Genomic DNA, 288358 nt, shown 5'->3' on the forward strand with positions numbered 1-288358 from the left:
ACATACGTACGGCAAGCTCGGAAATCGAAAGTCTCATCTCCAATTTGAATTGGACTGGTGCTCATAACGGCACATCTAGTCACGTTATAAAACCAAGGGTTGAGATCCCTCAGCTCTACACCATGACACAGACCGCAGTAGACATTCTTGAAGACGTAGTCGCCGGGCCCAGTATTAAAGAGAGTCAGAAACCTCTCAGTTTGAGCTCTGACCTCGTTCTCGCAATTGTCCTTCACCCAGTCGGCCGGCCAACTCGGTGGGCAGCGGTTGACGGCGTAGTAGCTACTTGTTGGAGTCCGTAGACCCATCTGGCTGACACAGGCCGTGAACTCGTGGAACCTCGACACTTCTACGATGTCACCATTGGTATCGTGTAGGCAATTCTCTGTGTAGTCTTGACAGCAGTCACCGTACAACGTACACAATGTATCACAACGGCAGCTGCCTCGCCGTTTTTCGGGAGCAGCATCAAATCGGTCATTGCAGGAACTCCCACAAAATAACCTAGCTGGGCAATAATTCGAGAAAAGTGCTTGACCTGAAAGTAATTTGTAAACGGGAGAAGGGGAGTGAGTCGTTGTTATGAAAAAAAAGGAAAAAAAAAACTAATTCCCGTATGGAGTTTATCGCTCAGTAAGCGTTTTAATCTTTAAACTTATCCGACGTACGCCAGCGTATTCGCCAAAATGTGCATTAGTTGGCATACGCTGACTAAAACGTCAAGGTGTGACAGGGCCTCTTTATACAACTAATGCTGAACTTATAAGCCACACGCTGGCTCACGTCGATAATGTTGTACATGCACAACATTTCTCGACGACTTCGCCTTACAACGACGTATATTTAATAGCGTGCTTCAGCATGCACCGAACTCAGTCTCTGGTGATTTCGTTCAGCAGAGTGTGGGTTCGGGAGTCGTGACACTTGTGTCCTTGAGCAAGACACCACCATAACTACAATTGCTTCTCTCCACCCAGGGGTAAATGGGTACCTGTGAGCGCAGAGGTGATCTTGTGATTGATTTAGCCGAGTAGCGCATATCTGTTGCACAGGGCTGTATACTCCCCAGGGAGCTGAGATGGTTGTTATGAATGATGTAAGGCCCAGCAGTGACCAGGGGTGATAATATGAAGCGCTTTGGGTGTGAACAGAGCAATATTATATAAACTGAATACTCCTGTTAATGCTATTTGTATCAATATTGTTGCTCAATTCCAGCCAAACAATTGCAGGGACAGATTTGAAACTTATTCATTACAAGCGCAACTTATCTTCATCTTCTTCTTCTTCTTCTTGTTCTTTCTTCTTTCTTATTGTTCGCCTACACGAACTAAATCGATTCCTGAATCCCAGAGCATGTTTTTTACACTTATTTACACTGGAGGAGAAAGTGGAAAACCACAAACAAGTGTTGCTTTCAAAAATCCCTTTCGATGGCATTTACGAAATGGTGATAACTTTAAGCTGTGCATTTAACGAATGCATTTAAAAACGAACTTGTTGCATCGTTTCTTGTTAATGGTCAGGTTTTTTATGTACAATACTGTGCGAAATTGTTAAAAAGAAAATAATAATGTGCAGCGTGGAAGTGGATGGCACAACGGTTATTATAGCACACCAACAAATCGCTAAGCATGAAATGTCTTCCTTGAACCAAAAAATTATAGGATTACCAACCAAAATTCAAACGTGACTTTCAGAGCAAACAGCAGCTGAATACCTGAATAAAAAAAGCATTATGCAAAAAATATAAATTTGTTTGGTAATCCTGTGTTGTTTTCTTAACCAAGAAGAAATTTCATGCAAAACAAATGTTTGAAATTGGGCCTTGGTTTTACCGTTGTTCTCTCGTGTTGCGAGTATACGTTGACTAACTCAAGAGTACAATCTGTCGACAAGACAATAGTTCCTTTTTGTTGTTTGTACAAAGGTAAGTCAACAAATATGTTTAGTCCCTGAATCGACATGATCTACTGATCTTTAAAGGCATTTGACACTATTGGTAATTACAAAAAAATACTTAGCATCAAAACTTATTTGGTAACGAGTAATGGGGACAGATTGATAGTATAAAACATTGTGAGAAACGGCTCCCCCTGAAGTTCGAGACCTCAGATTTAGAACTTGAGGTCTCGAAATCAAGCATCTGAAAGCACACAACTTCGTGTGACAAGGGTGTTTTTTCTTTCATTAGTATCTCGCAACTTCGACGACCGATTGTGCTCAAATTTTTACAGGTTTGTTATTGTATGCATATGTTGAGATACACTAAGTAAGGAGACTGGTCTTTGACAATTACCAACAGTGTCAACTGTCTTTAAAAATAAAATGTCTTTGTTTAAGATGTGTACATTGCCTCAAACAAAAATACCATGAGAGTCAGCAGATTCATTTTTCAAAAGAATTATTTCAAAATCAAGTAGTATGTTTTAATTTGTACAGTTATAGGGAAGTCGTTTCGAATACGAATGTCCCATTTAGAATTGTTTTGCAGTTCATTATAGCTGTCACAACAAATCAAAGACGCACGTCTAGTATTATTGCTGTGCATAACACCAAACCTATGACGCTTATCGAATGTAAGAGCTTGTAAACAAATTACTATATTTCAAGTTTTCAGAGTTAATGGAGGGGCTATTTTTAACAGTCAGAATAGCTTTCCCATTGTAAACGCGAATCACCTGGTTTATAAATGAAGTTTAATAAAAAAAAACATGGAACATGATCGCACAAAATCACCTGGCGCCCCCCCCCCCCCGGTTAGGTAATTTTGTTGTTATTATTAATGTATTTTTAATAAACCTTCCCCAGCAATGTTTAAATCACCACATTATGCATGATAGCGCAACATTACCATTTGAAGGCAGTGGACACTCTCGGGAATTACTCAAAATAATTATTAGCATAAAACCTTACTTGGTAACGAGTAATGGGGAGAGGTTGATAGTATAAAATATTGTGAGGAAACGGCTCCCTCTGAATTAACGAAGTTTCAAAAAAGAGGTAATTTTATACGAATTTGATTTCGAGACCTCAGATTTAGAACTTGAGGTTCCGAGACCAAGCATCTGAAAGCACACAGCTTCGTGTGACAAAGGTGTTTTTTTCTTTCATATCGATCTCGTAACTTCGACGACCCACTGAGCCTCAGATTTCCACAGGTTTTTTGTTATGCATTTGTTGAGATACACCAAATGACAATACTGGTCTTTGAAAATTACAAATAGTGTCAAGTGTCTTTAACTAAGGGCATTTGTTTGTTGTTCCAAAATAAATCCCAAAATTTTTGGAATGTTTTCTCCCAATGCGTTTCTACTAAGCAAGATGTGTCTATGCTTCATGAAGTTGTGCTTACAGCTACTTTGTTTAGAAGAGACGAGGTGTTATAACTTACCATGTCCTTGAGTGCAGATTAACAGCAGACCGACTAAGAGCACACCAGCAGCCAAAGCTAGCATCATGTTAGCGTTGTTGAAGTTAGTTGTGACTGTGGACTTGGCACTAAATTGCTGCGCGTCTTTATAACCACGGTGTTGACCCATTGTGTAACGGGACAATCAAAGCATACACATGGTCACGCAAGTATTAGGTTTGTTAATAGCCAAACCTGTCCATGCCGCACAAAAGGACTGCCAATCAATAATAATTTGCTTCACACACAAAATCTTGCTTTTAAGTGTATGATTGAATGCTGATTTAGTTCAGCTTTTATTTGAAAGAGAATTACACGATGTATACAGCTAAGTAGTCAACACATTGGAATAAGATTGAATTAAAGGATTTCAAAAAGCTTACATCAATAATTAGAGCAAACGGGTTAAGGGTAGTTTAAGGATGATTGGTCTGTAGGGAGGGATACAAAGACGTAAATTACACCCGGTGAAAGTTAATAAAGGCAGCCTCCGGAACAACCTAGTGCGTATTTCCTGACGTCATAGAAATATATAGTTGGTTGTAGTTGTTGTTTAATACTGCACCCAGGGCAACTGTCGAAGCCATAATTTAAAAGAAACAACATTGGATATGACAGCAAAATAAATCAAAGTTAAGAAATGAGCAGTTTATTGTTAACTATTGAAATGCACGATATGATTAAAAACTGTTCAATCATGGAAGCGGATCTGTCTAGAAATGGATATTTAAAAGGGGATTTCGAGAGAAATAATGGATAACCAGAAGTTTAATGAAGACATAGGGAGGGTATTATAGTAAGAGGATCGGTCTGTTATGAAACAGTTTTAAGGACTTGAAATGCACGAGATAAAACCTGCTATATAAGGGCAAGATCAATTCACTGCAACCACTCCATCCCTCCCCTCCAAAATAAACAACCCTATGAGTTTAGCGTGACACATTTGGAAGTGTCGTGGTTTAAGAGTACCGAATTCAAACTCTGGTGTTTCTGATCAGCAGAGTAGGAGTTCGAATTCCCAGTCGTGACACTTGTGTCCTTAAAGGCAGTGGACACTATTGGTAATTACTCAAAATAATTATTAGCATTAAACCTTACTTGATGACAAGTAATGGGGAGAGGTTGATGGTATACAACATTGTGAGAAACGGCTCCCTCTGAAGTGCCATAGTTTTCGATAAAGAAGTAATTTTCCACGAATTTGATTTCGAGACCTCAGGTTTAGAACTTGAGGTCTCAAAATCAACCATCTAAACGCACACAACTTCGTGTGACAAGGGTGTTTTTTTCTATCATCATTATCTCGCAAATTTGATGACCGATTGAGTTAAAGGTTTCACAGGTTTGTTAATTTATGCATATGTTGAGACAAACCAACTGTGATAGCTAGTCTTTGACAATTATCAATAGTGTCCACTGCCTTTAAAACATCCGGGTACTTTAGTGGAAAGTTTCCCTTGAATTATTACTAACTGACGTTCAGTAGTTTTTGAGAAATGAGTATTAGCACGTCAAACAAAAAAATCGTCTCAGCATGACGACAATTATTTTGAACACTGATGGTACTCAATGAACAATGACTGTACTTTAAAACGAAAACTGAATGTACTCTAAATGACCACTGATTAACACTTAACACTCACGACACTATTAATTTATACTGAAAGTACTCTGAATGAATGCTCACAATGCTCTATGAACACTGAATGTACTTTAAATGAATAATGAATGTACTCCGAGTGTATACTAACTACACTCTAAATCAACACTGACCAGACTCTAAATGGACACTGACTCTACTCTAAATAAATACTGAATGCTCTCTAAATAAATACCGAATGTTCTCTAAATGAATAATGAATGTACTCTGAATGAATACTGAATGTACTCTTAATAAATCATAATGTACTCTGAATGAACACTCAATGTACTCTAAATGAATACCGAATGTACCCTGAATGAATGCTCACTATCTTCTATGTACACTGAATGTACTTTAAATGAATACTGCATGTACTCTGTATGTATATTAACCACACTCTAAGAGAATACTGAATGTACTCTAATTGAATACTGAATGTACTTTAAATAGACACTGAATGTACTCTAACTGACCACTGAAAGTACTCTGAATGAATACTCACAATGCTCTAACCGAATATAATCTGAATTAATACTGTATGTACTATAAATGAACACTGATCGTAATCTATATGAATACTGAATGTACTCTAAATGAACACTAAATGCTCTCTAAATGAACACTGACTGTACTCTAATTGACACTGAATGTGCTCTAAATGACACTGAATGTACTCTGAATGAATACTGAGCAGACTCCAAATGGACACTGAATGCACTCTAAATGACTGACTCTACTCTCAATCAATACTGAATGTATTCTGAATGAATACTGAACAGACTCAAAGTGGACACTGAATGTACTCTAAATGAACACCGACTGTACTCTATAGGAACACTGAATGTACTCTGAATGAACACTCAATGTACTCTAAGTGAACACCGAATGTACTCTAAAAGAACACAGAAAGTATTCTTAATGAATAATGAATGTACTCTAAATGAATACTGTTTGTACCCCAAATGAATACTGAATGTTCTCTAAATGAACACTGAATGTACTCTTAATGAATACTGAATGTACTCTGAATGAACACTCAATGTACTCTAAATGAATTCTGAATGTACTCTAAGTGAACACCGAATGTACTCTAAAAGAACACTGAAAGTACTCGTAATGAATACTGAATGTACTCGCAATGAATACTGAATGTACTCTAAATGAATACTGAATGCACATCAACAAATACTCACGATACTCTAACTGAATGCAGTCTGAAAGAATACTGATCGTACTCTAAATGAATACTGAATGTACTCTAAATGAACACTGAATGTACTCTGAATGAACACTGATTTAACTTTAATCGAACACCGAATGTACTCTAAATGAACACTATATGTATTCTAAATGTCTACTGAATGTACTCTCACTAACTGAATACTGACTATACTCTGAATGAATACTGAACATACTCCAAGTGGACACTGTATGTACTCTAAATGAATACTGACTCTACTCTCAATAAATACTGAATGCACTCTAAATGAACACTGAATGTACTCTTATAATGAACACCGAATGTACTCTTATATATAATGAACACCGAATGTACTCTTAATGAACACTGAATGTACTCTTAATGAATACTGAATGTACTCTCACTGAATGAATACTCACTATACTCTAAATGGACACTGACTCTACTATAAATGACTACTGAATGTACTCTAAATGAAGACCGAATGTACTCTAAATGAACACCGAATGTACTCTAAATGAACACTGAATGTACTCTCAATGGATACTGATTGTACTCTCACTGAATAAATACTGAATAATTATACTCTTAGTAAATACGGAACATACTCTTAATGGATACTGAATGTACTCTAAATGGATACTGAATCTACTCTGAATTAACACTGAATGTACTCTAAATGAAGACCGAATGTACTTTAAATGAACACCGAATGTACTCTAAATGAACACTGAATGTACTCTCAATGGATACTGATTGTACTCTCTCTGAATAAATACCGAATAATTATACTCTTAGTAAATACGGAACATACTCTTAATGGATACTGAATGTACTCTAAATGGATACTGAATCTACTCTGAATGAATACTGAATCTGCTCTAAATCAATACTAACTAACAATGAATCGGCGCTTAAACGTAAGCGGATATTGGTGATCATAAGCGCAGAATTCGACGGTAATAAAGCATAGCATGAAACTGTGCTCTTTCGTTAAACTCGATGAGACGTGTTTTTTAGGCTATCGGGTGGTTTTTAACAGGATTACATGATATATGTACTGATTTAACGAAATGGTTCATGATATTGATCACGGAATAATATGTTTTTGAAACAAACATATTTGGCAACCGCTGTTGCCCTAGTCTTGTCGAAGGGGTTTTAATTAGCAAGAAGCGATACCAATGTGGTGCAATGGTGTGTGTGAATGGTAGTGGTGCATATACAGTATACGAAAACATGCAGTGCTTTTATTCCGGGATTTATCAATAATTATTAGCAACTAATTACAAGTGAAACCATCTTTCGTTTTGAAAAAATGGACATAGCCTGACGTGTCAGTCCTCTAGCAGAGCCCTTCTCGAAAGATGTAAATGACAGCACATCAAAAACGAACAGTTAACTAAAGTAAAGTGTAAAAGCAGTAATTTAAAGTGGGAAATAGAGAGATACAGAAGGCAAACAGAAAAAAAGCAAATGGTGAACACAAATACTAATGACATTATGCAATTTGATTTTACGTTGTCACACGAAGTTCTGTGCTTTCAGATGCTTAATTTCGACACCTCAAAATCTAATTCTGAGATATCGAAATCAGATTCGTGGAAAATTACTTGTTGTTTCGAAAACTATGTTACTTCAGAGATATTAATTTCTAACAACAGCTCTCCATTGATGTTACCAAGTGAGAAGTTTTGCTAAGATTTATACCAATAGTGTCCACTGCCTTCAATGGATAATTTGGAACAAAATTACAGCACTATTATCACGTTAAACTTATGTCAAGACGGTATCTGCGTCTCTTCGTCTGATCACTGAAGTAATACGTTGTCTCCACATATTGCGGACGTTCTTCTTGCAGACGAAAGTCAGGAACAGAAAGACGCCTTGAAGCGAGTTTATCAAGATCGACGCGTACCACACGACCGATGCGTTGGTCAGATTGGCGAGGAAGAAGGTCGACCACGGCACGCCTGTCATAATGCACAGCTGTAGACGTGTTTCAAGAAAAAGAAATAAGCAAATACTAAGATTAACGAGATGAGCGTGGGAAAACCAATTTTGATTTGGGACTTTTTAAATGTAGCGCCAACTGAGTATCTAAATCTGTAGATACTGTGTTTTGTGTCCTTCAAAAAGTACCAACATTCTTTAAGAAATTAATGATGAAAAATGCTAAGTTTAGGTACAAGGACGCCTCTTTAGAAATGACATTAATCAATGGTAATGGTTACTGGATGTCGCCTTTCGGAAGCATGACATTGTATACAAATATTTAATGCTTCGAGTGCTATGGGTAGAGCTACGACTCCCGAGGTGATCCCCGGAGCGTTCCGTTTTCCCAAGCCGCAGCCGGGGGAAAATGGAACGCTCCGGGGTTCATCGAGGGAGCCGGATTTTTAACCATAGCACGAGTAAAAGCAGTCAATATTTGTTTTAAAACATTCCACAGACTATCATCATCGTACACGTAACGTTCGTACGCGCGTTTCAGATATACAGTTGCACAACTGATTGGGTTCTTGGTGGGTAAAAACGACGTCTAGGTACTGTACGCCGTGTGATAGTCTTCGGACTATCACGCGGCAAACGAAGCACTATCACACGGCCGCCAACGAGTAAAACTAAGACATATCATGTGACTCGCTCTAAACCAATGAAAAGGCATAATATTTGTAAGGGGTGTTATAATCTGGCTATATAATTCGTACTTCTTTTTTTCACAATTTAGTTTGTTGCGCATCATACTAACACACGAACTTATGTGGCAGTTATTGTAAATAAAAATCAGTGATTTTGAGTACAAAGTATCAGGTTGCGGAGCAAGTGATGACAAACTGTGTCTGACCAAAAGTCAATTGCTCCGTAATCTACGCACTAACCTTGAGGCAGAGTACCATGTCGCTCTTTTGCTTGGATTTTCGTAATTGCTGCCCGTTGAAGACTCCGACTTGATTGACGGATCTCCTGTTTGCGAGAACCACTTTCATCATGTAGGCAAGGAGCAGTGCGTTCACTGCAACCACCAGTAGGACGGGGATCCCAAACAGTAGAAAGGACAGGTAGGGGTCCACAATCCAGCAGAAGCTTCCACCGTACTGCAGCCATCCCGAAGGTGCATTAAAGCTACTTGCAGCGAAACATCCGGACACAAACACTACAGGACCTCCCCATGCGTACAGGCCAAACTTCCACAGCACGGTGGTTTCGTGATACACGTGTCTGTTTGGTATACGCTGCTGCTTCATCTTGAAGGCAAGGTGGCCAGTCAGGACATTCATCCACATGAAAACGACCAGCCAAGATGCGTGTAGGACCAATGCACGCAAAGAGCACAGCCACGGTACGGTGATACCTTCTAGGAGTAGCGCAACTTGGGCTACACACATCGCGATCATCAACTGCATCAGACACTTCCCGGGGAGAGTCCGAAGGGACGGGAATATAGCGTGTGTTACAATTGCAGTGCAAAGTGCAATAATGGACAAAGTCCCACCGATGTTGCTCAAAGTGTTAAGAGATTCTGGAAACATCTTTGTTTTACTCTCAGAATTACAGATAACTATGGACCGGTCAGGCAACATCCAATATTGACCGGACGTGTAAGCTTTTCCAGAGTGTAAGAGGACGAGAGTTTGGGACTCTGAGCTCTGAATTGCGAAGTCTTCCTGTCTATAGGTGAGATATTCATCACAATTTGTACCATCGAGCAGAAAGGGGTTACATAGTTTCAGAGATTCTTTTCGTACAACGACCGTATCAGTAGATGTACTGTGAACGTTATAAGTCTGCGTGTGAATTAAGTCTTTCTGCCTGTAGGAATCATTGTGTATCCGAAGATAGAACGAATCATCTGAGAAGTACAAATTAGAAAGACCGATGTTAACAATCGTGTACCCCTTGCATCTTGGTATATGTACTACCTCAGCATGCCGGACGTGGTTTGATGACACCATCACAACTATCATAACAATTCCACAAAGGAAGCCTCCGGTTTCATTGGACCACATTTTCACAATAGAATCTATGACTTGAATGACATTGAGCGAAGCCTCAAAGCTTGGGTTTGCAAAAAGTGCCTGCAAATTGTTTGAATTGTTTGGCAGATCACTGAGATGTAGATCAGGGACATACTTAAATAGGTCAGAAAGTAATAGGACATCAATAGTACCAAGAGTCATGTGTAATCTAGCCGGCAACACATCCGCCAAACACGCCAAGGTTGCATTTTTGGACTCTACTGTTTGGATGTCCGAGGAAGAATCTGGGAGAAACGATGATGGTATGATATCGTTCTTCAACTGCCTGCAGATGTTGTCGAATGGGTCGTAGATGTGTCCGCTACTGCAGTTACCAAGTACTGCGTCTACGTTATCAACGTACCTGGATCTCAACTCAAAACCCGTGGAGTGCATCTTGTGGTCGTTAACAAAGTTGAAGATGAGTCCAAGCGATGAGCCAAAGCCGGTCGAAAGAGTACGGAAAAAGCGGCAGACGAGCCCTGCACACTGCCCTGCTGGCATGGAGCACTCACAACAGTCAATATTTTTGAAGATGCTTTTGGTGGAAGCCTGATATAATGTTGCCACCACCTTTTCACACGCATTAGACTGATTTTGGGGGATAGCCAAAACGAAGGATGTATTGTGACGTGTTGGGCAGCTGCTTACAGCATCGGGGAAACATAGGTGTGGGTCACTCCCTTGCAACATCGGGGGTGATTGGATATACCCACGGCACGATCCAAAATCATAGGTGACCCCTTCAAGTTGAACTGGGCCGTCGCCTGATACAGTGCAGCTACTAACGTTAAAAATCCAAGGGTTGAGATCCCTCAGCTCTACACCATGACACAGACCGCAGTAGACATTCTTGAAGACGTAGTCGTCGGGCCCAGTATTAAAGAGAGTCAGAAACCTCTCAGTTTGAGCTCTGACCTCGTTCTCGCAATTGTCCCTCACCCAGTCGGCCGGCCAACTCGGTGGGCAGCGGTTGACGGCGAAGTAGCTACTTGACGGTGTCCGTAGGCCCATCTGGCTCACGCAGGCCGTGTACTCGTGGAACCTCGACACTTCAACGGTGTCATTAAGGGTATTGTGTAGGCAATTCTCTGTGTAGTCTTGACAGCAGTCGCCGTATAACATACACAATCTATCACAACGGCAGCTGCTTCTTCGTATCGTTACACCAAGACCGATTCGGTCAACGCAGGCTTCTTCACAGTAAAACTGTTTTCTACAAGTATCTGGAGAAAATGGTTGACCTGAAAGTTAATTGTAGATTTAAGATATAAATAAACATGTTCTAGGGATACAGGTAAACAATTATTTTGATCACGCAAATCAAATGGAGTCCTTCGAAAGACTGTTCCGCTCCCTTGAAATATTAATTCGTTCCCTCGATACAGTCTGTTTCGGGGAATACAAAGTTATGGCGAGAGAATGAGATACAATTACTTCGCTCGAACGAGTTAACATTGTTGTTGGGTCACGAAACAACTTAGCTGGCACGGAGAACTTGAAATAGCAAAAGAATGTATGTGATATTAAAAACATTATATTTTAGTATATCTTTCCAAATTATTTTAAAACTAAACCATATTTTATTCCACTGCATTCCTAGTTTAACGAAGCAAACAATAACAAATCCTTTCACAATTATTGAAAGTTCTGTTATTACCAAGAATGCCTCTTACGCTTGAAACTATCTCTGTGGCGTCACTCTGTTGTTGAAAGTGTACATTATTTTTTACGAATCTACACTAAACTGTAGATTCGTTACGAATCTACACTTACGTGTAGATTCGTAACATAATCTACAGTTGAGTGTATTTTCGTTAAAATAGTTCAACTTGAAAATTATTGTTTTTTCCAAACTGATGAAAGATAGAATGAAGTGGAACAAAACATTGGCTAGCTGAATATATTTTTCAGTTTACAAAAACTTTTTTCCAGTTTAGAAAAATCACTTGAGTAACACAGTTTGTTGATAGCCGAGCAACTGACGCCGTACTCGATAATGTTGCAAGCACTAAAGAATGCCTCAATATGTTTTAAAACATTCATGAATTGTGACCAACCGTTTGCTTCGTTATTAAGGTATACGAAATTAGATAGACAAACTTTATTGTTGTTACTTATGAGAAACCCAGTTCATTGAAACTGTTATTATAACAGCCTTGATCAAGGCTGTTGACGTACTGTTCCCCGGCCCGGTTCGCTGCACACGCATGCAGTGTTTACACAAATGTACATTACCATACATTGCACAGCGAGAACAGTATAGCGCAGTCGTGAGAACGGTCGTGTCTTTGGTCTTTCAACCTCATGAGGTACCCATGCACCGTAAGTGTACCGTAAGTGTACCGTATACAGATGGTACATGTACATGTACAGTACGTTTGTGTGCATACGCTGTATACGTATTATATGCACTGTGTTATGTATGGGGGTGCGCTGGCGGAATGGGAGACTTTTTGAAAGCTCTGCCACTAGAGGGCAGCAGACCTACCAGGTAAGGGTGCACAACTCGTATAGCAAACAATGGTAAATGCTAAAAATTCAAAAATACTCAAAAAATATTTAGAAGTCGCTCAGCCTCTTGAAAATTAAATCAGATACATTGTCATAGAACTAAACTTCAGATTTCTTCTCAGTTTTTGGTAGGTCAGCATTTTGGAATTTTTGCTAATTACCCTAGAAGAAACACTCCCAATAACTCATGCACACCGCTTGTTATCGTTGGGGAACTCGTGTCCACAGTACGTCCTGTTCCAGAACAGTTTGGTTTATGCTGGCAATGTGTTATGAAAAACAAAATACAGTTTGGCTAAATCTAAAATACAAAATCAAAGACACGCAAAACACAAGGTATTTGCTGTCAGTGACCGTCGCTCATGCTTCTCCTATTCCTAAAGTTGTTGACATTACCTGGTGAAGAGCGCCCTCTCTTGGTGATTGGCAGATTTTCAAAAGTTTCCTATTCAGTGATGGGACTGGGATTTTGCAGATCGCGGCTGGCTGTAGCGCCTTGATCAAGGCTATTATTATAACCAATGGGGGAAATAGTTCAAGTCAGAAAATATATTCGTGAATACGATGCACGCACCTTCGGCTAAATATGTGTGCCCCCCCCCCCCCCCTCCGGCTGGACTAGGGTACACTGTCCCCCGAGACAATATCTCCGTGTATAAACTGTCTCTTTTAAGGTTATTCTGTCCGCCGTGCTCAACGGACATTAGGGAGTTTTCGTTTTGTACGACAAATGGTTCTGTGACGGTGAAAACGACACATCGAGTTATCTGCGCATGCGTCGATTTTGAGGACGGACGTCCCTCAATTTATACGAGAGTGCCTGGGATGAGTCTGCGGTGTGCTTTAATGAACACGTTGCCTTGTATCGGTCGAGTTGGTCTTTGAAAAGCGTTTGTAACCGTTTGTTATAAAATGCATATTATTGAAAGATGTTTTTAAAGTAGAATACAATGACCCACATACATTTGCCTCAAAATTGCACGATTTTTCCTTTTTCTTTGCTAACTAACACGGATTGCCAATTATGGGAGTCAAATAGTTGACTCAAAGTAAAAGGAAAACCGTGCAATTTCGAGGCATGTTTGTGTGAATCATTGTATTCTACTTTTACATATTTCTACCCATAATGCATTTTATACGGTTACAAACTCTTTTAAAGACCAACTCGACCGATCCAAGGCAACGTGTTCCTTTTACACCGACGTTTGGTGGTTCAGCCTACTGTTAAATAGTCGCACATTTGACCTTAGACCCTAAAGTTGACGAACTGTCAATCTCGCACACGCGCAGTGGGCATATCGAACTTGCCTTGTCATGTGACTTAATGTCATCGTCCTAAACAAAATAGAATGGGGTTGTCCGCGTAATGGATACTGGATACAGCGGACGTCATGGTGTAAATTAATATTCACGGTCACAGACCAATCCGTCGTCCAAATCCAAATTAAGTTCACCCCCCCCCCCCCACGGAGACTGTGTCCCCAGGCACGATCATCCGCCGACTCAACGCATTTTCACCCTAAAAACAGCCACTTTGTGAGCAGTAAAACACATTTTGTTCGAAGGCGTGTACTATTGTTATAAGTGTTGGCCTGTAAAATAATTCACATAAAGAATAATTATTGTCAATGTAATTTAACGATCTTTTCGTTACACGTGACAAACTGCGGAGGTAGGGTAGAGTAGTTCCGGTCGGCCGCACAACAACATACCGACCTGATTCCGATACTTTTGGTAGTTAGGCCTATAATAGCTCATATCTGGAGCTTAGACGGATAGCTATTGTTGGTTAAGGGTAAGTGTTATGTATGGTGTTAGGAATAGGGTTAGGGTTAGGGTTAGGGTTAGGGTTAGGGTTAGGGTTAGGGTTAGGATTAGCGTTGGGGTTAGGGTGATGGTTGGGGGTTTGGTTAGTGTTCTGGTGAGGGTTAGGGTTGTGGTTATGGTCAGGGTTAGGGTTAGGGTTAGGGTAAGGGTTGGCTGTAGGGTCATGGTTGGGGTTAGGGTTAGTAAATTATAATCAGTAGACGACACACAATGGGAAAACAAAATTGCGGCGAGAGCGATGTGTTCACGAGTCCTATATTATAACTTTGCAAGATTTAGAATTTCAATCAGGAAATAGTTTGAAATAAGACTCCAGCGCGCGTCTTCCGACCCTCGAAATCTAGTTGTGTTTTTTCCCAAGTCGCCTTATACCCCGGTCACAAAAAAAATAGGTCGCTTCTACTACGATTGAAAAATTGTCAAGGGCGTGGCCAATGGCCAAAAGTGGGCCAATTGTGGGAGTAATAATCTCCACGAGCGTGGTTTGGTCGGGGTGGGATCTCCTAGGTCGGGAAGCTGCACGCTCTCCCCACGCTTATTTTGAACACGTTCAAAGTAAGCGTAGCCGGTTCGTAGCCAACATGAGCGGGAGAAAGTTGTAATGTGAACGCCATTATTGTACAAGGAGCGTGGTTGCATCGTTGTGAGATCTCTGTGGCCGTAACAACAATGCAGCCCCGTCGGAAACCATTTCGAAGTAGACACAACCTTGTGGTCGGCATTGGTGTAATCGTAATGGGAGCTAGTCACCAACACTTTTAACGTAGAAACAACAACGTTGTGTAGAGTCTTTTACCTGTCTAAGTGCTTTATTTTGACGGCGATTGTGTCCCGACTTAATAATTTACTTTAGATCGGGGTGATCGGCATGGTCTTCGTAACCTTGTAGGGCTGTGTGAACGGGTATGATGTTATACGTATTCATGGAAGAACGCATCCGCATATCGAGGGATTAGCGAAATCTGAATGTATAACCCTAAAAAAAAAAAACGCCCGCCCCCGCTCGCCACCCATTTTGTATATCAAATTTACACTTAACTCGAAGCTCACACATTTGAAAGGGAAAACACCGGAATTATTTGGTTTGGGGTGACATGTGGAAAGCTGGGTTCGAACCCATACTCTGCTGAGCAGAAACACCAGAGCTTAAGTTCGGTGCTATCCGCTGGGCCACGACACCCTGCTCGAGGTTTTCTACTCAGCGAAAAGTCAAGAAAGGGAATAGGAACTGACAGTAAACTTCATCTCTTGTGCCATATTTTATTTAAAAAACCTTCAGATAGATATTTTGGGCCATCGTTTGCTAAAGACCCCGAAAGTAAATGTGTGTAATATCTACCTGTAAGCTAGTGTTTTTTTTTTTTTACACGCGGTGATGACAGTGGACATCCTGCCAAATCGTTTCCTCACTTCGTTGACAAGCATCCAATACAAATGCTGAGTTTAAGAAAAGACTTTTGCATGAATCGTTTCTGAGATGTACTAGGGTTATTGTCCGTTCATGAATGCTCTGGCATGACATGCGGTTGGTACCCGCAGTCACCTCACTAAACGTGGATTGATTCCATATTAGTGTGAATAATGCAGTGAATGTTTATTTCAGGAAGAAATCGCCTTTCGCTGAAACGTTCGCAGCTGACTTTATTTTATGCCTCGTCATACAACATTTCGTTGGCAACAACCATCGATGGCATTACCTTTAAACAAATTAACAGTGAGTCATTGTTCCTACAGTTAAAGGAACACATTGCCTTGGATCGGTCGAGTTGGTCTTTGAAAAGCGTTTGAAACCGTTTGTTATATACAATGCATATGATTAGAAAGATATTTTGAAAGTAGAATATAATGCTCCGCACAAGCATCACTCGAAATTGCGTGGTTTTCCTTTTACCTCGTCGACAAACACGGCCGGCCATTTATGGAAGTCAATTTGACCCCCATAAAATTAATGGCCGACCGTGTTAGTTCGCAAAGTAAAAGGAAAACCGCGCAATTTCGAGGCAATTTTTTGTGGATCATTGTATTCTACTTTTAAATCATCTTTCTAACCATATTATGCATTTTAGTTGGCAACGTGTTCTTTTAAGCAATATACGTGTACGTGATGATGTTTTTAGCATGCGCTTATTGTTTTAGCCATACTTTTACTGAAAGTGGGCGTAGATGATATAAATTGAAGAGGAAATGTGTTAGAACTCACCATGTCCCGTGTTGCAGATAAACAGCAAGCAGACTGAGATCACACTGGGAGTCAATGCTAGCATCATGTCAGCGTTGATGAGGTTATATAATGTCACTTGACACGGACTAGCAAGAAGTAAACGTTTTTATACCGAGTGAAACGACTCTTCATCAGAATTGAGAGTGCAATCGAAGAGAGATAACAACCCGTTGTTAACGATTTTAACAGGACTTTAAACAAGTACTGCATCGTCGACACTAGTGATCAGCGTTCCTTTATGATCATTGCCGAGGAGCCTAAGGACAACTCGATCAAGAATTGGCAACAAGTTGAATAACAAAAATAAGCTGTCTAGATTGACGAGAGGATTACACGGTGTATGATGTTATTGAGAGTTAACACTGGGGTATTTAGATTGAAAAAAAGGGGATTTCGAGGAACTGACCACAGAATTAAGGCCTACGGATGTAAATCAGGGTTCAAGAAAACAGATTGGACCATAGGGATACGATAAATGGACTCAACGTTCACCCGGTAAAGTCCGACAATAAAGGCCACCTCCCGTAGGATATAGTCGTATGGACTTCCGATCAATCACAGTTACAAATGTCATAATAACGTTGTTGTTGTTGTTACTGATGTTGAGGGTCGCACTAAATAACGACAACTCACGACCCCTCACAACCCCTCACGACAATTTTTTTTTAAATGCACTTTAACAGAACATTTGAACATAAGTCAACAGTTAAATATATGCACAAGAGTCATATGCACCCAAATCACTTTCAAACTGTTGAAAAAATTGTATATTTTTATTGTAAAAAGGGTGTTTTTTACCCCGAGTTTAGTAACGAACGGTAATATCCGCCATGTTGTATTTCAACGCACTTGGACGATTCTATTATACCGCAGGGGTGATACAATATGCACGATGATTATTTACCTTTTAAAAAATGTATTTCATGGAGTTTAAAACAATATTATATTTAAGTTTCCCCTTTTAACTTCTAATTCGAGTGGCGGCTTAGTTACTAACAAGAAAGAAAAAAATCAGCAGCTAAAACCAAAACGAAAAAATAATACTCAGCCCTCAGAAATCATATCAACAACATTTACATTTCAGAGATGAGGTTCTGTATCAGTTTATTGGTCAAACTCAGTGCCGTTTGATTAAAAGTTATAAACATTCAGGAAAAACAAGAAAAAAGCATACGTTGAGATGTGACTTCATTGGTTGTTATTGAACGATGATATCGCACTCAAAATGATAACAAAATAGTTGCAGCTATAGTAATATAAGTTATAGACACTTGTAGTATTCCTCTATTTTTATAAGGACTTTATTTGTTGGAAATTGGGTTTGACTGAGCCCCTCTGTAATTTGCGCATACGGGTAATCACGTCTACTACTACATACGTTCGGAAATACTGCAACCAAATCACTTCTAGCAATTGCTATTGCCGAGATTACTAGCTTATGTCTAGGTATACAATAAATTGGTTGAAGTGACTCTGTCAATTATAAACGACGAATACATTTAGCCAATGTGCAGAACTGTGAAAGCTAAAGCAATTTAGGTCTACTTGGAATGTTTGTAAAGTTCGCTTGTTTGAAGTTCAACAAGTACTCAAACAGGAAACAAATTTGCTTCCATTGAATAAGACGAGCAAGTGAAAACAAAAGTTTTTCATAGAGCCTAACTTCTCCAAAAGAGTTATTCACATGGTGTTACTAGCCGCTTCAATCTCGGTTTCCTTTCACAATATAAGTTCCTCTTTTCCTTAGTTTTTCCTTCATTTGGTACTGTCCTCACGAGTACTCTTTCAACAGCTTGACAACCATCATGTCAACAAATTTGCAACATGGGGTTATATTGTTTTTTTTTTAAGTCTTACTCCCGACAGGTTAATCTGATCCCACCTCCGAAATAAAACCCAGAGGTCACACTCCGTAAACTTGTAACTCAGGCCTTTTGTATTATCGGTGTTTTCTGATCACAGCTGTGGACATTGGTTGAAGCCTCTGCACAATCAGAGACAGGAGGAGCAATGTTTTTACCAGCAGAGGAAAGTGGAACCATCATCTGGGAGCTACCCTTTCTAGAACCTTTTAGTCGTCTGGCCATTAGAGTTGATATTGTGTATAGATAAGGGTTGATAGAGGAGTTTATTGGTAGTACAAATACCATCGTCCATGCGTACGTTTCTACAGGGATTGTCACAGCTCCAGTCTGCGACAGCAGTCCCATGATGATGATCGGCATCCAGCAAGCAAAGTCGGTTCCTACGATTAGAGCCATCTTGACGGCCATCTTGACTTCCTCGTCGCGTGCCTGTTGCCTGGTGGCGCCCTTCGAGGAATGTCTCACCGAGACGAAGATGCCGATGTAGCTTGCCAGGATGACTAAGAAGCACACCAGGCTGACGACGATGAAGAGGAAGATTGCGTAGTAGGATGCTGGGGTCTTCTCACCCATCTCATCGAAGCTGAACGTGTACATAACGTCTTCAGTCTCGTGCCAAGAGGCTTTGTAGTCTGACTTAGTGGCCAATGGCAGACCAACACAGACGTCTGACAAGCCGTAGAAACCCTTTACGTACTTCTCGATTATGTTCGGCAGTAGGCTCAAGAACGCCGATACAACCCATACTACCACAACAGTGACACGAGCGGAGGCTACCCCAAGCCGAAAGCTTCCGAAGGGGAACACTACACAAAGGAACCTATCCACGCTGATCACGGTAACAATCAACATGGATGCCACGCTCGCTAATACAGAGATGATCCCAGCCGTTTTGCATATCGCCGACGAACGCCACTCAGTTGCGTACAGAAAGTAGTCCTGCCCGAAATATCCATCCGCACTGCCGATCATAATCATGTAGATCCCCATGAGCAGATCAGAAATGGCCAGATTCATTATTAGAAGAATTTGAATCTTATTTTGTGACACGTGTTTCCTCTCTCGGAACCGCCATATGATGACGATGATATTCCCAACCACGGCACTGAGTCCAAGGATCCAAATGAACATGCGCAGAACCATCTGACGTAAGAGACCCTCACAGGTAGCGAACGGTGAGGGCGGTGTTTGACACTCAGTACTGGTATTCAGTAAGCAGCAAAAACGGTGATCATCCGCAGTGCTACATTCCAAACAGAAAAAAGGAAGAGTCAACAATGTGTTTAATATCATAGTTAGCAATTCAATCAACTTAAACCGTAGTTCACGGGACACGAGCTCCGGTGCATGCTGTGAGCAGCAGAGTGGGGTATTGAATCACGGTCATGACACTTTGGCCATTGTGCAAGGCACATAACCATGCTTCGAAACAAATAAATGGAAATGTATAGTGAGTTTCTGCACTACCAACCAGTGTCCTAGTGGATGGTACCCATGCCTACATCATTATGGGACTGTATATGGGTACCCGTATTTTGGCCAGCTGGGGTAGGTAGTGAATTACTGGCGACAGTTGGTCGGGGTGAGCGCAAATGACGTTGAGGTGGCCGTCCGGCCTTGTCAGTTGGGCGATACATCGTACACACAACTTTGAAAACAACGTCCCAGCCTTTCACGGCAAGAGACTATCCAAGTCTTGGCCGACCGTCTTAGTTCGCAAAGTAAAAGGAAAACCACGCAATTTCGAGGCAAATTTGTGTGGATCATTGTATTCTACTTTTAAACTATTTGATAACAAACGGTTACAAACGCTTTTCAAAGACCAACTCGACAGATCTAAGTCAACGTGTTCCTTTAATCATCATCTTGCAATAAGGAACCAGACTTTTTTTCTTTCCTTTTTTTCTTCGAGCTTCGGTTGGGTAACATTGATGATATCAATGGGAGAAATTCAAGATGGCCGTACCGTGATGAAGGTCTAATGGATGAGACCGATGGGCTCGAGCGAAATACCACACCAGCTGCGGAACACTCAAGTGGAATTCGTAGTATTTTTGTTTGTACCGTGTGTAGAGGGGTTTTTAGATGGTAATATCACATAGGGAAAAATACAAAGTTACTTACAACGAGTGTAGTGATTCTAGACCATTGAACATATCCAGACCCCAGTCAATCACCTCGGTATCCATGGTGACCCTTAGATAAAAGGTAATATCAGAATCCAGTCAATATAAGATTGAAACCTGTTTCCCGTTATTCCTATCTGATTGACTTATTGTCCATCAAAGAACCTGTCAGAAATCTGCCTTCCTGTTCCTACACGATTCGGGGAATCGCGCCTTTTCTATCGCAGCCCAAGGATGTGGGAACATCTTCCTCAGAACATCAAGCAATCTACTTCATCAGCTTAATTTTTTTTCCAAAGCCTACTGTACGGCGCTACGAGCAATGACTGTTTTACGATAAATTTAACTAATGGTTGGTTGATTGATTGATTGGTACATCGATTGGTTGGAGTCTGCTGACGAGCAGAGTGTTGGTTTGAATCCCGATCCTGGCTCTTGTGTCCATGACAAAGATAATTGCTTTGTCCTTCGGATGGGACATTAGTTCGGGTTCCGTGTATTAACATTTATGGTTAATAAAAATTAAAACATGGCGGCCCAAACGCCGAGTCGCGAATATAGATTATTATTACAAGTGCACATGTATTTACACGTATGATTTGTAGTGTAAAGAACATTATCGTGGCCACCGAACTCGATCTCTGACCTGTTCAAGGGAGTGTGGGTTCGGGAGTCTTGACACTTGTGTCCTTAAGCAAGACACTTAACCACTGATTCGTCCTTCGGATGGGACGTAAAGATGTAGGTTCCGTGTGTTGTTATTACAACTATCAACTCACGTGAAATACCAAGTACAGTTAATACACACTTGAGTGTATGAAAGTGCGACTATCTTCAATAATGAAGGGTGCACTTGAAAGGGAATACGAAGAAGGAGAAGAGTGCAGAGTTCCACCTTTGTGTTTCTGGTTTACATTTTTCAAGCACTATACAGTTTTCCTCATCAGGCTTGCGGTTTTACAGTGATTGGGTTCACCGGTGACGGACCCTTGGTTTCAATATAATACATGTATCTACGTATACGAAATATTAATCATTAGAATTTAAATACAAATGTACTTACATATACAACTCATGGATACTGGATAGGCCAGTGAAAGCACCTTGTTCTATTACAGTCAATGGATTTTCAGATATGTCTCTGCAATGCAAAACAAAAATGGGAAAACTGAAGATTTTGTTATAGTTTTTTCCCCCCAAATTATGTATAGATATGGTGCAGATACACGTTTACGCCACCATTATCTGCAATCAGATTACCCTTTGCATCTTAACGGTAGTGGACACTATTGGTACTTACTCGAAATGTTTATTAGCATAAGATCTTACTTGGTAACGAGTAATGGGGAGAGGGTAATAGTGTGAGTAGAAACGGCTCCCTCTGAACTGGGGTAGTTTTTGAGAAAGAAGTCATTTTCCAAGATTTTTATTTCGAGACCTCAGATTTAGAATTCGAGGTCTGGAAATAAAGCATCTGAACGCACACAACTTCGCCTGACAAGGGTGTTTTTCCTTTCATTATTATCTCGCAACTTCGACGACCGGTTGAGCTCAAATTTTCACAGGTTTGTTATGATAATATGTATATGTTTTGATACACCAAGTGAGAAGACTGGTCTTTGACAAATACCAATAGTGTCCAGTGTCTGTAACATTAAACAACACACTTTCAAATGAGCCCAGCGGTCGATTTCAACTAATTCTTCCTAACTTTACTTAGAACGAGTTAAGTTTCTTTTAGACGTTGAGCGCTTTGGACCCTTCCTTTGGGACGATTAATCCTAGCATTTCGTGAAAATTGGCTGCAGCGCCTTTAAACTTGCGTCAGTTCGACTCATTTCTTGGGCACATTGATCCAGAATGGACCAGGCACACGGAAACCGGATCCGGGAAAACTCTGACCAAAAACTTTTTTTTAGACCATCAGAAACCTCTTAAATAGCTTGTAGGCTAACCACAATATTATGTTTAAACCTACTACAACTTTATAATACATGAATCAATGTGTGGTGAAGAGGTTTTCAACTAGTGGTTTAAACCCAACGGGGCCTGGTTCTTGATAATTTTACCGAGACGAAGTCGAGGTAAAATTATCAAGAACCAGGCCTCGGCGGGTTTAAACCACTAGTTGCTGCACGTCACTCGAGCAAAAACTTGAACATGAACGTCAAAAACATTTGCTGTATAACACTCACGTTTTAAGAATAGGTGAAGTTACGATTTCTCACGTCGGGTACGTACGTGCAGACGTCATTCGTGAGCATGAAATAAGCCCAAAGTGGTGACGTCACCTAGAAACGACACAATTTTCTGACGTTCACGTTCACGTTTTTGCTCCCTAATGATTGACTGTGAGTTTTTCAAAAGTATCTTAAAACAAAAGTTCATGTTTTCAAACAGATCAAACTAATTTACTTACAGGTACTGAAGTCTGAATAATCCAATAAATGAATGGTTCGCCAGAAAGGTAATTCGGTTCCCGTCAAGATGGCTGTCATGTATCAAAACACAGAAAGGTGCAATCATTAACACAATTAAAATGGACTAATAAATGATACGGGATAGGAACAAACTGCACGGGAAAAAATAAATGAAACAGGGTACAACCAAGGACAGGGTAATTGGTATTGTGACGTCACTCTTTGCTTAGCAATTAAGATTGATACAAAGTTAAGATTAATCTTAGTGCTTTGTGAAATTGAAAAAGCGCGGAAATCTAGCGGGACCCGCGCGTAGCGCGGGTTTCCCGCTAGTGTATCAAAACACAGAAAAGTGCAATCATTAACACAATTAAAATTGTAAAGGTTCACTCAGTAAAATATATGTGGCAGAAACCAGAGCGTCGGCCTCATTAATATTCGGTACACTATAAAAACAAGTGTTTAGGTTTAAAAACTAACACTTTCGTGCAACAGATTCGAACGCATCAAAAGGTTTTGGTTAAACACGTAACGGTGTATAGGGCCCGTGAGTTGTGGTTTTCGCCCATTTTCTTAGTAAAGGCATTACACGTTTTTTGTTTGACGCGTCAGCCGTTTACATTGTGTTCAGAATGTGTTTAGGAAGCGCTGTAAAGGTGTCCCGTACATTAAATGTTTCTAAACACACGTGTTTAAGTTTGATTTGTTATGTGGCTTTACTAAGAAAATAGGCGAAAACAACTGCTTAAGAACACAACTCATGGGACCCTATACATACTTTTACGTGTTTAACCTCAACCCGTTGACGCATTCGAAATCTGTTACAGGAAAGTGTTCATATGGTGTTTAGAACTTGTTTTTACAGTGTATAGGCCTTCCTAAATTATATTTAGAGATTTTGTTGTTTTAATATATATATTTTTTTTACACTGTATGATATTGTTTTTTTGCTTTGGTTTGGGCGCATCCACCAGCGCCTATCCTTCCGTGTTGGTATTTGGGCTGGTATGTTGATTCTGATTGTCTGTGAAATGCATTTCTAAGTGTTAAACAGTTTTCTGAATTTCGATCCTTGTATTGTCGGAGTGTTTTTTTTTTTTTTTTTTTTTTTTTCGCTGGACTTTTGTCACTTTAAGAAAGGGACTCTAAACATGATTGCCACTTGTGACGTCAATCTCTACGTCCTCTTTCACGTCATTCGTCACTTACAGTGTTTGCAACTGTCTGAGCGGCTGAAATACACCAGGCACCAACTCTTTAATCTTGTTCTGCCCCAGAAATCTGAAGAAGAAAAAAATTGATTCAGTTCAAAGTTTAACACCATTCCTATTGGCAATTATGTGTACAATTTCAAACCTAAAAATCAATGTAACTAAAATGAGAATTTGGTGTGAAATAGTCTGGTAGCAGCTTTCCTTAAAGGTTTGAAGATTATTCCTGGTGGCTTTTCTAAGATCCGGCATGGGCTCCAGCTCCGGTTTGGGCAGCGTCAGCTCTTTGTTTGAGCAGTGTGCACGTTTTTGTGCTGTGTTTCCAATAACAACATATTATTCCCTTCAAGACGAGGTCTGAGAGAAGCAATCTATGTATATCGCTCGCTTAATTCATTCATTGTTTCTGTCATCCAAATGAGACAAGTACGGGTTATGACACCTTTATGGCGGCGGCGGCGGCGGCGACGCCGCCGCCGATGCCGACGACGCCGCCGACGAAGCCGACGACGCCGACGACGACGACGACGACGACGACAACAACTGCAGAAACAACGACAACGACAACGACAGCGACAACGACAACGACAACAACAACGACAACAACAACGACAACGACAACAACAACATTGACGACAACACCAACAACGACAACGACAACGACAACGACAACGGCAACGACAACGACAACGACAACATCAACCAATAAAACAGAATTAAAAATAAAACAGTGAAACTTTACTCACAGATGTTGAAGGCTTCTTAGACCCCGAAACGCACCGTGCTCGATTTCTACAATGGTGTTATTTATCAGATTCCTAAAACACACCGGAAAGAGATTATTAAATGAACCAATTTTAAGTAAGTGACTAAACAGTAAAAATCAATGGTAACGTTGAAGAAATGTTTAATAATTGTTTATACCCGGGGGCATCAACAACGCTGAGGAAGAATCCATTTTGTTTTTAGGTGGGACCCACACAGAGACCACATTAATGAGAAACCATTGCTAGCCAAATTGCTTCAATGTGCAGATTTGGTTATACAGTTAATTGAGCAAAACTTTACGGTGTAGATGTGTTTTAGCCAACTGATACTGTTTGTTTGGGTTAAGCATTCGTTTTGGGGTATGTATTTTACGAATACAAATCACTATGAAGCTTTTGATTCGACTTCCGAAAGAAACAGCCAATAAGATAGCTTCAACTGTGTACTTACAACAGCTGAAGGGAACTGAGATCTGCAAATACATCCGCTGGTAATAAACTCACTCGATTCTCCTGTAAATGTCTGGAAAATAAGGAGTAATGTTTCATAAAAACAAGTATTACGGACATGAGGTCTTCTTATGCATTGAAACTGAAATTTCAAATTCAAATTTTGAGACTTTGGCAACGCTTGGTGGCAGCAGACTGCTAAAATGATAAAATTGCAGTGTTTTTTGAAAATGTACACACACTCAGAACTACGTCAACAAGCACTTAGTGTGTACCCTACTTACGAGACAATTAACATGTTTGCCAAACAAAATGACTGTCATGTAAGTAACGATTACGTATGTATGATGTACGTAAACACCAATGTGTGTGCATGTACACTATATAGTTATCGTGTACTGAACGATAACTACTTTGAATGTTCATTATGGCTATCCAGTACGGCTACGGCATGGCGATACCTACAAGGTACGTACATGGTGTTTATCGTGTATGTAGCCTACATAACACCTTTATGTACGTTTTGACTTAACTCTGACACCCGTTCTGTGTATTATAACTGCTCCCTACATTTGTACAAATGATATAAATGATATAAAGGACGCCCAGTGCTGCATTGGCGATAAGGCTAAAAGTGGGGGGGGGGGGCAATGTACTCCCGTGGAAATTTCATGTTAATTTATGGCAACCATTATAAATTTATCGTGCATGTATAACGTTCGTGTATGTACACTACAACTGTTGTGTATGTATACGATAAAAGGTAGGCCCTTGTTATCGTGTACGTACACTATACGAGTTGGATTGTTTCTGTTTGTATGTGACGTCACTAGCTTTGATAATAATGTCTGCGCTGACAAATCTCTCAATCGCCTCAGATTAATACATTAACTGTCCAACTTACAGTTTCTCAAGGTTTTTCAGTCCTGAAAATGCACCAACAAGTAGATCCGTGATCAAGTTTTCTGAAAGATATCTGAGTGCAAGGAACAACGAAATAATGAATGAGCTAAATTCATCAATAAGTAATATGGGTATGACCACACCCAACAGTGCAAGAACCAAGCACAGTGCCTTGTGTCGAAAGCTGATTCTCTTATTAAACTTTTTAAACCATTTTTGTTGTTGTATTTCATTATAATTTGTCTTTCGTCTTTAACGAGCGATTTGCAATGTTGAAATTTAAGACTTCAAACTTACAAATCCCGGAGCTGTTTCATGTCTTTGAACGTCAGTGGCTGGATTGTGGTTATTTGGTTATCGTACGCAATCCTGAAAAAAAAAATATATATATATATATTTAATAGATGCATCAAATAAAGGCAGTGGACACTATTGGTAATTACTCAAAATAATTATCGTCATAAAACCTTTCTTGATTACGAGTAATGGGGAGAGGTTGATAGTATAAAACAGCTCCCTCTGAAGTGATGTAGTTTTCGAGAAAGAAGTTATTTTCCACGAATTTGATTTCGAGACCTCAAGTATAGAATTTGAGGTTTCGAAATCAAGCATCAGAAAGCACACAACTTCGTGTGACAAGGGTGTTTTGTCTTTCATTATTAGGGACTTTTCGTTTTCGACGACGGATGGTTCTGCGACGGTAAAGATGACATTTGGCGTCATCTGCGCATGCGTCGGCTTTGAGGACGGTCGTCCCTCAATTTTTACGACAGTACTTGGGATGAATCTTCGTTGTGCTGAAAACGACAACGTTTAGCTGAACAACCGTCGCAGAACCATCCGTCGTCGAAAACGAAAAGTCCCTAGTATCTCGCAACTGCGACGACCGATTGAGCTCAAATTTTCACAGGTTTGTTATTTCATGCATATGTTGAGATACACCAACTGTGAAGACTGGTCTTTGACAATTACCAATAGTGTCCACTGCCTTTAAAGTACCCGCAACGAACATCGTTTCGGTGATTGGTACCTTCTGCTAAAATAGAAATCGAACTGCCTCTTCTATGGCCTCCGGCGATCTCGGTTGTCTAGTTGGTAAGACATTTATTTTTTTTTTTTATTTTTCTTCTTGAGTATTTGCCAAAAGTTTCCACAGTGCTGAAGTGTCGTTTTTACAAAAGCATATCTTAAAAGATATGCTTTTTGTAAAAACGACACTTCGTTAAAAAGATATAATGTTTGGGTCAAGAATACTTACAAAGTGTGTACATAATTCAGCCCCACAAAGGAATCTGACTGGAGACGACTTATCTTATTCTCTATAAAGCTCCTGTCAAAAGAATAGAAAACAATAATTTTTATTCTCACTTCATCGATACGTAAATTATTATAATATTGTTGGCTTGTTAATTGTTTTATTCATAGTTTGTGTGTTTTGCCTCAACGGCTGTCCATAGTTCAGCTTGTGAAACGTTACATTAGCTGTGGATTTGTGACATTATGCCTTTTCGAAACTGGGGATGGCCTTATAGGCTCAGGCTTAAGTCCCAGGGTCTTTCCACGCTTGAATCCCTGTGTCACAAATACACGCTTTGAAAAGAACCGGTGCATAAACGCCTGGAAAACAATCCGTGCTTTCGAAAATAGCCTTTGCGTTTTACTTTATGAAAGAAACTTCCTCGCTAAAAGCCTTTGCAGCAGTTCGGGTTACTATTTGGCAATATTGACAACTACTTGTTAAATGGTAGCTGCTTACTTTCTGACCAACGTTCAATTAAGTTTGTGGGTGTGATCTACCTATCGTTGTGAAGAGATTGCAAATTCTATGCTTGACACCTATAGAAACTAAAGCCGAAGAAGTACATAATAAATAAATTTGACTTTAAACTTACAGAACTTTAAGATTTTTGAACTCGCTAAAATCCAAATGAAGGACATCTTGTACTGAATTATTATGAGTACTGGTAGAATTATCACCTTGAAGGTTCACTGCCAACCTGCAACAAAATACATAAAGTAAAAAGGGAAAGACTCTAGGTCAGAATTTTCTCATGGAAGAACAAGTCATCGTTAAACTTGATTTGTTAGTCCTTGTTCTTAAGCTTTCTTGCCAAACAAAACCCGGTGAAAATGTTGCACTGGACATTATCTGTCAACATTGTGATCTTCTAAAATTTGAAGAAAATCACGTCAAGCAAGCGAGCAAGCAATCAAGCAAGCGAGCAAGCAAGCGAGCAAGCAAGCCAGCAAGCAAGCAAGCGAGCAAGCAAGCAAGCAAGCAAGCAAGCAAGCAATCAAGCAAGCAAGCAAGCAATCAAGCAAGCAAGCAAGCAAGCAAGCAAGCAAGCAAGCAAGCAAGCAAGCAAGCAAGCAAGCTAGCCAGCAAGCAAGCAAGCTAGCAAGCAAGCAAGCAAGCAAGCAAGCAAGCAAGCTGGCAAGCAAGCAAGCGAGCAAGCAGGCAGGCAGGCAGGCAGACAAACAAATAAACAAAAAAACACCCCAAGACCAACAAACAAGGAAAAGGAAAAGGAATGTAAGTTTTGACCTACTCACAGATTGATAGTTTCTCTGGATACCCAGCTTGCCGATGCTGCGTTCCATGGAGCATTCACACAGAAGACTATATACCCACCGCACATACACTGAGCTGGGCACGGTAGATCTGCGGAAATAAACCATCAGAGAGTAAGGACTAGTCCTAACTTAGGGCTTCTCCTATAGGAGATATCAAAAACGTGTGGCTACTCCCTTTGTTAGGTCGAGTTTAATTCAAAGCAAGAAAATGACTTTTTGGTGCATAAGTAGATTTGTAGAGTGTCATGGCTGAGTGGTTAAATTCAAGTTCTGGTGCTGAATCACCAAAGTGTGGGTTCGAATCCCTTGAGCAAGATACTTTACTATAATTGCTTCTCTTCACCCAGGGGTATAAATGGGTACCTGCGAGGGTAGAGGTTGATATTGTGAATGAAAAGCCTTCGGAGCGCCACGGCAGCTCGGGGCTATAAGCTCCCTATTGGGAGCTGAGAAAGATAAAAGGGATGTTATTGGCCCAATGACCAGGGACTAATGTAAAGTGCATTGATACTGATTTTGTAAAATGCGCTTTATAAGAATTTGTCATTATTATTATTAATAGATACTTGATTTGGTTGTACCGCATATAATTGAACATACTTAGGCGAGCGTTGCTTGGAAGGTGCATGCTGGTCTAGCTAGTGATCAAATTTGATCCTTATATAGACCAACATGCACCCGATTTAACAGTTAGCGCTCGCGCAATGGGTATTTGCGAAAAGTTCAAATTCTACCTTCATGGTTGTACATACCACATCCAAGCTCGTCCCCACGACCAGGGCAGTCCTCGCTCCCGTCGCAAACTGAGGTGAAGTTGGTGCATGTGTTAGAAGTCGGACAGGGGAACGGTAATGAACATGAGTCGTTGTCCGGTATCTCTACACAAGTGGAAATTAAACAATAAATAAATAAACACCATAATTAACTATTTAATCTAATTGATTTGGCTGTATAAATGTAGTAATATGTATTTATAGGTATGGTGTTGTAGAAATACAGCGAGGGGTAAAGCGGCAACCCCGGTGTATTCTTGAAATGTGCGACCGGAACTCTGTGGATAGGGGACCTATACGTGGGGTCCAACTCCCGGGGACTCCCAAGGGCTGTGTATTACACGGGGGTAAACAAAGTGTGAAGACGGCTTAAAGTTTTTGTTCTCAAACATAATGCGTTTTTCTCTATTGTCTTTTAATCCATATTTCGCTGGATCCAGATGTACATAAATTATAGGGCGAGCAACAGATGCCTGCATGCATTGACGTATCGAGTTTTCAGCAACAATACAAATTTTGGATAGACTGGTTTTAACTGAAAGTTCACTAATTATAAACTCGATACAAAAGTGGGATTTGAAACTTTGTGTGGTTGTGTGGTTGAATACTAACAAGAAAGGATTGTGTTTACTTGTTTTTACTATTACCACTGATACATGTACATGCCCTTGATTCCCTTATGCCCTTTACTTTTATGCATCATTGCTCAGGCGATCTGTTTCATCGTATCCAAAGTATTTTAATCTGTTCCGTTTTCTGCGAAGGCGGGAATGCTAAACGGAAATTCGCTCAAATGAATTTGGTGCTCGTTTGGGATACAGTCTAATGATGTTTGCGGTAAGAGAATGCAGATTAAATATTGCCCTTGTCTTTCTCTTCTCACAGTGTTCTGAAAAGAACCGTAGGTTAACGACTAAACATTTTGATCAGTTTGCTTTTATCGCCTTGTCTTGAAGACAATCAGATCATGCTGATCGAAACGTTGAGTCGTGTTAACCCACGGTACTTTCCAGAACACTCACGTGTTAAGGCACCCCCCTAATAAATCCCATCTGGGTAAAAAAAATAAAAAAAATAAAAAAATTGTATTCCGAGTTAGAGAAGAATATGACACCCAAAGAGTCATCATTGCATATTAGTAAAGTGCGTGCACAAAATATCTGACAAAGGATCAGCTTTTCTAGTAAAATTGCGGTTACTCTTCACGGGGTGCAGTTATTCCTAATTAAGCCGGTGATGTAAATAACTCGACGTTTCGATTCGCATGTTCTGACTTCGAGAAAACAATCAGAGCGTGATTGAAATGTCAAGTTGCTACACACATCCGGTTCTTTCCAAAACCACTACAACTCAAAGCACAATATTCAATCTGCATGGTCTTTACCGCAAACCTTAATAGATTGTTAACCCAACTATGCAGAAATAAAAGGGGGAAAAAAAAATAAAAATTAAGTCTTATCATCACTTTAAACAGAATTCATTTGAATGAATTTCCGTTTACCATTCCCGTCTTCGCGGAAAACGAAACAAATTAAAATACTCTTGAATGATACAGATGAAACAAATCGCCTGAGCAATAATGCATAACAAGTGAAGAACATCTGGGACTCAAGGTCATTTACATCAGTGGTAATAATAAAAACAACAAGTCAAAGAAGATGACTGGAAAAAAAAGTGGAAGCGATCGATTGAACTGGTATTGCAGGAGGTTATATCCCTCGGATAATCCCCCCCCCCCCCCAACGCAATGGCGAACTATGTATAAAATACTTCTGATAGCGCCCTCTTTGAAATTCTGGCTGACAACAGAATGATACCCCATTTTTACATTAACCAGCAACCTTGCCTAATGTTGAAGGCGGGGAACACGACCACCTGGACCGCATTGCAATCTAAGTCGAGCGTGCCACCTATTTATACCTGTATCATGCTGTCTCCATCTTGGTCATGTTCCTTGTATCGAATAACAATAATGAATGCTGATAACCATTTTGCAATTAGGAACAAGACATATTGTTCTTCCTGCCTCGGTTTGGTAACATTGATATCAATGGGAGACAAGATGGCTGCATAGTGGTAAAGGTCTTGAGCGTGATTTAAGGCACAAATATTTTTATTCGATAGACAGAATATTATTTCAATATGAAATTGGAGTGAATATTAGTTTTCTGCTATGATTTATAACCATGCCGTGTTAGTTTCTTTGCTTCCCTATCGCGTATCACTACACGACCATCTGCTACAAACAACTTTATTAAAATAGTATGATAACCCTTTCGTGTTAGGTTTGGGCAAATTTGTTCCACTCAAAGTTATTTAAAATGTTCACAGTCGGTTTCCCTATAGTGTGTATTAATTGATTCTTCTGAATAAGTTTGCACATTAGTGTATGTGATTTGGTGCATCTTAGATGTTTGTTTGTTTGTTTGTTTGTTTGTTTGTTTGTTTGATTGATTGTCTGTTTGTTGTTTCTGTTTTTGTTTCTCTTTATGTTGCTGTTGTTGTTGTTGTTGTTGTTGTTGATGCTGTTGTTGTTGTTGTTGTTGTTGTTGTTGTTGTCATTGTCGCTTTCGCTGTTGATGTTGCTGTCGCTGTTGTCGTTGTCGTTGTTGTTATTGTTATTGTTGTTGCTGTTGCTGTTGCTGTTCTTGATGTTGTTGTTGTTGTTGTTGTTGTTGTTGTTGTTGTTGTTGTTGTTGTTGTTGTTGTTGTTGTTGTTGTTGTTGTTGTTGTTGTTGCCGTTGTTTTTGTATATACAAGCTATATATTATTATTATTATTATTATTATTATTATTATTATTATTATTATTATTATTATGATTAGTTTAATTAAATATTTGAAGGATACAAAATATGAACATAAAAAATTTCCTACTTACTACAGAAGAACTCGTCGTCTCCAAACGGGCAGTCTTTGGCATCGTTACAAACCAGCCCGGGCGGGATACAGTGCTTTGCCGATCCCAAGCAGTGGTAGTTATTGGCTGTACAAAATACACCCTCTGGAAAAGATATTGGACAAAGCATAACGCAGAGGTAAATACAATTGTGAACAGGGAAACATTATACCGACTCCTATACGATTGGATTGAAAACTAATTGGCGGTCTGTTTTAGAACACACCTCGGAACCCCAAATGCATAATAATGTATTATTGTTAAGATAAACATTTTGCATAATATTGATTAAATCCATGTACTGCACTTGTATCACAGTGCCGGATAAGGGTTATCTTTGGGGATATGTCCACCCAATAATATTTATAGCCTACACCAGGATGTTCAAACTGCACTAATTTCTGCCAACACAAGAGTGTGAATTTAACACCCATCAAGTTAATTTCGACTTACTCTCGGTTATTATATTATATCCTGCAGGCCTGTGTGACAACACCCAATGGTGTCAATGTTAACCCCTTTCCCCCTACCCCCCCCCAGTTATTTCAGTGAATCGTTTATCAACGTCGTGCTGTGAACGCAAATTTAGTACAAAAACAACTTTATTGAAGTGACTGCACTCTTTTATTAAAAGCTAACTTTATACTATAATGCATTTCATGATTTACGGTTTTGTTTTTCGTTTCGTTTTTTTAATTTTTTTTATTTTATGCAAGGTTAATATATATACCTCAAACATAAATAAAAGGCCCGTCAATTCCACTGGCTTAATATTTCTTGAACAAAAGATAACCCGATGAGTTATTAGTGTGTTCACTGTCAACTGTTGATTTTTGTTTTAGATAAAAATGTGTACACACTTAACAGATTGTCATCTGCAGTAAGTGAGTGTGTTGACATGGGGCTTTCAATAGTCCCAGGGGCCTACTTGCCGTCATGAAGTCTTATTAAATACTCGGCCTTACTTATAATGGACCTTTACTGACAGAAAGGGATTTACAATCTGTAATTAGGCCTACTTGATCAAACTAAATTAAATATCAACTTAAGTGCTCCATTAAAGCAATCGCACAACATCGGTAAACAGCATTGTCCGAAGGCCCACACTTCGTGTATCGCAACTTATATATAAAAAAACAAACCTGTGAAAATTTAGGCTCAATCGGTCATCGGAGTCGGGAGAAAATAACGGGAAAACCCACCCATGTTTCCGCACGTTTCGCCGTGTCATGGCATGTGTTTAAAATAAATACGTAATTCTCGATATCGAGAATTGATAATATTGGTTAAATGTTTTCTCAAAAAATAAAGCATTTCATGGAATAATATTTTAAGGGAAGTCTTTCACCAAAAAATTAAAGTTCAGAGATTTACAAACAACTTACAGGGTTACACCTTCTGTAAACCCTGTAAAGTTATTTGTAAATCTGTGAACTTTTAATTTTTGTTTTGTTCAGAAAGTGTCCAATGGCTTTAATAAAAACATGTCGCCTTGACGGAGACTAACAATTCTTTTTCCTTCACTCGGCTTTAAAATAAATATAGTCAACCTTATTGAAGACTATATGAGCCAAGCGGAGAACCCACACTTTAATTAATTGTCAAGTATGCAACTTTTTTTAAGCTGTTGCTATTTTGAGAATTTTGTTTCGGTTTTTAACTTCATGACTCATATCTAAGTCTAAAAGGAATGGTTTAAATTTATGAATATTATTAGTTGTATTACCAAAGCACTACACGTTGGTTATTTATACTTAGCTAAAACTTCCGAGTTCAATTAAACCGGGTTCCGGATCCCGTTTAGGGGTCAAAATTACCCGGGGCTTAATGCGTCAAGATGGCACAAACATGGGTCAAACTTATCGAAACGTGTACAATTCATGTTAATGGCCCCATGCTTAACCATGTGTCAGTCTGAACAAGAAATGGGTCACTGAACCCGGAATTCTGATAATTGTTGACCCGGAAGTGTTCTTTTAGAGAGAGGAGCAGGATACAAAATAATTTCCAGGTCATTTTAGAGCTAAAGATAATTGGTCATGACTCAAAATAATCGTTAGCATAAAATCAACTAACTCGTTAACGAGCAAAGGAGAGCTGTTGGTAGTTTACAATACTGCGGGAAATGGCTTCCTCTAAATACAACGTAGTTTTTGAGAAAAAAGGTAATTCCGCTCAAAAATATCAAAAGACTTCAGGCCTGAAGCATAAGAGAACACAAATTTGTGCAAAGGACTTTTTTCTTCTTCGATTATTCTCTTGCAACTTCTTTCACATATTTGTTATTTTATTTATCTGGTCTTTGCAACAATTACCAAAGCTGCCCAGTGCTTGAAAATACACAACTTTTGTTTTATTGCATTGTCATTTAATAATGCGATTTTTCCTTTCCGTCACGCAACTTCACCATGACCAAGAAAAGAAAGCATTGGACTGTTTGAATACATTTGGTATATTGTCAAAGACTAGTCATCTCACCTTATGTTTCTCAACGTAATACAACATTAAACCTGTGAAATTTTGAACTCAATTGGTCGTCGAAGTTGCGAGAGAACAATGCAAGACCAAATCAAGCTTATCGCACAAGTTGTGAACTTTCAGATACTTGAATTCGAGAGGTCTTGAATTAATACCAAATATTTTAGTGAGAAATTTCTTTTGTGTTTTCCTCGAAAACTATACGTTCTCAGAGGGAGCCGTTTCTCAAATCGTGTCATGCTATCAACAGCTCTCCCAAACTCGTCCAAGTAAGTTTTTATGCTAACAATTACTTTGAGTAATTACCAATAGTATCAAGTGCCCCACAACTGAGGTTACTTGGGTCCATAAATTTGAACCAATATTAAAATAGATGGAAATGGATTAAATCGGCAATTACTCAATTTATTGGGAAGATTTAGTTCACCGGAGTTCACTTTGGTAATTAATTGCTAATTATATTTGACTTAACTTAAGATACGTTTTTCTTTTAAGCCATGTCAAATTGGCTTTCAACAGACTAGGTGAAAGAACACCCTTTTAGCACAAGCGAGTAGGCACAACTGGATATTTCTGTACAAAGATGACAGTGTATTGTTAATCTGAATACTGATAAATTGAACTAAGTTGAAGGGTTATCCTTTGTAATCGCACGAAGCTCCTCAAGTAAAAGGTCATTAATTTGGTTTCCCTTGAAGTTTAAGCCATTTCTTCAGAAAGGAGACTTCTGTTTATAAATAACATTACCCCTTTGTCGGCTTATTTGAAGAAGAAAAAAATTACAGCGGAAGTCTTAAATAAATGATGCTAATATAGTACCCTATGACACAAAGGGTATAAATTATAGCTTTTACTTGAATACTTTCAGTTCACTATGGTATAAAGACTACGTTTATCCAACGCAAACTCAGAAACAGTTAATGGTCTATAACTTATGTAATTATAACTGTGTTCTTTGTTTATTTATCATACCAAAGCGAAATCCTAAAACACTGTCTTCATACAGATGGGACCAAGTAGAGAAACAAACATATTATTTCTTGAAGATATAAAATTAAAATGGAGGGAACTCACCCACGGTTGTAGCTAAAGCTAATAATATGACTAATACCGGCAGCATTTCTTGTACCATCTCCCACTGTATACACGGTACGAGTTCGTGTATTAGACCTTATGACGTTCCAGCCTCAACCTGCCGAGATTTCCCCGTGCTGTCGTGCATCCAAGTGCCGAGGCTTGGGCCGCGCCTTCGTGCAAAGTGGCAGGCGGGCTTTTTGTTTCGCGCCCAGACGACAAGTCGGCTTTCAAACAAGCCTTCCGTCAACCCCAGCTTTCTTTCTCGTTCGCCCTATTCCGTTCCCTGTTCAGTCCTGAATTAGAGTTCGTCAATCAAGAGGGACCACATTATTTTCATTTGTCACGGATCTGCCGAAAGGTGTCTGCCAACGGCTGTTGCATGCTCACAGCTTTTGTTAATAAAGCAGTGTGTCGATCAGAGGCAATCAGCCGGGGAATGTTGGTCTTGACGTGGTTTTTCATTTATGACAACTTGACATAATTCCGAAGGGTTATAAAATGTCAACATGAAACAGTAGAAAACACTCATCCATCAACGACAAAGTTTCAACTGATAAACGAAACCCAAGATTGACTTTAAAGAGTTTGGGTAATTTTGTAGGACGCAAAACACAATGTCCAAATATTTGAGACGAAAATTGTTTACGTGTCGACATTTTACCCATTTCTAAAAAAAACTTATCCCCTCATCATCAGCAAGTAATTTTAAGGTTACGCTTTCTACTATCATTATCTTCAAAACGTGTAAAGTTTAGTGTAAATCTGTGGACATTATTGTATGTGTGGCGAACACTGTACCCAAACCATTTAACAATACACTGCTGCTTTGGACAACGTTTGCTATTTATAAATCGAGTTTGTACACAGGCGTGCTCTTTAAGGGCGCAACATGACGAGGCAGCGTTTTGGGATGACGTATGCATGATTTACCCATTGGATGCCCTTTTTAATAAAAACGTCTTCTGGTGAAAATTTAGACGTACCGGAACATCCAGTCTGGTTTGTGGATTACGTGTGTAATGATGCAGACTCTAAAAACAGCCGCAGCGCCTTCCCCGATGACGATGAGCACCACTACGAGACTATACCACAGACGACTGTTGCATGTTCAAACTAACGGAAAAGCTGCAGCTGCAATTTGCTTTTTAATTTTTCTTTCCGTTCATCAATTTTGTTCATTGTGGCCCCTTTTCGAAACCACGGCTTCAGCCTTGGATTCGGCTTCAGGCTCCGCCCTCTCGTCCTAAAGCCCTGAGCGCGTACGCGACAAAATAACTGCGGGCCAAGCAAGCCTGCGCCGTATCCAAAGCCGAAGCCGTGGTTTCGAAAATGTTTTACTGGTATCTAAAAGAAATATTCTACAACTCAATTAAATTCAATTTATTTCTGGAGTAAATAAATTTGAACATTAAACGAAGCAAAGCAAAGCAATAAATTAATAAGAATTGCGTGAGGACACTATGTCAAATTGATATTTTGCATATTTAAGTCAATAATGAATAAATATAAATAATTCATAACAGTGCAATAATTAAGGACTTAGTTAAACTGAGCTTCCTATTTCACAAAAGCTGTATGTTTCATCCTCATCAACTCGTAAAATGGTCTTGGAAACCTACTTATAGAGGTTTGTTGAGTTCAAACCTCAGACATTAATCTACGGTATCTCCAACCATGACGTCAAGCGTTCCTGGTTCCCGTTCTATCCCTGCTCAAGTGAGTCTGGTATCCGACGCAATGACTCACACAAACATTTTTGTTTCCTCAATTTTAAGTGTAGAAAAGGACAGACTCCGCCTCTCCCATTGCCCCATGCAACTTGAATAGGTTTCAATGAACCTTCACCTGTTATCAGGGTATTACCGCAAACCTTTCCATATCGTATTTCCACCATGTTTCAAATCCTACTTGTTTTACCTCATCTGTTTCCAAGCGGTCGTTGTAGATTATAGGGTAACGCTGTTCTAAATCATAGCACTGAGTGTTTATAGCCAAATCAACAATCCATATTGAGTTGCAATTGTAACATGACTTTGTAATGAGATATGTATACCCCTCTATTGTAAAAGAGTGGACATTTCAGTCTATTGTCCGAGTGGTGTCAGTTTTGCTCCTTTGGGAGTGAAAGTCGATCTGTCACTCTTTTTGAGTGTACCTGAAACAAACTTCACTCTAAATCGAGTTGAAAGTTCACCGTAGAAAGAGTTGTCCGCCATATGGCTCTTTGTAAGGGTATATGGCGGACAAAACGAGTGGTTTTTCATTCTTTTACATTAAAGGCAGTGGACACTATTGATAATTACTCAAAATAATTATCATCATAAAACCTTTCTTGATTACGAGTAAATGGGGAGAGGTTGATGGTATAAAACGTAGTTTTTGAGAAAGAAATAATTTTCCACGAATTTGATTTCGAGACCTCAAGTTTAGAATTTAAGGTCTCGAAATCAAGCATCAGAAAGCACACAACTTCGTGTGACAAGGGTATTTTTTTCTTTCATTATTATCTCGCAAATTCGACGACCGATTGAGCTCAAATTTTCACAGGTTTGTTGTTTTATGCATATGTTGAGATACACGAACTGTGAAGTAGTCTTTGACAATTACCAATAGTGTCGAGTGTCTTTAAAGGAACACGTTGCCTTGGATCGGTCGAGTTGGTCTTTGAAAAGCGTTTGTAACCGTTTTTTATAAAATGCATATGGGTAGAAAGATGTTGTAAAAGTAGAATACAATGATTCACACAAACATGCCTCGAAATTGCGTGGTTTTCCTTTTACCTCATCGACTAACACGTCGGCCATTTATGGGGGACAAAAATTTTGACTCCCATAAAAAATGGCCGACCATGTTAGTTCGCACAGTAGAAGGAAAACCACGCAATTTCGAGGCAAACTTGTGTGGATCATTGTATTCTACTTTTAAAACATCTTTCCAACCATATGCATTTTATAAAAAACGGTTACAAACGCTTTTGTTTTGACCAACTCGTCCGATCCAAGGCAATGTGTTCCTTTAACGCAATACGTTCCGGTCCGAAGCAAACCTCAGCATAAATTACTTGACATTATTTTTTTTGTTTTATATCATTATATCTCGCAACTTCGACGACCGATTGAGCTCAAATTTTCACAGGTTTGTTGTTTTATGCATAATGTTCAGATAGACTAAGTGAGAAGACAGGTCTTAGACGAGACAATTACCAGTAATGTCCAGTGTCTTTAAGCATCAAATGAAATGAAATTGGGGCTCTTACGTGCATGCGGCTGCTTTCATGAGATTGCCAATTCCTAGTCCGTTTTTTTAATTACATGTTTCATCCACGGCTTATCTTCACATCACCACAGCGGTAGTCACTGCGGTATTCCTAGACTTGATTCAAGTCCCGTTCTCGTGTGAGAGATCCCTAAGCATACACTGTAAACAATAATCCGTAAAATTTACGGCACTTTACCTGGCAGCTGGGGGGTGCCAGGTAAAGTGCCGTAAATTTCACGGTGGAAGTTTTGTAAATTGTGCCTCGAAGGGGCAGTTTACAACACTTCCACCGTGAAGTTTAGGGCACTTTACCTGGCACCCCCAGCTGCCAGGTAAAGTGCCCTATATTTTACGAATTTTACGGATATGTTTTACAGTGTATCACGCCAACTAAACTTCCAGCAAACAAGCCGTGGGCGCTCGCTGAAAAATAATGTGGTCCCGCGTGCGGAAACAGTTTGGGGAAGCATCACAAAACCAGTGTTCTGGCGATTGCACGGGATTGGGACTTGAGTCAAGTCTACGGTATTCCAGGATCACGGTGAAGATAATTGAAGCGGTCTCAGCGTGAGCCATTAGCCGTATTACGTGATGAGAGAACCGAAACGGTCACGGTGATGTAGTCTCACCTTTCAGCAGTTAATCTGGGTGAATGTGTGGAGTGATGCCTCGTGTTCAACAGAACTTGTTTATTCCTCCCTCCTGTAATGGCTTGCTGTCGGCGTCAAGTTACCGATGTAGCGTGGAAATAATGAACGGCTGAATCCAAACCAACATGACACTTACGGGTCTCCCACCCCACCCGCGCCCCCTTATAATGACGATACCTACAGGCTCAACATCACCACATTTTATTTCACTTATTGAACGAAGGAATCAGAACCAACAACATTTTAAATTACGGAGGATTTTTCAAATGATCGCGCTTTAGAAGTAGTTTGTACACTGTAAGTGGAGGTGTGGCGTGGTGGTGGGGTGGGGGGGGGGGGGGGGGGCATCTCCTGCAACAACGACGGCACCCCGGCACACTGACCCTATACCCCATAACGCCATTATGTTTTAACGTTGCTTTGGACTACTTTGCTGGGTTTATAGCATACCTATATATAATCTGTATTTCATTTTGTGCAAAGAGGGTGTTTTATCTTTCGTTATTCCCTTGCAATGCTACCAAATGAGTGCAAAATGTCACAGATTTGTTATTTTATGCAATAAGTCTGGATACTTTGACAATCGCCAAAGGTGTCCAATGCCTTAAAAAGCTTAGAAAATAATCTACTGTACCTAGCAATGGGCACACACTTAATATATTATTATCACCAGTGTTTTTAAACTTGTCCTTGACTTCTGTTGTCTCATACAGTCTGGCCAGTCAGGCAGGTTGTCATATAGCCTGCTTAAGTCATTAAGAGTAAAAACGTGGCCAATGGTTTGTAGCAAGATTCATTCACCTGTAATAATAAATCTACTTGTAGGTTTAAAAAGAAATCTTTTTTATTGATCAAGATGATGATGAACGGATATCAGATCTGGGATTTCATTTACAGTGCAGTGCCATTTTCATTTTGCAAAGCGCACTTCCATTGGAACATCTGAAAAGCAGTGGTAACTTTGGGTAATTACTCAAATAATTCTTAGCATAAAACCTTTCTTGGTGACGAGTAATGTGGAGAGGTTGATGGTATAAAACATTGTGAGAAACGGTTTCCTCTGAAGTGCCTTAGTTTTCGAGATGGTTCAAGGCATGATTAAAGGCCCAGTGATCGGGGGTAATAATTTGTGGAAGCGCTTTGAGATGCCCTTCTGGTTGGTGTATAAATCGCTACAAAAACCGACTATTATAATTATTATTATTTAAAAGTAATTTGAACTAAGGAACGAGAAGGGGGAAACCCCACAATTTTACAGGAAACAGTACATTCATTTTATTTTCTCGGAGAGGGCTCACTCTCCATTCACGTGTTATGTCAAACATAATTCAATTCACATACATGTACACATAAGAGGACAAAAATAAACCATGCACTTAAAAGCCATTGGACCCTTTCGGTAAACAGTGTTGTCCAAGGCCCACACTTTGTGTACCACAACTTCTATATCAAATAACAAACCTGTGAAAATTTAGGCTCAATCGGTCGTCGGAGTCGGGAGAAAACAACGGAAAAACCCACCCTTGTTTCCGAACGTTTCGCCGTGTCATGACATGTGTTTAAAATAAATCCGTAATTCTCGTTAACGAGAATTTATATTGTTTTGCTGTTTTCTCAAAAAGTAAAGCATTTCATGGAATAATATTTCAAGAGAAGTCTTTCACCATTGCCTTCTGTAAACCCTGTAAATTATTTGTAAATCTGTGAACTTTTTTTTTTTTCTGAACCAAAAGGGTCCAATGGCTTTAAAGGTAGGGTCACACTTTGGTAATGACATATAATTTAAATTGTGTAATTTCTGAAACAATATGCTATTGTCTGAAAGATTGTAATGGTAGTATGCATCCTGCAAAAATATGTCCTCTGAAATGCCCGCTGTTGATTAGAAATCAATAAAAACATTTAAAGCTGAGAAATGATTCTCAGACTTCTGGAGGGTTGTTGTCTGCTTGCGAATGCTGCAGACAATAGATGCAGGTTGGTACCCGATGTCGCCATGCTAAAGGCAGTGGACACTATTGATAATTACTCAAAATAATTGTTAGCACCAAAAACTACTTGGTAACGAGTAATGGAGCTGTTGATAGTATAAAACATTGTGAGAAACGGCACCCTCTGAAGTAACTTGCATGTAGTGCATCTGAAAGCACACAACTTTGTGTGACAAGGGTGTTTATTGTTCCATTATTACATGTATCTCGCAACTTTGACGACCAACTGAGTTCAAATTTTCACAGGTTTGTTATTTCATGCACATATGTTGAGATACACCAAGTGAGAAGACTGATCTTTGACAATTACCAAATGTGTCTAGTGTTATAAAACATTGATGTGCTTGACATCCAAGATTGTGAATATACAGCAACAGTTTTTCCTGTTTTCCCTGCAAGTACACACCGCATTAAACTGAAACAACAAAAGTGAATTTTAGTGTAAATTTCACCTTTCTTGACAATTTTGCCTAAGTATCAACATAACATGACACTGGGTAGTCATGTCTGTTTGTGATCATTCCTGGCTATGTCACCCAAGATCCACAAGGTTGCACTGGGTATTCATGTCTGTTTGTGATCCATCATGGCTATGTCACCCAAGATCCACAAGGTTGCACTGGGTAGTCATGTCTGTTTGTGATCCATCATGGCTGTGGCACCCAAGATCCACTGGGTGACACTGGGTATTCATGTCTGTTTGTGATCCATCCTGGCTGTGGCACCCAAAATCCACAAGGTTGCACTGGGTATTCATGTCTGTTTGTGATCCATCCTGGCTATGTCACCCAAGATCCACTGGGTGACACTGGGTATTCATGTCTGTTTGTGATCCATCCTGGCTGTGGCACCCAAAATCCACTGGGTGACACTGGGTAGTCATGTCTGTTTGTGATCCATCATGGCTATGTCACCCAAGATCCACAAGGTTGCACTGGGTAGTCATGTCTGTTTGTGATCCATCCTGGCTGTGGCACCCAAGATCCACAAGGTTGCACTGGGTATTCATGTCTGTTTGTGATCCATCCTGGCTATGTCACCCAAGATCCACTGGGTGACACTGGGTATTCATGTCTGTTTGTGATCCATCCTGGCTGTGGCACCCAAAATCCACTGGGTGACACTGGGTAGTCATGTCTGTTTGTGATCCATCATGGCTGTGGCACCCAAGATCCACAAGGTTGCACTGGGTATTCATGTCTATTTGTGATCCGTCATGGCTATGTCACCCAAGATCCACAAGGTTGCACTGGGTAGTCATGTCTGTTTGTGATCCATCCTGTCTATGTCACCAAAGATCCACAAGGTTGCACTGGGTATTCATGTCTGTTTGTGATCCATCCTGGCTTTGTCACCCAAGATCCACAAGGTTGCACTGGGTATTCATGTCTGTTTGTGATCCATCCTGTCTATGTCACCAAAGATCCACAAGGTTGCACTGGGTATTCATGTCTGTTTGTGCTCCATCATGGCTATAGCACCCAGGGTCCACTAAATGACACTGGGTAGTCATGTCTGTTTATGAAGGTACAGAGATCCACTAACATTTACCCTCAAAGAGTTCCATACTTCACGCCTCACGTACATGTACCTCAATCATCTCCGATGTTATGTCTCACAGCTCACAGCTTCAAAGTTTCTGAAAGCTGTTGACATGCGTTTCATGATACACAGACCCACAGGCCCAAAGCCAGGTGATATAGCGTAGATCCTTTCTGCATTACACCACCCATGGATCAGGTCTATTTTTCCTCATGAGGAACGATATCCGTCGTCCCATCTCTTGATTGTAGATACGCTGCATGTTCTCATACTCTTTTCGTCTCCTCATCTGGAACGGTTTCTCGTAGTACCGCTTCCTACGGACATCCTCAATGATACCTTCTCTTGTAAGTGAACTGTTGAGTGACACAAGAAAGTACATCGTACATATTAATAACATAGCAATAATAATAACAAGTTCTTGTAGCACATTTCCAATACCCGTTTGGCCAATAACATTCCTGCAATCTTTCTCAGCTCCCTAGATGGGGAGTAAACATTTGTACAGCCCGAGCTGCCGTGGTGCTCCGAAGGGTTTTTCATACACAATATCAACCTTTACCCTCCCAGATACTCATTTTTAACCCAGAGTGAAGAGAAGCAATTACAGTAAAGCATGTTGCTGAAGGACACAAGTGTCATGACCGGGACCCCGACCCACATCCCGATGACTCAACCACCAAGTTTGAACTTGATGATCTAAACCACTCGACCATAACGCACAACATACATCAGTAATAAGACCTGGCAGGTTCCGGGGCTGAGCAGTCACCTGGTTTTGTCCCCACTGCCTTTTACTTATGGACTCCAGTTCTAATCTCTGACTGGTGAGTTACCTTTGTATGTTTTTCAGTCCCTTAATTGTACCTGGGCCAACTCTGCTTACAGTAAGCAACAAGTTGGCACCAACGGAAGCAGGGAATTCTGCTCTTATGTCAAGCATGTTTGCAGGTTAGCAGGGAATTACATGCATACTATACATGTACAACATGACTACATGTCAGCATTTTTTGCTTACACAGCTAGCAAAGAAATGCGGTGCTTCCCCTACAAGCAAAGAATGGTGATCGTAAGCGCAGACTTTGGTGGTAAACAGAACCATAAAATTGGGCCCTTATATTTCAATCCCCACTTGGGTCCCAGTTTCATTGTTCTGCTTAACAGTTCAAGCAAAGGCTCTGCGCTAACAGAAGCAGTGACTCTCTGGTCAAACGAGATCTGTAAACATCAAATATAGGCCTAAATTCTTGAACCCTTTTGAACATGTTGAAAGAAGATATTTCCCTCAATGCTACATCAAACTCTTTATTAAAACTACGTACTTGTTCAAGGACCTGTAAGCGCCGTCAACATCACTGTTCTTCACAAACACCGTCCGGGCGATGAATCTTAGATGTCGGCTCATTCTGGCTGATACTTTGATTCAATCTAAAAACACATCCTAGAAAAAACAAAATATAAAATAAAAAATATAGTTTAATACTCTCTATAAGCTCAAGTGACTAGTTTCAAGAACAGGGACTAAAAAAAACTGTGCAAAATGGGCTCAAGTTTGCATACAGAGTAAAGCCCGGTTCATACTTCCTGCGAATGCGGAGCTAATTTTGGTGATGCAACAATCGGTACGCGCTCCATTTCCCTTTGTGACGCAATGAAATTCGCATCGCACGAAGCATTAGCAGGAAGTATGAACCGGGCTTGAGGCTGTCAGAAACCCTTCCATTTCATCTTCTCCTACAAATGTCCATAGACTTCAATAAGATTGGAATACCAGACCCTGTGATTAGCAACATTTGTTAAGGCAGTGCGGCAGTGCGTGGGCGCTGTCCATTTACAATACCACCATTCACGCATATAGCTTGCACGCACTGCCTTGTTACACCCCTTGTTACTAACTCGGCTGCGGCTTGGCAGTTCGTCCATCTACATGTACATGTAGTAAGTGAGTGCCTGCGTGTACAGCGCTTGGTGACCAGAAATATAAAATGTTGAGCATATTAACAAGTCACAGGGGAGTTGGACAGTTGGATATCGTTATGTACATGTACTCCTAGAACTATTTCGGTTTCGTCCGCTATCATCTCCGGTTACTATTTCGGTTTCGTTTGCTATCAATTCCCGTTAACGGGAGACGATTGCGGACGAAACCAAAATAGTTCTAGGAGTAGGGGGCCTAGATATTGTGTACCTTTTTTGAAAAGCAAATCAAAACATTTCCCATTTTCTGCCGCCAATTTAAATTAAACTTTGGTTAATTCATATATAAATTTAAACTACTAAAACTAAGTTCTACCTCCATGGTACATACATGTATGTACTAATGACAAACAAATGTGAATCTAATTTACTCAAATTAGGTTTCCTTTCGTTCGGAAAAATTTCCGTATGGCGCCAGTACTTTTTCATTGGATGGATATAATAATTAATAATAATAATCTAATTTACCGCAGTGATATCCCTTTTTGTGAAAACTTCGTGAAAAAGTGGTGGCGTCATACTTAAATTTATCCTATAGGACAATACATGGATAACTTTCCGTATGGCGCCACCACTTTTTCACTCATTTTTACAAAAAGGGATATATCAATCAGGTAAATTAGATACTATATTATTTTATTTCGAATGAAAAAGTGGTGGCGCCATACGGAAACTTTTCCCAATACATAACTAAATTAATTTGTGTCTTTGCTATAAAATATAAGCGACATCTTTATAATAAACGCTTGTATTTTGTAATGTAAGTGTCGGCAATACACGTCATTCTCATGTCATGTCCATCTGTATTACTACAACATAAAGTATTACATCAAAATCGTGTTCGACAAACAAATTAAGCTATTTTCATGGAGTACATTTATTCCAGTAATTTTTCAACCTTAAAAGAGCTACACCGCTAGTTTAACGTTTACTTACAAAAGAAAGCAACTCTATAACTATAAGGCAAAATCCCCCAGGTTTCCACTCGACGCGACCTCCGAAAATTTAGAAAACCGTGACCACTGTAGCTTGAAACAGCGCCCTCAATTTTCCATGGAAGTTAACTTTTTGGGATTAAGTTGTTGTATTCTTTTACCGCGGTAAAATAAACGAAGAAACACAAAATGGTAAGTGAGTCCTCTATTTTTCTTCCTTATTTACGTCCTTTCACTGACTGTCATAGGTTTTGCTTCGATTGGTTGATCGATATGTCCATGTAGATCATAGAAGTGTTATTAAAATCTGCATTATGTATTTATTTCGGCTTGTTTTCAGTTCGTAAAGTTGAAGTTGTGAGAAAGTTTTTTTCGTCGTGTGTATACTAAAGTGTGCAGCTAGCGTAGCTGTACTGTGTACAAAGCGTATGGGCAGTAGGGGAGCAGCTTGCCACTGCTGTGTGGACACGGGTGCCGGTTTAACATACCATCACACAGACAGGTCAGATATATTGACCTAGTTGTGACCTTGCAGTTGTTGCACAGTAATTTGCAAAGACTTAACATTTTAAAAACAGGTTTCAATCATACATTTTGATTTTTGCCAAATGATTTGCCTAGGTTTATGGAAATTGATTTTGGGGGTTGAGCAAAGATTTAACTGGACCATAATTAATAGAACATTCAATCAAACATTTCATACTCCTATCATAACATAACATAACATAACAATTAAAATGTATGAGGCGCAATTTCATCTAGATCATACATAGCGCACTAGAAAGAAATTAACTACATGTAGGAAAAAGGTGAGTCAAGGACTTTACGGAAAACAGAAAGAGTAGTAGATTCCCTTATGGCAGTTGAGAGATTGTTCCAAATTATTGGCCCAGCCACACTGGAAGCCTTTTGACCTAGCTAGAATTTTGTTTGCCCGGGGAACATTCAAGCGAGTGATGTCTTGAAGTGTGGACCGAAGAAATCGTGGAGGAGTGTAATGGTGTAATGTGACAGTGAAGTGGTAATATAATGAGGTGCAGTTTTGTTAAAGCATTTAAAAACGAAAAGAGCAATCTTAAAATGTATTTGATCTCTAAATGGTAGCCAATGAAGTTCCCTTAGTGATGGGGTAATATGTTCTCTCAAGGGTGTGGAACAAAAATGAGCTGCACTAATTTGTAATCTTTGGACTCTGTCCAATTCATATGACGTTGCACCAAATAAACGGAGATTGCCATAGTCAATACGAGAGAGGACTAAAGCTCTGACAACATGATGGAGAGTATCCTTATCCAGGTACCGTTTGATTCTTCTTTAAGTTACGTAATTGAAAATTTATTGATTGGCAGAGGCTAGAAACTTGTTGTCCAAACCAACCACAGAAATACTACCTCCATGGTCCAACTGAGTTATAAGTAAGAGCATCATGTACGTATCTTGCCCTATGTTGTCGGTGTCCCTATTTTCTCATATATCTCATGTTTTGGGTGCCAGTCAGTCAGATGCCATACACAAGTTGTATGGCATCTTACTGACTGGCAAATGCCGCGTTAAATGCTGTGTGCACTTGTAACATGAACATGAATGATGTAGCGTTGGAAAAGGGAAACATGTCTACTACTTCTTAGTAAACTCCACTTCTTCCATGGGCCTTGTTGTATTGTTTGTGGTGACCTTAGCGATGGCTCCATAGACATGTAGACGAGTGTCCATGGTGGCAGGCTTTAATCTTAGTACTCATGACTCCAGTGCAAATAAAGTGCATTGCCCCCATTCACATTCATGATTCATTCACAGGCTGACTAATGCCAGATGCATGGAAAATAGCTTAGACTACATCTCTACCCTCCGTTTGAACCACCTTTTAAAGATTGATAGTATGTTGTTTGTTATTGTGGAGTTAAACGATTTAGATAATTAAGAGTCACCCTTCACTGTTTCGCAATGCCGCCGCGAAGAAGCAACTGGTCACGCGATTGATTATAAATTTGTACTTTATTTACTTAAATACAATGCATTAATTATGTCCATCATCAAGAGTGTGCTATCTAAATATTTGTCTGACTTTCTGAACTTCTTTGCGTATGTTTCTTTTGCAAACTTGTCTTACATACATGTTACCTCAAATTATTTCTTACTCTTGCTAGAGGCCTACATGGTCTTTCTAAGGTAATGAAATCGTAATTTAATTGTGTAATGTGATCGTACTTCAAATAACTGATCAAGACTGACTGACTGAAAGATTGTCTTACACAAGTAACCTTTACAGGGTGTGCAATGCAGAAAGGAAAACAGAGTAGCAGTGTGTACAATGTATGGGTGCTTATGTGGCTAGAAATTGAGCTGAAATTACTTTGACATGAAAACTCTTTAATCCAAATAAGTGAACAAATTGTAACTTACGCCCTCCCTCTATCAGGACTACCCTCGTTTGCAATTTTTAATAACATTGTGATGAATGTTGTATAAAGGCTCTGGTGACAACTTCAATCAGATTCAATTTATGCTCAGAAAAATTGCAGGTGACTGTGACAGCTTTGTGGGAAAGCTGGAGTGAAATAAAACTGTCCCTTGTTGTGGCTGAGTGGTCTAGCGCTAGATCATCCAAGGTTTGGTTTAAAAAGTAACTTGGAAGTGGGTGCATAAGAGCAATGACTCACTCTACATGTAAGGCCAAATAAAAAAAAAGACCAGTTGATCGTCCCCGCCCGCATCCTTTTTTTACTATTTATTATTTTTTGATTTTTGGTATAAATTGTTTTTTTGGTAATCCATCTTTTCAAAAGGACTGGCCTATAGGAGCTTTTCCCGAATCTAGCGTGATGCTCTCGAACACTTGTAACCGTCTGTTTCATAAAACAATATTAGTGAATGGTACCAGCAAATCTTTTTAGTGTTTTCCGACCCTGTGATAACACAGGTCATCATGCAACTAATAGGTATAACATAAGTTTGCGATGGGTTCAAACTGAAGAGTTGGTGGCCTGTTTGATTTGAAATACAAAGCGGCCATCTTGAAAAAGAAATAGTAAATAATAAATAATAAGGCCCTCATCCTCCTCTTTTTTTTTTAAAATCTGGACGATCAACTGGTCTTTTTTTGGCCTAAGTAACCTTGAAGTAATATGGGTGTAGACGGTGTAGAGATTTCCAGAAATGGTTTTGAAGAAAGATCCTTCATTCTTTCATGCACCACAGAGCTTATTGATTTTTCCACATTGTGCAAAGGACACCATTCTATGAACAGAAGATTTGTCAATACCTCAAGTGTCATCATCCTTTACAAAATGCTGATTATTAATCTTATGCCTGGGTTGTTATTCCCAGAGTTGGTAGGGTTGAGGGCTTTACCTACGTACAATTACCCCTGTATTGCCTTTGTGCCCCTTGTCATTGCCTTTGTGCCCCCTTGCTAATTCCATAAAAAAAATGTACTTCCTTGATGAAGTTCCCAACAAGAATGGAGCATCATAAACTTTTTGAAAAACTTTAGTAGCAGTTCCTGTTACTCTGTAGGTAGTGTATATGATCGTCAATATCGAAAATGTAACGTCTTCTGTTTCATAGAATATTTATAATAATAATGGCTGTTACACGTTCAGAGTTCATATCGGCAGTCTGTATCCAATTTATTTAGTTTGCACAGTCATGCTCTTTTTGTGTTTTCCTTTTGGTAAAACTGTTTTCAGATGCGATTGAGCCGTTGTTATCCATTTCTATAGGGTACTTATTAAATTAAAGACAGTGGACACGATTGGTAAATTTGTCAACATGCATAAAATAACAAACCTTTGGAAATTTGAGCTCAATTGTTGGTTGAAGTTGCGAGATAATAAAGAAATAAAAAAACACCCTTGTCACACGAAGTTGTGTGCCTTTAGATGGTTGATTTTGAGACCTCAAATTCTTAATCTGAGGTTTCAAAATCAAATCCGTGGAAAGATACTTCTTTCTCGAAAACTATGTTACTTCAGATGGAGCCAGTTCTCACAACGTTTTATACCATCCTTTCCCCATTACTTGTTACCAAGTAAGGTTTTATGCTAATAATTATTTTGAGTAATTACCAATAGTGTCCACTGCCTTTAATATGACAATTTAAACTTTCAGAAATCTTTATGATGTATCGCCAGCCAGTCAAAATTGTTGATATTGTTACTAGTGGCTCTGAAGGTACAATCAATGGTAACCCATTTCAGCTTGTATTGATGGAAAATAAGTTTGAGTGCTGAGCAAACGTTGTGCATGCTAACTGTACGTGTAGGCTTTTGATTAATACTAATATGCTGGGGCCAGCAATGTTACTGTTATTGTCACCATTGTAACATAGAGCCCATGGTGCTTGTATTATAATAACCTTCTTCACTGAGCTATGACCATTTCACGCCAGAGGGGGGATCTTTTCTAAATTGATCCACCCCTGCGGAAAATAATTTCCCCTTTTGTTAACGGTGGGAAAACGGGGTGATTTGTCAGTGACTGTTTGTTCTGGGGGTCATGCTGGCGCTTTGGTTCGAATTCAGGGAGTGTGAAATAGCGCCATGCTTGGGTATTGCAGTATTCAGTTACAGGAATGTTGTCACAATGTTAGTAAGGTCATTGTATGCTCTACACTTGACTCTGTTGGGGCTCGCTGCTCATATTTTTTTATGGGTGCGTTCAGGAGGATTACAGTACAATCAGCGTTAAAAAAACCCAGTTATTTTTAATAAAGATGTCGTGATTTGACCCAAATTAAGTTGTGTTATCTGTAACCCAACTGTAAATAATGTTTTAAACTAATAGGATTTACAGAACCTTAATCATGATTTATGACACATTTTATTCTACAAAATAATCTGATTTGATTGAAGTCTGACTGCAGTTGGATTAACAAATTTAAAATATTTATATTAAAATATTTCATCCTGCCAACTAAAAAAAAAAAAACCAGAGTTGTTTCAGATGGAGTGGGCGTTACCAAAGAATGAACTTGCAGATGTAATCAAATGTGAACTTGCAGAGGTGAACAACTGTTTGAGAGAAAAATACCAGTCGATCGTCCAGGTTTTTCCAAAAAGTGGAGGATGAGGGCCTTTTTCTTTGTATTTTCTATTTCTTGCAAAGATGGCTGCCAAGCATTTTAATTCAAACTGGCTACCAATTCTTCAGTTTAAAGTCACCACTTACTTTATGTTAAGTTCTTAAAGCCATTGGACCCTTTCGGTTCAGAAAAAAAGAAAAAAAGTTCACAGACTTACAAATAACTTACAGGGTTTACAGAAGGCAATAGTGAAAGACTTCTCTTGAAATATTATTCCATGAAATGCTGTACTTTTTGAGAAAACAGCAAAACAGTATAAATTCTCGTTAACGAATTACGGATTTATTTTAAACACATGTCATGACACGGAGAAACGCGCGGAAACAAGGGTGGGTTTTTCCGTTGTTTTCTCCTGACTTCAATGACCGATTGAGCCTAAATTTTCACAGGTTTGTTATTTGATATAGAAGTTGTGGTACACAAAGTGTGGGCCTTGGACAACACTGTTTACCGAAAGGGTCCAATGGCTTTAAAAGGTTTGCAAGTGTAATTGGAAATACACGGAAAACTTGTGTTTTTTGAAGAAAAACAAATGAGAAAAAAAAATTGATAAAGAAAAGGATGCGGCCTCAAAAAAGGATGAGGAAGCACGATCAACTGGTATTTTGTTAAAAGTTTTGCCTATTGGATACTACAATCCATTTACTAGCTGAATACTGTACTTGAATTTTTGTCAGTAGGCTGCATGATCTGCATACTGTTCTAGGTGACAAGAGCCCTCTTGTGAATCATAGTTTGTTTGCATCGATTATTTATTTTGATTAATTGCTCAGACTTTAATGCAAGTCGCCAGACACACAAGGCCTGAAGGCCACTTCAAGATGTGGGCTACAATTTGTTTTTTTTCAAGAGGCGATTGCCACCTACATACTCCTAGGGCTTAAAGAGGGTTACCCCTTCTACAGTCCATACGGATGTAGGCTTGGGTATCATCCATCAGAAGCCTGGCTGGTAGAACAGAAAGACTACCTCCCAAATTTTATGCACAAGTGTCACGACCTGGATTCGAACCCACACCCTGCCGATGCTGACAAAAAATTGCTGGTGATCTTGCACATAAAAAGTCCCAAAGTTATTTCCATTACAGTAGTCCTCTGAGTGCAAATAACACAAGGAACAGTGAATATAATATTCACAAAACTCATGTATCAGGCCTTTGGGTTATCATTTTTGAAATACTGAGAGTGTTTACTCCACCAGAAATTTAGTTTTGAATCTCTAAATGCTTTACTTCGAGTGTAAGGTGGTGATAAGTGCACAATGTGCAAACCAATAATGTTCCATTTGTCTGTCATTGATTCAGCGCTAATTTAATCCAGGTTTACTTTTAAGCTTCTTTCCCACCATCAGGCGGCTTCACAGTAGATCAATACGGACATTAATGTTTTAGTGTAAAATGTATTGCATTGATTTTTAGACTCGCTAACATTCATGTGGAAGGCCTACAGTCCCTGACTGTTAAAATGTTTCCTCTGTAGACAGAGATGCCGAGTCCAGAGGCCAGCTATGCGTGAGATTTGTCAAAGCTCTGATGCCTGAAAAACACACTCACAGTTTCCAGGCAGGAATTCAGAGCTGTCAATTCTCCCTGATTTTGCAGAAAGCTCCCTGAAAACAAACCAACCTTTCCATTTTTGTTATAGGCCCCTAAGCAAGTTTTTAAACTTTTCTGATTACAGAAGCTTTTTCTCCATCACATTCTATGTTGAATGTACTCTTCTTAAAGACCTGCTTGAACAAAAGAGTCAAGTCGTGAACTTTGCTGAATTTCCATCAAAATGTTTTTAATGAATAAGGAAATCAAGTCATATGATTCAAAATAGACTTCAATTGTGTAAAAAAACAATCATTTTGAATGCCCTTATTCAGCGCTTTTCTGAGAGCTTTCGAAAAGCCCCGAGATATAAGAGTAGGGATGTTTTTTTATATTTAGAATTAACATTGCATTTTGATTTAACAGACTTAACAGGCCTTTGGAGTTGTCTAATTTCTTTGATTTGAATATTAATAGTAACACAATTTTTATGGAGTGCTTTTTCCACCTTTTCTGAGCCTCATCTTTCAAAGCGTTCAGCCATGAAAATAATAATTATCAGGAAAAGGATCGGACCAGCCTGAAGCACTCAGGCAAGCAAACCAACTGATAACAAACTATAAAACCCAAAGAAAAAAACCTGTTTTTAGCTAAACTTTAATGGTGTGACTGTCTGGCCTTTTCTCTGTGCTTTCTCTGTGCTTTAAAAGCAACCCCATTCCGCTTGATTTCAGTGATGAAAGGCCAGACTGCAGGATCAATAATTAATTATGCATGAATCGCTCTACATGTAATGTAATGTTACATCCGGACACACTGAGTGTGCTCACAAGTGCTCCAAAGACCATCATGGCATCTGGCTCGTGCCACAGTCCCCGGCTCTGATTGGCCAGCTGGGTCTGTAGGGAGGCCTCGGGCTTGTGCTTGTTCAGGGGCCACTACATTAATTAAGTTGCATCTTTAAGGGTGTTGATGTGGACCCACAGACTCAGTCTGCAGACAAAGAGAGTGTCTGGCAAACCTGACATAACAACCTGAACAAATATAAATTATTTCCGCGCTTAATGCGTGAATCACTGATTTTTCCAAGCAGAAAATATGTCGTTTGACACTGACAGCCTGAATGAAATGACATACATGTACCAGTACAAGCCCAACCAGTACTTAACTTTTGACACACACGTTGTACAAAATGTACCCCTGTAACAAATTTGTCTACCCTCCGCCCAGGTAGCAGTTAAAAAGCAGGACAGAGTCGTTTCAGAACTGAGAATTCTCCGAATTCATTTGTACCATATAACTGTAGGTTTTTGTTAGGTAAGCATTTTGCAACAAATTAATATTTTTTTCTTAATTTAAAACAGTCTCAAATATTCACACAACCCCTACATGTACATGTACATGTAAACAGCAACACCACTACAACGCATGTTTAGTCTACCAAAAGGAAAATTACATGTGTAATGCTGATTAAAGTTTACAGATTTGGGATAAATGGGTAATGCATTATTCATGAGGTCAATGGAGGTACACTGTAAATATTCATGAGCCAAACCTGTCACTCTGTGCTCATTTACATAATAAGTCATCGACCTGTCACCTAGCTGAGTGACTAATGGCCTTTGTGAATGACTGTGTAAAGTGATGTAATGTTAGTAACTAAGGAAAGCAAGGGTGGGAAGATGACATTGGATAACAAAGGCTTTATAAGACACTTCTGCAGGTTGGTTGGTGAACCTAGTCTTTTTAGTATTATTATAGGTTTTCTCAGTCAGTTTTGTGATCAGACATGTACTGTAGTCCAGTTTGTGTCCTTTTGCGTGAGATGGTAGTTTAAAACATCACTTTACTTGTATGGTTAACAAAATATATGATATTGACCAATTTCAAACAGGAGTAACTCAGCAATGGGATACACCCCAAAGCTTCAAGACATATATACCAAATAACTGCTGCTGGTGTGTCCTTTCCAGCCATGCATATATATAACTCAATTCTTTAAATTGTCAACATCTGACTCATTTTCACAGAGCGGGTCACATTTGTTGCTAGGTATCTTAGGTCAACATGGTAAAGACAAAAGTGGCATGACTGGGACTCGAATCCAAGCTCAGCTGACCTGGAAACGCCAGAGCCTGAGTCCGAACCGCTTGGTATCGAAACACCAGTGTACCCAAGTAAAATATGCCGTTTGAAAATGTACAAGGAACTTGGTTTATTCAGTGCTGTGATAAATCCAAGAGACAACCAATATTTCTATGTCAGACATTACTCTGCACATTACGCAAGGTGTTAATTTGTGAACACATCACCGCCTTTTCCTCCACCAATAATGATGATGCAACCTTACGAAGCGTCAGCCTGACACTTCGCCATAATTATTCTTCCTCATAGCAGATGATTACTGGTTCATGACTTTATGCAATATGATAACAAATGGTTTGTCCATTTGTGGAGCTCAGAAACAGTGCCGTATTTATCCCCTTACGAGAACACTCAATATGGAACCACTCATGCCGTGTGTGGTCATTACACAAGACCCTCATATAGGTCTACCAGCCTATATGCCTTTCTTAATATTTATGCATGAGGTATGTCACAACGCTAATCCAAAACGAGGCGATGGGCCCAGCCACTGCAAGTGATGGGGGAGTTGCGCCCATAGCCTCATTTTGGGTAAGAATTTTGACGTCATGCGTAAATATTAAGAGAGGCGTATAGCCCGGTTCAAACTTGCGAATGCAAAAGAAAAGTTGATGTCTCAAATTAGCAGCCAATAATTCGCAGCAGTTCAGGTCAACTCTTGTGAATATTTGCAGCGAAAACAAATTTGTGATGTCTAATTTATTGTTGATGCTACAATCTGGCATGTGGCTGTTCATGCTACAATATTAAGGACAGTCCCCCAACAAGGTACATACATGGGTCTCATACATGTACTACGCAGATGCAACAAAGGTGATTGACACCATTCTCCTGGTCATTGCCTTGGTGCCCTTGAAATGCTCGGACAGTAGAAATTTACAATTTCATTGTGCCTAACCAAACTTAAAAAACAAACACACAAAAAGCTCCCCTAAGGCTTCTCCATTAAAATTTAACATCCCCCTACAACCCCTCCCAGAAACTCTAGCCCAAATTTATCCACCACCATCTCACCTGCTCCCACCTGTTCACCGTGAGAGCTTGTTGGTTATGCATACACCCCCCCCCTTCCCTGTAAAGTCAACCTACATCCATGCACCATAACCCTTCATCCAACCATAATCCAGTCAAGTTTACATTATTAGTGATGAGTAACCTCATTTGAAGATGTAGCCGTACCTCCCATAATGGGGGTCAAACCTGGCAATTAATCAAACATGTACCCTCATCCCATCACTATCACCACAACTGCACAGCCTCAGCTTGACCTCAGTGGGCACTTATAGGCAACCTGAATTTACATACTTTTGATGGGGGACTCCACAATGCCCCTGGTCTTTGCCTACATGTAGGTGCCCTTTTTAAACATTCCAATTGAAATTGACAATTTCCTCATTACAAAAGAGGAAACGCCTTGGTGCCCTTTCTCTTTCAAAAAGACAACATCAGGCTTGAAACCACATCCAGCGTTGCCCTGATCTTTGCCTTGATGTCCTTTCAAAGGTTTCATATCCACTCGGAATATTTAACAACATTGGATGTGCCCTTTGCAGCATTACAATGGTCATGCCCTCTCAAAGATCAAATTCGTTTGAGACGGTCAAACTGTACACAATTTTACAATCCGTAAGATAAAGGACAATTATTGAACCATACCTTGACTTAATGCTCACTGATCCCCCCTCCCAAAAATAAATACCCCATCTTCTTACCCCCCCTCCTCCCCTTCTCATCCCCCTCTTCCTCCTCCTCCTCCCCCATCCCCAGCCTCCTTGTTGTCTCATTGATGACTGTACCACTCGTCACTTGCTTGACAACCACACACAAAGAACCATACGGCCATGGGCACATTATGCATTCACACAGCAAAGACTAGCCTCATGGTAGTATACATTATGTTAATTTACAGTCCCATCCCCCTGATCTGCATGGGAGACGCTGCATTATAATATCATTAGTGGGCACTGTAGTAGATAATGTGCACGCACCTTACGAACTGCCCCATGTGCTTTACTATCCGACATCTACTAGCCTCCATGTGTGTGTACACTGAATTGACAGAGTGACTAGATTAAAAAACATACTGCATGTATTGAGTGTGTGAACGAGGGGTGTATACATGTACACACGGCGACCACCAGATCACGTTGGCTTTATAACCGGTGAGTTTAACCTCAGATTTCGCTGATTACGTCTAATCATTTTGATCACTTGATTATGATAGGCAAGTTTTTTTATTTTGATAGAAAATGACCGGGGTGATTTCAGATCAATTACGATTAGATCAACCTGTATAGTGTTTGAGACACCAGACTAGGGAGTGGTATTGTTTGAAACATCAGCTGAACACAAGTTTGTTTACATTTTGGTACAAATGGTATCTGATGTATTCCACCATTAGATTTATCTTTTTTTAAGGTTACATTCGTTCCGTTTTTTACTTTTCATGAACCATGTCATAAAAACAAGTAAATGCTCAACGTTTTGGGACAAACAAGTTAAATGAAACCGTTACAGTGTTTATTGTACTTTATAATAAGTGCATTTAAAACGAGAACTAGGTGACACTCTCTCTCTGAATGAGAAAAATATTAAGAGCTTGGCTTCATTTCATGGTCTTTACAACTGGGGCATTATACGCTTGATTCAGCCATCTTTCTCTACTTACAATGGTTGGCGCCGAGTTTCTGCAATAGCCACTGTGTAAACGACAATTCTTCGTAAAGTGAAGTAGCCTACATGTCTTGTGCACAAGTGACAAGTGCAAGAAGAAAGTCTACTTAAAAAATATGCCATTTTACCTGACGTCATGATCAGAAAAATCTTGAATGCGCCATTCTGGTGGGCAATTTCACTGTGCGTTTTAATATATAACTCTATGCATATAGTATGCTGTGCATTATGCAGTGAAGTGTGCATTTTAGGCAAAGCGGCGTTATACATACACGTAAACCTAACTTACCCACCAACATGGTGAGCGTGGCACCAGTCGCCGCGTGTGACGCGCGTGCAAGGGGTCAATACTCGTGTGCATTAGTTAAGCAAATGAAGATTTTGTTCGCCAGCCATGTCTTGGTTTGTTGCTCGATAGTCACCACGTACACCATGGGTTGGGAGGCATCATTCACTTGTACAGTATGAACTATATTATTATTACATATTGCTCTGGTAATGAAGCCAGGGTTGCCTAAAAACTGAACTTTTAAAGCACTGTAGTCAACAAGCTAGAGGAAACCTGTAAATAAGGGTGTTAGCTAGTGAAACAGTAATGTTGGGGTTAGCCCCACTTAAGGTTCTGGGTTCTTGACCTACATAATGTCCCATCCTTGTGGGCTACTTAGTTAAGTGCCACAATTGGGAATCGAACCCAGATTCTACTGGTCCCAAACACAAGCTTGTGGTTTGCGGTTTACTGCTCGATTATGTACATGTACACACCCCATGTTCATGTATGTCACACAGTGTATCATCCCCTTGCCCTCGGACCATGCTACTCTCTGCACATCTTCTGCCGTTTGTTTGCAGAATGGTGCGTGTCGTCAAAATATGCGCACTTCGCAGTAACACACGGAATCCAAAATCACAAAATGGTGCCAATCAAAACATGTTTATTGAATGATGCAACAAGTTAATTGGATCAATATTCTTTGAACTACATTAGAATACATGTTTGAACAGGGCCCAAACTTATAATGAGCCTGACACTTGCCTGGCCTAAATAAATAATAAAGGGTTGCCAGATATCAACTTGCTGTTTTTTCACATTTAAACCCCTCTTTCATTCAAAACTGCAGCCACATTGTGTTCAAGTCTACATGTAAAACCAGCCTGATACTTCAACTGTAGGAACAGGCGGTTTTCAATCGATGGGAAATTCATGTTCTGGAAGTTGCAAGGAATACCGAATTGCAATGGCCAGTGGCATTCCAGTCTTTACATGTAGAATTACTCAAAGGGCACCAAGGCTTTGGCCTATGTTGCACTGGTCTTGGCCTGAGTGCCTCTTCAAAAGTTTCCCATAGACTTCAAGAGTTTCCAATGGAAGTACCCTATTGCAATTTTACCCTCTCGAAGATGAAATCCCAGGCTTTCACATGAACAAACTTTCTCCAAAACGTTGCCTCGCCCCATGAGTTATGTACATCATTTACATTCCCAGAGGTAGAGTGGACCTGGATACATAGTCAGGTTGACATGGTGTATCTTTTTCCTCGCCTTCCACCTCTGGGACCCCTGTTCAAATCCTGCCAGGGGCCAATTTGTGAAGGGGGTTTTCCAGTGTGATTGTATGGGTTTTCTCTAGAAAAATTATGTGTTTTTTCCTCCCATATCTAAAACTGAAACTTCCTTCCTTGTCTTCCCTCCACATGGTTCTTAGCTACTGATGAGGTAGTACAGCGACTTAGTTAATTTTTGAGAAAATCCTTGGCTTCATAACCAGAGTAACAAATAAAACATAAATACAAAATAAATGAATGGAAGAAGGGGTTTGGGAGGGAGGTTGTCTGTTGCATGATTTGCTGTGTTGCTTGTGGTTTTAACCTTTGCATGTTGGAATGAGATACATACTACAGTGTAATGTATTGTATTGCATGGTGTCTTGTACAGTGTTTTTTTGACAGACAGTTAAGAGCAAGTTTTACTTTGAAGCCCTTTTCTTACCACAGAGCCATTTCCCAAGAAATACACAACCCATGATCTTCTTGGGGATTTTGAACCCTTCTCCAACCCTAACCTTGTACATGTATTTTCCCTCAAAAGTTTGTAAGGCTGGCTTTAATTTTGGGAGTTCAGTTCTTAAGAATTATCATGTTTTTCTATATTTTACAAAATGTTGAGGGGGTTTAATAAAGACCTACAGTATGTGTACATTGTGTGGGTAGCCAGTATTGATAAAGTTCTGCAGGGCTGTATGCTTCGTTTTTGATAGCGCAAGGGCACCAAGGCATTTTCTCTTTGGCAAAGGGCACGCTTTGAGGACATTGTAAATTTCTACTGCAAGGGCACCAAGGCAATGACAAGGGGCAACGAAGGCAATCCGTGAAGTGTCGGGCCTGGTTCTGCATTTGGCTGCAACACATTAGGGCAAACATACACTTTTAATAAGTTGTAGTATAACAGATACTTGATGCTTATATGACCTTACGACAGCTGAAACCAATCACCAATGCAAACACATGGCACATACATGGTTAACATTTATGGCTGATTTAATGAGGGACACATTTTATGTTTATAAAACGTGTCATACAGATGGTCAGATTTATTATATATATTATTATTTTTTAAATAATAATAAATAAATAATAAAACCAGCTCTTATAACGCAATTAAAAAAAATATGATCAATGCGCTTTACACACAAACAATAGCAATAATACACTAGAATAAATAAGTTTTGAGGTTGCGTTTAAAAGCTAAAACTGTTGGAGAGGACATTATGTGGTAACTTGTTCAAGAGAGTTGGCCCGAAAACACTGAACGAATGAGAAAAGAGGCAATAAAGAGTTCATCACTGGCCGGCAATAACCTATCTTTCTGAAAGTTTGTACATATTCAGTGCCTTGAGTACCTTGTTTGGTAGCCCAGGCTGGACTCCTCCGTTGCATGCAGTGACTGACGTCCAACCAGGGCTACTTGTACTACTAGGATACAGGCGCTATAAGACTTCGGTATTATTAGTTTTAGTTTTATTATTAAAGAAGATGGAGAGATGCATTAAATTACATTGTAGGGACATGGCTTGGCAACAGACGGATAAATTTAAAGGAATGTTGTGGAAGAGGTTCTCCTACTGCAGTGGAGTGAAGTAGGCTGGAACGGGTTTCAGGGGGTCAGGGGTTCGAATCCCACTGGTAGGAATAGTATGCACGACCTTCCCGCGACCGACTATAAACCGGCCTTAAAAAACATTGTAGGGACATGACTTGACAATAGACGGATAAATTGAAAGGAAGAGGTTCTTCTCCTTCAGTGGAGTGAAACAGGCTGGAACGGGTTTCAGGGGGTCAGGGGTTCGAATCCCACTGGTAGGAATAGTATGCACGACCTTCCCGCGACCGACTATAAACCGGCCTTAAAAAACATTGTAGGGACATGACTTGACAATAGACGGATAAATTGAAAGGAAGAGGTTCTTCTCCTTCAGTGGAGTGAAACAGGCTGGAACAGGTTCAGGGGGTCAGGGGTTCGAATCCCTGTCAGATTCTTTTCTTAAACAAACTGATAGGCCCTAATACAAATGCTTGTTAAGGGTTAATCCAAGTTCTTGTTATTTATTCCAGAAGTTGTTACATCTTCATGTAATATAACAATAAAGTTTTAATTAAAAGTGATTTTGTGGGATTTTATGCAATTTTTCTTAATGTTGTCGCCATTATTCAGGCTGTGCATGTTCTGTGTTGAGTTAATGCCAGCGGTAGTGTGTTCATCATTCACCTAGACTTGCCTCTCAACAGATAGGATCTTTCGACGCCCGTCCTTCGGTATTTGCTAATCCACTGCGGGATGAAACCATGAGTGTTGCCTTGAGCGAAATGAGACACAAATATTCTAAGAGCCACACAATGTACACGTACATGTAGATCTGGAACTGGCATGCTTTCTGTGATCAGGGGTTAGGGTTAAGGTTAGCTGGTTGGGTTAGGGTTATGGTTCGGGTTAGGGTTAGGGTTAAAGTTGTTGTTGGTTATTAAACCCAGGGAAAGTTAGAGATTAGTTGTTGAGGTTAAGGTTAATGGTTTGGGTTAGGGTTAATGTTATGGTTAGAGTTACCAGGATTAGTTAAGGGCTAGGTGTTGAAGTTAAAGTTAATGGTTAGGGTTAGGGTTAGGGTTAATGTTATGGTTAGGGTTACCCAAGGTTAGTTAAGGGTTAGGTGTTGAAGTTAAGGTTAATGTTGTGGCTAGGGCACAGAGTTGGGGTAGGTTCAAGTGTAAGTAAGCTTGGGCGATATCGATTTATTTTATTCACGATATATCGCAGACAATATATCGCGATATTCGATACAATCGCGATTAATTAAATTTGCAGAGATGCCAAGTCCAGAGGCCAGCTATGCGTGAGATTTTTCAAAGCTCACCACGACCCCCCGCCTCCCCCCCCCCCCCCCCGAAAAAAAAATTGCCAGTTTAGAAGGCCTTTCGAAAACGCCGCCCAACTTTTTTTTTTTTTTTTTTGCCGAAATTTAGTTGTGGACAAAAAAGTGTTCAAAAATGCATAAAAAACCTCTTCAGAATAATTCAAAACTCACATGAGGTACCCAGGAGATGTTGATGGTTAATGTGAAAGTACGATTGTGTCAGATTATTTCCTTCCAAAATAAAAAAAAAAACACTAAAAACTATGTCCAAAATCCTCCGCTCAAAATCCTCCGCCCTGTTGTGTCTGCGCTAGTGGAGCGCATTTAACGAATTTGCTAAACGAATCGGGAAAAACTTGTGCGCAATAAGCATTTTGCGCTCTGCCGACTTTTAGCTGAACCTGCTAGGAGAGAAAAAGCGTGCGCAATCTGCAAATTTGCGCTCTGTTTGTACGGCAGCTGAAGTTGATAATTCTGATAAACTGTGTGCAATCTAAAGTTTGTGCAAACATTGTAGATTGCGTTTTGTGTACACACGGGCGCGATTTGGCAATGCATTGTCGTTAATTTTTATATTTTTTCCCGGTCTGGCCCCAATGCGTGAGAAAATGGTTGCTGTGCGTGTGAGCGTGAGACAGAACCCAAATGCGTGAGTCTCACGCCTAATGCGTGAGACTTGGTAGGTCTGAATTTGACATCATCAGTCTTCAAACTCAAAGTGAAAGTTGTAGAAGAGACAGTCATAGCATAAGAGAGGTGTTCTAATGACCTATTCTTCTGGTTTTACTCCAAACCTATGGGGTGCAAGATGTCTCAGCTAGCAAATACATCGCGATATTTAATTGATATCGCGATTATCGCGATATATCGCGATATATCGATATTTCGATTAAAACCAAATCCATCCGATATCGAAATCGTTTCCAAATTAATATCGCGATATTCGATAATATTGTGATATCGCCCAAGCTTAAGTGTAAGTTTACAGTCTTTACAGTTGAAGTAAAATATCTTGTTTGGTTAGTTATAATACCCAGGGTAAGTTAGAGATTAGTTGTTGAGGTTAAGGTTATTGGTTTGGGTTAGGGTTAGGGTTAATGTTATGGTTAGAGTTACCAGGATTAGTTAAGGGCTAGGTGTTGAAGTTAAAGTTAATGGTTTGGTTAGGGTTAGGGTTAATGTTATGGTTAGGGTTACCGAAGGTTAGTTAAGGGTTAGGTGTTGAAGTTAAAGTTAATGGTTTGGGTTAGGGTTAGGGTTAATGTTATGGTTAGGGTTACCCAAGGTTAGTTAAGGGTTAGGTGTTGAAGGTAAGGTTAATGTTGTGGCTAGGGCACAGAGTTAGGGTAGGTTCAAGTGTAAGTTTACAATCTTTACAGTTGAAGTAAAATATCTTGTTTGGGGAATACTGTACAGGAAGACTCAATGTATTACATTCTGCGTTAGTGTTAGTACTAAAGAATATTGCATCTCTAAAACTCTCTTCAATTTGTTCAAAATTTCTCGTGTAATACTCTTACTTCAGATGCATTCATATTATAAAACACAGTGCATACTGAACAGTACACCAGTACATGTATATAAGCTGTGCCTCACCCTAGCTCTCTCTCTCTCAAAGCAAGTTACCATCTGGTGTTTCCTCATCATCAATGAAGGAAGATGGTCTCATGGTCTCATTTGGCATCAAATTAAATAACGTCTGGTGGTGGCGACATTGAACATTCTTAATTTGCATCCAACAGTGCCTATGGTCTTATGATGTTAAACCATTTACAGACCATTCATGTAAGTGTTATCATAACCATAAGCCTAGACAGTGGTAATCTTGTCGCTTTTTGGACAATGTTCCTTTCAGGAAAATTTTTAAGAAACAGAATGTGAATCCCATTGCCACTCAATGTTAGACCATGCAATTCTTGCACATTTAAACATTTTTTGGACCATTTTGGTTTGTCTTTGATTTTGTCTTTGATTTTGTTTTTCTTCTAATCCCTATCCTGTTTATAAATACACCCGGCATCAATGTTTAAAACCTCTGTGTTGTATTGGTAGTTGAATGCATGATCCAAAACTTGTTATTGTGACTTAAATTGAACTATGATTTTATTTACTTCATATCAGTTTTACAAGTGATTATTATTTTATTTTTTTGTAGTTGTTCTAAAAGTTCTAATGCTTGGAGTAAAGTACAATTGAATCTTCTGAAGTGGTGATGCCATAACAAGTGATTATGAGTTATTCTAAACTGCTCTTGTTATATGAAGAGCAAAACAAAATCTTGACAGAACACTATATTTGTGGCTATGTTTTGGGCCCAATTTCATACAGCTGCTTAAGCACAAAGTTTGCTTAGCTGAAAAAATCCTTGCTTAGTAAAATCAGATTACCGACCAACTACTCCACTCAATTGAAGTGAACAACAGCTGGATACTAATCTCAAGCAATGTATGGCATAAAATTGTGCCCAGTAACAAGTGTACAATATTTTTGTTTATTTAAAGCAAATTTTTTGCTTAAAGGAACACGTTGCCTTGGATCGGACGAGTTGGTCATTAAAAAGCGTTTGAAAACCGTTTGTTATGAAGTATATATGGTTGGAAAGATGTTTTAAAAGTAGAATATAATGATCCATACAAGTATCTCTCAAAATTGCACGGTTTTCTTTTTACGTCGCGAACTATGTCGGTCGGCCATTTATGGGAGTCAAAATTTGGACTCCCATAAATGGCCGACTGGTTATTGGACGAGGTAAAAAGAAAATCACGCAATTTCGAGGCATATTTGTGTAGATCAATGTATTCTACTTTTACATCATCTTTCTAACCATATGCATTTTATAATAAACGGTCACAAAACGCTTTTCATAGACCAACTCGACCGATCCAAGGCAACGTGTTCCTTTTAGCAGCTCTATGAAGTTGGCCCACTGGGCCCAATTTCATTGAGCTGCTTAAGCACACAATTTTGGTTAAGCAAAAAAAATCCTTGCTTAGTAAAAACAACGGCCAAGACTCCACTCAATTGTTATGCTAAGTAAACATCAGCTATACCAGTCACAAGCAACGTATATGGCATGACATTTTGGCCAGTAGCATGTGCAAAATACAAATGTAAGCAAGCTATTTTCGTGCTTTTAAAAGCATTTCTTTTGCTTAAGCAGCTCTATGAAATTGGCCCACTGGTCATGTCCAGTCATGACTCTTGTGTCCTTGAGAAAGATGCTTTACTGTCAATGCTCCTCTTCACCCAGGGTATAAATGGGTCTAGTGTACCAGGGAGGGTGCATGATGTTGATATTGTCTGTGAAAAAGCTTCTAGAGCACCTTATTAGTGCAACAATGCTTGGTTGACACAAAAACTTACTTGCTTGAAAACTTAGTTAGCACAAAAACTATAGTTCAAGCTTGAGAGTAAATCACACCTAATAGTAATACTAAACTTGTAACAAAAAAAACAGTTATTGCCCGATGAGCCGTGCTTACAAAAAGCGTGAAATTGGGACCATCAAGTTAAACATTTTAAAAATGTTTTTAAAAAGTGACTGCTTGAAAAGTTTGGTAAAGCTTATCAGTGAGTAGATTTCAAAAAAGTGTTTTGCTTGATAAAAAAAAAGTAGACTAAAGAAAGCAAAGATAATATCTTGGGAAAGTTTTGCGGAAAACCAACGCAGCGGAAATGTAGAAGGTTTTTTGTTGACAAGTATAGGAAAATGTGTGGATCATAGGAGTGCACTTTCAGCACTTTGGTTTAATACTGTGACTGGAAATAGATTTATGGGGGGGGGGGGGGGCTATGTGTGGTTGAACTGTAGTCCATTGTGAAATGAAAAGAAACCTTCCCACCATGATTTGTCAAAGTTCACAGTTATTGTGTTTGCCCGGGGAACACCTTCTTTACATAACCCATACTGTGACTTTGTTGAGTACCCAGGCTGTTGTAAGTCTACCCCTTTGTGTTGATTCTACTCATTTTTTCCCCCTTCATAAGTTCACTTCTCTTTCTACCCTTGATCTGATGAACTCTCAAAGTCTAATCTTTCCATCTCGTACATTTTCTAAAAACTCTCTTGTGTGGCGTGCCCAAGACCAGTGGACAACTTGCAGTACTAACAATGTGTTTTTTTTTCTCTGAATTTCTTTCCAATCTTCTTTTCTTTTTCCAATCATGCTGCTTTAAAACCTGGCAAATGGTTTTGCTCCACACTAAACTAACAACAATAGACTACTTTGTGCAACTTTGAGGGTGAGTTTTACACTTGTTGGATTCTGGGAAGTTTTTCGTTCAGGGCCAGCCAGAAACTTTCCTTGCCCTGGAATTATTTTTTTTCTGAGATCGCGCTGAACAGAGACTTTGACAGAATATTGAAATGGCCGAAAGACAGAATTCTGATCACTCCGGTGCAGTCTTCCAGACCCTTGGGGAGTCTCCCCAAAGAGTGCCTCGTAAATTAGGCTCCATGTTTGAGCCTGTTGAGGGTGGCGGAAACTCGCTGCAGTTCTCCGAGGACAAACCTCGCCAGCAGTCCGGGAAAAAAGATGAGGATGGCCTTGATTCACCGCGACACGGTCGCAAGCCGATGGGGTCAATGTTCACAACCATCGAAGCCAACCAAGACAGCTTCAAGTTCCCGTCCGAGCGAGGGGAAGGACGCCCTCGACGCCAGGATTCTAGTTCCACTGAAACTGATGGCTCCAACTTTTCCTCCCCTCGCTCCAGCCGTGGTCTTATCAAGGGATCCATGTTTGCCGCCGTTGAAGGGGGCGGCAACTCTCTTCAGTTTGATTCTGAGAAGAAGACCACAGGACCCCAGAGGAGTGACTCAAGATCGAGCAACCTCAGTGATTCCCCAAGACACACCCCACCCGATGCAGTCTTCAACATCGTGGACCAAGGAACCAACTTGGAGGCCACGAAGGATCACAAACGAGATTCCTCGCCGCTCTTTGAGAGGACGCCACGTGTCAAGAACACGCCTAACCAGAGCAGGTCCTGTGGAGGTGGACCGGAGAGCACGGATGGGGGGACGATTCCGAGGGACGCTTCATTGAGCCTGGTACCTAGCGATGATGATGCGGTAATGTACAGTCCTTGGTGTTCCTTGTGTTTGTGAAGTGCTTTTGTTGTCTGGTTGACAGCACAAACAGTGGCAACTTGTGCAGTTTTGTTTAAAATGCATGAAGTTGTTAGAATACATTATGTAGGATTTGTTTGTACCGTGAAATATGTTTTTTAACTGTCTTTTTTATTTACATGTTGTTGCACTTTCTGTCAGTTATATGAGACTTTCCATGGTATCAATGTCTTTGTTTCATTAGCATGGCTACATAATAATAATAATAATAATAATAATAATAATAATAATTGTGGCTTCTTATATAGCGCACATGTCCGTCTCCCAGTGACACTCCTGGCGCACATACAGTATTTCCTGCCAGATGTGGGACTACGTTTGAATTATGAGACCTAATTCTGATAGCACAATGTAATGCTTTACAAGGTGTTGTGGCGCAATTTGCTGCCGATCGGACCAGGAACACCAGGGCGAACCCCTTCTCTTTTCGATAAGTGCACTGGGTTCTTATATGCGTTACATAACACATGGGACTAGGCTTAACGTCCCATCCGAAGGACGAAGCAATGGTTCCATGTAAGTGTCTTGCTTTTAGACAGTGGACACTATTGGTAATTGTCAAAGACTAGCCTTCACAGTTGGTGTATCTCAACATATGCATAAAATAACAAACCTGTGAAAATTTGAGCTCAATCGGTCATCGAAGTTGCGAGAAAGAAAAAACACCCTTGTCACACGAAGTTGTGTGCGTTAAGATGGTTGATTTTGAGACCTCAAGTTCTAAATCCGAGATCTCAAAATAAAATTCTTGGAAAATTATTTCTTTCTTGAAAACAATGGCACTTCAGAGGGAGCCGTTTCTCACAATGTTTTATACCATCAACCTCTCCCCATTATTCCTCACCAAGAAAGGTTTTATGCTTAACATTATTTTGAGTAATTACCAATAGTGTCACGGCTGGGGGTTCGAACCCACACTTTGCTGTACAGAAACACCAGAGTTAGAATCCGGTGCTCTTAAAACCGCTTAAAAGAGTGCTGACAAGTTTGTTATCAAGCTTTGAATTTAGCACATTGAAATTAGCTTAGCACAAACATATCTTGCTTAGCTGGAACGGGTTACCAGGCAGAATACTATTACATGTATTTGTATTGGTTGTGAGTGGTTCCTTGCTGTAATTTGTGCTAAGGAGACGGGTTCAATGAAGCTTGGCCCTAATGATGAGAACGAGTCTGAAGTAACACTATTCGAGTGATGTAGTTTGATGTACATCAGTGTAGTAGAGCTGTGAACATTACACTCACTTGTAAGTGAGCAGTGTGTCAGGTTTTTTTATTCTGTAGTTTTTTCCGCCATCTTTGAGGTGAAACGATGCTGAAACTATTAAAACAAAACGCACATATCAGCATTATGCGTGGGGCTCAGGGTGGGCCCATTGACCTCTAGCTAAGCGCAACCATACTCTAATGACATCGTTATTCCAAAGTTGAGATGAGTACACCCTTGCATTCTTTATTGAAGAAGAGCTCTGTAACTGCTGCAGTTTTTGTGGAAGTTGCTACATTTAAAGGAACACGCTGCCTTGGATCAAACGAGTTGGTCTACAAAAAGCATTTGTAACCGTTTGTTATAAAATGCATGGTTGCAAAGATGTTGTAAAAGTAGAATACAATGATCCACACAACATTGCCTCGAAACTGCATGGTTTTCCTTTTACATGTACTTTGCGAATTAACACAGTCAGCCATTTATGGGAGTCAACAATTTGACCGTGTTAGTCGACGAAGTGAAAGGAAAACCACACAATTTCGAGGCATGGTTGTGTGGATCATTGTATTCTTCTTTTACAGCATCTTTCTACATGTTCTACCCATGCATTTTATAACAAATGGTTTCAAACGCTTTTCAAAGACCAACTCCACCGATCCAATGCAACATGTCCCTTTAAACCGCTTTAAAAGATTCATGCCTGTGTACATAGGCCTATACATATGTTGACTTTTAAACATTGGATCTTGTTTTGCTTGTCTGCTTGGACTCGTTGGGTAGCTGTACTGGAATTTAGCCTATCGTTTGATATGGTTCAGGGATTAATTGTACAATTATTTAGGATTGAATATTTGGATTCAAACTTAATCGTGGAGGCAGGAAGGTTGGCTTGTCTGAGTAGCCATTGCTTTAAGAGGGAGTTGCTGAAAGGAATAGCTGGATAAGGGGGGAGGAATAAATGCAGGAAGCTTTTCTCATTATATAGTGTTCAGTCCTGAGGCAGTTTAAAATCAGAGACTAGTAATTCATAGTGAATTAATTCCAGACAGCCTATGAACAGGTTTCACCGGTTACCAATGAGCTTACTGACTGTCAAAGGCTGCATGCAGTCTATGTACCATGTTGCCTCCGTTTTGGTCACGTTTCCTGTATTCATGAATGTCGATGAATACTAAGGTTCATCGCCTAAACAAGGAACCAGACTGTTTTTTTTTCCAGACTAAATTTTGAAATAAAGTTTTTGGATTGGAGGAAAATCAAGATGGCTGCACCTTCGTTGAAGGTCTCATTGAACCCGATTCACTCGGTATCGTGTCATCACTTGGCATCATCAGGTTTACACGCTTTCGTGTTGACTCACAAAATGGCGATCTTGCACACATGTAAATGCCTCTTGTGACATTGGGAGAAAGGGTCCTTTTGTTAAGCTTTAAAAGTTTGTTATACCAGTAGTATTACATGTAGTAACTACAACTGTTACGTACATGTGTACGTGTACACTACCCAATTTCTCCTGAAGCATACTTCATGCGAAATCCGAAAGTGAAGCAATTTTTCTTTTGCTTTTAAACCGGAAGGTGGATGCAGATTGCTTGTAAATTAGCATTGATTCACTTTCTTACTGAGATAGTCTGGATGTTATTAACATCATCACACAGTATGACTAAGAAAATGTAAACAATGCAGCAATTAAAGGCAGTGGACACTAATGGTAACTCAAAATATTTATTGGCATAAAACCTTTCTTGGTGACGAGTAATGGGGAGAGGTTGATGGTATAAAACATTGTGAGAAACGGCTTCCTCTGAAGTGTCATAGTTTTCGAGAAAGAAGTAATTTTCTCAGAATTTGATTGTGAGACCTCAGATTTAGAACTTGAGGTCTCGAAATCAACCATCTTAACGCACACAACTTTGTGTGACAAGGGTGTTTTTTTCTTTCATAGTTATCTCGCAACTCCGACGACCAATCAAGCTCAATTTTCACAGGTTTGTTATTTTATGCATATGATTCACATTCTTACTGAGATACATGTAGTTTGATCTGAATGTTATTAACATCATCACAACGTATGACTAAGAAAATGTAAAAAATGCAGCAATTAATACATTATTAGTGTTCACACTTTTTATAAATGTTCATCATAAATTCTTCTTTAAATATTGAGATCGCTCCCTTTAAGCTTTTTATAAAAGGATGTCTCCAATGGCAAATCTATGAGATTAATAATTTGAAGCCGAAGCCGATCAAACTGGAACGGCACGTTTTGATGTTGTGCCGAGGGCTCCAGGATGTTTCAAAGAAATTGCATTATGACATTCCCAATGTGGGGGTTAGTGGTTGGGTTGGCTATTCAATTATTGCCGTCTGAGACCACTGCGAAAATTTCACACTCTACTGTACTGTACGTTATTCATTTCTTTTATATTTTCATCAGTTTTACAGACACTACCCCACCTCCCCCCATGTTTGTTAGCGTTATTTCAGTAACCTAAATTTCAAGAATATTTTACCTTGACATGGTGCGCTGGTCAGAACTGTCAACGGACCAAAACATGCTTTTATAAACAAAAAGAACCTGTGCTAAGCAAAATTGTATTTATTTGAAGTGCCTTGAAGCTTGAAAAATACTTGAAGCATGCCGTTGGAATCCACTTTTTGGCAGACTGCGGCACTAAACTCAAGTAAATCTACATTTGAATTAAGATTATGTCGCTTCCAACAATGAAACTATTTCAAGGAACCCTACCAAAGCTACTAGTACTTAAAGCCATTGGACACTTTCGGTAAACAGTATTGTCCAAGTCCCACACTTCGTGTATCACAACTTATATATATAATAACAAACCTGTGAAAATTTAGGCTCAATCGGTCGTCGGAGTCGGGAGAAAATAACAGGAAAACCCACCTTTGTTTCCGCACGTTTCGCCGTGTCATGACATGATGGTGTTTAAAATAAATTTGTAATTCTTGATAATTGTTTTAATGTTTTCTCAAAAAGTAAAGCATTTCATGGAATAATATTTCAAGAGAAGTCTTTCACCATTACCTTCTGTGAACCCTAAAAGTTATTTGTAAATCTGTGAAGTTAACCCAACGGTTCTATTCAGAACCACCCCAACTCATTTAGAGATTGTTATTACATGGTTTTACTGCAAACTGTTCTACATGTATATACATGTATATACATGTATATATAAATCTGTGCATTTTTTATTTTTTTTTTCTGTTCCGAAAGCGTATAATGGCTTTAAAGGGCACACCTCTAGAATGTGAGCCCACGAGAGGGTAAAACCTTTTTTTATTTGGCATAGGGTACATTTTATTTGAAAATCTGAACGTCAATTGGAAATCTTTGAAGGGGCACAGAGGCCAAGAAATGGGGCAACAAAGGGGCCTCGTGGGCTTCCAGGGCCTAGAGAATGTTTTGGGCCCAATTTCATTGAGCTGCTGAGCCCAACAATTTGCTTAGCATGAAATTTCTTCCTTGATAAAAACAGGATTACAAACCAAATTTCTTTTTGTTGCATATTACTTATTGGTATTCAGCTGTTGTTTGCTTATCCCGGAAATCCAGTGGAAATTTGGTTGGTAATCCTGTTTTTATCAAGAAAGAAATTTTATGCTTAGCAAATTTTTGTGCTTAGCAGCTCTATGAAATTGGGCCCTGATCACAAGCTCAGAATTTGGCAGTAAGCGGAGCCATATGGAAGTGGGCACAAGGGCCAATTTAAAAAAAACATGTACATAAGCAGCCGTTTTGTGCTTACGGAGTGTCCCTTAGCAGATTTTCTATTTGATAAACTGTTGACTGTACTTAGCCGTTAGCAAGGGGGTAAGTGCTGGTTGATCAGTGGTAAGCACACAAGTGGCGTAAAACAATGCAAATCCAAAGTGAAAGGCATGTGCGCCTAGAAACTTTCTCTTACTTGAGAAATCATGGTGAAATATGTTTATGAACTACCGTAATTTTCGGATTATAAACCGCGCGGCGTATAAACCGCACTTCCTCGAAATATACAAAAAAATATTTAGGTGTCGGCGTATATGCCGCGCGGCGTATATGCCGCGTGGCGTATAAACCGCGACCAAAATAAAAAAAAAACATGAAAAAACTAACCTCAAAACACGGAAGTGAAGTACGCAAACCTGCCGCGTTACGGGTAATTTTTTTAACTCACACTATCAGTCCTGAGTTATACTTTTTTTCCATCAACAACCCTTTTCAAGAATTTGCGATTTGATGATCGGTTGTGTTGACCATGTTTTGTGAACTTCTTTGGCAACAAACTCTCTTTGAATCAAAGATCGGTCGACAACGCACACCGAGAAATAGTTGAACTTTGCCCTGCATCGCATCGCCCTCTGTTGACAAAAGTTGTCCACGTTTGATTAGACTGGGCCCCGAGCCTCGAAGCGTGGGTCAGACGTTCAAGCTATTTGTTGTACAATGGGCAGCCGCTCTACTCGATCCGTCCGAAGTCTAGCCAAGATTTTATGAATGGAACTATCACCGGCCAATCAACAACGGCCAATCATCAAACGGCCAATCACCGCATGCGTACACACAAAGGGGCCGTGCTTGTTTGCGGTCCTCTTTGTGGCAATGTGCAGTGACAGGCGGGCGGCACATCAGTCAGTCTTGTATAGTTGCCGCAATGTGGGAGTTGCGTCTTAGAGTAGAAATGTATTGAAGTTTACACTATTGATCGTAATTGAAATGATCTATTATAGGATAGCATTCTTTTTGTAAGCTGGCAGCACCCCCTTTGTGTGACCACACTATTGTTTGTGTTGGGTAATTATTGGTGAAAGTTACAACTGAAAATACGTTTATTATTGTGATACTGAAAACAACAAAATTCCTTTATAAAATATAAAAGAAATAATAATAGTGACGGCTGAAGTTGTTCCCTCACTTTTATTGTATAGCGGTAGTAATGACACAAAAGGCGCTACCTTATTGTTTGCGTAATCATAAGGACAGGGGATTCACTTTTATTAAACATCGGAGTAGACGGGAAATAAGGTTGAAATGGGTCTTTCAATGAGGGAATTAAAGAAAAGTGGTTGTTTCTCCCTCCCTTTTATTGTAGTCCCACAACGAGGATCCACAACAGATTGCAACGACGGACGGGCGGACGGACGTAGCATGTGTGTAGCATTGTATCCTGCAGCGTGCACATTACGCACACATGTACACATGCGAGTTCGTAAAGCTAGCAATCTGTTAATTGCGCTGCTCAATCTCGAAATTGCACAACAGATGTTGGGGGCACCGTATTGAGCGATGTTCGCCGACGGGTTGCGCTACGCCCTCGCATTTGCGCCGCCTGGAAATAAATTCCCAATGTTACTGGACTCAACAATCAGGGCGGTTTGAAAACGTTTTGTTTGACCCCCCGTCGCGGCATAGTTCTATGCGTACGTCCATTCACCATTCTGCTGTTGCGGTGTGCGTGGTTGAGCTGAAGAAACCGCTGGCTGACACGAGTGTAGCCTGGATGTCTGACGTCAGTATATAAAGATCGTGGGAAAAATAGACAGGGGACGAGTCTATTTCGCTGAGATACGAGTATAGCTTGAATGCCTGACGTCAGCATGTAAAGATCGCTAGGATAAATAGACGGGCACCAGTCTAGTCTAGCCCGAGTTGCGCTGAGAGGGGGAGCTGAGGGCGGTTGATAAACGTTTTACAAAGGAAACACGGAATACAATTGTGGGATTTTCAACAGGATTTTGTCATCACACAGGCAGGTTTTTGTTCTCGTTGAAGAAAAAAAACATTACTATTAGAATATTTTACGAACGATCTTTCTTTTAAAAAATGCCGTTTTTTCTCTTAAATATTTATATGTCGGCTTACAAGCCGCCCGGAGAATAAACCGCAGGAGTTCAAAAAAATGTCAAAATCAACATATAAACCGCGGTTTATAATCCGAAAATTACGGTATGCACATTTATCAGCTACAGTAAGCAAAACAACCTGCTCTACGGGTAAACAGCTTTATTGAATTGGGCCCATATCTGTACTGCTTTTTACTTACAATGTAACTGTTTCACACAGCCATGGCAGCTGAAGGTTTCTGCTCTTACATTGTACACACTTTATGCAGAACTTTGTTTTCTATGGAATAGTTTTGCATAGGAATACAAATAAACCAAAATCCAGGTATGCACATGTACATTAAAATCCTACACCTGTTGTTAACGATCTTTCCAATTGATTGGCTGTGTACACTGTACATGTAGTTCAATTAAGGTACATTGTATCCATGCGTAATTATTCTTAATAAGGTAATTGTACTCCAAAGATCAGGCATTTAGGTCTTTTAATGTCCCATTGTGTTGAGAACAAATATGCAATTTAGTTTATCTATTTCATTTCTATTGAAATCGGTGAAGAATTACGTTTTGAGTTAAATTTCCTCGTACAAAATACTAATCCCGCTTTCCAGGCCTAATTTGTTTCACGATTTCGAGTTAATACGGAGATCGATGGTTCAAAACCCGCTCTATCATTGTTAAACCACAAATCATTTAAAAATTAAACCTACATTTTTCTTGCTGTTTATTATCCAAGTTAAACATAAGTCATGTAAAGTGCAGTTAAAATTGGTCTTGATTTTTGGGGTTGAACAAAGAATTGACTAGAGTGGGATTCGAACCAACTACCTCCGGATTAAACGACCTCCGGATTAACATGCCGGAGGTCGTTGGTTCGAATCCCACTCTAGTCAATTCTTTGTTCAACCCCAAAAATCATTTACAAATTTACCCAGTCAGTTTCCCTTGTGGTTTATATTAAAATTGGTCTTAAATTACCGGTCAAAAATTGGTCTTATTACCAACTGTCCACATGCTTTAAATTGATTGCATATTCATCAAAATCTGATTTGAGATGTTCCCTTTTTCACGAGGAGTAAGATCTCTAGAAAGCCAATAGGTCTATTCATTCATTCACTAAGGGCTCATTATTGCATTCCATTGCAATGAATTTCAACTGATTGTTATTATTAGTATTATTATGATTGATTGAATTTGTCAACCGAGCTTTTCTTAAAAACTCACATTGCTTAAAGGCGCAGAACACCTAAGGAAAAGTTTGTATTTTTTAAATAACTTTTGTTTATTTAACTGATATCCATGAGTTGCAAAATACCATAATATATTTTTACATTTATTTATTAAAAACAAAAAATGTTAATGGCCGTCACATTTTTATTTTACTCTATTGCAGAGTCTTTTCATGGAGGCCAAAATTTAAAAGAGTCTTTGACGGAGGCCAAATGACAATTAGTTTTATATTTGTACACATCCATAAGGACCAAAAACAGGATTTTAGAAGAAATGTTATGTTTCAGATGTCGGAGAAAAAAAAAATTGTTTAAGTTCATCTTTTGCTTACGTATTTTCTTAAATAATTGTTGGTTTCTTTATAATTGTCCTTTCTGAATTTAAATTTTAATAAAGACCTCTACGCAGACTTTCCCCGTTAATTTCAATCCTGTTTTTTTGGTATTTAAAAAATTGGCCCCCTGTCCGCGAATACATTATTTTAATTGTGGATAGACCATTTTAAATCAAATAAAATGATTTCAAATTGCTAATTCTAACCGGGTTCCAGTGTGTGTCAACACCAGATGGTATTCAAACCAGGGTCTAATAAGATGAAAGGCAAGAAAAGAAACCACTCACCCTCAGAGCTAACCTAATCTCAAAAATCACAGTCTCTAGTTTTTGAAAATAAAGTTGAAGCGCATTTAAAGCCATTATACACTTTCAGTACAGAAAAAAAGAAAAAAGTTCACAGATTTACAAATAATTTACAGGGTTTACAGAAGGTAATGGTGAAAGACTTCTCTTGAAATATTGTTCCATGAAATGCTTTACTTTTTGAGAAAACATTAAAACAATATAAATTCTTGTTAGCGAGAATTACGGATTTATTTGAAACACATGTCATGGCACGGTGAAACGCGCGGAAACAAGAGTGGGTTTTCCCGTTATTTTCTCCCGACTCCGATGACCGATTGAGCCTAAATTTTCACAGGTTTGTTATTTTATGTATAAGTTGTGATACACAAAGTGTGGGACTTGGACAATACTGTTTACCGAAAGTGTATAATGGCTTTAAAACAGGCAATACTCGGACAACTGTAAATTACATGTATAGGGCCTACTGTATTGTAAATATTACTGCACTATCCCAAACATTGCTTGGAAGTGCAATTTCATAATCTTTTTGACGCTAGCGACCCCACCCTTGTCCATTCCTGATGTAGGCCCTACATTTTGCGTATCACCCATCTTTCTCTGTTTAAAATAACGTCTGGTGAAACTGTCAGCTGCATTGACTCACAGGGGCACTGTTTACTTTCATAATTACACATTACTCATTTGGTTCCTTCTCTATTGCGCTTCAAGTCTTCATTTTTAATAATTAAAATGACCTTTTTTCAGGCGTGTTCCTTGTATGTTAAGGCTGCTTGTATTAATTTGCAAATTACTAGAGTTTGGAACCAGTTTATGAATATTAAATGAGTTCCTTTCATTACAGGATTAATTATTAATGGCAGTATGGGATTAATTTATTTTGCAATATTGAGGAGAGGAATTTCAGGCAACTGAACGGAACATTGTACACGTCTGATGTAGATGGGTTTTTGTCATTGAACATGTTGAATGCTAATTTGGGGGCCAAATTGTCAATATAAGTCACCTATGAAAGTTTCGACTGAATTTGTCAGCCTTTCGCCAGTGTATATTGTAGGTGTCAGCTTTTTGAGAAAGCAGCAACATAAATAACAAAAAGGCAAATTGTGTTTATGTAATTTCAAACTCCGTCGCAGTTAGTGAGGTGAGACACGTACCGACTGTTCTCCGGCTGCAGCATTCACAAATGGACACCACTTTCCCCATGTATGAGTTTTTACAATTATAATTTAGTTGAGTATTACCAACATAGGTAAAGCTTGAAAACTATTTGCAAGAATTTCCACCCCTTAAAGACACTGTGGACACTATTGGTAATTGTCAGACCAGTCCTCTCACTTGGTGTATCTCAACATATGCATATAAAATAACAAACCTGGGTAAATTTAAGCTCAATCGGTCATCAAAATTGCGTGATAATAATGAAAGAAAAAACACCCTTGTCACACGAAGTTGTGTGCTTTCAGATGATTGATTTCGAGACCTCAAATTCTAAACCTGAGGATCTCGAAATCAAGTTCGTGGAAACTTACTTCTTTCTTGAAAACTACAACACTTCAGAAGGAGCCGTTTCTGACAATGTTTTAAACTATCAACCTCTCCCCGTTACTCGTGGACAAGTAAGGTTTTATGCTATTAAACATTTTGAGTAATTACCAATAGCGTCCACTGGCTTTAAGTCTGTGATTCTCTGTAGCAGGCCTACGTGTATATCAATGCAGACCGATTGCCCAGAACTGACTCTGATTTAAAACATGCACCATAAATGTCAAGATCATTCTTGCAGCAGTAATGAATGCATCAGGCGCTGTCTAGCAATGCTGAAGGAACATTCGTTACCTTGAGTATGTGTACATTGCACATTGCAGGGGATGATTCATTCTGCTGACTATAGTGCCATGGAAGTTATCTTTTAAAAACTGCAGTGTACACTTTGGTTTTACCTGTAGATTAATATTATTTCCCCCCCCCCATACAAATTAAACATCTGTTGCATGCAATAACTGTATCAATTCACTTTACATTGCCTAAAAAAAAGGACAATTAACTAAACTTGGTTTTGTGTCCTGGACACCATTAGTACCATAAACTGTACATGTAATAGAAAACAGTTTACTTGGACAAGTTTTGTCAAACTTTCTGGTGAGTTGAGTAAATGTTAGTCACTCTCTCCCCTTTTTTTATCAGAAATAAAAAAGGGTAATGCAATCTTTCACTACATATGCAAATTTCAGATTCCAAATAACCCACAGTTTTCCCTTTCCCCAAACCACCAAATGCATAGGTGTATCTGCAATGTACATGTCTGATATTTCATCGCGAAGGAAATAGAGGCAGTTGCCCCCATTGCCCCCAGGTCCATGCTCTGATGCCAGTTGAAACATTCCAATAGAAATTTACAATATCCTCATGAAGATTCCTCGGTCGTTGCCCTTCTAAAATGAAACACTAGACCTGTATGTTGCAAGCCCATTCAACATTCAACATCCACGCCCATTCAAAGTTTAAAGTTGCGCAGCCAACGAGGTTGTAATTTAGCTGGTACTAGGCAAATTGATATACATTCCTGTGTGATGTGCTGTATGGGAACAATGAAGCAATATTTCTGTTACTTATTCCCTACTGTTCATCTGCTTTCATGAACTGTGTCACTTTGGTTGTATAATACTAATAATAATATCGAAGTCTTATATAGCGCACGTATCTACCAAACAAGGCACTCAAGGCGCTGAGTATATATACAAACTTTCAGAAAGATAGGTAATTGCAGTGATGAATTCTGAGACCCAATTATTTAGCACCTTATAAGGGTTTACAAGGTGCTTAGGCGCATTAAGCAGCCACAACCAGGAACACCGGGGCGAACCCCTTCTCTTTTCGATAAGTGCACTGGGTTCTTTTACATGCGTTACACAACACATGGGACCAACGGCTTTACGTCCCATCCGAAGGACAAAGCAATGGTTAAGTGTCTTGCTCAAGGACACAGTGTCACAGCTGAGGATTCGAACCCACACTCTGCTGATCATAAACACCAGAGTTTGAATTCGGTGCTCTTAACCGCTCGGCCACGACACTTCCAATAATGTTGGAAGATAACAACAGGTCGCCTCCAAATCGGAGCAGGCAATTGACACTTAACGGTGGCAACGGAGGCGATTGCCTCCCGTGCCCCCTGGTCATTGCCTCCGTGCCCTTGAAATGCTCTATAGTACAAATTAAACATTTCCTTACAGAGTGTGCTTTATCAAGGAGAAAATGCCAGCCTGGTTCTCTTACCCTTTAGAATCAGATATTTGTTTTGTTTGTTAAATTATTTAAGTTGTTCACTGTTTTTGGTGTGGTACCTGCAAATAAATCGTTGCGGTACCTGCTGCTAAGGTTTTGAACTGCCTCTAGCCATCGGGCTTGTTCGGTTGTCTAGTGGTACATATCAGCTCTAGCAATGCAAAGGTCACGGGCTTGAATCCCCCCGTTCCATTTGCCCCCTTAGGTGCCCCTTAGGTGCCATTTTTGCCCCCTTAGGTGCACATTTAATTGTTTTAGTGCCACAGTTTTATTTTGGTGCATGAAGTGGATTGGTCCCTGACTGCGGTCCTTTGGATTGACTTTAAATCCCTCCCATTGAGAGTGAACTGTTTTCTAAATAATCCCCGTTTTAAAGTTTAATAGTCTTTATGCCATTTTAATTTTGATTGTACTATGTTTTACTCATATGTTTAATTAATTAATTTTAAAATTACTGTTCTCCTCCCTACAGTACTTCTCCCTCTCAGTTTTTCTGTGTAAGATTCAGGCAATTTTAAATAGTAATGTAATGTTTTACTCCAAATCTTTTAACTATGTAACTGTTCATGTAATTCTGCTGCTGGCAGCGAGTTGAATAGAATTTTGATAAACCATTGAATAAAAATAATAATAAATACAAATTTGCCCCTTCTGTTGCCGCCCATTCTGTTGACACCCCCTTCCCCCAATATTTTTGGACAGTATGTGAATCTTGAAAAAGGGAACAATTAAACTGTACCATCTTTTTCCCCAAATTAAGCTGCTCACTCAAGTGTTATGTTGTGCAGACTGAGTGACTCACCACGTGTCATTTTGGTGTATTACATGTACACCTGCTGTTGTAATACCCAAGGTGCTAATATTCAAATTAGCTCATTGATATTCACGTAAGTAGGGTCACTTTATGTTCATAACTTGGTATTCTGCGTGGAGTCTTATTATGCAAACATTGTTATAAACCGGGTGTTATCTGCAACATATTACTCATTCAGATGAATATGAGATGACTTTATTTGCATAATTTGTATTATGAATTTAGAAAATATGAAAAGTATGGCCAACCCTGTGTCATTTGCATAGTTACATATTCATAACATATTCTATAAATCACTTGTGACTTGCTTAGCAGAGTCTTCAATCAGTCAGTTATTGTTATTCAAAAGGTCACCCCATCGTACATATATCCATCGCCCTCTTTAAGAGTGGATCTGTCTAGAAATTATTCAAATTAGCTACATGTATGCCCAATGAATATTCAAACACAGCAATGAATATCTTCACGTAGAACGGCAGTATGGCCTGATCCTTATGGTCAAAGATGAGTCACAACCTCAGTGGGCCAGTGCATACAATTTTCGTTAATTTAGGTTTTTTATTGAATGGACGAATGGCCAGGGGGCTTGTTTAATTTCGCCAGCTCACATTGTGAGCATGTGTGTGGGTCCATTGGCTTAACAGGTTTCTTGCGGGTTACGTTTAATTACAGGCTTAATTTGTGGGTAAACTGTGTGTGCCATTGTGCTGTGTTGATTGGCTGTTTACGTTTTGTTTTCCTTTTTTTCGGTTTTGATTTCCACATTATTTTAAGGTGCAGTTTTTGTAACATTTTATGTGAAGAATTAAAAATTTAACGACTTAAATTCTGTGCTCCAGTACTCTGTGTGCAGTGCACGTTACATGTAAGTGTTTTTTCTACACTTCTTATAAATTATTGTTCTTTTGGCACAATGTGGTGTTCTTGTTTTGTTTATTTGTTGATGTTTACTTGTCTGGACAATTAATTTAGAAAGAGCTGGAATGATGAATTTCAATATCAAATTTTTAAAATTTTCATGGTTCATTGTTTCACAACCTGTCTTGTCTTTGCTGTTCAACATTTCATAATCTGCATTTGTCATTGTGTACCAAATTATAACTATGTACATTGTAGTCTCGATTTTAATATTTGTTTGTATGTTTTAAGTACACATGGACTCAAGCCAAACACTGGGCTGGACCATACATTTTTAAATATCCTACAGTACTGGCTTGATTCTTTCCCCATGCCAGTACCAGTTGTTACTTCGGTGCCCCAACAAATAAAATGTTCCTGAATAAATTCTTATTTTCCCTCTGTAGGTGCGCTTTACACTGAAGTATGGAAAAAACTGCCTTAAGCCGGGTTCATTCAATGGGCCGTATTCATAAAAATAGCAATGCTTTTTCTAGGCTTTTGCTTACATCTTCATACATACATCTGTATAGTGATAAAGATGTAAGCAAATTGCTATTATTTATGATGCAAATTCTTACATCTCAAATTCCCATCGCACAATTCGGAAAAGAGTAATGTACACGTAACATTCGCAGCGAAAACAGCTGTGCTGTCAAATTCAGTTTCACACAATTCGTAAGAAGTTAAACCAGGCTTTGCTCTTCTTCTTAAAAACACGTTTGTAACAGGCCTGTACTTGTTTATCAATTATTATGGACACAGGATCCAAAATATTGGTAATATAATCTACTTGTACAACAACTCAAAACCTTGCCCGGACCCACACACAAAACCTTGCCCGGACCCCACTGATAGCGACCCCCCCCCCCACCTCCCTCCCCCGCATCAAGTCCATTGTGAACAAAGTACCTAGGTGAGGGCCCCTAATGACATGAATGAATACAGGTCCTTTGAACACGCTGGAAAGAGGTCTACAGTGTTTGCACGATCCAGGTTTTTATAATCAACATAATAATATCTGCATGTAGATTGTCCTAGACTGCACTTTGTCATTTTGTATCCACTGATAAAAAAAAAGAGTAACAGGCCGCCTACATTTCTGTCACATGTAAATTATTTATGAGTTGAACATCGGTTTTGCGATCGGCCAAATTTATGTGGATATTTTGAAATTCCGCATTTTTGTTTTCGAACCTGGACCCTTGATGTTCCATCTGCTCGCGATGTAAACTTGGGTGTGACTTGGATAAATTTTCCCTTCCCAGGGTGCACCTTACCTATCCCAGAATCCTCTTTTAAACTTTCCTTATTGTCTGCCCGATTTCACAAGGAGGCACTGTGTGATAGCCTGGAAATGAAGAAGATGGTGGTAAGTGGCGACTACTGACGATGCGAGTGTGTCAATTTAAAAACGTGTGCCACCTGCTGCATAAAGCTTTTTTCAGTAAATAGTATCAAAAGAAATAAAATCCTGCTTTGATGTGTTCATGTAAAATATTGTTTGAAGAGCTGAGAGTTTTGTAGCCACTTGCAGATTTATGTTTCAATAACTGTGCCTTGTTTGTTACTATTTTGAGGACGTAATGCTGGGTAATTTGTAACAGGCGATAAAGGTGTTGCTGTCACCCGAAGGCTACTCTGATTGGGTATTGTTGATACTTGTTTTGGGGTTGCATGGGTTAGGGATGGGTAAACCGGGTTCCATTCAGAGTAAGAGTACCCAGTTGGGTAGCTTGGGTGACAGCAACACTGTGGGCGTAACTAGTGTACCCTGATGGAAGCTGGAGGTTCTTTTTTTGTATTTCTTGCAGAAATTCAAAGCTTGATTTTTGCTCCTTGATTTATGATATAATTTCCTTCTAACTACACATGTATTTATTGTGTTTTGTATTTTTCTATAAAAAAAAATAATAAAAAATGCTGCACTGTAAAGTCTTTGCATTCACTACAAGCACCAGCAATTAAAAAGGCATTTTTTTTTTAAATGGCAGGTTTTGTTGTCCCGAGTACATAACTTTGTATTTTTCTTGCAGTTAATTTCCCGCACACAACCCCTTTAAAAGAGGAAACAAAAATATGAGTTTACATTTGAATTAAGGTACAACATTGGTGTCGCTCTAATGTTATGCAAAAAATGAATATATAGGAAAGAAGAAGAAATGCTTAGTTTGAGACGTGGCAAAAAAAAAACCAACAGGGGAAAAACACAGTCAATTAGGTATGGACTGAAAACCCAAACCACATGCAAGGGGCTCCGGTCTGAGGTGGGATTCAAACCGGGGTCCACAGCAGTGAAAGGCAGGGACAGAACCCACTGAGCCACTGTAGACACACAATATCTGCATAAAGCATTTCATCCCACTGACACTAAGGATTCAAAATGAATCCATATAGTTGACAGACCGAGATAAATGATTTACCGGGCAGACAATCATACATTTTTATTGTTCAATAAAACGTGAAGCATGAGATGACACTTTTCAAAACCAATGTTGTTCCTTGATCGCGTTAATCGATCTGCTGTATGATTTTTCATGTCTTAGCCTTGATGTTTCTTCATATATTGTTTTGTCTTCAATTGCTGTTTCTTCACTATTTTCATCATGTCTAGCAAGTCGTTATTAATATGTACTTTGAGTATCCAGCCCTGGAGATGCATAGTTGGACATGTTAGAAAGACCACTGAGAGAGTATCGCTACCAATATACAATACATGGGTGGCTAAGGTGCATAAAGCACTCACCTCTCATCTTTTGCCCTGGTTCAATTCCTTGCTAGGGCCATATGTGAGTAGAGCTGTGCATTTGAGTTCTCTGTGTGCTACAACTTTTGTTTCGCCGGGCTCTGCAGAGAAAGTAGTACACTCGATCTCTGACTTAGTGACTGTGCTCCATGGTCAAACCATAAGTAACCTCCATGGTCAAATATGTACATTATTTTATGGGTCGATGTGCCAAACCAAAAGGGGGCTTTACATTTAGGGCGGCAAGAACGGGGCTTAATTTCTTGACTCTGCTTACCCCCGAATTCTGCGCCGACGATCACTAATCTGCTTACGTGGAAGAGAACAATTTCTACGCTAGTGTAGCTGTGTAACATACGGTAGGCTGAGCAGTGAAATTGGGTCCGGACTTGTGTGATTGGGGACGCTATAGGTTTTACAAACTCTATGCACAGTGTTACATATTAATATTGTAATAAGCAAACTGGCTGTCTGGGCAAATCTTAGCGGCGAAGATGAGCGCCTAAAGAGTCCTGTCTCAAACCTCGGCTTGGGCTCAGGGTCAATGCTTGCGGTGTTAATTTTGGTGCAATATGTGCTGTTTAAAAATGCTGGTTAAAGGCCACTAGCTGCGTACGTTGGGCGTAGAGCCTTGGCTTGAGGCGAAGCCCAAGCTGGGGTTGAAAAAGGCTCCAGTTTTGATGGCTGGAGTCCCATGTACTGGTTTGCCTTTGTATTCCTTTTTTAGTGACTTGTCAGTAGGTCATGGCCGAGTGGTTAAGAGCATCGAATTCAAGTTCTGGTGCGTTTTCACCGGAGTGTGGGTTCGAATCCCGGTCGTGACACTTGTGTCCTTGAGCAAGATACTTTACTATAATTACTTCTCTTCACACAGGGGTATAAATGGGTACCTGCGAGGGTAGAGGTTGATATTGTGAATGAAAAAGCCTTTGGAGCGATATAAACTGTTGCCCAGGTTGTATACTCCCAAGGGAGCTGAGAAACATTAAAAAAGGGATGTTATTGGCCCTATGACCAGGGCACTAATGTAAAGCGCTTAGAGAATTAAGTGTTAGTTATTAGGCGCTATATAAATCGAAAGTTATTATTATTATTATTTCACATGTCCTTAGCTGTTTCACTGGTCCGTACAAAACAGGGATGCTTTTCAACACTGGCAGCTGGACTGTTATTTCCAGTGACCACTTGGCTCATTCTTTTGGTCAATGTTACTACTTCGCTGTGATTTTTTCCCAAAGTAGGGAAAGAGGTGTTTGTTGGCCATGGGAGCCCACTCATCATGAGGACTTAAATCATTGGTTTTGGAAGAGAGAATGCAATTCCCACTTTCTAGTTGTCACTGAATGCTATACAATACTGGAGCCAAAGTTAATTTGGGAAAACAAAAAGTTGATGTTCCCTCAACAATTTTGAGTTATTAAAATATCACACTTCTTTACGTTTACTTAAAGGCAGTGGACACTATTGGTATTTACTCAAAATAATTATTGCCATAAAACCTTTCTTGAGTACGAGTAATGGGGAGAGGTTGATAGTATAAAACATTGTGAGAAATAGCTCCCTGTGAAGTTACGTAGTTTTTTGAGAAATCAGTAATTTTTTCAAGAATTTGATTTCGAGACCTCAAGTTTAGAACTTGAGGTCTCGAAATCAAGGATCAGAAAGCACACAAATTCGTGTGGCGAAGGGTGTTTTTTCTTTCATTATTATTTCGCAACTTCGACGACCGATTGAGCTAAAATTTTCATAGGTTTGTTATTTTATGCATATGTTGAGATACACCAACTGTGAAGACTAGTCTTTGACAATTACCAATAGTGTCCACTGTCTTTAAAGCCATTGGACACTTTTGGTAAACAGTATTGTCCAAGGCCCACACTTTGTGAATCACAACTTGTATATAAAATAACAAACCTGTGAAAATTTAGGCTCAATTGGTCATCGGAGTCGGGAGAAAATAACGGGAAAATCCACCCTTGTTTTTGCACGTTTCGCCGTGTCATAACATTTGTTTTAAATAAATCCGTAATTCTCGCTATCGAGAATTGATATTGTTATAAAGTTTTCTCAAAAAGTATAGCATGTCATGGAACAATATTTCAAGAGAAGTCTTTCACCAACTACCTTCTGTGAACCTTGGTGTCCAATGGCTTTAATGCCTAATTTTAAATTAACAGTAGTTGCTAATTCTCTTTATAATTGGTGATCTCCCAGACAGAACTTACATGTAATATTTTCCCTTCATGCATGTCATGGTTTAAAATCATGAACTTTTACCTTCTCTTGAAAAAAACTTCCCAACAGTAGGCCCCTATACACAGAAAAAAAAAACATGCAACCTTTTAAGGCTTGTTTTTCCAAAGTCTCGGGGTGTTTTCATTCTACCCAGGGAAAATATTATCTTTTGTCAAAGTTATGTTTGTGCTTCGCGCCAGTCAAAGAATTTCTGAAATGCACATTAACACCTTGCCATCAATGGGAAAATAAACTCACAACTCCTCAATGGGATACATTTCTGTTGATTTGTTTTTTCTCAAAGTGGAAATGTCAAAAAAATATGCAGTATTTATTGATTGTGGGTTTATTTTTGGCTGGAATGTTTAGTCTTGTTTGAAGACATTTCTGTTGTTTATAATCCATTGATCCAATGGTTTGAACCATCACCAATAGAGGGCACTACCTCAAGACAAATCGCTATCAATCGCTAATTATGCTTTGCTCAAACTCAACGATTCAAACCAAAGTACATAATTAATGTATGTTGTTTGCAATCGTTTGATCTGCTCAACCAGTCGAACACCTTTTTCTTTATGGGTGCGTTCGTTTAGCTTTCCTGGGTCGACCCCGGTGTGTGGCGTGTTTTTTTTTCCAGGACGAATGTGGGTAATTATCTGCGCACGTTCGTCCTGGAAAAAGAAAACGCCACACACCGGGGTCGGCCCGGGGAAGCTAATCGAACGCACCCTTAAATTCACAACTCTTTTGAGAATCGGTTTTCAGAGAAGGTAAGTAAGTGTCCAAGATATTCTACAGAATCGACCCATCACGTAATGTGACCGATGGACCGCGCAGATTGAACAAACATGCCCTTTTGTCTTAAAAGCAAAATGCAAAGTTTTTGAACCCGGAAGACACAATGTGTCTAGGTTTTTTAAAGTTTGTTTAAAGACAATGGACACTATTGGTAGTTACTCATCATATAATCAATTAGACTTGATTGGTTTTTGTTTTAAGACACAATCAAAATAAAAATGGGTAATTTTTTAGCATGTCCTCTGCTCGTAGCATGAGTTACTGATATTCAGAGCTGTCCCATGCATACAACAGTTAATTTTTTTCTCGTCAAATTACTATGCGGATCTAGCCTTGGATGTTGGCTTTCAAAATACGAAACATTAAGATTCAAATCAAATATGTTTAATAACTGGGGCCTGAAGTATGTAAAAGGACGCCATAAAGTGTAGCACGAGTTACCGTGGAATTGCCCATAAACGCATCTTCTACGTGAGGCCCACCCCATTCAACCATGATTAAACATCAGCTGGGTACATGCTTTGTGTACGTATCAGAGCGGAAAATATTGGCTGGTAATTTCACACACCTTTTTAATAAGAATATTTTGTATTTGCCTTGGTCGCTAATCTTGTCTGCTCTCCATACTCAAGCATTAATGCTTCAATGATCTGGTGTCGAGCCAAGTGTCAATGATTAACATTCTGGTAGCTATATGCTTCCATGATAATTTAAAGGCACTGGACACTATTGGAAGTACTCAAAATAATTATTAGTCTACTAACTTACTTGGTAACGAGCAACGGAGAGCTGTTGATAGTATAATGATAGTATAAAACATTGTGAGAAACCGCTTTGTCCGAAATAATGTACCATGTAGTTTTTGTAAAAATTTAAAAGACTTCAGGCCTGAAGCCTTCTTAAAGGCATAAATTGTTCTTTTGCAACTTTGATAATTACATCAAGTCAAAATGTTCACATCTATTTGTTGTTTAATGCCTTGCAATTTTTTCTCTTTTCCTCACTTCTTTATGTTTTATTTTAGTTTTTAAATTTTGTTATTAATCTTTAAAATGTTTTTGTTAATATTTTTTTATTTTTGGGGAAGTTAAAGGGAAATGTTCAGATTTATGACAAACCCATGTTTTTTTACAAGATGGTCTATGGAGCAACTGATTATTAATTGTTGTTTTCTATTAATTACGTTGTATGAAATGGTTTATTCACTTAGTGGCCACTAGTCAAAATAATTAAAATAGGCCTATTTAAATAAAATTACAAATGAGGTTGAGCACAAATCAAGAAATGAAAAAGAAACACATAAAAATAGTGAACACATTGATTAAAATAACAAATGTCTGATTACATTATATCGTCACTAAATTTTTGATACATAAACCATTCCACATTACTGATGATATTGATAAGGTAATCCTCTTTTATAACCCCCCCCTATGCATGAAGTGGAACAATCCTTCCCACCTTGTTAATTGGAAGGGTGCACCTTACTAGCAGCGCATAAGAGGTGCTCGCTCATCCATGTTCAGGGGCCACCATTGACATCAGTGTGCCTGTATTATCATACCATTATCATGCAAAGTGGGTGGTTCAACTGTATGCCAGGGCGCCAAATACTAGCTGTGTTGGCTGTACACACAGGCTATGGGGGTGGACTTGCTGCTCATTCACAAGGCCTTGCATACAACGCTGCAGAGTGAACGGCCCTAATCCAATGCCTTGCTGTGGACATTGCGTCTGTATTTTCACATGTTGTTTACACCTTCTGTCTTTTGAGGAAAACAACACAACAAGGAGGGTTGCAAGTGTATAATGGTCAAAGGTCATTGAAGTGTTGGGATCATCTAGTGGGGTAGCATCCTCCAAAAATAGTACCTGGTATAGCACCACCGCTCATCTGTATTGAATGTGTGTTGGTCTGCTGATGATTGTGAGAGCCGTTTGACATAATACCAAGCAACGTGGTAGCAGATAGAAGGACACACTAGTTGGATTTCATGCAATGCAATGGTTTAGTCTACCCAGTGCTCTTTCATAGGTCATCAGTACTACTCTCATTTCTTGCCCATCTCAGTTAGCTACATCTTGCCACCGAGCTCCGTTACATTCCATCGGAGACGATTTCTCTCAGGAACATAATTTAACATAATTTGTGTGTAAGGAAGGACCTGGATTTTGAATTTGTTTATATACATAAATGCTAAGGTAGCAGAACCGCTGATTTTACAAGATGACAACTCCATCAAAATTTAGAAATGTACCAAAGGTAAGTTTAAAAAAAAACAAGTCCTCCAAATTTGCTATTCCGACTGCCTACATTTTCAGCTTAAATGAATGTTATTGGATACAGTTTAGAATGGTGGCAATAATTATGAGTGAAAACGTGGTGGTTGGATTAAGCATAGCCTTTATAATACCAGATTTGTATTTTACAATTTGTAAATTGTAGGGTTAAACATAGCCCAGGTTGGACAGCTAGTTGCGATAGCGTAACCCTCCTCCCGACTCCGGCTCCGCCGTCGGCAGGAGGGTTTTGTTATCGCAACTATACCGCAGCCTGAGACGTCTTACCAGGGCTAGGTTTTAACACAAATTATATCTGTATCCTTGATGCACAATTAAACATCTAATTGGTTTATGTGTAAACATTTTTATGAGATGTTTGGTGTCCCTGGTAAAAACTATTGACACATTTTGGTTGAAATCATACTGTGTGAATTATCTGCATCCCTGATTGGATTTTATTTGTGTACACGTATTTCATACATAGTTTTAGAGTAGGAGATAATTCTAAGTGAGGTGCGTAAAAAACCTTTGCGCGGCAGTGTATAGCCCAGGTTGGACTCCTCCGTTCCATGCAACACGACAGAGTCCACGATATAAAGGTCCCGTACCATTGCGAAAACAATTACAATATTTCACAAAAAATATTTCTACTTAACTCAGGAAGCTGAACTTATACTCGGATGTTCCTTGTACCTTTATATGTAGTCGGAAATCCAATCCCGCATTTTTTTAAATTTTTGAATTTTCTCCTTTGGTGTTAAAATTGTAGTCAAATTTATACTTATACCCAGACTACCAGGGCTAGGCAGTGTAGATTGTACACTGCATGTGGATGTTTTAAGTGGTGTACAATTGTACATTTAGGCCTCATTGACTCATAAATTACATAACATTGAAGCCACATACATACAGTAGGACTATAACGATATATTGAGCAAAAATGATGTCATGAAAGTGCGGTGTGCTACTTAAGTATTGTGTATTTAAGAGGATTTATAAACGTGATTAGGTTTAGCTTACGTGCATACATGGAGTGGCTTATCCTTGCTCTTTATAGATTAATAACCACTTGCACCGACATCACGTGCTGCCTCTGTTTGACCAGGGTCCACCATTTTGGAAGTGAAATTGCTTGTTAAAAGAGAGAGAATGGTAAGAGTGTATTGCACATTTATCTCGTTATAAAATACAGTAACAACAATTTTATATATAGCGCATAACAGAACAGTGAGTTTTGAGCATATTGACAGATGTACCTATCTATATGATGTACACTGTCCTGACATCAGGTGAAATGGGAAATATTTTTATTTCATTGATTTTACTGTCTGACAGTGCAGGAAAATTGTTATGGAGGTACCGGTACTATAAGTTATCACGCAAGCGCGAGGGGAATACGAAAAAATATAGCGCTTCTGCGTCCCATATCCAACAAGGACGAAGACCGAGTTGGATATGGGACGCGGACGCGCTATATTGCAATAGAACCAGCTGTGATGGCACTTTACTTTAGTACCACTTGGCTGACATAGGTGCTGTGCTTGCATGTTGTTTTAGTTATTTGACCTCAGTGGTTGGAAATGTGCATCACACTGTGGAGGCACCAAGGATTATCCCATGAAACTCCTGAGTATGCAGGTGGGGTGGTGTTATGGTGGAGCAGAAAAGATCATTAAAGCCATTGGACACTTTCGGTAAACAGTTTTTTCCAAAGGCCCACACTTTTTGTATCACAATTTATATATAAAATAACAAACCTGTAAAAATTTAGGCTCAATCTGTCATCGGAGTCGGGAGAAAATAACGAGAAAACCCACCCTTGTTTCCGCACGTTTCGCCGTGTCATGACATGGTTTTACACTAATTCTGTAATTCTCGCTGTCGAGAATTGAATTTTTTTAATGTTTTCTCAAAAAGTAAAGCATTTCATGGAATAATATTTCAAGAGAAGTCTTTCACCATTACCTTCTGTAAGCCCTGTAAGTTATTTGTAAATCTGTGAACTTTTATTTTGTTTTCTGTTCCAAAAGTGTAATGGCTTTAAATTCGATTCCGGTGGTGAAGTTATTTGGGATGTTGGTTCAAGTCTTGGTCATTACACATACATGCTAAAGCCACATCAAGTATGGGTTCGGATATGCGAGGGTAGAGGTTGATGTGTTTGCAAATGGTTTTTTTTTATTTATTTTTATATATACCCGTATGTTGACTCCCATAAATGGCCAACCGTGTTATTCGACGAGGTAATGAGAAAACCACACAATTTTGAGTTATACCATGTACATTGTATATGTACAAGTGTGGATCATTACATGTACATGTATATTGTACTTTTAAAATATCTGTCTAATCATGCATTTTGTAACAAACGGTTACAAACGCTTATCAAAGACCAACTGGACCGATCCAAGGCAACGTGTCCCTTTAATAAATTCTAATATTGTCCAAATATCTGTTTTGCAACACTGCTTGACGAAAATTAAACAAATTCCCACTGATATGATGGCCTGGTTACTGACAGTGCTGGTCCTCACTAGATTCAATAACCAGTCGAGTCCTCAAGACCAGATGGTGGAATGAATGGCCTAGTGGTTTTCTCCTCATCTGTTGTTGGTCTTTGATTTGTTATATTACATATTCACAATAAACCTGTTTTTACTATTCAGAACAGGAGCAGCTGTAAAACTCATTTCCTTAATATATTCATTTACCCAATACATGATCACATGGAGTGTGTTTTTATGGGGTGGCATCTGTGCAAAGCTACAATTACGCATATTGAATGGCTGTCGAATAAACTTTAGGAAGTGATCAAATTTTATATTGGGTATTACATAGTTGTATGAGTGAGATTAAAGCGGTTGTATGTGATTACCCCTGCTAAAGTGTTGCTAAAAGCTCAGTTTGCTGTAAAAAAAAAACCTTTTCATCTACATGTAAAGCGTATACCTACATACATCATGTTATGTACTGTACTTGTCCAAGCTTTTAGTTAACACGAACTATTCAATGTTACGCAGGAGGCCAGCTCGGTTAGTTTACCCACGGTCTCGGTAAGTTTAGCCGAGTCAAATAAATCCAAGTGCGGACGGTGGGAAAGTTAACCCGCCGGAATGTTACCCAGCGTCATGGTTAAGTTACCCAAAATATTAATCCAGTGCAAACATGGCTTAGGATAGCTGCTTTTCCCAGTGCCTGTCTCTAGAGATTGACCCACATTGTTCACTTTGTGGTCAATAATAATAATAATAATAATAATAATAATAATAATAATAATAATCGTATTTGTAACACACCTTTTGCCAAAGGATACAGAGCACCAGGTATTATTACTGCAAGGCGTGGGGCGAATTTTGAGATATACATTGTAAGACCTAATCCTTAAGCACCATGTAATGGTTTACAAGGTGCTTTGGCGCATTATGCTGCCAGTCCAGCCAGGAACACCGGGGCGAACCCCTTCTTTTTTTCGAAAAGTGCACTGGGTTCTTTTCCATGCGTTTACACAACACATGGTACCAACGGTTTTACGTCCCATCCGAAGGACGAAGCAATGGTTATGTGTCTTGCTTTTAAAAGGACACAAGTCACGGCTGGGGATTCGAACCCACATTCTGCTGATCAGAAACACCAGAGTTTGAATTCAGTTCTCTCAACCGCTCGGCCACGACACTCCCATGATCCGATAGATCAAGAGTCCCACATCCTCTTCCTTCGGTTATTTTTACTTGTCATCACTCCATGCCCAGTGGGAATCAAAGAATTTGGACCAGACAAGTGTGTTGGCCTTGAACTTACTTCTGAACTTTTCTGAACTGCCACTGTGGTACGTACATTGTACTGAAAAGATGATGCCTATCAACTTTAAAGGAACACGTTGCCTAATGGATCGGTCGAGTTGGTCTTTGAAAAGCTTTTGTAACCGTTTTTTATAAAATGCATGTGGGTAGAAAGATGTTGTACACTGTAAAAGTAGAATACAATGATTCACACAAACATGCCTCGAAATTGCATGGTTTTCCTTTTACCTCGTCGAGTAATATGGTCAGCCATTTATGGGAGTCAAATTTTTGACTCCCATACATGTACATATTTGTAAATGGCCGAACGTGTTAGTTCGCACAGTAAAAGGAAAACCGTGCAATTTCGTGGCATGTTTGTGTGGATCATTGTATTCTACTTTTAAATCATCTTTCTAACCAAAATGCATTTTATAACAAACGGTTACAAACACTTTTTTAAGACCAACGCGACCAATCCAAGGCAACGTGTTCCTTTAAACTTGATAGAGATATCTGCAAGTTTGAAAAGTGTGTCTTTTTTTTGTGGGGAAAAAAGAACCGGTCATACACAGCAATGTACATGTACATCAGTATACATGTAATGTATACTCTTATAAATTTGGGGCACACCTTTAACTTAAGGTGCATTCAGAAAGTTGTTATTGTTTACTTCCAACATAAAGAAATCCTGCCCTTATAAATCTGAATGATAACCAAAGATGAAAAACGACACTGTTCCTTAACCCCATGAAGTTTACAATGTGTGAAAAACTACAGAAGTTCAGAATACCGTACACACATTGTCAATTGTTGATCGAAGTTTCAGACGTTAGCTACATTGTACATGTACATGTATAATTGACTCTTGTCCATGATGGTAATGGGTTTTATAAATAAATGACCTACATACAATGGCCATGAAAAGATTTTGTAGTAAGGCAACTCCTCTACAGTTTCCATAGGAAATTGTGCTTCTCTTTGGAAAAATGTCAAGCTCCATAATACACAGTGGGAAACCTCCATCCTTGAGTATTTCAAGCGCCTGCCAAGGTAATGGCTTGTCAAAAGGACCTCGCCAAGATGACCCTCCATACTTACATTTCAAGACCATCTTCTTGTTGGTTGTCAGGATTTAGCTCGGCCATTGTATAAAAGGACCGCCTAAATGTCCTTTAAATTGAAGACAAGTGTCAACAGTACTCTACTAGAATAATACTTGTGTTGGTTGTGTTTGTAGTGAAGGGGGCAGGGGGAGGGGTAGGCATTATGCAATTTGTGTGATAGTAATCACTACTTCTTAAAACAAATCTTCCAGGAGTTGTCATGGAGATTTGTATCAGTATGCAGTCTACATCCACAATGTGCTTTTATGTAATTGCAGTGTTGTGAAATGTTAGACACCATCTGATTTTAGAATTCAGTTTGTCTCCTCTGTGTGGTGAAAATATACTCTTTTTTTCCAGATGTAAAAGCCTAGTAAAAGTTAATGCATTGCGTGGTCTACCTCTCTGGCTAAGCTCCTTGCATTCAAATTTATTGACCCCAGTCAGGACTGGTGCCATTTGATAACAATATCAATTGGGTTAAAGGTGACTTACCCTTTCCAAATCCACACTTCTTCTTTTTTGTCCCCATTCATACAACAAACTTTTCAATTAACAATATACAAGGCGATAATCAAAACAAAATAGACTAAACCAAGCTATGCACATGTTGAGTCAATGATAGAATAAATAAGTATGAATGGGGGTGTCATCCGAGAGAAGAACAAGACCTTCTGTAGTGGAGCACCCAAGACTGCTCTCGAATACAAAAACAAGTAGATGATAGTTACATGAAAGTAAGACTAAAGGCCCGGTCACACAGGCCCTGATAACGAGAACGAAAACGAGAGCGATAAAAATGCACGCTCGCGATTGGTTGAATTGCTCCACGCAGAATACGCCCATGCTCATTCAACCAATCGAGGGCATGCATTTTTATCATTATCGTTTTCGTTCTCGTTATCGGGGCCTGTGTGACCGGGCCTTAAGATAAGAGTAAACAATTCATTTAAGTTGCAACTAAGATCACAATACAATATAATTGGCCGTACCTAGCAGGTACCCAGTTCACCCAGTATATGATTTTGACGGCCAAAATGACACCCATAATAGGCACATGTGAGTACGCTGCACGTATTGCAAGGGGTCTTAGTTACAAAATGTCACCTTTCCCTTAATACACGTATGACCAGTTCTTTATCTGGAAATGACCTGGAATGTACAAGGTCACACTTTTGTTGGTAAATAAGGGTGACAGGATCTACAGAAGGAAGTTATTGGGTGCTCTATCCATTGTGGAGTGAAACTGAAACTACATGGAGTTGTCATAATAAGGGAATCAGATGGGTTAAATACAGATTCAATATATGCATGCAGCAAACCAGGACCTCTATGCAATTGAATTATTTCGAATAGAAAGTACAATTTTGACCAAGTTGTTATTTATTTGTTTTCAATGAAAGTGATGAGGAAAGCAGACACAACTGAAACTTTTAAAATTGCAATTGACAAATAGGATACCCAGATGGAAGCCATTTGGGAGTTGGATTTGAATGATGGCTGATACAATGCCATTTTCAGCCATAAAGGCTGAGTCACACTGCAGCGATAACAAAAATAATAACAATATTGACGCAAAGAGAATGCATTCTATTGGTTGAATTGCTCCGTGCAGAATTGCTCCTCAACAAATTCGCTTGAAATCTTGGAAGTCTTTACAGCCATTGGACCCTTTCGGTACAGAAAAAAAAAAAAGTTCACAGATTTACAAATAATTTACAGGGTTTACAGAAGGTAATGGTGAAAGACTTCCCTTGAAATATTAGTCCATGAAATGCTTTACTTTTTGAGAAAACGGTAAAACAATATAAATTCTCGTTAGCGAGAATTACGGATTGTCATGACACGGCGAAACGCGCGGAAACAAGAGTGGGTTTTCCCGTTATTTTCTCCCGACTCCGATGACCGATTGAGCCTAAATTTTCATAGGTTTGTTGTTTTATATATAAGTTGTGATACACAAAGTGTGGGACTTGGACAATACTGTTTACCGAAAGTGTATAATGGCTTTAAAGAATGCATAAACATGTATGATCTTTGTTTTCATATCAAGTAATAAACCATGAGAAAAGGGAACGTTTGAACTGGGTAAATTTTGAATAAAGTTAGCTTCTGATTGGCAACCCCTGCAGAAAGTCTAAGCATTGTGGCTCTACACCACATGTCACAGGTCATGTTCTCACTTCTAAAGTAAATGGTTTGTGTACTATACAATTACCTCTAAAGGAATGCTGTGAGGCTGTAGACCATTCACTACCTGCTGGGGCATCTGTACAGGTGCAGTGTTCTTTAGGTTAGCCAAGTAGCTCCATGGTTTAGCTACTGTGTGATGAGGTGGTAATTGATTGACCTGTTATGTACTTAATGCTGTTGATCCTGCTAGGGTCATAACATGTTGGTTCTTTGGGTTGACTTGTACTGTTGATGATAGTCTGGCTGTGGAGCTATAAAAAGGGTCTGGCAAACCCTGGGCGAACCACAGGACAGGCATGCTGGGTTCTATTTAGTGAGGGGTTTGCTTGGCTAGGCCAATTAGTACCTACATGTAGGAAGGAAGTATCACAGGTTGTCTGTTAATAATGGACCTCTACACATGGGGTAGAACAGTCTCCTACTACATTACACCTCTCATCATCAACTTTTAATCAGATAACAAGAGGGCATGAGATTTTACATGTATTGTACACCATTAGGCCAAAGGTGTCTGAGGTATCAAGGAAAACCGTGCAATATTGAGGCATTTTTGTGTGGATCATTAATTCTACTTTTAAAACATCTTTCTAACCATATATTACATTTCATAACAATTGTTTTAAAAGCTTTTCATAGACAAACTCGCCTGATACAAGGCAACGTGTCCCTTTAAGTTTGATCCCGGCCATTTCTGTTTCTAGTTTTTTTTTTTTTTCAATTAGAGAGTTATTGTCTGAATGAATGCATTCAGATAAAGAATACATTTTTTATGCTAACAATTGATTTTTGGTAATTACCAAACGTGTCCAGTGCTTTTGACACCTTTGGTAATTTTCAAAGACCAACCAGTCTTCCCACTTGGTGTCAGTGTATGCATGAAATAACAAACCTGTGAAAGTTTGAGCTCAATCAGTCATTGAAGCTTTGTAATGAAACCGAGACCTCAAATTCTAAATCTGAGGTCTCAAAATCAAATTTGTGGAAAATTACTTCTTTCTCGATAACTACATGTACTTTACTTCAGAGGTAGCTGTTTCTCACAATGTTTTATACTATCAACAGCTCCCTATTTCTCCTTACCAAGTAAGGTTTTATGCTAATAATTATTTTGAATAATTAACGATAGTGTCCACTGCCTTTAACTAAAGAGCAGTTTTCTATAGCTTAAAGTTTAAGCTTTTTATAGTTCATAGAAAACTGGTCTACATGTATGGAATTCTAGCCGCTGATACAGCATAACGATGCACACATAAACAGCTCACATAGCTGTTTAATCTGGTAAAGATAATGTCATGAATATTGCTGCTTTTATTTTAGGTTAAGCTACACGCTTCAGTTGCACTCCTTGAAGCGGATGTCTTGATCATATGCATCAAATTACAATACATCAGCAGGGAGCCATACCATTGGAGCTACACGTACATGATAGGGGTCTTAGTAGCATACATGTAGTGTTAACTGTATTGTTGGGCCTACACATACGTGTGCAGTGTATGGGGATGCAAAGAATACTCAAACTTTCATTATAAGACCTTTTTGTTTATTGTTGGAGAAAATACAGCTCTTTCAGCATTGCAAAGCGCCCATATATTGAACCCTTAATTGTCCTTTTGGTACATGTAATATCAAAAATCAATCATCCAATGTACTAATTAACTTAAGTCATGTCTCCAAAGTGCAATGACCTTTGGGGGTGGGGGTCATATTCATTGGTATCCTAGACTGGACTACATACATTTATTACTATATACTTTGTTATTTTAGGCTTCATTTAACAAAATTAAAAACACATTTAAAATCTGTTTTTCACAGTTAACAATTAACTTTGTGATACCTGTATCAGCTGCAATAACCTATCTTTCTGAAAGTCTGTAATATACTCAGCGCCTTGAGTACCTTGTTTGGTTGATACACGTGCTATAAATAAGACTAACATTATTATATTCGATGAGCAAAATTGGGACCATCTTCGTTGTTTGATTAAGTTTCACCGGGCTGTAATCTCTAGAGATAAGCTTCTACTGCTTGGGTGCAACTGCCTTGAGAAAATATGATTCCATTAAGCTGGGCGGTTCATCTTCTTAACACGTCATAGATCACTTTGTGGTATCACTTAGTTTTCAGACTGTACTGTATAATGCTATCCCTACATGTACTTGGCATTCTTGCCTGCAGGGGACTAGTGTTTTCACAAGTACATAGTCACGAAAACCTTACCAAAGTACACTACCATAGACCTTTTTGCAAATACCCATTGCTCAAGCGCTAACTGTTGAATGGGGTACATGCTGGTCTACATTGTAGCTCCATTAGCTAACCTGATCGCTAGCTAGACCAGCATGCTCCTCATTCAATGCCTTATTTAATGCCTAACGCGCACATACCAAGTATTTACTACTCCTGTAGTGGTTACAGTTTGATAGCGCCCTCTATCAGTGACAAGGCTACACAACTACCGTAATTTTCGGATTATAAACCGCGGTTTATATGTTGATTTTGACATTTTTTTGAACTCCTGCGGTTTATTCTCCGGGCGGCTTGTAAGCCGACGTATAAATATTTAAGAGAAAAAACGGCATTTTTTAAAAGAAAGATCGTTCGTAAACTATTTTAATAATAATGTTTTTTTTCAACGAGAACAAAAACCTGCCTGTGTGATGACAAAATCCTTTTGAAAATCCCACCACAATTGTATTCCGATCCGTGTTTCCTTTGTAAAACGTTTATCAACCGCCCTCAGCTCCCCCTCTCAGCGCAACTCGGGTTAGACTAGACTGGTGCCCGTCTATTTATCCTAGCGATCTGTACATGCTGACGTCAGACATTCAAGCTATACTCGTGTCTCAGCGAAATAGACTCGTCCCCTGTCTATTTATCCCACGATCTTTATATACTGACGTCAGACATCCAGGCTACACTCGTTGTGTCAGCCGGCCAGCGGTTTCTTCAGGTCAACCACGCACAGCAGAATGGTGAATGGACGTACGCAAAGAACTATGCCGCGCCGGGGGTCAAACAAAACGTTTTCAAACCGCCTGATTGTTGAGTCCAGTAACATTGGGAATTTTATTTCCTGGCGGCGCAAATATGATGGCGTAGCGCAACCCGTCGGCGAACATCGCTCAATACGGTGCCCCCCAACATCGGTTGTGCAATTTCGAGATTGAGCAGCGCAATTAACAGATTGCTAGCTTTACGAACTCGCATGTGTACATGTGCATAATGTGCACGCTGCAGGATACATTACTACACACACGCTACATCCGTCCGCCCGTCCGTCGTTGCAATATCTGTTGTGGATCCTCGTTGTGGGACTACAATAAAAGGGAGAGAGAAACAACCACTTTTCTTATTGAAAGACCCATTTCAACCTTATTTCCCGTCTACTCCGATGTTTAATAAAAGTGAATCCCCTGTCCTTATGATTACGCAAACAATAAGGTAGCGTATTTTGTTTCAACCGCTATACAATAAAAGTGAGGGAACAACTTTAGCCGTCCCCATTATTATTTCGTTTATATTTTATAAAGGAATTTTTTTAGGAGCTGTTTACATGTTTAAAAAATGTTCCTTTAAACATTGTAAACAGAAACAAGTCATAGACAACTCTCGTTTGTGTTGTGGTACATGTAGCCCTGAAAAGGACTGTTTGGTTTTGGTTTGTCTATTTTCTATTTAAACAAAACGGAAGGCAAAGGCTTCCTTGGATATAAATCTTCGCACTGTTTCTTTATCACTGCTTCTGCAGACGAATCCTATGTTGAAACGATAGTCAACGCACTGTCTGAAGTTAATTTTTATTGCAACACGATCTCACTTACCTACAAATAAAGTAGGATTTAACTTTGTCAATTTTTAAAACTGTTATTGGGTTTTTTCAGTATCACAATAATAAACGTATTTTCAGTTGTAACTTTCATCAAAAATTATCCAACACAAACAATAATGTGGTCCCGCAAAGGGGGTGCTGCCAGCTTACAAAAAGAATACTATCCTATAATAGATCATTTCAATTACGATCAATAGTGTAAACTTCAATACATTTCTACTCTAATTACGACGCAACTCCCACATTGCGGCAACTATACAAGACTGACTGATGTGCCGCCCGCCTGTCACTGCACATCGCCACAAAGAGGACCGCAAACAAGCACGGCCCCTTTGTGTGTACGCATGCGGTGATTGGCCGTTTGATGATTGGCCGTTGTTGATTGGCCGGTGATAGTTCCATTCATAAAATCTTGGGATCGACTTCGGACGGATCGAGTAGTGCGGCTGCCCATTGTACAACAAATAGCTTGAACGTCTGACCCACGCTTCGAGGCTCGGGGCGCAGTCTAATCAAACGTGGACAACTTTTGTCTACAGAGGGCGATGCGATGCAGGGCAAAGTTCAACTATTTCTCGGTGTGCGTTGTCGACCGATCTTTGATTCACGGACAGTTTGTTCCTAAAGAAGTTCACAAAACATGGTCAACACAACCGATCATCAAATCGCAAATTCTTGAAAAGGGTTGTTGATGGAAACAAAGTATAACTCAGGACTGATAGTGTGAGATAAAAAAATCACCCGTAACGCGCGGCAGGTTTGCGTACTTCACTTCCGTGTTTTGAGGTTAGTTTTTTCATGTTTTTTATTTTTATTTTGGTCGCGGTTTATACGCCGCGCGGCATATACGCCGACACCTAAATATTTTTTTGTATATTTTGAGGAAGTGCGGTTTATACGCCGCGCGGTTTATAATCCGAAAATTACGGTAGAGCGTCTTGGAGTCGAGACTAGCAGCGGACATGCTGGCGAATTGATGGTAAAATGATCTCAGCGTGTGATTGTAAGATATCATGTATTGAACCATGTAGTAATGACATTTGACTTTGAGAGCTCCCAGGCAGATATTAGGAATTCTTCCAGTTTGTGTCAGTGTGTTTAAAATCATGTTTTAAGAAACAGAAGATATTGTACAACATGTACATGTAGGTGGCCTTCTTGCTATTATAATAATAATTAGCGTATTTATAACGCGCCTTTTGCCAAAAGATACAAAGCGCCAGGTATTATTACTGAAAGGAGTGGGGCGAATTTTGAGATATAAGACCTAATCCTTAACCATGTAATGGTTTAAAGGTGCTATGGCGCAAAATGCTGCCAATCCAGCCAGGAACACTGGGGCGAACCCCTTCTCTTTTCGATAAGTGCACTGGGTTCTTTTACATGCGTTTACACAACACATGGGACCAACGGCTTTACGTCCCTTCCGAAGGACGAAGCAATGGTTATGTGTCTTGCTTAAGGACACAAGTGTCACGGCTGGGGATTCGAACCCACACTCCGCTGATCAGAAACACCAGAATTTGAATTCGGTGCTCTTCCGCTCGGCCACGACACTCCCACACTTTACAATGGACGCCTCAATTATAGCCATACACGTTGCCACTTAAAATCCAGTAGGCTCCTTATCAGGCTGGATGCAGGGTGTCTGCAGATCATGAACAAATCAGAAATTCAATTGATCTCCATGCTAGTAGTGTAAGGCCTCGAGAAGCATTATTAAAGGCAGTGGACACTATTGGTAATTACTCAAAATAATTATTAGCATAAAACCTTTCTTGGTGACGAGTAATGGGGAGAGGTTGATGGTGTAAAACATTGTTAAAAACGGCTCCCTCTGAAGTGCCATAGTTTTAGAGAAAGAAGTTATTTTCCACGAATTTGATTTCGAGACCTCAGATTTACAACTTTCGGAGGTCTTGAAATCAACCATCTAAACGCACACAACTTCGTGAGACAAGGGTGTTTTTTTTCTGTCATTATTATCGCGCACCTTCGATGGCCGATTGAGGTCAAATTTTCACAGGTTTGTTATTTTATGCATATGTTGAGATACACCAACTGTGAAGGCTAGTCTTTGACAATTACCAATAGTGTCCAGTGTCTTTAACCATCTAGAGACCCATAGCTGCAGCAAAGGGCTTGTACCAAAATTTGCTCGAACGAAAAGGTCTTAGAACAGTTTTGGGACCGATTTGACATTTTCCAATGTTTCCCTTATAAACATTAGCATATCATGTACAACTCGATAACAAAACCATCTACATGTACATGTACATTAATTAATCTTTCTGACATTCTTCCTGAAAACAACGATGCTGTCTTAATGCCCTACATTTCTATAAGTCATGGAGGGAATGGGCGTGTTTAAAGCTTGGTTTATACTCCCTGCCAATGCGAAAAGCCAATGTGAATTTCATGCTTTACAAATTTTGATGTCACAAATTTACAACTAATTCTTTAAATGGCCTTGTACAATACACAGGCTTTAATGTAAAACGAACGAGGAGAAAACACAAAAAGCCGTACAAGGGCTGTGTCAATTAAATTTCCTGCGGAGCTGCAAGAATCAGGGCAGAAGAATGTAATGGAGTTTGAGCGTGAAAGGTCCCTTTTATCAAATTCTCCGATCAATATTACGCACAGGGCATAATGCGTTCCCGGTAGCAACATTGTACACAACAAAGTGTGACTGAGTTGGCAATTTGCAAGAACATAGTGTTATAAATCAATCTCTCCAAGCTTATTTGATGCATGCATTTGTATGTATACTGTGGGGCTTCAATGACTGTAATATTCATGGAGTAATGTGGTCGTGTATAAAGCCTGGTTCACACTCCATGCAAATGCAATGTGAATGCGATACAAGTTTTGATGGTCACAAATTTGCAGCGAATTATTAAAAAAAAAGGCGAGCTGTGTTTAACATCTGGGAATTATTTGCAACAAAATTGGAGCTGTGACGCAAACATTTGTATCGCATTCGCAGGAAGTGAACTGATAAAATTGTTCATAAAATGTATAAAGATTAATTATCCCGATTAAAGAAGCTTTCATTAAATATTCGCTTTTTACATTTTCCTGCCGCATTGATGTCACAAATTTGCCACAAATAATTCAGAAAAGTTGAGCTGTGTTCAACGTCTGCTAAATATTTGCAACAAAATTATGGGAGCTGTGACGTCAAAATTTGTATCGCATTTGCAGGAACCAAACTGGGAAAATTGTTCCTAAAATATATTAAAAGATTAATTCTCCAGACTGAAGTAGCTCACATTGAGTATTCACTCTTTACAAATGTCGTTGTCCTGTCGCATTAAAATAGTAAGGGTGCAATTGGCAAGTTATACAATAGGCCCTAGCTATTGTACTTTCTTCCAGTGTTCCAGTCACGATGACTCACTCGCATTAAAAATGACCCAACATCTCTATTCTCTCCCTCAACTAAGTCTTTCTTCTTTTCTATCTTGGTTTCAAAAATCACTGACTTGGTCCACGAGTCACATTTTGAACTGAATGATAAGCATCCAAGAAATGGATTGAAGATGAAGTTTGTAATTTTACCGAATTAAAGTAATTACAGTAACGAGAAGATTGTGCATTGTTATTGTAGCGTTTCAAAAGAATGCCTAAAGCCCCTTTCACATGAGAGCAATTTAGCAGTGGTCCCTTGCTAAATTGTAGCATGGTTGTACAATTTTACAAAAATAATGCACACCTTGTGTGAAAGGACAACCGTTTTATATTTCTGTCCAAGTTCTCTGGCGAAATCTTGCTACATTTAACAACCATGCTAAAATTAAGCGTGGGACCCCAGTGAAATTGCTGTCGTGTGAATAGCACCTGAGCAAACCAATCCAAAAGCAAATCACTGACATGGCTGAGATTGTTTTGGTTCAATTGAAGCACTGTATATTCTGCCTGCATGAAGATACAGTTTGACGTCACTGTCTGTACCTTAATTGTCTTGCTTGTTGTGGGGGGATATTAATAATTTTCCAGGGAAAGATTTGCATATTCCTACATATATTTACTCATACATGTACACTAGGAAAAGTATTATGAAAACAAGTTTAGATATGTAGTACTACATGTACTAATGTATATGATGTACAACAACTATACGTACATGTAAGTAATTTTTATAAAACTGTTACCTTTTTTTAATTTGTTTATTTAAACCCCCCCCCCTAAAAAAAGATCATATAGTTAACAAATAAATTTTGACTACATTGTGTACAATTGTACAACCATGCTACAATTTAGCAAGGGACCCTTGCTAAACTGCTCTCGTGTGAAAGGGGCTTAAACCACCCTCACTCCATCCTTTGTGCAGCGTAACACAAACCAGTTCAGAAATACCAGTTCGCAAACTGTACATTGTATGTGGCCTAGATACATTATTCAAAGCCACATGGGCGTCTTCTCTTCATGTTTTCGGATAGCAAAGAGCAATAGATTGACATGCTGTCTGTGGATGACACATGGTTCAACCCTTAATTTGCATCTTGAATGCTTATTCTTCATCTAGAGTATACAAACAGATAAACTCAAGAATGGATGTGGTTTAAGGAGATTTGGATTTTTCAGATGCTTTGTTTTGAAGATCAGACAACAATGTTAAGTTGCCTTTGTTTCATGGTAAAAAAAAAGAAGAAGATGATTACTCACTTGTCATGTATAATTGTGTGTATAATGTACATTTCATGTGTACCTGACTGATCTTATTCTAATGTAAACAAACCAATATTATATACTTAGTGTTTTAAGTACCAGTTAATCACAGCATCCCATTAAAAAATAATTTTGTACATTATGCTAATTGAATCACTACATGTAAATGTATAATACAAATGTAATAAGAATCGACCACAATATCCATGTTTCCCTCTGCGTACACTTCATACACAACGTGCGCAATCAATATTAAACACCAGCGACGAAGCTGTAATGATATTTCTCCGATGCAAAATGAATGAGCTTCGTGTTCATGTAATATTCACCACAAGCAATGACTCACTATTCACTCTCCTTGGTGGCCACTGACCAGCAGTACCTGGATTGTAGGTATAGGGAAAGTCCTCTCTAGTCTGCGTGTGTTTGCAGTAGACTCGCTGTAATGGAGGGTGGTAGACTTGTGGACAAGTCGTTAATGGTCTGCCACAATGAGATAGTCTAGTTGTGGCGGTGTTCGTGCGAGAGTGCTCTCGCGCGAACCGCTGGTTGCCGACTTCTACTCCCCATTAAATGGGACTGTAGTCGTGAGAGCAGTTACGTCTCGCGGGGCCAGCAATCTCGCGAGAATACCGCGGGAATCGCGGGGAGATTCAGAATAGAGTCGGAACACTATCACTGCAAAAGACATTTAAGGGCTTGTCTTCAAGTCTAGGTGTGGGAGAGCTTTTATGCACGGCCAAGGAAAATCTTAAATTTGTTTCACAGTGTAGAACGTCTCCAGGTGGAGGCTATACAAAGAAAAATGATTGATCATTGGTGATATTTGTATCAGCCGAGTTATTCTCATTTTATAATGTAGGCCTACGCTTTTGTTTTAGGTACATGTGCATTCACTGTACATGTACACATGAGTACTTGTGTTTGTTTGTTTGTTTGTCAGGATTTTGGGTTGTTTGTTTGTTTGTTTTATTTCCATTCATACAACAAATTTAATTTTAAAATAAATTAATAACGTACCAGGCGAATAAACAAAACAAAATCTTTGGTTTTAAAAGCCACTGTGCAATCTAAATTTTATTGATGATTTTCTGAATTTCAATCTAAAGTGCCTCTCCCCCAAATGTGTTCTGTCTGAGAGCAAACAGTAGTGCCGTTCTGTATACAAGGTACATGTAGTACTTGAATGTACTGGCCTCATAAGAATGCATGAGGGTGGCACGGTTGGCTTGTGCGTAAAGCGCTCGCCTCTCACCAAGGTGACCCCGGTTCAATTCCCAGTCGGGGCCATATGTGAGTTGAGTTGTGCATTGGTTCTCTGCTGTGCCACGAGCAGGACGAGGGTTTTCCAGACTATCCGGTTTTCCTCAAACACTTTCGATCTTGGCTGTGCTACGTGGTCATAATGGGTTGATGTGGCTGGCAGCTGAATGCACCCTTGCATGCCTGCTTCTCGAACACGTTGTAGCCGCGTCCTTCGCAATTCAGCTCTTAGCTGCGAGTAAAGATGATTAGCCCCCCCAAATTATTAGTATTATTATGCATGCATTTACATACGTTTTCCCATGTACATGCAGGTAGCCTCGGGCCTGTCGTCTACATAGTATAATTTTCAAGCCTCGCCTTGTTTGCATACTAAATAATTAATTAATGCTGGCTAAAAGATTTGCAACAAAACAAACCCAACTTTGGTTTTATGTACAACTGCACGTAATGTATACATACCATGACTGTTTTCAGCTGTTCATAACATACTGTATGTACATGTACATGTACATCTATACTACGCGGTGTAAACATTGTACTTGTGCACAACGTTTTGTAATGCGCATGGGGGTCCACGTGTCTACTCTGTTGTCGATCACTTCTTACTGAGGTTAGCAGAACCATCGGTAAACAGGCGCTGTTTGTTACACGCAGGGATTAACATACTCCATTTGCCAACTCACTGATCCACCATAGAGATCAGTCACAGGAGACACATTGTTCTGCACAATCACTGTCTTTCCTGTCATGTGTGCAAGCTTCCTTCCCCCCTTGCCAGCAGTTTAATTTCCCCCTTCCCCCTTGTCATCCCCATCGCGTCCACACCCAAGTTTGAACACCCCTCGGCTACCTGGAATGGAAGATTCCCAAGATTAAAAGTTTTAACGATTTGTTTTATGTTAAATACTTAGACAAAATTTACTGGGTTTTAAAATTGCGCACAATACCCAAAAGCCACAAGTGTGATGTAAATAACAACATGGCCCAGATAGACTCAAATGTGTTAAATAAAACTTTATGTGTTTACATTTTCATTATCAAACTGGACACTTCCATTTTCTTTCAGGGTATGGAGTTTTTTTCTTTTTTCTTTTTAATTGACGCAACCTCAAACTATGCTCAGTTCTCCAACAAAGTACATTTCACTAACTCAGAGTGTTCATAAGACGCGTTGGTATTTCAATTGTGCATAAAACGTGTGGATTCATATTAAAGGTGCTGTTGCAGACACCTTCTTGAGCTTGTTGTGTGGTATTGTGGTTAGCAGACTTGAACCACCGTTGCCGTGGTGGAAGTGGGATTCGCTTTAAATCGTCATGTATGCTAAAGTTTCCTCTCATCATTTTCAGACGGCGCAAGCTCGTATCCTGATCAAGGGAGGTAAGGTGGTCAACGCAGACCACTCCTTCTACTCCGATGTCTACATCGAAGATGGAACCATCCGGTAAGTTCTTAGAAATAAAGTGTTGGTCTGGGGAATCGGGCTGACAGTTTTCCAACAAAATATGCCGCTTTTGTTTGTTAATACTTTACCAGAATAGGGATCATGTATTTTTGTGACTCTACAGCACTGACTCATTACCTTCCTTTGTTTAAACTGTGCTGGACTACAAACCTTTGTAGTTTTTTTAAAAGTTTTTTATCGCATCTGTTGAAGTAGTTATATTGCAAGAAAAGCTCAGGCAGTGTTCACTGTCTCGAATGCTGTTTCTGTAACTTGTTCGCATTAGACCAACTCGACCGATTCAAGGCAACGTGCTTTGGATCGGACGAGTTTGTCTATAAAAAGCGTTTGTAACCGTTTGTTATAAAATGCATGGGTAGAAAGATGTTGAAAAGTAGAATACAATGATCCACACAGATTTGCCTTGAAATTGCGTGGTTTTCTTTTTACTTTGCGAACTTACACGGTTGGTCATTTATGGGAGTCAACCATTTGACTCCCATAAATGGCCGACCGTGTTAGTCGACGAGGTAAAAGGAAAACTGTGCAACTCCGAGGCATGTTTGTGTGAATCAGCTGTGTGTCTGATGAACGGTTCTTAGGTTAGACTGAATCGGGTTTAAAGACACTGGACACTATTGGTAATTGTCAAAGAATAGTCTTCACAGTTGGTGTATCTCAACATACAGTGTACATGTATGCATAAAATAACAAACCTGTGAAAATTTTAGCTCAATCGGTTGTCGAAGTTGCGAGATAATAATGAAAGAAAAAACAACCTCGTCACACGAAGTTGTGTGCTTTCAGATGCTTGATTTCGAGACCTCAAATTCTGAATCTGAGGTCTCTAAATCAAATTCGTGGAAAATTACTTCTTTCTCGAAAACTACGTCACTTCAGAGGGAGCTGTTTCTCACAATGTTTTATACTACCAACCTCTCCTCATTACTCGTAACCAAGAAAGATTTTATGATAAAAATTATTTTGAGTAATTACCAATAGTGTCAACTGCTTTTAACCCAGTCTCATGTTTGTGTATTTGCTTCTAACCTAGACAAGTGGGCAAGGACCTGATCACACCTGGAGGTGCCAAGGTCATCGATGCTAAGGGCATGTTGATCATCCCAGGTGGGATTGATACACACACCCATATGCAGATGCCCTTCATGGGTACCGTAGCCGTTGATGACTTCTACCAAGGAACTAAAGCTGCCCTGGCTGGAGGAACCACCATGATTAGTAAGTTGGGATTTGGTTTATGTGGTTTTCTCTTGACTGCTTCCTTGTTTGATTAGTATATATACATGTAGTACACTTAATATTGACTGGGATTTGGCCTTTGTGATTTTCTTGACTGTTTCCATCTTCGAATAAGTATACACATACATGTATTGACTGGCAATGAGGTAACTAGGGTTGTCTTTTCCCCCCGAGGGATTTTGAGTGACCAGAAGTTTGGCCCAGGGATATACATTTAGGTCCCTCTTCTGGTCACTCACAGGCCCGAGGGGGAATAGACGTACACTAGTTACCGAATTATGCCAGTCAATATGTGTTTTACAACACACCTCAGTCTTAAATGTGTAATACAGGTAAAAAAGGAAACTTTGAATAGAAAGGATGCTTTTGTAGTTGCTGTTTTTGGCTCGCTTCAAAAGAGGGTGCTGTAATCGGGCACTATTTTTAAAGAGTAGTGCCCGGCGGGACCTATTCCTGCAAAACATGTGCGTGCGGTCACTAGACTATACTAGTTCATCCCTCGCGACCGTGTTTCAGCCAATCAGAATACAGAACAGGCAAAAGGTGCGTTATAAAATGTATTATACGTTGAGTTCAAGTGTTCTTGAAAGATATACTAATAGAAATCATTTTTACAAATGTATGTAGTTCTTATTAAATGCTTTTTCACATCCTATGGGTTTGTTAAAGCTCTCAGTATGTTTCTTACTCATCGGTGCTATGTAAAGGAATAGGCCGCATGAAATGTACCTCAACAAGTAGCTCCCCATTCCTTGAGACGGCCATTAGCTATCGATGTTTTAGTTTGGTACCCTGTCCTTATCTGCAAGGGTAAAGACAGGTGTTTGCTTTATATTAAGCACATAAGCACGTCAACTTTACAATGTAACTCTGAATCTCCAGAACCATGAAAGCATTTTAAAATGATAGGAGTTCAAGGGTGTTTGTTTGGAGCTCAACTGCAGGTCTCTGGCGTAATTCACGAGATCCGTAGTGTGACGTCGAATGTTGTCATTACTGATGTGTCATAGTTTTTTAGTGAACTGTAGAGGGCGCTTTGAGGTGTTCACAAGACCTTTTGGCAATTACCCTTTGCAAAAGAGTGAACTGTTGATCGGGGCGCATGTTGGTCTTGCTAGCGATCAAGTTTGACCAGTATGCACCTCATTCCAAGCCTAAAGGCCCAGTCCCACTGCAGCGATACCGAGAACGATAACGACGCAAAGAGAACGCGTTCCATTGGTTGAATGAGCGTGTGCGTCTTCCGCGTGGAGCAATTCAACCAATAGAATGCGTTCTCTTTGTGTCTTGATTGTTATCGTTTTCGTTATTGCTGCAGTGTGACTCGGCCTTAACGCACGCTGATGAGTATTTGCGTTAAGGTCTATTGGCTCGGATGGGAAGAATTTAATGAAACTTTTGTTTTTCGTCTCCTGCAGTTGATCATTGTCTGCCCTCAAAAGGTGAACCCCTGATGGAGGCCTATGAGAAATGGCGAGGTTGGGCTGACCCTAAGGTGTGCTGTGACTACTCCCTTCATGTCGGAGTGACTTGGTGGGGTGATGGAGTCGCAGAAGACATCACTGCACTCTGTCAAGAGAAAGGTAATGTAGAGTCTCTTAATAAAGCGCTTACGATCACGTACATGGGTGGCGTGGTTGGCGTGTGGGTAAAGCGCTCGCCTCTCGCCATGGTGAGCCCAGTTTTGATTCCCAGCCAGGACCATACATGTATGTGAGTTGAGTTGTGCGTTGGTTCTCTGCTGTGCCACAAAGGTTTTCCAGAACTTCCGGTTTCCTCACTTAGGAAATATCAAACACTTTGGATCTTGGGTGTGCTCCGTGGGCATAATGGGTTGATGTGGCTGGCAGCCAAAGGCGCCCTTGCATGCCTGCTTCTCAAACACGTTGTAGCCCCGTTCTTCGCAATTCAGCTCCTCATAGTGGTACCCAATGACATCATTAAGGCTAAGGAGCATGGATAAACTATATCACGCGTGTTGTATTGTGTTAAGTGTATCATGAACTACACGCTGTTGAGTTGTCATGAACTACGAGTTACTAAGAATAAAGGGTTCAAAGATGGCCACCCCCATTGACCAGTGTACATCGGTGAGCTCGTTCCATGTTTGATATTACTAGTTTAATTATAAGGACCCAAAACATTACAACGAGCATGCCCGCAATCCGATGAGTTCCTTCGAGTGACAACTAAAAAAAAAAAAAACCTACCCAGTGTCACGCAATTTTCCCTCAATTGCCCGGTCTTAAAGGAACACGTTGCCTTGGATCAGTCGAGTTGGTCTTTGAAAAGCGTTTGTAACCGTTTTTTATAAAATGCATATGGGTAGAAAGATATTGAAAAAGTAGAATACAATGATCCACACAAACATGCCTCGAAATTGCGTGGTTTTCCTTTTAACTCGTCGACTAACACGTCGGCCATTTATGGGGGTCAAAATTTTGACTCCCATAAATGGCCGACCATGTTAGTTCGCACAGTAGAAGGAAAACCACGCAATTTCGAGGCAAACTTGTGTGGATCATTGTATTCTACTTTTAAAACATCTTTCCAACCATATGCATTTTATAAAAAACGGTTACAAACGCTTTTGTTTTGACCAACTCGTCCGATCCAAGGCAACGTGTTCCTTTAAGGGAGAATCACTGTATAGCAAAGGAGCAATGGTGTTGGCCAAATACCACTTTGTAGTTTGGTATACCTGAGCTAGATCGGGTGTCCTGACAAGTGTCAGGACCTGGATTCAAGCCCACACTCCGGTGAATAAGCCCTTAAAGGAACACGTTGCCTTGGATCGGTCGAGTTGGTCTTTGAAAAGCGTTTGTAACCGTTTTTTATAAAATGCATATGGGTAGAAAGATGTTGTAAAAGTAGAATACAATGATCCACACAAACATGCATCGAAATTGCGTGGTTTTCCTTTTACCTTGTCGACTAACACGTCGGCCATTTATGGGGGTCAAAATTTTGACTCCCATAAATGGCCGACCATGTTAGTTCGCACAGTAGAAGGAAAACCACGCAATTTTCGAGGCAAACTTGTGTGGATCATTGTATTCTACTTTTAAAACATCTTTCCAATCATATGCATTTTATAAAAAAAACGGTTACAAACGCTTTTGTTTTGACCAACTCGTCCGATCCAAGGCAACGTGTTCCTTTAAAAATAAAACAAGCAATTGAGGGTTTGTTTATTCTATCTAAATTGCAAGTTTGAATTAAACATTTTTATTTTGTACTTTTGTGTTCTTTTTCTAGGTATAAACTCCTTCAAGATGTTCATGGCGTACAAGGGAGTCTTCATGTTGAAGGATGACGAGGTGGGTCCTTCATTTCAATCTTGACTTTATTAATTTACCCAAGTTCTGTTGAAGATTCTGGGTACTTTTTACACAACGTGCACAGATTTACATTAACGTTGAACAGTTTAAAGATAATGATCTATAGTAGAAAGCTTCTTCTGAAATATTACTTGTTGAGGTGCTGTAGTCTTTTGAGAAGTGAGTGAAAACAATGTCACAATGTGTCCAGTGCATTTAACGGCACTGTACACGTTTGGCAAGTGTCCTGGCGATGACTTGGCAGATCAGCTTAAAGATTATGCAACTTAATGGGTGCGTTCGTTAAGCTTCCCTGGGTCGACCCCGGTCTGCCCCGGTACGTTCGAATAGCTTTGACGGGGCTCAGCTGGGTCAGCCCCCAGCGCCCTGCTTGTGGAGTGGGTCACTTGGGGGTGATCTGAGGTGCATGCCGTCACCACGAGAGGGCGAGTGTGATCGTTTGATTAACTCTTGTGAGGGGCTCACCCGGGTGAGCACCGCAGGGTAGACCCATGGAAGCTAAACGAACGCACCCTTTATTTCAACCCTTAATTGCTCAAACATTTACCCCAACATTTCCAGTGTGTTTTTTACTTGGCTTTTTGTTTTGTCCAACAGCTGTATAAGTCCTACAGTGTAATTAAGGAGAACGGAGCTCTGGCTCTGATGCATGCAGAGAATGGAGATGTTATTGAAGAGGTGAGTTGAACAATGGAACCAGTGTTTTAGAGATGCTTAGGACTGTAACTTTCTTAGCTCGGAACAATGGAACTATTGTTATAGAAATGCTTTGGACTGTATTTTGCATAGCTCTAAAGAATGGAACCATCGTTGTTGAAATGCATACATACAACATACATGTAGTACTGTTGCTTAGCTCGGAACAGTAGATCCATCGTTATATAAATAGTTAGGTCTGTAACTTGCTAAGCTCGGAACAATGGAACCATTGTTATAGAAATGCTTAGGACTGTAACTTGCTTACCTGTGGCTCGGAACAATAGAACCATTGTTATGGAAATGCTGAGAACGGAACAATTGACCCATTGTTATGGAAATGCTTAGGACCATTACTTGCTTAGCTTGGAACAATGGAAGTGCTGTTAAACAAATGCTTAGGACTGTAACTTGCTAAGCTCGGAACAATTGAACCATTGTTAAACAAATACTTAGGACTGTAACTTGCTACATGTAAGCTCGGAACAATTGAACCATTGTTAAAGCAATGCTTACTACTGTAACTTTCTTAGCTCAGAACAATGGAACCATTGTTTAGAGATGCGTAAGACTTCAACTTGCTTAGCTCAGAACAATGGAACCATTGTCAAACAAATGCTTATAGGATGGTATCTCGCTTACATGTAGCTCAGAACAATAGAACTATTGCAAAGATGATCTTCCATTGTTTAGATCACCTTCCTGTCAATGGAACTTTTAGCAAACTCCCACAAGGGGATATAAAAACAAATCTCACTCTTACACAAACATGGTTTGGCTTCTAGGATTATGAATTGCACAAACAATTGTTGTTGACTGGTGAGTACAGTTCGTTTATATATTTGTCTTTGATTTAAAAATTGTATGTAAAGTGCTTTGATTCTTAGGAGAGGCGCTATGTAAATGTTTAATAAAAAATAAAATGGAGATGATTTGGGCTAAAAGGTTTTATTTTCCTTATTTGTCTCAGAATACAAAGAAGATGAAAGAGCTGGGCATCTCTGGCCCAGAGGGTCATCTTCAGAGTAGACCAGAGGATGTAAGTATTGCCACGCCCTTATTCCCAAACGTGAAACGGTCATTGCCACACCCTTATTCCCAAACTTGAACGGGTCAAATCGGGCAAAATTTGGGTTAAATTAACTCACTGCAGCACTGTGTAATCCAGTAAAAAGAACTGCAGACTTTTTGTTTTGTCTTTGCAACAATGAAATCTATCCAGCAGTTATGGACAAAATACTTGACGTTGACCAAAATGCTACAAGAAAACAAGAAACAACAAATCCATCTAGCAATTTAGCTGGTAAGCTGTGTTTACTGTTAGTTTTTCAATACTCTGCTCGACAAGAGTTTACAGAGTGCGAATGACAGACTAATGGCTATCTGGCAACCAGCATCCACTCTTAAAGACACTGGACACTATTGGTAATTGTCAAAAACAAGTCTTCTCCCTTGGTGTTTCTCAACATATGCATAAAATAACAACCCTGTGAAAATTTGAGCTCAATTTTTTTGTTGAAGTTGCGAGCCGGAATGAAAGAACAAACACACTTTTCACAAAGTCGCATGCTTTCAGATGCTTAATTTTGAGTTTTCAGAGGTCTCGAAACAGATTCATGGAAAATTACTTCTTTTTCAGAGGGAGCCGTTACTCACAATGTTTTATGATATCAACCTCTCCCCATTACTTGTTACGAAGTAAGGATTTATGCTAATAATTATTTTGAGTAATTACCAATAGTGTTCACTGCATTTAAAGGAACACGTTGCCTTGGATGGGCGAGTTGGTCTATTATGAAATGCATATGTTTGATCAGATGTTTTAAAAGTACGAATACAATGATCCACACAAGTTTGCCTCAAAATTGCGTGGTTTTTCTTTTACTGTGCGAACCAACACGGTCAGCCATTTATGGGAGTCAAAATTTTGACCCCCATAAATGGCCGACGTGTTAGTCGACAAGGTAAAAGGAAAACCACGCAATTTCGATGCATGTTTGTGTGGATCATTGTATTCTACTTTTACAACATCTTTCTACCCATATGCATTTTATAAAAAACGGTTACAAACGCTTTTCAAAGACCAACTCGACCGATCCAAGGCAACGTGTTCCTTTAAGGGCTTATTCACCGGAGTGTGGGCTTGAATCATCAAATGAGCCATCAATCTGCTAACCCGCATCTATACAAAGCTATTTGACTAATTGACATTTTGCATTGATTCTTTGGCAGTGTATTGCTTCTGAGTCTTCAATATAGGGCCAGTTATTTACACACATGGCATTTGTCTGATTGTTCCAATTTGTGGCAGCAATGCGCACAGTCCCTGTACAGTAACAAGCCCCTGGTAATTACTAGACTGCAGAGTTGGCCTCAGGAAATGGCGGGATGAGTCACTGCTTATTATTACCACAGGGAAAACAAGAAGAGAGAACACAAATAAATGAATGCTTTGACCAGACGTTAAATGTTTTAAACGAGGAAATTCCTGCTTGTAGTTTGTTGACGTTTAAACCATTGTGGTTCCGTTATTAAAAACGATCATGAAGAATATTTTACAGTGGCAGATGAAAGCGATTTATAATTAGAACATTACCAACTAAGATTGCCATCAATGTACACTTAATTGTGCATGCTGTACATGTACATTTCTACAATACATACATATGTTAGAGAATTTCAAGTGCGCATGCAGGCCTTGGAGTCAAACTGTTTATAAAGTACCAGTCTCAAAAGCTGTGGGTTTTACTTGCCCCGGGCAATATGATACTTCAGCGAGGCAAAGAAGACAATTGCCTCCATGCCCCATGGTCATTGCATTGGTGCCCTTGAAATGGTACAGTAGAGGTTTACAATTTCCTCATACAGTTCCCTTTACAAACGAGAAAATGCCTTGGTACCCTTGCCCTTACGAAAATCAAATAATCCCAAGGGGAAAAACGAAAATATTTACTCAGAGTTTGACCTGCGACCTCCAAACTAACAAGCTGCTTCCACCAACTGAGTGTTTGAGCCCTTTGTTGGCGGTCTTCTCTTTTTTTGCCAACATCTCTGTGTGAATTTGAAACCATCTTTGATTACAGAAACTTGTTTAAACAAAAGTTTTCCCTGATTTCAAAATGAAAATGCTGCCAGGGTTGAGATTAATGTGACTGGTATTTTAGAATATCGTTTGGTCAACAGACCATGCACATTTTGGAGAATGTGCTGCTCAAGTACATGTACATAACTCCTTAGACCTTATCGCAAGTTCTCGGTTCACGTATTAGGTGTGGTATGAGGTGCATGCTGGTCCAGCTAACGATCAAGTTAGTATAGTTAGACCAGCATGCACCTAATTCAACAGTTAGCGCTTGCGCAACGAGCCTTGGCGAAAAGGTCTTTGCGATTTTATTCTCGTTGTTTGGGAACACACATGTTTTCAGAAATCTCTTACTAATAACCAGTTTCATTTTGAAAAACGTTATAGGTTGAGGCAGAGGCCACAACGCGATCAATTTGCATAGCAAACCAAGTTAACTGTCCTCTGTACATTGTGCATGTAATGAGCAGGAGTGCGGCAGACGCTATACGGAAAGCTAGAAGTGAAGGTACATTAAGGAGGGTTGCTCCTTTAAGTTGCTCTTTGTACAAGTGATGACCGTAGGAGGTGTTTTTTCTTTGTCAGAAAGAGAATACAGTTAAAGCAATAATTGTTAGTTCACCAGAGTGATATTAATTATTGTTGTGTGACTTGGCTGAGCGGTAAAAAGCACTTGATTCAAGCTCTTGCGTTTTTGAAAACCTTGATCCAATTTCATAGAGCTGCTAAGCACAAAAATTTGCTTAGCTTGAAATTTCTTCCTTGATAAAAACATAGTTACCACCAAAATTTCCATTTGATGCATATTTCTTGTACTGGTATTTAGCTGTTGTTTGCTTATCCGGAAAGTCACGTGGAAATTTGGTTGGAAATCCTGTTTTTATGAAGGCCAAAATTTCATGCTAAGCAAATTTGTGTGCTTAGCAGCTCTATGATATTGGGCCCAGGTCTCTCAGGCCTGCAAGTTATAGTGATAAGTTCACTTATGAGGCTTCCTTTTTCATGATAACCAATTACTGATAATAATACTTAATACAAAAAATGCCTAGGAAGCTGTTCTCTTTGATGACAAAAAACGCCAACAATTGTCTCACTTGTACAAACTGACAACTTTTTATTCTCTAACCTAATTATAAACTAACTTGTAGCATTTTTATTCCGTCTGATCCATCAATCATTATGACGTTACCATGAACACCAGGTGGAGAAGGAGGCGGTCAACCGTTCAATTTGCATAGCTTCCCAAGCCCAATGTCCCTTGTATATTACCAAGGTCATGAGTAAGGGGTCAGCAGAGGTCATCTCTAAGGCTAGGGGAGAGGGTAAACAATAAACCGCTTAGTGGCGTGTCAGTTGGAATGATACATGTTGCATGACAACAATGTGATAAAGTAAACAGTATGACTGTTATTTTAGCCCTTCACCCGTCCTTAACTTTGTGAGCCCACCCTTATCTCCGTATCTAACCCCATTTCCACCCTTATCTGAGCCCATTTCCACCCTTATCTGAGCCCATTTCCACCCTTATCTGAGCCCATTTCCACCCTTATCCGAGCCCATTTCCACCCTTATCTGAGCCCATTTCCACCCTTATCTGAGCCCATTTCCACCCTTATCTGAGCCCATTTCCACCCTTATCTGAGCCCATTTCCACCCTTATCTGAGCCCATTTCCACCCTTATCTAACCCCACTTCCACCCTTATCTAACCCCATTTCCACCCTTATCTGAGCCCATTTCCACCCTTATCTAACCCCATTTCCACCCTTAACTGAGCCCATTTCCACCCTTATCTGAGCCCATTTCCACCCTTATCTGAGCCCATTTCCACCCTTATCTGAGCCCATTTCCACCCTTATCTGAGCCCATTTCCACCCTTATCTGAGCTCATTTCCACCCTTATCTGAGCTCATTTCCACCCTTATCTGAGCCCATTTCCACCCTATCTGAGCCCATTTCCACCCTTATCTGAGCCCATTTCCACCCTTATCTGAGCCCATTTCCACCCTTATCTGAGCCCATTTCCACCCTTATCTGAGCCCATTTCCACCCTTATCTGAGCCCATTTCCACCCTTATCTGAGCCCATTTCCACCCTTATCTGAGCCCATTTCCACCCTTATCTGAGCCCATTTCCACCCTTATCTGAGCCCATTTCCACCCTTATCTGAGCCTATTCCACCCTTATCTACAATGTAACCCCATTTCCACCCTCATCTAACCCCATTTCCACCCATACATGTATCTGAGCCCATTTCCACCCTTTTCTTACCCCATTTCCACCATTATCTAAGCCCATTTGTATGCTTATCTGACCCAATGTCCACCCTTCTCTGACTTGTTTTCAACCCTGCCCTAACCCTGTTTTCTAGACTTCTCTTCCCACTTGACCCCTATCCGATCCAGCCCCTCTTTCCTACATGTACCTGACTCCTTCATGAATTATTTCCCCACCAATTCAATGCCCTATATCTGTAACGTATGTCCCCACCCTGCCCTGACCAACACGTACATGTTGTATATGACCTAATTTCTCATTCTTATTTGATTTGATATAAATGTACATGTACCTGGTAAAACGACCGATCCATTAGGTTCCGCCCATGGTGAACGTGTGAGCAAGAACATGTGAGCCACTCAATTGCCATTCTGCACAACTCTGCCGCACGTGCCAAGCATACGTGCACGCATATCAGACTTTATTTGTCAAACTTTTGGTTACGCAATGGGTTGTGATGGGTCACCACGCAATGGGGCGGAGCTTAATGGATTGGTCTGTTGTTCAAAAATAGGCGATGTCATATTAATGAATACATAAATTACAATGTTATTGTTGCTGTTTTCTTCTCAGTTGTTTCATTTATTATATTTTGTTTTCATTTAAAGACAGTGGACACTATTGGCAATTGTCAAAGACCAGTCTGCTCACTTGGTGTATCTCAACATATGCGTACAATTACAAACCTGTGAAAATTTGAGCTCGATTGGTCGTCGGAGATGCAAGATAACTATGAAAGAAATAACACCCTTGTCACACAAAGTTGTGTGCGTTCAGATGCTTGATTTCGGGACCTCAAATTCTAAACTTGAGGTCTCGAAATCAAACTCATGGAAAATCACTTCTTTCTCGAGGACTACGTCACTTCAGAGGGGGCCGTTTATCACAATGTTTTATACCATCAACCTCTCCCCATTACTTGTTACCAAGTAAGGTTTTATGCTAATAATTGTTTTGAGTAACTACCAAAAGTGTCCACTGCCTTTAAGGAGATGTAGCATGATCATAAAGACATTTTGTTTTGTTAATTTGAAACATATTGGATAACGCAAAAAAAATTACATTGAATTTAATAAGTTGTAGAAAAACTTGTTTGATTTCTATAAATGGTAGGGCTCATAGTACCCATGGCCTCCTTTGCCCTGGACCCAATTTCATAGAGCTGCTTAAGCACAAATTATTGCTTAAGCAAAAAAATTCTTGCCTAGTAAAAATCAGATTACCGGCCAAGACTCCGCTCAATTTTTATGCTTAGTCAAAAAACAGCTAAATACCAGTCACAAGCAATGTATTTGGCATGACATTTTGGCCAGTAACATGTGTAAAATAAGCGAGCTATTTTCGTGCTTAAGCAATTTTTTTGCTTAAGCAGCTCTATGAAATTGGCCCCTGGTCTTGGCCTTGGTGCGCTTCAAAGTTTCCTGTAGACTTTTAAGATTTTCCTATGAAAGTTCCTTTCGCAAAATGAGCGTACTTGCTAAAATCTTGACATGGTTATTTTGTTTGCAGGCAAAGTCGTGTTCGGTGAGCCAATTGCAGCTTCGCTAGGCACGGACGGAACCCATTACTTCTGTAAGAACTGGCGTCACGCAGCGGGACACGTCATGGGTCCCCCCCTCAGACCGGACCCCACCACCCCTGGGTACCTGATGGACCTGTTAGCAAAGTGAGTCAGTAATAGACACCTTGCGTATGACCTCACAAATAGTGCCCTCAATGATATACAGTATCAAAGTACCATTGACTTAAACTCGTGTTTGTATGTGCGTACACGTTTCCATCATTTGACCTCAGTGCACTGGGTGTCAACATGGTCAATGCAAGCAGAAAGTGAATTCTGAACTTCTGACGAAAATTTACTTGTTGATGATATACATGTACATGTTCATGTATGTATGCAAGTTAAACCTGACTGTGCAGATTCTGTGTCTATTAAACACACTTATTTATTGTCTGTGCTGCTTTCAGGATTTAGTTTAAAGGGACGCGTTGCCTTGGATCGGTCGAGTTGGTCTATGAAAAGCACTTGAAATCGTATATGACCTCACAAATGGCGCCCTCAACGATGTATCAATTTACCATTGACTGAAACATGTGTGCGTTGAAAGGGGTCCGCCCCGATGTTCCTCGTTTTATTGGCAGAATCTTAAAGGAGTGGGTTTCATAATTCAAATGTATTGTCTAACCTTTTAAAACTTTCTTTCCATCAGTGGTGACCTTCAAGTGACAGGGACAGACAACTGCACGTTCAACGCTGACCAAAAAGCCCTCGGTAAAGACGACTTTAGCCAGATACCAAACGGCGTCAACGGAGTGGAAGATAGGATGTCTGTCATATGGGAGAAGGGAGTGGTGAGTGGTCATTGTTTAGAACATCAGTAGCCATTTTGTTTCTGAACCATTTGAGCTTGTTTGCGATTACTGTAAAGGTATGTTCCAACCATGGAGTTACATGTATATTACATCAGAACTAGAGGGTGCACTGGTGATGCTGCGTGCACAAACGCAACGGGACGGCAAGGAGACACGCGCGCCATTTTGTAAGATGAACTTTGTATGCGCGTTGGATGTGAAATACACATTGTGAGTGTTGATAAACACACACTATGCGATGCTGTTTTGTCAACTTACAAAATGGCCGCATGCCGCATGCCAGGCCGCGTATAAATTATAGGCCGTTGCGCCCTCTATTTCTTATGTATAACTCTATGGCTCAGACCCACAGCCCAAACTCTGGATATCTCATAGAGCTATATATATTGACTAGAGCGCTAACACCCCGTTATACACGCACTAAGGTTTTGAAGCTGTGTGGGCGCATCCATGTTCATGTACAAACCAATACAAAAGCTTGAAATTTTGTACGGCAGTTGTACGGCTATTTGCATGATAGTGCGTTTGTTCTTTTATGTGTCATCAAAGCAAAAAATGCAGCAAATGTGAACGCACAATCTGCTGATCAGCATCATGTGCGTCATGTTTAAAAGGCGCGTATACTTTTTTTAGTACATCAATCAAGTCGAAGTTACGGTTTTTGTAGCGCAGACCTACGCGCGAGTGGACAGTCGCGTATGTAAGTGCAAACGCTGAATGTAAAAAAATGGCGGCAATGTGTGTTCTCTTAAAAATACAATCGTTCCGAACTCACGCAACACATCAAACATGTCTGCGCTCAGGGTGGCTTCAAAACGCAGAGCAAGTTAGCGCTCTAGTCAATATATATAGCTTGGATGGGATATCTATTATTAACCCTCTGACTTTGCACTAGATTTAGCCAATGTTTGTATCTCTTGTAATTTACTTTTCTTTTACTTACAAGGTTTAGCAAGTGTTGTATTGTAAGTAATACAGATATACTTTGAATAAGAAGTTGATCTGATGAGATTTGATCACTTTGTTTTATTTCTTGTAGATGACGGGCAAGATGGATGCTAGTCGCTTCGTTGCAGTCACCAGCACCAACGCAGCAAAGATTTTCAATATGTACCCTCGCAAGGTATACATGGATTAACATGCTCTGGCTTATTTTACATACCATATTTATTCTGGGGAATTCTGCTTGTTAATCTGTGTTGGTCTTGCCCTTTGAATCCTTTGGGTTTAACAAAAACAAATGACCAGAGTGGGACTCGAACCAACAACCTCCAGATTAACGTGCGGATGTGGCAGGAGATTTGGTTCCCCCAATACGGCAGTCTGTGTACAAACTTCTTCTGATAGCGCCCACTTTTGAGTCCTCCTACAGCCCATGTTAATTTCCCATTAGGGGAAAGAATCATCGGCGGACAGAATTCCCTGGGACACCAGCGCTTTACCAACTGAGCTATCTAGCCCTATGTTGGCGGTCTCCCTATTTTTTATAGATATCTTGGTTTGATAGTGCCAGTCAGAAGCTACACAACCTTTTACCGTTTAACCAACCGTTGGGGAGGTAGTGCTTTCTGCCTTACCAGCCAGACATCTGATGGATGATACCCAAACCTACATCCGTACGTGTATGAACTGTAAAGGGGGTAACTCTGTTTCAGCCCCAGGAGTAGATGGCAACGGCCCCTGAAAAAGTCGTTGATTTGTAGCCCACACCTTGAAGTGGCCTTGTGTGTATGGCAACTTGCATGAAGAAAAAACCTGCCGTGTAGCAAGGGATCTCACCCAAATATAGATAAAACCTTGGAAGCGGCAGCCGGGGGATCACCTTAAAGGGTCGGGGTACTTTTTGTTCACGCAAAAAACTATGTCCACATTTAACTTACACAGTTTGAAGATGATGATAGTAGAAAGCTTCCCTTCAAATATAACTTACTGAGGTGCTGTAGTTTTTGAGAAATAAATAAAATAATATCACAAAAATATTGTTCACAGGAATATTACGTGGGTGGGATTTGAACCCACGACCCTTGCAATTCTAAAGCAGTGTATTCCCAACTAGATGATCGAGATTGCCCGGTAGCTAGAGGCAGTTTGAATCCTATAGAAAAGATAGAAGAAGAAGAATAAATTGTTTTGATGCTATGTGTTTTTGACAGGGTGTAATCCAAGTCGGCGCTGATGCAGATGTTGTCATCTGGGATCCAGTCGCCACTAGAGTCATCTCCAAAGACACACACCACCAGGTTAGATACCCATCTTTGTTTGTATACATTAACCCATGATGTGGCCGAGCGGATAAGAGCATCGTATTCAAGCTCTGGGCCAAACTTCATAGAGCTGCTTAGCACAAAAATCTGCTTAGCATGAAATGTCTTCCTTGATAAAAGTAGGATTACCAACCACATTTCCTTTTTTTTTATATTGCTTGATACCGGTATTCAGGTGGTGTTTGCTTATTCTAAAAAAAAGTAATCCTGTTTTTATCAAGGCAAAAATTTCATGCGAAGCAAATGTTTGTGCTTAGCAGCTCTATGAAATTAGGCCCTGTGATTCTGTTCAGCTGAGTGTAGGTTCTTGAGTCTTGACACTTGTGTCCCTGATGAGCAAGACACTTAACTACATGCTTCTCTCTACCCAGTGTGCAGGGGTAAATGGGTACCTGTGTGGGCAGAGATGGTTCTTGTGATTGATTTAGGCGAGTAGCGCATATTTGTTGCACAAGGCTGTACATGTAGTGTATACTCCCCAGGGAGCTGAGATAGTTTAACCCTCCCCTGAGACAGTACCACTGTATTTCATTGCACTTATTTGCATTTTGTATGCATAACATTACTAATAATTATTTATACATGTAAGTATCATGTAATCCGTGTAATCCAACTTCATACCTTCATAAAACAAACTGCCAAGCTGAACGTCCATGCTAACCGGGTGATCATGTAGTGATTGATTCCACATGTAGTGGTCAGCGCTTAAGTGTCTTGCTCAAGGACACAGTGTCACGGCTGGGGATTCGAACCCACACTCTGCTGATCAGAAACACCAGAGTTTGAATTCGGTGCTCTTAACCGCTCGGCCACGACACTTCCACAACAGAGTAGCCCATCTTCAAATTTCTCTCTGCATACTTAAGCCATTGGTATTTTATCACGCTGTCACCATCCTGGTCATGTTCCCTGTTTTCATTAACATTAATGCATGCTAACATTCATTGTGCAAACGTGGCACCAGACAGTGATTTCATGCAGCCTCAGTTTGGTTACAATGAGTTGGAATGGAGTAAAATCAAGATGACCACACAGTGATCAAGGTCTACATGTAGATACAGTCTTGCATTCACTCTGTAATTGTTTGCTTGTTGTAGGCTGTGGATTTCAACATCTTTGAAGGGATGGAATGCCATGGTGTTGCTGTAGTCACCATTAGTCAGGGCAGGATAGTATGGGAAGACGGACAGGTAAGCTCAACGGAATCTAATATTCATTTTGGTTTCATACCCATACATCGATATTTGTTAGCACTGTATACTCAGTTCTTTCCTGAGTCCTTTGAAAAGTAATAATAATAATATTATAAGTTATCACACAAGCGCAAGTGGAATACGGAAAAATATAGCGCTTCTGCGTCCCATCGGCCTTGTTGGATATGGGACGCAGACACACTTACTTTTTGTATTTCCACGAGCGCGCGTGTGATAACGTATTTATCTTCAAGCAAACTTGGTGGGTATACATGTAGAACACACAAGACACAGGTAGTGATATTAGCCGTGCAATATAGGTTTTTATCACCACTCCATTCAGCCAATCTGATTGGAGGATTAGCGCGTACTTGAAGATAAAGTCGTATATAGCGTCGGTATCTGCCACAAACAGTTGTCCATCATGTCCATGGCGCTCGCTCATTATACATATAAACAGTTCAAAAGAAAGGGACATAAATAATAATAATAATAATAATAATAATCATAATAATAATAGTAATAATAATAATAATAATAATAGTAGTAATAATAATATAGAAATAAGTATGTTGAGAATCGCTGGTCAACATTTAACTTCGAAGAGGTGAGTTTTGAGGGCATTTTTAAAAGAAGATTTTTGCAGTCCTGATGTGGTAAGGAAGACTATTCCACACCTTTCCCGCAGTATCCAAGAAAGAACATGCTCCCCATGTGTTCTACAAGGAGACGTTGATCGGCTGATCTTAGGTTACTGCGTGAAGGAGCATATTGAGTCATGAGATCTGACATTAGGATGGCGCCATGTTGTGCCATGATTTGAAGACCAGGAGACTGAGTTTGAAAACTATCCTTTGCCTGATCCTCGTTCGCACTCGCTCGTTCGATGCACGCAAAACTCTAGTGTGGTTGACGAGTTGCCTCGAGTGATCTACGCGTATAAGTTCATCACTGTATGTGTATATTATTGTTCTCTTTATTATTATTTCTGTTTACAGCTGCATGTAACACAGGGAGCTGGTCGTTTCATTCCACGTCCTCTCCATGCCCCAGAAGCCTACAACAAAATCTTGATCAGAGATAAGGTAGGACTAAAGTCAGTGAACAAGTCAAAGGTGTAATAATACTATGTAATAACACGTGCTCTAGGCAAGGAGTTTCAAAAAGATGCAGTACGTGGAATACCGCTGTTGGATTGACTCTTTTTTAGAACTTATGTCAACAATTACGTTATTACATGTAGTTTAAAGACAGTGGACACTATTGGTAAATGTCAAAAACCAGCCTTCTCACTTGGTGTATCTCAACATATGCGAAAACATGATTAAGTAACAAACCTGTGAAAAATTTAGCTCAATTGGTCGTATAAGTTGCGAGATAACAATGAAAAAAAAATAATTCTCACGAAGTTGTGAGTTTTTTGTTGCTTGATTTCGAGAACTCAAATTCTAAATGTGAGGTCTCTAAATCAAATTCGTGGAAAATTACTTCTTTCTCGAAAACTACATTACTTAGTGCTTAGGAGGGAGCCGTTTCTCACAATGTTTTATACTATCAAACTCTCCTATTAAATCGTCACCAAGTAAGGCGTTATGCTAATAATTATTTTGAGTAATTGCCAATAGTGTCCACTGCGTTCAAATAAAACAGTTTTAATAAAGACGATGATGATTATACATTGTAGCACTGTATCTATTCTCGCAGGTCAACCAGCCTATTAAGATAGAACGTGAACCCTACGATGGCCCAATCTGGACCCCAGACGGACCCCAGGCCCAGAAGTACGTCCCCAAGGGCGCCCAATCTTCACCCGAAGAATTCAACGGCCAACGTGGTGCCGGTTCCAAATCCAGTGGGCGGGATCTACACAAGTCTGGCTTCAGCCTCTCTGGTAAGGCCTGATTTAGGACTCCTTATCCCTATAGGCGATGTGACCTCTGACGTCACACGAAAAACCGTGACATGATTCGCGCGCATACCGCCGGGCAAAACTTTTGTGTTTTGGCAGACAGATGGAAAGTGTATGCAATTACCATGACTACGTGTCTTTTTGCCCGGCGAAACATGACGTTTACTTTTTTTTTTCAACAGAGGGCGATTTGAATGTAAACATAGGTCACATTGTCTGTAGGTGGGCTGCAATATGTGTCATTCACCGCCATCTTTGGTGTATTAACACGTGAAAAGTGAACAACAGTCTCGCTTAGCGTACACACTTCCACATTTCCAATAACAAAGTTAAAGTGCTTTGGGACCCCCTTTGGGCTGTGATCCAACACTGGTACAGTCTATAAAGGTTGATTATTATTAAAGAAACTGGACACTATTGGTAATTGTCAAAGACTAGCCTTCACAGTTGGTTTATCTCAACATATGCATAAAATAACAAACCTGTGAAAATTTGAGCTGAATTGGTCGTCGAAGTTGCGAGATAATAATGAAAAGAAAAAAAAACCTTGTCACACGAAGTTGTGTGCGATTAGATGGTTGATTTCGATACCTCAAGTTCTAAATCTGAGGTCTCGAAATCAAATTCCTGGAAAATTACTTCTTTCTCAAAAACTATGGCACTTCAGAGGGAGCCGTTTCTCACAATGTTTTATACCATCAACCTCTCCCCATTACTTGTCACCAAGAAAGGTTTTATGCTAATAATTATTTTGAGAAATTACCAATAGTGTCCACTGCCTTTAAGCTTACATGTAGTTGTGTATTTGGCAAATATGGATTTTAAAGATGAAACTTTGTGTTTGTCTTTGTTTGCAGGGCGGCAGCATGATGATACTGTTCCGCACAGAAGTACACACAAGGCTCTAGCGCCACCTGGAGGCAAATCCAGCATCATGTTCTAAAGGATCAAGTCATAAGCAGCAAGAGTCTGTTCCTTATAATGCTATTTTAATATTCACCAGCTAGCGCGTCGGTTTCTCACTTTTAGCTAGTCACAGTTTTACAATTTTCTCAGCGCATACTGATCAAAATGGCGAGTTGAAACCTACGGTTCTTTTCAGAACCACCCCATCTCATTTAGAGATAGTCATTACATGGTGTTACCGCAAACCTTTCCATATTGTATATCCACCATGCCATGTTTCAAATCCGACTTGTTTTGCAATCTGTCGTATATCGAAGGAAGACTGGTTGGGAGTCGGGGTTCCAGACAACTCCTTTGAAACCATTGTTTGCAATCTGCACATGGAGAACTCCACTTGTTTTGTGACGCAAAAAGTGTAGGCGAGGCATTGCTGCTTAAACCTCTTGAACTTGGGTTTCTTTTGTGTGTTTTTTTTCTTGCTTTATTGGGGGTTGGGATGGGGTTTAAAAAAAACAAATCTAAAACAAATTTAGAACACGTATCTTGTGGGGTGTCATGGCTGAGCGGTTAAGAGCATCGGATTCAAGCTCTGGTGTTTGACCAGCAGAGTGTTGGTTTGAATCCCGGTCGTGACACTTGCTAGGTAAAATTGGGGAGGTAGTGCTTTCTGCTCTACCGGCCAGGCTTCGGACTGATGATACCCAAGCCTACAATGTACATCCGTATGGACTGTAAAAGGGGTAACCCTGTTTCAGCCCTAGGAGTAGATGGCAACAGCCTCTGGACAAAAAAACAATTGTAGCCCACACCTTGTGGCCTTCAGGCCTTGTGTGTCTGGTTAGGTGCATAAAACAAATATTTAAAAAAATTCTTACATCGTAGTGAGGTGGCGTATAGCTCTGTATGCTTTTGGTTCTTTAATTACTGAATTTAATTCAGTGAGCTTCATTTCCTGACTGGCCAGACTTTGTTAAACTCGGTGCTTTGGTATGCATTAGCATAGTCACTGGAAGCCGCAGTCAAAGTCTTAACGGTATTCAATCAAATCATACAGAGCATTAGAACAAAATAAAAATGGATTAAGGAAAATAATATAAATTTATGAAAGGCACTTCCGCTTTTATATTCTTCAAATTTTTATTGATCACGATGTTTTATTAGTCCTTAGGAGTCATATGGTATCACTGGTAGACTTTTAGACAATCATGGCTACTTAAGGCTTTAAATTTGAGGATGAAAACTATAACAGGTAGACCTACATGTGATAAATGGCTCTGTGGTTTACAAAATCACAGATGCCAAATTATTCCTCTCTTTTTTTTTTTCGAAATAAGTTGCTTTTTCTGTAAATAATTGTTTTCTTTAAAATATATGCATTTTTTTAATCCTTTTTGTTTTGTTATGTTCTTGCTGCGTTGAAATATTGAATATGAATTTGCGAGTTGATTAGAAATCGATACTTGGAAACCATAGATGAAACAACAAGCGCAGCATATTCATTCACTTCAAAATGACACTTCTTTTTGAAAATGTAGAAAATACAGCACAATTAAACTTGCATTTGACTCTGAATTTCAAAATGACAAGTTGAATCATCTTTAAAATGTTTAAAAAACATTTAGCATTATGGAAAATAACTGATGCAAGAATGTACTTCCATTTCTTGTGAGGCAACGAACGCATTTGAATGCGCACAGTGTGGGGCATTTTCCACTCAGTCTCAGGCTCCAAACTTTGACTCTGGTGTCTGAGGCAAATCTGTCCCTGCAGACTCTGTCCCCGATAGGGAAAATCAATATAATGGGGAGTAGGTTGATTCAAAAGAGGGTGCTGTTTAAAGAAATCTGTATACAATTCGCCGTATGTGGGACAGAATCCCCTGCTGCCACAGCTTAACTATGGCTTAGCTCCGGCTAAGCTCTGGGTTAGGTCCTTCATTAATTGAGTTGTGTGCATTTGTTACAGTTCATCCAGTGCCCAGCTTAATGGAGCCCGTCTGAGCCGGAGAACAATAAGCTTATGTTAAACAATTACCCCAAAGAGGCCATTGGTTCCAATTTACTCGTAATCATCTTGGTACAAACTCCATAGATACAAAGTGATTCCGGGTGCCTTTTATCAAACACAAATGATGCATGCCTTGTGTGCAATTGTAAAGATTGGACAATACTGCCGTTGCGTCATAATTAATAGACCCTTCCCATGAAATATGTAAATTGCACATAGCGCGTGCGCACTAACGTTTTGGTTGGCAAAATGAGGGAAAATCGCACTGTTTTGTACACGGCTAATGGGTGCGTGACGCACACGCGATTGCGCGTAGTGCACAACTCTATGGTGTTTGCCAACCAACAGGGTCTGTACGCATGCGTGAATGTAATTAGCATATTTCATGGGAAGGGTCCATTGCTTACTTGTTTTGGCTGCACTAAATAGTGGTCCTTTACACACACTGTAGTTAACGCATGGCTCACGCTGTAGCTAGCACATGGCTAATTAACATATTGGTGTTTACTCTTGATTGTAGCCTATTGTTCAAACTTGACCTCAATTTTGTTTCCACCGGTACTTAATAATTGTACATTGTATAATGCGGGTTATCATTTCGCCATTTAATATAATCTTTTACTTCCGAGTGGTAGTCTTGTCTGAAAGATTGGGGTACAGTGTCCCACAGGTAGATCAAGTGGCTACATGGAATTAGGTAATACTACGGAAGCCCATTTGTGCCATGATTTGTGTATTTTGGTTGATGAGGGTTTGGGTAATTTCTTAGATAGTCATACTATATGATGGCTACTTATGCAATATCCAGCCACAACTTCAAACTACAAATTTTAACCTGTAACAATTGGGATCCCGCCAAATACAACGACCAAATGGTTCTTATGGTGTGGCCATCTTGATTTTCTCCTTTTTAAATTAACTCAATGTAACCAAACCGAGGGTGGAAGGAAATCAGAGTATGGTTCCTTTTTGTACAATGAATATCAGCTCCTACATGTAGGTACAAAGAACTTGACCAAGATTATGGCAGCATGATTAAGATCCATCTGTGAAAGGACCTTATGCATTGATGTCACCTTAGAAGCAAAGCGATGAAGACAACAAAAAGTAAAACACCATCTATGAGGGCGCCCTACTTGAATGATGTTATATGCATAAGTCTATCTGTGGTGCCAAATGTGTCCGTTATCCCACCGTATGATAACAATATCCAGAGTCCAAAAGTGCAAACTTAAAAAGAGAGCTGTAAATTTAATTGACAGCATTTTGTTTTATATGAGCTTAGTGATAAGCCTGTATCAATTTGGCAATAATTATTTTAAACATTTTAGTAAAACAACGCAATTGTGCAAAGAGTGTACTTGGGTTGTGTTAACTTGTACTTAGCCATGGGAGCAGAATGGTACTTCAAACGCTTTCAGAGTCCTGGGCTCGACTTTTTTGTTTTTATTTTTCTTACAGTGTGTTTGTTAAGTTTATTGAAAACAAATCATGAACCACAGTGCACCTTTCCGAGTTATTGGTTTTTAGTCGAGATCATTCCTAAAAAAAGGCATAACAGAAAGGGGACCGAGCATCTTTTTTTGAAAACAAGAAGTATTTCTACTATAAAACAAGTTGTTGATTTTATTAAGTGCTCATGACTTAAAACATGCATTGGAAGTGTTTATTGAACGCTGCCAGGAGACACTGTTTGTAAAATGCATTATGAAGGTGGCCTTAAAACTATGTGCGCCGTGATAGGGAAGTGAGCTTTTTAACTTTGTGATTTGGTAACCAAAATGTACAGGTCCTTAATCCTGCATTTAGTTTTCTTACTCAATAATGATCACAAATGAAATCCATGCAGCATTTTGTGGGTTATTGTTTATATTGCTTCATACTCCAACAATGTGTCAAGAAATTTCATGTCCCAACTCATGTTTGCGGAGACTCGTTGGCGTAATGCGATCTGACTGGACATGCGTCTATGACGTCATATTGTTTGCTAAATAGTGTCTGCAGTTAGCGTGCGTCGTATCATGTTAGGCAAGTGTTTTATTCCGGCAACCTTTCACTTGAGAAACTGTATACCAATGACTTTCCTGTTGGTAAGCTCAAGGTTGGCTTCAACAAACTACTAATGGGCGCTAGGTGGCAGCAGACTTACTAGGTAAATTTCCGTTGTTTACGTAGTGCTGAGCGTGTGCACATGACCGAGAACAATGGATTTTACCTGGTAAGTCTGCTGCCACCAAGCGTCCCTAAAAAACTCACATTATATTAATATATAGGGTTACGGACCTGTACTTCTTGTTACCCGTGACGTTTGTAATTATTTCATTGTCATTTGTGATGAGATCAGATATTGTGATATTGCAGGGGTGTGTCCTTTAGTGTGTGTTATAATATCCATATCAATGTCGTAGAGTATAAGCTATGTGTGGGAAACTATATAAAAAAAAATCAAGCATGCTTTACGTGACCAATAATCGGTCGACAGCATATCAAGATTAGAACCACATGTATATTGTAATTGCATTTTCCTGATGTTCCGTTTCCAGTCTTCTCATTGGCTTGCCATAGACCTTTTCGCAAATACCATTGCGCAAGCGCAGACTGTTGAATGAGGTGCATTGTGGGATAGATATGGATCAAGTTTGGACACCAGCTAGACCACAATAGACCTTATCGCAAATACCAATGCGCAAGCGCAGACTGTTGAATGAGGTGCATTGTGGGATAGATATGCATCAAATTTTGCTACCAGCTAGACCACAATGCACCTAATTCCAAGCTTTACGCGCGCGCCCCAGTATGTGCGAAATTGTCTATGTGGAGACTTAGGTGACACACACGCCCTCTGTGCTCTTTACTAATAGGAGGATGGTGTAGGGCGCCACCTATTGGAACCAATAAGTGCAGTGGATCTGGAATTTAATTGCATTGTCAAACAAAACTTGATGCGCTTTGCAATATGTACGGATTTGAAGTTAAAATACAAAACAAATATAAGTGGGGTTGTATCAGTGCAAAAGTTGCTGTAAATAGCTGGGGTTATTAAAAAGAAAGAGCTGGGCTACAAAACACAGATAAACTGTTTCCCTAAGAACGAGAAAATGAGAATTTTGACTGACTCTAAAACTCATGCAGTATCTTGTATAACATCGTTATCCAAATTATGTTACTCACATGATATTGGTTTATGAAACAGTAAGGTGATTGTAGGAGTGTAATTTTTGATCTGTTAAAAAAATGTTCATCTGCAAGAATTGCCTTTTCCTCTCATTTCCATTCCCTAACATTAAACCTGTATAAATGAAGAATAATGCATGCAATGTTTGTACCTATGTCCCATCAATGTATGGCCAAAATGTGATGGCTGTCAACAAACAATTCCAGCTTTTAGTGTTTTGTGTGTGCATGATTACCGTATTATGAAGTGTATTGTCTACATTTCTATTTGTTGTAATGTTTGGTTATGTGGTAATCATCCGTGTATTGATAAGCTGTAAACCTGTGGCACAGAATGGCGTGAGCGGAACTTACTTTGTCTTTGTAATGTAAAATTGATACATCTGTTGTTAAGAAATCAAATAAAAGAAAATCGTCTGCCAGTTAATATGAAAAGTAACCTGTCTTAATCAGTGTGTTGTTTTATTTTGTGTTTAGCAATAACAGTGTTCTTTAAAGGCAGTGGACACTATTGGTAATGGTAATTACTCAAAACAATTATTGGCATAAATCCTTTCTTGGTGACGAGTAATGGGGAGAGGTTGATGGTATAAAACATTGTGAGAAACGGCTCCCTCTGAAGTGCCATAGTTTTCGATTAAGAAGTAATTTTCCACGAATTTGATTTCGAGACCTCAGATTTAGAACTTGAGGTCTCGAAATCAACCAACTAAACGCAAACAACTTCGTTTGAAAAGGGTTATTTTTCTGTCATTATTATCTTGCAACTTCGATGACCAACTGAGCTCAAATTTTCACAGGTTTGTTATTAATATGCATATGTTGAGATACACCGACTGTGAAGGCTAGTCTTTGACAATTACCAATGGTGTCCACTGCCTTTAAAAAATAAGTAAACACGGCCCCAAGTAACTTTACAAACCAGCACAGATGTTTAACTTTTTGCTCTTTTATCTGGACACTATTGGTAATGGGAGACTTTGAGGCGCTAGGTGGCAGCAGACTGATTTAAAATTGTTCATTCTAGGGTATAAAATTAGACTAGTAGCGGCCCAATGGTAGAGCTCCGGACTCTATACCAAATGGTCAGGGTTCGAATCCCGATCTTTGTTCTTTTTCTGCGCTTGAGAACAATGGTTTACGCGGTGCCCTATGGCAGAGGAAAATCCTTGCTCTGCACTTCATACATAATTTGCGAGTGGAAGACATAATTATCATACGTTTTGATTTAAAGGCCGTGAAAAATGATAGCTTTGAGGGACGGAAACACATATACTTTATAAAACAAGCCCTACTGATTCCAAATAAAATATTACTTTACCATTATCTGTGTATTTGACCTTGAAAAAGAAGCGACAACCCTAGCACTCGCATGACCCCCCTCTGCCCCCAAAACGTAAAAGTGGGACATTGAGATAATGATATGCACGTGACCCCAAAAACGTCATAAAGGAGATCGAGTCACGTGACGCGGAAGTACACTAGGAGCTTCAACGTGTGTGTGTATGCTTTGTTTTCGCCGTAGCGATGCGAGCTTCACAATTTTATCCTCTGGTTGTATCCCAGTTTAGTATAATTTAATCTTCGATTTGTGTATCTAAAGTTCAGTGCCGACACTATCAAAATGCCCAAATCGTGTGTTGTAGGCGGGTGCACACGTAATATACTGAAAAATCCCGAAGTATTTTGGTTGTTGTTTCCCCAAGATAGTGCACTACCAGCGAGCATGAGTTCGTTTCGTCAACAACACACGTTCCGACTTCACACTACATGTAGGTAGTTCATCTTTTGTCTGCTCGGCTCACTTCACCGATGATTGTATTGACGAAACAGTTAAGAACAAGCGAAGTCTTGGCTTGCCATTTCGGTTCAGACTTAAAGTTGGGTATGTCCCAAGCATCAAAGGACCACCAGTATCGGTCATGCATCAACGTCCGACACCGAGTACTTCGACGGGAATTCCTTCGACGTCCGCCGATGTGCAGACTCAGTCGGATGAGCCCGGCCCTAGCACAAGCACCGCAGAGAAGACATGGAGTACAGATCCTCGTAAGCGCTCTGGGGGAGCATACCTCAAAAGGGAAAGAGCAAGGTATGTACAAACCACCGATTTCGTTTGTCCAATTATTCATAATCATGGTCATTGGGGAAAGTTTCAATGCGGTTGTAAATTTAACAGTAATTAATACAAAAATTTATCTGAAAATTTTTTCTATTTTTTTTTAAGTCAATGCCATGCCATGGACTTCATTCAGCTTGAAGTAATTGAATTTTAAAACTGTTCTCTCATGAACCAGCAGACACTGTATTTGTCACTAAAGGTTTGTACACCTTTTGTTGAATATTTTTCAGGGTCGGCTTCTGCCAAGAAAGTTGCAGCCATTCTGGACAGCACGTGGACAAGAAAGGATGTGAAAATGTTGTCGCCATCCATGCAGACATCCTCGGTGGAAGGCTTCCACTCGGTTATTAACCAGTACGCGCCTAAGATGTTTTCATTTTCGTATGAGGACATGTTATGCAGGTGAGCAAATTTGGTCTACATACTAGGTTTAACCATATACTTTAGAGGGTGGTTGCGGGGGGGGGGGGGGGGGGGGGGGGGTTGAGGTGCACTGCAGATCTCCCAAGGCTATCTGTAGTGTATGCCTTAGAAGCTGTGGGATGGGGAATTGACTAGAAAGAATAACTATGGGCCTGACCCCCCTAACTAATTTATGGGACCTGCCCTTGATTTTTGCAATTTTTCAAAGAGTAGATCATAATTGGGTGAAACTCTTAGGTTGGATGATTAAGGTGTAAAAACAAAATGTACATGTACAGTGCATTAGTATTTTGTGCATTCCACTAGCTTTCATTTAAAGGTTCGGCCAAGGTTTTGGCAGTACATACTGCAACACCATGCATTTTATCATACAAGTACATCCTTGTTTATTTCAGAATATACCTTGCTGCGCTTCATTTCAACGAGAACACCAACAGGGCACAGGCCATGGACAGGGAGGGCAATCCAGCATTCAGCATTCGCTATCCAAGGGCCAAGCAGACCACGGGGGGATATACTGTCAGGAAGGTGCTCATAAAGGCCACTCACAGTAAGTGCATGGTTGTGTGCAAGTACATACATATGCTGGCACAAGAGGTGTTCTTGTCCTGATTAATAATTTCTTTGCAAACAAACTTCAACTGATCTAAGTAATTTTTACTTTTTATTTGGGGCACAGTACAAAGACTAAATTTCTGTAAGATACAGTTGATGTTCAAGTCTCCTTTTTTTACAGTTTATTTCAAATGAACAACTTCTTTGTTTTGGGGGCACCCCCTTATTTTTGTGTATAAAATTTTCCTTGTTTCACAATTTGCGCCTAGTTTTTCACCCTTCACATTCCTCTAGCAATATTTTGCATGCATCAAAGTTAACCAATTGATTAGGCAAATCCACATGAAGTTTTATGTGCACTTTGTGGGTTGTGTCCTTATAATTGATTTTATTACATTATAGATTTCAGCAAGAGGATCATGGAAAAGGTTCTGTTACTCTGCGCAGCTGGGGCAGACACCAGAGCCAAGTACCCGGAGCTGAAGGCAAATCCTGGATATCTAACAGCAAAGGTAACTCGCCCTGACAAAACACAGGCTGTGAAAGAATTTGTGTCAAGGTTTGGTAAAGCGGTGGAGCCTGTAGGAAGACCAGAGGGGACTGAAGGTGTGGTTGTTCCAGCAAGTATGGCAACAAAGAAGAAGAAGAAGAGCAAGCATGCTGACAAAAGGCATACTGAGGGCCAACAAGAGGGAGAACCTTCATCCAGAAAGAAACGCAAGAAGTAAACGCCAAGTTGCCGCTAGCACATTCTTTGTGATTTTGTTAAAGTTGTGTGTAAACCAACAGGGTACATTGAAAACTTGTGGATAAGGACTGTTGCAACTAACACAAAATTGGAAGTTTTTTGGTTTTAATACCTTTGATAAATTCTTGTGAAACATTACAGTAGATACTGGCAAGGCATGTACCGACCTACAAAATTGCCACAAAAAATATCAACTTGGAATGCTGCGTTTGCCTGGTTTAAATAAGCTAAATGTTTACGTGCACAATCTTTATTATACTGTTGCCCACTTCTGAACAAAACACAAGAATTCGTCAAATGTGGTCAGTTTCATATTTCTAAAAAGAAACACATTAAGATGTTCTGTGTGAAACACTCAACTGTCAAAGAAACACAAAGAGAACTGGATATTTGGGACCCAAGAATTTACTCTTTGTAAGCAGGACTTCCTTGTTAAGGTGATTTTTAATGACTCGACCAACCTGTTGTACTAAAAATAAAAAAACCACAAGATTTAATAAATCGCAGTGCCAATTTTGAACTAAGTGAAAGATTTTTTTTGAAATTTTATTTTGCCCATGAAATTGGTGTGTCTGCATTCCACTGCTCAGTGGGAAGATGTAGTTTAGTTTGTTACAGGTAATACAGTGAAGATGCCTCTGACAGTGATTTTATCAAAATTCTCAAGATAAAAAAAAACATGCTTCCAAAACAAAGGTTCATGAATGCAACCTGTGCCTTGGGGTATTGAAAAAGTCGAAATGGCATCTCACACCCTTTTTCCTCAAACAAAAATTTTGGATTATCGTCAGTCATAATATTTTCTCAATTTGTCAGTGTAGGGACCCATTTGCTGCAGTATATATGGGTGGGTGGGTGGGGATGACGACACAACAGAGCATAATCTTTTGATATTCATTATGCATTCATTTCAGCATGCATTTATTGTTACTTGGTTTGCACACTAGAATACTATTCGACTGAACTCAACCAATATAACTAGCCATGGCTACCACTACATTTTTAAATAAAAATGCAACAACATATTTTTTAAATTTGACATCGTGGTGAGCTTGAATTTTAACAAACACATGTACTTGTGCCGTATAATTGTACATTTTTTTTATTGTAAAGTACAAATTCTGTTTTATTTTTCCTACTCATCCATGAGTGCATCACACAAATGAATTTAACATGGCATTCCCTCAAATATATTTAGTCCAAAACTTTGAATGTAAAATATTTTGTGTAAAAAAATAATAAAAAAATGCAAAGGCCTCTTTTGTTAACTTTACAAAAACGCTTGACCGTTCAAACTCATTTTTGAAAGACTATCATCATATTTACATTGTAAAGTGTATATTTACTCCTAAACCATGTAAAAGTGTTACTGATATCCAGTTATGTGTTACTATATTGTAAATCTACATGTCATCAAGGTCAGGAAATCTAAACCCTTCATAGTTGCCTCCTTCATCGGGGAAAGTCGTTCTGGTTATCCCCATTATGCATGCTGGGAGGGGCACTCTGTTGTGTCTTCCAAGGTAACCATAACACCACCTGATCACCTGCCGATAAGACACATGTCTGTACTTTCTGTGAAATAAAAAATAATACCGTTCTGTTTTACAATCAACAAACTGTATATCATTTGTCCATTTGTTACGTTGAATTGACCAGTGTTCTAGCCAGTATCAGTGTTACCAGGATAAGTGGGATTGACGAAATGGGCTCAAACAAGGAATATTGGGCTTATCAAGAGAGTCGTCTTTACTTTGGGGGTGGGAAAAGTGTCCTGATACATGTTCATGTATGTCACGTTTCTCATAAAATAGATTATCTGAATATAATAACCAGGTTGTGTGTTTCTATTTCGGTTCAAAAATCTTACAGAAAAAAAAGTTGAAATTTAAAAACATTGGATATTAACTCTTACCGTGGAAGGTCACCTTCAACAGCTCTAGCCCCTTACTGTTGTCGGTACGCATAGTACGCTGTCTCTAGTGTTCCGGGGTTCAGACATGTAGCCGAAGACCAGGGATGGTCTGTAAAACAACTGAAACTCTCAGTGTCGACTCCAGTATGAACGATTTTCTCCTGTATGGCTGCAATCTCTTTACAGCAAATGCAGTTGTGAACGAACTCCATCACCACACATTTACCACAGGAACACCTTCAATTCAAAAAGCAAGACAATTAAATAGTCAGACATTTTTTAGAGAACTGTGGCATGGAATTTAACTCAACATTCATGTACACAACTGAATTTCACTTGGTTGACATCATGACAAATTAGACACTAACAGTTACAGAAAACTACTCACAAACAAAGCTGTCTTTGCATTGTATGATGTAATCATGTATGATTGTGTAGATATAGACGAGCGAGTATAAAGGCCTATGATTTTATGAGCCAAATGACCAGGTATACACACATGGGTACGTGTTTTGCCCTCATCAATATCAGCAAAAGCCTACATACACAGGCTATGTAAAATCAGTGAACTATACTATGTCAATTATTCAGAAATTAAAATTACCAGTCGGTATTGTTCAATCGCTCGTTGTTGGCAGCTTGGTCATTCCCATCTTGTTCTTCATCGGGGTCGGCGTCATCAGCAGCAGCAGCGTCACCTTGCTGTTGGCGTGGTCTTGCCAGTGGCTCGAATCTATATGGTTCAGCCCCACGAACCACATCCTCATCGTCTGGCTCAACGTCATCGCTGTCTCCCGATCCCCCTGATATACTTTCAGATCCTTCACTGAAACCATCAGAATCTACACTGATTTCTTCCCAAAATTCGTCCGGAGTTTTCAGAGTCTGACATGTTTACTTCGTGGAGGAAAGAATCGGCGGACAATACACGCACATTACATGTGGGGCTTGCGTAGCGTGCGTGAGTTGTATGGGTACCAGACTTAGTCAGTCTCCTTTATGACGTCACAGCCATTGCGCAACAACCAATCGTGACCTCTGCATTTTCAGAATCGCGACGCGCGGGCTTTTTAAAAAATCCTTGTTTTAATCTTTTTACAATTTCGAGAAATTATCTTTGTATACTTATATATTGTGTTTGATACATCAGCAACTAGATTTTGAAAGTGGATTGAATGGAAACTTCTCATTTTCCACGCACTTTAAAATTGTTCATCCTAGGGTATAACATTTAACTCAATTCTACACCCAATGGTACGTGGTTCAAAGTCCGAGTGTTCTTTTACTACGTTTTGGTTTAAAGTTGTTTATTCTTAGATATAAAATTTAACTCGAACGCAAACGAAGTAAGAGTAGTAGTGGCCCGATGGAAGGGCTCCCGACTCTACACCCAATGGTACGGGGTTCAAACCCCGAGTGTTCTTTTACTACGTTTTGGTTTAAAGTTGTTTATTCTTAGATATAAAATTAAACTCGAACGCAAATTGAGTAAGAGGAGACGTTGCCCAATGGAAGGGCTCCAGACTCTACACCCAATGGTACGGGGTTCGAACCCGGGTGTTCTTTTACTACGTTTTAACTAAAGGTTTTTCATGCGAAGGTTAAAAAATAAACTCGAACGAAATTTAAGTAAGGGGAGACGTGGCCCAATGGAAGGGCTCCGGACTCTACACCCTATGGTACAGGGTCCGATTCCTTGTCTGTGTTTTTTTTCTGCGCTTGAGAGCAAGGGTTTACGCGAAGCCCTATGGCAGAGGAAAATCCTGCTCCTCGACCTCATTTACACCTATGTATGAAATTTCAGGCGATTTGGAAGACAACAATTTCGGCCGATTTTTGAAAAAACGACAAAAGTGACGTTTTTTCACCCTCGGAAATGTTTTCTCTCCGAATTGCCTCAAAATTTTACCAAAGAAAGTTCGTCATGTGTTAAAGGCAGTCTCCAAGTTACAGGTTGCTGGAACAATAGGATGGGTCTCAAATATTCATTTTAGACTTGATTTTAAACCGTCGTACTATCCGAAATAAGGCATTATCTCAAAAAGTAGCCATCGCAGACGACTAAAACCAAGATTTTCCTGCTCCTCGCCCCCAATTACACCTAGGTATGAAATTTCAGGCGATTTGAAAGACAACAATTTCGGCCGATTTTTGAAAAAACGACAAGGGGGTAAGCTTGACGTTTTTTCACCCTCGGAAATGTTTTCTATCCGAATTGCCTCAAAATTTAACCAAAGGAAGTTCGTTATGTGTAAAAGACAGTCTCCAAGTTGCAGGTTGCTGGAACAATAGGATGGGTCTCAAATATTCATTTTAGTCTTGATTTTAAACCGTCGTACTATCCGAAATAAGGCATTATCTCAAAAAGTAGACATCATAGACGACTAAAACCAAGATTTTCCTGCTCCTCGCCCCCAATTACACCTGGGTATGAAATTTCAGGCGATTTGGAAGACAACAATTTCGGCCGATTTTTGAAAAAACGACAAGCTTGCCGTTTTTTCAACCTCGAAAACTTTTTCTCTCCGAATCGCCTCAAAATTTAACCAAAGGAAGTTCTTCATGTGTTAAATACAGTCTCCAAGTTACAGAATGCTGGAACAATAGGATTGGTCTAAATTAATCATTATAATCTTGATCTTAAACCGTCTTTATATCCGAATTAAGTCATTATCTCAAAAAGTAGCCATCGTAGACGACTAAAACCAAGATTTTCCTGCTCCTTGACCTCAATTACACCTATATATCAAATTTCCGGCGATTTGGAAAACACAAATTTCGGCCGATTTTTTAAAAAACGACAAGGGGGTAGGTAAGCTTGCCGTTTTTTCTACCTCGAAAACTTTTTCTCTCCGATATGCCTCAAAGTTTAACCAAAGGAAGCTCTTCATGTGTATAAGACAGTCTCCAAGTTACAGAATGCTGGAACAATAAGATGGGTCTCAAATGTTCAGTTTAATCTTGATTTTTAACCGTCGTTATATCCGAATTAAGGCATTATCAGTCTGGTACCCTATAGTTGGTCTTATACCAATGCTTCGTACTCAGCAATTTGCCGCGTACACATGTATTCAAAATGGTCTCCAAGCATGCAGTTGACACTGGCTGTCTCCGTGGACGATTTAGAGCATTTTAGATGTGGTTGTTATCTGCAGTGAACTGTTCAGGCAAGACTAATGTATATTCGTTTATTCTGATTCAAAAGTACGTCTTGCATCCCTCTCAAGTACACCGTAACAGCAATTGTTTGTGATTTCTATGTCTGTTTGGCATGGTAGCCATACACTACGTTTAGCCAATGCATGCTCTCGTTGGTAGGTCTACTCATAGGTCTACTCTATGGTCAATTGTTCACAACACAGTGTGCGATGGTGCGTTTTCGCTCCGGATAGTTCTCTGTTATTCAGTATAGGTTTTTGTTTTCCTGATGATCATCCAGGAATTTCTTATTGTATCTAATTATTAAACTGCAGACGTTTGTACAATTTTTTTTCGAAATGTATACTTAGAATTGGCCTCAACTGTGGCACGGTGAATAATGGTAAGTTCACAACATTGTCAACATTTGTATTATTTACACATGCACATACACGTTTTAATTCTTGCAATGATTTAAATAAAATTTAGCATACAATTTGCAAGTGTAAATTTCCTGTATTTTGTCGTTACTTGATTTTAAGAGCATGCAGTTAATTATGTGAAAGTTAAACAAATAAATTTAAAAAATCAAAACAAATCCGTGCCGTGTCTTTTCTAAATTTAAATTACTTAGATTATCAATAATTTAATACATGTAAATATTTATGGTTTGTTTGCCACATAACGCCCCCCCCCCCTGTTTGGATATGCCCCCCCCCCCCATTCGCCCGATTTACCCCGCTTCTAGAGACTTATTTAATCGCTGATATTTTCTCAGTTAAATAGGCTCGGTTTACTCCCGTGCATTTTATTTATCCCAAACACCGTCGAATTTGTGCATGCTTCAATTCTGTTGTACTCAGTCACAAACATTACATTCATACTTCACGGTGTCTTGTACCAACATGGGTTACTATGGCCTGTGGAAGTCATGCGCTATTTATACGTTTTGATTTAAAGTTGTTCGTTCTAAGGTTTATAATTAAACTCGAACCCATTGTTAGTAAGAAGAGCGGTGGTCCAGTGGATGAGCTCCGGATTCTAAACGCAAAGGTACTGGGTTCGAGCCCCGTTGTGTGTCTTTTTCTACGCTTACAAATATTATTGGTTGTCGCAGTACCCTATGTCACAGGGAATTCCTTGCTTTACCTGGTAAATAATTTGCGAGTGGAAGGCATAATATAAAAAGTTTTGATTTAAAATTGTTCATCCTAGGGTATAAAATTAAACTCGAACGCAATTGATGTAAGACTAGTAGTGGCCCAATGGTAGAGCTCCGGACTCTACACCCAATGGTACGGGGTTCAAATCCCGGTCTGTGTTCCTTTAGTACGCTTGAGAACATTGGTTTGCGCGTTATCTTATGGCATAGGGAAATCCTTGCTTTACACTTAATAAATAATTTGCGAGTGGAAGGCATAATTAAAATAAGTTTTGATTTAAAATTGTTCTTTATAGGGTATAACATTAAACTCGAACGCAACCGAAGTAAGATGAGTAGTGGCCCAATGGAAGGGTTCCCGACTCTACACCCTATGGTACGGGGTTCAAATCCCGAGTGTTCTTTTACTACGTTTTGGTTTAAAGTTTTTCATACGAAGGTTTAAAAATAAACTCGAACGCAATTTAAGTAAGAGTAGTAGTGGCCCGATGGAAGGGCTCCGGACTCTACACCCTAAGGTACGGGGTTCTAATCCCGAGTGTTCTTTTACTACGTTTTTCTGGTTTAAAGTTTTTCATACGAAGGTTTAAAATTAAGCTCGAACGCAATTTAAGTAAGAGGAGACGTGGCCCAATGGAAGGGCTCCGGACTCTACACCCAATGGCAGAGGGTTGAAATCCTGCTTTACACTTAATAAATAATTGCAAGTGGAAGGCATAATTAAAATAAGTTTTGATTTAAAATTGTTCACTCTAGGGTATAACAATAAACTCGAACGCAATTGATCTAAGGTAGTAGTGGCCCAGTGGAAGGGCTCCCGACTCTACACCAAATGGTACGGGGTTCGAATCCCCGTCCGTGTTCTTTTAGCACGCTTGAGAACATTGCTTTACGCGGTATCCTATGGCATAGGGAAATCCTTGCTTTACACTTGATAAATAATTTGCGAGTGGGAGGCATAACTAAAATAAGTTTTGATTTAAAATTGTTAATTCTAGGGTATAACAATAAACTCGAACGCAATTAAAGCAAGAGGAGACGTGGCCCAGTGGAAGGGCTCCCGACTCTACACCCAATGGTGCGGGGTTCGAATCCCGGTCTGTGTTCTTTTACTGCCTTTTAATTTAAAGTTGTTCATACGAAGGTTTAAAATTAAACTCAAACGCAATTTATATAAGAGGAGACGTGGCCCAGTGGAAGGGCTCCCGACTCTACACCCAATGGTACGGGATTCGAATCCCGGTCTGTGTTCTTTTACTGCCTTTTAATTTAAAGTTGTTCATACGAAGGTTTAAAATTAAACTCAAACGCAATTAAAGTAAGAGGAGACGTGGCCCAGTGGAAGGGCTCCCGACTCTACACCCAATGGTACGGGGTTCGAATCCCGGTCTGTGTTCTTTTACTGCCTTTTGATTTAAAGTTGTTCATACGAAGGTTTAAAATTAAACTCAAACGTAATTTAAGTAAGAGGAGACGTGGCCCAAATGGAAGGGCTCCGGACTCCACACCCAAAGGTACGGGGTTCGAATCCTGGGTGTTCTTTTACAAAGTTTTGATTTGAAGTTGTCCATACGAAGGTTTAAAATTAAACTCGAACGCACTTTAGTAAGAAGGACCAGTGGCCCAGTGGAAGGGCTCTGGTCTGAGGACCGGAAGGTCCCGGGATCGAAACCCGCTACAGAAAAGTTCCAGACGTTTTAAAAATATTTTTTTTAATGAAACAAATTAAATTTATATAAAAAAGAGCATAGGTTCGTTTTAAGTTTTAAGTTTAAAGTTTCTTTCCTCAGCGAGTGCTAGCGGTGAGTGCCACTGCGCGGTGGGTGCCGCTGTCTGGTGAGTCGAGACTTTCGGCCGGCAACCACGCTGTCACCACCGGGGTCCGAACCGGGGACCCTTCGCTACGGGAGCCGACACCCACCTACGACACCCACTTGGGTCCCCCCCAAAATCATTCGCATTTTAGACCTGATAAACCTTCGGTCCATACTTTACATAGAAATCTATGGCATGGGATTTCAATGCTTTATACTTAGTATATAATTTGCGAGTTGAATACTTTTCATAGGATACTATGGTATGGGAATATCAATGCTTTATACTTAGTATATAATTTGCGAGTTGAATACTTTTCATAGGATACTATGGTATGGGAATATCAATGCTTTATACTTAGTACGTTAATGCTTCTTACTTTATACTTGGTATATAATTTGCAAGTGGAAAACTTAACACATGATGCCATGGCATAGTAAAATCAGTGCTTTATACTTGACGAGTGAAAAGCACATGCTGTTGACATGGTACATCCAATCTATAGGAAACATAGGCATATGGACGGCTCATTGGTTCGGACTTAGAAAATATTTGAGTGAAAACTACAGTACACGCTGTAAGTATGGACCATTTACTGAGGAAACATAGTCATATGGGGAACTCTTTAGTTCGGACTTGGAACATTTTTGAGTTGAGTGAAGGCACACGCTGTATATAAGTATATACAATTAGTTTAATTGGGAAACAGGGCTCGCATGTTACTATGGCATACGAAAATCCTTGCTTTATACTTAGTTAATAATCTGCGAGTTGAAGGCATACGCTTTACTTTAGGAGTAGGAATGGGCAGACGGGAGTATTTGGTTGTGACTTAAAACATAAAAGGCACACACTGTAAGTATGGCACAATAGTTTACCGGGAAACATATAGGAATACCGGCAGGGACTCTTTTGTTCGAACTTAGAAAATAATTGAGTTGAAGACACACGCTGTGGGGAAACGGTGAATTAATGGTCTGACATTTGACGGCAATTGGGGATGTCGCTGGGAAGGGTGGCGGGGTTTGGGGGAGGGTGGCGGGGGAGGGTAGCGGGGTTTGGGGTTGGGTGGCGAGTTCAGTATAGGCTATCTGGGATCAACAGCACGGCGGGGATAACAGCGTTGATTTCCACCAGTGTTCTTGTTTTAATGTGTACATAATTTGAGACACCGTTATATCCACATTTGTCTGCTCCTCGCCCACCGTTTACACTTCTGCATGAAATTACAGGCGATTTTCAAAATTAAAAAAACAATTGGCGGCCGATTTTCCGTTATTAATAAAATAAAGTTCTTCATGTGTAAAAGACGGTCTCCAAAATACAGATTGCTGGAAAAAGTGGGTCTCAAATATTAATTTTAATCTTAATTCTAAGGCACCGTTGTAAAGAAAACATTGCAATGTCTTAAAAGGTTGACAAGGTTAGAAGACTCAAACCAAGATGTTTCTGCTCCTCACCCTCCAAATACACCACTGCATGAAACTTCAGGCGATTTGGGAAAAAAACGAAAAATAAATGTCGGTTGATTTTAGAGAAAAAAAACCGGCCCTTTTTATACCAACTATAAACATTTATTTATAGAGGATGAGGATGGTGACACAATATTTATATTTCACACAAATTTTGTAGAGAAATAACCGTTCCCGATCGTGATAAAGTTGTAAACATTTAGACTTTCAAAAGGTAAGAAAATTTGCCTCAAACTTTGTATTGTTTGTAATATTTGTTTCAGATTGGTGTCAGGTTCATTTCATTTTCTGAAAATCTAAAATCAAATAAAGTCCAATAGGGGTATAGTCATAATGTGTTAGGGTCACCGCTACAACATTAATCCATCATTTTTGTTGTAAACGCTGGCGCATTTTAGCGCAAGCCCATCTTTTGGAGGCAGGTCCAGACTCCATTTTATCATTTTGAGTTTTCCATTTTCTGTTCTACTATTTTCTGGTCAAGTCGCCGTCAACACAACCACTACGCAGATGGCAGGTTTTGATTAGTCTTTTACAGGAAGCGATGTACATAATACATATGAACGCAACCTCTTCACCAGGATGTGTCGAGCGGTTGTAACAACATGGTTTAAAATTATGTAAACTATGGGGACGAGGTTGATATTTACGGTAACGATCATTAACGTCTTGGGCTAAGACTATTCCATATGCAGGAAAGCGCCCTCTGTTGTCCATCTTGTGCAAGTTAAGTGAAAAGCAAAATGTCGGCCGACGGCTTTGCTGATTGAGGTACGTTTTTTCGCGAGGGAAAAACTCAATAATTATAGAACTGAAATGTAACCTCAAAGTTATGAAAATTCTCTGTAGCAAATATTTTCAGTTCTCTGCCTCTTTTGTGGATTTTAAATTAATATTGAAGGAGTAAACGGCAAGTTGACAGCACCAAGCGAATTGACGGCAGGTTGACGGCAAGTATTACAGCCCCTCCATTTTGAACTGCGTGTTAGCGATTACGCCATGGTTACGTAATAAAACTTTAAAATTATATTTTGTTGTTGGTCCCACAGAACATCCACAATGGAGAAAAAGTAATTAAACTTGAAGCACATCGTCAATTAAAAGGACACAAAACAAAAAATTACTCAAAAGTGACATCAGATTTTATTACACTCATTGACTCATGTTTAAAATGTATTTAATTATTTATTTTGAAACTTATCCTGCAGGAATGGATCGACCAATTTTGTTGTCAAGTGCTTTGTCCCTGGGGCAGGTTTTAACAAATGTTGAAGTTAATAATTTAGAATCACATGAGGACACCCCCCCCCCCAAAAAAAAAAAAAAAAAATAAATAAATAAATAAATAAATAAATAAATAAATAAATAAATAAAACAAAATAAAAAATAAAAACAAAATAAACGAGCATAACTTTGTGAATAATGAACCTATGGCAGTATTTGTTTTACTATCAACTTACATATAGGACAAGCTTTCCATCGATACCAATGTTGATTATTCAAATATATGACAGACACTCTCCCCCCAAAAAGCAACGTTTAAACGAGCATAACTTTGTGAATAATGAACCTCTATGTCAATAATTTTTTACCATCAAATTACTCATGGGACAAGCTTTCCATTGACACCAATTTTGTGTGGGTGTTCTGGAAAAACCTCAAAAGTGCCGGACTTCCTATTTACAAAACGAGTGATTTGTTTGTACATGTAAACAAAATCTTACATTTCAGAAAAATGTATAGCATAAACACAATGATCACACAATGATCTAATGTTTTTGAGATACAACTATCCATGAAGTAGAAATATAATTTGACAACACAGAAAAGTCAATTGTTTGGTCTGAATGACGGCAAGTTGCCATTGACGATGCAATGACCTATGCTCTAACGTTCAGCTACTTCCGGATTGCCGTTGTTTATGTTGAGCATGAAGGTGGCATAGAAATGCGACAAAATTACCCGTTTTATGACAAACTAGGGTGTTTACATGTCTGCCACGAGGTCTATTTCTATTCTTCATTATGAACTTAAACAAACTACATGATAAAGCTTACCCATAGAGACATTAAATCACATCAAACCATCGTAAGTATATCCACGGTATTGACAACTTCTCAAACGTTGCTGGTGGCTATTTTGAATCTCGTGTCACGGCATCAGCCGTCGAGTACCCAGACCTCTACTGTGCGTTTATATGGTGTTAAGCGGTAGTTGGGTACCTTCCGTTTGCTTTGGCTGGTTCCAATCACCGGTGCCTGTCCAAGACCACAGGGGTACGCAACTGGCTCCCGCAAGTTCTCGCGGAATGATTCGAAATGCGAGAATCGAAGACTGGAATCATTAAGAGTGATAAATAAACGTTGTTATTGTGATAAAAGGTGGTATTAAACCAAGTAACTGAAATAATTTAGCGCAACGATGACAGAACTAAGGTATATGAGGGGTCTATTTTTTTGTAATAGTTTATTTATTATTTGCAGGAATAAGTAAGTTGTATAAACATTATTATTTCATTGTTGAAGTTTTCTCACCCAATTTGAATATGCGTCACAAACAAAAACTAAGGATAAGGCATTAGCTATAATACTTTTTAATATAAAATTTAGTTGTTCATTCTCAGGTATAAATTTGAAACTCAAACGCAAATGAAGTAAGAGGAGTAGTGGCCCAGTGGACGGGCTCCAGACTCTACACCCAAAGGTACGGGGTTCGAATCATGGTTGTTCTTTTACTACATTTTGATTTAAAGTTGTTTATTCTCAGGATATAAATTTGAAACTCGAACGCAAATGAAGTAAGAGGAGTAGTGGCCCAGTGATAAATAAACGGGTTTTTTTTGTTACAAAAGGTGGTATTAAACCAAGTAGCTTTACCTCTTGTAAAGGTGTAGGGGTCTATTTTTGTAAGTGTCCGTTCACCAAACTCTTCCTAAACTTAAAATTGTTCTTAAGATTTTAGGATGAATCCACGCCCTGCACTGTAGCATGTAAGCATTAAGATTAATCCTAAGTTAGGATAGTTTTTTTTTACTCGTCCTAACTCGAGAAAGCATTTATCTTAGCGTTTCGTGAAATCGACGGCAGTGCCTCAATTTTGTGCAAAAACTGTCACAACACTTTCTCGAAACAACCACCGACCGATTGCAGAGACGCTAAAGCTGTGAGTTCCCACGAGCAGCGAGATAAGGTTTGGGCTCTATACGTGCAGAAAACGATAAAAGGCTGTCAATCTTTGTCACTCGTCACTTGCAGACTGACTTGGCCTGACTTCTGCAGAGGGAGAATATTTGGAACTCTCGTCTTAAAGACAGTGGGCACTATTGGTAATTACTCAAAATAATTTTAGCATAAAACCTTACTGGGTAACGAGTAATGGGGGAGATTGATAATAGGTGCGTTCGTTTAGCTTCCCTGGGTCTACCCCGGTGTGTGACGGTTTTCTTTTCCAGGACGAACGTGGGTAATTATCTGCACACATTCGTCCTGGAAAAAAAACCGCCACACACCGGGGCTGACCCAGGGAAGCTAAACGAACGCACCCATACAACATTGTGATAAATGGCTTCCTCTGAAGTGACGTAGTTTTCGAGAAAGCAGTAATTTTCCACGATTTGATTTGGAGACCTCAGAATTAGATTTCCAGGTCTCGAAATCAAGCAACTGAAAACACTAAAGCAACAAATTTCGATGCAAATGTGTGTCCGTCTCCCCAAAAAAATTACCCACAGGATAATAATAGTGTATGTCCATGGATGACGTCTTTTGCTTCATGTAATGGTCATTTTTTCAACTTGGTTGCGGTTTTTCTTTTTTAGAAATCTCGACTTTTGCCACCAAATCGGAAGCAAAAGTCCAAACCAATCGGAGGCAACGGGGGTCAGCATACATTATGAAATATGAACACTTCCTTTTAGGAAACAAAGCTCGTCAACCTTGGATTCGTTTTTAAAACGCTTTTTGGAAAGTCCGCGCTTTGATTGGTTGATCGTTCAGCACTCAACACACGTTCTGAATAATGCTTCAAAAACCGCAAACAAGTTGAAAGAGGCCCTCGTGGCTTTGCCACTCGACATGCGCGAGTGGTCTCTTATCAAACAACACGATAACCTATATCAAGAATAATATGCCTATGCATCAATCTGATAATATAAATACTGTCAGAATGTCAATCGTTGATTTTCCTTAAAAATAAAATAAAAATGACAGTGTTCGGCACCGCTGAAGACTTAACTCATTCACTTAGCATTTAGTCGTCCAGCAGAGAGGGTGTCAGTATTAACTGTGCAAACTAGAACTCCCCTAGAACACCATGCAGGTTTCGTTGGTAGTTTTCACTGTGCTCTTTTCGGTTGCTGTCGTTGCCGCATGGCCCGAACCAGCCCCAAAGTGCCCTAAGAATTGGTCGATGTTCAATGGTACGAGTTGTTTACAACTCTTCAAGATGAAGGAACCTTGGCATGAAGCAAGGTAAGATCGAGCGTAAAAGTAACATTTTTAGTTGAATACATACTACGTAGATTTTGTAATAAAGCCAATCATTAAAAGCAGTGGACACTATTGGTAATTACTCAAATTAATTATTAGCATAAAACCTTTCTTGGTGACGAGTAATGGGGAGAGGTTGATGGTATTAAACATTGTGAGAAACGGCTCCCTCTTAAAGTGCCATAGTTTTCGAGAAAGAAGTAATTTTCCACGAATTTGATTCCGAGACCTCAGAGGTAGAACTTGAGGTCTCGAAATCAACCATCTAAACGCACAAAACTTCGTGTGACAAGGGTTATTTTTCTTTCATTATTATCTCGCAAATTCGATGACCGATTGAGCTCAAATTTTCACACGGTTTGTTATTTTATGCATATGTTAAGATACACCAACTGTGAAGGCTAGTCTTTGACAATTACCAATAGTGTACACTGTCTTTAACCAACTAATTCATAATCGAAACATAATAAATGATATTATCTTATGGTACAAGGGTCATCTTTTCCCTTGCATAGTATTAGTACACATGGAAGCGTTGAATGTTCGCGATTTTGTTTAGTTATTGCCAAAATTCCTTAGCTTTTATTATTATGTCCATGCAGGAACAATATTTCACAATACACATCCTGAGAAGCATCACTGCAGTAACGCTTCTTATTTAGATGTTATACATTTGTTTTCTTCACATAACCACTGCAGAAGGGAAGAGTTTCTCAGAATGCTTTACACCATCGGAAGATGCTGCATAAAGGCTTCTAACAAAATAGTTTGTGTTGCCCAGAGTTTAAAGAGTGGTTACTAGACGTATTATTACCTCTAAACGCAAGAAGACTAAAAACCTTATAGTGTTGTAGCACTATGTCCGCCATATCGCAGAAAAAGGCTTATGGCGTGCCGTGGCCGATCGGTCAAGAACATTTTGACTTAAAGACAGTGGACACTATTGGTAATTGCCAAAGACCAGTCTTCTCATTTGGTGTATTTACCCCAGGTCCACACCGGTTACGAACCAGAGAGGGGGCTGTTCACCCCATGCCCACGCTGGTTATAAACGAGAGAGGGGGCTGTTCACCCCATGCCCACGCTGGTTATAAACGAGAAAGGGGGCTTTTCACCCATGCCCAGGCTGGTTATAAACAAATTTTGAACATAAAAATGCCAGTTTGAAGTTTATTGAAGTTTATTGATGTTCAAATACAAATTGTTATGTATGTTTTTAATTTAATTTTTAGGAGGCAATGCAAGTTCAACCAGGCTGATGCCGATCTTGTTGTCGTCAACACAGAAGAAAAAAAGTCGTACGTCCACACCATGGTCCACGCCAAACCTCCCCTTTTCAGCTGCGGCATAACAGGTATATCAGAGTACTGGATAGGCGGCCACGATTCCCACAAGGAGGGAAGGTTCGAGTGGCTCGACACCTTCCATGTGCTCGACTATACCAACTGGGACAGTTGGGAGCCTAACAACAGCTGGGGAGAAGACTGTATTGAGATGCAGTACAAAGACGGCAAGTGGAATGACGAAGATTGCGATAATAAGCGTTGTTTCGTGTGCGAGAAACCGGCTAATTAGAGTTATACGACCGAAAGTTTACATAGACGACAACCTATTATTGCAAGAACAGTCTGACCAAAAGATAGCACGACACCATGATATAATTATCCATGGTACCCCAAACACAAAAACATTATTTTGAGAATCATAATTAAGCCATTTTGAAATGTGGTGTAGGGCCTACACATTGCGATGACACTATTTGGTTCGGACCCACTCAACTCTGTTTTACATACCATCTATGGACATTCCTTTGTTCTGTACACTTAAAGTCACCTGGAAATATATTTATTTATTTTTTTGTTTTTTTGTTTTTTTTTAACACTAGAGTATATTATGGTTCTGAACAATAAACTAATTTTTTGAGTAACTGTTTTTAACGATTTATATGTTTAAAAAATTAATAAAGTTGTGGGGGGGGGGGCTCCGCCTACCCCTTTTGTGACGTCAATCGAGGCAGACTTTGCCTCGATTGAACATCGAACACACGTACTTGCAAGTACATTCAAGTCCTAGTCGTGAGTTTGTACGTTTCGAAAGGTTTTTTTCTTGCATTTTCTCGGCAATGTCGACCAGGTGTATTGCTGCTGGACGCAGCAAAACAACTAAAGATGGGGTCAGTTTGCAAGTCTTTCCCAGCGCTGTGCAGCATACACTTCGAGCCGTCGTGCTTCGAGAATCCGGAATACACTACACATTTTGACAAAAAAAGAGAAGTTATTTTCTAAAACATGACGCCATCCCAACAATTATTCCAGCTAGTGGGGAAGTCAAAGAAGGATACACGAAAAACGTAACGAACATAAAGGAGCATTTGCCTAACGTAACAAAAAATCAGGTATTATTTCAACTTTGAGGGCATGTTTTTAGCTTGCGCCAAGCGTCACTATCTTGTGTTGGCACTGCATGCGATTCATCGCGCCTCGATTGACGTCACGAACAGCGCCCTCTTGGGTCGGGCTTATTTTCAAATTTGTAAATAACATCGAAACTAATTTGTTTAAACCTTAGTTAATTGTTTCTTCATATTCCACTCATCAAAACACATATTTTAGTGACAAAAGCTTTATTTTGACAAAATACCACTTCCAGGTGACTGTAAGGAAAATCCTATGTTTCATCACTGTAAAAACTCTGCGTGGACGTTGTGTTATGTCCACATGAATGTTTTAAACCCGTTTCCGGGTCAAACAGACCCAGAAATAGGTCTGGCCCCATGGGACCCAATTTCGGGTCAATTTTGACCCGTTTTTTTTTTTTTTTAGAGTGTACTGGTCGAGTGGTTCCTCATCTATAACAAATTATATAAGTTAGTTAATGATAAAGTGCAATCGTGATTAAACTGATTTACTTTGCATTGCTAAACCACGATGTTGTGTTTTGCATTGAATTTGTTTCGTATTTGTCAGTTTATTACGATCTCGTTACGTCACAACGTGTCCATCTGTAATAAAGATATTGGTCATCAATTACCTTAAAGCCATTGGACACTTTCGGTAAACAGTAATTGCCCAAGGCCCACACTTCGTGTATCACAACTTCTATATAAAATAACAAACCTGTGAAAAATTAGGCTTAATTGGTCATCGGAGTCGGGAGAAAATAACAGGAAAAAACATCCTTGTTTCCGCACGTTTCGCCGTGTCATGACATGTGTTTAAAATAAATCCATAATGCTCGATATCGAGAATTGATATTTATTGTTTAATGTTTTCTCAAAAAGTAAAGCATTTCATGGAATAATATTTCAAGGGAAGTCTTTCACCATTACCTTCTGTAAACCCTGTAAGTTATTTATAAATCTGTAATAATTTGTTTCTGTTCCGAAAGTGCCCAATGGCTTTAAAGAAACTGGACACTATTGGTAATTACAAAACATAATCGTATGATAAGAAGTTACTTGGTAACGAGCATTTTGAGTGATGTCAGAAGTATTAAACATTGTGAGAAACACCTCCCTTTGAAGTAACGTAGTTTTCGGGAAAGAGGTAAATTCTCATTCAAAACATTAAAAATACTTCAGCTGAAGCCAAGATTACCAAGTATAAAGCCCAAATTTTCACAAATTTGTTATTTCATGCATGTGTTGAGATAATACTGTGCAAATACTGGTCTTTGATTTTTTTTTATCAAACGTGTACAGTGCTTTGAAGTGGTCCATACGTTCTACTCCAACCCCGCAGCAAAAAAAATAAATAAATAAATAAATAGTAGGACCGTTGCTTTTGTTGACGAATGCTGAATTAATTGCCAAATATATTTTATTAAAATACTTCTAGGTACCTGTGAAAGTTACATATGAATACAATGTCTATTCAACGGGACAACTTCAGACGAAAAACATTTTAATTAATTTTAATTATGAACAAAATGGAAACACAAAATAAATTACTAATGCAGTTTCAAATTATTGCATTTATTACATTCGATTATTTTAATTGACATCAGTGTACTAGTTGAAATTAATGCGATACCCATATTCTAAGACAATATTTGCCAGTGACGGGCAATTATATTTAAACAAATTATATCAAATTATTATATTAAAAAATCATTTATTATCTGATTATATTATCGTATTTGCCAATTACTATAGTTTTGATTGAGAAAATTACATACAGATTCACGGCATAGTGTTAAGAATGAACATTTTAGGGGAAACTTTACGAAGCAAAATGTGATTTTATTACAACGATACAAATCACAAGGGGGATGTTATAACTGTTGTGAAACTATAAGCCGTGTCCTCGATTATAATTTACGTCACATGGCTGTCTTCGCAGCAAATAATTATTTCGCAGCAGTTGACGTCATATTTCCAGGCTATGACAAATAAATATACCATTAAAGTGGCATGCCGGTCTCCTAGGAAAATGCTGTCCCGGAGACCCTGTTCCTATAGGTAATTAACATTGGCTGGAGGGCGCTGTCGGAGGAAGTTGGTAGACAGTTCGCTGTTTGGGTGGTGGTGTTGGTGTTGGTGATGGGGGGGGGGGGGGGGTATTCAGACATACCGCCACACCGTACTACTTTGTTTCTAATGTATATACAGTCCGTGTAACAACATATCCATTGTGTAAGACCAGTGTCCGTCTTTATCCGTAAAGAAAGGGGCCAGTTGATGAAACCATCCGCTAAATGTACCGTCAATAGAGGGCGCCCTTCTCTGTGACACCACGTGCAAATTAATGGTCTAAAGAATTTGTACTTATTGTGTCCTACTATATCCCCAGGTGTTCCACTATTTGGTCGCTTATATGGTCTTGTGTTGTTGACGTCGAAGTCCTGAACAATATAATGTTCAAAATTATGTTCAAAATGTAGCTCTTGGGGGCGAGCTCTAATCAGAGGTCACTGCGCACACAAAACACCTTTTCCTGCCGCAGTCTTCGTCGTTCCATTGTGCATCCTCGTACCCCATCTCAGTGCAGTCTTCTCTGAACGCATTGTTGGGTTCGAATCTTGCCCAGTTGGTGTACCCAGCAGTTGTTCCATCCACCCACTTGAACTCCCCCTCCAGCTCTCTATCGTTTAGTCCAATCCAGTATTTCTTACCGCAACCGATGACGATTCCGGCATGTACCAAGGTGTGGACGTAGATAAGTTCATCTGCAGTTTTCAGCATGACGAGATCTGCATTGGCGCTTTCAAAGGCACACTGGAGTCTAGCCTGGTCCCATGTTTCCTCCTTTCTGATGAAATTGTAGCAGGTGCTGTTTTTCTCGATCCAGTTAGTGGCACCCGCAGGACATCTGCATTCTACCTGGGGTAGGGCGACAACTAAACAGGCTAGTGCGAAAACACCAAGGTACCGTAATACAACGCTCATGTTGGGATTGTCCGAATAGCCGTGCTGTTACAGTGGTAACATTAATTCCTGTAATGAGTTGTGCCTCAATATCCATCTTGTCTTATATACCCAGATTAAATCTAATCCCAAGTTAAAACAAGGCTTAATATCAAAATTACTTAGTATCATTACACACTGTGTCTTTATTGAGCGAAAATTTGTATTACATATTTGTTTATTAAAAAACAATATTCATGATTAATCTGACAGAGATAGGCAACATTACATCGCTTTGGGAATATTTTAAGTCTCCCCATCTGTCATGACTTAAGTTTTCAATAACCATATTGATGGCATTAAGAATAATATAAACTTTATGGTGCTTCGTAGTTTTTGAAACATTCAGATATTATACAATTTTGGTGGACAAAACCAAGGGTACCTTTAAAGGATTTTGGTACTTTTTCAAAATGTCCATAGATTTACATTAAACTAACAGGGTTTGAAGATAATGATAGTGAAAAGCTTCCCTTCAAATCTTACTTACTGAGGTGCTGTAGTTTTTGAGAAATGAGTAAAACAATGTCATGAAAATCCGTTTGTAAATGATTAAAATAATTTTCATCTCATGAGACAAAAATTATTTTCATGACATTGTTTTACTCATTTCCCCAAAACTACAGCACCTCAGCAAGTAGTATTTTCAGGGCAGCTCTTTACTATCATTATCTTCAAACTGTGTAAGTTTAGTGGAAATCTGTGGACATTGTGTTTAAGTTTTGTCCTACAAAAGTTACATAGACCCTTTAATACAATTGAACTTATTAGTCAATGAGCATGCAAGCCTGAAGAAACATTAACATAAAAGTGTTTGCCATGGTGAATCAAAAACACATGGGCTATAACTAGTATTCTTCCACGATTTTGGCGAGTTTGTGTTTGCACTACCAACCGTATTTCACGGAACCTGAGGCTTAATGTCCCATCCGAAGGACACTTTAGTAAACTATTTGCATCACTGCTCACTCGCGGGCTCAAGACTCTACATTTAGGTTTAGATATGGGTGTAAAAGATTTGTGGTGTAGAATCCCGAGTCCGGAGTTTTCCCTTTGTTACATCTGTCCCTGTGGAATGGATAAGTGGGATGCAAAAAAAAAAAAAGGAAAATGTTACTCAGGTTTACAAAGTGTTATACCCTACTCAGACGTACTGTAAAACCGGCCCGTGGCCAAACCTCACTGTACGCATATTTAGCCATTACAAACTTCTCTGATTACGTCTAAATTTGAATTAATACATTGTACTGATTTTTGCTATTTACTTAGGCCTAGGGGGACCGCGGACCATATCCAACTGTTTTGGACCATTTGTGAAAGTTGTGCCCCTCACTAAACAACCAGACGGACTTTTAGGGAAGGGTACACCAGGTAGGAGGGTTGACAGTTATTATATATACTGATCCGGGAAAATGGGGGGGGGGGGGGGAGGGAGGGTGGGTACATTTTCCCCCTTTGCTAACCTACAAACCACTTGCTGTATCACTGACCCCCGTATCCCCTCTCCACCTTGAGCCTGCCAGAAACGCGAATGATTTGAATCATGCGCCCTCTTTGTTCACAGTGGTGCAAATAGTCACTACTATACATGGTGTTACCGCAAACTTTTCCATATCGTATTTGCATCATGCAAAGTTTCAAATCCTACTTAGGCCTACCATTGTTTAACCCCACAGCGAATGTGTGGGACTCGGACAAAGAAGCTAGTGACTTTAAAATACTGCTCACCTGGACAATCTCTGACACATTTCTTGCGAGTTAGGTCCATGGCTCAGTGACCACAGATTCGGCAAACACTGACGACCGTACGGTGTAGGCGAGCTGAAAAGCCACGTTCGCAAAGCATTATGAAAACGGTTCAGTGCATTCAGGATTTCAATACCAGTGATCTATTCATGGTCTGAGGTTCAAGAATGCACAACCAGTGTACACAAAAAGTCCCTTTGTACGCCATCTAAACGCATTTAAATTAAGATTACCCCAAAGTAAACATGGCACCGAAAAAGGTAAACGAAAATGCAATGTGCAAATTGTGTACATTATTTTATACAATGAGTCGACGATAAACTGGCATGTTGACTTTATTATTACTTTAAGGGGGTTCCTTCCTACATTTGACTATAGCTCCCTTTAATACGTTTACGGTGGTTACTCGGCAGACTCCTAAAGGGAGGACCCGATGTATACAAAAGGCCGCAATTTATTTGACCCGGCTGACATGGAATAATTTTAAATGGATGAAAAGGCAATGAAATACGAAAAGGAATGATGGTATCTACTACCAGCTCTGAAGAAAAACTTTTCCGTGTGCCCCCTATGTTAATACTCCCTGATGTGTACCAGTATGAACCATTCTGCTCTAAAACCGCACTGCTGTGCCATAGGGCATGTTCTACAATAGAGCAAAGAGACACACCAAAGCGGTACCGAAGATCCTTCTTCGTAAAGCAACCCCTCGCCTGTTCCAGCAAACTTAAGGCTGTAACACGGCGGAAATACCCCGAATAAAACATGTTCACCTTTTCGGGGTTATACCCTTAGTCACTTTACTTCATGATTAATTGTATACTTCACCCGAAATCCCTTCAGAATATTGCGCTCAATGAAGCCTCTGTGTGTTTCTGATCCTCCAACCGGAGACGAACCAGTTCACGTCCAGCTGCGGCAAGCCAGAAACGCGAAAGATTTGAATCATGCGCCCTCTTTGTTCACAGTGGTGCAAATAGTTATGGTAAAGCATCTTGCCCAAGAACGCAAGTGCCGCTAAGTCTAAATCAGGTCATTTTATGAAGCAACTGTATTCATTTCGGCTGCAACCTATCTAGTCTGGTTCCCTCACAAAAGATTCCTTGACGTTTCATGTTAAAAATCTTAGGACAGGTATCACCCACGGTCAAAAATAGAGCATGACGCAACTTGTCAGGCTCGGGGGGGGGGGGGGGTCATCTCCAGGGAAACCATGTCTGCACCTTATATCGGTGATAACGGACCCTAAATTCGACAGAGCCTAGTCGGAGATTTCTGGGTATGGTAACCAGACTACAACCTATCCCCAATCTTCAAATCAAAATAATTATATGAAATATATCCAATATATACAAACATAATTCTATTTTGTTCTAACATGGGTATGTTTTGGGGATAATCTTAATTGCATTGTGTCTTGATTGATGAAGTCATTTCATATCAACTAAAACATGTTAAACGTGTTAGAAAAATCGTACCAATTCGTAACCAACTCCACTGACTTTCAAATCATCTAAATCCACCCCAAGACAATCAAGAAGTAACACCCACCGACTAGAACTTCAGCGGACTCAGTTTTCATTTGCAAAGTAACAATATAATAACTTTATGAATACGTTATTGAGCAAAAATAAAACAAACATTAACATAAAACTGTAAGGCGTGATATATTTTCTTCCACGGTAAAAAACAAAACAAAACAACAACAACTACTGGTATCCCGCCCGGTGCCCGGGTGTGCTGGCCCAGCTTCAAGCTGTTCCCCGTTGGCCCATTGTTTTCGAGTCCACAACCATGGCTCCCCTCAAACAATAGACACAACCTTAAGCTGGGAGTAATCCCAAGAGTCAACTGTCCATGAGCTATCGCCCATTATACTCCTCTTGGAGTATGGTCAGGGAGATGGTGAGCTATTTACTAGGGTGTTTTCGTTTACGACGACGGATGGTTCTGCGACGGTAATGATGACATTTGGCGTCATCTGCGCATGCGTCGGCTTTGAGGACGGTCGTCCCTCAATTTCTACGACAGTACTTGGTATGAATCTTCGTTGTGCTGAAAACGACGACGGTTGGCTGAAAAACCGTCGCAGAACCACCCGTCGTCGAAAACGAAAACTCCCTACTAACAGCTCCAGACCGGACAGGAAACGGGTCTGGAAAAATGTACTGGGTGGAATTAATATAAAAGTGGACAGTGAGTACCAGGAAGGCTTATCGGAGGGGGGGGGGATTTTTTATTTTTATTTGTTTTTTTACCGTGGAAGAAATTATTTCAAGCCTAAAAAGTTCACACTTTGTGAAATGACTTTATTTAGTTACCTTTTTATTGACATTGCAAAATATTCAACTGAAGTGCAGTGTACTAACATAATAGACCCTTTTCATGCTTTCACCATCTTGGTCATGTTCCCTGTTTTAATAACAGTAATGAATGCTAACGTCCATTGCGCAAACATGGCACCAGACTATTATTTCGTCCAGCCTCAGTTTGGTTACAATGAGTTGGAATCAAGATGGCCACACCGTGATAATGGTATATAACTACAATTCGAAAATAAACGAAGTAATTAGAAAACCTGGAAGAAAAGTCAAATTTAAAAAGTTCAGCGTTGTGTTGTGTTGTTTGACCAGCAGTCCAGAGTCTTAGTCTTGTTTCAAGTTTTGCGGCACAACCATGAGGGTTCTTTGCAGCAACACCGTAGTCGAATCTGTATAAACATAAATGCAGATGATCAGAACAAATATTTACATAGCTAGCAATTGACGATAAGGTTTATCTATTGTGAAGTAGTCTAAAAGGAGAGTAAACAAATGAATGTGCCATTATATATTCAAGGTCAGGTGAAAACTATATTTTTTGGCGTAATCACCAGTTAGTGGACTTTGGACTCTTGGTGGCAGCAGAAATAGGTTTGGCATTTCATTTTGTTGAAATTTGACTTACAAATTTGAAATTTTTCACTGGCTTTGGTTACATGGGTAAATTTTTAGAAATGAGAATCGTTTGTATCCGATACAAGTAACAATTGTTTTACATTTTGCTTGTTTATTGTGATTTATTTTATGAGTGTATTGTTTCTACAGTTGAGTATTCAAAAATACAAGTTCTTTTCAATAAAGGCCGTCCATACTTTTCCCAACTGGTTGACAAAAACCTGCAGCAGACACATCGCAAAAGATCTTTGCCAGGTAATTTCAAGTGGTGACGTAAACAGTTTTAATCATCCGCACATTTCCAAAGAACGGATAGATTGACCAGAATGGTCTGCTGCCACCTATCGTTTCTCAACATGCACTGTATACCCCCACGTGACTTAGGCCTCTTGTATTGGCCGCTATGCAAAACTCGCAGTTGTAACATCGCAAAAGGTTTATTCTTTGTGACTTTCAGTGATGAGGTAGTTTGGAGCATGCGCACATTTCCGATAAACGGTTTGATTGACATGGTTGGTCTGCTGCCACCAAGCGTTTATCCACGACCCATTAGAGTAGCCCGCATGAAATGATTGACTATTACCGATGAAGTTTAACATCCATGCTGGCTTATTTTCCCAGTAGATACCGATGAAGTAAATTGGGATACCACTCAGTGATATAGCAAAGCCAATCAGGGTATCGACGGGTTGACCAATGGCTCCAAACACCACTAGGAACACACAGACAAACACGAACAGCACGGGTAGAATCCATGGTATCTGCAGTGTACAGAACATAAAGGAAATAATTGTTATTGTGCTCTCGGTCATTCATTGTATCTGTAGTATACAGAAAATATAGGAAATGTTGTACTCTAAGTCATCTATTGTATTTGTGTGTACAGAACAGATAGGAATTGTTTTACCCTCAGTCATCCTAGAGTATACATAACATAATTTAGTAAATAGTGTACTCTCGATCATCTATTGTATATGTAGTGTACAGAACATGGATTGTTTTACCCTCAGCGATCCATTGTATCTATAGTATATAGAACATAATATGGTAAACATTGCACCCTCGGTCACCCATTACATATGTAGTATACAGAACATATAAGACGTATTGCACTCTCTGTCATCCCATTGTATTTGTAGTGTTCAGAACAGATCGGACGTATTGTACCCTTTGGTCTTCCATTGTGTTTGTAGTATACAGAACATATAGGACGTATTTGCACTCTATGTCATCCCATTGTATTTGTAGTGTTCAGAACAGATCGGACGTATTGTACCCTTCGGTCTTCCACTGTGTTTGTAGTATACAGAACATATAGGACGTATTGCACTCTATGTCATCCCATTGTATTTGTAGTGTTCAGAACAGATCGGACGTATTGTACCCTTTGCTTCCATTGTGTTTGTAGTATACAGAACATATAGGACGTATTTGCACTCTATGTCATCCCATTGTATTTGTAGTGTTCAGAACAGATCGGACGTATTGTACCCTTTGCTTCCATTGTGTTTGTAGTATACAGAACATATAGGACGTATTTGCACTCTATGTCATCCCATTGTATTTGTAGTGTTCAGAACAGATGTAGGATTCAGAACATATAGGAATTATTACACTCTCGGTCACCCTCCCCATGTACCCTCGGTCATCCAATATGTTTTTAGTGACAGAACACATAATAATTATTGCACCCTCGGTCATTCATTGTATTTGTAGTATACAGAACAGATAGGAATGATTGCATTCTCGGTCGTACATCGTATAATTATGTAGTGTACAAAACAGATATGAACTATTGTACTCTCGGTCATCCATTGTATATGTAGTGTACAGAACAGATAGGAATTATTGTATTCTCGGTCGTACATTGTATATGCAGTATACAGAACAGATAGGAATTATTGTACTCTCGGTCATCCATTGTATTTGTAGTATACAGAACATAGAGTAATTTGTTATTGCGCTCTCGATCATCCATTGTAAAACATGTATAATATATAGTATACAAAACATAATAGTGTATACTGTATTCTCTTCCATATATATTATGTGAAGTATACAGAACAAATTATTAATTATTGTACTCTTGGTCATTTATTGTATTTGTAGGGTACACACATGTTCTTATGCCCTCCGATTAAAAGCAAGCCTATCTCTGGAACGCCTTTATATCAATCACACTCATTCCCTCATTGTTGTGGAAAGACGGTGTTCTGGGAGCACGGCAAAGTGCAGAGTCGGAGGCACTCGTTGGAGAGGTGGCTCGTAGGGGCCGGCGGCGCTCCGTTCCGCACGAGCGTTACGTGAAAACCCGGTCCGTTATTAAAGTACGACCGAGGGGTCTACGGGGCTCTCGCCCGGCTGCAGTGGGAGCCCGGCACGGGGCCCGAGTTGGTGGAAAGACGGTGTCCTGGGAGCACGGTAAAGTGCAGAGTCGGAGGCACTCGTTGGAGAGGTGGCTCGTGGGGGCCAGCGGCGCTCCGTTCCCCACGAGCGTTACGTGAAGACCCGGTCCGTTATTAAAGTACGACCGAGGGGGTCTGCGGGGCTCTCGCCCAGCTGCAGTGGGGGCCCGGCACGGACCCGAGTTGGTGGAAAGACGGTGTTCTGGGAGCACGGCAAAGTGCAGAGTCGGAGGCACTCGTTGGAGAGGTGGCTCGTGGGGGCCAGCGGTGCTCCGTTCCCCACGAGCGTTTCGTGAAAACCCGGTCCGTTATTAAAGTACGACCTAGGGGGTCTGCGGGGCTCTCGCCCGGCTGCAGTGGGGGCCCGGCACGGGCCCCGAGTTGGTGGAAAGACGGTGTTTTTGGGAGCACGGCAAAGTGCAGAGTCGGAGGCACTCGTTGGAGAGGTGGCTCGTGGGGGCCAGCGGCGCTCCGTTCCCCACGAGCGTTACGTGAAGACCCGGTCCGTTATAAAAGTACGACCGAGGGGGTCTGCGGGGCTCTCGCCCGGCTGCAGCAATCGTACTCATTCCCTCATTGTTGTACAGGTAAATAAGAAACGGACATTAGTTTTGTTCAAGATTTTTCTTGTTTTTAAAACAGTAGCTCCCATCTAATGATGTCGTTTTTTGTTTTGTTTTGTTTTTAATTTCGACTCACCCGCCCTTGTTAGTCAATGCATGTATATAAACCTCCTTAATGCTAAAGGTCTCCTCTACTTTTGAGCTGGGATTAAATTACTTTTCAGGCATCCTTTGCTTAATTACCAGAAATAGTGCAATAATAATATATGATATATATTTTGTTCCATGTTAATGCGTGTTCGTGGTCCCCTTACTACGTTTATTATTATACAAAACTCTTGCAAGTTCCCTGAAAGGTGTCTTAAACTTGTTTATTAAATATTGGAAGACTCAACCAAACACCCCTTTTAAAACGGAGACTCCCACCATGAATGTTGTCCAAGCAAGCCGATCAAGTGGTACTATCACTGCAAGGTACCTCCGTGTATGAGGAAAATTAAAAAGTGCTGAACTGTTGACAAAGTGGTAAATTGAACCTTACGTGCTTGCACGACTATCTACATAGGATTATACGTGTCAACATTGAATGAATAATCTCGTTTATGACCCTGCGATTATAAAGTAATCTGATAATTTGTTCGAGATAAGCGTGCTGTGAAAGTTGCAGCAGGTCCCAACTTTCGACTTTTGAAGGTAATTTACACAACGCTGGCGTGTAGTATCGAGTTTATGGAAGGGTGTCACATAGTATAGCAAACGAAATGTTTAAGACTGAACATGGGGCAAAACCGGCGTTAAATTACTCAAGGCATATTTCTTGACTATTAGTTCAAGACTGTTATACGACTCTCTTGTTATGTATGCATGACGTCACAATTTTAACCCAAAACGAGGCCGTTTGCGCAGCCACTGCCACTAGGATTGAGTGGCTAGTACTGATAATACAATAAGCGATTATAAATGCGTAAAAAGGTATTTTTAAATAAGGGCCTTTGAATTCATTATACAGACTGTTCTTCCGTAGTTGCTGATTTTGAATCGGTTAAAACGGTTTGAGAATCCCTAACAACGGATTGAGAATGCGTAATAATGAAATTTAAATCCGTAATAACGGATTGCTAATGAATTATAACGAGTTGTGAACCCGTAATAACGGATTGTGATTGCGTTATTTTGATTTTTAGATTCATATTAATTACGGATTGTCAATGCATTATAACGGGTTTTGAATCCGTAACAACGGAATGTAAATGCGTAAAGATGTTTTTTTTTATCCTTAATAACGTATGGTCAATGCATTAACAACAAGTTGTGAATTTAGATACGTTATCACGTATTGCCAATGCATTATAACGAGTTGTGAATCCGTCGTAATGTACTGTGGATCAATTACAACGGAGTGTGAACCTATTATAACGGAAAATGAATTTGTTATAGCCGATTGTGCATCCGTAATAACGAATGTTTCTTAGACGCTTACCGATGTCATGACAAAAACTGTCCGCTGGCAATAAGTGTCCGCTCATTAGCATATTGCGTTCTGATTGGTCAAGCGTCTATGACGTCACATTGTTTACGGAAGCTTGCTAAATAGTGTCCGCGGTTAGCGTGCATCATCATTGCGTGCCTCGCTTCATTTTTAACATTTTAGTCTTTCATTTTTGTAACGCTTTTCTGCTTGTATTTGATTATAAATATTCGTATATTTATCATTTAGCACTTTCATTCGTATTTTGTTAGCCTGGACTTTTTAAATACTTAAGTAAAATACGAATCTTGACAAAGTTCGTGTATTTTGTAACTTGACTTGTATGCTTGAAAGCATTCTTGATTGTATTTTATTATAAATAATTCGTAACATTTAGCACAATCCGTACTTGTTAAAGTATTCTGTGTGTATAGGAAATGATAGGTTTGATCATGAAAGTAAAGTAGTTTGCTTGTTTATGTTATGTCCCCAAAGTTTGTGTCTTTGGAATGGGTTACATTTTTGTGTTTTTACTGTTTGAATTTCATAGTTTTGTGAAAATATCACGTTATGCAAACAGTAATATTATTATGATAATAATGAACCAATCTTATAAAGCGCATATCACAATCACAGAGAAGTACCTATGCACTTTTAGATGCAAAACAAAAGAGAAGTAAACAAAAGAGATGTGAAGTAATTACAAGCAAAATTTAGAGTCAATAAGATTTAGGATAAATGTCAATGTTTAGCGAGGACGCACAGATCTTGGTATCGAAGATATTGTGCAGTGTCATTGTCTTTCCAAAATGGCCGCCACCTGGTCATGCAATACTCTATGACGTAAGATACTTTACCTTTATTGGTCTGTCCAGGTCTGGCTCACTCCATCTCATATACAGCATTCCCGATATGGAGATACCAATACTGGTCCACGTCACGAAACTAAAGTAGTTCAGTAGCTGGCCAATATCACTGACGAATAGATACATCAACGACACTAAACACTAACGGGGAAAAAAAAAACAAATTAAATTATTTATGTTTCTTATGATAATACTATCACGTGGTTCTGTATTATAACGCATTTTACAATAACCGTATCATAATAACTACATAACTACATATTGACCACCGACCAGTGACGCAGTGACGCATTCACTCGAACGACTCATTTGGAAGTCTATAGTCAACCTTCCGCCTTTTCGCTATACTGTCACTGGTTCACCAGTAAATTAACCATGGGCTCGAGGTTGGTTTCAAATGGTCGACCACAGTAGTCAACCAATGGTCGACCAGCTTGGGTTCAACCTTTTGTTATAAAGCCATGGTGCAAAAGGCCTACTCGAAGTTGCTACATGATTGTGACAAACGTCGAACTCATCGTCGTTTACGACGGGATAGCCCAATACAGATAGAGATGAAGTAAATTGATAGCAATACTTGGGACTCAGATATTAAAGGCAGTGGACACTAATGGTAATTACTCAAAATAATTATAAGCGTAAAACCTTTCTTGGTGACGAGTAATGGGGAGAGGTTGATGGTATAAAACATTGTGAGAAACGGCTCCCTCTGAAGTGCCATAGTTTTCGACAAAGAAGTAATTGTCCACAAATTTGATTTCGAGACCTCAAGTTTAGAACTATCATTGCACTATCATTAAGGCATACCGTGAACATGAGTGCTGGGAGGGGCGTCCTCTGCTCTACGTGGATCATTCCCAACATCTGAGGTAAATTCTCGTCTCGAGCACCAGAAAAATTTAGCCTGAGATAGATTAACGAGAACATTAAAGCCATGTTAGTTATTAGAGGCAGGTATCGGCAACTCAATACGCCTCCGTTAATATCTATGCATGACGTCATTATTCTTACCCCAGGGGTGGATTTCACAAAGAGTTAGGACTAGTCTTATCTCGAGTTAGGACCAGTTACTCGTCCTAACTTAGGACCATCCATGCAATTTGTATATCTCCTGGGACTAGTCCTAAGTTAGGACTAGTCCTAACTCTTTGTGAAATCGACCCCAGAAGAGACTATAGGCGCACGTCCGCCACCACACTTGCAGTGGCTACGCATAATACGCCTCACGCATGACGTCATAATTCTTACCCAAAATGAGGCTATGGGCGCACGTTCCCCATCACTTGCAGTGGCTGCGCCCTTCGCCTCGTTTTGAGTTAGCATTGTGACGTACCTCATGCATAAATATTAAGAAATGCGTATGTCATAGTTTTGGGTTAGGACTGTGACGTAATGCATTAAGAGAGGCGTATTGGAGACTTCTGGACATTACCTTTGTCGCGGTTCTGCGCGTGCACAGACCTTCTTGAGCACTACTGAGCATTGTGTGCAAACGCTCAAAGCTGCAAAAAAAGACTATTATGTCTGCTGCCGCCAGCGTCTCAAAAGTCTCTCATTAATGCAATTAATACACGTTCAGGGTGTCATGGGTGCTTGTTGGTAAAGACTCACACCACTGGGGACCCCGGTTCGATTGCTGGTGTGGCAGGAGAGTCTGTCCCCCAGAGATTATGTCACCCAATCATTTGACGAACTGTGTGCAAACCACTGCTGATAGCGCCCTCTGTTGAATCCTCTCCTCCACCCCATGTTAAAGGGACACGTTGCCTTGGATCGGTCGAGTTGGTCCATGAAAAGCGTTTGAAACTGTTTGTTATGAAATTAATATGGTTAGAAAGATGTTTTAAAGTAGATCACAATGATCAACACAAACCTCGAATTGCCTCGAAATTGCGTGGTTTTCCTTGCGAACAAATACGGTCGGTCATTTTATGGAGTCAAAAACCGTGTTAGTTCACGACCTGTATGGAAAACCGTGCAACTTCGAGGCATATTTGTGCGGATCGTTATGATGTACTTTTAAAACATATTTCTAACCATATGCATTTATAACAAACTGTCATCAGGTGAACAACTTACCCGATCCAGACAACGTGTCCCTTTATAACTCTCCATATGAGGGACATAATATCTGGCGGACTGAATTCCCTGGGACACTGGCAGAGGCCACTTTGTAAGTAATGATAATAGTCATATTAATATCGAAGTCTTATAAAGCGCACGTATCTACCAAACAAGGTACTCAAGGTGCTGAGTATATACAAACTTTCAGAAAGATAGGTAATTGCAGTGATGAGTTTTGAGACCCAATTATTTAGCACCTTATAAGGGTTTACAAGGTGCTACGGCGCATACAGCAGCCACAGCCAGGAACACCGGGGCGAACCCCTTCTCTTTTTGTTAATTGTACCGGGTTCTTTTGCATGCGTTACACAACACATGGGACCAACGGCTTTACGTCCCATCCGAAGGACGAAGCAATGGTTAAGTGGCTTGCTTTTAAAAGGACACAAGTGTCACGACTGGGGATTAGAACCCACACTCTGCTGATCAGAAACACCAGAGTTTGAATTCGGTGCTCTTAACCACTCGGCCACGACACTTCCACAAGTAGGGTTGTGTGTTTGTTATCTCTTATACCATCAGGGTATTTCTTTAGGCATCACACTTTCAATTCTAGTGTGTGCTCCATGGTCACATATTGGTCGGTCTGGCTTACTGCCATAACTCTTGACTACGTGCACATGCTAAACTAATGTTCGTCTCACTAAAGACAAACATTATTTTCGTGACTTGTTTACTCGTTTCTCAAAAACTACAGCACCTCAGCATAAATATTATTTTGATGTGAAGCTTTCAACCATCGTTATCTTCAAACCGTGTACGTTTAATGTAAATCTGTGGACATTGTGTTTCGTGTCATATAAATTGTATCCAAACCTTTTAAAGGAACACGTTGCCTTGGATCGGACGAGTTGGTCTATAAAAAGCGTTTGTAACCGTTTGTTTTATAAAATGCATATGGTTGGAAAGATGTTTTAAAAGTACAATGATCCACACAAACTTTCCTCGAAATTGCGTGGTTTTCCATTTTACTGTGCGAACTAACACGGTCGGCCTTTTATGGGAGTCAACAATTTGACTCCCATAAATGGCCGACCGTGTTAGTCGACGAGGTAAAAGGAAAACCGTGTAATTTTGAGGCATGTTTGTGTGGATAATTGTATTCTACTTTTACAACCTCTTTCTAACCGTATGCATTTTATAACAAACGGTTACAGACGTTTTTCAAAGACCAACTCGACCGATCCAAGGCAACGTGTTCCTTTAAAACGAGTAAAATGTTACCTTGAGCTTGCCAAAAGTAGGCCGTTTACGCCTCCAAAGGTTGACATAGCGACCGATATGGGAATAATAACCGACGCAACACCCAGTGTCTTCTCACCGAATGCCTGTTGATAAAGTTGTGAAAGGTTCATAAACAAGAACGACCCCTTGGACAAGGGGCCCTGTCTTCATCTGCAAGAATAAAGACTCTGCTAGTTAGGTCCATGGATTCCATTGGATATAATGTTATCATTGGATAAACGTGCACAGTGACATTAGCTTTCCATAGATGCCCAAACAGTACACTCCTATCACGTCTGCCATAGAATTTGATTCTCTATGTGAAATGAATGTAGGTCAAAGGTGGATATACACGAAGCTTCGAAGTGTGACGTCAGATCTTCATACATTTAACCACCTTTAGCTCTTGGAGATGAGCAGGGCGGTTTTGCGGGCGGTAAACGCACATTTTGTAATTTGCAGATTGTGGCCTCGTGTCATGGCCTGGTCAGTCGCACTATACGAGCAAGGTATTTAATCATAATTGCTTCACTCCATATAGGAATATAAATGAATAACAAGACCCGAGCGTTACTTTAAATACAGTGGACACTATTGGTAATCACTCAAAAGAATTATTAGCATAAAACCTTACTTTGTGTTGAGTAATGATAAGAGGTTAATGGTATAAAACAGTGTGAGAAAGTGACATGGTTTTCGAGAAAGAAGTAATTTTCCACGAATTATGATTTCGAGACCTCAGATTTAGAACTTGAGGTCTCGAAATCAACCATCTAAACGCACACAGCTTCGTGTGACAAGGGTGTTTTTTCTTTCATTATTATCTCGCAACTTCGACAACTAGTTGAGCTCAAAATTTCACAGGTTTGTTATTTTATGCATATGTTGAGGTACACCAAGTGAGAAGACTGGTCTTTTACTAGTCTTTAAAAGGCATGAATTCTGTCTAAAGGGAGTAAAAATATTCCCAGTCGTTACTTGCCAATGAAACTTGATAGAAACACTGCCTGGTGAGCCATATTGGTATTAAAAAAACATGAAGCCTTATTGGTACACTTATATTTTTGGATAGACAATCGAACAAAATACCCCAACACATCTGACGAGCAAAAAGTAAATAATCATAAACAGTTTCAATGTATTGTTGTTGATAGCTGTTTTTGAAATCTCTCAAGTCTGTACGACCACCACTGTTCCATTGGACGAAGTGCTTAAAAACAACAATTACAGAGGGAGTGTAAGCGGGGACATAAACAAAAACAAAACCCCAAAACAAAATCATTTAAGAAAATTACACCTAATTCGTCTTGTTTACAAATAATTGATTGTTTTGTTATTTCATGAATATTATTATTTGATTATTACTTATTATTGTTTGTTTTTATTCATGGTTATAATGATTATTATATATAATTATTAAATCTACAAATTTATCAAAACATTTGTGTATGCATATTTTCAGATCTCATTTTGGGAGGGGAATGGGGAGGGTTCAGGAAGGGAGCCTCCGACCCCGCTACCAACCCTACCCCCACTGTGATGGGAAGGGACATAAAGCCGTTGGTCCTGTGTGTTGTGTAATGCATGTGAAATAACCCAGTGCAATTAACGAAAAAGAGAAGGGGTTCGCCCCGGTGTTCCTGGATGTGGCTGATGTATGTTAGTTAGTATATACACTAAGCACATCGAGTACCTTGTAATGTAGATACCTGCGCTATTAGGACTTTGATCATTATGGCTGTAGTTCTACGGTTGACTGGGTGCATTCGTTTTACTTCCCGGGGTCGACCCCGATGTGTCGTAGTTTATTTTTTTTTTTCCAGGACGAACGTGGGCACACAATTACCCACCGTTCGTCCTGGAAAAGTCGCCTATTTTGTTTTCCAGTACGAACGTGTGCAAATGTTTACCCACGCTCCACCTGGAAACAACCAGAAGCATCATCACGCGAGCCTTCTCGTCGTGACGTTAGTGCACCTCGGGTCAGCCCCAAGTGACCCTATCCACAAGTGGGGCTCTTGGGGCTGGCCCGAGGTGCACTGACGTCACCACGGGAAGGCTCACGTGGTGACGTGTCTGGGGTTTTCTCCAGGTTCGAGGACGAACGTGGGGTAATTGTGTGCCCACGTTCGTTCTGGAAAAAAAAATACGCCACATCGGGGTCGACCCAGGGAAGCTAAACGAACGCACCCACTGTGACTTACCAGTGCCACTGCATCTGAGATGAGCATCTCCTGTGGACTTAGAACAGCTAGGTAGCTGATGTTAGCTAAGACGTAGATAATGGTCACAACGGGCAAGCCGATCAAGATGGCAAGAGGCAAGTTCCTTGACAATAGAGGGCGAAAGGTTAACATTTGAGATGAGAAGGCCATTAATAAGTTGCACGTATGGTCTCAATAAACAGAACAGTGTATTGTTTATAACTGCTTTGTCCTAGTCTGGAAGCATAAACACGATTCAAGATTTTAACAAATTGCTACATTTGTGATTTCAAGTCAAATGAATGTGGGAGCCAGAGCTTGCAAGCATTTTTGTTTTAAATCTACATATTTTCGAAATAATTCTAAACGATACTTAGACCCGCTCATATTTCTATGAAAACAGTATGTAGACACTTATTAAAACATTGGACACTATAGGCAATTGTCAAAGACCAGTCTTCTCACTTGGTGTATCTCAACATATGCATAAAATAACAAACCTTTTGAAATTGGAGCTCAATTGGTCATCGAAGTTGCGAGAGAATAGTGGAAGAAAAAACGCCCTTGTCGCACAAGTTGTGTGCTTTTAAATGCTTGATTTCGTGACCTCAAAATCAAATGTTGATATCTCGAAATCAAATTCAAATATTTAAGTAAGAAATTACTTCTTTCTCAAAAACTACGTTACTTCAGAGGGAGCCGTTACTCACAATGTTTTATACTATCAACAGCTCTCCAGTGCTTGTTAACAAGTAAAGTTTTTACGATAGCAAGTATTTTGAGTGATCACCAATAGTGTCAAGTGCCTTCAATGTGACTTAACATTGCGTGATTGTGTACGGACTGACACATCAGAAATCTCATTCGGCGCAGTTAATTAAAAGTGCTGTCCACACGACATTATAAATTTAACTGGGGTCCATTGCTTAGTTCCAGCATGGTTGTAAAATGCAGCAATATATAACATTATTTTGTAAGGACAGTAAAAATAATATTGTACAAACATGCTACACTTTACCCTTGCTAAAGTGCTCTCGTGTGAAAGGGTTTTCCGCCCTTTTGAGGGGACAAATTATCTTGTGGTCAGAGTCTCCTGCCGCGAGGGTGTCACGTTATACTTACCTGATTGGGTTCTGGAGTTCCTCCGTCAAGAAGTTCAGAAAGTTCCTGCCAAACGAACATAACCTTTCTAATTTAGAAAATTAATGCAGTTGGACTAATATTTATGAGTCTCATTTAAGGACAGTGGACACTATTGGTAATTGTCAAAGAAAAATGAGTTTTGTAGTTGTATGTTCACGGTTCAAGCCAAGAGAGGGCGCTGTTACCGCGGGCACTATAGACCTTATCGCAAATACCAATGCGCAAGCGCAGACTGTTGAATGAGGTGCATTGTGGGATATATATGAATCAAATTTGTAATCAGCTAGACCACAATGCACCTAATTCCAAGCTTTACGCGCGCGCCCCAGTATTTGCGAAAAGGTCTATCTTTTCGCAAATACTGGGGAGGGCGCGTAAAGCTTGGAATTAGGTGCATTGTGGTCTAGCTAATTACAAATTTGATTCATATATATCCCACAATGCACCTCATTCAACAGTCTGCGCTTGCGCATTGGTATTTGCGATAAGGTCTATTTGCAAAGACTAGTGCCCGCTCTGGTACTGTTCCCGCAAAACACGCGCGCGCGCTCACTAGCCTATATTAGTTCATCCCACGTGACCGTGTTTAGGCCAACACTGAAATAAGAACATTTTTCTTCACAGTTGGTGTATCTCAACATTGTATGCCTACAATAACAAACTTGTGAACATTTTAGGTCAATCGGTCGTCGAAGTTGCAAGATAATAATAAGGGAATCAATGTGTGGTGAAGAGGTTCTCAATTTTACCGAGACGAAGTCGAGGTAAATCAAGAACCAGGCCTCGGCGGGTTTAAACCACTAGTTGAAACCGATTCAACACACTTTGATTCCCATTTATATATACCTTTTCGGTCAAAAAACATCAACACTTTTTGGTCAAAAAGTAAAATAAATGCAACAAATATAATTGTTCAATGATTTCTTTCAACACAACACCCTTCTAGCTATGAAATGGTAAGGCCCTCGGGTAAACAACTCCTTATAAGGGATTGCTGTGCGCGTCGCGCGTATCGCGTGATGTGGCACAACTGTCCCGGCCGTTGCTCTCGACCAAGGAATGAAGAAACTGTCTTATCACAGTACAGGTGCAAGCTCGCGTGTCACGCCCGTGTTTCAACACTTTTTACCGTTCACAAACAAAGGTTTATACACACCCACGTGACGTGCTCCCCACCAATAGGAATAGCGAAACTGTCTGAGGTATTTATGAATGAAAGATAAAACGATGTCATGAAAATACATTTTTACATGCTGAGGTGAGACGGAAATTATTGCCATGACATTGTTTTACTCATTTCTCATAAACTACAGCACCTCAGCAAATAATATTTTCAGGGAAGCTTTCTACTATCATTATCTTACAACTATGTTCAGTGTAAATCTGTGGACATTGTGTTTTCTGTCCTACAAAAAGTACACAGACCCTTAAATAGGCTGTCACTGTTGATTTGGGTTATTCGTTAGCACTGGGATAAATCAGTCATGTTTAGTACCGGGGACCTATTCCAAGGACCCGAGTGTCTCGACCGGGATTTGAGAAACACCGGACTTGAGTCCAATGGAATCAACCGCTGGAACACGACACGCCAGTAGTAAGGGAGCCCCCAGCTACTTTACTAACAAAATGCTTGATTGCCAAACAAGATGAATAAAGTACAGTTGATGTTATTCGGTAAGAGTAAGCCTGAGTTGAAGGGGTTGGTGGTGGGGTTCGGGGAGTTGGGGGGGGGGGGGTATTTAATCTTACCATCCACCGTACGCAAAAAGTCCGCCGTACATTGCCTGGGCCATACCGGAGGCTGACATCGAAAGTCCGGGTACAGTGTTGAAGCTGTTCTCAAAACTGCTCGTAGTACCTGTAATCACATATCCCTCACTTTAACTCAGAAAGCAGAGATCGGTAGTTTATGATTGGCTGGTTAATGTTTTACCCTATTTGTGAGCACACAGCAAACAGCAACAAACAACAATCACGCAAACAAGCTAGTGAGCAAGCAACCTCTGGCAGAATAGCGGGCAAACGTTCAAACAAGCATACAGTCAAGCAAGTGCAATCGATCAACCACGCAAGCAAGCAAATAATTTTTATGTAGCAGGCAAGCAAGCAAGCAAGCAAAGAAACAGACAAGCAAGCAATCAAGCAAGCAAGCAAGCATTCCCAAGCAAGCAAAGAAACAGGCAATCAAACAAGCAATCAAACAAGCAAGCAAGCAAGCAAGCAATCAAGCAAGCAAGCAAGCAATCAAGCAAGCATTCAAGCAAGCGAAGAAACAGACAAGCAAGCAATCAAGCAAGCAAGCAAGCATTCCCAAGCAAGCAAAGAAACAGGCAATCAAACAAGCAATCAAACAAGCAATCAAACAAGCAAGCAAGCAAGCAAGCAAACAAGCAAGCAAGTAACGAAACAGGCAAGCAGCAAGCAAGCAAGCCAAGCAAGCAAGCAAGCAAGCCCAGCAAGCAAGCAAGCAAGCAAGCAAGTAATCAAGCAAGCAAGCAAGCAAGCAAGCAAGCAAAGAATTAGGCAATCAATCAAGCAAGCAAGCAATCAATCAAGCAAGCAAAGCAAACAAGCAAGCAAGCAGGCAAGCAAGCAAATACACAGGCAAGCGGTCCAGCGAGCAAGCAATCAAGCGAGCAAGCAATCAAGCAAGCAAAGCAAGCAAGCAAAAAGCAAGCAAGCAAAAAGCAAGTATGCAAGCAAAGAAACAGGCATGCAAGCAAGCATAAATCAATCAAGCAAGCAATCAATCAAGCAAGCAAACAAGCAAGCAAGCAGACCAAATAAACAAAACAAAATTCAAACCAATGTTAAACAAGAAGAAGGGTATAGAAGAGTTTGTGGTAACACCATGTAATAACAATCTCTAAATGAGTTGGGGTGGTTCTGAAAAGAACCGTTGGATTAACTCGACGTTTCGATCAGTATGCTCTGATCGTCTTCTGGAGAATGCTGGACTCTGATGCTGCATGCTGCTTAAGTACTGGGCGGCGGATCAGCGGTGATGCACGAATAAAATCGTTAAATCCGCCATCGTAAAGCATTCCCACATCACTGACCACCGAGTGAACTGGGATACAGCTGAAATCATCGCTCCCATCCAGGCGTGGCACCCTAGACGCATCAGAGAGGCCATCGAGATCCACAAGCATGACACTGTACCCCAAGACATCGGCTCCCCCTCCTCCTGACCAATGGATCTTCTATATCCACGGTCACCCCCAACCATTAGACTGCTTTGGGTCTTATATACCCTCAGTCACCTAGGCCCAACACCCTCACTATCCCCTGTGCTTGTTCCTACTGACACGGTTCAGTGAGCACACACCCCCACACACCACCCAAGGCTCCACAACAGGTTTCACCACGCATCATCGAGTTCACTTCCCACCTATATTTCCCGCCTTCGTGCATCACCGCTGATCCGCAAACTCTTCTATATCTTATTTCCACTATGCAAAGTTTCAAATTCTACTTAAGAAGAAGGGTCTTACCTTTGGCAAGTTCTATCGTTCCCATGATGATAATGAGGATTAGTGCCAGAACCTTCCCCAGAGTGAAGACGTCTTGGACTCGTGTGGCCCATCGAACACTGATTCCATTAATGAGAGTCAACGTTACTATGGAAACAGGAATGCAATACCAATTAAAACTGTATTATGATTTCATTGCTAAAGTTTGAATATAAATATTCACGATGATTGCGACTGTATTATTTTTGGGACATCTTTTTTTCTTCTTTTCACAATGAGATCGTTTTGTCAAAGTCTCTGCTAAACTGCACCAACAAGCAGTACATAAGTTATATGACCCCACACTCATGAAGAAATTGTACATTTTCCAGGCCAAGAAATATGACCACGTCTCTCCACTTATCCGTGAACTTTATTGGCTCTGAATTTCAAAACGCATCCAGTTCAAACTTCTCACAATTGTTTTTAAATGTATCACCGACACAGATGCTCCGCTATATCTCAAAGAACTCATTAATTCGTATGTTCCAACTAGAGAAGGACTGTGATCTGCCAAAGATAACAGAGTTTTGATCATCCCCCATTCTCGCACATCTATGTTTTGTACACGGCTATCGGGTGCGATTGCGCGTCTGCTTAGTGCACAACTAACAGGGTCTGTACGCATGCGTGGATGTAATTAGCATATTTCATGGGAAGGGTCCATTACTTAACACTACGCGGTATGTTTGTAATTCCATCTGTTTATACAAAATACCGTCACAACAAGAGTGATGAAAGGTAGTGGACACTATTGGTAATTACTCAAAATAATTATGGAAATACTGGTACTTGACAATTACAAATAGTGTCCAGCTTCTTTAACTATTTATACCACTCTAGGAATCTACAACAAGCCTTGAAAATCGTATAAACTCCCTGACGTTATATCGATGAGCAAAAGGGCAAGTATTAACTACACCATCCAAAATTGTTTCAAAAATAGGTATTGCAAAATAAAAGTTGGACCTGAACACCCCACCCTCATAGAATTGTTGTGAACGGCGCTATTATAGCGACATTCGGATATTTACCGGATAGGTGAGTCGCACCGCTCTGAAGCCTGGGGGTTTGGAGGAGCTAGCTCTAGCAGACAGGTTGGTTTCAGGAATACGACTGGCGTGGCCAGGGCTTGCGTGGTGCTTAGTGCACGCCCCAGTCACGCCTGACTGGTTTATTGCATAACCTGAGTGGTGCAATCGCACATTACAACAGAATAGTCCTTTCTAAGAGACCAAAGAGTTCGACTCCCTCAGTCATCATTAACACTTTGAACTAAATGTGTAATTTTGTGGTATATTTTAATGGCCGTTCGGCTCAGAGAAACAGTTCTAGAGAAGTTTTTCACCATGACTAAATACTAAAGTAGTAATATGCAAAGCATTTAACTCGTGAGCTGAATATGACCAACCTCAGGTTCATAATGGTTGTATTTAGCATTGCACCATATGTGACGTTTTTAATTTACTTTGAATTATCAACCAGTTTTCATCAGGTACAACCATGTGGGTCCACAGCAACTTTATATTATGAAGCACATCAGCATACGGGATGATTCGTTCACCTCTGTAATCGGTTTGTTTTTTGTTTTTTTTGAGAAAAGTTAGTAATGGGAAAATTAACAGATGACTACTGATAATGGTTCGCTGATATAAGTTTTTTTTTTTTTCATATCTCAATTGATGTAAAATTACAAGGCTTGTTATCACTGTGTACAATATATTAATTAATACATTTAGTAGACCTACATTAACACTTGACCTCGACACTGCCCGTGTTTTTTTTTTTTTTTTTGCCTACTAGTCTGTGTTAAAGGTATTGGACGCTATTGGTAATTACTCAAAATAATTATTAGAAGAAAAACTTACTTGGTCATAAGCAATGGAGAACTGTCGATAGTTCAAAACATTGTGAGAAACGGCTCCCTCTGAAGTAGTTTTTTATTTGGAGACCTCAGAGTGTGATTTTGAGGTCCCGAAACCAAGCATCTGAAAGCACATAACTCCGTGTGAAAATGTTACTTTTTTCATCCACTATTCTCTCGCAGCTTCGACGACCAATTGAGTTCAAATGTTCACAGGTGTGTTATTATATGTATAACGTACAAATACTTGTCTTTGACAAGTGCCAAATGTGTTCAGTGTCTTTAACTGGTTGCTGTATGTAGATCGAATGAGTTTCAATATTTTAGTTTTAATGACACTGGACACTATTGGTAATTGTCAAAGACTAGTCTTCTCAATTGGTATATCTGAACTTTGAGCTCAATTGGTCGTCAAAGTTGCGAGATAATAAAGAAAAAACACCCTTGTCACACGAAGTTGTGTGCTTTCAGGTGCTTAATTTCGAGACCTCAAGTTCTAACTCTGAGGTCTCGAAATCAAATTCGTGGAAAATTGCTTCTTTCTCGAAAACAACGTCACTTCAGAGGGAGCCGTTTCTCACAATGGTTTATACTATCAACCTCCATAATACTCGTTACCAACTAAGGTTTGATGCCAAACTCCAGAGTGAAGATATTTGATGCTGGGCTATGTAACGGTACTTTTTGTTGAGCAAAAATACGTTCAAATCAATCGTTTGTGTAGATATCCTACGACATAAACACAGCGTATACCTTTTGGTTATTGTCAAAAACCAGTAACTCCAAGTGGTATTATTATTCCAACATCTGTATAAAAACACAGACCTCTGAAAATTTGACCCAACGGGTATTGAGACTGCAATAAACACTTATAAACAATAAAACAAAACACTGTTGCATGCAAATAATGTGTGTCCTCATGCCTGAAACCTTCCTCGATTTTGTGTTGAAAACTCACCTCTTCTACACTACATTTGTTAACGGGGGTGATGGTTTCTAACAATGGTCATAATATTAACAGCTCTCCTTTGCTCTAATCTAATAACCTTTGTAATGATACATTTTCGTGGTAATATTTTTTTTTTTTGACACTGAGCAGTCGTCAACTGGTTTCTGATTTGTTCAGTGGCTTTGTGGTCCTCTGCCTCGCCTACCACTTCCACCCTAATCATTGATCTCTTATTTTATTTCATCCCCTTATGGCATTTTTAATATGGATTAGTTAAGAAACATTTTCACTCATGCACTTTTTCTAAGTGCCTTTTCGAAACCGAGGCCTCGGTTCGGGCTCACGCTTGGGCACCGTCAGGTATTCTGGAAAATTGTTCAGTTCGGAACTTTAAGTATTTATTTAATCCAACCGTTTTTGAGTAGCAAATACAACTGCTATTCTATATGTTCATTAATTATTGTGTTTGGTACGGTATAAACAAAAGCAAAAAAAAAAAAATCACTTTAAAAAAGTTAATGTCGAATAAATAGTCTAAAAAAAGACATGGCGGTTATGTTGTCAACTTGTAAAGCATCGGCAGCCGATTTCACGAAACACGATAACTAATCCTATTGTGTCCAAACGTATAATGATACGGAACTTAAGACGTCCTAAGTCATATAGGATTAATCCTAAGTTAGGATGAGTTTGGTGAAATCCACGGCTGTTCGTTTAGGGTAAATAGTTGAAAAACACCCGTACAGTTGTTATGTTTGACACGCTAACTTACCCATGCAGAACGCGGCAAGCATGCCGCGGAGCTCAGCTGGTGGTGGACATTCCTTCTCGGTAAAGAAGGGCAGCGAGACGTAGTCAGCAAAGGTGAGGGAGACAATGGCCTGCTGACACGGCAGCGATACCATCATGGTCACCCACAGGTACATAAACCCCGGGACAGCACCGAAGGCCATCTTGATGTACGTAAAATCACCGCCGGACTTCTTGATGCTCGTGCCGAGCTCGGCGTAGCAGAGCGCCCCTGCCAGGGAAAGCAACCCGCAGGCGGCCCAGACAATGACTGAAATGCCCGTGGAGCCGCTGTTGGAGAGAACAGTGACAGGGGAAATGAAGATACCTGACCCGATGATAGAGCCGACGATGATGGTAATACCGTTCAACAGGGTGATTGTCTTCTCCAGTTTAACCCCTTCACTCGAGCCACCATTCTCACTCGACATTCTCCTACCATCGACAGATTTATTTGTTGCTGGACTGAAATCCACATCATCATCTCCCACATCAGCGTCTTGAAGCCCTGATAGATCCATCATCATTTACCGACATAAGACATTCAAAAACCACTCATGTTTAACATCGACATGTTGATGGTTGTTCCAATCTTGATGAAATGTGTATAGTTTGTAGCGGGTCGTGCAAGAACACATCTCAACCCGTGAAGCCAAGTAAATACAGAGTGTGACTTCGTATACAACGGACTTTACCGCACAATGATACTGTGGTTAACCTTTATTCAACTTTTATCTATCCACATCGGCCGGATCCAATGAACGACTGAGATCTGATCTGAAGGATTCGTATCTAATCAAGGCATTAGTTAATTAGTCAATCATGCATTTATGCAGATTTTTCACAGTACACTGCTTTACACTGACTTGTGCACTAACAGAAAAGAACTGACTCAATCGCATTGTCGTATGCCATGTCACTATAACATTTATAACACCCCTTCCAATTATTCTGCCTTTTCGTTGATTTAGAGCACGTCACATGATAAAAATATGTCTTAGTTTTACTAGACGGCGGCCGTTTGATAGTGCATCGTTTGCCGTATGATAGTGCATCGTTTGCCGTGTGATAGTCCGACGACTATCACACGGCGTGCAGTACCCAGACGTCTTTTTACCCACGTCGAACCCAATCAGTTGTGCATGTGTGTATCTGAAACGGGCGTACGAAAGTTACGTGATACGAAGATGATAAATAGTGTGGGTGTCATAAAACAAATATTGACTGCTTTAACTCGTGCTATTGTTGAAGGAACACGTTGGCTTGGATCGGACGAGTTGGTCTATAAAAAGCGTTTGTAACCATTTTTTATAAAATGCATATGGTTGGAAAGATGTTTTAAAGTAGAATACAATGATCCACACAAGTTTGCCTCGGAATTGTGTGGTTTTCCTTTTACTGCGCGAACTAACACGGTCGGCCATTTATGGGAGTCAAACATTTGAGGGCGAGAGTTTATTACTTTATTACGCCTTTTAAACAAAAAGGCATTTATGGATGGGAATACAAGAGTAGTGACTCGTTATTTAACGTCCGTTTAAAACCGTGCAGGGTCGTTGTCAAGCGTTAAAGGCCCTAAAATATCGCATCCGCTCAATTTGACTTACGTGCATAGAACAATGAGCGTTTTTTTTTCCATGAAAAAGTGAAGTTTTCTAAAAGTTGTGTTTCTTTCCCAGTATGGGGGTGCCTTTCATAAAGTGTAACATACAACAGGAATATGGTACCCTTTCTGTACTTTTGTCGGAAAAAAAACATAATAACCGAGCACAATGTCGACGTATTTTGCGTTGGAGAAGAGAAAAATAGTGAGTTTCAACTGCACGTCGGCGATCCTCGCAAGCCCCCACTCGCTTCATTGTGGTCAGGCTGCCTTGGGACGAGCGGCTTATGAATATTCAGATCGTTAGCTTTCTACTGGTATAAAACTTGTTCTGATTGGTTGTATATTGTTTCCGGAACAAAGGAAACCTAAACGCTTGACTAATAACCTTAAGCGTCTGAATTGACATTAATTTTGACCTGGAACTTCCGGATGCACGCGCACAGTAACAGGTTGCAATGACGTCATGATCGCTAAATTGGCGTCTTTTATAACAAAATACAATGATTATACATCTTTTTTAATTATTGGTAAGGTACAACATGATTGTCTAACACCACTGAAGATTTGGGTTCGTTTCAATGAGTAATTTTAAATATAGAGCAATTTTACTGTTTTATTTTACTAGATCGTACCATTAAAGTGGCAGGGTAGAAAGATGCATTTTACAACCGGGCCAAACTTTATATTTATCTCGTCGCGTTCTGCCAAGAATGTTCGTGTTGTTAATCGGGAATCTAATGCTTTCTGTTTTACTGTAAACGTTCAATAAAAGCGTCAAAATATATGAGTTAAGGCCCCTGGTGGGGTCCAGGGGCGAAGGAGCTCTGAGCTTTCTGGCGTTTTGGGGTGAAAACTCCCTTAGAAAACTTGAGAAAGTCACATGTTGGCCGTTTGAATCTCTTTCAGGTCTGTATAATGACAAGGCGAACAGATTTAGAGTTTAAGGAAACTTCAGTATGAAGATATTCAAAAGTTGTGTACTGGGCGTCATTACTTTTCACAGAAACAGATAAAGTAGATCTGTACAGTATTGCAACTCCTCCACCAGTCTTGTGAGGTCTTGGGATGTGATGAAAGTAGTAGCCAGCAGGGGTACACTGACGACTTGTCAAGTGTTGTCATCTGGTCTCAGCCATGTTTCTGAAACGGCAACAAGGTCAAGATCTTTTTCCAGAATAAAATCAGCAAAATCGTCATACTTGTTACAGATGGACTGTGTGTTTAAACACAAAGGCTTAGTTGAGATTTGGCTGGAGTAACTGGTACTGGAACAGATGGAGTGTAACTTCGGGTATAGAGGGTTTATGAACAGATACGGCGACCAGCTTTTTTACCACGATATGTAGGTCTGTAAACAGTGCTGGGGTTTACAAAAAGTCCAAGGTTATGTAATGATACTATACAGGAAGGCAGCAGAGTTGTAGCACGTGTGGATGGGGCATAACGGAGACTGAGAAGCTTGTTCCGTGAGTAGGAAATTGCAGAGTTTGGACTAGCTTCTGCTGAGTTTGAGTTATTGACACCTTCAGGGCCGGGATTTACAGCAATGTCACCAAAAATCACAATTTCAAAATGAAAAGTGGCTGGGAGTTGTCGTAGTAAGAAATAGGGCATTTCAGATATTTACGACGTTGGATGAGTCCTGTATGGAACAAAGCTGACCATGAGTCAGTACAGTAAAATGGTCTAGCAAGCAGAGAGAGAATGAAAAGGATACTTACCTCCATTGTCCCCAGATGAGCGAACAATGTCCATGGACTAGGTGGATGACTGCACAGGATGCAGCCACCTCAGTGTGTGTAAGCTTTATACACCAGAATTCTCAACTGAGACAGTGACAAATTCCAACAGAAAAACACTATTTTCACAATTCAGATGACTCCAGGATACACAGAAAAGGTCCTGTAGATTCCAGGTGTAGTAACAAATCCAGTCGTTTAAAAATAAGAACACAAATTGAGCAATATACTAAGAAAATTAGCAAACAAACAGAGCTGTGATTTGAGTGGCTGCTGTCAGGCGCTCAGTCAAATCACAGTACTTCCAATTTATAAGGTACACATACCGATGATGAAGCCGTCTCTGGATTGTCACTCATCTGGGTTGGGGTTTGGCTCAATAAAAAAAGGCTGATAACGCCCGCAATCCGCATGGAGTCCTAAGAACAATTATGTGTAACAGCAACATGCGCAAGGTACATTGCAAGGCTCAAGTAGTGTGCTTTTAGATGCTCGAAATCTTATTCTTAGGTCTCGAAAACAAATTCGTAGAAAATTACTTCTTACTCGAAGAATACGTTACTTGTTTTTGTTTTACTATCAACCTCTCCCCATTACTCGTTAAAAGGTTTCATGCTAATAAATATTTTGAGTGATTACCAATAGTGTCCACTGCCTTTAAACGATTTATGTTTTTTTTTAATGTCCATAGATTAACATTAAACTTACAGGGTTTGAAGATAATGATAATGGAAAGCTTCCCTTCAAATCTTACTTACTGAGGTGCAGTAGCTTTTGAGAAATGAGTTAAACAATGTCATGAAAATACGTTTGTAAATGATTAAAATAATGTTCGTCTGATGAGACGAAAATTATTTTCATGACATTGTTTTACTCATTTCCCAAAAACTACAGCACCTCAGCACGTAGTATTTTCAGGGAAGCTTTCTACTATCATTATCTTCAAACTGTGTAAGTTTAGTGTAAATCTGTGGACATTGTGTTTTTTGTCCTATAAAAGTTACACAAACCCTTTAAAGCCATGGACACTTTCTGAAAGAATAAAATTAAAAGTTCACAGCTTTACAAAAAACTTACAGAGTTTACAGAAGGTAATGGTGAAAGACTTCCCTTGAAATTTTATTCCATGAAATGCTTTACTTTTTGAGAAAACATTGAAACAATTATCGTTTATTGACATCGAGAATAACGGATTTATTTCAAACACATGTCATGACACGGCGAAACGTGCGGAAACAAGGGTGGGTTTTTCCCGTTATTTTCTTCCGACTCTGATGACCGATTGAGCTTAATTTTTTTCACAGGTTTGTTATTTTATATACAAGTTGTTATACACGAAGTGTGGGCCTTTGGACAGTACTGTTTACCGATGTTGTGCGATTGCTTTAAATGTTTAAATTCATTTTCATGTTGCCTTGCCTCTTGTTGAGCTCTTAAATAAGGGAATCAATGTGTGGTGAAGAGGTTTTCAACTAGTGGTTTAATCCCACCGGGGCCTGGTTTTTGATAATTTTACCGAGACGAAGTCAAGGACCAGGCCTCGGCGGGTTTAAACCACTAGTTGAAAACAGATTCAACACACTTAGATTCTCATTCATAAATACCTTTTCGGTGAAAAAAAAACCGTCAACACTTATGGTCAAAGAGTAAAATAAATGCAAAAATTATAATTGTTCAATGATTTCTTTCAACGCAACACCCCTCCAGCTATGAAATGGTAAGGCCCAGTCAAGGCCCTCGGGTAAACAACTCCTTAAAAGGGAATGCTGTGCGCGTCGCGCGTATCGCGTGTTGTGGCACAACTGTTTCAGTCGTTGCTCTCGACCAATATGAATTAAGAAACTGTCTTTAAAGAATAGTGCAAGCTCGCGTGTCACGCAAATGTTTTAACACTTTTTCCTGGTCATGGACAAAGGTTTATACACACCCACGTAACGCGCTCTCCACCAATACGAATAGCGAAACTGTTTGAGGTATTTATGAATTATTTTTTTTGGAAGTGGCGAATTATAAATCAATATATTTGTGTATCATTATTATTGATGGGTTATTAATCAGTGTTTGCGTAGTAAGATTCGCTGGGTGACGCGGTCGGGTCTATTTGTTGCGTCCTTGTTTTGTGTTTGGTAAATGGTAAAGCGTAAACCCAGCATTAAGGTGGAGGAAGCGAGTAAAGAGACCTGTTCCTGGAGCCGATTTAATTGATAATTTGCCTGTGTGGAGGATTGGTTGGTGAGTAAATGATGTTTCATTGTGTTTTGGTTGAATTTGGGTCACAATATTAAATAAACAGCATAGGGTGCAAAGTGCACATTGTTGATAAGTATTAGCCCAACTATTTAATTAACACGTTGCCTTGGATCGGTCGAGTTGGTCTTTGAAAAGCGTTTGTAACCGTTTGTTATAAAAATTCATATGGTTAAAAAGATGTTTAAAAAGTAGAATACAATGATCCACGCACATTTGCCTCGAAATTGCGTGTTTTTTTTTATTTTACTTGCGAACTAATACGGTCGGCCATTTATAAGGGTAAAAAATGTGACTCCCATAAATGGCCGACCGTGTTTGTCGACGAGGTAAAAGGAAAACCACGCAATTTCGAGTGATACTTGTGTGGATCATCATATTCTACTTTTAAAATATCTTTATAATCATAATATGCATTTTAAAACAAACGATTACATGCGCTTTTCAAAGACCAACTCGAACGATCCAAGGCAACGTGGCCCTTTAAGTTTTGGAACCATTCGAATGTATAAATCCTATACAAATGTAGATGTATGCAACAAAACTATAAGCTACACAAATTCGGGTGGGGTTTGGGAGTCATCGCCGAAAATCAGGAGCGAATGTGAATGCAGAAATACTAGCCCTCATAGCTACCCAGTCTAGGAAGCGTTATCTCGGTCATGCTTCTTGTTTTCTAAATTGTTTACATAAAACTTACACGTAGAAAATATCCCTTGAAATATTTCTGCCGTGTCATTTTTGATGAGAAATCAATAATTTAACTTTGCGTTTAGAGCTTATTTTGCCCAGTGAGCGTTTTATTCATTGTTTTGTTTGCATCAATATCGTGCAAACTGTGTAATCGGTTTTTCAATATCAATTTTCTCGTGACCCAGATGGCCGATCGATCTCAAACTTCTACAGGCTTGTCAGTTTGTATAAATGGTGTATTACATAAAGTGCTTACACTGCCAGAAACTATTTTGTTATAGTAAAAAAAAAATTGTAACGTTCCTTGAAGGTCGGATGGAGACTGTGTTTATGGTAACAATAAGTTAGCAAATAAACACCGGTAACAACAGCTGGATTCATTAACACGTTATGTATTGCGATCAATCACGATCATTGCATCACAAAGTATGTACAAAGATCTTTGTAGGGGCGGAGTAAACACCAGCCATCTGGGGACATACAAATAAAACTCAAAAATCGATAATGGATAAGGGATTATCATTTGATATTAGGTTACAAGGTTGAAAGAACAATGTGAATGCTCTAGTTAAAAATGCTTAAAAATAAAAAGTGCAATATAAATCAACATTCTCATGCATATCAATAAACAAATTCACCCAACTAAACGTATTGACAATGATATGTTCCCAACTTTTAAGGCATTGGACACCTTGGGTAATTGCCGAAGACTACTCTTCTCACTTGGTGTATCTCAACATGCATAAGACAACAAACCTGTGGAAATTGAGGCAGGACTTGTAGAGTAAAAAAAAATATCTTACTTTAAAGGCACTGGACAACTTTGGTAATTGTCAGAGACCACCAGTCTTCTCACTTGGTGTATCTCAACATGCATAAGACATCAAACCTGGGGAAATTGAGGCAGGACTTGCAGAGTAAAAACAATATCTTACTTTAAAGGCACTGGGGTCGATTTCACAAAGGTAGTCCTAACTTAGGACTAGTCCTAGGCAATGCTATGAGATAGGACCAGTCCTAAGTTAGGACGAGTTACTGGTCCTAACTTAGGACCAGTCCTATCTCTTAGCATTGCCTAGGACTAGTCCTAAGTTAGGACTACCTTTGTGAAATCCACCCCTGGACAACTTTGGTATTTGTCAGAGACCAGTCTTCTCACTTGGTGTATCTCAACATGCATTAAGACAACAAACCTGTGGAAATTTAACTCTTTGGTCGTCGAAGTTGCAAGAGAATAATGGAAGAAAAAACACCACTGTCGAACAAGTTGTGTGCTTCAGATGATTGAACTCCAGACCTCGGCTCCGGATCCGGATGACGATATTCTAAGCGCAAATAAGTCGACAACCGACATAATTATGTCTGGATGTCAACATCTTATAGGTAGTATGACGTCTTTCTATAACAATAACCTCGGGATGACTCGATCCGACTATAAAAGTAGTCTTCATTTGACAACTTGACAATCCTAAAATTAGAATGTTACGGAGCTCTTGAGGTGCCCTCCGACTTGCCGAGATCCTAACAAAATTATCTCAGGATGACGACATCCGAAACGCAAATAAATCGAAAAACCGAGACAATTATGTTTGGATGTCAACATCATCAAAGTAATTTTGTCGCCTTCCTCTGTTAATTTTTATCGGTACTCTTTTTAATGTAAAAGAGTGAAAAACACAATTCTTTACATTTCGAGCTGTCCCCCATGGCTCTTCAAAAGGAGTTGTGGTTATTTCACTCTTTTAGAGGGGTTTCACTCCAGGACAGCGTGAAAAATCACTCAAAAAGATGCAAAATTCAATCTAAAAGAGTGAAAGACCACTCGAAAAAGAGTTGTCCCTCATATGGCTCTTCAAAGAGTGCTGTTTCACTCTTTTACATTAAAGGGTCTATGTAACTTTTGTAGGACAAAAAATACGATGTCCACAGATTTACACTAAACTTACACAGTTTGAAGATAATGATAGTAGAAAGCTTCCCTGAAAATATTACGTGCTGAGGTGCTGTAGTTTTTGGGTAATGAGTAAAACAATGTCATGAAAATAGTTTTCGTCTCATGAGACGAAAATTATTTCAAGCATTTATTACAAACGTATTTTAATGACATTGTTTTACTCATTTCTCAAAAACTACAGCACCTCAGTAAGTAATATTTGAAGAGAAGCTTTCCACTATCATTATCTTCAAATCCGGTAAGTTTAATGTAAATATATGGACATTTTGAAAAAGTACCCAAATCCTTTAATAAGAGAGTAGGTTGACATCCTAAAAGTAGGATGTCGCCTCGCTGTGATATCATCTCTGCTCTGGATGTCGAAATCATTTTGGGCGAAACTCGATTACTAACATGACAATACAAACTATTTCCAAATTGAAATGGAATTCTTATATAACAATAAGGATTTCACGGCTCTGCTTACCGTAAACAAAGAATTTGGCAAGTAGCATTTGAAACTTTGCATGTAGGATTTGAAACAAAGAAATTTGGCGCTTATGTTCCCAATCAACGGCCGATCAACTTTGTTATAGTTGACAAAATAATTGGTAATGTAGGCCTACATTTAACTGCACCGATCGATACAACCAACGTTGATTGTTATAACAGCCGTTGTGGCATTAAGTGCAAATAATGTGAAGAAGAAAAAAGTACCAGATCGCCGGCCATTTTTATTTTGCTTTAGTGACAAAGATAATAAGGGATTCAATGTGTGGTGAAGAGGTTTCAACTAGTGGTTGAATCCCAACGAGGCCTGGTTCTTGATAATTTTACCAAGACTAAGTCGAGGTAAATTATGAAGAACCAGGCCTCGGCGGGTTTAAACCACTAGTTGAAAACGGATTCGACATACTTTGATTCCCATTTATATATACCTTTTCGGTCAAAAACATCAACACTTTTTGGTCCAAAAGTAAAATAAATGCACAAAAATGATAATTATTGTTCAATGATTTCTTTCAACACAACACCCCTCCAGCTATGAAATGGTAAAGCCCTCCGCCGCCCTCGGGTAAACAACTCCTTATAAGGGAGTGCTGTGCGCGTCGCGCGTATCGCGTGATGTGGCGCAACTGTTTCAGCCGTTGCTCTCGACCAATAGGAATGAACAATATGTCTTATAAGAACATGTGCAAGCTCGCGTGTCACGCCCATGTTTCAACACTTTTTACTGGTCATAAACAAAGGTTTATACACACCCACGTGACGCGCTTTCTACCAATAGGAATAGCGAAACTGTCTGAGGTAATTATGAATGTTAGTTTACAGTCGACGACGAATAGACCAATAAGTGTACAATCTCTTGAGTGTTTGAAAAAAAAGTAGACTTATAAAGTCACCTGGAAATATATATTTTTTTCTTTTTTCTTTCAAACATAAGATTATATGCTTACGAACAATAAAACATTTTTTTTAGTAATTGTTTGTCACGATTTATATGTTTAAAAAATATATAAAGTTGTTTGGGGGCTGACTCCGCCTACCCCTTTTGTGACGTCAATCGAGGCAGACTTTGCCTGCAATGCGTATAGTAAACACACGTGCAAAGTACATGTACGTCCAAGTCGTGAGTTGGTACATTTCAAAAAGTGTTTTTCTGCATTCAGCAGCAATACACCTGGTCGGCATTGCCGGAAAAAAACTAATTTTTTGGGGGGGAAACGTACAAACTCACGACTTGGTCAGTACATTTACACATATATTAGTGACAAAAGCTTTATTTTGAAAAAATACCACTTCCAGGTGGCTTTAAAGGGAAGGTACACGTTTTGTAGTTGTCAAAGACCAGTCTTCTCACTTGATGTATCCCAAAATAAGCATAAAATAACAAGCCACACAAGGTTGTGTGCTTTCATACGGCTTGATTTCAAGACCTCAAATTCTAAATCTGAGGTCTCGAAATCAAATTCGCGGAAAATTACATCTTTCTCGAAAACCACGTTACTTCAGAGGGACCCCAGAGAATTTATTCAAGCGAAAATGTACACAGTAATACGATTACCGCATAACAAAACTTTTTGTTTGTTTTATTTTGTGTTCAGTGGCCAAAAACAAGGAACATTTCAAGATGGTTAAAGGAATAAAAAGTCAAACATGCCAGGTCTACTGGGTATTTATCATGCTGTGTTTCATGATATGGATTGTCTTCTTACTCTTCCAGTATCAGCTACTATCAAAGCCACGCGGTATGTTTGCAATGGGAGACTTCAGGACGCTAGGTGGCAGCAGACTTACCAGGTAAATTTCCATTGTTTACGTAGTTCTGAGCGAGCACATATTATGACCGAGAACAATGGATTTTACCTGATAAGTCTGCTGCCACCAAGCGTCCCAAAAGTCTCCCATTCCACCTGTTTAATCATGTATTTGTTTTGCTATCTCGTCACAACAAGAGTGATGAAAGTGGAGCCTTTAAGGACATTATTCTAAAATTGAGGTCTCGAAATCAAGTTCGTGGAAAATCACGTCTTTCTCGAAAACTAGGTCACTTCAGAGGGAACCGTTTCTCAAAAATGTATGTTTTATACTATCAACCTCTCCCCATTACTAGTTACCAAGTAAGGTTTTTATGCTAATTTTGAGTCATTGCCAATAGTATTCACTGGCTTTAATTAATAAATTAAAGTTCAACTGTATATGCTTTTGTACTTATTTTTCGTTAGGCAATTTGGACAGCAATGCAAGAAGCTGTTAGTGTTGGTCACATTGTAGGGAAGTTTTACTTGCGTTGACAAAACAGTAATTACCTGAAAAAAAAATCTACGCATGTGAAATTATTTTACCTATTATTTTCGTTCGGAGTAGCTTTGAGACTGAAGAGTGAGCCGCAGTCCCAGCCCTATAAAGTGAACAAACAGAAACAACACCCACAGTTGGTAAGTTCAGTGTATCATTGCCACGTTCGCATTGCATACAATCAAACAAGCAAACACCCCAACAAACAAAAACACATAAAAACAGACAAAAAACAGACAACCAAAGAACCAAAGAACCAAAGAACCAAACAAACAACCAAACAAACAAACAAACAAACAAACAAACAAACAAACAAAGAACCAAACAAACAAACAAACAAACAAACAAACAAACAAACAAACAAACAAACAAACAAACAAACAAACAAACAAACAAACAAACAAACAAACAAACAAACAAACAAACAAACAAACAAACAAATAAACAAAAACAAAAACAAATTCAAACCAAAAACAGAAAAAAAACAACAAACAAACAAACAAACAAACAAACAAACAAACAAACAAACAAACAAACAAACAAACAAACAAACAAACAAACAAACAAACAAACAAACAAACAAACAAACAAACAAACAAACAAACAAACAAACAAACAAACAAACAAACAAACAAACAAACAAACAAACAAACAAGCAAGCAAGCAAGCAAGCAAGCAAGCAAGCAAGCAAGCAAGCAAGCAAGCAAGCAAGCAAGCAAGCAAGCAAGCAAGCAAGCAAGCAAGCAAGCAAGCAAGCAAGCAAGCAAGCAAGCAAGCAAGCAAGCAAGCAAGCAAGCAAGCAAGCAAGCAAGCAAGCAAGCAAGCAAGCAAGCAAGCAAGCAAGCAAGCAAGCAAGCAAGCAAGCAAGCAAGCAAGCAAGCAAGCAAGCAAGCAAGCAAGCAAGCAAGCAAGCAAGCAAGCAAGCAAGCAAGCAAGCAAGCAAGCAAGCAAGCAAGCAAGCAAGCAAGCAAGCAAGCAAGCAAGCAAGCAAGCAAGCAAGCAAGCAAGCAAGCAAGCAAGCAAGCAAGCAAACAAGCAAACAAGCAAACAAACATACAAACAAACTTATATGTTTGTTCCAAATTACAGTGTATCCTGTATTAACCTCTTGAGAAACTAAAGATAAAGTATTTATGTTTGCTAAATTGAAGCTCAGTAAATCTTGAAAACTGTTCAGCCGTCTTGTTGTTTATACATGGCATAACATAATGTGCTTCCGAACCAACATAGCCAAATCTTGTTTGGATTCTCTCTTTTGATAGCCGCACTCCACAATGGATGCCTTCTTGAAAGAACAATCTGAAGTGCAGCTCCAACGCCACAAGTACATCCAGGAGTCATGTGCTAAACACCCACACCTAAACGTGGGCGATATCAGCCACACAACAAAGAGACAGATACTTGTGGTCGACAAGCATAGGCTTCTTTACTGCTTCATACCAAAGGTGCGATTAAAGGGAAACGTTTTTTATTTTGTTTGGGGCTTTGGGCTACAACAAAACAGTTTGTTATTATACAAAATCTGTGATTGCAGTAATAATAACCAGCTTTTATACAGCTCTTTTCACACCCGAGGGCATCTCAAAGCGCTTCCGTTATTACCCCTTGTCACTGGGCCTTGAATCATTTATCAACCATCTCAACTCCCTTGGGAGTATACAGCCTGTGGGACAATTATATGCGCTACTCGGCAAAACCATGCACAAGAACCACTGGGTGGAGAGAAGCAATTTTAGTGAAGTGTCTTGCTCAGGGACACAAGTGTTACAACCAGGATTCGAACCCACACTCTGCTGAACAGAAGCATCACAGCTTGAGTTCGGTGCTCTTATCCACTCTGCCACGACACCCCAAAATAATTCCATCTCATTAGTTTCTTGCAAAAAAAAAAACCCAAAACACACGTTTTTTTAATCCAGATATAAAATCCGAACCATCTTCATTGGATTGGACGGGATTGGATTAGCGATCAAAGTAGAATAATTACCGATCAAAATTGTAGGAATATAAAACTTAATCTCTCACAAAGCTTATGAATTTGTGTTTTTAACTGGTTAGATGACATCGTCAATATCAACTGATCCATCCAGTGAAGATGTTATTAAACATGAAATATGAACTGTTTTTAAACTTAAAAAGTTCTATAGTAATAATGTCATTAAAATAGACCCTTCCCACGAAATACGCTAATTACATTCACGCATGCGTACATACCCTATTGGTGGCAAACGCCACAGAGTTGTACACTAAGCAGACGCGCAAACGCGTCTGCGTCACGCAGCCATTAGCCGTGTATAAAACATAGATATAGCTATAAGTTATCACACAAGCGCGAGTGGAATACGGAAAAATATAGCGCTTCTGCGTCCCATATCCAACTTGGTGCGTGACATAGAACACAATACGCATGGTAGTGATATTAGCCGTGCAATATTATACACATAATGAATGTTTATGAGTGCAATGGTGCGAATATGTTCATGAGTTGAAAGATGGAAAGTTCTATTCAACGAGGCGGAGCCGAGTTGAATGGAACATTCAAGCTTTCAACGAATGAACATATTCGCACCATTGCACGAATGAAAAACATTCATTATTTGTTTTATATAACATCCAAGTAGATCTTTGTCATTTTGATTGAAAGATAAAACTTTCAAAACAAACATAGTGTAGGCTACAATTTTAATTGTAGAAGCCGAATGCTAGTAATTTTACTAATATGCCTTGCAGTAACACTGCTGCGTTACCAAAGACACGCGCACGCAATGATGTTTTTACTCAGCTTTTTCGTTCCATCCGAAAAGTACTATTGCACGCTGGCAGCGTGCCAGTGTGCAGTGGTACTTTTCGGATGGAACGAAAAAGCACGGTGAGTGACTCAGCGTGCAATGGTACTTTTATTTGCTATCACGTGACGGACAATCCTCCAATCAAATGGCAAGGAACTGCGTGGGTGTTATATAAAGGTTTTTATCACCACTCCATTACTCCATTCTGCCAATCTGATTGGAGGATTAGCGCGTACTTGAAGATAAAATTAAAATATCATATTCTATATCTATGGTACACAACAGCGTAATGTTTCCTTATTTTTACGAACAAAAATGTTAGTGCGAATATCTCATATAGATACGCCTCTTTTACTATGTATGCATGGGTACGTCACAATGCTAACCCAAAACGAGGCGATGGGCGCAGCCACTGCAAGTGATGGGGGACGTGCGCCCATAGCCTCATTTTGGGTTAGAATTATGACGTCATGCATAAATATTAAGAGAGGCGTATTAACAACATTACCAATGATGTATTCATCGAAGTAAACTGTATTCGTTTGTGTCGTTATTTTTATGCTACAAAAGGCTGGATGCACCAACTGGAAGACAGTATTAGCGGTGATGGATGGATATCGGAGTAGAACGGACGATATCACAGGACCAATGGCCCACGATTACTACGAGAAAAGGAGACTCAGCTCTTACAACCAAACGGAGCAAAAATACCGTCTGGAAACCTACACCAAGTTCACCGTCACACGGCATCCATTTGAACGTGCTCTATCAGCGTACGGAAACAAGTTCGCAAACATGAACGTTTACAGAGGTTATCCGCCCTACCAAAAACTTGCCAGGTCTATCATGAAGAAGTTCAGGAAAAATGCAACGCCCGTGCAGCTGAAGACTGGCGAGAATATTACGTGGGTTGAGTGGGTTTCGTACCTCACTAAATCTCGCCCGGAAGAGTTTGACGTGCACTGGATGGAGTACTTTCAACTATGTTCTCCGTGCAAAATAAACTACGACTACATTGGCAAATTGGACACCATTTCAGATGATTCTGAATACATTCAGACAAAGTTGGGTATACAAAAGAAAGTGTCGTTCCCGTCGAGAAAAACCAGTCTTCCGTATAACAGTTCAGACAAATTTGATAACTACATGAGTCAGTTAAGTCAAGAACAACTTCGAAATCTTTGGGAGGTGTACAGGTTAGACTTTGAGCTGTTTGGGTACTCAAAACCAAATTTGTCTTAAAAACAGCGTGGGTCCAATTGTCAATTCAAACAATTGTCAATTCAATTCAATTCCAATTGTCAATTCAATTGTCAATTCCGTTCAAACAACACCTCGCGATGCCCTCTCGACCAATCAGAATAGACATACTGTCTTAGGTATTTATGAATGGCTGTTACCATTCATCCAGATAAAGAAGGTTACACTCATTATCATAAAGGATGCAATCAAGCCAGTAGATTGATTATCTGTTTATTTCGTCAAATCTATTGAATAATGTTTATGAGGTCTCTGTTATTCCCAGTGGTCTGTCTGATCATCAAGTTACAGGTCTTAAATTGTGTGATATTGACACCCCTCACGGCCAAGGCAGATGGATTTGCAATAATAGTCTGCTGAAAGACGACGATTGCAACTTCAGGGTTGTTACCTTTTGGAGTTATTGGAGAACACAAAAGTATAATTATGACAAGGTGTCTGACTGGTGGGAAAGTGGCAAATTTAGAACAAAGGAAATTATTCGGGACTTTGGAAAAGAAAAAGCCTCTGATAAAAAACGTCACTTCGTTCACTTACAGAAACGCCATGCGTATTTATTGAGTATGGGCTTAAACTGTGACACTGATGCTATTAATGAAATTGAAACTGAGCTTAAAATCTATGAGACTAATGAGTGGGAAAAAGCCCAAATTAGAATCCGCAACACTGTAAAAGATGAAGGCGAAAAAGCTTCTAAATATTTCCTCAACCTGGAAAAGCAGCAAGTAAATAATGGGAAAATCGACAAATTACTCACCAACGATGGTAGTTATGCCAACCAGTCAGACACTATGTTGAACTGTGCCAATGTGTTCTATAGTAATTTATATAAGGCAGAGGAAATATCTCCTTTCCGCCTAGAAGACATTATTTCAAATATAGAAACCAAACAAATTACTGAAGAGATTCAGTCTAACCTTGATTGTGAAATTACAGCCGACGAAGTTAGGAGAGCTATTTTTCAGATGAACAAAAATAAGTCCCCAGGGCAGGATGGTCTGACTGTAGAATTCTATCAAACCTATTGGGATGTTATTAGCACAGATTTGATTGATGTTTATAATGATTGTCTTAACAAAGGTACAATGTGTAACTCTATGAATTCCGCTTTGATTAGACTCTTTTATAAAAATGTGGGCGATAGATACGAATTGAAAAACTGGCGTCCCATTAGTCTGCTCAACGTGGATTATAAAATCCTGGCTAAAGTGATCACAACAGATTGAAACTAATCATGCCCATTATTATCGGCGAAGAGCAAACTTGTGGGATAACCTCTAGAAATATTCAAGAGAATATTATGCTTTTACGAGATGTTATTGATTTTGCTAACTGGAATAATTTACACGCTTGTCTTCTAAGTATAGATCAAGAAAAAGCTTTTGATCGTATTAGCTGGGTTTATATTATGTTATGGACAGAATGGGTATCCCACCGATACTGATTAAGTGGATTAAAGTCCTTTACAGTAATCCTTATTAATGAGTCTTAAGCTTCAATGGTTAGTTCGGTACCCATCCTCCTGAACAATTTTATTGGCACTCCCGTTAAGGTTGAACGAGGGATACGACAAGGGTGCCCATTATCTCCTTTGTTGTACTCCATTTGTGCGGAGGGGTTAGCCTCCCTAGTCAGAAGTAGTTGTAAACTTTAAGGTATTGTTACCCCTAATGGGGAATGCAGTGTTCGTTTAATCCAACATGCTGACGACACTAATATATTTGTTAGTGACAATAAGGTATTCGATGTAATTCAACACATTCTCAACGTGTATTGTAAAGGTAGTGGTTCTAAACTTAATGTTGATAAATCTAAAGGTCTTTGGTTAGGGAACTGTTATGGAGAAGTAGAAAAGATAGCCCTGGTAGTTTCAAGTTTGTTAAGAAACTTAAAATTCTCGGTATCATATTTGGGACTGACATTACGCCTGAAGTGGGGTCCCAGAATTAACAAAATTAGCTCTACCCTTGACAAATGCTCCAAACGTCACCTCAATTTAAATGGTAAAGTAGTTATTGTGAACAATTTGATAGGAGCAGGGATTAACTATTTGGGAAGCGTGCTTGAATGTCCCAACTACTGGATCAAAAAGATGAATGATCTTATTTGGACATTTTTTTTGAGTGAGAAAATGGAGAAAATCAAGAGAAATACCATCATAGGTCCCCCAGAATTGGGGGGAATGGGCCTTTTGGATATTGAGAGTAAATTAATGAGTCTTAAGCTTCAATGGTTAGTTCGGTACCCATCCTCTGAAGGTAAATGGAAAGTGTATTTTTATTACTGGTTGAAATGTGCCGGAGCAGACGATCATTTAGAATGGTACATATTTGCTAACATTCGTAAGAATCTTCAAATCACCCCGTTTTACCATGAACTTATCGTTACTTTTAAGTACGCAGGAGGGAAGCTTTTATGCAATTTTACCAGCATTTGGGAAGCCATGGAAGTTCCACTGTGGAACAATGTCAAGGTTACTAGGGATGAATCACTTTTAAAGAGCCCTCTTCTAAAATCTGTGGGTTGTTTTAATGTGGGTGATGTTGTCAGACACGGAGAACTGTTCTCCTTTCATGATATTGCCAGAGCATGTCAAATCAAACATATTAATGATGGTAGAATTTTGAAGAGAATTGAAAAACACATAGATTATACGTTAATCAATGAGAAAAGAGAAGGACCGGCAGTGCATACAAGTAACTGGCTTGCCATTTGTGATCATCAAAGCAAAACTGTTCCTATTTGTGAAACTAATGTGAAGTCTAATTATATGAACTGCATAATGTGTAAAATTGTTTCTCCCAAGGTGCAAGTTAAATGGAAACACATTTTTCACCTAGGACAAGATTTACCTTGGGCTTCAGTTTGGATGAGTAATTGGAAAAATGGGTTAATGGATCCGGATGACAAACAGTTTATGTACAAACTTAGACATAGAATTCTACCAACTAAAGACGTTTTGCTGAAAATAGGTGTCGTTAAAGAACCAACATGTCCGCTTTGTAACGTTAACAATGAAACTCACGAACATATCTTTATTTATTGTACCCACACTTGGGAGGCTTGGACCTTTGTGGAAAGACTGCTCAGAAAATATACTGGTAACAAACACGTTTACTTGAATGACTCTAATAGAATTATTGGTTATAATTTAGAACCAGTTCAGGCTATTGTCGTAGCTAAACTGCTCAGACTGATCTGGAATATAAGATGCAAAAAGGTGTGCAACAGTTATTCCAAAACCAGCAGAAATTGACATCATCATTCAGTTAAAAGTTGGGAATTTAAGTGGGGTGCTTATTATTTTGTGACTTAAGTAGTTTCGTGAATACGGCCCCAGCGTCCCATATCCAACGCGCTATATTTTCCGTATTTCCACGAGCGCGCGTGTGATAACGTATTTATCTTCAAGCCATAGATATAGAATTAAAGTTATTCTATTCTATATCTATGCTTCAAGCAAACTTGGTGCGTGACATAGAACACAATACGCATGGTAGTGAAATTAGCCGTGCAATATAGGTTTTATCACCACTCCATTTTGCCAATCTGATTGGAGGATTAGCGCGTACTTGAAGATAAAATTAAAATATCATATTCTATTATCCATGGTACACAAGAGCGTAATGTTTACTTATTTTTTACGAACAAAAATGGTAGTGCGAATATCTCATATTAGATACACCTCTTTTACTATGTATGCATGGGTACGTCACAATGCTAACCTAAAACGAGGCGATGGGCGCAGCCACTGCAAGTGATGGGGGACGTGCGCCCATAGCCTCAGTTTGGGTAAGAATTATGACGTCATGCATAAATATTAAGAGAGGCGTATTAACAACATTATCAATGATGTATTCATCGAAGTAAACTGTATTCGTTTGTGTCGTTATTTTTATGCTACACAAGGCTGGATGCACCAACTGGAAGGCAGTATTAATGGTGAGGGATGGATATCGGAATAGAACGGACGATATCACAGGACCAATGGCCCACGATTACTACGAGAAAAGGAGACTCAGCTCTTACAACCAAACGGAGCAAAAATACCGTCTGGAAACCTACACCAAGTTCACCGTCACACGGCATCCATTTGAACGTGCTCTATCAGCGTACGGAAACAAGTTCGCAAACATTGACGTTTACAGAGGGTATCCGCCCTACCAAAAACTTGCCAGGTCTATCACGAAGAAGTTCAGGAAAAATGCAACGCCCGTGCAGCTGAAGACTGGCGAGAATATTACGTGGGTTGAGTGGGTTTCGTACCTCACTAAATCTCGCCCGGAAGAGTTTGACGTGCACTGGATGGAGTACTTTCAACTATGTTCTCCGTGCAAAATAAACTACGACTACATTGGCAAATTGGACACCATTTCAGATGATATATATATATTTATTGACCAAACCAACAGCGGACGAGCCGCCAATTACAGGAAAGGATACAAAACAATTAGAAATATTCATATAGCCTATATAAAAACAATCTGATATGTACAAAGTTAACAATTAAAATATAATCATCTTAGGAAAGAAAATTAAAGCATACATTGAAGATTAAGTAAAATAAAATAGGGAACAGAAAACAGACCACCATGAACGACTGTGAAAATATATTTAAATTAAATTATAAACAGAATAAACGATAAAAAGACAAGGGAAAAAAAGAAGAAAAAAAAAATATATATATATATATAATATAAACAAATCGATGTGAACAATATCAAATAAAATAAAACAAAACACTGTAAATACATGTATACATTAGTTACTGGAAGAGGATATGGCACGCAAAACCTGACCACGAAAAGAATTAAGAGAAGGGACTCCGAACACATCACAAGAACCATGGATACTATTATATGTCGAGGAAATCCTTGACAAAAAGCCACGCTTTGTCACATCCACCTGATTCCTTGGCACATATAAGATGTGTTTAATAGACTGTCTAGTATTACGGTTAGGAACATGTAAGCCGAAGGGGTTGAACTCAGTGTTGCTAAAATGATTGTGGAAAAATTTGTAGAGAAATAGACAGTCATTCAATATTCTTCTCTGTCTAAGTGGTGGAAGTCTGTACATTTTACATAGGTCAAGATAATCCAAGTTATAAATAGTGCCATTATTTAGTGTCCTATGAATAAATTTGAGAAAACGAAACTGAACTCCCTCTAGTCTATGTGCTTGATGGGCTGAAATAGAGTTAAATACAATGGTACAAAAATCAAGATTAGGTCTGATGAGAGAACAAAAAAAGGTACGTAGAACATGCTCATTCTTTAAGGAGCGAAAGTTACGCCATACTAAACCACTCGTGCGATTGGCTTTTTTGATAATAGTATTAACATGCGGAATGAAAGTGAGTCTGCTGTCAATAAAAATACCAAGATCTTTCTGGACATCAACACGAGTAAGAATATTATCACCTAAGGTATAATCAAATTTGACAGGCTTCTTCTTAAGAGTCAGGGTTAAAATGCTACATTCGTTAACGTTAAGAAATAGACGCCATGTTTTAGACCAGTCAAGAATTCTATCTAAGTCAGCCTGCAAAGAAATAGTATCGGCTGTGCAACCAATCTGACGAAAAACCTTTAGACCATCAGCATAAAGTAAACATTTATTACTTAAACATTCAAGAAGATCGTTAACAAATAATGTAAATAAGAGAGGTCCTAGAATTGAACCCTGTGGAATTCCAGAGGGCACTGTTTTCCATTCGGAAGAAAAACCATCCACAACTACTCTATGTTTTCTGCCAGTTAGATAACTTTGTATAACAAAATTAATACATTTGGATGAATATTGTAGGAGTTCAGTTTGTACAAAGGAAAATCATGGTTGACTCGATCAAATGCCTTGGAAAAATCAGTATATATAACATCTAACTGCTCTCTCTGATCAACAGCACGGTATGCCTCTAGTAAAAGTGCAGTAAGGTTTGTGGAACAACCCCTTCCAGAGACAAAACCGTGCTGTTGCTCAGAAATCGCAGGTCGAACATGGGAAAAAATCTGCTCACATAGTATTTTTTCATAAACCTTGGCTACCTGAGGGATTAATGAAATTGGCCTATAGTTAGAGACACTTGACTTTTTACCAGCCTTATGGATAGGAACAAGGTTAGCAGTTTTCCAACTTGAAGGAAAGCATCCCTCCTTGGATGCTCTTGTGAAAATATACGATAAAGGACCACACAGGGCACCAGCACAGGAATTAAAAACAAAACCTGATACATTATCTGATCCACTAGCTCTAGAACAGTCAATATTGTTTAACTTTTTTAGAACATCAGATTCAGTTATTTGGATAGCAGGCATGGCATTCAAGTTAGCAGACTGAAGAGTAGGCATAGTCTCCGTTGCATTAGATTCATCAGGTGGTGGAAGATAGACAGACTGAAAAAAAGTCCATAAAAAGAGCCGTTTTGCTAGACGAATCAGTAGCTTCTAGACCTGAGGTTTCATGACGAAGAGTTGAAGGCAAGGCATGCCGGCGGGATCGAGCCTTAATAAAACTCCAAAAACGTTTTGGATTTTTACCAATGTCATCAGTGATTGATTGAAGATATGATGCATACTTAATCTTTACCAAATCAGTTCTTGATTGCTGAAAAGATGCTATGTTCTCCGGAGTTGAATTGGACTTCTTGCGGCGAAATGCTCGTTCTTTGGCTCTTAGGGCAAAATGAACTTGTCCATCAAACCAAGGAGGTGAGGGACGTCGTGGACGGACAACATGGACAACATCGATGATGGCAGCTTCAACAAGATCATTGAAGAGAGATGTAGCATCATCAATATTGTCAGTGGCTTCGAGCAGATTCCAGGGAATGCACTCAAGTGTTCTGTTGAGGTCTTTTAAATCTGCTTTACGGAAGTTAAAAATGGGCCGACTGATAGGCTGTAAAACAGGCATTGAAGTATCATTGAAAAGAAAGCTCAATCTTATTGACTTGTGATCAGATTGAAAAAAGTCATCACCAGTTGTAGACGAAGCTATAGGAGGTTACTAGAAGTAAGGGCAAGGTCGAGAATGTTATCTCCTCTCGTGGAGCAAAAGTTTACTTGTTGCAAATTGTGAGCAGACATGACAGCATCAACAAAAACATCATCAATCGTCGATCCACTTGAGACTGCCAGCTTACTTCTAGGGTTCCACTGTAAAGTAGGGAGATTGAAATCTCCAGCAATACAAATGTTATTGTAGTGGCTGGAAACAATAATAAAGGTGTCAGCCAGTGCCTCTAGTGGCCCAACTCTACTGTTCGGTGGCCTATAAAAAACACCAAGAAGCATCTTGTTGCGGCTAGACAGACGTACCTCAACCAATAACAGCTCCAGATCATTACGCTCGAAATCTTGCCTTCTACGGCATACAAAGTTATTGTGACAGCCTAGAAGTACACGTCCTCCTCCGCGTCTGTTTACTCTGTCATTACGAAAGATGGTGTAGTTGGGGATATTTAACTCGGAATCCATCACATCAGTAGTGAGCCAAGTTTCAGTTAAAGCAAAGAAGTTGTAAAAGCCACCAGGTTGCAAATGAGCAACCAAGGAAGTGTGGAAAGAGTCAAGCTTATTTTTCAAACTTCTTTTATTTTGTATGTACATCCATCTGGCATGTTGTATTTGGAGGGCTCCGGGTGAAGGTGTTTGTAGATGACTCATCAGATGGTGCTTCAGGTCCTGGATTAAGCTCGATGTCACCAGAAAGAATAATGTTGAAGCGTGCAGTGGAGTTTGCATAATAGAGTGTACTGGAGAGCTTAATGTTGTACTTCACCCATTGATGAGTGGAGCTTGGTACAACATAGCAGGATGATGACAAAGAAGGTGGCCTAGCAAGACTCCATGCTCCTGCATGACAATGCAGTTTCTCAGGCATGAAGAGCAGCTTGGGGAGTTGGATTTCATTTTATTGACCAGATTGATCAAAAACTTTCTGGAAAACACTGGAAATCTGAAAAGTGTTGACATGAAACTGATGATGAAATACACCAAAGTTGTCAGCAAGGGAACCTCTATCAAATGAAGTAAAATTCAAACAGGTTAGAGTGCTCAGAACTACCCAAAAGAGCAAACGAGTGAGAGCACAACGTGAAGCTTGTTGACTGGTCGCCATCATAGAAGCCATCATCTGAATACATTCAGACAAAGTTGGGTATACAAAAGAAAGTGTCGTTCCCGTCGAGAAAAAACCGTCTTCCGTATAACAGTTCAGACAAATTTGATAACTACATGAGTCAGTTAAGTCAAGACTGCCCCCTTAAGTCAAGACTGCCCCCTTAAAGGCAGTGGACACTATTGGTAATTACTCCAAATAATTATTAGCATAAACCTTACTTGGTAACGGGTAAATTGGAAGATAGTATAACACATGGATAAATCTGAAAAGTGTTGACATGAAACTGATGATGAAATACACCAAAGTTGTCAGCAAGGGAACCTCTATCACATGAAGTAAAATTCAAACAGGCTAGAGTGCTCAGAACTACCCAAAAGAGCAAAAGAGTGAGAGCACAACGTGAAGCTTGTTGACTGGTCGCCATCATAGAAGCCATCATCTGAATACATTCAGACAAAGTTGGGTATACAAAAGAAAGTGTCGTTCCCGTCGAGAAAAAACAGTCTTCCGTATAACAGTTCAGACAAATTTGATAACTACATGAGTCAGTTAAGTCAAGACTGCCCCCTTAAGTCAAGACTGCCCCCATAAACCTTACTTGGTAACGGGTAAATTGGAAGATAGTATAACACATGGATAAATCTTAAAAAGTGTTGACATGAAACTGATGATGAAATACACCAAAGTTGTCAGCAAGGGAACCTCTATCACATGAAGTAAAATTCAAACAGGCTAGAGTGCTCAGAACTACCCAAAAGAGCAAAAGAGTGAGAGCACAACGTGAAGCTTGTTGACTGGTCGCCATCATAGAAGCCATCATCTGAATACATTCAGACAAAGTTGGGTATACAAAAGAAAGTGTCGTTCCCGTCGAGAAAAAACAGTCTTCCGTATAACAGTTCAGACAAATTTGATAACTACATGAGTCAGTTAAGTCAAGACTGCCCCCTTAAGTCAAGACTGCCCCCATAAACCTTACTTGGTAACGGGTAAATTGGAAGATAGTATAACACATGGATAAATCTAAAAAAGTGTTGACATGAAACTGATGATGAAATACACCAAAGTTGTCAGCAAGGGAACCTCTATCACATGAAGTAAAATTCAAACAGGCTAGAGTGCTCAGAACTACCCAAAAGAGCAAAAGAGTGAGAGCACAACGTGAAGCTTGTTGACTGGTCGCCATCATAGAAGCCATCATCTGAATACATTCAGACAAAGTTGGGTATACAAAAGAAAGTGTCGTTCCCGTCGAGAAAAAACAGTCTTCCGTATAACAGTTCAGACAAATTTGATAACTACATGAGTCAGTTAAGTCAAGACTGCCCCCTTAAGTCAAGACTGCCCCCATAAACCTTACTTGGTAACGGGTAAATTGGAAGATAGTATAACACATGGATAAATCTAAAAAAGTGTTGACATGAAACTGATGATGAAATACACCAAAGTTGTCAGCAAGGGAACCTCTATCACATGAAGTAAAATTCAAACAGGCTAGAGTGCTCAGAACTACCCAAAAGAGCAAAAGAGTGAGAGCACAACGTGAAGCTTGTTGACTGGTCGCCATCATAGAAGCCATCATCTGAATACATTCAGACAAAGTTGGGTATACAAAAGAAAGCGTCGTTCCCGTCGAGAAAAAACAGTCTTCCGTATAACAGTTCAGACAAATTTGATAACTACATGAGTCAGTTAAGTCAAGACTGCCCCCTTAAGTCAAGACTGCCCCCTTAAAGGCAGTGGACACTATTGGTAATTACTCCAAATAATTATTAGCATAAACCTTACTTGGTAACGGGTAAATTGGAAGATAGTATAACACATGGATAAATCTGAAAAGTGTTGACATGAAACTGATGATGAAATACACCAAAGTTGTCAGCAAGGGAACCTCTATCACATGAAGTAAAATTCAAACAGGCTAGAGTGCTCAGAACTACCCAAAAGAGCAAACGAGTGAGAGCACAACGTGAAGCTTGTTGACTGGTCGCCATCATAGAAGCCATCATCTGAATACATTCAGACAAAGTTGGGTATACAAAAGAAAGTGTCGTTCCCGTCGAGAAAAACCAGTCTTCCGTATAACAGTTCAGACAAATTTGATAACTACATGAGTCAGTTAAGTCTCGTGCGCCCATAGCCTCATTTTGGGTTAGAATTATGACGTCATGCATAAATATTAAGAGAGGCGTATTAACAACATTACCAATGATGTATTCATCGAAGTAAACTGTATTCGTTTGTGTCGTTATTTTTATGCTACAAAAGGCTGGATGCACCAACTGGAAGACAGTATTAATGGTGATGGATGGATATCGGAATAGAACGGACGATATCACAGGACCAATGGCCCACGATTACTACGAGAAAAGGAGACTCAGCTCTTACAACCAAACGGAGCAAAAATACCGTCTGGAAACCTACACCAAGTTCACCGTCACACGGCATCCATTTGAACGTGCTCTATCAGCGTACGGAAACAAGTTCGCAAACATGAACGTTTACAGAGGTTATCCGCCCTACCAAAAACTTGCCAGGTCTATCATGAAGAAGTTCAGGAAAAATGCAACGCCCGTGCAGCTGAAGACTGGCGAGAATATTACGTGGGTTGAGTGGGTTTCGTACCTCACTAAATCTCGCCCGGAAGAGTTTGACGTGCACTGGATGGAGTACTTTCAACTATGTTCTCCGTGCAAAATAAACTACGACTACATTGGCAAATTGGACACCATTTCAGATGATTCTGAATACATTCAGACAAAGTTGGGTATACAAAAGAAAGTGTCGTTCCCGTCGAGAAAAACCAGTCTTCCGTATAACAGTTCAGACAAATTTGATAACTACATGAGTCAGTTAAGTCAAGACTGCCCCCTTAAGTCAAGACTGCCCCCATAAACCTTACTTGGTAACGGGTAAATTGGAAGATAGTATAACACATGGATAAATCTAAAAAAGTGTTGACATGAAACTGATGATGAAATACACCAAAGTTGTCAGCAAGGGAACCTCTATCACATGAAGTAAAATTCAAACAGGCTAGAGTGCTCAGAACTACCCAAAAGAGCAAAAGAGTGAGAGCACAACGTGAAGCTTGTTGACTGGTCGCCATCATAGAAGCCATCATCTGAATACATTCAGACAAAGTTGGGTATACAAAAGAAAGTGTCGTTCCCGTCGAGAAAAAACAGTCTTCCGTATAACAGTTCAGACAAATTTGATAACTACATGAGTCAGTTAAGTCAAGACTGCCCCCTTAAGTCAAGACTGCCCCCATAAACCTTACTTGGTAACGGGTAAATTGGAAGATAGTATAACACATGGATAAATCTAAAAAAGTGTTGACATGAAACTGATGATGAAATACACCAAAGTTGTCAGCAAGGGAACCTCTATCACATGAAGTAAAATTCAAACAGGCTAGAGTGCTCAGAACTACCCAAAAGAGCAAAAGAGTGAGAGCACAACGTGAAGCTTGTTGACTGGTCGCCATCATAGAAGCCATCATCTGAATACATTCAGACAAAGTTGGGTATACAAAAGAAAGCGTCGTTCCCGTCGAGAAAAAACAGTCTTCCGTATAACAGTTCAGACAAATTTGATAACTACATGAGTCAGTTAAGTCAAGACTGCCCCCTTAAGTCAAGACTGCCCCCTTAAAGGCAGTGGACACTATTGGTAATTACTCCAAATAATTATTAGCATAAACCTTACTTGGTAACGGGTAAATTGGAAGATAGTATAACACATGGATAAATCTGAAAAGTGTTGACATGAAACTGATGATGAAATACACCAAAGTTGTCAGCAAGGGAACCTCTATCACATGAAGTAAAATTCAAACAGGCTAAAGTGCTCAGAACTACCCAAAAGAGCAAACGAGTGAGAGCACAACGTGAAGCTTGTTGACTGGTCGCCATCATAGAAGCCATCATCTGAATACATTCAGACAAAGTTGGGTATACAAAAGAAAGTGTCGTTCCCGTCGAGAAAAACCAGTCTTCCGTATAACAGTTCAGACAAATTTGATAACTACATGAGTCAGTTAAGTCTCGTGCGCCCATAGCCTCATTTTGGGTTAGAATTATGACGTCATGCATAAATATTAAGAGAGGCGTATTAACAACATTACCAATGATGTATTCATCGAAGTAAACTGTATTCGTTTGTGTCGTTATTTTTATGCTACAAAAGGCTGGATGCACCAACTGGAAGACAGTATTAATGGTGATGGATGGATATCGGAATAGAACGGACGATATCACAGGACCAATGGCCCACGATTACTACGAGAAAAGGAGACTCAGCTCTTACAACCAAACGGAGCAAAAATACCGTCTGGAAACCTACACCAAGTTCACCGTCACACGGCATCCATTTGAACGTGCTCTATCAGCGTACGGAAACAAGTTCGCAAACATGAACGTTTACAGAGGTTATCCGCCCTACCAAAAACTTGCCAGGTCTATCATGAAGAAGTTCAGGAAAAATGCAACGCCCGTGCAGCTGAAGACTGGCGAGAATATTACGTGGGTTGAGTGGGTTTCGTACCTCACTAAATCTCGCCCGGAAGAGTTTGACGTGCACTGGATGGAGTACTTTCAACTATGTTCTCCGTGCAAAATAAACTACGACTACATTGGCAAATTGGACACCATTTCAGATGATTCTGAATACATTCAGACAAAGTTGGGTATACAAAAGAAAGTGTCGTTCCCGTCGAGAAAAACCAGTCTTCCGTATAACAGTTCAGACAAATTTGATAACTACATGAGTCAGTTAAGTCAAGACTGCCCCCTTAAGTCAAGACTGCCCCCATAAACCTTACTTGGTAACGGGTAAATTGGAAGATAGTATAACACATGGATAAATCTAAAAAAGTGTTGACATGAAACTGATGATGAAATACACCAAAGTTGTCAGCAAGGGAACCTCTATCACATGAAGTAAAATTCAAACAGGCTAGAGTGCTCAGAACTACCCAAAAGAGCAAAAGAGTGAGAGCACAACGTGAAGCTTGTTGACTGGTCGCCATCATAGAAGCCATCATCTGAATACATTCAGACAAAGTTGGGTATACAAAAGAAAGTGTCGTTCCCGTCGAGAAAAAACAGTCTTCCGTATAACAGTTCAGACAAATTTGATAACTACATGAGTCAGTTAAGTCAAGACTGCCCCCTTAAGTCAAGACTGCCCCCATAAACCTTACTTGGTAACGGGTAAATTGGAAGATAGTATAACACATGGATAAATCTAAAAAAGTGTTGACATGAAACTGATGATGAAATACACCAAAGTTGTCAGCAAGGGAACCTCTATCACATGAAGTAAAATTCAAACAGGCTAGAGTGCTCAGAACTACCCAAAAGAGCAAAAGAGTGAGAGCACAACGTGAAGCTTGTTGACTGGTCGCCATCATAGAAGCCATCATCTGAATACATTCAGACAAAGTTGGGTATACAAAAGAAAGCGTCGTTCCCGTCGAGAAAAAACAGTCTTCCGTATAACAGTTCAGACAAATTTGATAACTACATGAGTCAGTTAAGTCAAGACTGCCCCCTTAAGTCAAGACTGCCCCCTTAAAGGCAGTGGACACTATTGGTAATTACTCCAAATAATTATTAGCATAAACCTTACTTGGTAACGGGTAAATTGGAAGATAGTATAACACATGGATAAATCTGAAAAGTGTTGACATGAAACTGATGATGAAATACACCAAAGTTGTCAGCAAGGGAACCTCTATCACATGAAGTAAAATTCAAACAGGCTAGAGTGCTCAGAACTACCCAAAAGAGCAAACGAGTGAGAGCACAACGTGAAGCTTGTTGACTGGTCGCCATCATAGAAGCCATCATCTGAATACATTCAGACAAAGTTGGGTATACAAAAGAAAGTGTCGTTCCCGTCGAGAAAAACCAGTCTTCCGTATAACAGTTCAGACAAATTTGATAACTACATGAGTCAGTTAAGTCTCGTGCGCCCATAGCCTCATTTTGGGTTAGAATTATGACGTCATGCATAAATATTAAGAGAGGCGTATTAACAACATTACCAATGATGTATTCATCGAAGTAAACTGTATTCGTTTGTGTCGTTATTTTTATGCTACAAAAGGCTGGATGCACCAACTGGAAGACAGTATTAATGGTGATGGATGGATATCGGAATAGAACGGACGATATCACAGGACCAATGGCCCACGATTACTACGAGAAAAGGAGACTCAGCTCTTACAACCAAACGGAGCAAAAATACCGTCTGGAAACCTACACCAAGTTCACCGTCACACGGCATCCATTTGAACGTGCTCTATCAGCGTACGGAAACAAGTTCGCAAACATGAACGTTTACAGAGGTTATCCGCCCTACCAAAAACTTGCCAGGTCTATCATGAAGAAGTTCAGGAAAAATGCAACGCCCGTGCAGCTGAAGACTGGCGAGAATATTACGTGGGTTGAGTGGGTTTCGTACCTCACTAAATCTCGCCCGGAAGAGTTTGACGTGCACTGGATGGAGTACTTTCAACTATGTTCTCCGTGCAAAATAAACTACGACTACATTGGCAAATTGGACACCATTTCAGATGATTCTGAATACATTCAGACAAAGTTGGGTATACAAAAGAAAGTGTCGTTCCCGTCGAGAAAAACCAGTCTTCCGTATAACAGTTCAGACAAATTTGATAACTACATGAGTCAGTTAAGTCAAGACTGCCCCCTTAAGTCAAGACTGCCCCCATAAACCTTACTTGGTAACGGGTAAATTGGAAGATAGTATAACACATGGATAAATCTAAAAAAGTGTTGACATGAAACTGATGATGAAATACACCAAAGTTGTCAGCAAGGGAACCTCTATCACATGAAGTAAAATTCAAACAGGCTAGAGTGCTCAGAACTACCCAAAAGAGCAAAAGAGTGAGAGCACAACGTGAAGCTTGTTGACTGGTCGCCATCATAGAAGCCATCATCTGAATACATTCAGACAAAGTTGGGTATACAAAAGAAAGTGTCGTTCCCGTCGAGAAAAAACAGTCTTCCGTATAACAGTTCAGACAAATTTGATAACTACATGAGTCAGTTAAGTCAAGACTGCCCCCTTAAGTCAAGACTGCCCCCATAAACCTTACTTGGTAACGGGTAAATTGGAAGATAGTATAACACATGGATAAATCTAAAAAAGTGTTGACATGAAACTGATGATGAAATACACCAAAGTTGTCAGCAAGGGAACCTCTATCACATGAAGTAAAATTCAAACAGGCTAGAGTGCTCAGAACTACCCAAAAGAGCAAAAGAGTGAGAGCACAACGTGAAGCTTGTTGACTGGTCGCCATCATAGAAGCCATCATCTGAATACATTCAGACAAAGTTGGGTATACAAAAGAAAGCGTCGTTCCCGTCGAGAAAAAACAGTCTTCCGTATAACAGTTCAGACAAATTTGATAACTACATGAGTCAGTTAAGTCAAGACTGCCCCCTTAAGTCAAGACTGCCCCCTTAAAGGCAGTGGACACTATTGGTAATTACTCCAAATAATTATTAGCATAAACCTTACTTGGTAACGGGTAAATTGGAAGATAGTATAACACATGGATAAATCTGAAAAGTGTTGACATGAAACTGATGATGAAATACACCAAAGTTGTCAGCAAGGGAACCTCTATCACATGAAGTAAAATTCAAACAGGCTAGAGTGCTCAGAACTACCCAAAAGAGCAAACGAGTGAGAGCACAACGTGAAGCTTGTTGACTGGTCGCCATCATAGAAGCCATCATCTGAATACATTCAGACAAAGTTGGGTATACAAAAGAAAGTGTCGTTCCCGTCGAGAAAAACCAGTCTTCCGTATAACAGTTCAGACAAATTTGATAACTACATGAGTCAGTTAAGTCTCGTGCGCCCATAGCCTCATTTTGGGTTAGAATTATGACGTCATGCATAAATATTAAGAGAGGCGTATTAACAACATTATCAATGATGTATTCATCGAAGTAAACTGTATTCGTTTGTGTCGTTATTTTTATGCTACACAAGGCTGGATGCACCAACTGGAAGGCAGTATTAATGGTGATGGATGGATATCGGAATAGAACGGACGATATCACAGGACCAATGGCCCACGATTACTACGAGAAAAGGAGACTCAGCTTTTACAACCAAACGGAGCAAAAATACCGTCTGGAAACCTACACCAAGTTCACCGTCACACGGCATCCATTTGAACGTGCTCTATCAGCGTACGGAAACAAGTTCGCAAACATTGACGTTTACAGAGGGTATCCGCCCTACCAAAAACTTGCCAGGTCTATCACGAAGAAGTTCAGGAAAAATGCAACGCCCGTGCAGCTGAAGACTGGCGAGAATATTACGTGGGTTGAGTGGGTTTCGTACCTCACTAAATCTCGCCCGGAAGAGTTTGACGTGCACTGGATGGAGTACTTTCAACTATGTTCTCCGTGCAAAATAAACTACGACTACATTGGCAAATTGGACACCATTTCAGATGATTCTGAATACATTCAGACAAAGTTGGGTATACAAAAGAAAGTGTCGTTCCCGTCGAGAAAAACCAGTCTTCCGTATAACAGTTCAGACAAATTTGATAACTACATGAGTCAGTTAAGTCAAGACTGCCCCCTTAAGTCAAGACTGCCCCCATAAACCTTACTTGGTAACGGGTAAATTGGAAGATAGTATAACACATGGATAAATCTAAAAAAGTGTTGACATGAAACTGATGATGAAATACACCAAAGTTGTCAGCAAGGGAACCTCTATCACATGAAGTAAAATTCAAACAGGCTAGAGTGCTCAGAACTACCCAAAAGAGCAAAAGAGTGAGAGCACAACGTGAAGCTTGTTGACTGGTCGCCATCATAGAAGCCATCATCTGAATACATTCAGACAAAGTTGGGTATACAAAAGAAAGTGTCGTTCCCGTCGAGAAAAAACAGTCTTCCGTATAACAGTTCAGACAAATTTGATAACTACATGAGTCAGTTAAGTCAAGACTGCCCCCTTAAGTCAAGACTGCCCCCATAAACCTTACTTGGTAACGGGTAAATTGGAAGATAGTATAACACATGGATAAATCTAAAAAAGTGTTGACATGAAACTGATGATGAAATACACCAAAGTTGTCAGCAAGGGAACCTCTATCACATGAAGTAAAATTCAAACAGGCTAGAGTGCTCAGAACTACCCAAAAGAGCAAAAGAGTGAGAGCACAACGTGAAGCTTGTTGACTGGTCGCCATCATAGAAGCCATCATCTGAATACATTCAGACAAAGTTGGGTATACAAAAGAAAGCGTCGTTCCCGTCGAGAAAAAACAGTCTTCCGTATAACAGTTCAGACAAATTTGATAACTACATGAGTCAGTTAAGTCAAGACTGCCCCTTAAGTCAAGACTGCCCCCTTAAAGGCAGTGGACACTATTGGTAATTACTCCAAATAATTATTAGCATAAACCTTACTTGGTAACGGGTAAATTGGAAGATAGTATAACACATGGATAAATCTGAAAAGTGTTGACATGAAACTGATGATGAAATACACCAAAGTTGTCAGCAAGGGAACCTCTATCACATGAAGTAAAATTCAAACAGGCTAGAGTGCTCAGAACTACCCAAAAGAGCAAACGAGTGAGAGCACAACGTGAAGCTTGTTGACTGGTCGCCATCATAGAAGCCATCATCTGAATACATTCAGACAAAGTTGGGTATACAAAAGAAAGTGTCGTTCCCGTCGAGAAAAACCAGTCTTCCGTATAACAGTTCAGACAAATTTGATAACTACATGAGTCAGTTAAGTCTCGTGCGCCCATAGCCTCATTTTGGGTTAGAATTATGACGTCATGCATAAATATTAAGAGAGGCGTATTAACAACATTACCAATGATGTATTCATCGAAGTAAACTGTATTCGTTTGTGTCGTTATTTTTATGCTACAAAAGGCTGGATGCACCAACTGGAAGACAGTATTAATGGTGATGGATGGATATCGGAATAGAACGGACGATATCACAGGACCAATGGCCCACGATTACTACGAGAAAAGGAGACTCAGCTCTTACAACCAAACGGAGCAAAAATACCGTCTGGAAACCTACACCAAGTTCACCGTCACACGGCATCCATTTGAACGTGCTCTATCAGCGTACGGAAACAAGTTCGCAAACATGAACGTTTACAGAGGTTATCCGCCCTACCAAAAACTTGCCAGGTCTATCATGAAGAAGTTCAGGAAAAATGCAACGCCCGTGCAGCTGAAGACTGGCGAGAATATTACGTGGGTTGAGTGGGTTTCGTACCTCACTAAATCTCGCCCGGAAGAGTTTGACGTGCACTGGATGGAGTACTTTCAACTATGTTCTCCGTGCAAAATAAACTACGACTACATTGGCAAATTGGACACCATTTCAGATGATTCTGAATACATTCAGACAAAGTTGGGTATACAAAAGAAAGTGTCGTTCCCGTCGAGAAAAACCAGTCTTCCGTATAACAGTTCAGACAAATTTGATAACTACATGAGTCAGTTAAGTCAAGACTGCCCCCTTAAGTCAAGACTGCCCCCATAAACCCTACTTGGTAACGGGTAAATTGGAAGATAGTATAACACATGGATAAATCTAAAAAAGTGTTGACATGAAACTGATGATGAAATACACCAAAGTTGTCAGCAAGGGAACCTCTATCACATGAAGTAAAATTCAAACAGGCTAGAGTGCTCAGAACTACCCAAAAGAGCAAAAGAGTGAGAGCACAACGTGAAGCTTGTTGACTGGTCGCCATCATAGAAGCCATCATCTGAATACATTCAGACAAAGTTGGGTATACAAAAGAAAGTGTCGTTCCCGTCGAGAAAAAACAGTCTTCCGTATAACAGTTCAGACAAATTTGATAACTACATGAGTCAGTTAAGTCAAGACTGCCCCCTTAAGTCAAGACTGCCCCCATAAACCTTACTTGGTAACGGGTAAATTGGAAGATAGTATAACACATGGATAAATCTAAAAAAGTGTTGACATGAAACTGATGATGAAATACACCAAAGTTGTCAGCAAGGGAACCTCTATCACATGAAGTAAAATTCAAACAGGCTAGAGTGCTCAGAACTACCCAAAAGAGCAAAAGAGTGAGAGCACAACGTGAAGCTTGTTGACTGGTCGCCATCATAGAAGCCATCATCTGAATACATTCAGACAAAGTTGGGTATACAAAAGAAAGCGTCGTTCCCGTCGAGAAAAAACAGTCTTCCGTATAACAGTTCAGACAAATTTGATAACTACATGAGTCAGTTAAGTCAAGACTGCCCCCTTAAGTCAAGACTGCCCCCTTAAAGGCAGTGGACACTATTGGTAATTACTCCAAATAATTATTAGCATAAACCTTACTTGGTAACGGGTAAATTGGAAGATAGTATAACACATGGATAAATCTGAAAAGTGTTGACATGAAACTGATGATGAAATACACCAAAGTTGTCAGCAAGGGAACCTCTATCACATGAAGTAAAATTCAAACAGGCTAGAGTGCTCAGAACTACCCAAAAGAGCAAACGAGTGAGAGCACAACGTGAAGCTTGTTGACTGGTCGCCATCATAGAAGCCATCATCTGAATACATTCAGACAAAGTTGGGTATACAAAAGAAAGTGTCGTTCCCGTCGAGAAAAACCAGTCTTCCGTATAACAGTTCAGACAAATTTGATAACTACATGAGTCAGTTAAGTCTCGTGCGCCCATAGCCTCATTTTGGGTTAGAATTATGACGTCATGCATAAATATTAAGAGAGGCGTATTAACAACATTATCAATGATGTATTCATCGAAGTAAACTGTATTCGTTTGTGTCGTTATTTTTATGCTACACAAGGCTGGATGCACCAACTGGAAGGCAGTATTAATGGTGATGGATGGATATCGGAATAGAACGGACGATATCACAGGACCAATGGCCCACGATTACTACGAGAAAAGGAGACTCAGCTTTTACAACCAAACGGAGCAAAAATACCGTCTGGAAACCTACACCAAGTTCACCGTCACACGGCATCCATTTGAACGTGCTCTATCAGCGTACGGAAACAAGTTCGCAAACATTGACGTTTACAGAGGGTATCCGCCCTACCAAAAACTTGCCAGGTCTATCACGAAGAAGTTCAGGAAAAATGCAACGCCCGTGCAGCTGAAGACTGGCGAGAATATTACGTGGGTTGAGTGGGTTTCGTACCTCACTAAATCTCGCCCGGAAGAGTTTGACGTGCACTGGATGGAGTACTTTCAACTATGTTCTCCGTGCAAAATAAACTACGACTACATTGGCAAATTGGACACCATTTCAGATGATTCTGAATACATTCAGACAAAGTTGGGTATACAAAAGAAAGTGTCGTTCCCGTCGAGAAAAACCAGTCTTCCGTATAACAGTTCAGACAAATTTGATAACTACATGAGTCAGTTAAGTCAAGACTGCCCCCTTAAGTCAAGACTGCCCCCATAAACCTTACTTGGTAACGGGTAAATTGGAAGATAGTATAACACATGGATAAATCTAAAAAAGTGTTGACATGAAACTGATGATGAAATACACCAAAGTTGTCAGCAAGGGAACCTCTATCACATGAAGTAAAATTCAAACAGGCTAGAGTGCTCAGAACTACCCAAAAGAGCAAAAGAGTGAGAGCACAACGTGAAGCTTGTTGACTGGTCGCCATCATAGAAGCCATCATCTGAATACATTCAGACAAAGTTGGGTATACAAAAGAAAGTGTCGTTCCCGTCGAGAAAAAACAGTCTTCCGTATAACAGTTCAGACAAATTTGATAACTACATGAGTCAGTTAAGTCAAGACTGCCCCCTTAAGTCAAGACTGCCCCCATAAACCTTACTTGGTAACGGGTAAATTGGAAGATAGTATAACACATGGATAAATCTAAAAAAGTGTTGACATGAAACTGATGATGAAATACACCAAAGTTGTCAGCAAGGGAACCTCTATCACATGAAGTAAAATTCAAACAGGCTAGAGTGCTCAGAACTACCCAAAAGAGCAAAAGAGTGAGAGCACAACGTGAAGCTTGTTGACTGGTCGCCATCATAGAAGCCATCATCTGAATACATTCAGACAAAGTTGGGTATACAAAAGAAAGCGTCGTTCCCGTCGAGAAAAAACAGTCTTCCGTATAACAGTTCAGACAAATTTGATAACTACATGAGTCAGTTAAGTCAAGACTGCCCCCTTAAGTCAAGACTGCCCCCTTAAAGGCAGTGGACACTATTGGTAATTACTCCAAATAATTATTAGCATAAACCTTACTTGGTAACGGGTAAATTGGAAGATAGTATAACACATGGATAAATCTGAAAAGTGTTGACATGAAACTGATGATGAAATACACCAAAGTTGTCAGCAAGGGAACCTCTATCACATGAAGTAAAATTCAAACAGGCTAGAGTGCTCAGAACTACCCAAAAGAGCAAACGAGTGAGAGCACAACGTGAAGCTTGTTGACTGGTCGCCATCATAGAAGCCATCATCTGAATACATTCAGACAAAGTTGGGTATACAAAAGAAAGTGTCGTTCCCGTCGAGAAAAACCAGTCTTCCGTATAACAGTTCAGACAAATTTGATAACTACATGAGTCAGTTAAGTCTCGTGCGCCCATAGCCTCATTTTGGGTTAGAATTATGACGTCATGCATAAATATTAAGAGAGGCGTATTAACAACATTACCAATGATGTATTCATCGAAGTAAACTGTATTCGTTTGTGTCGTTATTTTTATGCTACAAAAGGCTGGATGCACCAACTGGAAGACAGTATTAATGGTGATGGATGGATATCGGAATAGAACGGACGATATCACAGGACCAATGGCCCACGATTACTACGAGAAAAGGAGACTCAGCTCTTACAACCAAACGGAGCAAAAATACCGTCTGGAAACCTACACCAAGTTCACCGTCACACGGCATCCATTTGAACGTGCTCTATCAGCGTACGGAAACAAGTTCGCAAACATGAACGTTTACAGAGGTTATCCGCCCTACCAAAAACTTGCCAGGTCTATCATGAAGAAGTTCAGGAAAAATGCAACGCCCGTGCAGCTGAAGACTGGCGAGAATATTACGTGGGTTGAGTGGGTTTCGTACCTCACTAAATCTCGCCCGGAAGAGTTTGACGTGCACTGGATGGAGTACTTTCAACTATGTTCTCCGTGCAAAATAAACTACGACTACATTGGCAAATTGGACACCATTTCAGATGATTCTGAATACATTCAGACAAAGTTGGGTATACAAAAGAAAGTGTCGTTCCCGTCGAGAAAAACCAGTCTTCCGTATAACAGTTCAGACAAATTTGATAACTACATGAGTCAGTTAAGTCAAGACTGCCCCCTTAAGTCAAGACTGCCCCCATAAACCCTACTTGGTAACGGGTAAATTGGAAGATAGTATAACACATGGATAAATCTAAAAAAGTGTTGACATGAAACTGATGATGAAATACACCAAAGTTGTCAGCAAGGGAACCTCTATCACATGAAGTAAAATTCAAACAGGCTAGAGTGCTCAGAACTACCCAAAAGAGCAAAAGAGTGAGAGCACAACGTGAAGCTTGTTGACTGGTCGCCATCATAGAAGCCATCATCTGAATACATTCAGACAAAGTTGGGTATACAAAAGAAAGTGTCGTTCCCGTCGAGAAAAAACAGTCTTCCGTATAACAGTTCAGACAAATTTGATAACTACATGAGTCAGTTAAGTCAAGACTGCCCCCTTAAGTCAAGACTGCCCCCATAAACCTTACTTGGTAACGGGTAAATTGGAAGATAGTATAACACATGGATAAATCTAAAAAAGTGTTGACATGAAACTGATGATGAAATACACCAAAGTTGTCAGCAAGGGAACCTCTATCACATGAAGTAAAATTCAAACAGGCTAGAGTGCTCAGAACTACCCAAAAGAGCAAAAGAGTGAGAGCACAACGTGAAGCTTGTTGACTGGTCGCCATCATAGAAGCCATCATCTGAATACATTCAGACAAAGTTGGGTATACAAAAGAAAGCGTCGTTCCCGTCGAGAAAAAACAGTCTTCCGTATAACAGTTCAGACAAATTTGATAACTACATGAGTCAGTTAAGTCAAGACTGCCCCCTTAAGTCAAGACTGCCCCCTTAAAGGCAGTGGACACTATTGGTAATTACTCCAAATAATTATTAGCATAAACCTTACTTGGTAACGGGTAAATTGGAAGATAGTATAACACATGGATAAATCTGAAAAGTGTTGACATGAAACTGATGATGAAATACACCAAAGTTGTCAGCAAGGGAACCTCTATCACATGAAGTAAAATTCAAACAGGCTAGAGTGCTCAGAACTACCCAAAAGAGCAAACGAGTGAGAGCACAACGTGAAGCTTGTTGACTGGTCGCCATCATAGAAGCCATCATCTGAATACATTCAGACAAAGTTGGGTATACAAAAGAAAGTGTCGTTCCCGTCGAGAAAAACCAGTCTTCCGTATAACAGTTCAGACAAATTTGATAACTACATGAGTCAGTTAAGTCTCGTGCGCCCATAGCCTCATTTTGGGTTAGAATTATGACGTCATGCATAAATATTAAGAGAGGCGTATTAACAACATTACCAATGATGTATTCATCGAAGTAAACTGTATTCGTTTGTGTCGTTATTTTTATGCTACAAAAGGCTGGATGCACCAACTGGAAGACAGTATTAATGGTGATGGATGGATATCGGAATAGAACGGACGATATCACAGGACCAATGGCCCACGATTACTACGAGAAAAGGAGACTCAGCTCTTACAACCAAACGGAGCAAAAATACCGTCTGGAAACCTACACCAAGTTCACCGTCACACGGCATCCATTTGAACGTGCTCTATCAGCGTACGGAAACAAGTTCGCAAACATGAACGTTTACAGAGGTTATCCGCCCTACCAAAAACTTGCCAGGTCTATCATGAAGAAGTTCAGGAAAAATGCAACGCCCGTGCAGCTGAAGACTGGCGAGAATATTACGTGGGTTGAGTGGGTTTCGTACCTCACTAAATCTCGCCCGGAAGAGTTTGACGTGCACTGGATGGAGTACTTTCAACTATGTTCTCCGTGCAAAATAAACTACGACTACATTGGCAAATTGGACACCATTTCAGATGATTCTGAATACATTCAGACAAAGTTGGGTATACAAAAGAAAGTGTCGTTCCCGTCGAGAAAAACCAGTCTTCCGTATAACAGTTCAGACAAATTTGATAACTACATGAGTCAGTTAAGTCAAGACTGCCCCCTTAAGTCAAGACTGCCCCCATAAACCCTACTTGGTAACGGGTAAATTGGAAGATAGTATAACACATGGATAAATCTAAAAAAGTGTTGACATGAAACTGATGATGAAATACACCAACGTTGTCAGCAAGGGAACCTCTATCACATGAAGTAAAATTCAAACAGGCTAGAGTGCTCAGAACTACCCAAAAGAGCAAAAGAGTGAGAGCACAACGTGAAGCTTGTTGACTGGTCGCCATCATAGAAGCCATCATCTGAATACATTCAGACAAAGTTGGGTATACAAAAGAAAGTGTCGTTCCCGTCGAGAAAAAACAGTCTTCCGTATAACAGTTCAGACAAATTTGATAACTACATGAGTCAGTTAAGTCAAGACTGCCCCCTTAAGTCAAGACTGCCCCCATAAACCTTACTTGGTAACGGGTAAATTGGAAGATAGTATAACACATGGATAAATCTAAAAAAGTGTTGACATGAAACTGATGATGAAATACACCAAAGTTGTCAGCAAGGGAACCTCTATCACATGAAGTAAAATTCAAACAGGCTAGAGTGCTCAGAACTACCCAAAAGAGCAAAAGAGTGAGAGCACAACGTGAAGCTTGTTGACTGGTCGCCATCATAGAAGCCATCATCTGAATACATTCAGACAAAGTTGGGTATACAAAAGAAAGCGTCGTTCCCGTCGAGAAAAAACAGTCTTCCGTATAACAGTTCAGACAAATTTGATAACTACATGAGTCAGTTAAGTCAAGACTGCCCCCTTAAGTCAAGACTGCCCCCTTAAAGGCAGTGGACACTATTGGTAATTACTCCAAATAATTATTAGCATAAACCTTACTTGGTAACGGGTAAATTGGAAGATAGTATAACACATGGATAAATCTGAAAAGTGTTGACATGAAACTGATGATGAAATACACCAAAGTTGTCAGCAAGGGAACCTCTATCACATGAAGTAAAATTCAAACAGGCTAGAGTGCTCAGAACTACCCAAAAGAGCAAACGAGTGAGAGCACAACGTGAAGCTTGTTGACTGGTCGCCATCATAGAAGCCATCATCTGAATACATTCAGACAAAGTTGGGTATACAAAAGAAAGTGTCGTTCCCGTCGAGAAAAACCAGTCTTCCGTATAACAGTTCAGACAAATTTGATAACTACATGAGTCAGTTAAGTCTCGTGCGCCCATAGCCTCATTTTGGGTTAGAATTATGACGTCATGCATAAATATTAAGAGAGGCGTATTAACAACATTACCAATGATGTATTCATCGAAGTAAACTGTATTCGTTTGTGTCGTTATTTTTATGCTACAAAAGGCTGGATGCACCAACTGGAAGACAGTATTAATGGTGATGGATGGATATCGGAATAGAACGGACGATATCACAGGACCAATGGCCCACGATTACTACGAGAAAAGGAGACTCAGCTCTTACAACCAAACGGAGCAAAAATACCGTCTGGAAACCTACACCAAGTTCACCGTCACACGGCATCCATTTGAACGTGCTCTATCAGCGTACGGAAACAAGTTCGCAAACATGAACGTTTACAGAGGTTATCCGCCCTACCAAAAACTTGCCAGGTCTATCATGAAGAAGTTCAGGAAAAATGCAACGCCCGTGCAGCTGAAGACTGGCGAGAATATTACGTGGGTTGAGTGGGTTTCGTACCTCACTAAATCTCGCCCGGAAGAGTTTGACGTGCACTGGATGGAGTACTTTCAACTATGTTCTCCGTGCAAAATAAACTACGACTACATTGGCAAATTGGACACCATTTCAGATGATTCTGAATACATTCAGACAAAGTTGGGTATACAAAAGAAAGTGTCGTTCCCGTCGAGAAAAACCAGTCTTCCGTATAACAGTTCAGACAAATTTGATAACTACATGAGTCAGTTAAGTCAAGACTGCCCCCTTAAGTCAAGACTGCCCCCATAAACCTTACTTGGTAACGGGTAAATTGGAAGATAGTATAACACATGGATAAATCTAAAAAAGTGTTGACATGAAACTGATGATGAAATACACCAAAGTTGTCAGCAAGGGAACCTCTATCACATGAAGTAAAATTCAAACAGGCTAGAGTGCTCAGAACTACCCAAAAGAGCAAAAGAGTGAGAGCACAACGTGAAGCTTGTTGACTGGTCGCCATCATAGAAGCCATCATCTGAATACATTCAGACAAAGTTGGGTATACAAAAGAAAGTGTCGTTCCCGTCGAGAAAAAACAGTCTTCCGTATAACAGTTCAGACAAATTTGATAACTACATGAGTCAGTTAAGTCAAGACTGCCCCCTTAAGTCAAGACTGCCCCCATAAACCTTACTTGGTAACGGGTAAATTGGAAGATAGTATAACACATGGATAAATCTAAAAAAGTGTTGACATGAAACTGATGATGAAATACACCAAAGTTGTCAGCAAGGGAACCTCTATCACATGAAGTAAAATTCAAACAGGCTAGAGTGCTCAGAACTACCCAAAAGAGCAAAAGAGTGAGAGCACAACGTGAAGCTTGTTGACTGGTCGCCATCATAGAAGCCATCATCTGAATACATTCAGACAAAGTTGGGTATACAAAAGAAAGCGTCGTTCCCGTCGAGAAAAAACAGTCTTCCGTATAACAGTTCAGACAAATTTGATAACTACATGAGTCAGTTAAGTCAAGACTGCCCCCTTAAGTCAAGACTGCCCCCTTAAAGGCAGTGGACACTATTGGTAATTACTCCAAATAATTATTAGCATAAACCTTACTTGGTAACGGGTAAATTGGAAGATAGTATAACACATGGATAAATCTGAAAAGTGTTGACATGAAACTGATGATGAAATACACCAAAGTTGTCAGCAAGGGAACCTCTATCACATGAAGTAAAATTCAAACAGGCTAGAGTGCTCAGAACTACCCAAAAGAGCAAACGAGTGAGAGCACAACGTGAAGCTTGTTGACTGGTCGCCATCATAGAAGCCATCATCTGAATACATTCAGACAAAGTTGGGTATACAAAAGAAAGTGTCGTTCCCGTCGAGAAAAACCAGTCTTCCGTATAACAGTTCAGACAAATTTGATAACTACATGAGTCAGTTAAGTCTCGTGCGCCCATAGCCTCATTTTGGGTTAGAATTATGACGTCATGCATAAATATTAAGAGAGGCGTATTAACAACATTACCAATGATGTATTCATCGAAGTAAACTGTATTCGTTTGTGTCGTTATTTTTATGCTACAAAAGGCTGGATGCACCAACTGGAAGACAGTATTAATGGTGATGGATGGATATCGGAATAGAACGGACGATATCACAGGACCAATGGCCCACGATTACTACGAGAAAAGGAGACTCAGCTCTTACAACCAAACGGAGCAAAAATACCGTCTGGAAACCTACACCAAGTTCACCGTCACACGGCATCCATTTGAACGTGCTCTATCAGCGTACGGAAACAAGTTCGCAAACATGAACGTTTACAGAGGTTATCCGCCCTACCAAAAACTTGCCAGGTCTATCATGAAGAAGTTCAGGAAAAATGCAACGCCCGTGCAGCTGAAGACTGGCGAGAATATTACGTGGGTTGAGTGGGTTTCGTACCTCACTAAATCTCGCCCGGAAGAGTTTGACGTGCACTGGATGGAGTACTTTCAACTATGTTCTCCGTGCAAAATAAACTACGACTACATTGGCAAATTGGACACCATTTCAGATGATTCTGAATACATTCAGACAAAGTTGGGTATACAAAAGAAAGTGTCGTTCCCGTCGAGAAAAACCAGTCTTCCGTATAACAGTTCAGACAAATTTGATAACTACATGAGTCAGTTAAGTCAAGAACAACTTCGAAATCTTTGGGAGGTGTACAGGTTAGACTTTGAGCTGTTTGGGTACCCAAAACTAAATTTGTCTTAAAAACAGCGTGGGTCCAATTGTCAATACGCCGCATCTACCCTTCTTTGGGTGGACTGGAGATAACGCTAATTAATAAGGGAATCATTGTCTGGTGAAGTGTGTTGAATCGGTTTTCAACTAGTGGTTTAAACCCGCGCGGAGGCCTGGACTTGATTATTTTACCGACACGAAGTCGAGGTAAATTATCAAGAACCAGGCCTCGGCGGGTTTAAACCACTAGTTGAAAACCGATTCAACACACTTTGATTCCCATTCATAAATACCTTTTCGTTCCGTTCAAACAACACCTCGCGATGCCCTCTCGACCAATCAGAATAGATAAACTGTCTTAGGTATTTATGAATGGCTCTTCATTGTAACAGACGCGCTTGTTGAAGACTTTCTAAACACGTTTCACAATGAAACCAAACCAAACACACAAACAGACCCAAAAGTCGAAGTTTGTCTAATACTAATCACTCAAACAATGTACCTATAGGTTCGGGTTTGTGGAGTCCTGCCTCGTTGTTTTTGCTTTTGCCTTATATCAATAATTCCTCAGTGTAGTCAAGGTCGAAACAAGGGGCCAGAATGGGTTTATTTTATTGTGCCTAAAATGCAACAAAAGGGCCATCGCAATATTTGAATGCCCCCCTTAAAGGCAGTGGACACTTTTGGTATAATTACTCCAAATAACTATTAGCATAAAACCTTACTTGGTAACGGGTAATGGGAAGATAGTATAAAACATTGTGAGAAAAAGGCTCCCTCTGAAGTAACGTAATTTTAGAGAAAGAAGTATAAATTTTCCACGAATTTGATTTCGAGACCTCAGATTTCAGAATTTGAGGTCTCGAAATCAACGTTCTAAAAGCACATAACTTAGTGTGACAAGAATTTTTTTTCTTTCATTATTATCTCGCAACTTCGAAGACCAATTGAGCTCAAATTTTCACAGGTTTGTTAGTTTATGCATATGTTGAGATACACCGAGTGAGAAGACTAGTCTCTGACAATTACCAATAGTATCCACTGTCTTTAAGAGTGTCGACTTAAAGTTCAGGTTGCAACTGATTTCAGTCGCCACCACCATCGACCCTCTAACTGAAGATAACGATTGGTCTTTTGAAATTGATTTTACCAACAACCTTCTAATTGTTTGTAAATTATTTAACTTATCATAGGGTCCTCCTTGCTCTTCAGTTTTAGGTAATGTGTACCTAAATTTATATGGCTTCATAAAGGCTACTATTATAACAACACCACTACATTATAAATAAAGTCGGTAACCTTTACCGGTATATAAATTTACCGTGTCGTTCTCAAGCACATAACAGAAAATATTACTTCCATGCATTAATATTGTTGCTTAATTGCCAGTGGTAATTGTCATTTTGTTTCGTCTTGAGTTATGTACATTAATAACATAAATATTTTAAATAGTATACCATATTATGGTATAATGTTCATCTATTGGTGTTTTATCCATTCGAAATCAACATTGCATTAGAAATAAGCGCATCTTTCGAGAGATCTCTGCGAAAAGCTGCTCAAATTCGAGTGCGATTCGAGTGGATTGGTACTTTGGATTTTACATAATTGTAACCACTTGACACAAACAAATGAATGTTTACTGATTAAGGGAAGTATAATTAAGGGAATCAATGTGTGGTGAAGAGGCATCTAGTGGTTTAATCCCAACGAGGCCTGGTTCTTGATAATTTTACCGAAACAAAGTCGATGTAAATTATCAAGAACCAGGCCTCGGCGGGTTTAAACCACTTGTTGAAAACCGATTCAACACACTTTCAATCAATCAATCAATCAATAAAACAGTTATTTCCACATTCACATCACATGGAGGCATCATCCTAAAAGCCGAGGCTTGTGGCGGATGTGCCCGTTACAAGATTACAGAACAAAACAGGAATACAGCACTAAATAGACGAATAAATAAATACATCCACTATGGTAGATAACTACACAAAGGTGTAACCATGGTTACACAATGTAAATATAACTATGAAGCAGAACATGTATGTGAAGTAAACAAAGGGACAACAATTAAACAAACAATACATATTAGAAAACATAGACGAGTAAGTAGGTAGGTAAGTAAGTAACGGCTAAGCCAACTACCAGTATAAAATAGCAAATCGATCAATTATGTTGGGAATTTAGTAAAAACAGTTTTAGTCGGTATTTAAACGAGTTAATTGAGGGGCAATTAGTAATTGGTGGTAGAAGATTATTCCAGTTTTTTGGTCCAGTGAAAAAAAATTGTGTGTTGGGAAAGAGTTGATCTAAATAGGGGAACATGAATTTTAGCTGACGACCTAGTATTGTAATCATGTACTGTGCTGTTAAAAACAAAAAGATTGAGTAATGATTTAGGAAGTTGGTTGTTTACAAACTTATACATAAAACATCTTGCTGAAATACATTTATATTCATAAGAGACAATAGCTTATGTTTCTTAAACAAGGGAGTGGTGTGCTCGAGAAAGGGGGCCTTGCATACAATGCGAGTAGCCTTTTTTTGAAGGTTAATCAACTTATCCAGATTTGACTTGTATGTATTGGCCCAGATAATGTTACAATAAGAGAGGTACATGTATGAAAGAATAAGTGAATATAAAGTACGCAGAATGCTCGATGGGAGTGTATACTTCAATCTACTCATGATACCAATATTTTTTGATATTTTGTTTTCTAATTCTTTGATATGGATGTTCCATGAAAGACATTCGTCAATATAAACCCCAAGAAATTTTGTATTAGTCACTCGCTGTATGGGCTCATTATTAATTTTAACTTGACAATTACGTAAATTCAATTTCTTTTTACTTTTTGAAAAAGCCATAAATGTACATTTCTTCAAGTTGAGTGACAGTCTGTTTGCCTGGAGCCAAATTGATACTTTGTCTAATTCAACATTAAGTACATTGATAATAGTTTATACATGTCTGTTATCACTTGAGTAGATAATATTAGGATCGTCTGCGAAAAGGATAAAAGAGAGGACCGTTGAGGCATGACAAATATCATTTATGTACAAAGAAAACAACAATGGCCCAAGAAGGGAACCTTGTGGTACCCCACTAGTAATATTATTCAATGAAGAGGAGCAGCAGTCAATTTTAGTATATTGATTTCTGTTCGTAAGATAACTACAAAACCAATTTAGAGTAGTACCTCTTATGCCATAATAATTAAGCTTTTGAAGCAGAATATTGTGATTGATAGTGTCGAAGGCCTTAGACAAGTCTAGAAAGACACCGAGCGATATGCAGTTATTCTCAAACCCTTTAGTAATTTTATGGACCAGGTCTATTACAGCCATGTCAGTAGAATGATTACTTCTAAACCCGTATTGACCATTGTACAAAATATCAAATTTAGTTAAAAAAGAAGAAGTTCTCATGTAGACTATTTTTTCGAGAAGTTTGGAAAAACATGATAACACAGTTATTGGTCGGTAGTTAACGGTTTCACACTGGTCTCCAGCTTTTAATATGGGGGTCACTTTGGCCGTTTTCAGTTTATCGGGAAAAACACCCTTAGAAATGGACAAATTACAAACATGGCATAATGGCCGACTAATTTTGGAAATAACGGACTTAAAAACATCTGGGCTCAGGTCATCGTACCCAGCACTTTTACCGTTCTTAAATGATTTGGCAATATCACAAACCTCCTTTTGATCGGTAGGGTAGAAAAACATTGATTCAGTGTGATTACATTTTAAAAAAATCTCAAAATGACACATCTGTTTGTGGAATTGTACTATTCAGTGATGGGCCAATGTTAGTGAAGTAATTATTGAATTTATCAGCGACCTCATGGGGATCATTAACTTGTCTACCCTCGTGATTAAGCTTTGTGTCTGACTTACGACTACCGGTATTATTATTCAGAATGAGCTTAATAATCTTCCATATCTTCTTTACATCATGTTTTGCATGGTCAAATTTAGCTTTATAGTATTTAGACTTAGCTTCTTTTAACAGGGTGGTTAGTTTATTATACGGTAAGTTGTATACTTATGCTTATTCTGCTCAGTTGGTTTGTATATATTTTTTATAGTCTATGTTTATACTTGATAGATTTAATCGAACCAGTGGTCATCCATCTTTTAAGTTTACAAGTCGTTTTAGATTTTTCTTGTTGAACAGGAAAATTTGCATCATACATTGAGGTATACTTTGATTCCCATTCATAAATACCTTTTTGGTTAAAAGGCGTAATAAAGTAAGAAACTCTGTCAAACTTATCCTTTTCTGAGTGTTTGAGCTCTGGATGTTTCCACCTCCATGGTATGTTCAGCATATTATACGTGTTGAATGTACATGTACGATGTCCGTGTGTGTTTTCCGGTTCCGTTCGTGCGCATGCGCGTATAGTATTGGTGCACATTCGCTGGTTTTCCTTTCACACACAGCGCGGCCAAATCACCGACAGCGCCTGCATGGTCCGTAACAAGAAACGTCTTGCTTCAAGACTAGCGCGGACTACCGGTTATATACACTGGTCATTATCTACGGTTTAAACAACCCCATGTGACGCGCTTTCCACCAATAGGAATAGCAAAACTGTCTGAGGTATTTATGAATACTGTTTTAAAGGCAGTGGACACTATTGGTTATTACTCAAAATAATTATTATCATAAAACCTGTCTTGATTACGAGTAATGAGGAGAGGTTGATAGTAGATTATTTGCACCGCTGTGTTCGTTCTGGGCTCCGGTCTCTACAACTAAAACTAACTAGCACAACCCTGAATGGTGCATCAAGTTATCTCAACACACCACCATACCTGGATGGTCCTCTCTACGCCGATAAAATCAATCTTGTCAAAATGTCTGTGTGCCCGCTGGCACTTGCACTTACACTCATGTACCCACTCATGCGACACCCATGGGCCCGCAAGCAATCCACTGACCACCATGGACCCTTGATACCACCAAGAAACGTGCCATTGTTAACCTCTCAACGATTTTACAAAGAGTACCATTATGTCCCATACAAATGCACCCAAGCGCAAAAGGACAGGCCGCCATTGTGCCCGGCAAGTGAAACACATTTTCCCTCACATGGGTCTAAATGGTCGTAAATAAGAAAATTTAATTTTCCTTCCCGAAAGCATATACTATATATACTACCTTGGTCCTAAGCCATCGACACCCATCCAGTGGTTTCACCATTGCCGTCCACTCCAGATTTCCAAATGGTAATTCGGGCACGAGGAATAAATCTTTTTAAAACTTTGGGACCTTCCGCCCAAAACGTCCATCCGGTGGTTACCAGAATCGCGACTGACAAAGAGTCAGTCGCCCTCAACGCCCACAGCGGTGCAAATAGTATAAAACATTGTGAGGAACAGCTCCCTCTGAAGTGACGTAGTTTTTGAGAAAGACGTAATTTTCCACGAATTTGATTTCGAGACCTCAGATTTAGAATGTGATGTCTCGAAATCAACCACCTGAAAGCACACAACTTCGAGTGATCATGGGTGCGACACGGGTGTTTTTTCTTTCATTAATATCTCGCAACTTCGACGACCGATTGAGCTGAAATTATCACAGGTTTGTTATTTTATACATATGTTGAGAATCACAAACTGTGAAGACTAGTCTTTTACAATTACCGATAGTGTCCACTGTCTTTAAAACTTTTTTGTTCGTATGCAAGCATAACGCAATGTTTAAACTTAACCGGGAAACCTATTAATTCGACGAAACTAGATACAATTTAAAATTGACATACAATTCGTGATTATATGTGTCGAATGGAGTTCTATATTAAGTTGGAAACAAATTACATTCTTTGAACTGCTTATCAAAAAGTTAGATTTAAAGCGATTGGACACTTTCGGTAAACAGTATTGTCCAAAGGCCCACACTTCGTGTATCCCAACTTATATATAATAACAAACCTGTGAAAATTTAGGCTCAATCGGTCATCGAAGTCGGGATAAAATAAATGGAAAACCCACTCTTGTTTACGCACTCGTGTTTAAAGTAAATCTATAATTCTCGATATCGATAATTGATAATTGTTTTAATGTTTTCTCAAAAAGTAAAGCATTTCATGGAATAATATTTCAAGATAAGTCTTTCACCATTACCTTCTGAAAACCCTGTAAATTATTTGTAAATCTGTGAACTTTGAATTTGTTTTCTGTACCGAAAGTGTATAAGGGAAGGTACACGTTTGGTAATTACTCAAAACAAATATTAACTTAATACAAACTGACTTGGTAACAAGCATTGGAGAATTGTTGACAGTATAAAACATTATGGGAAACGACTCCCTCTGAAGTAACATAGGTTTTGAGAAAGAAGTAATGTTTCACTTAAATATTAAAAGAATTCTAGCCAGAAGTCTTTTATTTCTATCTGAAAGCACACACATTCGTCCAACAAGTGTGTTTTTTTCTTGCATAATTTCTCGCAACTTCGATGACCAATTGAGCCCAAATGTTGACAGGCTTGTTATTTTATGCTTATGATGGGATACACCTTATTTTTCTGAATGGAACAGAAGTACTCACTATCTGGTTTCCAGGGTCGGACCTTCTTATACAAAAATGAGAATATTAGAACAATAATAAGTGCTAATTATAACACCGCACGTGCAGAATACTTCATGTTATTTCAAAGCAACGATTAGAGATTTGCATTATAAATTGAACTTGAACTTCTAAAAACTGTACTTTAACACCATATTGAAATAGTAAAGATTATAACACCCCTCTCAAACATTCTGCCTTTTCATTGGTTTAAATCGCGTCACAAGACATGTCTTAGTTTTACTAGACGGCAGCCGTGTGATAGTGCATTGTGTGCCGTGTGATAGTGCATCACTTGCCGTGTGATAGTCCGACGACTATCAAACGGCGTGCAGTACCTAGACGTCTTTTTACCCACCTCGAACCCAATTGGTTGTGCATCTGTGTATCTGAAACGCGCGTACGATCGTTACGTGTATGAAATGACAAATAGTCTGTTGGGGTGTTATAATACAAATATTGACTGCTTTAACTTGTGCTATGGTTAAAACTACGACTCCCTCGGTGATCCCCGGGCCGTTCCATAGAAAGGAACCGAGGGAGTCGTAGTTTTAACCATAGCACTCGAAGCAGTCAATATTTAGTTTTAACCATAGCACTCGAAGCAGTCAATATTTGTATATTATAGCTTCATTACTTTGTTCTATTTACATACTCTGTCAGGGTCTAACGGTCTTCATATTTGAGCTCCGTCCATCCACATACAGTGAGTGAAACGCTTACTTTACCGACATCCTAACACTTCAAGTTTCATACAGCACGGGTAACCATTCGGTTCCCAGCTTACAGGGTCGATTTGCAAGTACTGGGCGTGTAACGCAGACGAGAACCAGTTGGTCACTTGGGTACTATCATCAGAATTACCAGAGAACTGTTGACAAAATGATACAGAAGCCATAAATCGTCTGAACAGGACTTGCATTGGTCGTTAGTGCAATTCGTATAGATTCTGGGCTGATTATATTCGCACTTTTGAGCACGTGGTTTAAGACACTAGACACTATTAGTAATTGTTAAAGACCGCATAAAATAACACACCTGTGAAAATTTGAGCTCAATTGTTCGTTGAAGTGGCGAGATAATAATGAAGGAAACACACCCTTGCCACACGAAGTTGTGTGCTTTCTGATACTTGATTTCGAGACCTCAAATTCTAATCATGAGGTCTCGAAATCATACTTTGTGGAAAATTACTTCTTTCTTGAAAACTACTTCACATCAGTAGGAGCCGTTTATCACACTGTTTTATACTACCAACCTCTTCCCATTACTCGTTACAGAAATAATCTATTTTGCTAACATTTATTTTGAGTAATTACCAATAGTGTCCACTGCCTTAAATGCGGTTGGTGGATCAAGAGCAGCAAAGCGTTTTGTTTTCCTTAATTATTAGTTAAGCCTATACTTTGAATTTCAAAATAGTTTTCCCTGGTTTAAACTAATATGCAGTTTCTATTTGATGACCATTTGGTCAGTACGAATACAAGTTTTAAATTATCTACCTTTTAGAACTGAGCTGACAAAACGATTTTTTGGGGGTGTGCGACATTGCACTCATCATCAAAAAGAGGGCGCTTGACTCGTTGATAGGTCAATGATTTGCGATAAGAAGACCAGTTTAGGTGTTCAAAAACACGTGATCCCTTAAAATTGCAACACATATCTTTGTGTCGAGTCGGTAGTCTCTAAAAAAAAATCCAAAGTCCATCAAAACTTTAAACGTTTGACAATCAAGACAAGCTTTGGTAGGGTTGAAACTGCAGACATTAAAGGCAGTGGACACTATTGGTAATTACTCAAAATAATTATTGGCATAAAACCTTTCTTGGTGACGAGTAATGGGGAGAGGTTGATGGTATAAAACATTGCGAGAAACGGCTCCATCTGAAGTGACATAGTTTTCGAGAAAGAAGTAATTTTCCATGAATTTGATTTCGAGACCTCAGATTTAGAACTTGAGGTCTCGAAATCAACCATCTAAACGCACCCAACTTCGTGTCACAAGTGTGTTTTTTCTTTCATTACTATCTCGCAAGTTCGATCACCGATTGAGCTCAAATTTTCACAGCTTTGTTATTTTATGCATATGTTGAGATACACCAACTGTGAAGGCTAGTCTTTGGCAATTACCAATAGTGTCCACTGCCTTTAATCGGTAGTACTAAGAGAAGGTGTGGATGTTGGTTTCGTGTGAAACGTTTTTGCGCCCGTTGCCCTCTATGTTATAGGACTCTTCCTCTGTGCCGTAGGAAAGTCGTATTGTACCAGAAAGCTGAACTGTTTAAAGAACATTACAGAATTGGTGTTCGCTAACAAAACAGTTGCTGGCAGTGGAAGCACTTTATGTTATTCACCATATACTTCAACAGACACCGCTGTCGAAGTTTGAGATCGATCGGCCATTTTGGGTCACGAGAGAAATGTGAAAAACTGATTAAAAATACTATTTTGCATAGCATCGAGGGGACAAAAAAACACAAACAAATAGGGGAAACGCTCACTTAGCGATAGGCTTAATGAGCGATGAACAGCAAACGCGAAGTTAGATTACTCATTTCTCATCAAGTATGACATTTCAGACATTAATATTTCAAGGGATGTTTTCAACTATCATCATCAAAAGACCGGGTAAGTTTTACGTAATTAATCTGTGATCTTCACGATTTTTGTTTCTTACTAATTCTGTAGCGGAGTCGGGATAACAACGGTGGTGAAGAAGTGACGTATAATCTGTCGTCTAGAGTACTAGAGTATTATACTAAAATTAGTATTGCCCATTTCAATGTACTTACCAGTTGCATATTTCCACCTGAAGTTGTCACGTATGTCAAGGAGGATGAAATGTCACCGTACTTAATATAGAAGGTTTTCACATAGAAATCTTCGTTGACCCATCCCTGTGTAATCAGACCAGTAATGTACACTTTAGCATTGAAGTTGACTCGCATCCATGGAGTCGAGTCTGAAACGCCTCCACACCAAATACCTTGATAATGAAAGATGGGAACACCCACGAGGTGAATACAAACCAATGCTTGTGTTTTGCCTAAACATTAAGCTGAATAAAAACATTTGCAATGAATACAATCAATGGAGCCGGAATTTTTTTTTCGATAGTTCCCATCCACTACCCTTTAATTAAGGGAATAAAAGGGCAGTGACGAGGTCCAAAAACAGCCGTTTTAAACCGGCAGGGCCGAAGTCGAGGGCCTTTTTCGCAGGGTTTTCATCGGTCGTTTAAGAACGAGCCACTACTCGTTTATTCCCATACACAAACTCCATTTTGGTTAAAATGCGTAATAAAGTATGCAACTCTTACTGAAAACATAATATCTGTATTTTGACGTCCGAGCTCTATACGTGTGTGTTTTTTTTTTTTTGTTTTTTTTCTTTTGAGACAGTTTTCGGATTTGCACTCGTGTGCGTAGTATATAATGCTATATCGTATCCATGGCTAATGGCGCGGCAATATCAATCACCACAGGGAACAAGGTTGTGTGTTGACCTGCACAATGCCATCCGAAAACAACCGGTTATAAACAGAGCTCCAGCTGGTCATTATCAACCGTTTAAATACCCCCACGTGACGAGCTCTCCAACAGAAGGAAAAGCGAAACAGCACTGTCTGGGGGTATTTATGAATATGAAATTAAGGTAAAACTTTTACAAGCTTAAAGGCATTGGACACTATTGGTAATTACTCAAAACAACTACCAGCATAAAACTTCACTTGGTAACGAGTAATGCTACTCTCACACTAGGGAAAATATGCTAGCGAATGGGCTTTCGAATGGAATTATTTGACAATCGCTCAAACTTCGCAACATATGCCGTGTTTTGTAAGCGTTGGTAACAATTTCGGAACGTTCAATAGTCATTCTCCACCTCTTTTCGAAGATCACTCAATCAAAATGTGGCGAATATTCTTGCGATTATGAATAAATTCTTGCGAATAAAAATGATTACATTCGCGGTAAATTCGCCAAACAATTGCGAATGGATGGTGACAATTTTCATCTTGGTCACCTATCGGTCGTCCCTCGACCTCTCCTTAACAATATATGACGAATGCTGACCAACGCTTGACAATGCTAGCCAATGCCTTACAAATTGACAACGAACGTTTCCCGGATCCCTTTTGTTAATGTCCTCGGTTCTCAATAGTAGACGTGCTCTCACGCACAAACACTATCATACCCCCACCCCTCCGCTCTTCCCCTCTCACTCGCTCTCCAACTCTCTTTCATTATTCTTCTCTGTCACACAACATTGCGCCTCTTTCACAATCATTCCATTTTCGATGTTTGTTTTTGCCCTATGTTGAAACAATTCAAAAAATGTACCTGGGTTGTTAAGCCTTGCTCCACTGGCTACATAGGCACTCAAAATTGACGATGCAATTATATCGCCATCAAGAATGTATCCACTCGCCATACCGAGAGGTATCTCGACTTCTTTTGGACAAACTGCGAGAAAATGAAAATAAAAAATAAAATAAAACATAATAAGTGTATGAGAAAAAGGTTGTTTGTATGTTTCCTGATAACAACATGCACGTTAGGTATGTTTGGAACTATTTATGTTACGTCACTCTATTGTTTTGAGTGCAGATTATTTTAAAGGATTTGGGTACTTTTTCAAAATGTACATAGATTTACATTAAACTTACAGGGTGTGAAGATAATGATAGTGGAAAGCTTCACTTCAAATATTACTTACTGAGGTGCTGTAGTTTTTGAGAAATGAGTAAAACAATGTCATGAAAATACGTTTGTAAATGAATAAAATAATTTTCGTCTCATGAGTCGAAAATTAATTTCATGACATTGTTTTAATCATTTCCCAAAAACTACAGCACCTCAGCACGTAGGTTTTTCAGGGAAGCTTTCTACTATCATTATCTTCAAACTGTGTAAGTTAAGTGTAAATCTGTGGACATTGTGTTTTTTTGTCCTACAAAAGTTATATAGACCCTTTAACGAATCTACACTTAACTGTAGATTCGTAACGAATCTACACTTAAATGTAGATTCGAAACATAATCTACATTTGAGTGTACGTTACAAAAGCTCAACGTGAAAAATACTGTCTTTCCAAACTGAAAGACAAGATGAAGTACAACAAAACATTGCCTGGCTGAATAAAAACTGTTTTCCAGTTTAGAAAAATCACTTGACTAACACAATTTGTTGTTAGCTGCGCAACTGACGCCGTACTCGATACTGCTAATAATAATAATAATAATAATAATAATAATAATAATAATAATAATAATAATAATAATAATAATAATAATAATAATAATAATAATAATAATAATAATAATAATAATAATAATAATAATAATAATAATAATAATAATAATAATAATAATACTAATAATAATAATAATAATAATAATAATAATAATAATAATAATAATAATAATAATAATAATAATAATAATAATAATAATAATAATAATAATAATAATAATAATAATAATAATAATAATAATAATAATAATAATAATAATAATAACAACAACAATAATAATAATAATAATAATAATAATAATAATAATAATAATAATAATAATAATAATAATAATAATAATAATAATAATAATAATAATAATAATAATAATAATAATAATAATAATAATAATAATAATAATAATAATAATAATAATAATAATAATAATAATAATAATAATAATAATAATAATAATAATAATAATAATAATAATAATAATAATAATAATAATAATAATAATAATAATAATAATAATAATAATAATAATAATAATAATAATTTGACATAGCTGTGCCAGGTGATATAAGGGTAGCTTCGAAGGAGATGGAAAAGATCGAGAAGTACCAGGACCTGGCTAGGGAACTTCGTAAGATTTGGCAGGTAAAGGTAAAAGTAGTCCCCGTGGTGGTTGGAGCACTTGGCACCATTCCCAAAGCACTGGGGAAACATCTAGATGAAATAGGGACAAATGTGAGGGTAGATCTGTTACAGAAGGCAGCGCTTTTGGGAACAGCGAGGATCCTGAGAAAGACTCTTGAGATCTAAGGCTACGGGACGTAGCCCGACTCGAGGAGTTACCGGCACAAAGGAAAATAACATCTTTCTTTTGCATGCTGTGTTAACACGTGGCATGTGATGATGAATGGACCAATGAGAACTTGACTCTTGGTCATGAATATGTATGAGGTATAGTAATAAGTAATAATATTTGAACAAAACAAAACAAAATCACAGCACTAAACGTTTACACTTTATTGTTTTGTTCATACGGAAATTAATACAATGCACATTAGCTATGTGTAAAGTATGTCGTATAACGATTCCACTCACATGGTTTGTAGATTTTGTAATTCCATGAAAGCCATGCCTTCTAGTGTCTTGATTGGATTATTGGAGATATCCCTTTACAAAGAAACAAATAACAATAATGAAACAATGGAGAAATGTTTACACAATGGCACAAACAGGTCAGAGTTCATTATGGGGGTGATGAGCAGTGTGCCCGTAAAGCGAATACAGATCAGACCACTCCACTCTCCGTTTGGTTTGACTGCATCGAGTTCAACCGACTAAATTAATGTGACTAAGGTCACCGTGAGAAATACTTACAGATATATGAGGTTGGAGAGACCAGCAAAAGCTCTTGGGAGCACACGATAAATGTCATTTCCAGACAGGGATCTAACAAATAAAAATAAAAACAATAATAATAATAATAATAATAATAATAATAATAATAATAATAATAATAATAATAATAATAATAATAATAATAATAATAATAATAATAATAATAATAATAATAATAATAATAATAATAATAATAATAATAATAATAATAATAATAATAATAATAATAATAATAATAATGATAATGATGATGATGATGATGATGATGATGATGATGATGATGATGATGATGATGATGATGATGATGATGATGATGATGATGATGATGATGATGATGATGATGATGATGATGATGATGATGATGATGATGATGATGATGATGATGATGATGATGATGATGATGATGATGATGATGATGATGATGATGATGATGATAATAATAATAATAATAATAATAATAATAATAATAATAATAATAATAATAATAATAATAATAATAATAATAATAATAAAAATAACAATAATAATAATACTTCTAATGCGCACATATCCACCCTGCTGGGTGTTCAAGGCTGGGTGTTGCAAGCACTAAAGAATGCCTCTTCATGTAGTGAAATGTTTATAAAATTTAATGTGACCAACCGTCATTGTGAACGTATTCAAATTAGATAGACTAATGTTGTTGCTAATGAGAAACCCAATTCAATGAAACTGTTACAAACCAATGAAGGAAATAGTTGAAGTCAGAGAATAGACTCTAAAGTATAGATTCGTGACTACAATGTACTCGCCTTCGGCTCGTACATTCTATTCACGAATCTACACTTTATCGTCCATTCTCCTTAACTCATTCTTGTTAAGCGTGGGTGAAGAAAAATGTATTGTTTGTGTTGTTTATTTGTCAACTTAAACAGGTACTTGAACGAACTTGTTTTTGACGGGAATGCTCTTGTCTATAACGTATTTGTTTATCATTTAAATGTAATTATGATATTTGTACACTAAATTCTGAATTTATCGTAATTATCGATTACAAAATCAGGGCCCAGTTTCATGAAGCCCGTAAGCACAACGATTTGCTTAGCATGAAGTTTCTTCCTTGATACAAACGTAATTTTCAACCAAATTTCCATTTGTTGCATATTGCTTGTTACTGGTATTCAGCTGTCGTTTGCTTATCCCGAGTATCACATGGAAATTTGCTTGGTAATCCTGTTTTTATCAAGGGGGAACTTTTATGCAAAGTAAATTAGTTTTTGTGTGTGCTTACAGGCTTTATGAAATTGGGCCCAGGCCGAAACCGAAATGTTTTGAAAAACTAAAAACCCTTCTGCCGTTGACGGCGTGCGTCAAAATGAAAATGCTTTAACTTCATGCTTGGGAGTTTTCTTTGATATACTTCCACGATGCAACAAAGCGGCTATACGAACTGGAGCTCCCAACTATGACGTAACAGGAGTTATGACGAACAGGACGCTGGACAAGGGTTTTCGAAATTATTATTTTTTTTTTTTACACAATTGTAATCAATTTTTAGTCATATGACTCGATTTTATTATTAATTGAAAACATTTCAAATGAAATTCAGCAAAGATTATGATATGCCTTGTTCGCTGAAGTATGTCTTTCACAAAACTAAACCGGGTGCGTTCGATTACATTCTCTGTGTCGACCCTGTGGTGCTCACTTAGTGAGCCCCTGACAAGAGCTAACCGAACATTCACTCACCCTCTCGTGGTGATGTCATGCACCTGGGGCCAGCCCCAAGTGACCCACTCCAGAAGCAGGGCACTTGGTGCTGACCCGGGTGAGCCCCTGGAATGACGTCAAAGCTATTCTAACGTACCGGGGCAGACCGGGGTCGACCCAGGGAAGCTAAATGAACGCACTGTTTACTTGATGAGCAGGTGTCACCTTTGTAGTCGCCAGTACATGTGCAGGTAAAGCTATTAACAAAGTCAGTGCACTTGCCGTCGTTCAGACATGGATTGGGGCTACAGTCATCGACATCTATGGAATAGCAACAAAACACAAATGGCAAAACAATCAAATCGAAGAACAAGTCCGAGAATGAATCAAATCTAAGTCACCTGATTAAAAAATGACTCCTTCTTAGAAGTTTTAAGACACAGTGGAGTGGACACTATTGGTAATTGTCAAATACTAGTCTTCTTATGTGTATCTCAACATATGCACAAATTAGCAAACCTCTGAAAATTTTGAACTTAATTGGTCGTCGAAGTTGCAAGATATTAATGGAAGAAAAACACCCTTGTAACACAAAGTTGTGTGCTTTCAGATGGTTGATTTCGGGACCTCAAAATCTAATTATAAGGTCTCGAAATCAAATCCGTTGAAAATTACTTCTTTCTCGAAAACTACGTTACTTCAGAGGGAGCCGTTTCTCACTATATTGTTTATACTACCAACAACTATACATTGCTTGCTACCAAAGTAAGCGTTTATGCTACGAATTATTTTGAGTAATCGTCAATAGGGTCCATGCAGTGCTTTGATGCTACTCTCATACTTGGGCGAATATTCTTGCGAATTATTATGAATATTTGAAATTCGCGATGAATTCGCCCAAAAGTGACGATGCTTACGCATACCAACAGTACCAATAGCTTATACCAGTGCTTACGAAAATCGATGGCGAATTACCGTCTTCACAATCTTCGCTGAAATTTAGGAAGCGCTTCGTGTTGCCCCTCTCACAGAGTGGCGAATGTTCTTGCCAACATGAATATTTGAACTGCGTGTAGAATTCGTCCAAAATGGCGGTTGGATAGTGAATATTTTCATATCGGTCTCACCCCTCGATCGTCCTCGGTCGCCCCTCTTCTCACCAATATCTTACAAATATATTACGAATACTTACCAACGCTTGCCAATACATTTATACGAACGTTGCAAACGCTTACGAACGCTTTACCAACGTTACCAATGCTTACGAAAATCACGCCGAATGACCGTCTTCGCAACATTCGCTGAAATTAACAAACCGGTTTGTAAATTTAGCTTTCTTCGTATAAGGAGGTGGGAAATAATTTGAGAACGTTCCGAATTTGTTACCAACGCTTACGAAGACACGGCGAAGCTGCGACGTTTGAGATTGTCAAATATTATGTCCTTCCGATAGCATATTCGCTAACATTATGCTACTCTCACACTAGGGAGAATATGCTAGCGAATGTGCTTACGAACAAAAATATTTAACAATCGCTAAAACTTCGCCACATTCGCCACAAACTCACTACGTTCACAAGTTATTCTCCACCTCCTTACGAAGATCGGTCACTTTATGCTGCTCTCACACGGCGAAAAAAAAACTAGCGAATATGCTTTCGGAAGGAAATATTCGGCAATCGCTCAAAGTTCGCAACATCCGCAGTGTCTTCGTAAGCGTTGGTATAACAAATTCGGGAATTTCACAATTTACAAACCGGTTGGTAAATATCAGCGAATGTTGCGAAGACGGTCATTCGGCGTGATCTTCGTAAGCATTGGTATTGTTGGTAAAGCGTCGTAAGCGTTTGCAACGTTCGTAAAGGCATTGGTAAGCGTTGGTAAGCATTCGTAAGACATTCGTAAGATATTGGTAAAGAGAGGGCCGACCGAGGACGATCGAGGGTTGAGACCGATAAGAAAATATTCACTATCCAACCGCCTTTTTGGACAAATTCAACGCGAAATTCAAATTTTCATGTACGCAAGAACATTCGCCACTCTGTGAGAGCGGCAATACGAAGCGCTTCCGTACATTCAGCGAATGTTGTGAAGACGGTAATTCGCCATCGATTTGCGTAAGCATTTGGTAAGCCATTGGTACTGTTGGTAAAGAGTGCGTATTATGCGTAAGATATTGGTAAGGAGAGGTTTAAAGACGACCGAGAACATAATATTCACTGTCAAATCGCAACTTTTGGGCGAACTCATCGCGAATTTCAAACATTCATATTCGCAAGATATTCGCCCAAATGTGAGATTAGCATTAAGGAGGTGGGAATAATTTGTAAACGTTCCGAATTGTAACCAACGCTTACGAAAACACGGTGAAATATGCGATTTTTGAGCGATTGTCAAGTATTCCCTTCCGTTAGCATATTCGCTAGCATATTCCCCGCGAGAGAGCAACATAAATTGACCGATCTTCGTAAGGAGGTGGATAATGACTTGTGAACGTATAATTTGTTATACCAATGCTATATGAAGACACGGCGAACGTTGCGAAGTTTCAGCGATTGTTAAATATTTCCGTTCGTAAGAACATTCGCTATTATATTCTCCCCAGTGTGAGAGTAGCATTAATCATAAACACGCAAACATATCAATTCCGGCGAAACTTCAAAATCGTTCCAAGGTACAAAACGGAATCGACAGAATAGAAAAAAAACGAAGGTGCTAGTCAACATACATTTAGTTTACTCAGTGGTGTGACAGCAACAAAAAAGTACACACATTTTGTATTTTTATCATGATAAGAGATTACGCAATAATTATTATGTGCACATACATCAGTAGCTAAACATACCTCCTTTACTTTCGTTCGGGCATCTGCTTTGAAGTTTCTCCATTGCTGATTTCACCCAGTAGTATTTGTTATAAGGCTGACCGGGATCCGGCTTGGGTACTGGACCGTTGTAAGACGACATCTTACGGCTCTCAACGATGCAAATGTTCGCTGAAATACAAAGTACATGAAAACGGAAAACAGTCATTACACTAAAATGACATCGTAACTTTTCACGCGTTAAGAACAAGAGTTAAGGCTTTTTTTCTTTTTGTATTTTTCGAAATTTACAAAAGACACAGACACATTATCAAAAGCAATAACTAAAAATCGAAAGGAGTAGAGAAGCAAAAACCTAAAAACAAATAAACATTTGCCACTCAACGCATATGTGTTTAATCCATGAGATGTTTTCGTCGATATGATCTACTAAGAATGTAGCACTCCTCACTTGTTACAGAGTGGTACAATTTAAAGACACTGTGGACACTCTTGATAACTGTCAAAGACCAGTCTTCTAACTTGTTGGTGTATCTCAACATATGCATAAAATAACAAACCTTTGAACATTTGAGCTCAATTGGTCGTCGAAGTTGCGAGATATTAAACATAATGAAAGAAAAACAAAAACACCCTTGCCACAGGAAGCTGCGTGCTTTCAGATGTTTGATTTCGAGACCTCAAATTTTAAACCTGGGGTCTCAAAATCAAATTCGTGGAAAATAACTTTTCTCGAAAACTACATCACTTCAGAGGGAGCCGTTTCTCACATTGTGTTGTACTATCAACAGCTCCCCATTACTCGTCACTGTGTAGGGTTTTATGCTTATAATTATTTTGAGTAACTACCGATAGTGCTCTGCCTTTTGCCTCACATGTCTGTTTCTTTGTACATGTCTGGTTTCTTTAGCTTCCCTGGGTCTCCTCGCGGTGCTCACTCGGGTTAGCCCCTGAAAAGAGCTAAACGAACGACCACTCACCGCTCTCGTGGTGACCTCATGCACCCGGGGCCAGCTCAAAAGCGACCCACTTCACAAGCAGGGCACTGGGAGCCCGGGTGTGCCCATGGGATGACGTCAAAGCTATTCGAACGCACCTGGGGAAGTCCGGGGTCGACCCAGGGAAGCTAAACGAACGCACCCATGTCTACCCGCTCCGCAGCGTTTCATTGTTACCTTTCAGCTTTTTTATTTCATAGGTATACCTTGGTTGAGCTTGTTGGTTATGATAGACCAGAGTTAATGCCTCGTGTATCGGTGCCGAAGACCAATACTTAAGTTTGTACATGCCTGATATTTCACTGCTAAGTGCATGTATGAATGAGCTACCAAATTACCTCAGAACCTGAGGCTGTGATATTTAGAAAGTATTATTTTTTGGCACAAAGTATAAAGTTTCAAAATACGAACAATCCCGATTCGGTTCTGGAAAGAGCACTGTTTGAGTGGGTTCAAGTCTAAAGATACAAAATTAGTATGCGTACTATTGGCTGTATAGGCTTTTTGGTCTAGGTTGGCTCACTCTTTAAACGTTTAAGTCAAAACAACACTCATTAGTTATACGAGACGTGACTTTTACATGTCTCATACTGCTATAAATTAGTGTTGTTTTGGCAAATAAACGTGTACAGTGTTGTTCAAAGAGCTTGCTCCGCGTGCGGCTTCCGCATCCAACCAGACGTGTCTTAAAGTGGTCATCAACTTCGTGTTAAGTGCGTTTCACGGGTTAGCGGTGAATTTTGCCTTCTGCGCGTGCATACCTAACGTTACTAGGCATTCTGCTCTTACAAGGCTAGCGCAGAAATTCGGCGCTTGCACGTAAGCGGGGAATCGTGATCGTAAGCGCAGAATTCGGCGGTAAGCAGAACCATTAAATTGGGCCCTGTTGGTGAGGATCTTTTGGCGTGTGGTAACTGGCTTAGTACAGGGGGCTCAAATACATTTTACGGTGGGGTCGAGGGGCCGGCTGTGCGGCCCTTGGGGTGGTGTCCAGAGGGAAAAGGTCACATATAAGCTGTTAGTTTTTGGCGATTTTTAGTGAAAAATCAAGCCTCCGTGTGTATTAATACGGAGAAAAGGACAATCTTTGAACTATTCGTAATTCGGTAAACGTCAACGGAATAAAAGTCAATTATTATAGTTTTGGAGTGCGATACTCCTCCCTCGTTTAACCGTAGAGCTGAGTGCACAACATATCATATATATCATCTATTGACCTGGTTAATCCATTATAAAAGCTTCGTCCACTTCATAGGGTTTTACCCTATAAGATGTAGCTTTCCATGTTGTATTGTAATTAGGGTAAGATCCCTTGCTACACGGCAGTTAACGGTTGAATGGCTTCTGAGTGCACCCGAACGTTTATGTTGACAAAATAAGCGTTCAACCATCATTATATATTCAAGCGGTGAAAGTTTAAAATTGCAAGTCGCGATATTTGCTGAATTTTATTTGAAATGTTGTCAACCAATAAGGAAATCAAGTCATATGACTATGAACATATTTTAAATTTCCGTACAAAATCATTTCGAATACCTTATCCAGCAACTTTCTGAACGATTCGCGAAAAGCGTGCTCTTTAACGTCATCACTCATGTTAAATCACAGTTGGGAGCTCAAATTTGTGTAGCCGCTTTTTTTTTTTTGCCGTGTGGAGGTATAATAAAGCAAACTCCCTGACATGACGTCAAAGCATTGTTATTTTGACGCACGCCGTCATCGGCAGAAGTTTGTTTAGTCTTTCACAACCCAAAGTTTTTGTATGATTTTTGAATCGATAATAACGAAGTGTACACACAAAATATCAAAATTAATTTAATTTAAATGGTAAACAAACACGTTATGAACAAGATTATATAGCATTCCCGTTGAAAGAAAATTCGCTCGATGTCAAAGACCAGTATTCTCACATCATAAGCATAACATAACGAGCCTGTAAATTTGTTTGCTCAATCGGTCATCGAAGTTGCGAACAAAATTATGAAAGAAAAAACACCCTTGTTGGATGAATTTGTGTGCTTTCAGATAGGAATAAAAGACTTCGAGCCAGAAGTCTTTATTATTGTAGTGAGAAAATAATCACCTCTTTCCCAAAAACTACGTTTCTTCAGAGGGAGCCGTTTCTCACAATGTTTTATACCATCAACAGCTCTCCAATACTTGTTACCAAGTCAGTTTTTAAGTTAATATTTGTTTTCAGTAATTACCAAACATGTTCCTTCCCTTTAATGTAAATCTGTGGACATGTTGTATTGTGTTACAAAAAGTACCCAAATCCTTTAGGAGGAAACAACATAGTTTGCATTTAATTTGCCACCAAAATGTTACGTGGAAACTGACGAGGTACTGCGGGAATAATTATATAAAACTAACGAGCAAATGTTGTCAATGTTTGTGACTTGTCAATCTACTTTATAATAAATAGAGTTTTGAAGGACCGTTTTAAACCAACGCATATTGATACAAAAAGCAAGTTTTGTTCATCTCTGAATCTTTGGTTTATCTGACAGAAATTTCTCGATTCTTGATCATAAGACAAGAGCCATCGGGTACTGCAGTACAAATCAATTCAGGCATCATCAAAATGGAAACCATTTCTTGTGATTTCAATAAAATTTAGAGGGACACGTTGCCTTTGATAGGTCGAGTTGGTCTTTAAAGAGCGTTCGTAACCGTTTGTTATAAATATGAATATGGTTAGAAAGATGTTTTAAAAGTAGAATACAATGATCCACACAAATTTGCCTCAAAATTGCGTGGTAAAAGGAAAACCACGCAGTTTCAAGTGATACATGTGTGGATCATTATATTCTACTTGTAAAATATATATCCAACAATATGCATTTCATAACAAACGGATTCAAAGACCAACTCTTTTCAAAGACCAACTCGTTCGACCCATGGCAATGTGTTCCTTTAAAATTAAGTTTATTTGTTAATTTATTTTATTTCTATGTTTAACTGCATTCTATATTCCATCTCGATCTAGCTTCTATTGTGCGCTAAACGATGCTACTTGTTCCCACTTCTATCTTGTGGCGAGGATCTCTGGATCATGAGAAATGGTTGAATTTTAATCAATCAACATTATTGTGTTGTGCTCTTTTTATGTTTTAATGTCACAAAGTTGTTGTGTGCGAGTTTAATTATTTGATATTTATTTGGTTTTGAATATATGAAACATTTTAATGACTTTTTTTTTGGTAAACTGTACATGTCGGCCTTTGGTCGCTGTATTGCAGTACTTTTAAAAAACATGAATAGTTATATGCACCGATTAATTATTATTTACTTCTGATTATGTATATCAACTAAACAAACACTGGAATGAAGAGGTGGTAATTCGTAGCGATCAATAATAAATGTCATGTTTCAAGCATAAACCACGACGACATTGAATTTTATGATGGCAATATTTTTTAATTAAGCACATGGTCATAAATCCAGGAAAACCCTTACCTAACAAGATGATTGATGTCATCAGCACCAGGGGAGCCAACGCATGGCTGGCGTGATAAAGATTGATCATGGTAGCAGAGAGCATACTGTATTCAACCCCGTAGATACCAAGATTGCCTCGATCAGAAAGCAAGTTGTGGTGTTACAAGAACAGACACAAGCATCGTTGTGCAAAAGCAGTGCGGCTGTATTGGTGATTTGTATACCTCATGGACTCGTGACGCTTTAGACGACTAGTTCGGAAAACTACCAGTATTGCTTTGATCAAAAAGCAAGCTTTGGTGCTTCGTGAGGTTGTATAGACAGCGTGGTGTAAAAGCAGCGCGGCTTCGTTGGTGAATTCCTAATGGTCTCACGTGACGCTTAGACGACTAGTTCGGAAAAAATACATCACGTGATTGACACACCTTAATATCACACCTTGACGTCGTAGGTATATCATCCATGCGGAAACGAAGGTCATTTGCTTCTCAATGCTTAACCAACACCTGTGACGTCATGCTATTGTTAAATCGCGCCATTATTTTTCACGAATAGCGCGATGGGTACATCTATTCACCCATTGTGCATTACAAGAGTTTAAAAGAGGTAATAAAGTAAATGAAGTCAATGACGCCTTGGACCATATTACCGATTGAACCTAAATTCTCACAGGTTTTTTATTTTATATATTACTTGTGATACACGAAGTGTGGGACTTGGACAATACTGTTTCCCGAAAGTGTATAATGTCTTTGAACACTCAGTATCTGTATGAGTTCAAATCAAAAATTGAATTTCAAACTATAACAATTGACACAAAGGTGTCTTAGTGGAATGCCAAACAAATTTAAATACGACATGGTGTCGCCGTGTCATATCATGAGTTTTAAATAAATCCGTAATTCTCGATAAAGAGAATTGATAATTATTTTCATGTTTTCTCAAAAAGTAAAGCATTTCATGGAATAATATTTCAAGAGAAGTCTTTCACAATTAACTTCTGTAAACCCTGTGAGTTATTTGTAAATATGTGAACTTTTATTTGTTTTCTGTTCCGAAAGTGTATACTGGCTTTAACGGTATGCGATACTTCCCGTTGAACACTCAGTTTCTGTATCGAGTTCAAATCAAAAACATTAATTTCAAACTATAACAATTAACGCAACGGTGTCTTACTGGAATTCCAAACGATAACACTTAGAGCAATATGATGATTATATTGAATAGAACTCTGTTATATTTTTTATCTTATTCAAAAATAAATTACGAACTATAACATTTAACGCAATATAATAAATGTAATAAATATAACTGTGTACTTGTTTCTTTCCCTTTTCTTACACAATTGCAACTGTTTTAACAGTTTAAAATTTAGATATTGCATGTGAACTGTTGTTATTTTGCAGTTTGTTGTGTTTGCCTTCAATTTTACAATGTTCAATAACAACCAATGCCACGAAACGTTAATTTTCAGCACAGCACACAAATTGTATAAACAATCACCAAGGACGGCAGCCAATTTTAATCAAAATAAAAGCTTTTATCAAAATGAGTATCAACCATTCTATCGAGCTGCAAATTTTCAAGACACTACTAATGTCATTGCAACTCGAAAGAAGGCGGCTATTCAATAAATCAAATTAATTTTCACTTTCCGCCAGTTATCTATGAACCAATCATCAGCAAAATGCTGGCAAGTGACATAAATAACATGTTAAATCCATTGCTGTCTCGATTAGTAGCTTGCCCGTTGTTTCCAGCGTTTTGTCCATTGTTGTTAGCACTTCTTACAGTGGGTGGTCCGTTGCATAAGTTACCCGAGCAGCAGTCTATACACACGTCTTCCATGCATTGGGGTTTATCCGACATGCATAGGTATTCTATCAATGGACATCCTCTCTGCAGAATTGTCTTTGTGGATGTTTCGTTTAGAAAGTAGACCTGATGGGGAAAATAAATAATTCCATCAGACAAACTCGGTAGGTATCTTTACTTAGTTTGAGGAAACCGAATCATGCAATGATAGGGAGCAACTTGGTCACGGAATGTAGATTGCGTGCGACAAAGTCTTTTGCTTCTAAGATTTCAATAATTGTTTGGTACAATGACGCGCTTGAACAATATTATAGTCACCACTAAGATTTGAATTCCTCAGACATCGAGAGAGTTGCTATGTCATAAGATAAGGGGGCCAAACAAGCTTTTGTTATACGTAAGAGACGGTGAACACCCATTCACTATTTCGAAAGGATGTGTATGACACAGTGGTACCAGGGTCTGCTCATCTGGAGGCTGCTATACAAAAGCTTGTCCTGAACCATGTGGCATAGCAACTGTCTCTATGGTCTGGGGAATTCAAGTGTAAGCGGTAACTTGTGACTGCAGGTCATTTTATACCAGAAAACATTCAGATCTAACTCGCAAATGGCTTCTTGTAGCGTCTCGCCCAAGAGACAATTCTCATTAAAGCCATTGGACCCTTTCGGTACATAAAAAAAAAAAAAAAAAAAAAAAAAAAAAAAAATCACAGATTTACAAATAACTTACAGGGTTTACATAAGGCAGTGGTGTGACTTCTCTTGAAATACTATTCCATGAAATGCTTTACTTTGTGAGAAAACAGTAAAACAATATCAATTCTCGATAGCGAGAATTACGGATTTAATTTTTAAACACATGTCGTGACACGGCTAAACGCGCGGAGACAAGGGTGGGTTTTCCCGTTATTTTCTCCCGACTCCGATGACCGATTGAGCCTAAATTTTCACAGTTTTGTTATGTGATATAGAAGTTGTGATACACGAAGTGTTGGCATTGGACAATACTGTTTACCGAAGGGGTCAAATGGCTTTAACTAATTTCTTGAAAATAAATCATAAGAAAACCGACAAAAACTATTCCCTCATAACACAATTGCGTATTAGGCTTGAAAAGAAAAACATCAAGGATGTCGAATCCTGCTTTATTTCACTGCTGCATGATGACATCTTATAAAGGAACATGTTGCCTTAGATCGGGTGAGTTGGTCTTCGCACGGTTTTTCTTTTATTTTGTGAACTAACACGTCGGCCATTTTGTGGAGTCAAAAACTTGACTCCACAAAATGGCACGCTGTGTAAACTTCTTTCTAGCCATAATGCATTTTACAACAACCTGTTTTCAAGCGCTTTTTAGGTACAAACTCACCCGATAGATTCCCATTGTAGTCAGGAAATGGTATCCTAACTAAATTCAATTGCAGAGTAATTTTTTTAAAAGCTAGCAAGTTCCACACTGTTGCAGTGTAACGGTCTGTTAAAGACACTGGACACGTAATTGTCAAAGACCATGCAGTCTTCTCACTTGGTGATCTCAACATATTCATAAAATAACAGACCTGAACATTTAAGCTCAATTGGTGCTCGAAGTTACGAAATAATAATGGAGGGAAAAACCTTGTCACACAAAGTTGTGTGCTTTCAGGTGCTTGATTTCGCGGTCTCAAAATCTCATTCTGAGATATCGAGATTAAATTCGTGGAAAATTAATTCTTTCCTGAAAACTGCGTTACTTCAGAAGGGGCCGTGTCTCACAATGTTGTATACTATCGGCAGCTCTCCATAACCGCAAGTAAGGTTTTATGCTAATAATTATGTTGAGTAATTACCAATAGTGTCAAGTGCATTTAATAGGTTATTTTACTTACCGCACATTTGCCACGTGAGCATGTGGTCGTTTCAACCATGGCATCACGTGGGTCGAAAGGCTCACCGCACGCAGCGGTCCCTATTATTGGGATGTTATAACAGTCATAGCAGGAAACGTCTCCAAAGACACAGCTACCTGAACAAATCAAAGACAGTTATACAAATTACAAAACAAAAGCCACGAGGCCTGTTCTTTTGCAGGCACAAAATGCACACAACTGAGTGGAATAGCAACAACTCTTACAAATTTAACTTGCTACGATTGCGGGACATACCGAGTATAAAGTGCGTATACACACGTCGGGTTGTGAGAAACAAAACACAATAAATTGTTTATTACCTATAGGAAAGAAAACTTAGCTCCAAAGTTGTTTGTGTTTTTCCCGACTTTACTTTGTTTTATGTGAATAAAATAAACAGAAATTCACCAATACAACCCTTTTCATCTGGGCGTTTTGCTCTCTGATTTATCTTGGCGTTATAATATATGATAATTAAGCATTACTGCCCTTTTTATCTGGGTTTTCAGTTCTTGAATTTATGTTCCTTCCTTTTACATCGTAGGACCGCGGTTCGAATCGCAAGAAAAACCGAAGCCTTGTATTTCGCCCACATCTAAAACTTGTCAATTTGTGCATGTTTGCTACTCATCATGTTGTTGTCGCTACTTTATTGTTTAATGTGTAAACATACTCCCTAAATAAAAAGGGTGAAAAAGACCACTCTTTACAATACGAGTTGTCCCTCATATGGCTCTCTAAAAAGATTGGTGGTTATTTCACTCTTTTAGAGGGGGTCTCACTCCAGGAGAGAGTGGAAAAAATCACTCAAAAAGATGCAAACTTCAATTTAAAGGAGTGGAATACCACTCGAAAAAAGAGTTGTCCCTCATTTGGCTCTTAGTTTCAAGAGTGCCTTTTCATTATTTTACATTAAGAGAGTAAGGATACAACCAACGTCATTTATCATATAATAGAAAAATGCACAATGTCACTCTATTAGTGGGACAAGTCGACCTGTCCACAATAAGATAGAACTCACAATAGCACCACCGAGCATATCTTGGAACCGCAGCGATGTAGTGATAATGTCGAACTGCAGTCCGTCGTGATTTTGAATTAAAGTGGATTAGGGCACTTACCATGAAGGGTACAAACCAACAACAGGAGTAGAACCAGGTTCTTCATGTTTCTTTCAATCGAGTTAACCAAACGTTACATGCAATGATTAATGTCTTCTCAGTAGAAGACGACGACACACGAACAGGAGCTGCTTCGGAGTGGAAGACGCAATGATGAATGGAAAACGTTCACCAGTAGCAAAGTCTGGAGCCTCAAGCTGGTGATAGAGTATCGATAATCACGAAGGTTACCCGACTACTGCACAGTCAGATAAAACCCAGTAATGGGTGGCAGTAACAATGGAAGAAAAATCTCAACCAATCGCTGTGGAGTCTCATGTTGTGATACCATTCAAAGGCCTACAGCGTGACGCACCTGGTAGAAAGCGCATTCCTCCAAGTAATTGTGAATAAAGGCCAACAACACACCAACAATGAAGCGGGAATTTTAAATGCTGTTTTCTTTTCAATCGTTTGGATGATTTTTTGTTTGAAGAGTTCGCTACCCTTCCTCACCCTACTCAATTGAAGTTAAAAGCATTCAACAATTAGTTCTGTACCCACTAGAGCTCGAGTCTAAAATTCACACGCTCTCGCGTGGCAGTTACGGGGTCCTTTCATTGTTGGTCTAAAAGTACTTTTCAGAAAGTAAACAAACTTGTTGTGGGGTATCACTAAAACAAAGAGAGCCTCGTGGGATAATTTTGTGTTGTTTATTCAATGTTTGTTTTAATGCAATTTTGCACAAAACAAGGCTGAAGCCCCTTTTTGTACTGGGCTACAAGAAGAAAAGGTAAGCCCCTATTTAAAGTAAAAATAATTCAGGAGACCTAAAAGTAGGAATGTATATTCCTCTTGAAACAGAGTCTAGATTATAAAGGATGGAGGGAAACATGCACCAGGCAAGGGCTTCCAATGGGAAGCAGTTCCATTAGTAAAAGTCTCTTCCAGGATGACGTAAAGCCATTTTTCTTATCTGTTTTTATTTTACTTTTATTTCTTGTATTCTTCTTCTTCCTATTTTGCACAAGAACATCACCAGGACAAGACGCGTAAAGAAAGCCATGATGGAGTACATAGCATCTATCTTCAAACTGTAGGACACAATTAATGTTCAAACAATGTAACTACATTTTTATTGAATTTAAAACGAAATTGAATTTCCATAATATTTAGCGAAATATAATACTTAGCGAAATATAATAGTTATAAGAAACAAAACTACAATTTGCATCTCTACCAGGATGACGAAAAGTTTTTCTTTTTTTTTTTTTTTTTTACTCTAATATTTTTTTTATTACTATTATTATTATTATTATTATTATTATTATTATTATTATTATTATTATTATTATTATTATTATTATTATTATTATTATTATTATTATTATTATTATTATTATTATTATTATTATTATTATTATTATTATTATTATTATTATTATTATTATTATTATTATTATTATTATTATTATTATTATTATTATTATTATTATTATTATAGGTTTTCTCGGTCAAATTTGGCAAATGAGCCGCCAATTTCATTTTCATGCGTTCGAATTAAAGCTGTTTTGCCTCTCTAGTTGTTACTGCGTTTCAAATTCAGAATTCGGCCATTCAATTTCGTTTTGAGTCGAGTCAAATTCCTTTAGCACTATGTTCAATTTAGTGTATCGTCATTCTTTTTCGAGACACACACGCCTCAAGAAGCGACTGCGAATTTTGAATGCTGCTTTGATGAATTGTTAAATTGAATGGTTATTTTGTTAAATCGAATGACGCAACATTACATTTGACTAATAATAAAACGAAACCGAATGACCCTTTTCAGTAGCATTCGATTTCGCGCGAAATAGAATAGCTTGACGGTTAAATTGGCTGCTCTTTTTCCGAAATTGGCCGAGAAAACCTATATTATTATTTTGTTATTATTAATTTTGTTTTTTCAAGCAAAAAGTACCTTGGCTGGGGTGGGTGGTGACAATAGCTTTTGTGAATACCTATTCCATATATATATTTTTTAATACCGTATAACATATTTATTTTTGAAAAAAAGGTATCTTTATGGAATACAACACATAATTATTTAGATTTCAAACTATAATATTAACCGCACTATAATTATTATAATAAATAGACTTTTGTACTTTTGAGTTGCCTTCTCTAGCAAAATTGCGTTTTCAAATTATTACTTTCATGTGAACTGTGTTAATATTCAAACGTGATCCCACGATATAGTAAATTAATTTGGAAATCACAAATTAATTCACCCAATATCATTATTACCTTAGAAACGGTGGCTACTTCAGAGATCTTCTATCCAAATGTCAACCATTTATCAATTTGCAAATATTCAAGTAGTTATACCAGCCACTAACTATTTATGTCATTCTAACTAAACAAAAGTTGCTTCTTGATCGAATCAAAATTAACTTTTGTTGAAGATTAAATGAACCAATACACTTTGTGGAAGTTAATGTATGACTGTTGGAAATGCGATTGTATACAGCAGTGCTCGCACAAAGTATTTTCTTTTTCCTTTTCACAATAACACGTAAAATACACCGATGAATTTGAACATAAATGCAACATGTAGTTGCCTTAACAATGGATACCAGATACCATAGTAACTACCAACAAGTTTACTTTACGTAGTTACTCACAATCAGGACAAAACATGTAAAGTAATACACTTTTTTTTTTTTTTTTTTTTTTAAGCAGTAGCATTAGAACCCACTATTGATTGTTTAGTCATTCATAATTGTTTTGTTTATGTCAAACTTTAGAGCCCCACTCTCCGGGCAAAGCAAAACAAACCAAAACAAAACAAAAAACGATGCTCTTGCCACAATACCTTGAATCTAATGCGAAAGCAATCACCCAAAACTTGCCATTGACTTTAAATGTAACATTGTCTAAATTTAAAGACACGTACTGGACACTATTTGTAATTTTCACAGTTGGTGTATCTCAAAATATGCATGAAATAACAAATCTGTGAATATTTGAACTAAATCGGTCATCGAAGTTGCGAGATAATAACGAAAGAAAAACACCCTTGTGGTCACACGAATGTGTGTGCTTTCAGATGCTTGATTTCGAGACTTAATTCTGAATCTGAGGTTTTTTAATCAAATTCGTATAAAAATTACTTCTTTCTCGAAAACTACGTCACTTCAGAGGGAGCTTTTTCTCAAAATGATTATACTATCAACCTCTCCCCATTATTAGTAATCAAGAAAGGTTTTATGACAATAATTATTTTGAGTAATTACCAAAGGTGTCCACTGCCTTTAAGGTTTTTGTTTTTGTTTTAGCTATACACAAAGGGGAGACTCTGAAATTAAAAAACATTCCTAAAGCTTGATTTCTTAAACACCATTATCAATACACATTATTTGTATACTCCTAGCACAAACTATACCACATCTTAGTTGTCTATGTTTGCGTTTTATCTTTTTTTTTTTATTTTTTTTTTTTAATAATAATCTAGCATTTAAACACGATTCTGACTACCGTCACTCTGTTATGATTATTACAAACACCGATATAATATTACATAATAACTCATCAAATGTTAAAAGGTCGAATAGTGCTAATGCACTGATAAGATAATTAGATAACCAAAAAGGAAAAAAAATGTTTTTTTTTTAACACAAACAAACACGTTACTTGCAGTAGTATATGGGTGCACAATAATAAAAGGCGGGAAAACTGACAAGAAGTACAAATAAAATCAACTCGCACTATGTACACAGTATAAATTAAGCGACTAAGAATTGAAAAAGCTCAGTTTTAAAAACAGGCAGAGACTCAATTTTTATCAGACAAGCTGGCAGATCGTTGGCCCCCAGAAAAGGCAAAGCTTGAGCACAAGCTTTCTTTCTTGGGCATATTAACTCTCAGAATAAGGTTGTCATTTTGTCGAGTGGAACAGATCTTTGTGAAATGACTGAACAGTTTTGCCATGTAGGCCTACTCTGGGCATAGGTGATGTATGCAATTATACACCAGAATTTTTGTTTTTGTTGTCCAAACAAATTCTCTCGGCAAAGGATAACCAGTTCAGTTCATTAAACATTATCAGTCGAGGAAGTTCGGTAGGGGCAACCAAGGATTAACCTGGCGGCTCTTTTCAACAGTCTACTCAACAGGTTACTATGTGCGATGTATCGACCTCACAGAAGAAGGTAGGCCCCTACTGACAAAATGGCGGGCGATATAAATGCAGAGTGGCGGAAAAAAATCATTGCCTTCTCTGTCTTACAAGTACTATTTGTAATGGTTCAAAGCGCCCCTTGAAAGGATTACACACTAACTTGAGAGTAAATACGAAGATAATACATTGTATTAACATTTCTGAAGCATTTTAGAGACTCTTTTACTTCGCCACACCTACCATACAAACACGCGTAAAATACACACCGCTGCACGCCACACTAAACAACGTATTGCAATTATGTTGCACTGTGTGTGTGTGTGTGTAAAGGATTTGCATAAGGCTGCTTAACGGTAAGGACATTTTAACGTAGCAACTAAGCGTAAACCTATTTCACGAGCGGTAGCTATCTTCAGCACGTAAACAAACTGCGCACGCAACATTTTAGATGTTTGCCTCAGCAAAAAGGAGCAAGGTGATGACAAAATGGCGGGCGAAATAAATGCGGAGTGGCGATAAAAAAAGGCATCACCTTCTGTGTCTGATATGTAATACTGTTTAATGGTTTAAATTGCCCCTCGAAAGGTTTACACACCAACTTGAAAGTAAACAAGAAGATAATACATTGTACGATCATTTCTGAAGCATTTTAGACACGCGTTTATTCGCTACACCTACCGTTCAAACACGTACGTACAATACACACCGCTGCGCCGGCACAATAACAACGTTTGCAATGATGTTGCACTATATGCGCTGTGTGAATGGGGTGCTTAAGCGAAATAGAGGCTTTAAGGACCATTTTTGTTTGCTTACCGCTTTAAACAAAAAACCTTGCTTAACCAAGGCTATGAAATGAAAATAATGTGCTAGGTGCGCCCAATAAGCACAAAATCGACCTTTACAGGGCAGCTCTATGAAATTTGGCTCTATGCTTAAACAGAGTGCTTAAGCAGAAATGGGGCTTTAAGGACCCTTTGATTGCTTGCTTGCTGCTATAAGCAAATAACATTGCTTAATCAAGGCTATGAAATTAAAAAAATTGCTAGGTGCGCCCAATAAGCACAAAATCGACCCTTAAGCAGCTCTATGAAATTGGGCCCTGATCAGAAACACCATAGCTTGAGTTACTTTACACTTGAAAGTCAAAGGGTGACAAATGTATAGCGTCTTCAATGTTTTCTACTGAACATCTTGTGCAGGTTCCGTGGTTTTGGTTGAAACTCTTAAGCTCAATGTGCTCATGGACTTCAAGCATGACGAATTACTTTTGCTGGACCTGCGCTCTGATATAGAGGTAAAAAGCGTGTATAGATACGGGTTTAGAGACGAGTTGATCGGGAGGATAAAGACAACAGTCCAAGCGTAGATGTCAGGACCAATGACTACCGCCCCAGACTGTGATAGTATCCCCATAATGATGATAGGCATCCAACACGCAAAGTCCGTACCTACTATCAGCGCCATCTTGACGGCCATTTTGATTTCTCGATCTCGGTGCGCAGCCGTACGGACTTTATTTGCTGAACGCTTTACTTTGACGAAGATCGCGATGTAGCAGAACAAGACCACTACGAAGCAAGCCAGGTTCACCCCGAGGAATAGAATAATAGAGAAGATCCAGGCTGGTTTCTTCCCCGTTGCGACTGGAATCGAGACTGTCCTGTTCCCGAAAGAGTCATCAATAGCGCCCTCTTTTATTTCAATACTGGTTGGTTTGGTGAGAAGTGGTAGCCCTATGCACACATCAGACAACCCGTAGATATCCGAGTCCAAGCCACTACCCAAGACCGTGGGTCCGACACTCAGACCAAGAGACAACAGCCAAATCAATAGAATCAGAACTGTGGTCGACTTCTTACGAAGCGTCCTGGAGCTAAACGGATACACGATTCCGTGGAAACAGTCGACACTTATCAAGGTAACGATAAACACCGACGCTTCGCTCGACATGACCGCCAAGACACCAGCTACTTTACACATTCCTGTCGACCGCCATTCCTTGGCTACTTGTGAGTATTTCTCTCCGTAGTAAATATCTGCACCAGCGATAATCAGCATATAGACACCCATCACGAAGTCTGAAATTGCCAAATTGAGAACCATAATGGAATGACAGATCTTCCTGCTGCTCGGTTTGGACATATCGGTGTCTACTGATCTCGTGATGATGACCACTGCATTGCCGATGAGGGCGCTCAGTCCAAGAACCCACATAGACACGCGGAGGAGGTTGTTCTGCATGAGACTTCCGCATAGGTTCAATGGAGGTTGCAACTCAGTGGTGTGACATTGGGAAGCTTGGAAGGAAGGTAAAGAAACAAACTCACAGCAGAGTCTGTAGTCATCAACGTACCTGCAATGTTAAGAAAGTATTGACTATGCTTATTATTTAAGGCCTAATCGACTTATTCCCAAGACGAACAAAAACACACCCATTGGTGTCATCCAGCCTCACTCTATTATATCAACTCCCGTATTCAAGCTTAATAAAAACTGCCAGACCATTATTAGAAGCACCAAATCAGTAATTACATGCAAAACCCACCTGGACAACTTAAAGCCATTGGACACGTTCATAACAGAAAAAAATGTTCACAGATTTACCAATAACTTACAGGGTTTACAGAAGGTAGGGGTAATAGACTTCTCTTGAAATATTATTCCATGAAATGCTTTAATTTTTGAGATAACATTTATTGAGCCTAAATTGTCACAGGTTTGTTACTTTATATATAAGTTGTGATACACGAAGTGTGGGCCTTTGGACAACACTGTTTACCGAAAGTGTTCAATGGCTTAAAATAATATTTGCAAAAAAAAAAAAAAGTTGGCTACTGTGCGTGGTAGCATTTTCAGGCGTTTGTTTAGTGTTATCCTAATCTTTTAGGATCATCAATGTACTATTGCATTTCAACACTGAAAGTTTCATTGCAATTGCTCTTTAGGAAGTATGCAACAACAAAAACGAGTACTGAAAAAAAAAAAAAAAAAAAAACGAAACAGATAATAAAACATCCAGCATACCTAATATTATTTTTAGAAAAAAAGGTATATTTTTCGATTAGAGTTTATTTTCATACTTACATCTTTTCAAGACTGACCAAATCAGCCACAGCACCAGTTTCCACCAGTACAGTATCACCATCCGACTTGCTTCTAAGCAATGCTCTGCAAGACAGAGAGCAAGTAAACCCATAATGTTAGCGACAACATAGGTTGTTAATTTTAGGGCATAACCAATTGTTTTATCTTAAAATAAAATAAAACAACTGTCGAGGTGGAATGTTTCTCAAAATTCTTTATTCTGTACTATCAAACGAAACGCAGGTATCTAACCAAATGTTGGTGTTGTCAATCATTTTAGGAGTGATTTCCAAACGGTATAGAGCTTGATATGGGATTTGAGGCATTGCATGGTGAGGTATAAATATATATAATGGTTTGCGGTAACACCATGTGTGTATCTACTTGCCAGGTAGAGTTTGTTCTTAGAGAACTGTCTTACTTTATTCTACTGCCGCGAAGTAGATAATCGGAGGTTCGGGAGACTTCTAAGTTCTGAAAAGAACTGTCCTGCTTTTTTAACTATTACCAGGGCGGATGGTATAGAAAACAGACTTGAGTACTACTTTAGCTTATAGGATCGTAATTAACTGTACTGCCGCGGAGTCAGTTCTGAATTGGTCTCAACGTTTCGGCTAGCTTGCTCTACTCATCGTCATGTATAGAGCATGCTTAAGCATAGGATATTCCTGAAAAAATGGTCTGCTTTTAGCAGAAGCGAGCAGGATACCAGTCAAAAGTTGTACTTTTGACATAGTAGCTTAGCTTGTCACCTTATTCTGGTAACCATAATTTTGTATTACTCAAAGCTACTTTTTGTGCTTTAGCAGCTCTGTTAACCTGTGCCCTGACCACCTAAACGGTAAAGAAAGACCACCACTTTATTATACCAACACAAATCTAATTGCCAATTTATGTAAGTATACTTACAGTGTTTTCAGACTGCGGAGTCCGTTAAATGCCCCTGTCTGTATATGTTCCAGAGAAATGTTTGTAGCTAACCTTTGTTTCAAGAAATAACACAGGATAACAATCAAATTATACTAATAAAATGTAATATAAATCCATCTCAAAATGCTTGATGGTGTAAATTTCAAGATATAATGTGTTGTTTGACCAAACTGCCTAAGTGAACCATAATGTGACACGTTGTACCCTTATCATGTCATCATCCTCTGGGATCGTCATGAATTTGATTGAGGAATTTATAGCGAGGGATAATGTGTACAGTAACAAAATGCTGTGTTGAAGTAAGAGACACATTTGGGAGAGATCTATACCAACAAATCTAATGTTTTAACATTAAAGCAATAATATGCAAATATGACATGGTTTGAGGGTCACTAGTATACAAATATTGACTGCTTCGAGTGCTATGGTTAAAACTATGACTCCCGAGGTGATCCCCGGAGCGTTCTATTTTCCCGAGTCTTCGGACTAGCGCATGGCAAACCGACGCACTATCACACGGCCGTCGTCTAGCAAAACTAAGACATGTCATGTGACGCGCTCTAAACCAATGAACAGGCAGAATACTTGTAAGGGGTGTTAAAATCGATATTAGTTCCCCAAGCTAGTTCCCGAGGCGAAGCTTATGGAACTGGTTTGTCAACTTCCAATACCGAGACAGCTCATACCGACTAGTCACCCAAAATAAACCATGTTATTCAGTTGTTTGGAGAATTACGACTGTGAAAATTACGACTGTGAAATAAAATGAACCATGATACGTTTGTTCATGTGGTTGATGTCGCTAGAGCGGTGTTCGTGCGTGTGTACAACAGTACCACGATCATAAAGCGCATGACAAGTAGAATAGCGCCCGGGGATGACGTCACACAATGATAATGCACATGAGACAAGTAGAATAGCTCCCCGGGGAGCTATTACTTGTCATGCGCATTTACCGCTTGCGTGAAAACTCACTTGCCCGCTTGGTAATTATCAAAGTTAACACGTGGCATGTGATGATGAATGGACCAATGAGAACTTGACTCTCGGTCATGAATATGTATGAGGTATAGTAATAAGTAATAATGTTTGAACAAAACAAAACAAAATCACAGCACTAAACGTTTACACTTTATTGTTTTGTTCATACGGAAATTAATACAATGCACATTAGCTATGTGTAAAGTATGTCGTATAACGATTATAAAAATTCCACTCACATGGTTTGTAGATTTTGTAATTCCATGAAAGCCATGCCTTCTAGTGTCTTGATTGGATTATTGGAGATATCCCTTTACAAAGAAACAAATAACAATAATGAAACAATGGAGAAATGTTTACACAATGGCACAAACAGGTCAGAGTTCATTATGGGGGTGATGAGCAGTGTGCCCATAAAGCGAATACAGATCAGACCACTCCACTCTCCGTTTGGTTTGACTGCATCGAGTTCAACCGACTAAATTAATGTGACTAAGGTCACCGTGAGAAATACTTACAGATATATGAGGTTGGAGAGACCAGCAAAAGCTCTTGGGAGCACACGATAAATGTCATTTCCAGACAGGGATCTATAACAAAAATGAAAAAAAAAATAATCAGTAACGAAAATACAAAAAGTGGAAGAAACGTGAATAGGATGTTACTTAGGCCTATGGTTATTATTGTTTATTAAGTAGATCATTAAGAGTGAGTGAGTGAGTGAGTGAGTGAGTCTCGATGATGACAGCCAATTATTGGTTCCTGTGTGGACTTTTTTACCTGGTGCTTTCAAGGCCTTCATTAAACCTTAAAACTCCCAGATGGCCGCCAAAAAAAGAAAACGTTGCTGCTGTTCTATTTGTATGCGTTAGCCATGCATATGTATTTGACGTGACTTACAAGGTTACATGTAAGATCTTGAAAACCCAAGATGGCCACTATATAAAACAAAGAAGGTACTGCTGCTCTTCTGAGTGGTACAATTAGATTCATTGACCACGATAATGTATATTTGGTCACCATAATAGTGGTTATAGGTGATTTAGAAGGTGAGTTATTGATAAAATATGTGTTTTCTTCATATGGCGGCCATCTTGAAAACCCAAGATGGCCGCTATATAAAAGAAAGAAGGCACTGCTGCTCTTCTGAGTGGTACAGTTGGATCCATTGACCATGGTAATATATATTTGGACACACTATTTGTGATTCTATGTGACTTTGGAGGCGAGATACCGGCAAATATGGGTTTTTCAAATGAGTACCATCTTAAAAATCAAAGATGGCCGCCATACAAAGGAAATAAAGCACTGCTGCTTTTCTAAGTGGTGAAGATGTATTCCTTGACCATGAAAATGTATATCTAGACACCATAATTTTGATCCTAGGTGACTCAGGAGGTGAGATACTGGCAAAAACAGGTTTTTAAATGGCGGCCAATTTGGAAATCCAAGATGGCCGCCATAATACGTCTTGGTGAGGTGGTTCCTATCAAAAATGCAAAGCTTAGGTATTAAGGAACACGTGGACAAAATTTGGTGCTTTTGTCCGGAACGTCCACATCCATCTCAAATATGGTCATAAGCTGCCTGACTAAAGCTGTCGTCCTAAATGTGTCAGACTGCAGAAAAATATACTACCGAGATACATATGAATAAATAGTTCTAAGTTACAAAGGCAACTTTTTAAGACAAAAAAAATACACCAAAACACACACAAATCGAATATTTAATGAGTGAAATAAATAAATAACTAAATAAATACTAAGAGACAAAAGGTAAAAGACATCAAAGACTACTCTTCACAGTTGGTGTATCTCAACATATGCATAACATAACAAAGCTGTGAAAATATGAGCTCAATCTGTCATCGAAGTTGCGAGATAATAATGAAAGAAAAAAACACCCTTGTCACACGAAGTTGTGTGTGTTTAGATGGTTGATTTCGAGACCTCAAGTTCTAAACCTGAGGTCTCGAAATCAAATTCATGGAAAATTACTTCTTTCTCAAAAACTATGGCACTTCAGAGGGAGCCGTTTCTCACGATGTTTTATACTACCAACCTCCCAATTACTCGTTCCGCTGCCTTTGGAATCCACAAGATCGGAAAGCATACACGCTACTTTGTTTTAATTCATCTAAGCTGTCCAGTTTCTGCTTTTGAGCTCAAACAATAAGCTTCCGCAAGGCGATTGGCAATTGAAGATCATTATGACCGTATATTCATCAAACACAACAAAAACACGGGCAATTAGTGCCAAATGAATAAATCAGTTTCGAGCTCAAAAACACTCAATGCAGGTAAACAATTAAATACAAATCAAGACTACGAATATCAAGCAAAAATATAAATAAAACATTGTTACTAAAAACAAATCAAACGCCTGTTAAAGGCAGTGGACACTATTGGTAATTACTCAAAATAATTATCAGCATAAAACCTTACTTTGGTAACAAGTAATGGGGAGAGGTTGATGGTATAAAACATTGTGAGAAACGGCTCCCTCTGAAGTGCCATAGTTTTCGAGAAAGAAGTAATTTTCCACGAATTTGATTTCGAGACCTCAGATTTAGAACTTGAGGTCTCGAAATCAACCATCCAAATGCGCACAACTTCATGTGACGAGGGTTATTTTTCTTTCATTATTATCTCGCAACTTCGATGACCGATTGAGCTCTAGTTTTCACAGGTTTGTTATGTTATGCATATGTTGGGATATACCAACTGTGAAGGCTAGTCTTTGACAATTACCAATAGTGTCCAGTGTCTTTAATAATGCTATCTTGAAATGTTTGTACATTAATACTGCATACCTGAAACACAACAGCACCACTTATAATCAACAGTACAGTATGCAAATAAATGAACAAGCAATTAATTATTATATGTACACAGAAGTAAATGCAAAACTGTAAAATACAGAGATTTTATCCTTTAGGCATAGTGAAAGGAACAATAAACTCAACAAGTAAACTTCATTGAAGACAATAAACATCCATAATAGATTTAATCAAAGCTTATTGCTTTGTTGTTAGTTATGGTAATTTAAAGTAACATCTCCATACTCACAGTGCATTCAAATGAACAAAATCCTTGACAAACCCAGGCTTGAGACTAGTAACATTAGCTCCAGACAGCGTCCTATGGAATACATTTATGAGTAATCAGAAACGAGAAAACATACACAAATAAACAAAGAAGGGGAAACAAATGTTTACACTATTGTTTCAAATGTATTTTGTATAATTATTTTAAATGTGGTATTGTTATTAAGGGAAGAAAATTGTAGCTACTATAGTTCTTCCACTGCCGTTTAAAACAGGCAGGGCTGAATTGCCGTGTGATTAAGGCCCGAGCCGAAGGTAAGGGCCTTAGTCACACGGCAATTCGACCCTGCAAGGTTTTAAACGGCCGTGAAAGAACTAGTAGCTACCCTTTTATTCCCATTCATAAATACCTTTTTGGTTAAAAGGCGTAATAAAGTAAGAAACTCTGTAAAACTTATCCGTTTCCGATGTGCTTGAGCTCTGAATGTTTCTACATCCATGGTATGCACATATTACATGTACATGTACGTAGTCCGTATGTTGCGTGCCTATTTCCAAAAGTTTCTGGTTCCGTTCGTGCGCATGCGCGTATAGTCTTGTTACGACACGTTCTGGTTTTCCTTTCACACACAGCGCGGCCAACTCACCGACCCGTAACAAGAAACGTCTTGCATCAAGACTGGCGCGGATTATCCGCGCTCAACCGGTTACAAACACTGGTCATTAGCAAAGGTTTAAACACCCCCACGTGACGCGCTCTCCACCAATAGGAATAGCGAAACTGTCTGAGGTATTCATGAATAATGTTTTTATTTACATTGCAAATTGACAGGTTTTGTGTGCACTACGCTAAATAATGGTTGTTTTCTTTCAACTGAAAATGCGGAGTGCATTAGTCATGAAGCCTATTATGAGATCATAAGCCAAGTCAATCGGGACTGGCTTTGGTAGGAAGTGTTAATCCTCTTTTTGATTAAGTGAGAAAATTTATTTTTCGGTAATAAGAGGGAAGGAAACAAAGGGATGGCCGTAACACATATCGATAATACACATCCATCTGTTAGCAATGCTACACGTGGCTGAGAAAAATAAAAAGTGTTTCCTATGTTGTATTACATCAGAGAGTTCAATCAAAATTGAAGAGAGTTTCATCAGTTATGGGGAGGGGAACGGGCTAAAGGACGTGTACAATTGAATAAGGAAGGGACGGACGGGTAGGGCAGGGACGAGTGACAGACGATGGTTCTGCATAAAAGCAGACGGTGATACGTACAACTCCATTGTTTTACTCACAGTCGCTTTGTTATCTTGACGATGCCTAGGACGGTTTGCTCGTCCCAACCTTCATCACAATTAGCCACCAATTCCATCTTCATGTTGTAGTCACACGTGCATCTAGAAGGACAATGCTGGTCTAGGTTGAGACAATTAAGAAAAACTGGTTCAGCTGTTGCTCTCGACCAAAAAGAATGAAGAAACTGTCTTATAAGAACAGGTGAAAGGTCGCGTGGTCACGCCCATGAATTAACACTTTTTACCGGTCATAAACAAAGGTTTATACACACTCACGTGACGCGCTCTCCACCAATAGGAATATCGAAACTGTCTGAGGTATTTATGAATAGATATTAAGAATGTAGTTCATGTAGCTATAAAGGGATGGTGTTTTGTTGCTGTGTGATACCTAATACCGCGTCCACACACAGACGCCGCTTCTACTACAATGGAAAAGTGGCCGAGAGCGTAACCAATCGCGGACCAATCGTGGGTCAAACGTGGGAGGATATCCATGAGCATGGTTTGGTCGGGGTGGGATCTCCTAGGTCAGGTAGCTGCAAGCTCTCCCCACGCTTAGTAGCCAGGGCCCAATTTCATAGAGCTGCTTATGCACAAAATTTTGCTTAAGCAAAAATATCCTTGCTTTGTAAAATCAGATTACCGGCCAAGACTCCACTCAATTGTTATGCTAAGTAAACAACAGCTAAATACCAGTCACAAGCAAAGTATATGGCATGAAATTTTGGCCAGTAACATGTGTAAAACAAGCGAGCTATTTTCGTGCTTAAGCAAATTTTTTGCTTAAGCAGCTCTATGAAATTGGCCCCAGGTCGTGGCCAACAATAAGCGGGGCAAAGTCGTAGTGGTAACGCCAATTCTCGCAGAAGCAGCGTGGTAACATCGTGGTGAGATCTCTGTACTCGTAATATAAACGCAGCACCATCGGCAACACTTTTCGTAGAACCGCTTGGTCTTGGTGTTATCGCCAATAATCGTAGTGGCAGCGAGTCAGAAACCTTTTTAACGTAGAAGCAGTAAAGTTGGGCGGAGTCTTTAATTTGCCAACTTGTATAATACCCCGTTCACACAGCCCAACGATCTTACGAAGATCATGCCGATCACCGCCATCTCAAAAAAAATGTATCAAGTTGGGGTATAACTGCAGTTAAAATCCAGCAAAGATATTTGACCTTAGACTTACCACATTCCTCTTCGTCATCCCCAAGATAGCAGTCTATTTGTCCGTTGCAAATGACGGATCTGTGTTTGCACTCAGTGGTGTTATGGCACTGGTAAAAACCGGGGCATTGTATCGTCTCTAAAATAAAAAATAAAATAAAAAAAAAATAATAAAAAAATAATAATAATAATAATACTAATGTATAAGTAAGCTAACTAGCAATGTCATTACCACAAAAAACGTGCGGTGTTAAAAACATCATGTATACAATCTTTCACAGATGTTATGCCAAGTTACTTACTTAATCACATGGGCCAATTTCATAGAGCTGCTTAAGCAAAAAATGTACTTAAGCACGAAAATAGCTCGCTTGTTTTACACATGTTACTGGCCAACATTTCATGCCATATACATTGCTTGTGACTGGTATTGAGCTGGTGTTTACTTAGCATAACAGTTGAGTGGAGTCTTGGCCGGTATTCTGATTTTACTAAGCATTGATTATTTTGCTTAAGCAGAATTTTGTTCTCAAGCAGCTCTATGAAATTGTGCCATGTTCAGTAGATACATTTGCTTACGTTGGTTTTTAGCAAGCAATGATTTGGCAAACTGTTTACACACTAACTATAGCATTGTCATTTGACGTACGTCCGCGGTTGTAATACGCCTCATGTCACACTACACATACGTTAACTGAGTTGAGAAGTGGAGTACAAACGACCGGCAGAATTATAGTATCCAACTTAATCACACTTCATTGTGTTTAAACATGCAATTATTTGTTTATTATTTAGTTGGAACATCAAACTAGTTTCGTAAATATATCTCACTGCAATTGTCTTCGTCTACTTCTGTCGCCTGACAATCTTTGATTCCGTCACATCTGGCGCTGTCCAGCACACACGAGCCATCCAAGCAGTCAAGAGTGCCACTTTTGCAAGATGAGTATTCTGTACCAAATTCGGAAATGTTACACATCATTAGGGCCATGACACGGATCACTTTATACTGTTAATAAGGGAATCAATGTGTGGTGAAGAGGTTTTCAACTAGTGGTTTGAACCCAACGAGGCCTTGGCCTGGTTCTTTGATGTTACCGAGACGAACCAGACCTTGGCGGCTTTAACCCACTGGTTAAAAACCGATTCAACATACTTTGATTCCCATTCGTAAATACCTTTTCGGTCAAAAAACATGAACAATTACTATATAATTGTACTTTGATAACAAAACATTTTTGACCGTGTAAGCACTTTATGTATTCGACCATTATTCATAAACTTGCGATCGATCGGCCATCTGGGTCAAGAGAAAAAACAGACTGATGACAAATTTTGTATGACATCAATTTAAAATAAAAATGAATAAAACGCTCACGGAGCGATAAACTCCCAACGGGAAATTTATTTTATTTATTTCTCGTCAAATATGACATTTCAGATATAAATTTTCCAAGGGAAGTTTTCTGCTATCATCATCTTTAGACCATGTAAGTTTTAGGTAAATCTCCTGCCGCAACGGCCTCGTTTTAATACTACCTCTTATTTTTAGCCGTATATGGAAACCCATCTGTTCCACTGTTGAGTCTCCGACAAACGAAAGTTGTACCCCATCCTCTGACTTCAGGAAGATTGATCGCACCTTTGTCGCTCCGTGTAATGCGAACGACTTGTTTTCCTGACCGTACGACTCGATGCGTAATACGTCATGCTCTAACTCCGTTTGAAATGTTACCACATCGATGATAAGTTCGCTCAGGAATGCCCGGTCGGTGTACACTCGCCACGAGCAGGCAATGTTAGGGGGATAATTGGATGGGAAACCAGGTGACTTTAAATCAAGAGACCCATGGTCCAAATATGTTTTCCTAGGTCCACATAACTCTGCAGTACAAACAAAATTGAATAAGAATACCATAAGAAGAGAAGTGAAAGTATTGTTATAAATAACATTCACCTCTGAACCAACTTCCCTAAAGCCATTGTTGTTACTCCATTAAAATAGTTCATTGAAACCATCTCAGCTCCCTTTGGAGTTTCTGCGCAACAATTTATGCGTTACTACTAGGCTAAATCAATCACAATAACCATCTCTGTCCTCACAGGTTCCCATTTACCCATGTGTAGTTGTAATTAAGTGTCCTGCTCAGGGACACAAGTGTCACCACTGGGACTCGAACCCAGACGGAAACATCATAGCCCGAGTTCGGTGATTTATTTCCGCTCGGTCACGACACCCCTATACTAACCTGGAGGAAAGCAGAAAGGGCGACCTCTTTCTGAAGTATTGTTCTGTACACACACGAGCTGATCTGACGACTGACCACAGGGTACTCCGTTTATCCCACAACTCACTGAAACGGGTAATAATGAAATATTGTATTGCACATTATGTTATATGTCAATATATTTTATTTGTGGTCCAGTGGCTAGATTGCATGACTTTCAAAGTCACAAGGTTGTGGGTTCGAACCCTATATCAATTAGGTAACCGCTGATTTCACAATGATTAGAATAATACGTACTATCGTCTAGTAAACTGAATCACAATTTCTAGATTTTGTGCAAATAATCATAGACATGAAACCATTAATGGTATAGAGAGATCGTCGGTTGCCAGCTAGGATTGTACATCCCCTTGTGTGAGATGGCCGAGTTCACAAACAAACAAACAAGCAAGCAAGCAAGCAAGCAAGCAAGCAAGCAAACAAGCAAACAAGCAAACAAACAAACAAACAAACAAACAAACAAACAAACAAGCAAACAAAAGGCAAACTTTCAATCTGCAGCGAACTGAATGCTATATAGCAGTAGTAAACACATTATTTATTATTCATGGTTTATTAAAATAATGAAAAACGTCTTCTTAGCCGAAATGTAAAGTAAAAATATCAATAATGTTACATACAAAGAATGAAATATTAAAGGAACACGTTGCATTGGATCGGACGAGTTGGTCATCACAAAGTGTTTGAAACCGTTTGTTATGAAATACATATGGTTAGAAAGATGTTTTAAAAGTAGAATATAATAATCCACAAAAGTATCACTAAAAAATGCACGGTTTTCATTTTACGTCGCGAACTAACACGGTCGGCCATTTATGGGAGTCACAAATTTGACTCCCATAAATGGCCGACTGTGTTGGTCGACGACGTAAAAAGAAAACCACGCAATTTCGAGGCATATTTGTGTGGATCATTGTATTCTACTTTTACAACATCTTTCTAACCATAACAATTTTATAACAATCGGTTACAGAACGCTTTTCAAGGACCAACTCGACCGATCCAAGGCAACGTGTTCCTTTAAATAGTTGGTAATAAAAACATATACATATGTAAACACACAGTCAATGAAAAGCGTTTAAAACCGTTTGTTATGAAACCGGTAGATAGATATATAAAGTATAATGCATTCATAAATACCTCAGACAGTTTCGCTATTTATATTGTTTGACAGCGCGTCACGTGGGGTGTTTAAACCTTTGGTAATGACCCGTGTTTATTATCGGTTGAAAGCGGATACTCCGCGCTAGTCTTGATGCAGGCGCTGTCGGTGAGTTGGCCGCGCTGTGTGTCAAGGGACCAGCGTGTTGCACCAAGACTAAACACGCATGTGCACGAATGGAACCGGAAACTGTCGGAAATATGTATGCAACACACGCGTACGGACGTCGTACATGTACAAGTAACAAGTACTGTGCATACCATGGAGGTGGAAACATGCATAGCTCAATCACTCGAGAAACGGATACGTTTTAAAGAGTTCCTTAATTACTTTATTACGCCTTTTAACCAAAAGTTTTGTTTTATGAATGGGAATAAAAGGGTAGCTACTAGTTATTTCACGGCCGTTTAAAACCTTCCAGGATCGAATTGCCGTGTGATAAAAGCCCTCGCCTTCGGCTCGGGCCTTTATCACACGATAAAGAACATTGCCTGTTTTAAACGGCCGTGATAGAACTAGTCACTACACATGTATTCCTTGTTTATACAAAGTGATATCCATAAAACATGCCTTAACATAACATGATTTTCCCTTTTATGTCGCAAAAACATTCGGCCATTATTTTTGTCAAAATGTCGACTCAATAAGGAGGAAAAGGAAAAGGAAAACCGTGTATTTTCGAGTCAAGTGTGTGTGAATCCTTATTATTGAACCTTTAAATTATCTATCTTACTTTATGCATTTGATCACAAACTGTTTTAAACGCTTTTCAGAGACCAACTCGCCCGATCCATGGCAAACTATTCCATTAATGACAAAATATTGTTCAAATTAAGCATACAATACCTTCTTGACTTTGTGAGATCTCGAGCTTGAAACCCCTTTTTTCTAAATGATAGTCGGATGTGAAAAGCAAGAACAGTTCGTTTTGGTTCGAGGCAGTTTTTTGCGGAAACTTGAGTCTGAAAAGAAAAGAAACTCAGTTTGTCCCCATGTGTAAACTTTTAATTTTAGGCGTGTTTTATTCAGTTTGTCATAATTTGCGGGTGCAAGTGTCCTGAAAAAAAATGGAGCTGAGTGATAGGTGCCATTCCCCCGTCCCCCGCCCCTTCCTCTCCCCGCCCCACGTGCTCTAATGTCCGACTCCGTTCTCCATGATCCCGTCCCATAGCAATAGTTAAACAAAAGGTGCCGTTTCCTGCCCCTTCCTCTCCCCGCCTCACGTGCTCTAATGTCCGACTCCGTTCTCCATGATCCTGTCCCATAGCAACAGTTAAACAAAATGTGCCGTTTCTTGCCCCTTCCTCTCACCGCCCCACGTGCTCTAATGTCCGAATCCGTTCTCCATGATCCTGTCCCATAGCAACAGTTAAACAAAAGGGGCCGTTCCCTGCCCCTTCCTCTCCCCGCCCCACGTGCTCCAATGTCTGACTCCGTTCTACAGGATCCAATCCCTCAGCAACAGTTAAATAAAAGGTGCCGTCCCCCTGCCCCTTCCCTATACCCGCCCCACGTGCTCTTCTGTCTGACCCCGTTCTCCATGATCCCGTCCCTCAGCAACAGTTAAATAAAAGGTGCCGTCCCTGCCCCTCCCCTCCCCGTCGTACGTGCTCTAATGTCTGACTCCGTTCTCCAGGAACCCGTCCCTCAGCAACAGTTAAATAAAAGGTGCGGTCCCCCCTGCATGCCCCTTCTTCTCCCCGCCCCACGTGCTCTAATGTCTGACTCCGTTCTCCATGATCCCGTCCCATAGCAATAGTTAAATAAAAGATGCCGTTCCCCCGTCCCCCTGACCATTCCCTCTCCCGTCCAACGTACTCTAAAGCCTGCCTCCGTTCTTCATGATCCTGTCCCAGTCGCCTCTCTTAATATTTATGCATTACGTCAAAATTCTTACCCAAAATGAGGCTATGGGCGCAGCCACTGTACTGTACGCGCGCGCGGCCCATAGCAACAGTTATTTGATTGCACTGTACGCGCGCGCTGCCCATAGCAACAGTGAAAACGGCGCGCAAAACCCCACACATCTATGTTTTTTTTTTGGTCATAATTCTTTCTATTCTGAACGGATCTTGTTCAATAGTAGATGAGTGTCAAGACGAAGTCAGCGTCTTTCTTCCGTGTACATTTTGGCGAGGTTTAATCCTCGTAACTATCCCGTGCATCGATCTGTGCTTCCCCTGTATGCGCGAAGTTACTGGACGCTCGCGCTATTATGACTGTGACATCACAAAGGGCGCCTGACGGGTATGTGAAACAACGGAGACCCCTGACAACCCGAGGGTAACCCAAACCCCAACGTTACTACACGCTAGCGCTTTGACCGTGACGTCACAAACAACTCAAACCCCCAAACCACGGGTACCCCGAAATTGACCCCGGGACACATCAATTCGGCAGGGTGCGGGCAGCACTTGACGTGAAAACAACGGCGGCGTCCAGAAAGCACGTACGTAACTTGTGTGAGCGCGCGCGCGCTGACCTAGCTTCACAAAGTAACACAAAATGCCATGCTGTATGTAAGAGGCAAGCGCTCTTTCGTAAAGACGCAAAAAGACATTATGTCGCACTAATTGGTTTCAAGAAGTAGCACGGAACTTCTATCGTGTCCCTAACTATGCAAATGAGTCGAAATTAGATAAATTGTTAAGTTCAAGTAATCAAGTATCTACATTGAGGAATTTAAATGAAAATTCTTTGAAGTTTTGAAGGAAAGCGGGTTTCTACACAAAGTGTTCAGAGGCCGTTTTCTCTGTTTGGAGTTTTTTCGCTGGTGTAGCAGCGCGTACGTGCTCCTTCGTAAAAACGCTGACGATAGATTTGAATCAAGTCCCATTCCCGTTATGGTCCTTTTCAATCAAGTCTCATCGCCTAAACACCAGCCAACTTTTTGCGCTGCTGACCTCCCAAACCCGTTCCATGCCATTAAGGGACGACGATAGCTAATCATTTTGCCGTCGGATATGATAGTGACACCTCGCACGAGAACGGGCCTTGAATAAAGTCTAACGGTGACACCGCGCATGCTTAACATTCGAGACAACATGTGCACTCGGTCGTGGGTACAGACCGGACGTTGTTTCACCCAAGTATCGTTCTTAATCTCTTCAAGACGGAGACTACTTCCCAAAATCGACGGAGGCGGCTTCAAAAGAGGGCGCTATCAGAATAAGTTGCACACAGTTTGCCATATGGGGGACCGAATCTCCAGTGGGTCAAAATTTCCTTCAACACCGGCACTCTGAATCACTCGGCCACGACACGCGACAAGTAAGAATCATTTGACAACAGCAGGCTCGAACACACTTTGTTCTTCTTGGAAATTAAAAATATCCATTAACCGCTGAAACTTACCCGGATATTTTAAGGTAGGCCTCTTGGAAAGATTTCCCGTTGCCGATGTGGAGGAAATCAAACCCTTCATCTAAATGAAACTCCAAGAAGGTCACAACAACACGGTATCCCACTTCTGCTACTAGGAGCCACTGGCATTGTACTTGTTTAGGATAGTTGAGAGGCCAACGAGGAGTAGAAATCAACTTGATGTCATCGCTGTTTAGTTGGATGTGACCATTTTGGCACAGACCTATGTGAGAAAAAAAGGACCAGACACAAAATCATAAAAATAAAAAAATCAAAGAAATTGTCATGTCCTTTTATTGTTTGGGCTTTGCATCAGTAATTGCACCTAGGGAGAGGGTAAGCGTATCATTTACATACACGATGGTTTTAATACAAACTGCATTTCAGAGAAATAATAATAATAATGACCCTGTTTATAACACGCCTTTTGCCAAAAGAACACAAAGCGCCATGTTTTATTACTGCAGCGAGTGGGGCGAAGCTTGAGATGAAAGACGTAATCATCAGCACCCTGTAATGGTTTACAAGGTGCTGTGGCGCAATATGCTGCCAATCCAGCCAGGAACACCGGGGCGAGACCCTTCTCTTTTCGATAAGTGCGCTGGGTTCTTTTACATGCGTTTACACAACACATGGGGCCAACGGCTTAACGTCCCATCCAAAGGACGAAGCAATGGTTAAGGGTCTTGCTTAAGGACACAATTACACGGCTGGGGATTAGAGCCCACACTCTGCTGATCAGAAACACCACAGTTTGAATCCGGTGCTCTTAACCGCTCGGCTACGCGTCGACACATAAAATAAAAAATTGTGTATTTTTTTTTTTTTTTTAGGAGGTCTGTAGTGATGTTAGGGGCGCGGTGGTAGACAAAGAATTGAAGTGAGAAACGATTCAGCAGCATTTCTAAAACGGTTTGGAGTAGGTTATTTAATAGTTCAGTGCGCTGAGCTTATCCCGTCCTCTGGAAACAAAAAGGGATAGTATCGGATCACTGTCCATTACAGCTAATGTTGTTGAATATTATATTATTATCATGAAAATCAAAACTGAATACTCTAACACTTTCTTATTGAGCTCGTTTTTATTTTATTTTTCTAAATTGCCAGCCAAAAGTTTCCACACATGTTTTGTTTTATCATTAAAAAAAAGTTGTGAAGTATAACCAGACTTTGTACGTTTTACCTGTTTTTTTTTTCTTCATGTATTTGCTGGTTGGCTTTGCCTGGCGCCTGAAATGTCATTGCAAACCAGGCAAACTCTCACGCGTTCGTACGTCCGACCGTGGTCCGACTTCATGCTGCTGGGCGCTGTCACAAGTTGAATATGCATTACACAACATTGATAACGGCCTTATTTATATAATACGGCAACGCCCACAGTGCACGCAGCGCTGCAAAATATCCAAGACTATGGTAGCTTGCCAGTGTAGTCTAGATTTCAAGCTCGCCAGTTAACTAAATCATACCTGGCGGGCGCGCTTTGGCGTTTTACAACTGCGCGTAGTACACTTTTCAATATCAAGCACCATAGTCTTGGGCCAAGACTATACTTGTATATGCTTGAACTTTGTCTGTCGTGTAATATTTTGTCGGTAATTATCAATGGAAAGAATAATTCAATGTTATTTTGTCAATTACCACAATCAAATTCATCAGAAAGATCGGTGCAGTCGTTGTTGGCGTCACATAATTTAGACTTTGGGATGCAGCCGTTTCCGGATCGACATGAAAACTTGTTTCCTTGGCATCCACCTGTACGAAGAAAAAGAGAAAATGCGCACTTTTTAAAGCTAAATTCAATAATAATTTAAACAATTATTTCATGATGGCCGTTATAACGACAGGTAGGCCTGCAGGTTATTGAAAAATACTTATACCCAAGTATGTGTAATTGATTATTGTCACATACGTAACCGGTACGAGCAATACCCCCCCCCCCTATAAAACAAGCCTGCAATCGTCCATGTAGCACTAGCAGTACTATCGATATATCTGTATAAACAATCACGCTCAATTCAAAATTAAGTTCAAATCAGCTAACACACCGTTGGCGGCGCACTATATTTGCAGTCATTCACACTCTGGCAGAAGACGAGTCAACATATATAATATTTTCTTTCGACGTCTACACTGGCTGTGTAATATCAAACGGCCACGACCCTACCGGTTTTGAACGGCTGTTTAAGAACTCGTCGCTACACTTTTAATCCCTTGTATACTTTTTCAAACCATCTCTTCTGTTATTCAATATATGTATATGTACTGTAATGATTATTTGAACAAAATAACCAAAGTAAAGTAAAGTGAAGTAAATTAAGTAAATCTAAAACATCGCACATGAGCATGCCGTGAAGTATTGTAGAAGAGTGAAAAGTAAGAACAACAAGAACTACAACAATAACAACAACAATATTAAGAACAATACAAAAAAAACAATACAAAAAACAATGAGAAGAACAACACAAGAACAATGAGAAAAGAGCAGTGGACAGTCGAGAAATAATGTCGTAACCAACGATCATACGGTTAAAGGGACACACCGGCTCGCCGTTTACGTAATTTGGTGGTGTATATTTTTCAGATGGTCGCTGAAAAAAATCCTCAAAAATCACGCATTTAGCGAAAAATGAGTTTAAAACGCTTTTCCAGCTGTTGCAACTATCAAATCTAGCGTGACAATGTCGCCCACTGTTTGAAGTATATATAAATGATGCTTTGTTTATATCAACGTTTTACTGTGACGCAGCATAAGGATCGGCTACATATTCATGTATAATAAGCAACCGACCATGCGTTGCCATGGAGGTAGGCTACCTCCATGAACCCACATGATACACGCACCAGGCAAATTCTTCGACGCCCAAAGTCCGTCCCGAAGAACAAAAGACAACCACCCCAAACAATGATTGGACAATGTCAAGTAAATAAAGCATTATACATCCGAAGGTAACTGACGTACCCCTGGCACTAATAGACTATGGTCTATGCATGGCCATGATGCAGTTTGGGATGCGATCGTGGTGTTACATGCTCCCGACGTGGAAGGACCAAATATCATATTGGGGAGAATATGCTAGCGAATGTGCTTCGAACGGAAATATTTATTGACAATCGCATAAACTTCGCAACACTCGCCGTGTCTTCATATAAAAGCGTTGGTAGCAAATTCGGTTCGTTCACGAGTCATTCTTCACCTCTTTACGAAGATCGGTCAATTTATGCTGCTCTCTAACGAAAAGAGATATTTGACAATGGCTCAAACTTCGCAACATTCTCAGTGTATTTGTAAGCGTTGCCCACAAAACTATCAGTTTGAATGTGTTAATAATATCCTCACCACAGTCAAACTCATCCTCTTTCTCAGGGCAGTCTCCCCATCCATCACACACTGCCGATTCAGGAACGCATCTTGGGCCCGAGGTGCACGAAAACTCACCGTCGCCACATTCTGAAACATAAACATGAACATAAAACTACTTAGTCTGCTAAGAACTACAGGTCATTGGTTCATATGATTTGGGACATTGCTTAGTGGGGGTTTCATTGGTTTGGGGTAACACCACCCACTTGCCAGGTAGAGTTTGTTCTTTAGAGAACTGTCTTGCAATTGTCTAGCGCAGAGTATATTTTTTTCCGGATTTGTCGGGATTTGTCGGGAGACTTCTCAATTCTGAAAATAATTGTCCTGCTTTTTAACTACTAGCTGGGCGGCAGGAAGAACATCGGCTGTGAGAACTAGTTTAAGGCCATGTCACACCATGGCGTATCTCCTAAACTTATGCAAACGTATGCACAAAATAGTTCGAAAATGTTCATCAAAGTCAAAGAACGTCCAACTTCCCAATGAATTGCTTCGAAAAAGTCGACATCGGTATTGGAAAGGACGAATCCATAGCGTATCCATAGCCTATTGAACGTATACATAGCGTATGACTATTCGCATTGATGGCGTTTCACTAACTAATTACAAAGCTATGACAGCGTATCACAGCGTGCTCTTAACGTAAACGACGTATCCCCAACTTACCCAAAACTTATATCAGCGTACACCAACGTATTTTTCGATATTTCGCATACGTTGGCTTACGTTCAGGCGACACGCCATGGTGCGAGAGGGCCTTTAGTTAGCTCATCTATCGTTACTAACTGCACTACCGCGGAGTCAGTTCTTTATTGGTCTCATTTGTGCTCTTTCATACTGCTTCACAATAATATAAACAAAAAACTGTGAAATGTTTTTGATACGTTTTTCAGTATAAAACAGACATGCAGTGACATTGCGCCTTCATCTCAGCAAAACAACAGATTGCCCTGCCAGCATTTATAGTCCTACGACCTTTTGCTGACCCTAGGTTTCTCTAACCCCGGTTCTGCTCTTGCAGAATGTAGATAGTGCACAACTTGGTATTTTCTGTATTTTTCCTCAATTTCATTTTACCATGGAAACAAATATATCATACCGTACCCTTTATGCTGTACTGTCTGATGTTGATGGTGGTGGTATTGTACTTTTTAGCCGAAGTAGATTGTAGGTACAGATTGCACGAACCCTTCCTTATCCAAACAGACGGTCCACCCAGCGAGAGAAACGGCGGGAAAGACCAAACACGATACCTGGTTTTTGGTTTAGAAATCACCCTGGATACGTCTTTTGCTGAAAACACGCCCTCACCGATGGCGATGTGACAATAGGGGATTTCGATGAACTCCAGTTGAACCCTGAACCCGGGGTCAGAAGTTATTAGCCAAATGCATGCCAGCTTTCTATCGACTTGCTGGATGTGAGAGTACGGGGCATCGATGGTTGTTACTATTGTGTCATTTACACATAAACCTGGATAAAAATGTGAAATACAGTAGCCAAAATTGTTATGTTATCAGTTTGGTCTAAATGTTGAACTGCATATTCATGCAATTTTTTTAAACTATTCAGGAAACTTTCTGGTGTGATTTTCCAATTCGCAAAATATCCCAGGAAATCCAAACTTAGCCTTACACTTTGTTTTGTAATTTAATAATAATACAAACATTATATTTAAAAGAAAAAACTTTTGTTTTAATCCTTTATAAACTTCATTTATGATTTTCGACACGGGAACTCAGAAAAACAAATTGTAATACATCCTTCCCACAAGTGTATGTGTTTACTTGAATTTGGGTCGTTAAACTTAGTGGATGAGCATTTAATATGCATAGAACTATCATCAGCTTGCCGGGACTGGTGCATGAGATGTACATGGAGATAACAGGTATAAGTTGTCAGATGAAAACAAATGTTTTATTTTTTTATGTTTTATTATTGTTAATTTAAATCCACTGGTTATTTTGGGTTGATTCTTAACGTAATACAAGTCGATGATCAATAACAAACTGTTAGAAAAGAGATTGACATCATAGAGATAACATGTGGTTGTCGGTTGAACATTATGTTTTCTGTCTTTTTAGTTTGCCCGTCAAATAAATTAAAATCCACTGTTTCTTTTAGGAAAATTATTACCGCAATACAGCTCATCGGTCAGGTCGCCACAGTTGAACACCCCATTACATCGCCGAAACCTTGGAATACATTCTCCTGATGCGCATGCGTAATGATGTTTACCACACTCTGCTAAAATATAAAAATATTTCAAGGTTGTATTTTAAGTTTTCTCGGTCAATTTCGGAAAATGAGCAGCCAATTTAACCACCAAGCTATTCTATTTCGCGCGGAATCGAATGCTACTCAAAAGGGTCATTCGATTTCGTTTCATGATTAGTCCAATGTAATGTTGCGTCATTCGATTTAACAAAATAATCATTCAATTTAACAATTCATCAAAGCAGCATTCAAATTCGCAGACGCTTCTTGAGGCGTGTGTGTCACGAAAAAGAATGACGCTACGCTAAATTGAACAGAGTGCTTAAGGAATTTGACTTGACTCAAAACGAAATTGAATGGCCGAATTCTAAATTTGATACGCAGTAACAACAGCTTTAATTCGAGCACATGAACATGAAATTGACTGCTCATGTGCCGAATTTGACCGAGAAAACCTATGATAAGTTCAACGTGTGTATTTATTTATTCTCGTAAAGAAAACAAACATTAGCCTCATTTGAAATTGTTGCTCATCTTTTTTGCTTTTTGTTTGCAAATTATTAGTAATGCCTCCGACAATGGTACGGAATTTTGATCGAAAGCTAAAGCCATCTCGCCAACTAGTTTTAAGTTTAAAAACCACAGCCTACAAATATTTTGTATCAAACTATGAAGCAAAAACGTCCCGAATTAATATGGAAATTAAAGTAATGGGTGTTGACTTTTAGATTCCAAAACAAGAATGCAAATTTCAACCACAGGGTGTCCAAATAGCACTAACTTCTGCCGAAGCATTTTTATAAAGAATTTCCAAGTTTGGCTGCCGGCAGTTCAGAAACTATTTTACATCCTTCGATAGACTGAGTGTGTTTACATTGGCCCTACGTGAACAGTGAATCTGCTTGGTGCAATCAGCAGTAGCTCTACTGGAGGACTGGGGTCAACCGTTCGGATAAAGAACCAAATTTAGACAAGTGTGAGTTGGTAAATACAAAACGTACCTAGTATTTTGATATGTTTCTTTAATGAAGCTTTCTCGTATGGTAGTTTTTAAAGGAACACGTTGCCTTGGTTCGGTCGAGTTGGTCTATGAAAAGCGTTTGTAACCGTTTGTTATAAAATGCATATGGGTAGAAAGATGTTGTAAAAGTAGAATACATTGATCCACACAAACATGCCTCGAAATTGCATGGTTTTTCTTTTACCTCGTCGACTAACACGGTCGGCCATGACTCCCACAAATGGCCGACCGTGTTAGTTCGCAAAGTAAAAGGAAAACCACGCAATTTCGAGGCAAATTTGTGTGGATCATTGTATTCTACTTTTAAAACATCTTTCCAACCATATGCGTTTTATAACAAACGGTTATAAACGCTTTTTATAGACCAACTCGTCCGATTCAAGGCAACGTGTTCCATTAATATAAAAATAATAGATCTCCACCAGTATTATACCAAAATAGAAATATTAAAAGCATGGATACTTTTGTATCATTGCACATCGCAAAACGCTACGTTTTTACACACAACGAACATGTAATTGTTAAATCGTGTGCCTCCGTTGACCCTTGTAAGGCGCTTGTTGACCCAAGTAAGATCGCTTTCTGATCTCACTGGGTGCGCTTTTCAAATGTATGACGTCACACGCATTTTGTTTTATTTAATGAAACACATGTAGCTGGACCTTACCACATCCCAACTCGTCTTCGTGAGCAGCACAGTGTTTCCTCCCATCACAAACAGACGATGTGTTGAGGCAATGTAAACCAGAAGAGCACGTAAACTCCTCGTCATCACATTCTAAAAAGTATTGTAGTTAATTACATTAATTATCTAATGGGAGACTTTGAGGCGCTAGGTGGCAGCAGACTTACCAGGTAAATTCTCATTGTTGACGTAGTTTTGAGCAAGCGCACATAACCGAGAACAATGGATTTTACCTGGTAAGTCTGCTGCCACCAAGCGTCCCAAAAGTCCCCAATTAAAGTTACGTGTAGTATGCACTAACAAGAAATGCAATGTTGAATGCTTCTTTGATTATGTTTGATGCCTTGCACCAGGCGCCACTGGGTCAGAAAACTTTAAGGAGAATCCACACTTTCTAAAAATCATTGTCTTTAGCCCAGTCATGGGGGTTCCAGTAAATTTTAATTAAATTTGTTTAATAACGGCAATTTGTATATTGAAATGCAAACATTTAATTAATTACTTGTTTTTATTCTTTTTGAGGATTTCAAGAGATATGCATACAAAGGGCGTATGCATACAAACATAGGTGAAAAAAAGAGGCGACAGGGGCAATTTTACTTGTTAGATTATGTTGTTTTGGAGCTTTTGAATAATGTTGTAAACATAATCATTTCTGTTGCAGTTTTGTCTAGGTCAAAATAACAGATTTTCTGGACTAGTTCATATACTTCCTGCGTCTGCTTCGGGCAAAGCGAATTTTCTTACGACTTGACCAAATCAGGGCGTATCGAACTGATACAAAACGAACGAGTGTTTGAGGCTGCACAAATTATCAAAATTGCTATTTAGGCTAAATCATGTGTACAAATTGACTTTTTGTATTTTATCCAATAATTGAAAGTCTTGCTTTTAATTGTTATGTTAGTAGGCCTAACTAATCCTGATGTTTAGTTCCTACTAGACGCTTTGCCGTCCTTTATTTAGTTAAATCGGAGGGTTCCCCAAACCTTGCATATGAAGTTCCACATGCTTGGTGGCACATTCTTTGTTCTAGTGTATGGTTATACAGCAGAGAAACAATGCAAATAGACACTTTTAGCGGAACAGAAATGTATAATACTCACCAGTAGTGTCATAAACAGTTACAATAAGTCTTAGTTTGTAAATTGTCGATTGGACCTTAGATTTAGTCGCAGTTATCCAAACAGACGGAGCATCAGCAAACACTTCCATCGGCAGTAAACCCTCGTCTTGTAAAAGTGCAATTGGCTGTCCATACGAAGGGTCGATACCACTTCCGATCCGTAACTTCATCGATTTCTCGGAAAAATCGATAATTTGAATCCGGATTCGACTACCTGGGGGCTCTGTGAACACCCATATACAATTCATGTCAAATTTGTTGGTATTCGGATAACCGACTAGGGACACGTTGGTGTTATTCGGAATCGATGTTGATGTTCCAGAATAAACCGCAAAGTAAGGGACAATATTTGAGTCCGGCGAGGAAGGGGATTCTGCCAGAATAGTAATACTATCTCCGACCTGCAAATGATTTCCTGTTGTTCCGCAAATATCTAGAAACAAATACACACAATTTCAATTGACAAATACATGCACGAAAGTGACATACTAAAACCGCGTTCGCATTGGTTTTGTGGCCCGGTAAGTTAACTTACCGGGCCGGTAAGTAAACAGCTGTTCCAATTGGATTAGTTTGTGTCCGGTAACTAAACCGAGGCTTTTCTCAAACAGGCTGTCCAGCTGGGGGCGCCGTGTCGGATCCATCACTCGAAATGGCGGAGGTGGCAAGAGATCCTAAAGGCATGACCCCGTAAAAGCTGTGAATGTCCCACCAATGTCGTTTTGCCGGTTTTGGCTTTGTCATCAATAGAGAGGTTTCGCAAGCCTACGGATACACAATACATTGGAAAGGACGTATCCATAGCACATAGCATAATCACAACGTAGCAAGCGTATGAGTAACGTATACCGAACGCATTCGCACTCCACAGGAAGTTGTGTAAGGTTACAATAATAAGTTTACAATTAGCTCAGTGACCAGGGGTCGATTCAGCAAAGAGGTAATGACTAGTCCCTATATTATGACTAGACTAGTCCTATGAGATACAACAATTTTATTTTGATGCTAGTCGTTAATACGAGTAACTCGTCATAACTCGAAATGAGACTAGTCGTAACCCTTTGCAATATCTACCCGGGAACTCACAAGGCGCATTTTTAGGGTTTGTTTAAAAATTTGGTATATCCGCAAGAGTTGTCATTATTGTATGACTTGAGATGCACAACAACAATATTGGGGTAAAATGATAAACAAAAGCAACACTCACTGCAGTCGATTTCATCGATGTAATTTTTGCAATCCACGTTACCATCACAAAAAGTGCTCGACGACAGACACTTGTTATCCAGCTCGCACAACTTCTGATCAGGTCTGCACTGACCTAGTATGGGGAACATAATCATAAACAAAAGTGAAAAAACAACAACAAAAACTCCGTCGCCATTTTCAGAAGCGACAGTTTTGTAGGCCCCGTGACAAAAACAGAAATGCGTGTTTTGTTGTGGTGGTGGGGAGGGAGATTTAACTAACTTTCTTCTGATGGATTAACCTGCCAAAATAAAGCTGAAATCGTCGAAAACACCGCACTGTCAGACCTTTTTGATGAGTGGACTGTTAAAAAAAATGTTACTCCGTGAAAAAAGGGGGAAAAGCGTCCTGTCAGCAGTTTCAAAATGCATTCATTACTTGTTCCAGTGAGTTTAATTACTTGTAAAAAGCAATAGTATTCTGCACAGCACCGACTCAATAACTATTTCACTGTAATATTTGGGAGGTGTTATGTTGTTTACTTCTTCAGTAAAAGTTTACAAAGAGTATTACAATGTCCACCATATCCTAACCTTCATAATCCGCAAACCGCAGAAAAAAACTCAAAGATGGCGCCCCGCTGATATAAGTAGCATGGGAGAACGACAACCAGATGCTGTTCCCGCTGAAATAGAAGGAAGTTCCATTGCGTGGTGACTTGTTGTTGAACGAAATCGCGTCCTCTAGTACAATCTCGTTGCTAGAGATACGTAACACAAGTCCAAAAGCTAACAATTGTTTTGGCCCAATGGTGACATGCGCAATATCCAAGTTTATGAACGTGTAGATGGGACTTGTGAAGAACCAGAGACATTTAATCATACTCAGATCGTAAACGTGAATCGTGAAGGGATATGGTTCGACGATGCTGATGTTTGTTTCACCACATACGTCATCTACGAGAAAATATATTGTCAGTAAAAATTGATGTGCACATTATTTTAGGTAGACAACAATTACAACAAACTAGTTTTATACTTAAAGGCAGTGGACACTAATGGTAATTACTCAAAATAATTATTAGCATAAAACCTTTATTGGTAACGAGTAATGGGGAGAGGTTGATGGTATAAAACATTGTGAGAAACGGCTCCCTCTGAAGTGACGTAGTTTTCGAGAAAGAAATAATTTCCACGAATTTGATTTCGAGGCCTTCATATTTAGAATTTGAGATCTCGAAATCAACCATCTAAACGCACACAACTTTGTGTGACAAGGGTGTTTTTTCTGTCATTATTATCTTGCAAGTTCGATGACCGACTGAGCTCAAATTTTCACAGGTTTGTTATTTTATGCATATGTTGAGATACACCAAATGTGAAGGCTAGTCTTTGGCAAATACCATTAGTGTCCACTGCCTTTAAAACAATTGGTGGCACGCACTTAAATACTAAAATATATTTAGAAACCAAAAACTGCATGAGCTTTCGAATTGTAACGGCGCCCATAATTCGAAATTTCCACTTGGGGTCTATTGCTAAAAAATAGCAGGCCATGTTAACAAACGAAAGAAATGGTATAAGAGCTCCAAGTGCCTAATATGCATGTTTGGCCGCATGGTATAAACATGGGAGGAAATGTGACCAACAGAGGGCTCTCTCTCAATACACATACAATTTAGGGGAACGTGAACAAAGAAGAGTGGGCAACGTGAACCAACAGATAGCCTTCTGTCAATACACAAACGTTAAAAGGGCAAGTAAATATAAAATGTAATTAACAACTTTGAACACCCAGCAGGGAAGCCTTTAATCAAGGCGCACGCGGCACACCGGATGGCACGCACAACCCCAAAAATGTAACGCACGAAAAAAGACTATCACCGCAAACGGCGTAAGCCGCGAAGCGCCTTTACCAACTCGTTTTGGGGCCTTATGTTTTTCTTTACAATTGCCAACGATTTTGGTTGGAGAAAATGTAATGCAAAATGCATTAGCGTGGTGACTATTTGCCAATAAGAAGCCACAATTACTTGCATGACGTCACAAGAACGCTCGATGCAAATTCGTTACATTTTCTCCCACCACAATCGTTGGCAAATGTAAAGAAAAACATAAGGCCCCCAACACGGGTTGGTAAAGGCGCTTCCCGGCTTCGCCGCTCGTGGTGATGGTCTTTTTTTCGTGCGTTACATTTTGGGGGCTGTGCGTGCCATCCGGTGTGCCGCGTGCGCCTTGACTAAAGGCTACCAGCGGGGTGGATGTGCGCATTACAAGTCTTATTGTTTTATTAATTTCAGTATAGTATCAACTAGGCTAGTTACTTCATCAGATGAAAGTAGTTGCATCTAACGAAGTAGATGCATCTGACAATACTAAAAATAGCCATGATAGTCTGAAAGATATAATAAGGAAGGAGTGGTAGCACTTAAAGACTAACTAATTAAATATAAAACATGAACTTTCGAGGTAGCAACTGGGCTACCTGCATCACATGCAAGCAGCTGTTGTATCTGATACTTAAGTGTGCATCATTCTGATAAAGTTAGTTTGCTGCTATGAAAGCTCATGATTTTATGTTGCGAAGACGTTCATTCGGCGTGATTTTCGTAAGCATTGGTAACACTGGTAAAGCGTGCGTAAGCGTTTGCAACGTTCGTAAAGGCATTGGCAAGCGTTGGTAAGTATTCGTAATATATTCGTAAGATATTGGTGAGGAGAGGGAAGATCGAGGACGATCGAGGGTTGAGACCGAGATGAAAATATTCACCATCCAACCTCCATTTTGGACGAATTCTACGCGCAGTTCAAATATTCATGTTCGCAAGAACATTCGCCACTCTGTGAGAGCGGCAATACGAAGCGCTTCCGTACATTCAGCGAATGTTGTGAAGACGGTAATTCGCCATCGATTTGCGTAAGCATTTGGTAAGCCATTGGTACTGTTGGTAAAGAGTGCGTATTATGCGTAATATATTGGTAAGGAGAGGTTTACGACGACCGAGAACATATTCACTGTCAAATCGCAACTTTTGGGCGAATTTATCGCGAATTCAGATCAGGCGCCGCATCCTGTACATGGGTCATTCGATGTCAGACCAACGCACTTTTTTACCTCATGTCTTCCGGTTTTGATAAAAATTGCTGTTCTTGTAGGTCCTAATGAGCAATGAATGCACACCAATTTCGAGCCCGATCCGACTTACCATGTTGTCAGGGCAGAAACCACTAAAATCTGACATATTTAGGTTGAAATGCCACCTTTTTGGTAAAAATAATTATGTCATAACCATGTCAATTTTTATCACATTTATGCAATGCTGCGTTATTTCAAAAACTGGGTCAAAGGTCACGATAACATATTAAAGATTACAGTGATTTTCATTTCAAAAAAATTTATTTTTAACAAATTAATTGGTTTTGGCATGCAGTTCTAATCATTTTTGATACCAAATTTGCATATGTGATAAAAATTGACATGGTTATGACATATTTTTACCAAAAAGGTGGTATATTACCCTAAACAATTCAGATTTTATTGGTTTCTGCCCTGACCACATGGTAAGTCGGATCGGGCTAAAAATTGGTGTGCATTCATTGCTCATAAGGACCTACAAGCACAGCAATTTTTATCAAAATCGGAAGACATGAGGTAAAAAAGGTGCGTTGGTCTGACATGGAATGACCCACATACAGTATGCCTGTGTGTTGTGTTTGTTTATTCTGTGAGGTGATGTAGGTCGTACGGATGACTGAAACTCAAGGCCCTGTCACACCATGGCGTATCGCCTGAACTATGGAGGTCGAAAAAATGACATCTGCCTTTCTGCTAGCAGAAAAGCAGGTTGAACGTTGTTTCCTGGTGCATTTTTTCGACGTTTCTGCTTTTCTGACTTTGATTGAACGTCTTAGTGTCATCAATTTTTCTGCTTTTCTGTTTTCGATAAGCAGATTATACTGACAGTCCGAAAGTGGACGTCAATGTGGATAGAACGTTTTTAGATTAAGAGATTTCCCTTTTCTAATACAGGAATAGCAGATTCAATGGTTTGTCACAGAGTGGATCAAAAGTGGACATCTTCTTTTCCTGTTTCCCCGCAACCCGTAAAAGGAATTACATTGAGATAACAGGTGATAGTTGTCAAATGAAAAGGATTGTATACCCTTTACTCGTAATAAACCAGGACAAACTCTGTATATATTTTTTTTTTTTTTTTTTTTTTTTTTACAACAGAAACTGTGAGAGGGCCAATTAAACAGTTTGACAAAGAAATCAACGAACCTTCTACATATCGTAGGAGGAGGCTTATTGAAGATGCCATCGTATCGTAACGTTTTGAGGCAACAGACATCCACAATGTCCTCCTGTTGCTATGAAAGGTCGTTCCATTGGGCAGTGACGTATTGAGCAGCACTCTATTCACCAGTGACGTCACGTTGTTATGCAGACCAACCAATCGCCCAAACGATAAGGTGCTCCCGCTTCCAAGACTGGCATGCGCAATATCGATGGTAATGAACGTGTAGTTGGGGCTTGTGATGAACCACACACAATCGTAGATTCGCCAGTCGGGTGTGTTGATTAATCTTGGAACTTGCTCTATGAGATTTATGTTGGTTTGATGGCAAAAATCCTCTGTAAAAACAACACATTACAAAACAATCAATGAAACACACACTGTCAGCCTGGAGCATGTCAGTGCGCACCATGCTTAAACGAATACATCGGCTTCGTTTGGGCTATTTTGGCTACAAATAGACTATGACTTTGAAGGTCTTCCATGAATTGAGAAGAACAGTCCCTACAATCATCAGGTTTTGCCGTTTTCGAGCATTTATTTAATCTAGGTCGAATGGTGATTAAGTAGGTATCTAGCATGAAACGCTACCTAAGTGAAATTGAAGGTCACAGAGACCAAAAGTCACTCAGACTTTATTTTCGTCACTCAGACCAAAATAGTGCTAAATTATTCCCACTAAGGGACTTGTCACTAAGGTACACTAGCTAAAACCTTGAACCAAATTCACAATTCACAGTCTAGAAAATAGATGTTCTTCGCAACTCCAAAACTTTGATTTTAAGTTTACAGTGAAACACCAACGCCTTTCCACTGTAATAAAGCAACACTCCACTGTATACATCAACTAGCAACTACACGGAGATGAACCCCTGAGGTTTTAAATACCCAGCCTACATTCTTAAAGGCAGTGGACACTATTGGTAATTACTCAAAATAATTATCATCATAAAACCTTACTTGATTACGAGTAATGGGGAGAGGTTGATGGTGTAAAACATTGTGAGAAACAGCTCCTTCTGAAGTGACGTAGTTTTCGAGAAAGAAGTAATTTTCCACGAATTTGATTTCGAGACCTCAAGTTTAGAATTTGAGGTCTCGAAGTCAAGCACCAGAAAGCACACAACTTCGTGAAACAAGGGTGTTTTCTTCTTTCATTATCATCTCGCAAATTCGACGACCGATTGAGCTCAAATTTTCACAGGTTTGTCATTTTATGCATATGTTTAGATACACCAACTGTGAAGATTAGTCTTTGACAATTACCAATAGTGTCCACTGTCTTTAAGTGAGGCAAGTCTCAAATTACAGGTATAAGTTGCAATTAACACAGCCAATCTTTAAAAAAAATTTTCAGTTATAGACTCTTGGTCATTAAATATTAATTTTACAAAACCGTGACCCCATGTTGACCTCTACTTCTGGGTCAGACGGAAGTGGGACCATATTTTAAAATCTACACATGATTTGTCAAACTTTTTTTAAGTCATAGACTCCTTGGGCAATAAAACACATAATCCAAGCAAAAGAACATGGAACAAACACCTAACGTCTAGTTGTCATTGTTGTTTTTTTCTTTAACTAAAAACAACTGCTATAGAATGGTTAAAAAATATACATAATTTATACTTGCATCTGTGTCGCAGAGAAACCCTGTAGTTCGTTTGTTAAAGCATATTCACTAGCTTAAATGAATTTTGATGAGCTAAATGAACATTGATGACGTGTATAAACCGGAGTATGAATATTGCATATCATTAAACCGATACACGATCCAGCAATGCCGTGGTTGATCGAAGCTGAGCAGGTAATGCCAATAGGTAGCAGGGGTTGAAGAATGCTTTGGTTGGGTTAACAGTATTGGGAGTACCAAATTCATCGGGTCAGTTAAAGGGAAGGTACACGTTTGGTAATTACTGATAACAAATATTAACTTAAAAACTGACTTGGTTACGAGCATTAAAGAGCTGTTGATGGTATTAAACATTGTTAGAAACGACTCCCTCTGAAGTAACGTGGTTTTTGAGAGAGAGGTAATTTCTCTCTAAAACTAATAAAATAATTCTAGCTAGAAGTGTTTTATTCTTATTTGAAAACACACAGATTCGTCCAACAAGGGTGTTTTTTCTTTCATAATTTTCTCGCAACTTCGATGACCAATTGAGCCAAAATTTTCACAGGCTTTTTGTGGTATGCTTATGATGGGATACACACAGAGTGAGAACACTGGTCTTTGACAATAACCAAACGTGTACCGTGCCTTTAAACTTTAATTTGTGTGATCCCTACCGGAATTTTGAGGTTTCAATCCAACATCTGAGTGAAAATTTCGTGTTTTTATGTCTGCACATAGTAAAACAAAGTGAGGACGCTGGAGTATCAGCTTTACAAGTTTTAAATATAGCATTATGTTATTCGGCCAAGAAGACACCCAACATGCCTCATCCTGCCCCTTCTTTAACAAACAAAAACATACATTTCTTTGCAAAATAGTTTCATTTTGTTTTCTTCTAATGTGCGCATTTTCCTTCGGTTATATTTGGCTGGGTACCAGTGGACAGCAGCGATTCTTAGTAACGCGAAATGAATACTAAACACTACACTGTCTAGTGAGTGATTGTCCGCTACATGCATGCTTAACAATGAACAAACAATACTACAGTTTCCTGGGGCCTATACATGCCTGCAGAACTCCTGCCTCTATTGAATAACATGTACATTTGTTTGCGTTTAAAAGACAACGGGCCGAGTAGGGTGAAGAATTCAGTCTCGAGCTTGAACGTGTAAAACACATGATCACTATAGACGATGTGACATTTCGCTCGGCCCCAGCGGCCAGTCTATCCAGGACCGCTGGGATGGGCTAATCGCTTGAACAGATTCTTGTTCAGGAAGTACGTCATGTATGCAGTGCATAGAAATATGGTGCAGTGTGAGTGTGATGCATGATGGGACCGCGCATTATTAAAACGATGAGCGTACATGATGCGTTTGCCCATCCCAGCGCCTTTGGTTAAAGCAAGGCGCTGGGGACGAGCGAAATGTGACCTATGTTAACATTCAAACCGCCCTCTGTTAAAAAAAACCCCACTGTATACGTCATG

The 288358-nt window shown here is 39.4% G+C and overlaps 21 protein-coding genes and 1 pseudogene across 26 annotated transcripts; 14 read left to right on the forward strand and 8 right to left on the reverse strand.

Moving 5' to 3' along the window:
• Window positions 1-18041: 18041 nt before the first annotated feature.
• On the reverse strand, window positions 18042-36522 carry LOC139943120 (uncharacterized). The gene is made up of 15 exons (XM_071939937.1): window positions 36376-36522; window positions 32806-32928; window positions 29905-30030; window positions 29132-29240; window positions 28471-28575; window positions 27837-27908; window positions 26876-26947; window positions 26580-26651; window positions 25677-25748; window positions 25205-25276; window positions 24457-24528; window positions 23247-23318; window positions 21891-21968; window positions 20826-20897; window positions 18042-19944 (listed from the first exon to the last, which is right to left on the reverse strand). The coding sequence occupies exons 1-15, from the start codon at window positions 36431-36433 to the stop codon at window positions 18762-18764; spliced, it is 2358 nt and encodes a 785-aa protein (XP_071796038.1). The 5' UTR covers window positions 36434-36522; the 3' UTR covers window positions 18042-18761.
• Window positions 36523-41168: 4646 nt separating this feature from the next.
• LOC139943284 (small ribosomal subunit protein bS21m-like) lies at window positions 41169-46825 on the reverse strand. The gene is made up of 3 exons (XM_071940109.1): window positions 46733-46825; window positions 45142-45260; window positions 41169-44175 (listed from the first exon to the last, which is right to left on the reverse strand). Exons 2-3 carry the CDS (start codon window positions 45222-45224, stop codon window positions 43998-44000), a joined length of 261 nt encoding a protein of 86 aa, XP_071796210.1. The 5' UTR covers window positions 45225-45260; window positions 46733-46825; the 3' UTR covers window positions 41169-43997.
• Window positions 46826-46877: 52 nt separating this feature from the next.
• LOC139942562 (dihydropyrimidinase-like) lies at window positions 46878-132903 on the forward strand. Of its 4 annotated transcripts, none has more exons than XM_071939405.1 (17): window positions 57531-57655; window positions 66795-67648; window positions 107889-107983; window positions 109038-109222; window positions 110662-110826; window positions 112502-112563; window positions 113182-113262; window positions 114251-114319; window positions 117564-117684; window positions 120148-120304; window positions 120849-120990; window positions 122051-122134; window positions 123165-123251; window positions 124373-124465; window positions 125467-125553; window positions 126173-126359; window positions 127235-132903. In XM_071939405.1, the coding sequence occupies exons 2-17, from the start codon at window positions 66941-66943 to the stop codon at window positions 127318-127320; spliced, it is 2409 nt and encodes an 802-aa protein (XP_071795506.1). In that variant the 5' UTR covers window positions 57531-57655; window positions 66795-66940; the 3' UTR covers window positions 127321-132903. The 4 variants fall into 4 exon arrangements, with proteins under 4 accessions (XP_071795508.1, XP_071795506.1, XP_071795505.1 ...); XM_071939404.1 differs by lacking the exon at window positions 117564-117684 and adding an exon at window positions 116750-116870 and having other exon boundaries at window positions 57534-57655; XM_071939407.1 differs by lacking the exons at window positions 57531-57655; window positions 66795-67648; window positions 117564-117684 and adding exons at window positions 46878-46923; window positions 116750-116870.
• A 1075-nt stretch (window positions 132904-133978) lies between these two features.
• Window positions 133979-137169, forward strand: LOC139943291 (uncharacterized). Its single transcript, XM_071940119.1, has 4 exons — window positions 133979-134556; window positions 134817-134988; window positions 135405-135559; window positions 135967-137169. The coding sequence occupies exons 1-4, from the start codon at window positions 134277-134279 to the stop codon at window positions 136290-136292; spliced, it is 933 nt and encodes a 310-aa protein (XP_071796220.1). The 5' UTR covers window positions 133979-134276; the 3' UTR covers window positions 136293-137169.
• A 36-nt stretch (window positions 137170-137205) lies between these two features.
• Window positions 137206-139119, reverse strand: LOC139943292 (P2X purinoceptor 7-like; annotated as a pseudogene).
• A 10892-nt stretch (window positions 139120-150011) lies between these two features.
• LOC139943058 (C-type lectin domain family 19 member A-like) lies at window positions 150012-153259 on the forward strand. Its single transcript, XM_071939868.1, has 2 exons — window positions 150012-150283; window positions 151534-153259. The coding sequence occupies exons 1-2, from the start codon at window positions 150126-150128 to the stop codon at window positions 151874-151876; spliced, it is 501 nt and encodes a 166-aa protein (XP_071795969.1). The 5' UTR covers window positions 150012-150125; the 3' UTR covers window positions 151877-153259.
• Window positions 153260-154859: 1600 nt separating this feature from the next.
• LOC139943274 (lectin BRA-3-like) lies at window positions 154860-156142 on the reverse strand. The gene has a single exon (XM_071940097.1). The coding sequence runs from the start codon at window positions 155685-155687 to the stop codon at window positions 155199-155201; it is 489 nt and encodes a 162-aa protein (XP_071796198.1). The 5' UTR covers window positions 155688-156142; the 3' UTR covers window positions 154860-155198.
• LOC139943273 (large neutral amino acids transporter small subunit 1-like) lies at window positions 155498-180240 on the reverse strand. 3 transcript variants are annotated; one of them, XM_071940096.1, is made up of 12 exons: window positions 179482-180240; window positions 175879-176004; window positions 174134-174242; window positions 172364-172408; window positions 171242-171365; window positions 169038-169141; window positions 166497-166593; window positions 165681-165830; window positions 160971-161148; window positions 157434-160161; window positions 156601-156773; window positions 155498-155621 (listed from the first exon to the last, which is right to left on the reverse strand). In XM_071940096.1, exons 1-10 carry the CDS (start codon window positions 180023-180025, stop codon window positions 160097-160099), a joined length of 1542 nt encoding a protein of 513 aa, XP_071796197.1. In that variant the 5' UTR covers window positions 180026-180240; the 3' UTR covers window positions 155498-155621; window positions 156601-156773; window positions 157434-160096. The 3 variants fall into 3 exon arrangements, with proteins under 3 accessions (XP_071796197.1, XP_071796196.1, XP_071796195.1); XM_071940095.1 differs by lacking the exon at window positions 156601-156773 and having other exon boundaries at window positions 155524-155621; XM_071940094.1 differs by lacking the exon at window positions 155498-155621 and having other exon boundaries at window positions 156406-156773.
• A 4701-nt stretch (window positions 180241-184941) lies between these two features.
• LOC139943115 (carbohydrate sulfotransferase 9-like) lies at window positions 184942-194546 on the forward strand. The gene is made up of 5 exons (XM_071939932.1): window positions 184942-185075; window positions 189822-189965; window positions 190585-190655; window positions 191778-191960; window positions 193875-194546. The coding sequence occupies exons 2-5, from the start codon at window positions 189848-189850 to the stop codon at window positions 194544-194546; spliced, it is 1044 nt and encodes a 347-aa protein (XP_071796033.1). The 5' UTR covers window positions 184942-185075; window positions 189822-189847.
• Window positions 194547-204866: 10320 nt separating this feature from the next.
• On the forward strand, window positions 204867-205583 carry LOC139943444 (carbohydrate sulfotransferase 8-like). Its single transcript, XM_071940255.1, has one exon. The coding sequence runs from the start codon at window positions 204945-204947 to the stop codon at window positions 205581-205583; it is 639 nt and encodes a 212-aa protein (XP_071796356.1). The 5' UTR covers window positions 204867-204944.
• A 1206-nt stretch (window positions 205584-206789) lies between these two features.
• LOC139943445 (carbohydrate sulfotransferase 8-like) lies at window positions 206790-207506 on the forward strand. Its single transcript, XM_071940256.1, has one exon. It carries the CDS (start codon window positions 206868-206870, stop codon window positions 207504-207506), a length of 639 nt encoding a protein of 212 aa, XP_071796357.1. The 5' UTR covers window positions 206790-206867.
• Window positions 207507-208712: 1206 nt separating this feature from the next.
• LOC139943446 (carbohydrate sulfotransferase 8-like) lies at window positions 208713-209429 on the forward strand. The gene has a single exon (XM_071940257.1). The coding sequence runs from the start codon at window positions 208791-208793 to the stop codon at window positions 209427-209429; it is 639 nt and encodes a 212-aa protein (XP_071796358.1). The 5' UTR covers window positions 208713-208790.
• A 1284-nt stretch (window positions 209430-210713) lies between these two features.
• LOC139943447 (carbohydrate sulfotransferase 11-like) lies at window positions 210714-211352 on the forward strand. The gene has a single exon (XM_071940258.1). The coding sequence runs from the start codon at window positions 210714-210716 to the stop codon at window positions 211350-211352; it is 639 nt and encodes a 212-aa protein (XP_071796359.1).
• Window positions 211353-212557: 1205 nt separating this feature from the next.
• LOC139943448 (carbohydrate sulfotransferase 8-like) lies at window positions 212558-213274 on the forward strand. The gene has a single exon (XM_071940259.1). The coding sequence runs from the start codon at window positions 212636-212638 to the stop codon at window positions 213272-213274; it is 639 nt and encodes a 212-aa protein (XP_071796360.1). The 5' UTR covers window positions 212558-212635.
• A 1284-nt stretch (window positions 213275-214558) lies between these two features.
• On the forward strand, window positions 214559-215197 carry LOC139943449 (carbohydrate sulfotransferase 11-like). Its single transcript, XM_071940260.1, has one exon. The coding sequence runs from the start codon at window positions 214559-214561 to the stop codon at window positions 215195-215197; it is 639 nt and encodes a 212-aa protein (XP_071796361.1).
• A 1206-nt stretch (window positions 215198-216403) lies between these two features.
• LOC139943451 (carbohydrate sulfotransferase 8-like) lies at window positions 216404-217120 on the forward strand. The gene has a single exon (XM_071940261.1). It carries the CDS (start codon window positions 216482-216484, stop codon window positions 217118-217120), a length of 639 nt encoding a protein of 212 aa, XP_071796362.1. The 5' UTR covers window positions 216404-216481.
• A 1206-nt stretch (window positions 217121-218326) lies between these two features.
• On the forward strand, window positions 218327-219043 carry LOC139943452 (carbohydrate sulfotransferase 8-like). Its single transcript, XM_071940262.1, has one exon. It carries the CDS (start codon window positions 218405-218407, stop codon window positions 219041-219043), a length of 639 nt encoding a protein of 212 aa, XP_071796363.1. The 5' UTR covers window positions 218327-218404.
• A 1206-nt stretch (window positions 219044-220249) lies between these two features.
• Window positions 220250-220966, forward strand: LOC139943453 (carbohydrate sulfotransferase 8-like). The gene has a single exon (XM_071940263.1). It carries the CDS (start codon window positions 220328-220330, stop codon window positions 220964-220966), a length of 639 nt encoding a protein of 212 aa, XP_071796364.1. The 5' UTR covers window positions 220250-220327.
• A 1206-nt stretch (window positions 220967-222172) lies between these two features.
• LOC139943278 (carbohydrate sulfotransferase 11-like) lies at window positions 222173-223015 on the forward strand. Its single transcript, XM_071940100.1, has one exon. It carries the CDS (start codon window positions 222251-222253, stop codon window positions 222932-222934), a length of 684 nt encoding a protein of 227 aa, XP_071796201.1. The 5' UTR covers window positions 222173-222250; the 3' UTR covers window positions 222935-223015.
• Window positions 223016-230207: 7192 nt separating this feature from the next.
• LOC139943454 (EGF-like repeat and discoidin I-like domain-containing protein 3) lies at window positions 230208-241785 on the reverse strand. The gene is made up of 6 exons (XM_071940265.1): window positions 241782-241785; window positions 240663-240812; window positions 238025-238138; window positions 233827-233949; window positions 232276-232469; window positions 230208-230354 (listed from the first exon to the last, which is right to left on the reverse strand). The coding sequence occupies exons 1-6, from the start codon at window positions 241783-241785 to the stop codon at window positions 230208-230210; spliced, it is 732 nt and encodes a 243-aa protein (XP_071796366.1).
• Window positions 241786-245721: 3936 nt separating this feature from the next.
• On the reverse strand, window positions 245722-250122 carry LOC139943118 (uncharacterized). The gene is made up of 3 exons (XM_071939936.1): window positions 249908-250122; window positions 248766-248902; window positions 245722-247021 (listed from the first exon to the last, which is right to left on the reverse strand). The coding sequence occupies exons 1-3, from the start codon at window positions 249951-249953 to the stop codon at window positions 246746-246748; spliced, it is 459 nt and encodes a 152-aa protein (XP_071796037.1). The 5' UTR covers window positions 249954-250122; the 3' UTR covers window positions 245722-246745.
• Window positions 250123-251400: 1278 nt separating this feature from the next.
• On the reverse strand, window positions 251401-279939 carry LOC139943455 (uncharacterized). The gene is made up of 19 exons (XM_071940266.1): window positions 279750-279939; window positions 278626-278736; window positions 276857-276967; window positions 275825-276193; window positions 274697-274807; window positions 272998-273111; window positions 271351-271582; window positions 268843-268958; window positions 266796-266900; window positions 266086-266430; window positions 265378-265497; window positions 264569-264685; window positions 263383-263503; window positions 262112-262183; window positions 259562-259633; window positions 259283-259354; window positions 258042-258113; window positions 257133-257216; window positions 251401-256401 (listed from the first exon to the last, which is right to left on the reverse strand). The coding sequence occupies exons 1-19, from the start codon at window positions 279937-279939 to the stop codon at window positions 255228-255230; spliced, it is 3708 nt and encodes a 1235-aa protein (XP_071796367.1). The 3' UTR covers window positions 251401-255227.
• Window positions 279940-288358: the final 8419 nt, after the last annotated feature.

Source organism: Asterias amurensis, chromosome 10, assembly GCF_032118995.1.
Source record: "Asterias amurensis chromosome 10, ASM3211899v1".
Taxonomy (NCBI): Eukaryota; Metazoa; Echinodermata; class Asteroidea; order Forcipulatida; family Asteriidae; genus Asterias; species Asterias amurensis.

Excerpts from the sequence above, each read along its gene's own strand:
- LOC139943446 (XM_071940257.1), top strand. The coding sequence starts at position 208,791 with ATGCTACAAAAGGCTGGATGCACCAACTGGAAGACAGTATTAATGGTG.
- LOC139942562 (XM_071939405.1), top strand. The coding sequence starts at position 66,941 with ATGGCCGAAAGACAGAATTCTGATCACTCCGGTGCAGTCTTCCAGACC. Across the intron at positions 67,649-107,888 it reads TACCTAGCGATGATGATGCG|ACGGCGCAAGCTCGTATCCT; the intron begins GTAATGTACAGT and ends CATCATTTTCAG. Across the intron at positions 126,360-127,234 it reads GTCTGGCTTCAGCCTCTCTG|GGCGGCAGCATGATGATACT; the intron begins GTAAGGCCTGAT and ends CTTTGTTTGCAG.
- LOC139943449 (XM_071940260.1), top strand. The coding sequence starts at position 214,559 with ATGCTACACAAGGCTGGATGCACCAACTGGAAGGCAGTATTAATGGTG.
- LOC139943274 (XM_071940097.1), bottom strand. The coding sequence starts at position 155,687 with ATGAGCGTTGTATTACGGTACCTTGGTGTTTTCGCACTAGCCTGTTTA.
- LOC139943058 (XM_071939868.1), top strand. The coding sequence starts at position 150,126 with ATGCAGGTTTCGTTGGTAGTTTTCACTGTGCTCTTTTCGGTTGCTGTC. Across the intron at positions 150,284-151,533 it reads GAACCTTGGCATGAAGCAAG|GAGGCAATGCAAGTTCAACC; the intron begins GTAAGATCGAGC and ends TTTAATTTTTAG.
- LOC139943291 (XM_071940119.1), top strand. The coding sequence starts at position 134,277 with ATGATTGTATTGACGAAACAGTTAAGAACAAGCGAAGTCTTGGCTTGC. Across the intron at positions 134,557-134,816 it reads CTCAAAAGGGAAAGAGCAAG|GGTCGGCTTCTGCCAAGAAA; the intron begins GTATGTACAAAC and ends AATATTTTTCAG. Across the intron at positions 134,989-135,404 it reads TATGAGGACATGTTATGCAG|AATATACCTTGCTGCGCTTC; the intron begins GTGAGCAAATTT and ends TGTTTATTTCAG.
- LOC139943273 (XM_071940096.1), bottom strand. The coding sequence starts at position 180,025 with ATGATGATGGATCTATCAGGGCTTCAAGACGCTGATGTGGGAGATGAT. Across the intron at positions 176,005-179,481 it reads GCTTGCCGCGTTCTGCATGG|TAACGTTGACTCTCATTAAT; the intron begins GTAAGTTAGCGT and ends CTGTTTCCATAG. Across the intron at positions 169,142-171,241 it reads TCTCAGATGCAGTGGCACTG|GCATTCGGTGAGAAGACACT; the intron begins GTAAGTCACAGT and ends CTTTATCAACAG.
- LOC139943451 (XM_071940261.1), top strand. The coding sequence starts at position 216,482 with ATGCTACAAAAGGCTGGATGCACCAACTGGAAGACAGTATTAATGGTG.
- LOC139943115 (XM_071939932.1), top strand. The coding sequence starts at position 189,848 with ATGGTTAAAGGAATAAAAAGTCAAACATGCCAGGTCTACTGGGTATTT. Across the intron at positions 189,966-190,584 it reads GCTACTATCAAAGCCACGCG|CTTTGAGACTGAAGAGTGAG; the intron begins GTATGTTTGCAA and ends CGTTCGGAGTAG. Across the intron at positions 191,961-193,874 it reads TTTACTGCTTCATACCAAAG|GCTGGATGCACCAACTGGAA; the intron begins GTGCGATTAAAG and ends ATGCTACAAAAG.
- LOC139943454 (XM_071940265.1), bottom strand. Across the intron at positions 233,950-238,024 it reads AGGTGACACCTGCTCATCAA|TTTGTCCAAAAGAAGTCGAG; the intron begins GTAAACAGTGCG and ends ATTTTCTCGCAG. Across the intron at positions 232,470-233,826 it reads AGCAAGGCTTAACAACCCAG|GTATTTGGTGTGGAGGCGTT; the intron begins GTACATTTTTTG and ends TTCATTATCAAG.
- LOC139943444 (XM_071940255.1), top strand. The coding sequence starts at position 204,945 with ATGCTACAAAAGGCTGGATGCACCAACTGGAAGACAGTATTAATGGTG.
- LOC139943453 (XM_071940263.1), top strand. The coding sequence starts at position 220,328 with ATGCTACAAAAGGCTGGATGCACCAACTGGAAGACAGTATTAATGGTG.
- LOC139943120 (XM_071939937.1), bottom strand. The coding sequence starts at position 36,433 with ATGGTACAAGAAATGCTGCCGGTATTAGTCATATTATTAGCTTTAGCT. Across the intron at positions 24,529-25,204 it reads CTAAGAAGCCTTCAACATCT|ATTTCTGGGGCAGAACAAGA; the intron begins GTGAGTAAAGTT and ends TTTCTTCTTCAG. Across the intron at positions 21,969-23,246 it reads TTATTCAGACTTCAGTACCT|AGACATATCTGAAAATCCAT; the intron begins GTAAGTAAATTA and ends TTTGCATTGCAG.
- LOC139943455 (XM_071940266.1), bottom strand. The coding sequence starts at position 279,939 with ATGAAGTTACGGATCGGAAGTGGTATCGACCCTTCGTATGGACAGCCA. Across the intron at positions 262,184-263,382 it reads GTCAAGATAACAAAGCGACT|GACGCTGTCTGGAGCTAATG; the intron begins GTGAGTAAAACA and ends TGTATTCCATAG. Across the intron at positions 256,402-257,132 it reads TTGGTCAGTCTTGAAAAGAT|GTACGTTGATGACTACAGAC; the intron begins GTAAGTATGAAA and ends TTAACATTGCAG.
- LOC139943284 (XM_071940109.1), bottom strand. The coding sequence starts at position 45,224 with ATGAGCCGACATCTAAGATTCATCGCCCGGACGGTGTTTGTGAAGAAC. Across the intron at positions 44,176-45,141 it reads GCTTACAGGTCCTTGAACAA|TTCACTTACAAGAGAAGGTA; the intron begins GTACGTAGTTTT and ends GTCACTCAACAG.
- LOC139943118 (XM_071939936.1), bottom strand. The coding sequence starts at position 249,953 with ATGAAGAACCTGGTTCTACTCCTGTTGTTGGTTTGTACCCTTCATG. Across the intron at positions 248,903-249,907 it reads GTTGGTTTGTACCCTTCATG|GTAGCTGTGTCTTTGGAGAC; the intron begins GTAAGTGCCCTA and ends TGATTTGTTCAG. Across the intron at positions 247,022-248,765 it reads GCTCACGTGGCAAATGTGCG|GTCTACTTTCTAAACGAAAC; the intron begins GTAAGTAAAATA and ends TTTCCCCATCAG.
- LOC139943278 (XM_071940100.1), top strand. The coding sequence starts at position 222,251 with ATGCTACAAAAGGCTGGATGCACCAACTGGAAGACAGTATTAATGGTG.
- LOC139943448 (XM_071940259.1), top strand. The coding sequence starts at position 212,636 with ATGCTACAAAAGGCTGGATGCACCAACTGGAAGACAGTATTAATGGTG.
- LOC139943445 (XM_071940256.1), top strand. The coding sequence starts at position 206,868 with ATGCTACAAAAGGCTGGATGCACCAACTGGAAGACAGTATTAATGGTG.
- LOC139943452 (XM_071940262.1), top strand. The coding sequence starts at position 218,405 with ATGCTACAAAAGGCTGGATGCACCAACTGGAAGACAGTATTAATGGTG.
- LOC139943447 (XM_071940258.1), top strand. The coding sequence starts at position 210,714 with ATGCTACACAAGGCTGGATGCACCAACTGGAAGGCAGTATTAATGGTG.